The sequence below is a fragment of the Lemur catta genome, chromosome X, assembly GCF_020740605.2.
Source record: "Lemur catta isolate mLemCat1 chromosome X, mLemCat1.pri, whole genome shotgun sequence".
NCBI lineage: Eukaryota > Metazoa > Chordata > Mammalia > Primates > Lemuridae > Lemur > Lemur catta.
The window spans coordinates 3298576-3586933 of record NC_059155.1 but is presented as its reverse complement, the minus strand read 5'-3'; the positions used below and the strand labels follow the sequence as shown (position 1 = coordinate 3586933).

Below are 288358 nucleotides of genomic sequence, written 5' to 3'. Positions count from 1 at the left end.
TGCCTATTCTGGATATTTCATACAAATGGAACCATACAATATGTGGTCTTTTGTGACTGGCTTCTTTCATTTAGCAAGATGTTTCTGAGGTCCATCCATGCAGCAGCATGGATCAGTACTTCATTGTTTTTTATGGCTGAATGATATTCCATTATATGGACATAGTACATTTTGTTTGTCCATTCATCAGCCGATGGACATTTGTATTGGTATCACCTTTTGGCAATTATGAGTAGTGCTGCTATGGACATTTACTGTGTGGACAACTGTTTCCAATTCTCTTGGGTATGTACCCAGGAGTGGAATTGTTGAGTCATATGGTAATCTTATGTTTTTTTGAGGAACTGCCAAACTGTTTTCCACAGTGGCTGTACCATTTTGCATTCCCACTAGTAATATACAAGAATTCCAATTTCTCCACATCCCTGCCAACACATGCTATTTTTGTGTGTGTGTGTGTGCATGTGTGTGTGTGTGTTTATCATAGTGGGTGTGAAGTGGTATCTCCTTGTGGTTTGATTTGTATTTCCCTAATGACTAGTGATGCTGAGCATTTTTTTCATATAGTTGTTAGCCCTTCCTATGGTTCTGAAGAAAAACTAAAGCATACCTAGTGGGCCTCCAAGGCCCTGACCCACTCCCCACCCCATTGCATGCTACCCTGGTCCTCCACTTCTACTCTGGCACCAGCCACTGGGCCTTTCCTTCCTCAGGTGCGTACACGCAGGTAGCCTCTGCATCCTCCTCCATCTTTTGGCTGAGCCGCTGTGGGCACACTCAGGGCAACTGTGTGTGCTGTCCCTCAGTGCACCTCTCCCAAGTGATGGGCTTCTCGCTGCTCGTGGTTTCCCACGGGCAGGAGCTGCATCTGGCAGGTTCACTGCAGTGCTTCCAGCTCCTGGCCAAGTGCTGGCCAAACAGTATGTTTGGGTCCACAGCAACTTGCAGACTGCTGGACTGCAGATGTGCCAGCTTCTTGCTGCAAGACGGAGCACTCTTGCCCAAGGGGGACCAGCAGTTCCATCTTGGACTGTTCCTGCCCCAAGCACTGAGCACCCAGTACTGGGGCAGCAGGAAAGATGAGGCATCCCCGGTGTCTCTGATTGACATCTTTGGAGTCACCCATCTTCAGCTGTGGTCTGATATGACTCATGCCCTTGATGCAGGATGACTATTGTCAGCAAGTGACTCATAGATGTAGCTCCTCAGGCTTGGCAGGCTTGGCAGCCAGCTGGGCCTGATGACATCAGGGAGAGAGCCCTGCAGGGAGGCAGGAGCCAGAGTTCCGGGCCCCGTCTATGATGACTTCATGTGTGATCCAGGGCCCTGGCTTCCCCACCTGTAGAGTCTATCCAAACCACCTGTGGGGCCATTTTAAAAATGCAGCTGGCTATGCTCCTCCCCTGCCCTAGCCCTGCCTGGGAAGCTGCATTTTATTTAGCAGCCCCATGGCCCCTGATGCCCAAGCAGGCTTCAAGACCCTGCATGAGCTGCTTTGAGGGCCCTGTCCACTTTGTCTCTAACCCATACCCAGGGTCGCCAGTGGCTCAAGTCCCTTGCCTGCAGGCCCCCTGAATGGCTCTCAGTAAATCCTTCAAAACTAAGTGTGCACCAGTCACCTCCTGTCAGAACACTCCATGGCCTCCCTGGACTCCAGAAGAGTCTTGGCTCCTTGGGCAGCCCCACAGTTCAGCCTCCCCACTGAGAATTTCAGCAGGAGCCGCTTCTGATAGGCCCTGTTGCCTGGACACAGGACCACCTGCTTCCTCTTCCTCTTCCCATAGTGGCCCACCATCTTGTGGAGACTCACAAACTCCTGGGCCACACCCTACCAGGTGGCCTTCCACTCTTCATCCCTCACTGCATGGCCACCTACCCCTTCTGTTCTGGTTCAAAGCCAACAGTTGCCTCCCTGGGATGGTACAGAAGGAACAATGGACGCAACAATAAATATATGTCAACTTGGCTAGCCTATGGTGCCCAGTTGTTTGGCCAAACACTAGTCTAGATGTTGCAGGAAAGGGATTGTTTTGCTTTCATTAGCATTTAAATCAGTAGAGTCTGAGTAAGGCAGACTACCTCTTATAATGTGGCTGGGCCTCATCCAATCAGTTGAAGGCTTTAAGAATAAAGACTGAGGTCCCCAGGAGAAGAAAGAATTCTGCCCCCTGACTGCAACATGGACCCTCTGCCTGAGTTTCCAGCTTTTGGTCCCAAGACTGCAGCATCAACTCTAACCTGAGTGTCCAGCCTGCCTACCTGCAGATGCTTGGACTTGTCAGCCCCACAGTTGAATGAGACAATTCCTTAAAATCAGTCAATCTCTCTCTCTCTCTCTCTCTGTCTCTCTCTGTCTCTCCCGCTTCCCCTCCCTCCCTCCCCCACTCTTTTCTCTCTTCCTACTGGTTCTGTTTTTCTGGAGAACTCTGACTAATGCAGTGCACAGTGAGCCACATGTGTTGGCCAGGGCTGGGCTGGCACTTGGCAGCAACCACCATGCATGGGAAATGTGCACACTCTTGGAGAACCCATGTCTGTGGACTGCGATCCCAGTCTGCACCCAGCGCCTGCCCACCCAGCGTGGACTCAAGCCTATCCCCACACAGCTGGTGCAGTCCACACCCTATGATGAGAAGGGCTGGGTTCCAACCCCAGCTCTGCTACCAGCGTGAGGTCCCTCCCCTCCTTGGGCTTCTGTGTCCTGTCTCACGACAGCAGAGCCAGACGAGAGTTTATAAAAAGCTTTACAGCGGAAGACTGCTTATGCCAAAGGGACTCTTCTACTGTAGGTCAGTGTTCAAAGCTGTCCGAGCAGGGCTCCTCTGGCTTCCATGGAGCATAGGGAGCTGTGGAGGGCTCCCCTCACCTGCCCCCCATCCTGCCTCAATCCTGACTCTTGACGCCCAAAGTCTTGCTGCTCTGCCTGCTCCTGCTCTGACATCTGCAGACTGTGCCCACCACCCTTCCCGCCAGTGCCTTACTCAGCTCTGTGCACCTCTCCTTCTTGCCTCAGCTTTTGGGTTGGTGGAGGGAAGCTCATTACCACTTTAGATTCATAAAAGTCTCAAATTAGTAGACAAAGATTTATTTCAGAGCTCATTTTGAACCCCAGAGTCTCACTATATGACAAAGATATTTAGAGGGTTGAGACAAGAGCAATCGCATATAAGGCAGAAAACTGTGGCCTTGTCTTCAAGGGAAGTGGTAGCTGGAGCGCCCTCTTAGTCCTTATACTCAGGCCCTGCTCTTTAGTGCGGGGCCTGGGAAAGGCATCCCTGTGCTGGCAGCTCCACTCTACCAGCAGGCTCCATGGAAGGTGAGGAGCCCGGATTGCCAGCAGCTGCGGGAGAGGACTGCCTGCTCCCTGCCCCAGGAGATTGGTATGGCCTGGCAGCTCAACACCCCAGTTCATTTTCTAGGCAACCTGTTAGCTCTTCTCGGAACAGACACATGGAAGGCCTGAGCATCCCAAGAAAGCCAAGGGCAGTGGGTCTGAGAGTTCGGAAAGGCAGCTTTGGCCTCCTTTTCCCTCCATCCACGGGTAAATGAAGACACTTCCCAGAACGTGTCTAGACAATGCAAAAGGAACTGGTAAACTTAGTGAAAACATGATTTTTACCTGGGCCTCACTCAAGGTGATACTGTGCTGGACATTATTCCTCTAGCACAAATAGTAACCTCCCCACACTTATTCTTCTGCCATCTCTGCCTCTGCAGGAGCCTCTGAAGGCTTAAGAGTAAAGAGCAATTGAGGAGCTGTGACTAATATAGCCAGAACTTCAAAAGTGTATGAGAAGAGGTGGTAAGATCTCACCTGAAGTGCAAGGCGGCCAACTTCTGTGGTTTTGACTTCTTTGGCTGTCCAGGATACAGCACCAAATGCCAGTGGCTTTTGAATCCCAGTCACCGATGTGACTGGACCAGCAATGGATCAGGGCTGTTGTTTTCAGAACTGAGCTGGTATGAAGACAGCCCAGCGGCCCCTGGCTGTTTAGCATCTCTGGCTTGCTACCTTTTGCTGGTGGCCTCCCCTGACACAGTTTCTCTCCCACCCTCCTAAGGGACATCAGTGGCCTATGGAGGACACCATGGCCATGGGTGTGGCTCTCACAGCCAGGGTCTGATCCCAACTGCTGGGTACTTCCTGACACACAGTGTGCAGCTGCTTTCAGGCAAAGAGGACATCAGTAGGGCTAGGCAGGGGTCCCTGGATAGCATCCATCTGCTACCACTTTGCCTTGGGAAGGGACCATGGCCCAGCAAAGCAGGAGTCAGGAGGCAGAGGTGCCAGGCAAGAGGTGTGATCATGAGCCATCATCAATGAGCTAATGTGGCACCTGAGCTAGCCTTTGTCTAGCCTTTATCCTGCTGCCGCCACCAGCGGCTTCCTGGACGGTGGGCTGGTATCAAGGATTCTACACCCAAATCAAACCTCCCTGGGCTGCTAGAATGTCCTCTGTTAGGACAGAGTCACCTTGCTCCCAGATAAAGGCCCAGGAGGGCACTCACCCTTCTTCTGCACCCCTCTCAGTACTGTCCCTCCAGGCCAACTCACAGGTACTGGGGGTTAAGGCATGGACATATCTTTTTGGGGTCCACCATTCACCCCACTGCATCCATCCCCACTGATGGATGGTTGATTTCCCAAAAGTCTGGATATCGTGGCAGAAGAGCCTTTGACAAGACCAACTGCCACCTTCTCCCTTCAGAGCTAAAGTGGCTGAGGCCTGATGAGAGGAGGAGGCTGCCTGGCCTGGAGGTCCCCTGGCAAGTGACGCATGGATTGGAGGACAGCAGGAACTTGTCTCCAGCACCTAGGCTCCTATTGCTTGGATAAGCCTGCTGATCTCAAGGCCAGCCCTAAGTCATTTATATGACATGGGCATGTGTAAAGGGAATGAACCCATGGGGTCCCTGGGCACAGGGCAAGGCTGGGCTTTTGGGGTGGTGACTCTATTTCCACATGTTCGCATGGCACCAGGAGGCCTTGCCCCCCACAGGCCCTAAACCCCTCAGCTGGACATGCAGAGGGCTAGAGTAAGGATCTTAGGGGCTTCCTCCAGCTTGGATGCCCATGGCTGCCTGAGAGGCCACTGAAGTCATTGTTCTTGGTATGGCTGTGGATCAGCTGGGTGAGAGATCCTAACTGCCATGGCACTGAGCATGAACACCTGGCAGTATCCCCTCTACAAGTCCAACAAGGGTGCCCTCAGGTGGTCTGGGACTCATGGACCTCCAGGAATGGCCCATACCTCTCCAGTAAGCCAAGCCAGAGCAGAAGGCCTTTGGAGTTTGTAGCCTAGGGTAGGAGCAGAACAAAGTTACACTCAAGATACCCTAGAGGCCTGGGCCTGGCTCCCATGGGATGCTCCCTGCTCCTGTAACACTCCTGATCCATGGCCATCCAGTCTCTCCCGGTGTTCCACCACCTAAAGGAACCTCAATCTCAATCTCCTTCCCTCCTGAGGCAACAGATACTAGTGTGCCTCTGCCTTCTTGAGATGTCTTCTTCCCTCTAGCACACTAGAACCTGCACCTCAGTCACTTGGGCCACCCCCACCCCAGTCCTAACTGTGTCCCACCTCAGGGAACCTGCCAGCCACATTAGGAGGAACCCTCTATTCCACCAGACAAATGGTAGTTCTTTTGCTCCCCTATCCCCAGCCTTCCGTCCTTCAGAGATGCTCCAGTTTGTCAGGGCCCAGGACTGACCAGGGCAGAGCAGGGGGCACTGCACACACCAGATGCTATGCCAAACACTTGACATCTAATAGCTCATTGAATCCTCCTAAAGGCATTTTGAAATAGTTTCTATTATTGCACTCACTGAAAATAGGACAAAGACAAGCTGAGTCTCAGATGGGTTAAGTAACTTGTCTAAAGTCACACAGACAATAAGTGGTAGAGTCAAAAGTCTAATTCAGATAATCTGGCTGCAGAGCCATGGCTTCCACATTTAACTGCAGAAGAGAGCAGCACACTCTTGATATAACCCAAGACCCCAATTGCTTATCAGGCCACCCCATCCTTGCACCAACTCACACTGAGAGGTTAATTATTCTCACCTATCTCTGTGTCTTGCCCTATATTCTCTGGGCCGTGGCTCAGGGTCTCTCAATCTCTATGGTCCAGGTCCTCTCCTCCAACTAAACCATACTCCAGCCTGTCCAGGTCCCTTGGAGAAGCACCCCTCCCTCCCCTCTCCACACCCCTCCCAGCCAACATGATCATTGAGGAGTGAGAAGTTAGAGCACAGTAGGTGGCAAAGGGCTGGCAAGCAATGCTGTGATCTGGCAACTGCTAAACTGAGAGCAATTCCTAGAAATCAGAAAACAACTATTTGAGGCCAGAGGCATCAAAATTAAATCAGTCTTTGAAATAAACAAGTGTATCTCCACAAGCATCAACTGTCATTCTGTAAGGTTCCAAGACGAATCCTAAATGAATTAAAGTCTTCAAGTCCAGGTTGGGCTAGGCACATGGGGGCAGAGTGTGGGGGCATCTATGGGAGCTATTGGCATGAGCCTGTTTGAATTGCAGGCCAGTGAGGGAAACCAGGAGGAAAGTATCTGGGCCCCAGATGCAACCTGTGGCACCACTTTCTGGCTGTTGCCTCCCAGGTACTGCACCCAACCATCCTTCAGGGCCATGAACTGCACCATCTGCAAAATGGTGGGGGTGGGGGCAAGAAACATAACACTTTTAGTAAAGCCTGGTGGCAGTGGGTTTCTCCCTCTGAAGTGTCCTTCCAGCCCTGGGATGTGAGGTTCCTGGGGTTGGAGTAGTCCAGAAGTGTAGCTCCCTTTCCCTACCTCGGAAACAAGACGATTTTTAAGAAGCATGCACAAATATCAATACCAATGGTGATGTTCCTTGGGGACTCACAAAAGTCAGAATATGCTCCATGGCCTTTGAGCATTCACAGCTGCAACTGTACATATAGCATTTTCGAGTTTTACATTCTGGGCAATCCAGTGCAATTCAACACGTTCCCCACCCCAGCGATGAACAAGGCTGCACTGTGGAGAAATGGAGAGGATAGGCTTGGTGCATGTTCTTGAGGCTCTCATAGATGAGGAAACACCTCCTTCTAATATAACACTCAGCCTGCTAAGTGCTAGAGAAGATGTTCTAAGAGTGCGCTCAGGAAGCTCAGAGGAAATCATTTTCACTTAAAAACCTTGGAGGGCTTCCTAGAAGAGGCAGTGCTTGACCCAGCCTTTGAGGGTAAGTAGTACTTCAATGGCCAGGGTTGTTGATGAGGCATTTCTGGTGGAGGGGAAAACATGGGCAAGGGCATGGAAGGACACATTTGGAAAATGGCAAGGAGCCCGTTGGGCTGGAGCCTGTGTCCTGGGCTGATGGGCTGAAGCCAGGTCCAATTCTGTAGGTGACAGGAAGCCACCAGAAGCCCTGATTAAAAAGGTGGCTCCAGTAGATGCTATGCATAGCCTTGTGCAGCAGTTCTCATAGTGGGATCAAGGACGCTTGGAGGTGGCCAAGACCCTTTCAGGGGATCCTCAAAATCAAAACTATTTTCCCAATACTACTAAAATGTTCTTCGATTTTCCACTGGCACTGGTGGTGCAAAAGCAGCAGTGGGTCAAACAACAGGTGCCTGAGCAGAAATGGGGACAGTGCCACCAACTGCACTAGTCGTCATTGGGTTTTTCACTGCCACACACCTGCAGTTAAAAACAATGCCAGCTTCGCTTAAGAATGTTTTTAGTGAAGCAGTAAAAATGAACTTTATTAAATACTGGCCTTTGAGTCCCCATATTTTTTAAAATTCTGTGTGACATAAAAGCTTGAAGCACTTGTGCTGGAAACCAAAGGGCAACAGTTGACTCAAAGCAAAGCGCTCCTGTGATTGTTTTGAGTTGTGAACTAACTGGCTGATATTTCACAGAACATCATATTTACTTGAAAGAATGACTAACTAATGTTATTCAGGCTTGGGTTTTTGGCAGACATTTTCTCATAAATGAACGAAGTGAGCCTGTTACTTCAAGGAAAACAACTGACTGTAGTTTTTGCCAATGATAAAATTTGAGCTTTCGAGAAGAAAATAGAATTTTGAAATGCTTGCATGCATTACTGTGAGCTTAACAGCTTTGCAATAGTTAAAGGATTTTCCCAATGAGATGGGTGTAGTATTAACAAATGTGATTTTGTGATGTTGTAGAATAAAATGTGTCAACATGTGAAAGCTCTGCATAAGTAAGGGCACCAATATTTTCCAAGTGACCGATACATGAGGTTACCAAACTATGATGGGTAAAAGACTCATTCAAATGACAAGAGAGTCCAACGGGATGCAATGGAACCTAGTAGAGAGAGTTCACTGACACAATGTCACAGTCTTAACTACACTTAACCTGTAAGAAACAACCACTGATTGAGTTTTGGTGTTCTATCAGAGAAGAATGTCCACAATGATCTGAAAAGTCTATTAAGATATTTCTCCCTTTCCCAACTGTATATCGGTGTGAGGCCAGATTTTCTTCATATACTTCAATCAAAACAACATCTCACAAGTGAATAGAGAAGTGGACGTGAGAATCCAGTTTCCTTCTATCAAGTCAGACATGAGAGAAATTTGCAAAAATGTAAAATAATGCCATTCTTCTCCATATAGGTTTTTATTTTGGAAAATATAGTTGTTTTCATAAAAATATTATTTACATTTACATATAATATGGGTTTGTTATTTTAGTGTCTAAATAAATAAATATTTTAATATTTTTTCCTAATATGGTTAACATGGATAGATATAACCCACATAAACAAAAGCTCTTTGGAGTCCTCAATAAGTTTTTGTCATGGTGGTGGTTGTTGATTTTACCTCATTGTATTCTGTTTTTTTAATTGAGATAAAATTCACATGATATAAAATTAACCATTTTAAAGTGTATAATCAATGGCATTTAGTACATGCATAATGTGTGCAGCCATCACCTCTATCTAGTTCCAGAACATTTTCCCCACCCTAAAAGGAAACACTGTATCCATTAGCAGTTACTCCCCTCATTCTGCCCTCCCCCAAGCCCCTGGCAACCACTAACCTGGTTTCTGTCTGTGCGGATTTACCCTGAAGAAGTTTCAAAAGTATAAAGGATCTGAGACCAAAAGGTTTGTAAATCACTGGCTTAGTGGTTCAAATCTCAGCTTTGCTTTCATCAGCTGTGATTCCTTGGTCAAGTTGCTTAATTTCTAGGAGTCTCATTTTCCTCACTTCAAAAATGGAGATAATAATATAATAATACCATATTCACAAGTCAATTGTGAGGATTAAATAGATAAATGTTTATAAAGCTCTTGGCAGATAGTAGATACTCAATAAATGGGAGTTCTTGTCACTGAGAGTGAATTAGGTCTCCTGGGAAGAAGCACTGATTCCATTTCCATACACTCTCTCTCTAACGTGACTGGCAACACTCTAAGAACAAGAGCCGGGTCTTACTCACGTCATTGCCACTTGCTTGTCAGCCATGAAAGTTTAGTGAGTAACTTCACCTCTCTGCATCTTGCTTTCCTTACCTATACAGAGGAGCTAATTATAATACCAATCTCACAGGATATTTGTGGGAATCAACACAGAAGTGAATGCTTACATCATTCTCAGCACACAGAAGACATTGAACGTCAGGTAATTGTTTAAGGGGGCTGCAACAATGAGAGTGACATTGACAAAAATGTTGACATGGTGCCTCTTGGCTCTCATGTTCTATGTACAGCTTGGTTCTTCCTTTGGGTGGTTTGCATGATAGGCCCACAAGCCTTCTTCCTAGGAGATGGAGAGATCATCACATCACCGTCTGCCTGGTGGCCTAAGGAGTCTTCACCTTCACTCAGTGGCTTTCTGTGCACAGGCTGCTTGGGCTTTGGAAGAGCAAATAAGCTTGCAGCAGGCTATCCTGCTAGAGCCACATCTCAGTTCTAGCCCCAGAGAGTGCTCCAGTCCCCCAGTTCTGCACTCAGCTGGATTAAAGGGCACTTTGACAACTGGCTGGTGGAAGTTCCCAAGATACCCTGGAAAGGCACTAGGGGCTCAGACTTGAGAGGTGCTCTGATACCTGCCTGGTAGCCCCTACCCCCACACAACCCCTTTGCTTATCAAAGGAAAGAAAGAAGTTCTGCTACTGGCACCCACTCTGATGGTGCAGGGCTCCCTGTGGTAAATCTGTCCCCACTGCCATTGGCACATGGATCCAGGTCCTGTTAGTCCCGTAGCTGTTGGCTCTGAGCCTCTCAGTTATAGGCTGAACCCCATGAAACTAGAGATGTCACTATTTAGTCACTCTTCACTGCCACATTCAATGCCTTGCTAATACGGTTGTGAAATTGGAGTTCTTGTCATAGTTATTTTGAGAGTGGTAAGCTGAGGAAGGCTGGCTCTCTTAGCTGTGTGCCCAAAGGGCAGGTAGGGTGGTGGGGTGAAGAAAAGACAGGACTGGGAATCAAGAGACCTGGATTCAACCCTGTTGAGGACTGGAGGCATGACTGCCCTGGGCCTCAGTTTCCTCACTTGAAGAATGAGGTTGGACCAGCTCTGGGCTAATGTTAGTCAGCAGTAGTCAGGGAACAACTGGCATTGAATATTCACTTTCCTGGGCCCTTGAGGAGATTCTACCTGATTCACTTTGCCATGGAGAAGCTTGTTCTAGGTGCGAGACCTGGGTAAACAGGCACTTCTACTCTGGGTGGGTGACATATGTCATCACATATCACAGAGAAATCTGGCTGGCCTCAAGCTTCACCCAAATGGGAAGGGGGTATTTCCTGCTCTGTCTTAAACATCTTCCCCCATCCAACCAGCCCCACTCACCAAACTCACCTTGGCAACACTGGCTTAAAAGTCTTCTTGCCCTTGCCCTTATGCCACCTTATACAGCTGGACCAGAGTCCTCCAAGGGTCCCATCAGCAGCCCTTTGAAGGAGGGGGCCCAGCTCAACTAAAGAACTTTGTGTTTCCCAAGGGTGCCACTTCCCCACTAGCAGGTAATCAGCAGTGGAGAGAAATAGAGCAAGTATGAAGGGAATCTCTGAAGTACACAGAGGGGGCACCCCTGGGGACAGTGGGCCAAAGACAGACTGGTCTGTTGATGGGGGATGGCAGCAGGTGGATGTAGGGTGGGCAACTAGGAATAAACCTCAGTCAGGGCCTGGGGAAGTCTGTTGGGTGGTTTTAGGAATCTCTGGATTTCTAGGCTTAGACTTAGCCTGGCCTAATAAGGACAGGGATCCTGACATATCACATGCTTCAAGTGTAATAGGTCCTGAATGTTTTCAGTTTTCAGCCCCCTGGCACTCTAGCTGATCGTCTTTGCTGACCGACTCTGAGGATGCTGAATGCATGTGCTATCAAGGGCATGGCGGTGGCTGAGCAGAGAGTGCAGAGGCCAGCATGGGAGGGAGGAAGGATGGTACCAGGAGCCAGGGTAGAGAGAAGGAAATGAGAGGCATTGGGTTTTTACACAGTCGTTGGAGCCTCAGGGCATGATGCTGGAGAAAGACAGAATGGAGGGCCCAGCTGACCTGTCCAGAAAAGGAGAGGCTTTTAGATCTGCTTCTGATTGAGTACAGGAGAGGGCCACAGGGGTGCCTTAGAGCAGAGGCCCAGCAGACAAGAGCCTTTCTCTTCCCCAGGATGCAAGACAGTGCTGAGTATGCCATTTCTCTTCTACTCTCCCCTTGATGCCACATTGACAAAATATTCATTCATTTATTCTAAAAAAAGAAAAATCAAACTCACTAATCTTCCCAAGGAGTTTAGACTTTTCTTAATTTCTACCTGCCATACCTGACTCTCTGGGGTGGTAGAGGTGGGAAAGAATATAGAAATTGTCTGTAGCCCTAAAGTCAACTCTAAGGAAACCTTAGGCTACAAAGCAGACATGTGCAAAATTGCTCCTGTAGTTGTCACATCGATATTAAGTTACCTACTTTATTCATTTACAATGCTCAACATGAGCCACAAACCTCTTACCTGGCAGGCCCTAGGCCTGGGCTGCTGAAGGGAAGGGGTGGTACTGCACATGTACCTCACCAAGGCCTGCCTTGATGTCCCCCAGTGGCCTGATTCTTCCTGTAGGGCCTGCCCAGGCTTCGGGTGACTCTACCACCTGCTGCCTGAGGGTACATGCCTGAATGGCCATCACTGGTCACCCAGCATGAGCCATGCTCTTGCACATGGATAAAGGGCCTGCACACTTGACCTCTGCCCTGTGAGGTAGGCAACATAGATATCAATAGTCCCATTTCACGGACAAAGATACTGAGGCCCAGAGAGGTTAAGTGATTGGTCACACCCAGCTAGTAGGAATAGAGTTGGGTTAAAACTCAGCTTTCCTGACTCCAAGCTCAGCCACCCTGCCATTCTGCCTGCTGCCTGCAGAGCCGGCAGTGAACAGTTTTAAGAGGTCATCTTAGGGTTAGGATACAAACAAGTTGGGGTATGTGTCTCCCTATTCACTCTGAAAGCAAACATGAATTTATGTTTAGCATATATCAGTTAATCTATCACTTCCATAGATAATTGAAAATTGGCTCTCAAAACTATAGCAGAGGATGAGACCTCTGTGTTTATGAATTCAGGAGTCAACAGGTCATATCTTCATGGTGAATACTGATAGGGCACTAACTGTCCCTTGTGCCACAATACCCCTTCAGGACTCTCTCATTGCTCCCATTGCATAGCCCAAGCAGCCTCTCCATAATCTCCTTAATAAAAGAGAAACCAGCAGGTGTTTAAAGGCCCTACGTGAGACCTAGGTGATGATGAAAACTGTTGTTGTAGGCTGAATAAGGGCCCTCAAACCGGAACTTCTAAATGTTCCCTTATATGGAAAAAGCATCTTTGCAGGTGTGAGAAAGTTAAGGATTTTGAGGTGGGAAGATTATTTGGTTTATTCAGGTGGGCCCTGAATGATGTCCTTAACAGAGAGAGGCAGAAAGAGATGTGACATGGACGCACAAGCCTCTATGACAGATAGTAAGTAGGCCTTCGAAAGAAGTTGGCCATTATCATCATCATATTTATTCATGAAAACATAGGGACCCTTTTCATACATAGCAGGGTGAACAATGACCCCCCAATGGTGTCCATGTCATATCCCTAGAACCTGTGGATATGTTACCTGACATGACAAAAAGGACTTTGCAAATGTGATTGACTTAAGGATCCCAAGATGGGAAGATCATCCTGCACTTTATGGATTGGCCCCAAATGTAATCACAATGACCCTCATGAGAGAGATGGAGGAGGGTTAGAGTCAAAAAAGGAGATGTGAAGATAGAAGCAGAGGTTGGAGTGATGTGGGGCCATGAGCCAAAGAACGGGGGCAGGCCCTAGACGCTGGCAAAGGCAAAGAAATGGATTCTGTTCTAGAGCCTCCAGAAGGCACCAGCCCTGCCCACGCATTTCAGCCTTCTGATGTGAAGTGCTGTAAGAGAATCAATTTGTGCTGTTTTGAGCCATTAAGTCTGTGGTACTGTGTTACAGCCGGCCTAGGAAACTGACACAGCATGTAAGGTGAAAGAAGCCACATTCCCCTGCATTATGTACTCGCGTTAGGCTTCCTGCTACATGCAAAGCTCTTGAGGGAAGGGGCTGTGTGGGATTCATCTTTTTATCCCCCAGAGCCAGCGAAGTGCCCAGCCCTGACAGGAACTGTCCAATCCATTCTCTTCATTCAGTGCTGGGGCCATAACCCTGCTCAGGCCTATATTAGCTGTCTCCAGGACTCCTCAGACAGCCTCCTCATGGGCCCCCTGGCCACACTGTCTCCATCTCAGCTCCCTCGTCTACACAGTCCCCAGCATGGTCTCCCCAAAACACCAAGTCTGCCATGCCACTCCTCTGCTCAGGAACATTCGGTGGCTCCCCATCACCCACAGAATGAAACCCAGCACTACACTCCATTCCAACCCTACCTACTTCTGCCTCTTCTCTTGCTGTTCACTACCACCTGCTTTAACACACCAGCCATCTCGAGCCTCTTACCCTTTCATATCATCATCACATAGGCTGTTCCTTCTGCTTGGAAAACTCACATTCTCTCTTCGTGGCCATTCTTACCCATCCTTCAAACCTCATCTCCTCTGCAAAGGCCTTCCTCAACCCCTTCCAATAGAAACTACGGATGCCCTCCCTGCCAGTGTACTCCTGCAGCATGTGTCCACATTGTACCACAGATGGCTGGTTCTGTGTCTTTCCCCCTCATGTGATCATGAGATACTGGTGGAAAGGGACTGTGGCTTCATTTCTGCATCCCCAGAGCAGGCATTCACAAGTGCCCACTGCGTTGGCCAATTGCTAAATTAGTGTTTGTCCAGTGGAATTACTTAGCACGGATGGCACCCTGACACAATGCAACTTTGCTTGGCATTAGCAAACTATTACATTCTCTGTCTCTCCCATCACTGCTCCTGCACCAGGCTTCAGGGGCGGCTGGATTTATCTGAGAGAATGCCCAGCCTATGCGTCATGCTGCTTATTGATCTTAGTCAGGCTCTAATCACTACATCTGTTACTCAGCTCCAGACAACGTCCGTCTCTTTCCTCTTGTGTTCTTTGCTTCAGATCTGTCAGCCACAGAAATGTTGCTTTCCTTTTATTTGCTTAGTCCATATCACACTAATCATTTGTTCACACTCTGGGAGCTCCCGATTCTCCTACATGGCCCCAGGGAGGCTTTCAGAAAAACAGCTATAGCACCAAAGACAGCAGGCTCACCAAGAGACACCTATCACAGTGTCTGGCATGTTGCAAGCACTTATTATATCGATATCCATGGTAGCAGTTCTTAAATGTGAGCATGCATCAGAATCATGCAAGAGCTTGTTAAAACCAAATTGTTGGGTGCCACCCCAAGAGGCTCTAATTCAGTAGATCTAGGGTGGGGGACAAGAATTTGAATTTCTGACAAGTTTGCAGGTGATGGTGATGCTATTGGTCCAGGGACCATACTTTGAGAACTGCTGGTCTTCAGAGAGAGTGTGAATGGGCAAAGGAAAGGCAACTTGTAAAAGAAAAGCCACTATACTACAGGACCTGAGGAACTCCTATTAGTTGCAAGGAATGCACATGGCTGCTGGAGATAGGTGGTAGCTCAGTAGAGAATGGGATCTTGAAGAATGCACATGGGATGGGGGGGGTGGGGGAGCAGGATGCACAGAGAAGGGCAGACTCAGGGACAAAATAAACACTGGATGTCTGTGTGTGAATAAATTGGTATGTTATATCCAATGAATCCAGTGATGTGTGGCCACCCTTTATAGATTAGCTGAGTGGTTATCTACTCCTTAATACATCCCTAGCCACAGATCAAGGAGTCTGCAGAGCAGAAGAGGGTCTATGCCAGAAAAATATCAATACTAGTAGGAAAGTGACATACAAAGCTGCTGGATTAGGTGAGCTAGGTATAGCATTCTAGAGATCTGTTAATGCAGGGAGGAGCAAATATAAGAAGAAATTTCCACAATTTCTACATTAGTTCTTTTTTATGTCTACTTATTCTTGTTTCATTTATGCCTGTTATGGTATCTGATTTCTTACTTTTTAAAAGTAAGTATTATTTCTGCATCTCTTTGAGGATCCCAAACATATCTTTTACCAAATCATTTTCAGATCACAATAATATTTTCATTTGGTCAGAAATGAATTCATCTCCTGAGTGCTGGTTTTCTTAGCTATCACTCTATTAGTTTATCTCATGTGTTTTGGAATTTTGGCTCATCTCATATAGTAGTAAATTTTCTTCTTTTCTCTACCCTCATCCTTTCCTGTTTAGTGTTCTAGCCATTGCCTCTACCTAGCACCTAGGGCTCCTGGTTAAGAATCAGATCTTCTCTTGGTGGCTCAAGGCTTCCATCCTGCTGTGATGCTGGGAATATCACCAGAATTACAGGCAACTTGAGCCAAGTCCTGGCTGCCAGGTTGTGTTTGCTTCATCCTACATATCTATGTTTGCATCTCTCTGTAAACCACATCCTCAGTCAGGGGGTGACTGCAATGTTTATAAACCCTTTACATGGATGGGGAAGCCCCACACTAAGACCTGATTTTAAGCAGTAAAATCTAGTCCCTTCTCCTTACCCCATAGGAGCAGAACATTTGGTTGTCTCTGCCTGCTTCTAGATCTAGAGCTCAGTTGGCCTGTGGCTTCATCCCTGCTTAGCAGATATGTTTATGTTTCGTTTTGGAGCCACTGAGCTACTTATTTATTTGTTTTTAGTGCTGCTATGCATTTTAAATTTTCTCTTTATAGTATATACTTGCCATGCATATACCATGATGATTCTGATGCACGCTCATGTGGGGGTATCTCAAAGTGTAAACTTACAAAAAGCCATCTCAACCAGCAGTCCAGATTGGTTTAGCTCTCAGGAGACCTTCACTAGTGCTGTTTGGACCCTGAACTGATTTACAAAAATTCAGACTGTGTTCGTTTCCTAGGACTGCCACAACAAAGTTCCACAAACCAGGTGACTTAAAATAATAGAAATGTATTCTCATGGGTCTGGAGGCTACAAGTTAAAAATCAAGGTGTTGGCTGGGCCATATTTTCTCTGAAGGGTCTAGGGGAGGATTCTTCCCTTGCCTCTTCCTAGCTTCTGGCAGTTGCTGGCAATCCTTGGCATTACTGGGCTTGTAGACACATCACTCCAGTCTCTGCCTCGGTCTCCACGTGCATGGACTTCTCTCTGTGTCTGTTTTCTCTTCTTAGAAGGACACCAGCCATTGGATTAGGGCCCACTGTAATCTAGTATGACTTCATCTTAACTAATGGCTTTTGCAAAGACCCTATTTCCAAAGAAGGTCACATTCACAGGTTTAGGGCTGGCGTGGATTTTGAGGGGACATCGTTTATTTGAGTACACTAAGGTATGAGCCTAGTGGCAAACCCTGCTTCTGACCGAGACAACAAGATACTTGGCTCACTCCCTGATTTCCAGATCTAGCTGGGGCCATTTGGCTTCCCCATTAAACATAGCATTCAAAAATGGATTATGAAATGTGAAGCTATCACCCAACCTTGCTTCAGGCAAAACTTTGCAGTGCATTGTCCTTTTAACAGTGGATCACTAGTATAATTTCCATGTACATGGTATGGCAAATGGTTTCTGCTCCTTGTATCTTAATTAATACTACTGAGTCTTGGGCAAATGCTCAGGTCCAGAAGGACAAGCTTAGTTCTTTCAAGAGGCAATCTAGGAATTCGAAGTTGGCAAGGGAAGTCTAGTAACACCTCATTTATCTAACACTGTTGGATTCTTTGCTTCTACAATAAATGATCCCAAGTGGCTGAAGCTCTTGCATTTGAACCTGCTTTGTATAGTATTGCTGCCTGCTCCCTCACTGTCAGTGGCCATTAACGATATCTGTCAGCCTCATTTCTAGTAGGCCTAGTCCTCTCTTTTGAGTTTGCTGTTTTTATGTGCCATAGGCTGAGAGACCCGGCAGCAGAGCTGGTTAGACATGTAGGTATAAGAACCACACACTGTACGTGAACTTGTAGAGTTCCCTGATGAAGGAAGGTCAGGAGACTTCAGGCTATTTCAGCTCTTCAGAAGCTAAGGTTGATGACTCCGATTCTGTTAGATCATGAGTTAAGTGATCTTAGAATAACTAAGGTGTCATTTTACTCTGTAGAAACTACTCTTTGAAATCTGTAGGATTCACAGACTTTGTTTGGATTAGGCACCCATTTGTGCCACCAGAGATCTAGATGGCTTGGAGTGATGAGGCTGAGGCCAGCCTGCAAGTCAGGCTCTTCCTGCTGCTCCATCTTCCTCCTTCCTGCCTCACTCAGTGGTTTCCTCCAAGATTCCTAGGGCATAGCCAGCACGCCAGGCACTGGAATCCAGGCAGCAGGGAAGGAAAGTTCCAGGGGACACCAGAGACAGTATAGCATGACAGAAAGAAGAAGGGCCTTGGAGCCAGCCAGATCTAAGTTCTAATCCTCACTCCACCCACTTATTAGCTGTATGACTTGGGAGAAATTACTTAATTTTTCTGGTCTGGATTTAAATATCTGTAAAATGAGGATAATAATAACATCTAGCTTGTAGGGACGCTTTCTGAGTATCAAGTAAAGTGGTAAAAGCATCCAGCATGTTGTAGGCACCTAATGATGGCCCAGCATTCTCATTGTTGGATGTCAGTCTTCTGCTCAGCCATCTCTTCAGCATCAGAGGATGCTTCTAGTTTCTTTATTTTTCTTTCCTCTTTTCAGACACAGAGACAAATATGCTTTCTGTGTCCTACTGAGAGATTGCTAATAAGTGCTAGTCCTCAGCTCCTTGGGATGCTGAATGAGTCAGTAATACATCTGGAGGCTTTAGGACAGTAGGCATATGTGGCCTGCCCTTCCTTACACTGCCTGTGGCCCCCTTTCTCCAAACTCTAAGTCTCTCAAGGCTAAAGGCAGTGAGCCCAAATTGGCAGCTCACCCCACTTCAGGGGGCCCAGGAGGCAAGACATCCCCAAGCTCAGCATCTTGCAATTACTGGGAAAAGATGGGCGTAACTCTGTACCCTTTGAAAAAATTCTCTACCCTTTGAAGAACTTAAAAACAACCTCTAGAAGGAGGAGGGAGGTCTTATTCTCTTCCTTTCCTTTAAATGATAGGATAAGCAGCTACTGCTGTAGAAGGGCTAACATGATGGTTCTGAAATGGGGGCCATATTGCTGCTCAGAATGTAGAGACATTCGCACAGCACTTTTGATGCTTTCAAAGTCCTTTCTTGACTTTTTTTAAATTAGTGACAGAGCAAGACTGTAGTAGTGGTGCAATTATACCTCACTACAACCTCGAACTCCTGGGCTCAGGTGATCCTCCTGCCTCAGCCTCCCGAGTAGCTGGGACTACAGGCATGCACCACTATGCCTGGATAATTTTTAAATTTTTTTGTAGAGATGGGATCTTGCTATTTTGCCAAGGGTAGTCTCAAACTTTTAGCCTCAAGCAATCCTCCCACCTTGGACTCCCAAAGTGCTGGGATTACAGGCATGAGCTGCTGTACTCGGTCTCCTGACTTTTTTTTAATCTAATCCCCATTTTAGAGATGCAGAAAGTAAGGCAGTGACTGAGGAAGAGGGGAAGAGGATCCCTGAGTGAGTTAGCAGCTAAGGTAAGGCAAGAGCCCTGCTTTCTTGCTTCTTTGGCTTCTTTCTATACCATGTGGGCCCTATCAGATGGGAATCAAAGAACCTGAGGAAGGTGACAGCATATCTACTATCCCTTCAGTGGCCAGCCTGAGCTTCCTTGGGGTCCCCAGAAACACTGAGCTTTACTCCAAGTAAAGGACAGGCCAGAGTGCTTGGGGTGGAGGTGGGCAATGTCCTCATCCTGGTTTTGTTACTCAAGCTCTAGAGCATGGATGGTATTCTTTCTGGGTATAGCTTACTGGCTATGTGTGGAGAGTGGGCCTGTGGAGGAGGTCAGTGGGGTCAGGGGCAGAGCTGGGATAAGAACTCTTTCTCTCTGAGTCACTCACAAGGCACTTACTTCTGCCCTGCTGTGGTGGCCTTTCTGAGCTTCACTTTCCCCACCTGTACAGAGGACATAACATCATTGTCAACTGCCTTATGGAGGCTTTTAGAAGGCTCAGAGGTCATCAGGCATGTATGAATGATCTGTAATTTATGAAGTAGCATTAGTTTCTGATTCTGGGGGACAGGTGCTGAACTAGGCATTGTGCGTGAATCATCCCCAAATAGACCAGTGGCTAAACTGATATGAAAGCCTTTTCTGACCAATCGCACAGGCCTGACAATGAGCTGAAAGTCACACTGCTATGTGCATAGGATTGTCAGATTTTCCAAATAAAAACAAAGGACCCCAGTTACATTTGGATTTCACACAATTGATGAACAACAGTTTAGTATAAGTATGTACTGTGCAACATTTGGGATACACTTATACCAAAAGTGATTCAGTGTTTATCTAAAATTCAAATTTAACTGGGCATCCTTATTTTATCCAACAACCATATGTGTACATGGAGTTGGCATTGCAGGGGCAGCAGTGGGCAGGATATGTTATTTGTTTGTTTGTTTGTATATTTGAAGCAAGGGAGTCAGCAGTCCATATGCCAGGACAGAAATGATTTTCCCAAGAAAGCAAGTCACCACTGCTGTTCTCACCTTGAGGGCTACCAAGAACATATACAAACCTGGTACTTTGTCCTGAAGAAAAACCATCACTTAGGCTTAAATCCTACCCCTTCCCTTTCCTTCCTGAATGTTTCCCATTTATTTGGACTCCTTTAGGGAATTTCAAAGATATTTTATCAAGGATAAAAAGGATATTTTTAAAAATAAATAAAGATTATTTTTGCTTGTTTAACTTTCAAGTCCATATAAAGATGAATTCCATGATTTTTAAAGATATTTGTAGCCTTATGCTTCTAGCAAAGAGAGTAACAGAAACTGAATTTACTGTGCTGGCTGAAGTAATCAACAGAGAAAATACAAGAAACAATATTTTGCAAGATATTGGACATCAGGTAGTGAAAGACTATGATCCCTAAGAGATGGGAAACAAATGAGGTAAGTGCTACAATTGCCCCAGCTTATTGCCTAGGGAGAGATTCCAGGCTGGGGAATAAGGAAGAAAAACCAAGGCAGAGTTTGATGTTTTCTCTGAGTCAAGAAAACGACTGGGAATCTGGAAAGGCTAAGGAGGCTAAATTTCATAGGACAGAGTACTGTAGAGCTGCACAGAGACAGCCTTTCAGAGATCTCCTGAGAGTCTCCTTTGAGTATTCAGTGGAGTATTGGTCAGTGCATGCATGTGAGGGAACTGCCTAAGGCCTGGAAAAAAACCACCTGAAAGGATTAGAAGTAATAGTGCCTGTCACACAATTTTGAGAAAAACGCCTGTTTCTACAAGCCAGTCTGGAAAAATAGTTTCACAGGACATTGAGTAGAGCACACAAGTGGATCTTACCTCAGTATCAGGGAATAATGAGCCATACACAGATAACTGTTCCAGTCCTGCCTAACAAATCATAAAAGTAAAATATGAAAGGTTCAAACTATTTCCAAGTAACTTGCCTATGTTCCAGAACAAAGTTCAAGAATATTTATAGGAATATAAAAATACCCAACAACTTATTAGATTTTAATTCACAGTGTTTGCCATCCTATAGAAAATTACTGGGCATTCAAAAAGGCAGAAAAATATGATACACAATAAGTAGATAAACTGAAACCAATCCAGAACTGAAACAGATGTTAGAATTTGTAGACTAGGACAGTAAAATAGTTACAGTAACATCCCATATGCTCAAAAAGTTAATGTGAGCTATAAAACAGATCCAAATTGAACTTCTAGAGATGAAAACTACAATGTCTGAGATGAAAAATACACTGCATGGGAATAACAAGGAGATTAGATATTGTAGGATAAAAGATTAGTGAATTTGAAAAACTAGTAATAGAAACTATCCAAAGGAAACACAGAGAGAAAAGAGGATATAAAAAAATAACAGAGCATTATTGAACTGTGAGACAATTTCACTGGTTTAATATATATGTAATTGGAATTGCTGACAGAGGGGAAGGGGCAGAAAAAATATTAGAAGAAAGAATGGCCCCAAATTTTCAAGGTTTGATGAAAACTATAAACCTATAATTCTAAGAATTTCAACAAACTTCAAGCACAAGAAACATGAAGAAATTACACTAAGGAGTCAAATTTCTCAAAACTAGGGATAAAGATAAACATCATAAAAGCAATCAGAGTAAAAAGATATATTATGAACAGAGGAAGAAAGATAAAAGTAAAAACAAATCTTTTGTTAGAAACAATGCAAATAAGAAGATGGTGGATCAATATTTATAAAGTACTAAATGAAAAATATCCCAAAACTTGTCAACCTCACATTGTGTACCCAATGAAATTATTTTTCAAAAATGAAGATGAAATAGACTTTTTCAGACAAACAAAAACTAAAAGAATTTATCATCAGCAGACCTACACTACAAGAAATGTTAAAGAAAGTCCTTCCAATAGAAGAAAAATGATACCAGACAGAAATATGGATCCACACAAGGAAATAGACAGCACTCAAATGGTAACTATGTAGTTAAATATATAAGATTTTTCTTATTATTTAAATTTATTTAAAGATAATTGACTATTTAAACAAAAATAACAATTGAGAGTGAGGTTTGTAACACAAACGTAAGTAAAATATATGATAACAGCACAAAAGACAGAAGTATATTGTTGTGACATTCTTATTATATATATGATTAATATATATTTTATGTATATTAATACTGTATGTGAAGTGATAGTGATATAATAGTACTTAAAGAAGATTGTGATAAGTTAATGATATATACTATAAATCCTATATCAACCACTAAAATAGCAAAACAAAGAATAATAGCTAAAAAACCAACAAAGGAGATAAAATGGAATCCAAGAAATATTAAATTAATCCAAAAACAGGTTATAAAAGAGAAAATAGGGAATACATAATATATGGTGCAAATAAAAAGCAAACAGCAAAATGATAGAGTTAAATTTGATAATATCAGTAATCACATTAAATATAAAATGGTTTGAACACCACAATAAAAAAGCAGAAACTGTCAGATTGAATTAAAAAGAAAAACCTGACTGTATATTCTCTACATGAAATGTAGGGACACACATACAAATACACAAATAGATTCAAAATAAAATGATGAAAAATATGATGCTATCACTAATCAAATGAAATCTAGAGTGGTTATATGAATATCAAAGTATATTTCAGAATAAAGGATGTTGCCAGGGATAAAAAAGGTCCTTCCATAATGATCAAGGGGTCAATTCACCAAGAAGAGCATAAGAGTTTATGAATCTAATAAGAGAGCTTTGTATTACATGAAGCAAAACTAATGTAATGCAAGAATAAATAGACAAATAAAGTTGGATATTTCAATACTCGTCTCTCAATAATTAATAGGGCATGTAGACAGAAAATCATTAAGGTTATAGAAGATCTGAACAACACTATCAACAAACCCGATATATTCAACACTTGTAGAACAGTCCACCCAACCACAGTATAATAAACATTCTTTTTAAATGTGCATGGAAGATTTCCCCAGATGGTAATATGTTAGGCCATAAAATAAGTTTGAATAAAATTAAAAGGATTCAAGCCACACAAAGTATGTTCTCTGACTACCATGGAATTAAATTAGAAATCAATAACAGAAATATCTCTGGAAAATTCCCAATTATTTGGAAACTAAATAACACGCTTCTAAATAACCCATACATAAATGAGGAAACTAGGAAAATTAGAAAGTATTTTGAATTGAATGAAAATAAAAACATACCATATCAAAATTTGGTAGATGCTACTAAAGCAATACTTAGGGGAAACTTTATAGCACTAAATGCCTATACTAGAAAAAAAGTCTCAAATTAATGATCTCATCTTCCACCTGAAGAAATGAGAAAAAAAATAAACCCAAAATAAGTGGAAGAAAGGAAATAATAAGGATCAGAGCAGAAATCAGTGAAATAAAAAAAGAAAAAGAGAAAACAAAGAAAATATCAGTGCAATCAAAACTGGTTCTTTGAGATCAACAAAATTGTTAAACCTATATCCAAGCTGATCAGGGAAAAAAAGAGAGAAAACACAGATTAATAATACCAGGAATTGAGAGGTGACATTACTATAGCCTCTACAGATATAAAAAAGATAAGATACTATCATAAGCAACTTTATGACAATACATTTGGTGACTTAGACAAAATGGACCCATTCCTTGAAAGACACATACTACCAAAGCTGACTTCTGAAGAAATAGATAACTTGAATAGCTCTCTATCTATTAAAGAAATTGAATTTGTAGTTAAAAAATTTTCCCACACAGAAAACTCCAGGACCAAATGCCTTCACTGGTGAATTCTATCAAACATTTAAGGATAAAGTAAAACTAACTTTCCCAGAAAATGGAAGAGGAGGGAATACTTTCCAACTCATTCTGTGCGGCCAGCAACATGCTGATACTAAAGACAGACTTATAAGAAGAGAAAATTACAGACTAAGATCCCCCTCATGAATGTAAATGCAAAAGTTCTGAGCAAATTTTAGCAAATCAAATCCAACAATATATAAAATGGATAATACATCATAACCAAGTGGGGTTTATCTCAGGAAGGCAAGGTTGGTCTAACATTTGAAAATCAATCAATTTAATTTACCATATTAGCAAACTAAAAAAGAAAAATCATATTATCATCTTCATGGAAAAAAAGCCAATACCTATTGATAAAATTTCTCAAGAAACTTTGAGTAGAACAGAACTTCCTCAACCTAATAAAGGACAGCTACAAAAAGCATACAGCTAACATAAAACTTAATGGTGAAAAAAAATGAAAGCTTTCCCCTTAAGAGTGGGAACAATGCAAAGATGTCCACTCTCACCTTTTCTATTCAGCATTGTATTGGAAGTTTTAGCTACAGAAGTCAAGAGAGAAAGGGGAAAAGAAAGGTAATCAAGATTAAAAAGGAAGAAGTAAAAGCGGCTTTATGTACAACCAATATGATTGTCTATTCACAACCAATATGATTGTCTATGTAGAACATCTGATGTAATCTACAAAAAAATCCAATATGACTAATAAGTGAGGTTAGCAAGCTTACAGGATATTAGACTGATATAAAAATCAGCTGTATTCTTATATACTACCTATGAACAATCAGAAATTGAAATAAAAATTGCCATTTAAAATAGCATGAAAGATATGAAATTCTTAGAAGTGAACCTGAGAAAAGATGTGACAGACTTCTATAGTAAAAAGACAAAACATTGCTGAGAGAAAATAAAAATATCTAAATGACTAGATATACCATGTTCATGCATCAAAAGATTTAATGTTGTTAAATTTCAGTTCTCCCCAAATTGACCTGTAGTTTCAATATAAAACCAATCAAGATTCCAGGAGACGTTTGTGTAGAAATTAACAAACGGTTTTTAAAATTCATATGGAAATGCAGAGGGCTAAACCAACATTGAAAAAAGAAGAATAAGCTTGAAGGACTTACACTACCTACTTTCAAGACTTATTTTAGAGCACAGTAATCAGACACAGTGGTGTTGGCATCAAGATAGACAAATTGGGCAATGCAACAGAATAGGGAGTCTAAAAATAGACCCATACATATATGGAAAACTGATTTTTGGCAAAGATGCAAAGGCAATTCAATGGAAAATGATAGTCCTTTTAGTAAATTGTGCCGGAAATAAATGGATACTCGTATATAAAAAAATGAATTTTGATACACACCTCACAACATATACAAAAATTAACTCAAAATGTATCATAGACCTAAATGTAAAACCTAAAATTACAACTCTTCTAGAATAAAACATTGGAGGAAACTTTGCGGCCAGGTATTAGGTAAAGATGTTTTAGATGCTTTGGAGCACAATCTATGAAAGAAAAAGTTGATAAATTAGACTTCATCAAAATTTAAAACACCTGATTTTCAAAAGGTACTATTAAGAGCATGAAAAGACAAGCCACAGACCAGGAGAAAATATTTGCAAACTACATATCCTATAAGAGACTTGTAACCAGAATATATAAAGAATTTGTACAATCTGGCAATAAAAAGACAAAACAAATTTAAAATCATGGCCAAAAGATTTGAATAGACATTTTTCCAAAGGGGGTATACAAATAGCTAATAAGCACTTGAAAAGATGTTCAACAGCATTAGCCATCAGGGAAATGCAAATCAAAACCCCACTAAAATACCACTTTATACCCATTACAGTGGCTACAATAAAAATGATGGACAATAGCCAAGTATTGGTAAGTATGTGAAGAAATTGGAAACCTAATACATTGTTCGTTGGAGTGCAAAATAGTACAGCCACATTGGAAAACAATCTCGTAGTTCCTCAAAAGGTTAAACATTGTTATATGACCTAGTAATTCCACTCCTAGGTATATGCCCAAGAGAAATGAAAACATATGTCCACATAAAAATTTGTACATGAATTTCATAGCATCATTATTCATAATAGTAAAAAGGTAGAAACAACCCAAATGTCCTTGATTGATGAATGGATAAACAAAATGTGGCACATCCATACAATGGAATATTATCCAGCCATAAAAATTAAGTACTACTACATACTACAATATGGATGAACCCTGAAAACATTATGCTAAGTAAAAGAAACCAGTCACATATGACCACATATTGTATGGTTCCATTTATATGAACTGTCCAGAATAGGCAAACCCATAGAGACAGAAAGTAGATTAGTGGTTGCTGGGGGCTGGGGGAGGGAAGATGGGGAGTGACTACTTAACAGGCATAGGGTTTCTTTTTGAGGTGATGAAAATGTTGTGGAATTAGATAGTGGTGATGGTTACTCAACTCCGTGAATATCTTATTAATAAAATCACTGAATTGTACACTTTTAAAGGGTGAACTTTATGGTATATGGATTATATCTAACTAAAGCTGTTATTTGTAAAAGAAAATAAAACAAATCTGTTCTTTCCATTTTTGTTTAGCCCTTTGTATCTTTTGTGTGTCTGTGTGTATCACATAGAATCTTTGGACAATGGAAGTGGGAGGTAAGAGGGACAGAAATCCCAGTCTCACTGTTAGGAGTGACCTTGTGGAGGTGAACTGTGGTGTTTTATTTATTTTTCAAATCTTTTACAGAGACTTTTTCATAAAACAAGGAGACTGAGGGAGACCTCATCAGAATGGGTTCAGCTGTGGGAAGTGCAAATGCATTAGCAACACATAGCTTCAGCTCACAGTAAACTCATACTGGCTGGACAGTGTAAGCTGTGGGCCCTGGTGAAAGGAGCTTTGGCTTTTGGCTGGGGAAGCAGCATGGAAGCAGGACCTTAGAATCATCTCTGTGTTTGTACTCAGCTTGTCCACTACTCAATCAAAGCACCCAAGTCTCTTGGACAACCTGAGAAGCTTTTCAGGACAGGGATGTTCAACCTGTGTAGCAGAGAGTGAGTGCCAGACTTGGGTTAGAGTCTCATCTCCACTACTTAGCCAGCTGGGTGACCGTGGGGAAGTCACACAACCTCTGTACACCTTAGTTTTCTCATCTGCACAATAGGAGTAACAACATTTGCAAGGTGGTCTACAGATTGCCCCAGAAGATGTATGTGAACACACTTGACAATGCTCGTTGGTTGCATTTGTATCTGAAACTCCTGGTAGAGTCATTATTGTAATGTCCTCGAATAACAAGTTTGAATGGCTATAAGCCATTTATGTGCCTCCACATATCACACATACCAGAACAGGATCTAAGTACTGACGCACACTCCATTTTCCACATGAAGAATGTATTGAGCATGCTTCGTATAGGAGGCTTGTCTCACACATTCTCTCATTTAATTCTTACAACCACCCTATGATGTAGGCCCTGCTAGTTTCCCCTTATACAGATAAAGAAATTGAGACTCACAATGCTTAGATGATTTAACCTGCCATGCCACAAAGTAATGGAAAGAACAGAAATTGCCAAGTGTTTGAACAGGAGGAAGAAGAGAGCAGTGGTTAAGTGCATGGCCTGTCTGAATCCCAGCCCCAACACTCACTACCTGTGTGACCTGGGACAACATAACTTCTCTCTGTGTGTTTTAGTTGTCTCATCTGTGAAAGGGGATAATAATAGTATCCACCTTGGTGGGTGTCATAAAATGAGTCAAATTAGTCAATACACACAAGACACAGAGAACAATGCCTGGCACTGGAGTAGAGTGTTAACTGTGATTAATAATTCATGATAAAGTTTAATTGTTAGTAAGACATCAATCTAAAATGTGAGGTTGCCAATGATTAATATAACCTACTTGATGATACTTATGTATTTGCTCACTATTTAGCAGTTGCTCAATATTGGGATGCTTGGATGTTGACATGTTTTATGAAAACTTCCCAGGCCACCAAAAATGGCTTCATCCTCAGAGCACAGGCTGGTCACCCTTATCTAGGGAAGATCCCCTTCATGTTACCTCTATGGAACCTAGGGCCCAGGGATTGCAAAGAACCTGCATAATGTGACACACCAAGTGTTATGACAAAGCTCAGACTAGAATCTGGGTCTCCATTAACCTAAGCCCATTTGAAAGCCTGTGTGGCCAGGTCTAGGACTAGAAGGGATTTGAGGACTACGGGACTATACTGAGCAGCTTCTCCCAGGAGTTGGTAAAGGCCATCAGACATTTTCCTGAGAGAGATGCATGATGTTTGCCTTTGGTTCTTTGGCAATCTGACAACAGGAAATCCTCTCATGGCACTTCTGAGAATGTTTTCACACAAGGACAGAAATACTAAATACTGGTAGACCTAGGCGGGGCAATAAATGCCTTTTGGCACACGTTTGTTGATGAGCTAGATGCTTTATAACTATTGCAGTTGCACAGATGCATCATGGCCTGCTGAGGGCTTGGTAATGTGACCTGAGTGGTGCTTGTGTCTGGGCAGGCAGCGGGAGGGCTCTATCCTAAGACCCATTTCCAAAAGGACTATGTGGTAGGGGGTGGCAGCCCCACGTGGGCTGCCACTGCTTCTCAAAGGCCAGGGCAAAGAAGGTGGAAGATGGCTCTGATTCATTTCCCTCCCCAGGAATTCTGCCTCCACACACAAGTTTCCTGCCAGCCTGTATCCTTCACTTCCTGTCTCTCTCCGGGCTTCAGCTCCTCACCTTTGACCTGGGTCCAGTGACATGGGCCCTGACTCCTCCTAGAGCTGGCTGCATGGGTACCAGAGAGTCAGTGGAGGATGCTCTTGGATTCTGAACATGTGATGGGGCTGGCCACTGTGACAGGACTGCTCTGAGCTTGCAAGGAACACAAATCCATGAAGGTGTGGCCTCCCCAGTGCCAGCTCTCTGGGCCTCTCTCCTGAAGGCTGGGCTCCATCTTCTGGAAACACACCCTGCCTGCTCTAGGGAAGGACCAGGAGAATTGAAAGGGTGGAAATTTACTAGGTGCTCACGGCAGGTGGAGAAAGATTTCTCACACAGTGATTAGTATATACAGAAGTAAAAGCTTATTTATTTCTCTGAAAAAGAGAGAGAGAGAGGCCACAGCACATGAATGAAAGAGTGAAAATGCCCGGCAGTTGAGGAAAACCTGTTTGGAGTTTGAAAGGGTGTTTTTTTCCTCTGCTCTAGCAGATTGATACCAGAAGCAGTGGCAAAGCTGTCGTAGGTGTTCTTTATTTTCTCTTTTCTCTGTGAGGCCAGGTTATCTGAGGTCTTGAAATTTGATTCTGACAGGAACTGAGGCAGAGAGAGTTGGAGCGGGAAGCTCACCACCCTGCTGTCCACTTGGGGCTCTTCAAGGCTGAGAAAACGAAACTCTTAGAGATAACAAGTTAGGCCACAGGTGTTTTAATTAAACAAAACAAAGGGGGTAGTTGTGTTGTGAGTTTCCTCTTCAAAAGGGCAAATATGTGCTGTGAGTTTATTTCTCCTACTTTCTGTTTCATAGTTTATTTTCCTCTGTTAGATAGGTTATTAGTAAGGCCACTTTTCAAGAAGAAAAGAGACCAGTCTCAGAGCCAGGAAGTTTAGGTTCCAGGCCAGGTACCACTGAGTCACTGTGGACCCTGGCTGAGTCTGAACCTGCTCCCCTGTCTGCAAGGCAGAGGATGGAAAAGCCTCAACAATCCTAGAAAGTGAGGGTAGGAAGGAATCTTAGCAGGCATGGTGCTTGTCATTGACACATGAGGAAACTGAGGCTCAGAGAGGTTGAGAGACCAACCTAAGGTGACTCAGGGAATTGGTGGCTGAGTGGCACCTGGGCTCTGGGTTCTGTCTTGACCTCCAGGCTAGCCACAGCAGCCTGAACTTCCTCTAAAATCCCTTCCAGCTGGAAACCCTGGGCCCTCCATGTGTGCCATTACTGTCTGCTCTGCTCTGTGCAAGGCCTTTTTTTTTTTTTTTTTTTTTTTTTTTGAGTCAGTGGCCTCCAGCTGACCTGGACAAACCATTGTTTAGTGGGAGTTGACTCCTTGGGGGCAATTCTCCAGGGCTCCCTTCAACATGTCCTGGAAGTAAGCTGCCTGGGAATGGGAGTCACTCATACTTCCACTCACATGGAAATCTCAAGGCTTCACCCTGACCAGGGCAGGAGCCAACCAGGGAGTGGCAGAGGATTTCCCCACCCGCTTTCTCATAGTGTAAGCATGCCCACTCCAGCAAGGCCTGCACTCCCGGCGCCCATGGCTGGCTGGCTCCTTTTCTTGGCTGACTTGCTGTCCTCCAGCCTGTTTCCTCTTGGCCGTGCTACCCCTCCACACACACCCACTCCTTCTCCAGGCTCCTCCTGCTCTACCAGTGGCCATTCCCCCCCTGGCACTTCTTTGGCCCCAAGCATGGACTTGGGCCTCAGGACGGAGCTGAGCTCACTGCTGCCTGAGCAGATATCACAGCAGGGAGAGCAGCCTGGTGGGGTGGGAGCCCGAGTTGCAGGGACCAGGCCACCTAAGCAAGCTGGGGCAGCAGGCCAGGCAGACAGTCAGAGGCAGACTGGATGCTCAGGCAGCTCTATTCCACATGACCGTGTCCACACAGACCACGCCTCCATGCAGGGAAGAGGGCTGCATCTACAGGATATGAGGCTCTTCCAGGAGATGCGGGCAGCATCTACAGGGAGACTGGCTCTCTAAGGAGATGTAGATGGTGTCCCTGAGGGAGGATACTCACCAAGGAGATGAGGGCTGTGTCCTCACAGGACAAAACTGTGCAAAGAGATGCAGGCTGTGTCCACATAGAGCCCAGCCCAGCAACAGATGCAAACTGTGTGTACATGGAGCTTAGCAGCATACAGTAAAAATGGAGAAAGCACCCACCCTGGAGATGCAGGCAGTTCCAACACCAGGGACTGTGGCTCTTCCCAGTAACATGGACTGCCACTGTGTGGACCACAGCCCTGGAGAGAAATGATGGCTAGTCTATCAGGGAACAAGGCAGTGCCCAGAGGCAGAGGTTGTGGTGCACAGCTGGGTCAGCACCGAGAAGAGCTTCATAAGGAGATGCAGGCACATACATGCAAGGAGGCTCAGTGGAGGGTGCAGACAACTTCTACACGAGATGAGCCTTGGCAGGCTGATGGTGGCCATGGCCACACAGGAGGTGACTGTACACCCAGATGCATACTATGTCTATAAGGGCACAGTTCAGTGAGCAGACTCAAGCCACATCAGTACAGCACAGACTCCACAAGGCTGTCAACAGCTGCTCTGCAAGCGGGCATAAGCTGTGTCTACATAAGCCAAAGCTCTGTGTAGAGACAAAGGCTGTGTCTACATAGAACAAAACTATGGTTCCCTAGGACAAGACAATACATTCCCAAGATGAGGCTGCATCTACCTAGGATGAGGTCGTATCTGCCACTACTAAGGTTGTGTCTGCAGAGGATGACCCTATGTCTACTCATTGAGTTTGCATCTGCAGAGAACCAGGCAGCATCTAAACAGAATCACACAGCTTGTACACAAAATGAGGCTTCTCAAGGAACTTCCACTTGTACCAGCATAGGACAAGCTCCTGCCTGTGTAAACACACCAGGCTATCCTGTGAAGACACACCCCACATATACAGGTACAGCTCTGGCAGGCACTGCCACCTGGATCAGCACAGAAAAGCCCTCTGCATCTAATTACAGCGAGTATAGGGATGAGCCAGGGCTGCTGGTGGATGTGCAGCCTGTGTCTACATGGAATGTGGGTCCTCACTGGATCAGCATGGACTAATGCTTTGCAAGTGGACTCTAACTGTTTATTGAAGAATCAGGGCTCTACCTGCCAGTGTTGCTGCCTCTGCAGCCAGAACCTGGTAAAGCTCAGGACTAGCTACTGCAAGAGAACACTGGTTGCATCTAACTAGGGGTATTTGTGGAGACTCACCCTGCATCCACTCCAAGTGGAGCTCCTCGTGGAACTGCAGCCCAGGAGAGTGAAACAGAAAGGGCTGCTGCAAAGGGTCACTGGCTACTTCCACCTGACCCAAGGACCAGATGCAGGCTGAGCCCACATCTTCACTGAGTGCAGCAACTCAAGAAGTACAGCCTGGGTTGGCAGAGCAGAAGTAGATGATGCAAGGAGTCACTGGCTAATTTCACCTGAAACAGTGCACCAGCTGGAGGCTCAGCCCATGTCTACATTGAGCCCAGCTCAGCAAGGAGGTGAATCTGGGCTCACTAAGCCCCTACCAGCAGGCACAGGCTGTGTCTTTTTCTTTTTCTTTTCTTTTCTTTTCTTTTCTTTTCTTTTTCTTTTCTTTTTTTTTTTTTTGAGACAGAGTCTCACTCTGTTGCCTGGGCTAGAGTGCTGTGGCGTCAGCCTAGCTCACAGCAACCTCAGACTCCTGGGCTCAAGCGATCCTCCTGCCTCAGCCTCCCGAGTAGCTGGGACTACAGGCATGCGCCACTGTGCCCAGCTGATACTTTTTCTATATATTTTTAGCTGTCCAGATCATTTCTTTCTATTTTTAGTAGAGATGGGGTCTGGCTCTTGCTCAGGCTGGTCTCGAACTGCTGACCTCGAGCGATCCACCCGCCTCGGCCTCCCAGAGTGCTAGGATTACAGGCATGAGCCACCGCGCCCGGCCCACAGGCTGTGTCTTAATGGAGCAGAGATCTATGTGCAGGACCAAGCTGCTTCCACACCCACCACGGTGCTGCAAAGAAACAACTGGATAAGCCTCCCTGCCGTGTCTCTAGCTGGCCATGCCTCACTAGAGAAGAGCTCCACATTCAGAAACGGGATGCACCTACACACAATGCAGCAGGGCCACTCTTGAGTCCTGATCCCTGCACCCCCAGCCGAAGGCAGCTAGAAGGACACTGCCAGTGTGAGCAGCCTTGCCCAGTCAGTGCTAGTTTGCCATGCTCTCCTCTCCAGCACTGCCCACAGGACAGCCTCCTCCATACCTTACCCCCTTCCTTCCTCTCTCTGAGCCTCATGCCTGTCCCCAGGGCACTACTCAGGTCCTCTCTGCTGGGTTCCAGAAGCCTGGCATTCCCAGATTTGGACAGAGTCCCACACATACACCAGGGTATGGAGCCGATTCCCTTGTGCAAACCAATCTGCAGGTCCTAATTTGTAAAATGTCTTCCTAATAAATCTGAAGAACTGCCAGTGCCTGGTTCTGTCCCCCCCCACCCCCGGCTGGAAGATTCTGGATTCATAGCCATGCAGGGAGGAGCTGACTGCATGGGGCCTCAGACCCTGGGCAGGCAGCATTTGGATGGGGCTGGGGGGGATGGTGACGGCAGTGTTCCCAGCAGAAGGCACCCCATGAAGAAAGGCCTGAGGGTGGGAAAGCATGGACTATTTTGAGGAAATAGCAAGTCGTGCGTATTTTCTGGAATGTGGTTGGTTGCCATCTCCCCGGCTCCCTGAGCACATTGTATGGCGCTCCATCAGCATCTGTCTCCCTGGCCTCCGTTGCCAGCTCCCTCTCTGTCGCTCTGCCTCCAAAGGTTAGAGCTCCTCACAGGCTGCCCCAGCCTGCCACTACATACTCCCCAGCAATCCCAGCAACCCCCAGGGCTTCATGTAGGGGCTATCTACAATGAACTACCTGCAATGATGGAAATTCTCCATACCTCCACACCTAACATAGCAGCTGAGAGCCACATGTGACTTTTGAGCTACTAGATATATGACTAGTGTGACTGATGGACTGCATTTTTAATTGTAATTAATTTTCTTAAATTATCTTTAAAAAAACATATTTATTTATTTATTTTTGGAGATGGGGGTCTTGCTATGTTGTCCAGGCTGGCCTCAAGCCATCCTCCTGCCTCAGCCTCTCGAGTAGCTGGGACTACAGAAATATGCCACCATGTCTGGCTAATTATAATTAATTTAAATGTTTGTCTTTTCTATTTTTTAACTGTAATATATACATATAACATAAAATTTGCCATTTTAAGTATACACTTCAGTGGCATTAATTGCACTCAGTGTTCTGCAACCACACCACTATTTACTTCCAAAACTATTTCATCGCCCCAAACAGAAACTCTACTCTGTTTTCTTAAATAACAATTATTTTAATTTTAAGTAGTAACATATGGCCAGTAGCCACTATATTGGATAACATAAGTGGAGAAGCCAATGACCTCCACTCTGCCCACAGCCCCAGTCCTGGATACCCAACTGCCTAATGGGGACCTCCACCTGGGTGCCCTACAGGCACTTCAAACACTATCTCTCCCAAATCGAACTGATTGTCCCCTCCATCCCTTCCCTATACTGATCCTCTGATCCTCTGTAAGATCCCTCTCTTACAAAATGGTACCACCAGCCACCCAGTGGCCTAAGTTAGAAACCCAAGAGTCATCTCTGATGCTTCCCACATAATTTGCTTCCATAGTCAATCATTTCCAATCTCTGCAGATTCTGCTTCCTTAAAGTACCTAAACTGGGCCTCAGCTTCTCCCTCCCCATTGCCATTCCTCAGGGCCAGGTCATTCCCTTCACCACCATGTCCTCGCCCCACTAGGCCCCCCAGAGCCACCACTGCCTGATGGAGGCTGGATGGCTTCCCAGCCCCTCCCCCTTGATAGTGGAAGCTTGGCAGAGCAGCAAGGTCTTGCTATTCAGGTTCTGCCCAACCTCCACCTACCCCCAGTGTGGGCAGCCCAGAGGGGAGCTCTCTGCAAAGACCAAGACCTCATGAAACTTGGAAAAATCAGAACAAGGAAGAGGAGGAGGCTGTTCTGGCTTCTGGGAGAGCCCCCGGGCTAGCCAGGAAGCAGTGGGAGCAACCTCCCTATGTGAGCAGCCCCACCAATTGTGACTCCAACCTTAGCTCTGCTGCTGCATGGCTGCCTCAGTTTCCTCATCTTTAGGAGGGGGATAATTATCTTCCAGCCTTCAGTGTGCTGTGAGGATTAAATGAAACATTGAGGGGGTTGTCTGCTATGTTGTAGGTACTAGCTAGTGCCCTCATTTTACAGCAAGGGAAACTAAGGCTTTGAGAACAGAGGCACCTTGTCCAGCATCACTGCACACTACAGCACTCATTACATTTCTCACGTTGAAGAAGGGTGTGGCCCCTTCCTTGAGGGCTGGCAAGAGGGCTCTTCTCCAAGCCAGTGTCCAATTCCCACACAAAAACCTAAATCTCAACATAACTTCGTATACACACTGCACATCTTTAGCGTCTCCATCCTACAGGTGATCCTGGGCTCTGGGTGGGCATGGGGACACATGCATGCTTGTAAGCAGAATTCCTGCTGAATTCTGGATCTTTCTGACCATTGACGTTCCTTCTGTGGGGGTTATAAGGCCCACAGGGCTTCCCTGTGACTTTCCACAGAAATCTTTCCTGCAATAAAAATAGACTACTCAGACACTTGAATGTAGAATTCTCACTCTCCTTCTAAATCAGGGAAATCACTCTAACATAGTGTTAGATACGTGGTCATGAAAAAAGAATGCCAGGGAGGAGGTAGAGCAGGGGACAGGAGGGTGGCTCCTTCACTGACAGTTGACTCCAAGGCCTGGGCTTTGGGGTCAAAGGCTTAGCAACTGGACTGTTACTTATTTGACCAGTCAAAAGATACTCCTAGGTAGGAGCATGCCCTTTGGAAAGATGGCTCTAGTCAGTCCTAGAGCATGAAAGATTTAGAAACCATAAAACTCAACCACCCCCACTCCCATTTTATAAACTGACCAATTGAAGCTGAGATTCAGGTAAATTCAATACACATTTTCTGGCTATCTATAGGGACTGACAGCCCCAACTGAGTGCTCTTTCTCCTACAGAAACAAGAAGGCCATCACTGTACCGGCTCCTATATGCCTTCCTGATGAGCTGAGTCAAGCAATGACCCTACCTGGAGCTTTCTGCTCTCTCTAACTGTGCACCTGGGATAAGTACTCTGAACATATGGGACTCACTCCCCAGGTCAAGTTGCTCTCTTTGGTCTGCCCTTTCTGGTAATTGCATACATGAATGTGATAAGAGTCAGCTTGCTCATTTCAAAAACCATGTGTTCATTTTAAACACTGTCCAGGGCCCCGGCTCACACTTGAACAAAGCAGGCACTTGGCAAATTTAAGGCTGGTAATGCCACACCCAAAGGCCCCAACTAGCATCAGGTTGCTGGGCAAATCGGGCAGTGTGTCCCTGGCAGGGAGACACCTGGGTGTACCCATCCGGCCCAGCAGCCTGGCAGGGAAAGGAAAGTGCTGGTGACTCTGCCTGCCTTCACCCGAGCTGCACCTTGAGCCACGTGGGATCTGATGACCAGCTTGCCACCTAGTGTGGGAGAAAATGGCTCCCAAGCAATTTCTCCTCTCTTAATTGTCAGTTCTGCAATGAGTGGATTCTAATCATATGTGTACATCTGGAAAGGGAAGGGAAGCTGGGGGAGAGAGGAAGCAAGAGCAAGCAGCCCAGCCTCCTTCTAGGAGCCAGCAGGACAGAGCCAGCAAGGTCCAGCTGAAGAGGCTTCAGAAGATGGGCGTGTTTGGTGGGGGGTGGGGGCAGGAGGGGCACACAAACTGGCTTGGAACAGTCAAAGGCCTTTCATGTGTAGAAAGAGGGAAGAGATTTTATCTGGGTGATTTTTGGGGCCCCTCGTTGGCTGATGTAAGCTGGAGCCAGAGAGGCCTGTTTCTAATCACACATCTCAGAGAGGAGAGAATTGCTTTTTGTGGGGGGAGGGAGTTCAAGCAAAGGCTGGACTACCATCTATCAGGGAATGCCTGCCAGGGGTGGGAGGCCAAGGGCAGGCTGCTACAGGGCCTGTCCACCCTGGGATGCTGGGATTTCTCAGCTCCCCGGGCCAGAGCAATCCTGTGGCCCACTGCCATTTCTTGGCTGCAGACCCCAGTGTGAGGCTGGATTTCCCCGGATCTCTGCAAGCCATCTTGCCCCAGGGCTGTCCAGTGGCCTCCCAGGGCTCCCTGCAGGGTGGCAGGTCTACCTGTATCCAGTCCAGGAATGAGGATGGCAGTTTCCTTCCCAGGCCCCCAGGGGAGGTGGTCTATGTCTATCTTGGAACCTGTAATAGGAACCAGAACAGGCTCTACAGGGCTCAATAAGCTTGTGGCAGCCTTGGGGTTCCCAGTTACAGTAGAAGCTTTGGATACTATGGCCTTGCAGATGTCAGATTGATCTGGAGCCGATGCCTCACTGAGGACTTGCTGGTGACCATGTGAGCAAGCTGATGGTTTTGTGGGCAGATTTGCTGAACTATGGGGTGGCCAACCTTGGTGCTCTGCTCTTCTCTGTCCACTGACCTTTCTGGGCAATCTCCTCTACTGAGTCTCAGACATGTGCTTACCGCTCCAGGTTTGGCTCCCATTGCCACCCCCCACACCCTCAGGATATTGACTGTAATGGTGAAAACCCATTTTCTTGCTTGATTTCTTTCATTTCAGATAATACATTTTGGCTCCAGAGCTCTCTTCACAAATAACTTATGTCGTTAGCAGTCACAACATAAAATTCTTCTTTCCTCTTCTTTTGCCAGCCTTTGCTGCCAAAGGTTCCAACATGCCTTGGTGCCCAGCCTGTACCAGGTGTGAGATGCCGTGAGCTCATGTATGGCTCTGGTAGGCTGAAAAACTGGCCCCCAAAGATGTCTTCTTCCTAAGCCCCAGAGCCCATGAATACGTTACCTTCATGGCAAAGGTGAATTTGCAGATATGATTAAGTTAAGGATCTTAAAGTAGGAAGATTATCCTGGCTTATCTGGGTGGGCTCAATGTAATCACAAGGGTCCTTAAAAGATTTAAGAGGGAGACAGAAGCATCAGAGAAGGAGATCTGATGGCAGAAGCACAGCTCAGAGTGATGCCTTGATGGCTTGGAAGATGGAGGAAGCTGCCACAACCCAACAAATGCAGTGACCTCTAGAAGCTGCAAAGGACGAGGAAACAGCTTCTCACGTAGAGGCTCCAGACGGAAACAGTCCTGCTGACACCTTTAGTTTAGCTCAGTAAGACTCATTTTGGATGTCTGACCCCCAGAACTGTAAGATAATAACTGTGTGTTGTTTTAAGCCACTAGGTGTGTGGGAACCTGGTGACACAACCACCAGCTGTCACTGGTTGAAGCAATGTGCTATAGAGGACAGAGTGAGCAGGCAGCCCTGAGTTTGAACCCCAGATCCTCCACTTCCCAGGAGTGGAAACTTCAGTCAAGCCACTTCTCTGACCCTCAGTTTCCTCAAGTGTAAAAGGGCAATAATAGAATCATTATCCTCAGGTCTGAGGTTACCTTATAGCATTGTACCAATGTTGATTACCTGCTTTTGATGATTGTACAAAGGTTATATAAGTTGCTGTAACATTACGGGAGGTGGGCAAAGGGTGTACATGAACTCTTTGTCCTATGTTTGCAACTTCTAGAAGTCTAAATTTATGCCAGATTTGGATCTATTTATTTATTTGAATTAATTTAAAATGATTTAAAATTTTTTAGAATCACAACCCTTAAAAATACTGTCAGGATGATAACTGAGTTCTTGGCACTCTAGGTACTCAATGAACAAATAGTACCAGTTGCAGCTAATGCCTGCCATTGCCATTGGATGACATGTTCAGAAACATTCTAGAGAAAGCCCCAAAGATGCACTTTCTTCATGGATGATTACATCAAAAATCCCAAATGAACAGAGCATGGAGGAAAGGATACAGCACTGGATCCTTGCCAGGTTTGGGTTGCAATTGAAATAGTTGGTGTCAGACCAGGTGAAGGGAAGGATGCGTGTTCATGGGGTGCCTCCTGGAGTAATGCTGGGAGCTTTCTGGCTTGCTTCCCTATTCGGGCAGGTAGGTGCTGTGCCAGGTAGGTGCTGTGCCAGTTAGAGCAGTGTAGCCCTTGCTCCTGGCCATTTGTCCCTCTCTGGCTGCATCTTGGCAAGAGATGATCCTGCAGCTTTCTTTGAACATTCACAGTCAACAGATTCTTTTTTGCCTTTTCTTTCTTAACATAAGCAGTTTATCATGCAGCTCTCAGGACCTGAAGGGATATGTGCTCTTTAACCAAGATGCTTTGCTTTTAAAAATCCCATTGTGAATTCAGGGCTCTTAAAGTAGCAACAGACCAGCTCAGTCTAGACTTGAGCCTCCCAATCTAGAAAGAACTCCATGGGTCAGAAGGCATTCAGCAGCCTCCCAGGCAGCTCTAGACCTGTCAGCACAGCCCCTGGATACAGATAGGTTACCAGGTCTTGGGGTGTTTGGAAAGCATGAGCCTAAGGCTTTCCTCCCCCTTACTCACTGAGCTGCTGTTAGCTGAGTGAATGCACTCTGAGCAGAGGGGAAAGACAACTCCAGCCTTCCCTTCACCCACCAGCCCCGCCTCCACACAGGACAGTGGCCCTCAGATCAAGCCCCTGTCCAATACAGAGGCAGATGTCGAAATGTTGTTTCAGGCATCCTAGAGGTAAAACCAAGGGTAAGGGGAGCTCCAGAGGGCCTGGGGCCCAGTTCCTCAGTGCATCCTGCTGACAAGGCCCTGCCCGAGCTGGCCCCGGGCACACTTACTGTTCTCTACTTTCCTAGTCACATTCTGCCCTCACCAACCCCCGCCACATCCTTCGCAAACATAGGTAGAGATGGCCTCTTTGCCTGGCAAAATTCCCCTCCTCCTTGTAGGCGCCCTCCAAAGTCATCTTCCTCAGGCTGCGTGAGCCCTGCCCTGGGCCCCCCGCCCCACGCTGGCACTCAGCATGTTAGACTAAGATTATCACTTTAAGGGCTGCTTCTCCATAAATTTCGAGCTCCTCAAGGACAAGGCCCAAGTCTTGACCCCCCAGCTCCTGGCACAGATTGGGGGAGAGGACGTGTTGGTGAAATGGATAGGGGAATAAGTGAGTGAACCAGGGGCCAAGGGAGTGATGGACTCTGATGACTGGAGAAGCCAGATTCAGGACTTCTCTCTAGGACCACCTTTTATATGTCACATTAATAGGCAAGGATTCAGCAGTGAAATGAGACAGATTTCTGTGCATGACATGACTAATGCAGGGCTTTTTACTGTTGATTACAAAAATAGCTTGAATGTGTGGAGGCCCCCCAGGGATGAATGACATCATGCTGGCCCCTGTTGCGTTTTGGGGGGCAAATCACACTGTTATCCACTATTATGACCGTGCAGAGGAAAGGGTCCTTGGTGAAAGCAGCAATCTATTGTCTCCAAAGGTCTCAGCTCATCAGTTTGAGCTCGCCTGCCTCTTCCCACCTGCCCTGGTCCCAGAGGCTGCAGGCTCCACTAGCAAGGACAGAGCACCCAGCCCCTTGCCAGTCAGCCCCAGTTCTAGGGCCTCTGAGGTGGCACAGACAGGGCTCTCCACCCATCTACTATTAGGGCATATAGAGAAGAGGTGCTCCTTAGGGGTCCTCTAAGCAGCCTGGTGTTCAGATGCCTCCCCATAGTGCATCTCCTGGCCACTCTACACGTCCCTGCAAAGAAGAGGCAGGTGGAGAAGGAGGAAAACTGGCAGGTGAGGACTATCTCAGACAGCCTTGCAAATGGCAGCTCCAATGCAAAATCAATAGTCATGCGCACCGTCTGGGGAATGGTCACTCTTGAAGGTGCTGACTCGGGGAGGTGGGGGGTGGGGGGAGGGGATGGAGGTATGACTACATGGTGAGTGCCAGGCGCACTGTCTGGGGAATGGACACGCTTGAGGCTATGACTCAGGGGGATGGGCGGGACATGGACAATGTATATAACCTGAGCTTTTGTACCCCCATAATAAGCTGAAATAAAAAAAAAGAGAAAAAAAAATAAAATAGTAACATGGTGAGGTCTCTGCTTTACAAGACACTTGGTCATGATAGGGGCTATGGGGCTGCTCTATTTCCCCCCCCTCACCAAAGGGTTTAAAATGCACATGCTCTGCCACTTCCAATAGCCCTGGCCAGATAATTGATTTTCCCAGATAAATCAACCCCATCTCCCAAGGTGAAAGGGAGGTACTAGAGTAAACAATCTTTGTGGGAAAGACAGGAAGTGAGCTTGCCACACTGGGGCTGCTGGCAGCATGCACAGCATGACCAGGGAGCTTGTCCCTGAGGTGAAGCCCTGGCCCCCAGTGCGGCAGCTTTCTGGTGACAAAGGGACAGCCCTGGTATTGGATAACACCATTCCATATCTTCCAGCATGGCCACCCCACTGACTTCCTGCTTGCTTAACCCACAGCCCTGTGTCACCAAGGATGAAGCAGGGGACAGGCTTCAGGAGAAAATGCCTGTGGCGGAACTCCTCCCCATCTGTAGCCTGCAACCACTGCCATGGGCTGGGTGGGACTCATGGGGCAGGGGGTAAGGAGCACAGACTCAGAGCCATGGGGCCAGACTTCCAGACTCAGCCCCTGTGCTGACAGGGCAGCTGATATTGGGCAGTCATGTTGCTTCCACCTGTCAAACCCGCCCCATGGCTGCCCCCAGGGGCCTCCTCGGTTCTCACTGGCCAGTGTCTGGTATGGCACACCTGGAAGGGGCCTGCAAGATCACCTGCTCCAGTTGTCCCATTTCACAAAGGAGGAAGCTGAGGCCCAGAGAAGGAAGAGATTGGTCTGAGGTGTCCCCAGTCAGGAAACTACTTCTTTTCTTCTCTTTTTGGTTTTAATTAAACTTTTTACTTTTAGATAACAGTAGATTCGCATGCAGATGTAAGAAATAACACAGCGAGTTGCCTTGTACCCTTTACCCCCAATGGGACAGATCTCATTTTTGAAAATGAGGCCGAGATGGGGGTGGGGTGTGTATGTGTGCTAGGATAGGGGAGGACGGAATGAGGAAAATAGAAAAGGCTATTGTTCATTCAAAGCAAGGTCTGATATGCTTTCGCCCAAGTTGAAGATACAAAAAGAATTTCTCTCTTTGCCTTTTTGCTGTATTCAAGGCTATTGAGACAGTGGAGTCTGAGCAGCCCATTTTGCCCATTTATCCATTTGGTCCCTGCCAGGCCTTCTCCCACGCTTACCCTACTCCCCACTCCTGCCCCCACCTCCTTTCATTTGAAGAATGGGGGGCTCCCTACATGGAAGGTGCTGGAAGGCTCGGTATCCGCTCTGCATTGGAGATCTTCCAGCAGCCCCTGAGCAGGCAGCCTGGCTTTCTGTGGAACCATCACTTCTCTCCTATACTCCCTCCCTCTCTCAAGGCCCCAGAGCCCAGACACCAGCAATTTCCACAGCCCACCATTTATCAAAAAGACAAAAAGACCTGCTCTCAATGGTCAGGCCTCGATGGTCAAATCTGATCTTTATTTCTCCTCAGATCCCTAAATACCAGCAAGTGATCAGAATTCATCCTGACAGACAACAGCACTTAAGAGGCATTTTTTGGCTAAAAAAAAAATTAGCTTCAGTCCTCTCTTCCTTGGGGTGGGCAAGGGAAGTCCTTTTATGGCCTCTTGAGTATTGACCAGATTTCAGTCATGGGCAGTTCACTCCACCCAAGTTTTGTATAAGCACTGGCAGAAGCAGGCCCCCCAAAGAGGCTCCAATTAGTTCACTTAGTTTGTGTAAACACTCTTCTAAAGCTCTTTACTTTCCAGCTGCACTGTAAGTGAAAGCTGAGGATAAACTCCAGGACAAAACAAGATGGGCAAGAAAATTGGATCACTTGAGAAGACTGTGTGTGCATGAGCAGGGGTCAGGGTGCTGTCACACACAGGGGGATCTTGGGAGAGAAGAGTAACCTGTGCAAAACCAAGATGTGTGGGGGGATGCAGAAGGGCATGTATACTTAGAGCCCAGCCACATTCATTCCTCCTGGCCTGAACACTCTAGGACAGTGCTCTCCAATGGAAGTTTCTGTGATGATGAAAATGTTCTATTCTAGATCTGTGCTGTCCAATATAGTAGGTACTAGCCATGTACAGCTATGGAGCACTTGAAAACTGGATGTTAAATTGTATTTAATTTTAATTTAAGTCAAACTAGCCACATGTAGTTAGTGGCTACCACAGTGGGACTGTGCAATTCTATAGTCTATACAGGCCCAGAACAAACCCCTTGGAATCTTCCCACCCCTACCACCCATCCCATGCCCCCTAAGGGCCTGCAGTGGGTGCTTCCTTTCTAAAAAGGTTGCTGGGTTGCTTTTTCTTGCTAAGAATTTAGTGAAACCTTAAACACAATTCTCTTTTCATAGGCCAAGCAAGTCACAGCCTGGCCTTGCCAAGCACCTCTTTCTGGGTGCACGGGAGCCTATCTGAGCATGATACACACTCGTGACTGACTGGCAGGCGGTAGCAAACACTTGGGGCCCAGCCCCAGGACTTGAGGGCATGGCTTTACTCTCAGATTCAGTCTTTGGTGACGTCCAGCTACAATCCATATGGCCTCTTCCAGTGTGGCTGGGAAGCCTCATCATTGCCCAGGAGGGAGAAGTGTACATGGAGTCGAGGTTAGGGAATAGAAGAGGGGTGACAGTCAGGCTTTGGGCTCCCTTGTAACCCAGCCCTGAGTGCCAAGGAGGAGACTGAGAATGCCAATTCCCTGGGGCACAACTGAATGGTGACATCAAACAATAAGGGCACAGAGAAGGCCCCTGGATCTCGGAAATCCCAGCAGCTCATGTAGGATTTATTGAGTGCCTGCATGTGGCACACAGGAGGTGTAAAGTGGCTACTCATAGGAACCCAGTGTCTTCAGTGCAGCCCACTAGCATCAAAGCAGATACCTCTGCTCCCTCTCTGGAGGGCAGGCTGACCATGGCACGGCCTTGCCTATTTCCCGCCCATGCCTTTCCATAGCTCAGGCCAGCCGAGGTAGACCCCTAACTCCTACCTGCCAAACTTTGGCTTGGAACATGCAAAGCCTGGGCTGGGTGCTGAAGGAAAGAGTGTGAGAATGAGAGAGAGGCCAGGAACACTGGTGTCCATGGACTCTGAGCCCAGTGTGGTGGGGTGGGGGAAGGAGTAGGGACAGTTTCAGAGGGAGGGTTGGAGGTGGGCGCTAAGAAGGGCACAGCAGAGAGAAGTAGAAGCTGCCACCAGGGAGTCTCAAGTAGGCAAGGGGGAGGAAAGTACAGCATGAGAAGGGAAGCTGGGTACACAGGCTGAACACAGATCACAGAGGGCCTGGAAAGTTGCAACTGACTTTGGACCGTAGCCTCTAGGCTGTGGGGAGCCATGGAACAATCTGAGCAAGGGAGTAACATGGCCCAACTTGTGCTGGAACATTATGGACAATGGAAAGTCAGGAAGAAGTTTGAATGGCTCATTCTGCCAGGCTGTTTGGGAAGAAGCCCTGGGAATTCATGGCTCTGCAAAACTCTCAGGGAAGAGGAGCCAAGTGGAGCCTGCTTTTGTGGCAGTGTGGTCAGCTGAGGAGGGCGCTGGCACAGCTGAACTGTTGGTAGAAAAGAGGCACCAGTGAGTGCTTGTCCACCAGCTGCCTACACCTACCCAGCACTGAAGGAAACTGCCCTGCAGCTCCCGCCTCTATTGCAGCGTTTCTTGTTTGAAATTCATGACTGAGCAAAGGCTTTGCAAGCACCCAACTTCAAAGGGGACCACAAGCATCTGGCTCTCGCACAGGAGTTGAGCTGCTACCCTGGGGGCATACTGAATGCTCTCGGTAGCCCTATTTCGTGTGGCCACTCTTCAGAGACTCTGCCTTGGGAGGAGAGAACCATAGGGCCCCATTCCCCAGAAGCACAGGGATAGGAAAAGGCAGAGATGAGGGACTCAGCAGACTGAGGACTGGTACTAGAGAGAACCCAGAGGCAGGCAGTCAGGGGAGCAAGGAGAAAATTCAAGAATTGGTCCCAGCCTGGACTCTGCCTCCCTTCCTGCCCCATCTCCCATCTGAGGCTCCCAGCGATTGCTTAGCACCCACACCACTGCCTACTGTGTTTCATCTTTCTGATTGATGGGCTGCCCTAGTGCCTTATGACTGGAAACCCCATCCCACAACCAGCTAAGTCCTGTAAGCAAGTGACTCAGGATAGGTTTGACAGCCTGGACAAGTGTGCAAGGAGCAGCCTGTAAGTGGGGCTGCAAAGGCATCGGCTTATGTGGCAGAGAGGGCTGGGGGGTCAGGAAGCCTGGCAGTGCTTGGGGCTCTAGAAGATTCTAAGGATGAACTCAAAGGCCTTTGACCTCATTCCCTTCCCTAAGAAGGCCAAGTTTCTAGAAATGAGCACTCCTCCCAGGCATTCCCATTGGGCAGTAAAAGGCCCTTCTGGAGAATTGTCTCTCCCTGCACACCTCTGTCTTGGTGTAGGGACTCTGAAGGCTAGCACTGGCCTCCTAAAGCAAGCCTGCAGGAGCTGGTATCCTTAGGAAGCTTGGCATGAATGCCCAGATGGCATAAGTGTCTATTCTTTGGTAGCAATACATGCTTTTATGGGCTGGGAGAGTCAAGACTTTTGATAGGTTGCTGGGGAATGGGCCTCACACACATCTAGAATGTTCTAGCTGGTGCCAAGCTATTTTGTGATTTTGTCTCATGACCAAATCATGCATCCAAAAATACAGACAGCATGCCAACTTCTAACATGAGTATTACGTTATCCTGGTAACAGATACAATCATTTAAGAAGTATGATAAATAACATATTTTTATCTGGTTTTGCATATTCCATAAGACCATATACAGACTTAGAGTTTGTCAGAAAGGAAGGAGACCTAGGGGACCCTGAAACCAACTTCTACACTTTTTGGGATGGGGAAGTCAAGTCCCAGAATAAATGAAAATACAGGCAGCACCCTTATGAATTTGGATCATACCTTATATTTACAAGACATTTCACCATCACTTAAACATTCACATGTACTATGAGAGGCAGGATGTACCTTTCAGGATGAGAGAAGGTAATCAGAAATCAGACCTCTGGAGTTGGAGACTTAACTCATGCAAGTAAAGCTTTGGGGCAAGTCTCTTAATCTCTCTGAGCCTCAGTTTCTGATTCTGCAAAATGGGTTGTTGAGTGGGTTCAATGAAATAATACATATAATGTGTTTAGAACCGTGCCTGGCACATAACACTGTCTATAAAAATGTTGGATATATTGGTTTTTTTCTAAATCTTTTCAGGACCCATAAGAGCCTTCTGAAGTGGACAGAGCAAGATTATTAGCTCATTTGACAGAGCAGAAAACTGAGGCTTGGGGAGATTTGCTTGATTTTTTTATGGCTAGTCAGTGGTAGAGCCAGAAATCAATCTCAAATCTTTAGACTCTATGCTTGAAGCCCTTTCCACTAGATTGACCACATTTTGTGAAGATCCCTCCTGCTTGCTTACCACCTCACTTATAAATAAGGTCAAGGAAACACTTCTTTTTGTTAACCCAAGTTGCAGTAAGAAAAGCACCATTTTCATACATACTTCTCTAAAGATTTGAGGTGGCTTATGATAAAAACACAGATGAAAGTGGCAGTAGAACTAAACCTGTGTGAGAGAGTCAGAAATGTTCAGAGAAAGGAGAGAGATCATTTCACTAAGACCTGAGGGTGAGATCATTGGGACCAAAATACACTTGGCTCTGACCTTCTTGGCAGCAATAGCACAGGAACGATGGGGCCAGCAATGCCAATAGGGAAGTTTCTGGAACAAGAAGTGACCAGGGATGGTGTGGGTGGGTGTAATGCTGCATCATTGCTAAACTTGCCCCATGGCTGGGCTACATGGACAGAGGAAGGGAAAGCTCATCTTCACTCAAAGGCTCCACTCCAGAGATGCCACAGTCATGTACACCCAGGCCTGCCTTGGAGCACCTATGCTGGAGACTTCAGAGGCAGCTGGGTCACACCAGCTCCCCAGCAGGAGCACTTTTGGGGGCAAGCATGTGACAGGTCAGGTACAGCAGGGCTGCAGAGATCAAGGAGCTGGAAAGTGCTCCTTCAGGTGATGACTGGGCCACAGAAGCACAGAGAGAGTCTTTGGCAGCAGCAAGGAACAGAAGGGAGTCATTTCCAAAGAATGTTAGGAGCTCCATCCTGGTCCAGGCAGGTAGGTGTGCAGGGCTATAAGGCTCAGTGCTTCTCTGCCCCTCCACATGTCTCTGCCATCAGCCACCTAGACCCTGGAAGGAGCCCAAACTTCATTCTCTGTGCCAGGGCTAGGACACTGGGGATAACAAAACCTTGAAGAGTTGGGAGAGTGAAGAGCCTTCGATGGCTTGGAAAGCAGAAACTTGGGTATCCTTTAAAAACAGTGCCTCATCAAAACATGCACTTGCTGTTATGAATGAAATCACATTTCCTCCAACTTATATGGTGACATCCTAACCTCCAGTACGTCAGAATATGACTTTATTCAGAAATAGGCACATTGCTGATATAATTAGCTAAGATGAGGTCATACTGCAGTGAGATGGACTGTAATTCAATACGACTGGTATTCTTATAAGAAGAGAAAATTTGGACACAGAGACACACCAGGAAGAATCTCATGTGAAGATGAAGGCAGAGAGCAGGGTGATGCTTCTACAAGACAAGAAATTCTAAAAATTGCTAGGAAACCACCGAAAGTTAGAAGAGAGTCATGGAACAGCCCTCAGAAGGAACCAACCATATTAACACCTTGATCTTGAACTTCAGCCTCTAGAACAGTGAGACAATACATTTCTGTTAAGTCACTACCTAGTTTGTAGTACTTTGTTACGGCAGCCCCAGCATTCAACTGACCATACATTATATTATTACAAAGCTCTTTCGTGTTCTTTATCCCATTTGCAACTCATAGAGTTCTAAGGAGGGAGGCATGGCATGTAATGTTATCCTGTCTTATCACTGAGACAAAGTGAGGGGGGAGTGATTTGTCCATCATCGCTAAGGTAATTGGGGCTCAAATTCCAATCCTCAAGTTCAGTGTTATTTTTTATAACAATGGATATTGATTACTGAGTACCTACTATAAGCTAGGCATTGCCCTACGGGTACTTGGAGGACACTGTCTCATTGAACCCCTTCATTTTCTAGATGAGGAGATAAAGACTGATCAACACTTATGTTCACATATAGTAATAACATTCATTAGGTGTCGTGCAGGTGGGAGGGGGGAGGAGGGGATGGCTATATACACACCTAATGGGTGTGGTGTGCACCATCTGGGGGATGGACATGTTTGAAGCTCTGACTCGGGTGGGGCAAAGGAAATATATGTAACCTAAACATTTGTACCCCCATAATATGCTGAAATTAAAAAAAAACTGAGATAAGAGAGGCAACCTGCCCAAAGTCAGAAGGCATGTAAGTGGTGAAGCTGGGATGTAATGACAGGTCTGGCTCTATAGCCTAGTTTGACATAATCACACAATGCTGTTTCCTCTGGGTCACCTCCAGAGATAAAGATGTGAACAAGTGGCCAGCCTGACAGTTTGTTCCCAGCCCCTAGTGGATACTTGTGAGGAATGGCCCCAAATGCACATCACCCAGCTGGTAATCCATCTAGGAAATCCCCTGGCTCAGGGCCTAGCTCCTGAGGGCTATTTAGAGACAGTCTCATTCCTTCCCCCTAACTCCTGAAACCCGAGGGCCAGCTCTCTTGGAGGCTGGTGAACAACAGCCAAACAGGAATGCTCCAGTGACACCTTCCTTCTTGCCCAGAGCTGGCCTGGAGCCCAGCTGGCATAAACCAACATATTGCCCAGTGCAGGTGACAGGAACCCATGCAAGTGAGTCATCCTTGGAAGCTTTCAGGGCTTGATATAAGAGAGTCCATGGAAGCAGCAGTCACTCTGGCCTGGGACATCTCCTTCTCCTGAGAGGGTCCTATAGAGCTGATGACTGGGGATGTGCAGTGGCCCCACCTGCTAGAGTTGGTGATGCAACTTACTCACCTGTGACATAAGAGCTTAGCCCTTATGTATAGTTCAAGAGAAAGAGAAAAATCTTCCTAGAGAGAAAAAAATCATTTCCTCTAAGAATTGTAAGCTCTGGAGATTTGCAAGGGAACAGCACAGATGCTAAACTAACATGCTGGGAAAGAAGGCAGGTGCCAGGCTAAATAAAGAAATGTGAGCACATACACAGCACACTCTTTTATTTCCACAGGGAGGCACAAATGTATATTAATGAGGATTCTGAATGCCAAGAAATCAAATAACGACATAAACATCACAGTAAACACCAAAGCCCCAGAGTTGGCCACAGTCATTTGCTATGGAAGGGGCAGAGGATTTCTGACTGTCTCCCCTGCTCTGTAGCCCTCCAAAGCTTCAAAAAAGATAACTTCCCTGCTTATAGGGCTTGACACTCTATAAATAAGAGAAGCTCATGAGTTCAGCCATTGATACTGGAAAGATGCCCTAGGAAGTCATTGCATGTGCTCAAAGGCACTAGAGCAACTATGCGGGCTACGATTCATGTTCCAGGCAAGGAGCTCTATATGAAATCTGAAGCAAATTGGTTTCCTGGTCCCAAGGGGTGCAAATACCTTCATATGTAGGTATGGGGAGGGGAGAAGCAAGTGAAGAGAGAACCTAAAGAGGACAGCCTCTTCCCATGATCCCTATACCGCAAGAGGAGGGGTCCTTAATGCATGGCCTTGGAGGGAGGGCATGGGTATGAGTGTCTGCTCCTATACAGGCCTTTGCCAGCTCTTTCCTGTTGGCCAGATAAGCATATATAGGCCAGTTGCACCAATGCCACACAATCCTGCTTTGGGTCTGCGGTGAATATATATCCTTTATTTTGACTTCCCAGTACCTTTCCAGGTCTGAGAAACCTGAAAGCACTAGTTACTTATTTTCCTAGCTTCCTTTTGAAGCTAGAGCAAAGTACATGACTGAAGTTCAGGCAATTAGTTTTTGGTCAGTGCTACTGATGAAGAGAAGCAGAGTCAGTAGAGAATCTATCACAGCACTTCATTTCCTGGAGCAGCTAGATCACTGGTGCCAGGGGCCAGCAATAGTGATGTTGGTGGATAAGCTACAGGGTCTACTTCTCAGTGGTGCAACAAAGGTGTTCTCATCAGACTAATTCTGTGCCATGACTGTGTCTGTGGATTTGGTCACATGGCCACCAAGCCTGATTCTCTAATCCTCCCAGCAATTCTGTGAACTTCCCAATATCCTTGCTATAAATCCCTTTTCTGATTAAATCATTCAGGGTTAGTTTCTGTTGCTTATAACTAAGAACTCTGAGAGGACCCATAAATCTTTGTTGAGATCCTGGAATATATCCTTCCCTATTCTTCCAAAGCTAAGCCATCCTTTGAGTTGCAACACAAATCTTCTCTAAAAAGCACAGCCTAAGTATTTCATTTATTCTAACAGCATTTCCTGAGTATCTGTTGTAGGCCAGGCACCGTGCTATGTGCTGAGGATGTAGAGATAAATTGAAACCTGTTACTTTACTTAAAGAGTTCCCCCTATAATGATAAATCAACAATTAAAAAGAAATGTGATGAGGGCTATACTAAAGGTTAAATGTATCCCTGGCTCATGACTGCCTAATCATAATGAAAAAATCAGAGTTGAAAAATTGAGTTTTTCACCTTTGATAATGGAGGATTAGCCTTCCTACCAAAAAGACATAAAAATTCCAGTCAAAATATTAAAAAAGCAGTCTCTCTAAAACATCGAAGATCTAAAAGTATAATAAGGATTATAAGGGAAAGATCTGAAAGAACACAGAATCAGAAAGGTGATTTCAACATTTCGGGCCTCCTTGGACAAAGGAAATATTAATTGAAAATATCAAAACCATAATAAAATGGAAATTTTACAACAGAAAAAGAAAATAACCAAAGTAATGAACTCAATATATAGGTATAATAACAGACAATATACAGTTGAAGAAAGAATTGGTAAATTGGAAACAGCTAGAATATGTACAGATAAATAATTAAATAGAAAACATAGTGATAGAGTAAGGGACACAGAAGATAGAATGAGAATGTCTAACCTATGTGTAATTGGCATCTGAGGAGGAAAGAGAAAAGGAGAGAAAGTGGGAGCAGAAGAAATATATGAGTCTCTTGGTTGAATCCTTGGGATTTTCTAGATATAATAGCATATCATCAGCAAAGAGTGAGAGTTTGACCACTTCTGCTCCCATTTGGACACCCTTAATTCCCCTCTCTTGTCTGATTGCTCTGGCAAGGACTTCCAGCACTATGTTGAATAGAAGTGGAGATAGGGGGCAATCTTGTCTGGTTCCTGTTCTAAGCGGGAATGCTTTCAATTTTTCCCCATTCAGTATGATATTGTCTGTTGGTTTATCATATATGGCTTGAATAATTTTAAGGTATGTCCCATCTATGCCTATTTTGTTAAGAGTTTTTATTATAAATGTGTGCTGGATTTTGTCAAATGTTTTTTCTACGTCTATTGAGAGAATCATATGGTCTTTGTTCTTGCTTTTATTTATGTGGTGAATTGCATTTATAGATTTGCATATGTTGAACCATCCTTGCATCTCTGGAATAAAGCCCACCTGGTCATGATGAATTATTTTTTTGATGTGCTGTTGGATGTGGTTTGCTAAGACTTTGTTGAGGATTTTTACATCTATATTCTGGGGAATGGTCATGCTTGAAGGTGCTGACTCGGGGAGGGGGGGTGGGGGGAGGGGATGGAGGTATGACTACATGGTGAGTACCAGGCGCACTGTCTGGGGAATGGACACACTTGAAGCTCTGACTTGGGGGGATGGGCAGAACATGGGCAATATATATAACCTGAACTTTTGTACCCCCATAATAAGCTGAAATAAAAAAAAAGAATGAATAGATGGGCCAGGCACAGTGGCTCATGCCTGTAATCCTAGCACTCTGGGAGGCTAAGGTGGGAGGATCACTTGAGCTCAGGAGTTCGAGACTAGCCTGAGCAAGAATGAGACCCTGTCTCTACTAAAAATAGAAAAAAATTAGCCAGGTGTGGTGGTGTGCACCTGTAGTCCCAGCTACTTGGGAGGTTGAGCACAGGAGTTTGAGGTTGTGGTGAGCTAGGCTGAACCCACGACACTCTAGCCTAGGCAACAGAGTGAGACTGTCTCAAAAAAAAAAAAAAAAAAAAAGGAATGAGTAGTTGACTTTCTATAAAAAAAATAACTGAAATGAATAACTCACTAGATGGACCTAATAGCAGTTTTGAAAAGGCAGAAGATAAAGTCAGTAACTTTGAAGACAGATTAATAGAATTTATTCAATGTGAAGAACAGAGAGAAGAAAACTGAAGAAATGAATGCAGCCTCAAGGTCCGATGGGGCATCAAATAGTGTAATATATATGCAATTATAGTCTCAGAAAGAGAAAAGAGTGAGGATGAGGCAGAGAAATACAGTAAGAAATAATGGCCAAAATTTTCCCCAGTTTGATGAATATTTTGACTTGCAATACCAAGGAGCTCAGAGAACCTCTAGCAGAATAAACACAAAGAAAAAAATACCTAGCCACATCATAGTCAAATCACTGAAAACCCAAAATAACAGAAAATCTTGAAAGAAGCTGGAAGAAAAAATACACATTACATACGCAGGAACAATAACACAGATGGTGGCTGGTTGCTCATCAGAAGCAATGCAAGCAAGTAGACAGTGAAATTGTATCTTTAAAGTGCTGCCAAAACAAAAACAAACATCCTGTCAACCCGGAATTTTATATCCATAAAAAAGTGTGCAAAAACAAGGGTGTAATAAAGACATTTTCAGGTAAACAATGCTGAGAAAATTCATTGCCAGTAGACCTACACTACTAAAAGAAAAATGGTACCGCATGGAAACTAAGAACTATAGGAAGGTTAAAAAAAAGTGTTTGTAAATAGTAACTAAGTAGGTAATCATAAAAGACCCTGTTTTTTTAAATATCACATTTCATACTCTCCTTAAAATTTATTAAAGAAAAATAGTATAGGCTTTATAAGATAGGATTTGTAACATATGTAGAAGTAAAGGGATTGACAATGATAGCACAAAGCACACAGTGTGGCTGGTAAATGGAATTGTACTTTTTAAGATTACAACATTTGTGTCATAGTTAAGTGTGAAATACCATGTATAAAGTGAGAATTGGGAAGTGTGAAGTAGGAAGTGAAAAGTCATAAAATACTGACTCTAAATACATAGATATTGATAAGCTAAAGATTCATATTGTTAGCTCTAAAGCCAGACACTAAAAATAATAAAAAGAGGTATAACTAAGAAATGGAATACTAAAAAAAATTACTAACCAAAAGAAGCAGGTAAAGAGCAAACAAGGGAGAGGAGAACAAACAACAGATAAAAGAAATTGAAAACAAATATTAAATGTAAAACCATAAAATTTCTAAAAGAAAACAAAGGGGAAAATCTTCCTCATCTGAAGTTAAGCAAAGAGTTCTTAGACATGACACCAGAAGCATGATCGTAAAAGAAAAAAATGGTCAATTGAATTTCATCAAAGTTTTAAAAATTTGCTTGGGAAAAGACATTATCAAGAGATGATGAAAAGAAAGCTACAGATTATGAGAAAATATTTGCAAATCACATATCCAATATTCATATCTAGAATATATAAGAATTCTTATACAACAAAGAACCAAATCTTTTTAAAATTAAACTTTTAAGGTAATTGTAGACTCACATGCAGTTGTAAGAAATAATACAAAGAGATCCAGTGTACTCTTTCCCAGTTTCCCCCAGTGGTAGCATCTTATTAAACTATAGTACAATATGACAACCAGGATATTGACACTGATACAGTCAAAACACAGAACATTTCTATCACCACAGGGATACTACATTTTGCCACTCTGTAGCCATACCTATTTTCCTTCTCCTTCGCCCCTTCCTTAACTCTGGTAACTTCTAATATGTTCTCCACTTCTATAATTTTGTCATTTAAAGAATTTTGTATAAATGGAATCATACATATAAGAAAGCCAATCATAAATGGGATTGACATTTTTCACTTAGATTAATTCTCTGGAGATTCATCCAGGTTATTGCATGTATCAATAATTTTCCTTTTATTGCTGAATAGTATTTCATGGTATGAATGTATCACAGTTTACTTAACCATTCACATGTTGAAGAACATCTGGACCACTTCCAATTTTAGGCTATTACGAGTAAAGCTGCTATAAGATTCATGTACAGGTTTTGTGTGGATGTAAGTTGTATGGTAGTTGCATATTTAGTTTCTAAGAAACTACCAAACTATTTTTCAGGATGACTGTACCATTTTATTGATATGTTCCTACCAACAATGAATGAGTGATTCAGTTTCTCTGCATTCTCCCCAGCCTTGGTGTTGTCACTATTTTGTTTTAGGTTTGGTGGCAATATCTCATTGTGCTTTTTATTTGCATTCCCTTGATGGCTAACGATATTGAACATCCCTTTTGACTCATGAATAGTGTCTTTAAGTATATCTTCTTGTATGGATTTTTTAGTGGTTGTCCTACGTATTACTATATATATATATATATATATATATATATATATATATATATACAGAACTACATAGCTTACTGGTATGAACATTTACCAGTGTAAGTGAAGTATAGAAATTTTATCTCCCTTTATATCCCTTGACCTCCCCCATTAATAATGTAATTGCCTAAATATTTCTTCCACATACATTTTGAATCACATCAGTGTTATAATTGTTGCTTCAATCATCAATTTAGAAAATGCAAGAGAAATAAAATCTATTACATTTATCTATATTTTTGCTCTTTCCATTGTTCTTTCTTCCTTTGTGATGTCCAAGATTTGTTTTTTTATCATTTCTTTTCATTTTCTTTTCCTTTAGCCACTCTTTTAAGGTAGGTCTGATGGTGACAAAAATCTCTTAGGTTTATTTTGTTGTTGTTGTTGTTGTTGTTGTTTTCATCTGTGAATGTCTTGATTTACCCTTCATTCTGAAGGAGAATTTTGTTGGATATAATATTCTGGGTTAGCAGTTCTTTTCTTTCAGCACCTGAAAAATGTACAACTTCCTTCCGACCTTTATGATTTCCTAGAGAAATCTGCTGTCATTCCAATTGTTTTCCCCTGTAGGTAACATGTAATTTCTCTCTTGCAGCTTTCAAGATGCTTTCTTTGTCTGTAAGCTTTCTTTGTTAAACTTTGTCAGAAGTTTAATTATGTCATGACATGGATTCATTTGTTTTTAGACTGTTTGAAGTTTGTACAGCTTCTTGAATATATATGTCTTTTACTAAATTTGGAGAGTTTTCAGCCATTATTTCTTCAAGTAGTTTTTTAGCCCACCCCGTTTTTCCTTTCCTCCTCGCATTCCTATGAACCAAATATTAGATTTTGTACTATTGTCCCACAGGTCCCTTAGATTCTGCTCATTTTTTCAGTCTATTTCTGCTCTATTGCCCAGATTGGATAATACCTATTACATTTTAAGGTCACAGATTCTTTCCTATGTTCCTCCATTCTCCTGTTGAATTCATCCATTGAGTTCTTCATTTTGGTTACTATATTTTTCAGTTCTAAAATATCCATTTGGTTCTTCTTGAGATCATCTGTTTTTTTTTTTCTGAGACTTTCTATTTCTTTGGTAAGGTGTTATATTTTTTCATTTGCTTTAAACAAGTTTGCAGTTGCTCATTAAAGTATTTTTACAATAGGTGCATTAAATTTTTGTCAGCTTATTCTAATATTCCTGTCATCATGGTGTTGGCATCAAGTGATTATCTTTTTCATTCAGTTTGAAATCTTCTTGGTTTTTGGTATGATGAGTGATTTTGTATGGAAATCTGGATATTTAGGGTATTATATTATGAGACTCTGCATCTTGCTTATACCTCTGTTTAATCTGGCTTATTCTGACACCAATGTAGCAGGGGAAGGGGGATGAAGTGCCATCTTGTTATTGCCAGATGGGGACAAAAGCCTAGGTTCCCTCTGTTGACACTCAAGGCAGCAGGCTCCTTGTTATTGCTGGGAAGGGTTGTGAGTTCCAGCTTCCTACTAGGCTACCACTGATATTTTCCTGCCTAGAAGGGTGATAATGCCTTGTTAGTCCTTTCCATGTTGCCTCCATTGACACTCCAGATGGGGATGGCATCCTTGTTACCACTGGGTGGAGGTGAATGTCCTGGATCTCCAGTAGGCATCCTCTGACACCATTTCAGTAAGGAGCCTATGGAGTACCTCATTACTGCCTTGTTGGGAAAGAAATCCAGGCTCCCCAAGTGATCTCCACTGACACCACAGGGAGAAGAGGTGCCTTGCTACTGGCTGGAGGAAATGAAAGTCCTTGCTCCCTACACAGCCTTCTCTGACATGGGAGCCTTATTAGAGCCTGGCAAGGGCAGAATTCTAGGTTCCCCATTCAGTTTTTGCTGGTGTGGGTGTGAGTGAGGCTGCAGTTTTTCTTCTGTGGTGTTGGACTAGAACAGAACAGGTATTGTCTAAAATTTTTCTGTCTTGTATGCCTTCCCTAGATTGAATTGCTCTGTATCCTGATTTTGGTGGTAGTCACACCAATCTATCCTTGTGTTAAAATTCACAGAACTATACAAAAATATCAATTTACAAATAAAAGTTTTTTTTTAAAAAAAAAAAGAAGAGAAAAGTTGTAGGAGTTATACTGACTGGCTTAAAGAATCATTATAAAGACTGCATAACTGGGGAAGTATGGTATTGGTATAAGGATAGACAAATAGATCAATAGAAAAGAATAGAAAGTCCAGAAATAGCTTCACACATGTATGGCCAATTGATTGTAAACAAGGGTGCCAAGGCAATCCAATGGGTGATAACACAGACTTTTTAAAAATAGTGCAATTACAACTAAATATTCATATGGGGAAAATGAACCACAATCCTTATCACACACTATATATAAGTATTAATATTAACTTGAAATGGATCATAAATGTAAAAGGTAAAACTATAAAAAATTTCAGAAAAATATTTGCAAATTTGGGAGAGGTAAACATTTTTTTGATAGGACACAAAAAATTATAAACCATATAATAAAAAGATATATTGGATTTTACCAAATTTTTCTCTTTGAGAATCCACTAAGAAAATGAAATGGTAAATTAGCACACCATATATCTGAAAAGGGACTACTATTAAGCATATATAAATTACAATTACAATTTAATAACAAGACCAGGAAACAAATTTAACAATGGGCAAATGACTAAAACAGACACTTCACAAAAAATATATATGCATGGCCAAGAAGCACATAACAATAAACTCACTATCATATGTTATCAGGAAAATATAAAATTCTTCTCTTTTTTCCCTGTTGCATTGGTGTCTGAATAAGCCAGATTAAAAAGAAGGTATAAATGAGACTCAGAGTCTCATAATACTCAAAATATCCAGGTTTCCATCCAAAATCACTTATCATACCAAGAACCAAGAAGATTTCAAACTGAATGAAAAACATTAAGAGATACTACTTCATACCCACTAGAATAGTAAAAATTAAAATCTAGACAATGTCAAGTGTTGGCAATGATGTGGAGCAAGCAGATTTCTTACAAAAAACTTTGTATTGTGGAAATGAAGAATGGTATAATCACTTTGGAAAACACTTTGGCAATTTCTTATAAATTTTAACATATATGAATCATACAGCCCAGCAATTCCATTACTAAATATTAGCCAAGAGAAATGAAAAATTAGGTTCACAGAGAGACTTATACACAAATGTTCATAGCAGCTTCATTTGTAATAGTCAAAAACTTGAAACAGCCCAAATGCCCATCAATAGGTGAATGTATATACAAGTTGTAGTATATCCACAATGTAGAATACTGCATAGCATTGGGAAGGCACGACTACTGATACATACAACAACATGAATGGGCTCAAAAAATTGTGATGAGCTAAAGAAGCCAGGAACAAAAGAGCACATACTGTATTATGCCATTTATATGAAATTCTATAAAAGGCAAGACTTATCTATGGTGAGAGAAAGCAGATCAGTGCATGCCTGGGGCCAGGGTGGGAGGAGTTTGACTGCAAAAGGGCAGGAGGTAGCTTTGTGAGGTAATGGAAATGTTCTATATCAAATAACACAGATCAATCTCACAAACAAAGAAAGGAAGCCATGCACAAAAGAATATATAATGCCCGAATTCATTTATATTAAGTTCAAAAATATAGGCAACGCTAAAGTATTAATATAGTGTTTGGGATCCCTACTTAAGTGTTAAAACTATGAAGATAAGCAAGGAAGTGATTACTGGAAAAGCCAGGCTAGTGGTTTCCTGGAGTGGGGAGTGGAGGTGTGGTGATTGGGAAGGGATATGTGGGCGGTATCTGGGGTGGCAGCAGTGTTATCTTTCTTGATGTAGATGGTAGTTAATGAGTGTTTGTTTTATAGCAATTCATTAATCTGTAAAGTTTTGGCTATGTACCTTTTTGTTTGTATGTTATATTTTACAAGTAAAAATGTTTTTTACAAAGAGTAAAAATGGTAACTGAAAAGCAAGCTGAGGCTGGTATAGGAAAATGAGGTCAGGAGAGTTAAGAGCCACACAGAGCAAGGATCAAGGCTGGGTGAACTGGATCTGTGAATTATTTCCAGGGCAACCCTTGAAGCTGGTGGGAGTGAGGGCATGCCAAGCTTGACAGTGCATCTTAACTGCTGCCCCATTCCAAACCTAGCACAGAGACGGGCATACAGTATACCCAGCTGAGGTTCGTGGATACATTGGTGGTATTAGGGTATGCCATTAAGGCAAGCCCAAATCAGAGCATATTCTCTAGGGGCTACCTACCCAAAAATAATGGACGTGACAACAAGAGATCCAAGTTATGTACCAGCAATTTCACTTTAAACTATATGACTCTGAGCAGGCCATTTCACCTGTCAGCATTAATTTCCTTATTACTGGCCCTGGCTATGAGGGGCAATGAGAGACAGAACAGAGATACATAAATATAGACATATATGTATCCTTCTATATTCAAGCCCAGCCTTTAAGAAGGGCCAGGGCACTAAAGTCTTAAAATGGGAACACCAAAGACCTCAACTTAAGATAGCCAATTGGTCCCCCCACATCTGGCCATTCCCATTACCAGGTTTAATTGCCTCTGGGTGTGAATTAGCATGGTGATGTGAGGGGCTGCATGCCCACTAGTCCATGCTGAATATCCAAAAAGGTGCCATTATGAAGGGGGTAGCAGGAATGGGGAGATGGGGATATATGAAGGCCAAATGCTTTGAACCTCTGCTGACTTCACTGAACACAGTCCCAAGGTATAATTACCTATATGTCAGACTTGAGGGTGGGAGGGGCAAGGCTGGCATTTGCCAGGCCAAGCAGAGCATCAGCACCAAAGGAGGATGCTTTAGGTCAAGGTCACCACTGCTGCCTCCGCAAACTGCTCTGTCACATACCCTGCTACCTCTGTGACAAAGGGGACCCTGTGTGGTAGCAGGGGTTGGGGAGTTCTCTGCCTACAGTGCCCTGACAAGACAAATGGGCATTCAAGCTTGGAACTTGGGACAAGCTTCCTTCTCCTGTTTTGGGAAGATTGCACGTGTCCTTTTGTTTATCTGAGAGAAAGACTGTGCATACACCTCTGTTCACTGGTAGGCAGGACCCATTTGCAAATTAAAGACATAAGATGAGGGTTGACTGGCAATCTAGGAATGGCAACAATGGACCAGATGCTACAGGCTTATCCATTTCAAAAGCTTCATGAATAGCCAGCTGTACCAAGGAAGGATCCTGGCTTCTTTTTAATAACATGTCATGGTCCTGATCATGCATCAAATGGTGCCAGCACCTGTTTTCTTCCTGTCTCTGTTCCTCATATGTACACTTTTATTCTTTAGATGTAGAAATCCATGGAAAATAGATTTAGTTGGGGGAGAAATTATGTGCTAATTCTTCTAACACACACATGTGTACACACACACACTGTTCCTTGTAGAAATGTAAAAACAATATAGCAATGATCAAGATACTTTTATAAAAGAAATCACCCAAATCCCATCACCCGAACATAGCTTTTTTTATCTGGGCATTTACTGTGCAGAAAGAGTTTTTATAAGTGGCAATATCACAGTGTAAATACAATGGCACCTCTTCCTTTACAAAACCTGTTCCATGTATTCCTCAGGCTGCTGCAGGTTTCAGAATGTGCATATTAAATAGTTTCATAATATGCCGTGGAATAGATATGCCATAATTTAATTAACCATCCTTTATTATTGGGCAACTCATTTGTTCCCAGTGTTATATTACTACAGCCAATCTCATAATGAACATCTTCATGCATGTATCTTCTCAATTCTGTTGAACTGCGTTCTGAGGAATAAAATCTCAGGAGGAGAAATTATTGGGTTAAAGGTCAGGAACAGTCCCAGGGCTCTTGCTTCAGTTGAATGGGATGCCTTCCACAGGTGTGGGTCCTTTTCTGAAATGTGTATACCCTCAGCACTAGCCAGCCTTCCCTTCAGCCCCCCAAACCTGTCCCATTCACTCTTGGTGTCTTAGTTACTGCCTGTTGTGTGGGGATCAACTTCTATTTGCTCTCTGGGTGCTCTGCACCATGGTTTCAAAACAATGTAAACCTGTTTTTGGAAACAGATCCAGTCGATGTGGAATATCCTCTGAGCTCCAACAGCTGAGAGTCCACAGTAATTCTCTTTGGGGGATGCCAGGCTTGGGAAGTAAGGAGCAGATGTGCTTGTTTCTCCAAGCCCACATTGCAGAGAACTTTCCCCCACACCCTTGACAAGTGGACCACAACGTTCCAACACAAGCAGCCTTATGCTGCCTACCAGCTCCCTTCAACACCCACTATGTGGCAGGCCCTACCACAAATCAGACATGGCCCTTGTCCTCAAATAGCCTATAACCTCTGGTAGAGACAAATGAATAAACAACTAACAGAGATGCAATGTAGTGTCATGAGCAGTTGCATTGCAACCAGGCTGACCTGGGTTGGGATTCCAGCTTTGCTATCTCCTTGCTGTGTGGTCTTAAGTTAATTTATATCCTTTCTTTGCCTTGGTTTCACTGTCTACAAAATAGGGAATAATATTAGGACCATCTCCCTTTCAGTCATTATGAGTTAACGAGCCAGTGCATGGAAAGCATGTGGCATAGGGCCTGGCATGTAGTAAAGTAAGTGTTCAATAAATGTCAGCTACTAGTAGTGGCATCATATTTCTTGTGCAATTTTTACTAAAGCAAGTTAGAAAATGAAATATTTCCTAAGAAGGACTCTGATACAGTAAACAAAACCCCAGTCTTCATGCCTAGGAGATCAGGAAAGTCTTTTCTGCCCCCACCCCAACCCCAGGGAGAAGGTGCTAGAAGGTGCTAGATGGTATGAGAACTGGGTCTCCCTCGCCAGCCTCAGGACAGAAAAGCCTACTGGTGAACCCAGCGAGAAGCCTTGAAGTGGCTGGAGAGTAGAGGACCTCCATGACTTGGGGTTGCCTGCAAAACCAGTCGCAGAAGTTCCACTGGTCCCTGCCTACATTATTTCCACCAGGAGGGGAAAGTAACGTTGCCCAGCTGACTATTCCTTCCGAAGTACTAAATTGGCCTCCTTGATTAGAAAAACAGCATTGGGCTGAAAGCTTTGCCAGCAATCAGTGCTAATGCAAGGCCCAGCTGAGGAATACAGCAGGCCAGGCTCCACGCCCAGTGCCACGAAGGCTTCTGCCTTGTCCAGGACATGCTCCAGAGATAGAAAATGCTGATTTTATAGCAGAGCTACTTAGAGTCAACATTTACAAGCGCCAACAATGCCTTATGTGCAATGAAAGGCACATGAGTGGGGTAGCTCTCTTCCTGTCACCCCAGAGTCCCTGGGTAAACTTTCCCAGAGGAACTGTCAATTGAGAATAGCCTTGAGCTGACATGTTCAGCAGCACAGACAGACACTTGGGCTACAGAAGTACCCATCACTACTGTGGTTAGTATGCTGTCCTCATCAAGCCTTGTACTCATTTCTTTCTGGGAACAATCTGCTCTCTTCCCGTGGCTGGGAATATATTGTCTGCATTCAAAATATCTGCACTTTCAATCCAATGTATCCATTTCTCATTACACTCCCTGTTCAACACCCATTGTCTAAGCATCTACTGTAGCAAATGCAAACTTGAGTCAGACATCATCCTCTTCCCTCAAATAATAATTTAAGAGGAATCACCACCTATCACAGCAATGTAATCCTGGGTAATGATCCACTGCAGCATTTCCCAAAGTACACAGACATTGGTTTCCCAAGACTTCAATAGATGCGCAGCTCCAAAAGGGTTATGTGGTAACAAAATTTTGAGTAAAGTTGAATGAAGGAGAGTTATCAAGCTTTCTTGATTGCCACACTTGGCAGAGCCTGTGACATGCCAAGGTTAACTGTCACTCTCCAATAGGGGCTATGGAATGCAGGATCCCCCAGACATATTATACTTTAGACCCATGTGGAAAAAGCATTTCATGAGACCAGCAGTCCAGACAACACCTTTTCAGAAATACAGAACTATTCCAATCCCCTTATTTTTTTAGATTAGGAGACTAAGGCCCAGAGAAGGAAAGGGACTTACCTGAGCTTACCCAAGAGGTCTATGGCAGGATCACACTAATTCAGTTATAGCACCCTCAAAAGGGCTGTCTCTAATCTGTTTTCTTCAGAATGGGAAGCCATTAGAGAGTGTTAAGCAGTGTGGGTGGGGTGGTTAAATCAGGATTTGGGGTAAATTACTCCAGCTGATGCATGGAGGAGGCTCTAGATGGAGGCTAGTGAGGGGACAGCAAAGAATAGTCCAGGTGGGAGATGAAAAAGATCTAAATCAGTGAAGTGGTGGGAGGGCAGGTGGGGTGGAAATACATTCCAGAAATAATTAGGAGGTAAGTTAGCAGGATCTGGTGGCAGATTAGGTGGGAGAAAGGGAGGTGATGCTGAGAAATTTGGTCTGGGCGACTGGGTAGATGCTGGTGCTATGCACTGGAGAGGCTGCTTGGATGGAGTTAAGTGGATTGAAGACCTGCATTTCAGTGGTTGTGGAATTTTCAGTGCATATATCCAACTAGCATTGGATTTATGGGGAGAGGTTCAGGCTAGAGACCAAGATCAGAGATAACTGCATATAGAATTTAAAGCACAAGAATGGAAGAAAGGTCCAGGGAGAAACTGTGAAGAGAATAAAAGCAATGGACCAAAGCCCAGAAACATGGAGAACTCAGTTCTGGTCTCCAAAGAGCTCACATTCCTAACCTTACTCTTCCTTCAGAGTTTCCCTTAAACAGCACCTCCTCCAGGCAAGGAATGCTTCCAGAGGACAAATGCAAGGTGCTGGGTAGATTTGGAGGACGGAAAATTCATATCTCACTGGCAGGGTTAAGTGTCTTCTGATAGCACACTGGAATCTGAGGAGGGGCTTAGAAAGCTTATAGGAAGACGAGATTTCCCACAGATGAATGTGTGTGTTTGTCTCTTTCACCCTGGAGTGTCTAATTATGTAAATGTCTTATTCCCTCAGTAGACAGTGCATTTGCTTCTGAAGGGCAGGGAGTCCTAAATCGTCAGAAGTCCCCGTAGGACCTAAAGAGTATCTGGAATTTAATATTCAATACACATTTGCTGAACACATGAATGGGGGTAGAGGTGGAGGTGGGGGAGGAATCCTTGTCCAAAGAACAGTGGCTTACAAGTAGGAAACTGCAGGAAAGGCAGAAAGATTGAGTGTGGCCCATGCACACAGTACATGAGTGATGGAGGAAAGGGAAACATGGGAGACTGGCAAGATAGACTGGGGCCAGGCGCTATGGGCTTGAACATCAGATTGTGGAGCTAGCTTCAAGCACTATAGAAAGCTGGACAGATGCCAGAGCTGGGGTGGGTTTGCGCAAAGCTGAGTTTCCCTTCAGAAGCTCTTTCTGCTTCCCCACCTCCTGTCAGTAAAGCAGTGATGAGGGCTCTGTAAGCTCCTCCCAGCTTTTTCTTGCTGGATGCTGCCTGAAGTGCCCACCAAACTCACCATGAGCAAAGTCACTCTTATTTGCAGGAGTCTACTCCTCCTTCCATTTCATTATTCCTAAGAAGGAAAGAGGTAGGTCAAAGGTCTGAAGTACCATGGGCTCTCAGGAAGGTCTACAAGAAGGGAGTCCACAGCACAGTCTCATTATTCCATATATAAAGGTGTAAGTTTGCCAGTTGACCTCCTCCTTATGGATCCTGAACACTGGGGCTCAAGTCAGACTCACTCTCAGCATTGATTGCCCTAGAGGTGGTCTTTTTAGTTTCCTATGCATCTGTGACCTGCCACTTCTGCATGTCTAAATTCTCTCTAGAATTCAAGGCTTAGTGACAATGTTGCCTCTTGCAGGAAGCCTGTCTTGCAAAGCCCCTTAGCTCAAAGTGACTGTTTCTTTAGAATGCCTGTATCACTGAAGCTGCAATGCTCAACCTTACTGCCTAGATACACATTTATGTCCTTATTGCCAGTATACACATATTATGGATACACAAAACTATTTAAGGTCCTTCAAAGTGTGTGTGGGAGGCATGATTTAGTCATCAGGAGACCAGGTGTTAGAGTGGAGAGACCATGCACACTAGAATGAGGCAGACCTGGACATCAACTCCAGTTCTACCACTTCCTGGATTTGTTACCTTAGGCAAGTCCCTTAACTTCTCAGAAACTCAGTTTCCTCATCTGTATGTGACAGAATATAATAGGATTCTAATATGGTTGTTGAAATGATTAGATGAGAACAGAGTTAGTAAAGCATCCATAATAATACCTGGCAGGTTTTTTGGCACTCAAAAATCATTCTTTCCTCTCTTTCACCCCCAATATTCCTCACAGGGCCTAGCACAGAGTTTTCATTCTTTGATCCAGCCAGTCATTAATTAAAACATTAGTGGGAAAAAATAGTATGTGCATTGGCATAAAAATTAAGCACTTAGATATAAATCTAACAAAAGAGATCTATATAAATGGAAAGATATACCATGTTCATGAGCAGAAAGATTCACTATTGTAAAGATGTCAATAGTTTCCACACTAATTTATTAATTCAATGCTATATCACAGGAGTTGTGTGTGTGTATGTGCATGTGTACAATTTAACCAGCTGCTTCTAAAATGTATATGGAAAACGTCAAGAATAGCTAAGATATCCTTTAAGGGAAAAACAATAGAGAAACTTGCCCTACCATGTATCAAGATTTATTATAAAGATATAGTAATTAAGAAGGTATAGTATTATCTCAGGGACAAATAGACCAATAAAACAGAATCTAAAGTCCAGAAACAGATGCACACATACATTGACACCTGATATGACAAAGATAGCACTGCAAGTTGGACTTTTCAATAAACTGAAAAACATCCTTATCAATAGTGAAAAAAGTTAAAAAATTAGACCTCTACTTCACAACACACATAAAAATAATAAAAACCAATTCAATGATAAAATCTTCAGACAAGCCCAAAGTGATAGACATCACACAGAATACATGACCCATACTCCTCTAAGCTGTGAAGGTCATCAAAAACAAGGACAATCTGGGAGACCATCACAACTAATAGTAGCACAGGATATATGACAATTAAATATAATGTGGTATATTTCTGGATGAGATCCTGAAACAGAAAAGGGCAAGGTAAAACTAAGGAAATATGAATAAAATATGGATTTTAGTTAATAACAATGTCTCAGCATTATTTTATTGATTGTGACAAATATACTATACTAACATAAGATGCTAATAATAGGTAAAACTGGGTTCAGGGTATATGATAACTCTCTATACTATCTTTATAACTTTTCTATAAATCCAACCCATTTTGAAACAAGTAAAACATTGATTCCAAGAGGGTTAAGAAAACCTATATATATAAGTAAATTATAAGAAAGATTATATAAGAGGATATATAAATAATCGGGGGATAGGAAACATTTCCTTGCATAAGATTTTAAAAAAGAAATAACTGCAAATGAAAATATAGATTTGACTAAATTCAAATTAAGAATGCCTGTTAATCAAAAAATATGATTAAGAGGAAAAAAAATACAACAAGCCACAGAATCTACTTCCAGTAATGAACAAGAAAGCTTCTATTGAGCCAATCCTACTTAAGATTAAAATTATGAACTCTGAAGAAAAAAGCAAATAAAATAAACCACAAAAAAACTACATGAAGGCAATGGGAAGAGATCAAAAGCAGGAAGATACTAGAAGGGAGTCAAAATAGTACAACCTCTGTGGAAAGCAATATGGAGATACCTCAAAGAGCTACAATTAGAACTACCATTTGATCCAGCAATCCTATTACTGGGCATCTACCCAAAGGAAAAAAAGTCATTCTATAAAAAAGACATCTGCACTAGAATGTTTATAGCAGCACAATTCACAATGGCAAAGATGTGGAAACAACTCAAGTGCTCATCCATACATGAGTGGATTAATAAAATGTGGTATATGTATACCATGGAGTTATACTCAGCCACAAAAAACCATGGAGAACTAGCACCTCTTGTATTATCCTGGATGGAGCTGGAGCCCATTCTACTAAGTGAAGTATCATAAGAATGGAAAAACAAGCACCACATGTACTCATCATTAAATTGGTACTAATTGATCAACACTTGTGAGCACATATGGAAGTAACATTCATTGGGGATAGGGCAGGTGGGGGGGGAGGAGGGGATGGGTATATTCACATCTAATGGGTGGGGTGCACACTGTCTGGGGGATGGGCATGCTTGTAGCTCTGACTCGGGCAGGGCAAAGGCAATATATGTAACCTAAACCTTTGTACCCCTGTAATATTCTGAAATTTAAAAAAATTTTTTTTGAAAGAAGAAAATGGCACTGGGTCAGTTTCCCATTATTTTTATGGTGTTTAGCTTGAGGACAGGACCTATTCTGTACCATGCAGGGCAAGTACAACTCTGATAGAAAAGCTGTGGTCTTTCTTTATTGAAGAACTAGAGTACAGAGTTCATAGTAAACACAACTGATGAAAACTAAGGAGGAAATCTCCCAAAATGAGAAAGAAAGAGCCCCAAATTCTATGTATAAAATATACCCAACTCTCCGCTGACCCCAAATCATGCATGTGTGGGAGAAACTCTAAGAAGACCAACTAAGATTAAATAACTGAATTTTTATTTGAGCTGTTACCCATTGCAGGGTAGAAATAGCTTACATTTTGAGTCTAGCCAGCTTAATTGCAGGCTAACACAGACAAAGCAAAATTAAAAAAAAAACACTCTTCAAAGGAACAGAATAGAACAAAACCAGTGTCCCCACACATAATAAGAACCAGAAAAACATGAGAAGAATTCAGGAGAAAAGGCAATAAACTGACAGCAACCCTGAAATGGCTCAGATATTAGAATTAGCAAAGATTTCAAAAGCAGCTATTATAGCTATGCTAAAAGACATAAAGGAAAATATTCTCATAATGAATTAAAAGGCAGAAAATATGAGAAGAGAAATAAAAATGAACCAAATGGAAATTCTAGAACTGAAGTATACAATATATGAAATAAAAATTCACTGGATAGGCTAAACAACAAAATAGAAATGACAGAACAGTCAGAAAACATGACAACTAATCAATAGAAATGATTCATTCTGAAGAACAGAGAGAAAAAAAATTAAAGAAAAGAACCCCAGAATCTTAGGAAGCTATGAGACATTGTAAAAATATCTAAAATATATGTATTTAGAGTCAGAGAAAAGGAAAGAGAATAAACCAGAAAAATATTTGAAAGAAATAATGGAAGTAAACTCACCTAATTTGATGAAGGACATAAAATCACAGATTTAAGAAGCTTAGTGAATCCCAAGCAAGATGAATATTAAAAAAAATCATACCAAGGCACATCACAAACAAAGATAAAGTTTAAAGCAGCTAGAGGAAAATAACACACAGAGGAACCACAATTCAATGATTGCTTACTACACAACGGAAGCCCAAAGACTGTGGAACAATATCTTTAAATTACTGAAAGAAAATAACCAAGACTCTTATATCTAGCAAAAATCAAGGATAAAGGTTAAATAAAGGCACTTTTAGGTAAAAGATCACCAAGAGAATTAATAACCATCAGATATGCATTATAAGAAATGTTGAAGGAAGTTCTTCAGGCTGAAGAGAAATGATACCAGATGGAAATTTGGATCTATAGGAAGAAATGAAAAGCACTGGAAATGAGTAGATATAAAATACTATTTTTCTTTTTAATTTATTTAAATACATATTACATTTAAAGTAAAAAATATAAAATTGTATTGTAGAGTGTATAATGTCAGTAAGATATAACATGTATAACAGTTATAGCACAAAAATTGTGAGGAGGTAGACCTATATGTTGAAAGGTTTCCATATTTGACATGAAGTAGTATAATACTATCTATATACAGATTGTGAAAAGTTATCAATATACATTGTAATTCCCAAAACAACACTAAAAAAGATACAGAGGTATAGCTAAAATAAAATATATAAAATGGAAATCTACAATATATTCAAATAATACAAGAGAAGGCAGAAAAGGAGCAACATGGAAAAAACAGAGGTGGAAAGCAGAAAATGAATAGTGAAAAAAATCTAAATCTAAAATATCAATAATTATGTTAAATGTTAATGGACTAGACACTTGAATTAAAAGACAGAATGTCAGAATGGAGAAAAAGTGGAAGATAATACCATATACTTCATTTTAAATATAGAGATAGGCTAAAAGTAAATGGATGGAAAAGGACTATGCAAACAGTAAGTACAAGAAGGCTTCAGTGGCTATCTGATATTAAATCAGGTAAAGTAGACTTCAAGTAAATGAGTATTATCAAAAGTAAGGAGAGATTTCATAATGAATAAAGAACTACTTCATCAGGAAGACACATCCATAAATGTGCATGTGTATAATGACAGAACTTCAAAATAACCAAAGTGAAATAGGCAGAATTAAAGAGAGAAAGCATAGCTAGAGACTTTAACAACCTGTTCTCAGCAACAAATAAAGTAACCAGACAAAAATTAGTAAAGACATAGATGATCTGAATAACATTATCAGCTACCTTGACCTAATTAATATTCATAGAACACTATATCCCCAACAACAGAAGAATACACATTTTTTTCAAGTACATGTAGTAGTAATACATTCACCAAGACAGATTATATGCTGGGCCATAAACCATGTCTAAGTAAATTTGACAGAAATAAAATCATACAGAGTATGTTCTCAGACCACAATGGAATTAAACAAGAAGTCAATAACAAGATAGCCAGAAAAAACAGAAATATTAGAAATTAAACAATAAACTTCTAAATAACATATGGGTCAAAGAAGAAAGTATAAGGAAAATTAGAAACATTTTGAACTAAATGACAACAAAAACACAATGTATTAAAATTTGTGGGAAGCAGTGAAATAGCACTTACAGAAAAAAGTTATAACTTTAAATGTTTATATTAGAAAAGAAGAACAGTCTAAATATAATGACCTAAGGATTCCATACTGAGAAGGTAGAAAATGGTGGACAAAGTAAATCCAAAGTAAGTAGCAGTTAAGAAATAATAAAGAGAAGAGCAGAAGTCAATGAAAGGAAAAAAAAAACAATGTAGAAAATTAACCAAGCCAATAAAAATCTATAACTAGACTAATCAAGAAAACAGAGAGAACACAAATTAGCATTAAAACAGGAATAAAAGAGAGTAGATATCACTACAGATCCTACAACATTAAAGCAATACTAATAAAATGTTAAAAGCATCTTTTTGCCAACAAATTTGACAACTTGGATAAAATTAACACGTTTCTTGATAATAACTTACTAAAATGGACACAAGATGAAACAGAATATGCATTTCATACCTAAGTAAATAAGTTGAATTTATCATCAAAAACATTCTCATAAAAAACTTCAGAGCCAAATGATTTCACTGGTATATTCTATCAGATATTTAAGGAAGAAATGACATCAATCTTACACAAACACTTTCAGAAAATAGAGGAGACTCTTCCCAACTTGTTTGATAAGTCCAGCATAATCCTAATTACTTATGATTTTTTTTGTAAAAGCTTCATAGTTTCAGCTTTTATATTTAGTTCTGTGAAATATCTCAAAATAATTTTTGTGTATGCTGTAGGTATGGGCAGAGAATATCTTTATGACTTGGGTAAGCAAAGCTTTCTTACGACACAGAAAGGACACAATAACCATAAATGAAAACAAGTATAAATAAGACTTCAGCAAAAGTAAATATTTTTGCTCATCAAAAACATCATTAAGACCTCGAAGAGGAAGAGCATAACATCCTACTCCTTAAGTTGGGCTTCTCAAAGTGACTTCCTTCCTAAGGGTATAGTATGTAATGGGAGAAAGAAAGAGTAATGTTATTGTTGGGAAAGCTGACAGACACTACTTCAGCCAGGTGATCAAGGTCAGCATCAATAGTCATAAGTCATGTTGATATGATGTAATGAGAATGGCACTATACCTCTATGTTCTTCCTCCCATAAACCCACAAGCCCATTCTAAATATCAGGAAAACATCAGACAAATCCCAATAGAGGGGCATCCTACAAAATACCTGACTAGTACTCCTCAAAACTATCAATGTCATCAAAAACAAGAAAAGTCTGAGAAAATGTCACAACCAAGAAAATCCTAAGGAGAAATGGCAAATAAATGATATTAATATGATATCCTAGAATAGAAAAGGGACATTAGGTAAAAAATAAGGAAATATGAGTAAAGTATGGATTTTAGTTAATAATAATGTGTCAATCTAGGTGTATTAATTGTCACAAATTGTACCATACCAATGTAAGACGTTAATAATAGAGGAAACTGGGTGAGAGGTATATGGGAACTCTCTGCACTATCTTCAATTTTTCTATAAATGTAAAACTGTTCTAAACAAAGTCTTTTTTTGAAAAGACATAAAAAATGTAGAGATGAGTCATTGAATAGGAGGAAGTATTTGCAAAATATATATCTGATAATGACTGGTATCCAAGATATTAAAAAAAAATCCTAAAGCTCAACAATAAAAAGACAAATAACTCAATTGAAAGTGACAAAATATTTAGACAGACACTTCATGAAAGAAGATATACAAATGGCCAATAAGCATGTGAAAAGATGGTCATCATCATTAGTCATTAGGGAAATGCAAATCAAAATCCACCATAAGAGATATCATCACACCCACCTGAATGGCTAAAATTAAAAAGAATAGCTTCAAGCGTGTCCATTCCCCAGACAGTGCGCATTGCACTCATCATGTAGTTATAAGCTCTGACTCGGGGGGATGGGTGAGACATGGGCAATATATATAAATTGAACTTTTGTATCCCCATAATAAGCTGAAATAAAAAAAATAAAAAATAAAAGGAATAAAAACATCAAATGTTGGGAAGGCTATGGAGCAATTGGAACTCTTTTACATTACTAATGGGGATGTTAAATGGTACAGCCACTTCTGAAAACAGTCTAGCTCGTAATTTCTTATAAGCCTAAACAGACACTTACTCTATGACAAAGCGATTCCATTTCTAGGTAAACAACGTTTCTTTTCATTTCTATGTGGTAAATACCTAGAAATGGAATTGCTTTGTGTGCCTAAACTTTTGTACCCCCATAATATGCTGAAATTAAAAAAAAAGAATATTTGTAGCAGTTTTATTCACAAAAAACAAAACCTGCTAACAGCCCAGGTGTTCATCAATAGGAGAATGGATAAAGAAACTGTGGTAAAGTCATACAATGGAATACATCTCTGTAATAAAAAAGAAACAAATTACTTATACATGCAACAACATGGGTGAATTTAAAAAACATGTTGAATGAAAGACTTATCAGAAAGAACATATACTGAATGAATCCATTTATATGAAATTCTAGAACAGGTCAATCTAGTCTGTGATGGAAAACAATTAGAACATTGGTTGTCTGTGGATTGTGGAGTAGGGACTGACTGGGAAGAAGAAGCATGAGGCCACTTTCCGGGATGACGATAAGACTCCAATTCTCAGTAGAGTCTTGGTTACACAAGTATGTATTTTCCCAAACATGTCAAATCAAACACTTATGATTTGTGCATTTCATTATACACAAATTTCATCTTAGAATAAAAAAGAGTTATAAACAAATATTAATGATATTCATAGGTATTCATTCATTAATGGTATTCATCCCACAGTTTGGGAGAGGATATTTGTAACACATAAAGAGAACAAAGGACTACTATCCTAGAATATGCAAAGGGTCCTACAGGTCAATAAGAAAAAGAAAAACAACCTAATAGAAAAAGTAGCAAAACGGTTTACCAAGCACATTCCAAAAGAGGATATCCAAATAACCAGTGTTAAGATGCTGTGATGTGCTGGACAGACTTCTTCAAGAGTTATTCCCACAGCTGTTGGGGTGCTACTGGCAGATGGCCTTGGTTCTAAGTTCAGTATGAGATTCTCAGCACAATGAAAATGCTGCTGAGGGTTCCAGAGCAGTGCTTCAAACACCACTGAACTGTTGTGAAGGTAAAGACCACCTAGAAAGCTCTTTCTGACCCAGAGAGTGCTGTCTACAAGTAAGTCATGCTCAGTACTAGGAATGGCAAATAATATAACTGGGACTCAAACCGAGGACTTTGACGCCCTCCCTAGCACCACTGCCCTCAGAAAAGATCCTCAGATTTTTCTCCCAATGGCTGCTAAGATGGAATGTTTTCTATGTAGAGAAGCCTTTGTGATGATCAAACCAAAAGTCACTTGCTTTGCTTTTTTTAACAATGAAAATCATATCATCAATGAAAAACTGTTACCAGCTCCTCCTATCCCCAGGTAATGATGCACTGTCACATACACAGAATGAAAGGCTGTAGCTAATGAGGGATCAATAAGCTTAAAGTCCTCAGATGGCATTATCGATGAGTGATCCTAGAATGGCTAAATATACATGTATATATGTGACTTGGTATACACAAAACTCATGACCATATGAAGGAGGCTCTCTCATCCTACCAGTTTAGGGACAAGCACCCCAAATTGTGGAACTCTGTGCTCTGACCAGAGTTGAGAGTCCACTACAGGAAGAGCCCACTGTGCTTGTGCTCATTAACCCCAATAGTAATGATAGCTGGCATAGCTGTGTCGGCCCCAGCTCTGAGTATGGGATATATCACCATAATTATCATAATTAGACTGATCCAACACTCTACGTCTGGCCTCTTCCAGAACTGTGCTGGGTTACATGTATCTAATATATAAGAATCGATCCTCAAAAACAGCCTTGAAAAACAGGTCCTATTTTTCTCACTCATTACACGAGGAAACGGATGCTTGGGGAGGTGAAGAAAATTGCCCAAGATCACAGAGCTGTCCAGTGTTGGGGCCAGGACTTGAACTTGCATGCCTATCATGGTCTCTCTCTCTCTCGAGAGTAGAACCAGTGCTTCTTCTCCTATACTGTGTGGCCTACATGAATACATTCTGGGAAAGGCCAGAGAAGATGAGCTTGGCCTCACAGTTTATGATCAGAAGTGTGCAAATGCTACCCACTCACTCACTCAACTGAATCTTTAGGTGAACTCTGGAAGCCCAGTGTTCTCCTGTTCTTTCTATGGCCACCAACAGGATGCATGAAAAGAATGCTTGCCTTGAATTCCTTCCCGAGGCCCCTGTACATGTTTATCAGTTTGCTCAGTTATTTGTGGGGACTGCTCTAGTCTGAGTGGAGAGGAGTGGTGAGTCACAAGACTGCATTGCATCTGTGGCTAGGATCTCAGCTCAGGAGTGCTTGCTTCATGCCAGTCAGTCCAGTGAAAACTGTTCTGAAGCCAGGAAGGCCACTTGTCTGGGACAATGGCCTGAGAGCTGGTGCCCAAACATGCTGGGTGTGAGGCCAAGGAATCAACACAGCAGCAGCACATTAGAGGGTTCTTTCCTTTCTTATAAACCTCATCCCCACTCCACACAAGCTGAAGCCATAAGAAGGCTCCCATTGATCAAAGCTTTTGAGAATGGCTAATGTGGAGCACAGAAGAAAAGTCCAGTGGAGGACTCCCAGCCAAGTAAAGGCAGGAGAGTTCGTGGGCACAAGTTTAACCCCTTTACTTCCCTTCTCTAACTTCTGATTGCTACCCCTGTCTGAGGCTTCCCCTGAAGGACTAGGTAGCAATCAGGAATCAGGGATCAGACAAAGGCCAGATCTAGGTTTGCTAGGTTCAGAGTAGCATCCTGTCCATCCTTTTAACTGGTACACAAAACACAGAGAGGCATACCTGACCCATGCAGATATTGAATGAGTATTTACTCAACACCTACTATGAAACAATCACTGTGCTGTCCACTAGGGACACAGTCCCTGCTCTCTGAGAACAGACATTCTAGTTGGGGAAGAGAGAAAATAAAGAAGTCAACAAATACATAATGACTTCATAATAAATGTTATGAATAATTCCATAAAAAAGTTATGAAGACAAATACAGCATAACATGATGGCGACTGTGAGGACCAGGGGGTTAGCAATCCTAGTCAGGAGGTTCAGGGAAGGTGACACAGCATTAACATACTTGCACACCTCCAGCACACATGTAATGTATAAACATGCCGAAATAAATCAGTGTATCCCTATTATACACACACACACACACACACACACACACACACACATACACACACAATCACGAGATGTCAGAGATGGAAAGGCTCTTGGAGGTCATCTAGCCCAGTGGCTTTCAACCTTCTAAAGAATGATTTTTTTTCTTTGGAGAAGCCACATCCTTGGACTTTACCCTTGCTCCCCCAAGTTACTACCCTAGAATGCCAGAAACATGGTTTTGATGCTACTGCTCCAGTCCAAGCCTCTTGATGTACAGAGGCACACTTCAAGGCCCAGGATAGAGAACAGCCCTGCCCAAGGTCAGGCCATGAAGTGGGGCTCTAACCCCTTCCCACCATATCTTGCAGAGCCTTATCCCAACTCTCATCTGTGGCTGCCTGACAAGTGTTGTGGCTGGTCTTAGGGCAGTCAATGATCTCCCCAAGAAATGAGGAAGCCTGGTGGACCTCAGGTACCACTGAGGGAAGAAAGGAAGAAGCCAGATGGGAATTGGCACACCCATCCCAAACTAGCTACCTCTGCCATGGCAGAGCACTACAGCTGATGAGAATTTCACTCTCTGTCAAGGAAAGAATATAGGGAGCAAGGTGGTGTGTATGAGTGCATGTGTATGTGTGTACACTAACGCACTCATGTGCACAAAGGGGGAGCCCATTTTTACCCAGAAGCCTGGCACTAGCTTCAAGGTGGGCATAGACCAAGGGCTTTCAGAGGCAAGGGCTGGCAAAGACAAGCCTCTCTCTTGGCAAATTACATTCAGGACCCACACTTTTGAAAATTAATGATGTTGGCAAATATTTAACTTGAATGACAGATTTTTGTTTTAGAACTAGAAAAATGGTATGAGGAAAAGTGTGTGAGGTTGGAAGCCAGTCTAGTCTGGGTAAGAATCTGAGTTCTGCCATTTATCTCCTCTGTAATTTTAGACATGTAACTGGAAACCTTGCTGGGCCTTTGTTGTCTTGTCCATAAAATGGACCTAATAAGAGCTATCATTTGTGGAGTGTCTGCTTTGGCCAGGCTCTAGGGATATAAAGAAATTCTCTCCCTCCAGGCCAACAACAGTCTTGCAAGGTGCATTACTTCAATGCTGCTTCTTACTCTGGCCTCGGCCTGAGAGTCTCCAGTAGAAATGGCATCCACACGGTACCCTCCTCACTCTTTCTCCTCATAGTGCTTGTCTGTACCCACACCCTGTGGATGTGTGGGCCAGGTCCGGGCTCATATCAGGGATTTCTAGCTCCTGGGCACTCTATGGAGATGATTATGAGAGCCCAAGGTGTATATACAGCATCTCAACGCTTCTTTCACATGCCAGTTGTTCCCACCCAACTGGGAGCTCTCTATAGACAGAGGCAGGGTTGGCTTCCTTGCTGGAGCCTGAGCACCCAGCCCAGTGCCTGGCACACAGATGGCCTCAGTAAATGTATGAGGCCAAATTTTGATAATGATGCAAACTCTTGCTCTGTCACAGATAAATTCCTTGGTGGCTCAAGAAAGTTAGGACTGTCCTGGATTACTAACTGAGGCAGAGACAAAGATCCTAGAATTAAAGATGTCACAGCTAGGGAGAAGTCCTTGGAGATGGTCTAATTATTGGACAGATAGAGATCTGCAGCTTGTGAAAGGAAGGGACTACCCAATGTCACCCAACAAGCTAGAGGCAGAGCAAGACCCAGACCTCACACCTCTTGACCCTGGGTTCTCTCACACCTTATATAGTCCTCTGACTTTCCTCAATCCAGCCAGGCTGATCCAAGACCCCCAGAGCCAACAAGGGCCCTGGCAGACAGCACCAAAGCCATCCCCTGGCAGTTGTTTGCTGGATGTAATGCTGGAAGAGGAGCAGAGCTACTCCCCAGTAAGGCCCCAAGGTTCTGTCCTGGCTTCAGGCCCTCCTCCCTGACCTTGCAAGCACCTCAGGAAATCCCATTCTGGCCACTATCTGCTTCCTCCCAGCATCCGGGTCCTTCTGCTCTGACAGGCTTGCTGCCAGCCCATCTCCCAGCCACTCTACCCTTGGGCCACAGCTGGCTCAGGCTCAGGGGCCCCAGCATCCTGGCCAGCAGCCAGGGTTACTTCCCAGATTCCTTCCCAGGGCTCTGCGGAGATAGCCAGAAGGTCACTGTTGCCTTGTTGTAGTCACTCCCTCAACTGCAGGGCCCATACCTGCAGCTTCCCAGCTTCTGAGGTGAGGAGTGGGGCAAGCAAGGATGTAGAGACTGGAGAGCCAGGCTGCCAGTGCTCAACCCCACCCCTTTAGCCACCATGTGACCTAGGGCAGGCTGTGAAAGGTCTGCTTCTCATGGGGCTGAGAGGGTGCAATGAGATAATGCATTTGAAAGCCACCCCCCATGACTGGTGCCCAGAAAGGGTTCTGTAAATGCCAGCTTTCTTTCCCTGGGAGGGCTTCAGGGGTGCCAGGAACTCCAAGAGATTCTCTACAGTAGGTATGTATGTGTGCATAAGCATTTTTTCAGGGAGAAGATCTAATGGCTTTTATGGGAGTCTCAAAGAGGTTCCATGACCCACCAAAAGTTAAGAACCACTGATCTAAAGGGTTCCCTCTCAGGTAGAAAATGGATGAAGCCTGGTTGAGTATCAGCTACTTCCTCTCTTGTGGGGCTGCACTGAGCCAGCCCAGCAGGGCATCATGGGACTCTGAGATGTAAAGACCCAAACATTCATGGGGCCCCTGAGCTGGGTCCCAGAGCCCCAGATGAGAGAGGAGCCCACACTGCAATGCAGAATGTCCCAGTAGTGCCCTGCCCATGGAGTCTAGAAGAAAGAAAAGTGGGGGTGGTGGTCGGGTGTGGTGAGGGCAGGAGACAGTAAAGGCATAGTTGATGAGGTCAGGGCAGTAAGACAAAGGCACAAAGGACATAGGACAGAGTATCATAGGACTTTTCGGAGTTAGTCTATTACAACGGTTAAAACCATAGACTCTGACACCAGATTGCCCAAGGTGGAATCCTGGATCTGCCCACTGGTTACTAGCCATGGACCCAAGTGAGTTACTGCACTGCTCCAAGCCCATTTCCTTCTTTGTAAAACGGAGGTAGTTACACAGTCATGTATCGCTTAACAGCAGGGACACGTTCTGAGAAATGCATTGTTAGGTGATTTCACTGTTGTGCAAACATCATAGGGTATACCTTCACAAACCTAGATGCTGTAGTCTACCACACATGTAGGCTAGATGGTACAGCCTATTGCTCCTGGACTACAGACCTGTACAGCATGTTACTGTACTGAATACTGTAGGCAACTGGAACACAATGGTAATTATTTGTGTATATAAACATATCTAAACATAGAAAAGGTACAGTAAAAATATGATAGAATAATCTTAGGGAACTACCATCATATATGCAGTCTACTATTGACTGAAACACCATTATGTGGCACATGACTGTAGTACCTACCTATAAAGTTGTGGCCAGGGTTAAGTGAGTTAATATACATAAAGCCTTCAGAACAGGACCCGGCACTGGCAAGTGCTCTGTACATGCTCGCTGCTATTATTCCTACTCAGGCCAGTGAGGCTAGAGGGCAGAGCTTGTGAATGAGTGCAGTGAAAGGTGAAGCTAGAGCAGCAAGCTGGGGTCAGATGTGCTTGACTACGTTAGACTAAGGAGTCTAGGATTGAACCTGTATATGCAGGGGCACCATCGACCATTTCTAAAGAGAGAATCAAGATATGCTAACAGATGCCATAAAGATCATATGAATATGATGGCTGGGCTGGACACAGGAGTAGGTCACTCATTTATCTAGTCAGCCAGTCACTCATTCACTGAACTCTTACTCATGCCAGGCCCATGATGGACCTGAAAGAAGACTTTCTGGAAACAAGATGCTTTAAATATCACATGTGGGGCTGACTCTGTGCCCTGAAGCAGCTTGCACTTCACCTCTTTCCCCCAACTAATGCAGCACCCCTCTGTGATGGAGGCCAGGGCCTGGGTGGGCACAATTGGGTAGAACCCCATCTAAATCTGTCTGTGATCACCTAAGCTTGTTCTGCTATTGCCATGGCCTTTCAGGCAGGAGTCTGAGGTAGGCTCAGACTTCCAAAGAAGTTCACATCCTAATCCCTGGAACTTGTGAATATGTGACCTTACATGGTAAGAGGGACTTTGCAGATGTGACTAAATTAAAGATTTTAGGATGAGGAGACTATTCTGGATTATCTGGGTGGACCCAGTGTAACTACAAGGGTCCTTGTAACGACAAGGTCCCCCCAAGAGAAGGTCAGAGTAAGAGTAGGTAATGTCATGATGGAAGCAGAGTCAGAGAGAGGCAGTGGGGATGGGAGTAATTGAAATTTGAAGATGCCACACTGCTCGTCTTGAAGATGGAGGAAGAGGCCATGAGCCAAGGAATGGGGGAAGACTCTAGAAATTGGAAAAAGCAAAGAAACAGACTCTACCCTAGAGCCTCCAGAAGGAATGCAGCCCCAACAACACCTTGATTTTAGCCTGGTGAGACTCATTTTGGACTTCTGACCTCCAAAACTGTAAGAGAATAAGCATGTGTTTCATTAAGCCACTAAGTTTGTGGTACTTTGTTACAGCAACCACAGGAAAGAGATACAGAGTCTGGGGTTAGAAAGGAAAGTTAAGCCATGTATGAAATCTATTTTAGAAATAGAGCCAAACCAGGTGAAAGAAAAACTCAGGAAAATGAAAGCTTATTTAGCAACTGCTCTGGCAAGCGTGGATGGAACCTGAAGGGAGAGTCACTTACATCTTTACCTCTCCTTGAACAATTCAGTTTATTCCAGATGGGTTACAGAATGAGATATATGGGGAGAAACTGGAAGAAAACAGGGAGAAGAGGATGGTAAAGGGTCTTGGAATGATGACATTAGAGGAATGAATGATAAGCCTGGAGAAGAGAAGATGAGCGGTCCGTAATGTCTGTCATGAGAAAGGACATACTGAGGACAGAACCAGGGCTAGGTGGGTAGATATTTCAGGAAGGCAAATTTCAGCTCAGAAAAATGAAAACTATCCAAACAACTGGCACTGTCTGAAACTGGCATGGATGCCTTAGGAAGCAGTGGGCAGTATGTACTTAGAGATATTTAAACAAAAGCCTAATTCTGGAGAACAGATTCCTGCATGGGGCAGGGATTTTTGGAACTGGTAGGCCCCTCCCCGATTCTAGGTTGTGTCAAATACCTTCTGCAGCTTTGTGCAAAGTCAATCAATGCTCTTCTCTGTCTGGACTTGAAACAAAGAAAGAAATTAGTGCCAATTCAGAGACCAATTCCTCTCAGCTCCCTGACACATGCAATATCAGAGAGAACATACGAAGTCCATGAAGCCTGAAGCGTGTCTATGGATATCATCCCCAAATAATTCCTCAGTGCCCCTGGGAATTACAGGGAAAGGTTAACAGATTTACCTAAACAAGTTGTGGCACCATGGCAAGTGGATTAGTCTTTTCAGCACAGCATTCTGGGAGGGCAGGCAAGAACCAAGGGCAGAGGGGCCTTACCATGGCTAGGAAGGAGGACAAGGGAATTTCAAGGTTGGTGCCTTGGTGGGACAAGCCAGATGTCTGCCAAAGCCCAGCTTCACCCTCATTTCAAAGTGTTTGGGTTACCAACCAGTACCACCTCCTGCCCCCAAGTTAACTTCGTGGCTCATCAGGGCAACCCTGAGGTAAGGGTTCCTCCCTGTTTTCTTCCAACTCTAGGGAGTTGCCAAAAAGAGGCTCATTATGAAACACAGCCACTCGATTTAGACTACTTTGAAGACAAGGAAACTGAGGCGGGGACGTTAGAGAACATACCAGCAGAGAGGCAATGGGCACTGTGAGAGTCAGGAGGAGAATAGTAAGGCCTGCTCAGACTGACCTGCCCCAGCTCGCTAAATAGTCCACAAAAACACGTCGGAGACGAAGGGACCTGGGAGTAGCCTTCCCATGCCCTCTGCTTGCACGGGAGGAGGCTAAGTCTCTCACTGGGCTGACAACGTGGCCTCCCTCCTGCCAGGCCTTCTTCCCCTGCTTTCAACCTACCCTGATTTATGTCTTCAAAAAGGAACCCCACCTTAAATACCAGACAAATTCTGGCTTGGTTCTGGAAGGTGTATTCATAATCTAATTGATACTTGGAAGTCAAAAAAAACCCATTCCCCTCACCCAAGGGCTGCATGACTCCCCTCCTTTCTCTAGACCTCATCCAGGTTTCTTGTGGCCTAGAAAATGCTTCCAAACCCCCTTCCCCAGGAAGGCCAGTGGGAGGGGAAGAACGTGGTAAGCCAGCTGCTTGGCTGGTTTCAGTCAATATGACATTGAAGATTTGCAAAGTATATTTTTCCCTTCTTCAAACAAACACAATTTACAGTTCCAGCCATGACGGCTTTCTGGCTGATGGGCCACATAGTTCATCGACAGCCTGTGGAGTATCCCTTCTTAGGAAAATCTTGCCTTAAGCCCTGGTGAGATTCGAGATCAGCTGAGTAGCAGGCTGGAGGCACAGACTGTCTGAGGTTCTGCTCTTCTGAATGGCCTGGAAGAGGAAGGAACAGTGAAGGAAGTGTTGGAGGCCTAGAAATCATGGCCTTTGTTACTTCACTGGACCTTCGACACAGCTCTGGGATGTGGCTGTGTGACCCCGAGCAAGTCACCTCACTTCTCAGAGCCTCAGTTTCCTCAAAGGTTAGAGGAGGACAGTAATACTGCCTGCACAGGAAAAGCACCAAAGAAGAAGCCATTGCTACCCCCACCCATTATGGGGACCCCCTCACCATGCACCACTGCTCTCACCACAAGACATACATAACAGGTGCCCCTCAAGGGCCAGCATCTGTGCCAAGTGTGCACAGAAATTAAACTCCTATATGGCAGGACACTATGGTCTCCAGTTTACAGAAGAGAAGACAGAAGCTCAGAGACCTTGAGTAACTTGCCCAAGATCTCTTGGCTAGGAAATGTGGCAGTGGTGCCTGGGGGCCCTACCATCTGGCTCCAGAGCCCACCATTCTAACTGTTTCTTCTGCACTGCTCCCTAACTATTGCTTCTCAAAGGCCAGGCTTGGTTGCTAAACTGCTCTACCAGAAACTGCGGATGCAGGTAGGCTGGGTGTGAGTCCAGGGCATGGCCCCTACTGGCCCTGCCCCAGTGGGGCTTTCTGGATGGGGTCCTCCCCCTTGCTTGCCCTATCTGAGAGAGGCCCTTTCATGACATACTCCCTCCCACCCTAATCACGGTCACTGCTTCCTCCTGCCCCAAGGCTACCCTGGGGGCTCTTCCATCAAGCCTGCCACACCCCAGGCTGCCAGGCCCAGGAGCCTGCATTGACTCTGGGCCCTGCTCCAAGAGCACTTAGCAAAGCCGGCAAGGACATACACGCCCGAAGCTAGCTAGGTAGCCATGTGTGGGGCTCATGCCATTTCATGAACTTTGCTTTCCCAATATGTTAAAAAGATGCATTAACCACACAGTGCAAGAGCAAAGAAGAAGAAAAAAAGTTGGGGATTAATTTTATGGACTCGTGTAAGAGGCTTGATGTTTTAGAAAATGTATTTCAAAGCATGGATAGTCTCACAGCTCTATCAAGCAGCAAAAGAGAACAAGAGAAAATCAGAATGACAACATTAGGTTACTATTTTGCCCTTAAATCTTTGGAGGTTAGCCATCACGAGGAATGAGAATGCATGCATTTGTCTATAATGTTTTCTTTGCTAAAATCTGAAATTCTAATGTAATTCTAATTTAATATAATATAAAAATGAGTCTATTTTAATTCAATTTTAGTATGTAATTGTGCACAAACGACGTTTTATTGTTAACATATCCACAATCTTTCATTCATTCATTCATTCATTCAATAAACATGTGCTGAGCTCCTACTCCTTGACAGGCCCTGGCTGGGCCTGAGAAGGAGGAGGGAGACTACAAGGCTTAGGCCCTGACCTTGAGCCTTGTGGTCTAGCAGAGGAGACAAGGCAGAGACCTAAATAACCAAGGGGTCACAGTGCCCCAGGAACAGCTATACAGTGCTATACAGGAGGTTCTGAGGAGGGACAGAGGACTCATAGCTGGAAAAAGAACTTAACAGGCCTGCCTAGCCCCTGGTTTGTCACAATGACCAGGAAGGGGATTTAAGCCTGCCTGGCAACATGGGCTGGAAAGAGTCCTGCTTTCCAGTCCCAGCTTGGCAACGAGCAAAGTGTGCAACCTGGGGCAAGTCTCTGCCTTCCTCAGAGCCTGTTTCTTTTTTTTTTAATCCTTATTTCCAGCATATTGTGGGGGTACAAAAGTTTAGGTTACATATATTGCCCTTGCCCCCCACCCCGCCAAGTCAGAGCTTCAAGCGTGTCCATCCCCTAGACAGTGCGCATCACACTCATTATGTATGTATACACCCATCCCCTCCCTCCCCACGTCTGCCCAACACCCGGTTAATGTTATTCCTAAATGTGCCCTTAGGTGATGATCAGTGAAACCAATTTGCTGGTGAGTACATGTGGTACTTATTTTTCCATTCTTGGGATACTTCACTTAGTAGAATGGGTTTCAGATCCATCCAGGAAAATACAAGAGGTGCTATATCACCATTGTTTCTTATAGCTGAGTAGTACTCCATGGTATACATATACCACATTTTATTAATCCACTCATGTATTGATCGACACTTGGGTTGTTTCCACATCTTCGCAATTGTGAATTGTGCTGCTATAAACATTCGGGCGCAGGTGTCTTTTTTATAGAATGTCTTTTGTTCCTTTGGGTAGATGCCCAGTAATGGGATTGCTGGATCGAATGGTAGGTCTACTTGTATCTGTTTAAGGTATGTTTTTGCAAGTGTGAACTGAGAGCTTTAGACCTCACAACCTCTGCAGGCTCTTCCAGGGTGAAGAGCCTGAGTTGAGTCCCAGATGTCTAGGCTTCAAATCCCCGGCCCTTTGGTCATCCTACCACTTCCAACCACATGGCAGCTCCCATTAGCTCAGCCTTAGAGTCAGAATCATGGAGCCCAGGAAAGAAGGCTAAATTTACTAGGGGACCAAAGTACTTTTCATTGCTCTAAAGTCTTGAGAACATGAATCAAAGACCTTTGTTCCAAATATGTCTCCAGGCAAGTGCAATGCCAGTACCAACAATGTTGAAATGCTCAGCAAACAAACAAATTATACTTCTATCCCATCCTCACTCCCTCCCTATCCCATTTTATATCCATTTTATCAGGTATAAAACAAAATATGCCAGAAGGGATGAAATACAGCTCAAGCAAGCTGAGAGGTAAATTCACTGAAATGCAGGAGCTCTCTTAAGGGCCATTATGACTGGTCAGTCTTGGGGTTTCCTGGATACCATTGGGAACCAAGGCCCCTCTTGAGCAGCTCAGCAGACAGATGTTTCTGCCACTCATAATGGCCTCTGAGCACTGGGCTGGAAACCTCTGAGTGAAGATGGCTGTGGGCCTGGAAGGAGCCAATTTCACCCTCTACAATTCCCCCTGACACTTCCAAAGGGTTGGTGGTATTCACTCCCATACTGACCTTGACCTTCAATTGCTTCTGAGGAGCAATGGCACAAGACTCCTCCTGGGGCTCACTCTCTGTACTCCCTTCCCAAGGCTGCTATACAAATTACCACAAACTGGGTGGCTTAAAACAACAGAAACTTATTTGACATTGTGGAGGCCAAAGGTCCAAAATCAAGGTGTCAGCAGGGCTGTGCTCCTACTGAAGGCTCTGGAGTAGAATCTGCTCCATGGCTTTTTCCTAGCTTCTGGTGACTGTGAACAATCCTTGGTATTCCGTGGCTTGGAGTCACAGTGCTCCGATTTTTGCCTCCATATTTACACTGCTTTCTCCTCTGCGTGTCTTCTTCTCTTCTGTCTCTTATAAGGACACCTGGCCATTGAGTTTAGGGTGCTCCCTAAATCCAGGATGATCTCATCTAGCGATACCTAACTTAATTACAACTACAAAGAACCCTTTTCCAAATTAGGTCACACTCACAGGTTCTGGGTGGACTATCTTTTGGTGGGGGGGGGCCCACTCACTACATGCCTCTCCCAGAGCTATTGTGTTTTCCAGAGCCAATTGGCAGCACTCAGACAGCAAGAGATTCTGGTCTGGGCAATCAGTGCTCTCGTGCCTTCTATTGAACAAGAACATTTTGGAACACTTGGCTCACCAGACTCCTTCCAACAGATCAAAGCATGAACTCTGGAGCTAGTCTGCACCCAGGTTCAGCCACTTCCTAATTGCTGTGTGACACTGGGAAAATCACTTCACGTCTCAGCGCTTCAGTCTCCTCATCTGTAAAATAGGGATGATAACAGTACCTACTTCAGGGGAAGAGTAAGGCTCTCTGTGAGGATTTGGTTTATTCCTAGTATCCTGCTCTAATTGCTACTGGGCAAACTCATAGCCTCACACTCCTATACCCAGAAGCAGAATCATAACTGGAACTAAACATGACTGGAACAGAACTGGGGGTAACCCTAGAGACTATCACCTCCGCAACAGCTCCAGTTTACAGAAAAACAGAGGCCCATAGGGCACAGTTACTAGGCACCTCCATAGATGTTTTTTTAGAGGAGGTGTCATGATACCGAGACTGTTTTTAAGCAAAGGAAGCAGAATTTACATGATCAAAGAAAATTTTCCCTTGAAATTAGTCCCCTTGAGAGGCTTTCTACATTTTCCTACACCCTTGCTCAAACCCTGTGGGGTCGTGGAAGTGCCTTTGGAGACAGTTTATGGATGCCACCACCCTTTGTAGCCCAATCCAGACTTCCTTGCTTTAACCATCCACCTTCTCCACATTCTCTCAGATAGCTTTTGGTCACTTAGAATAAAAGCCACCCTCAAATGATAGAAAGCTGTTGCAGGGCCAGCTGGACCATAGCACTTTGCTTTGCAATCAACAACCACATGTGCAAATACTAAGAGATGTCGGTGTAGTCTAGTGCCACTGGCCTTTAGGGCACACCCTCATCTTCCTGCTCCTGGGCTTCACTTTCCCTATCTGACAAACTGGCACAGTGATAACGGAGGACAGAGGGCTGGCCTCAGAGGGAGTCTGTGAATCCTGACCTTTCCTAGGGTCAGCAATTGGAAGCACTCTCCAGCGGGGGTACCTCTGAGCTGTCCAACAAACAACAGCACTGGCCCAGGCAGGGGGGACCACTCAGAGTCCCACCAGCCAAAGAGCTGGTGGCCGCAGAGGTGCGCACAGGATTCGTGAGGCCGACCCAAAGCCACTCCTCATGACGGTGTTATGAAACTGGAACACGGTGAGACAGGGAGGAAAGCAAGGGGGAGGGGACCAAGTGCATTTTCTTATTCTATGTAGAAAAATAGGACATTTTAGGATAGAAAGAGGCCAGAAAGCCCACTGAGAGACGGCTCCTCCTTTCCCAGCCATGAATTCTGGTGCAGTATAATTTTCCTCCTAATACTTGTCAAACCATTTTTAAAAGTAAAAACCACCATTCCCACTAGTGGTTTCCATTATTGCCGTTGGTGATTTTTCCTGTGTTGTAGCTGTCCTCTCTGGGAGGAGATGGCAGTGTGTTGCTCTGGTGCTGAGCTTCCCTGGTGATGCTTACCTCCAGGGTTCTGAGCTGCGGGGCATTGCTGTCCTTTCCTAAGCTGAATTTCCCAGGCCCTGCGATCCTCACTCCCCAGCAGGCCACGCTTGCCGTGCTCCATCCCGTTGCGAAATAAAATCCTTCATCTCTTGATCTTATAAGATAAGAGATATAAGAGATAAGAAGAGAAATCTTATCTCCCAAGAGGGCCTAGGGCCTTCGTATACTCTTCATTAAAGGAAAAGTCCCCCTCACCTCAGAGGGAAAAGGTGCCTAGGCCTCCCTGGGGGGTTCATTTTCTGAGGAGGCTTTGCTGCCAACTTGGAGAAAATCCCTGGGCCTCAAGTGACGTCGACTATTTCTGCTTTTTTCCCCCAAGGCTCTTTCCCATCCTGCTATTTTCTGGCCTGTGTCAGAGCTAGTCTTTAAAGACAGACGGTTTTTTAATCATCAGTTACCTGTCTGAGTATTTGGGCTTACTTCCTAGTCCCAGCTGTGGGAATTAACTCAAACCAGCCCTGGTGAGGAGCCTAGAATTTCCTACACTTTGCCCTGACATGGGGTGCCACCCTCCCCAATAAGTTCTGTATTTGGGAAGACAGTCCCTGTTTAAGGAGGTAAAGAGGAGGAGAGGTAGAGACCAATGTCACTACTGCATTCTGGTCAGAAGTATGCCAGTGGTAAGCTTTCTCTCGCCTCTAGGAAGATGGCTCTGTGGGGTCGGGTGCCCTCCACTGGGCTCCAGGGTTGCCCTGTGCAGACTCTATCTTCGACCTTGCCATGCTGTGCTCTAAATGTCTGTCTGTTCATTTGCCAACCCCAGTAGAAGGAGGGAGGCTTGTGAGGAGAGAACCATGGTCTCAATGTCACTAGTCTGCTCAGAGTAGAGCAGAGGGCCTGTCTGGAGCAGGTGCCAGTAAATAAATATTGGCTGAAGGAATGAGGAATACAGTAGCCAACTAACCTTTAATATGGTATCCAAGTGAGAATAAACAAAGAACTAAGAGAGGAAATGGGTCAGCCAGTGTCTCAGTCCCTGCCAGCACCTACTCCTCACTGCCAGGCTCAGGGCCTCGCCCCACAGTCCCAGCATTGGGCTTACCCTAGCCTCAGCAGGGCCCACTCAGCTACTTCTATCCTGCTGCCCCAGCACCAGCAGTTGGTGGGGCTGGGGGGAGTCCTGTGCCCCTGTGCCTACAGAGCCACAGCCTTTCCCTATACCAGCCATGTTGGCCAAATCCATGTGAGTGGGCCTGCCTAAGTTTCTCTGCTAAGCAGTCCAGCTCCTTGCTGGACCTAGATCCCTTCCCCAAGCCCCAGTATGTTTGGATCAGGTCCTGCTTCCCTGCCTGTGTCTGGCTTCCACCACAGGTGACAGACAATCTCCTCTGCACCCAGCTGTGACAGTCTTTTGATTTGAACAGCTCAGCACCTGGCAGTGTATCATCAAATGTCCCCAAGCTCCCACTGCCATGCTGACCCACCAGGTGAGTCCCTGCACTAGCCACACCCACATTCTCACCACTTTTGACAATGCCTGGGCCTCCTTGGCAGCTTTTGAAGGGACCTGTCTCTGCAGCCCCAGCTGCCTCCTCATCCCCACCAGCCCAACTTGCTAAGGACGCAGCACAGCCCAACTGAGCGCATCCAGGTTACTGCCAAGGGACTAGAAACTGGTCTCCCACAGCCACAGAAGACAAAGCATACTGTTAAATGGAATCCCTGTAGAGATTGTCCCTGAGTCAGATTTGATGGTGTGTCTGTCACCAAACCCTCTTCAACACCTCCAATCACCACTCAATCATGTTGGTCAAAATTAGCTCTTCCTGGAAGAGACACACATTTTCTTACACACTGATGAGATCCCAGTGTGCAGCATTTACCAGAGTACTAAATGGTATAGTTGCAAACTGACCTCATGTCAACACATCCTCAGTAATAGCCACCATTTCCAGGAGCCTCTCTGAACTACTCTCATCAGGGCCCACACCTTGGGATAGGCTCATGGGCAAGGCTTCGTTATGAAGAAGTTCTATTGCAATTTAGGATATAAGTTCACTTGAATGGGGCCCAAGAAATGCCCATCTATGCTTCCCACTATGGTGATAGGACTAATAGCCCTGGCCTGATAATGAACCTTTATTGAGTGCCCACCATATGTCCCACCTAGTGCCTGGCTTTCCCATTTACTCCCCAGAAACACATTACAGAAGGGTAAAGTAACTTGCCCACAATCACACAGCCAATAAAGATATAGGATTAACTCCTAGGACTCCCTGACCCCAAAGTCCTAGTTCTCATTGCTACATAGCTTATCTCCCTGTTCTTGGGCTGTTTCAGTCTGAGTCTAAAGCTTCAAAGCAACACAGAAAGATGGAGCCCTTGCTTATTCAAGATGTTGGATTATGGGGAGGGGGCGCCTCTCCTAGCTATTGGCTTCCCCAAACAAAACCACCTGTTGGTTTGTCTCTGGGTAGGCAAGCGTGAGGCAGCTTCTTAGGATCCAAACTTAGATACTCTGCTAGAAGGGGCCCAGGACTCCCTCAGCCTTTATAATGGAGGTGTGCCCTGGCACTCAGGGACACAGGGCCATTATGATCTAGTCAAATGTTGGAAACCCATCCTCTACAGAGTGCCATGTGGAGGCATTCTGTGGATCCTGCAAAAGCCACTACTCTATGTCAAGCCCTGTACTCTGAGGTGAAGTAGACCCAGTGCCTACCTTCAAGGAGCAGTCTCTTGAGTGACCAGAGTAACCGGCCACTCTGAGACAAAGAAGAGGGTGATGAGAAGCATGAGGGAGGGCTAAATGATCACATCAGGCTGGGGGGCCAGAAGGGCTTCTTCTGAGCTGGGCCTTGAAGTACAGGTTTGATTTTAGATAGCTGAACATGATAAAGGAAAAGATGTCTCAGGTAAAGGGACAAGCATAAGCAAATGAGTAATGCCAAAGTAAAGGCTCAAGGAGTCTTGGGGTATTAGCAAAGACCAAATCTGGCTGGATCACAGGATATGTGAGTAGGATGGGACAAGATGCTGGAGGGGAGGTTGGGGCCAGACTGTGCATGATAGAACTGTACTGCAGCCACAGCCACTGACAACTGAGCAGCCACAATGGTTAAGCACTGGGCTAGATGCTCTGCATCTATTATCTCTGTAATCCTCACAACAGCTCCATGAGGCATTATTATCTCCCTTTGACAGATGAGTAAATGGAAGCTTAGAAAGAAAAGTGAAGTAATTGTCCAAGATCACATGTGAGTATGAGATAGAGCTGGCATTCAAACCAAGATCTGTTTGGATCTACAGCCAATGGTCTTTCTACTGCTCTACACTGAAGAGATGAGTGAGAGAAGGCCTTGAGTGTCAAGTGGAGGGGGTCCAGCTCCCAGGAGGCAATGGAAAGCAGAGCAATTGGGTGAAAGAACACAACCTGAGAATGAGAAGTTGCCCAGCTTCTAGCAATGGCAACTGTGATAACTGCACTACCAAAATAGTTTCAATTTGGGCAGCATCTTGGATGGTGGATTTTATCAGGACAATGGGGATATGAGAAACAGAGGCCTTCTAGGAAGCCAAACCCCACAGTAAGGGTAAGAGGAGTCCCAAGGTGAAGCTTCTGTAGAACGAATGGTTTCTACTATGGTCTGATAGCAGGCTGCATTGCCAGCAGCCTAATAGAGGAAAAAATATAAGCCCTTAAGACATGATTTCCAATGATTAACAATGAGTTTCCTATATATTTAAATTTGGCCCATTGAAAATATGTCAGCTTTCATCTAAACACTTTGATCCTTCTGATCGGGTGACTTTTTGGGAAACTGGCCTGAGTCTGTAGCCTTGTGTTTGTGTGATCACAGGGCTGGTTGGGCCAGGAGGATTGTCTCCTAAATAGTCTCAGGAAGAGGCCCCCTGTGATGACTTTTGTTCATGCCTCCTGGGGTTAGGATGACTAAGGCAAGAAAGACTGATAAAACCACACAGCTGTCCCTCCAGATCTCATGCCCGTCATCCACAACACTGACCTATTCTCTAGCAACTGCTGACTTCCAGTAGACTAGAGCTGCTATTGGATCTTCTGGTCAAAAGGCTGGGCCTAGAAACATGGAAGCTCTTACCTACAAAGGCCCAGTGAAATGTAAAGCCTCTGGAAAGTGTGATTGATCTGAACTATAGAGCAGGCTACTTAAGACCTAGAAAGGGCTGGAGAGAGCATCTAAGCCAAGCCCACATGGTACAGATAGGGAGAGCAGCAAGCTTCCCCTAAGGCACTGAGTGTGGTAAATTGCTCTCTTGCCTGAAGTCCAGGGCTCATGTCCCTATAAGTTCTTAAGAACTATTCTACATGTTCCAAATCATTTCCTTCAGATGAGTGTTCTGAGTCCAAAATACCTAAAAATAGAACTGTTGCCTGGTTTTGCTCTATAGGCATTCTTTGCCTCTTCATCTAATGACAACAATAAAAGATCATGTTCCTGAAACAGTCGACAAAAGCTTTCACATTCGTTTTTCCCTGGGCTCTTCAAAACAGCCCTATGAGGTCAGTAGAGCAGGGTTTTCAACCTCACTTTACCAAGGGAGAAGCTAAGCCTCCAAAGAGCTAAGATACTTGCCCAAGGTCAAATGGTAGAACTCAGACTTGACTGGAGTGACTCTATTCCAAGCCCAGTACTCTTCCCACTCTGTGAGAATTAGCAGTGAAACAGTTTTCTGCAAAACTGAATTGTGGTATTTTCCAAGCTGTTTTTGGTCAAAATAAAGTATTTGCATGTGGCCTTGTCCCCTCAGCAGCTTCCTGGAGATCACATCCCCAGCCACCTGGGTCCCAGGATAACTACTCTAAGTTTAAGTTACTGCCTCAGTCTACTCTAAGATCACTGTGGGACTCGTGCTGGCTCTTCCACCCCTCCCTCTGTGGAAGAAAAGACTCACATGCAAATAAAGTGGGACATTTCTACTTGCATTTGGGGTGATGCAGCTAAAGCAAATATAATGACCACATTAACTAAATATTACAGGCATTTCCTTTCTAGTTTTCCTGCCTGTCACCCATTCAATCTGGTGTAAAATGGCCATGCAAGAATGTGATAAATATTTTTTTTTCCTCCCTAAACTGGGATTTAGCATGTATAGGGATTGGAGTGAGAGAGTTAACTGTTGAAATATTTGCTTTCCTTGGGCCAAGTATCTGTGGAAAGAAGTTGGGGTTGTTCAGCATTGAGCTATTGCTGAGGGGAAATCTAGGTGTGATGCAGATTTTTAAGGCACGCTTAGTCTAAAATCCAGGACTGGGACACATATCATCTTTGTTGTGCTTCAGGTCACTCAGAGGAATATGGGCTAAGAGGTGGAAAATCTTTGTAAATAAATGGATTTGAGCCTAGCTGCTGTTTGGCTGCTTTAAAGCATGATACTTTCCCCACCTGGAATTTGTTTATCTCAAAGAACAATGAACGGGCATCTCTGATGTGGGGTCATGAAATGGTTGGAGCTCAGCAGCAGGCACAGGCAGGACCCACATGCAACCCTAGTCAGGCTGGCAGGAGAACAATTGCTACCTTAACCAGAAGGCCTTTCAGCTCCCTGAAACAGAGCTCCAATTACAGGCCTGGATGCACGGAGGGTTCAAGCAGGAAGGGAGCTCAGAGATGGGACAGGCCAACTTCCTTAATCTGAAGCTGGAGGAACCAAGGTCCAGAAAGGGGCCAGGGCTCATGAAAAAGCAAGGGCAAGGCAGGGCAGAGCTGGGGCCAGGACTCAGGCTTCCAGACCCTGTGGGCCATACTGCTTCTCCCTACTCCAGGCTGTCTCCCACCACTTGGGCTGCAGAGCTAGGGGTTGACTACCTTTCTTATCACTTATGGCTTGCCCTGAGGGGAGCCCTTCCCAGGACTTAGGAAGAAGATGGCAGTGAAGACAATGTCCCCAGCAAAGAGGAGCCATGAGCAGATCTAGGATCTGTTTATAATATAAACAAGGCCTTTCCTACTGAACTGGCCCTTCCTTCTCAGATATGCTTTGTCCAACATTCATCTGCTCTGCATTTCACTTAACCAGGCCTTTCTGTGGGTCCAACAGGTCCACATTTAACTCTAGGCAGCAACCTCCCAGAGGATGGGGAAAGCAGATGGCAATTAGAATGTGGCTTTTTAGTGACTGACTGACAGACTGGGCCTATCCTCCTGGTGTGTGTGTGTGTGTGTGTGTGTGTGTGTGTGTGAGAGAGAGAGAGAGAGAGAGAGAGAGAGAGAGAGAGAGAGAGAGAGAGAGGAAGAGAGAGGGAGAATGGGAGGGGAAGTAACTGCTGATAACCCAAAAGGGAGTTTTGAAGGCATAACCTAACTGAAGCTCTGAGAGGGCAGGGGTTCTCAGGATTTTCAGTGTGAAGTGACTTCAAACTAGGGTGAAACTTTCAGGAAGGAAGTAAGGTGGCACCTGAAGGTTAGCCTGTGTGCCAAGTAGGACATCAGGCCATGGGATAACTTGGGGTACATTTTACAAGGCACTTTCCTCATGCTCCCTTGTTTAACACTTCCAGTGGCCAGTGTATATATGTGTATGTGTGGGGGGCGGGGGAGGAGAGTATTATCCTTATTTAATTGATGATGAATCTGAGACTCAGAGCACTTAAATAACATCCTATGGTCACACAGCCAGCATGTGGCAGAAATTTAGGACCCAAACCCAGGTCTTCTGCCTCCTTATCCCACTGTTTTTTCATTATAGACACTACAGCCTAGTAGATAGGAGGCAGGCTCTATAATCAGAGAGACCTGGGTTCAAATCCCAGCTCCACTACTTCCTGGAGTACTTACTTTACTGGACATAGTATTTGTGACCATGAAATAAGAGAATATATGATGATAACATAGCCTAACACAGGCCTAAAAGACCCTTCTTGCCTTTCAAAAGGCAAGTCAGAAGGAAGTGTGGCTGCTGGCACAACCCTCAGCCTCCCAGCATGGGCCATCTATCTACTCTATGTGAGGCCAGAAGGTGGAGGAAGTCAGGATGTGGGAGACAGCTCTTGTCACCTTCCTTTCTTCCAACAAATCCATGCTTACTTCTTGCCTCCTCCACGCTAGCACTCTGGACTTTGGGCTCCCAGCCCCAGCCCTCTGCTCCTATACCCCCAGCCTAGGCCCCACACTCAGCTCCACAGCTTGACCCTGCTTGGGCCACTTTCCATGGGCACATGAGAAGCAGATCAGTGACATTTCCTGGGCCTCTACCTACCTTCCCCACCTCCTTTTCTCCCTATCCCCTCCATAAGGGGAGAAAATCTTTTTTTTCCTTCAGCCTTGAGTGTAAAAAGAACATACAAACCCTCCCCCTGAATTCATGGGCACAACTGGCAAAATGACTTGCAGTGAAAGAACACTGCTCCCCACTCCCATCCATTTATTTAGTTACTCACTCTTCATTCAGTTGACCCTCATTGACTTGTGCATGGTTCCAGGGCAGCCTCCATGTCGGACTCTACCTGGACACAAAGATCAAGACACTCCAGACTTGGCTGGATCCACAACCTTTCCCCAAATATCTTCATTTTATTTCTATAATCATGCCTGACAAGAATTAACATCCCATTTTATGGAAGAAGGAACTGAGGCTTATGTAGGGATGTGACTTGTTTGTGCATCATCAAAAAGCAGTAATTAGCCCAGCTGAGATTTGAATTCAGATCTCTCTGTGCTCTAAGTTTGTGTTCCTTCACCTTGCTAGGCTGGGCAAGAAAAGGGGGAAATAAGAAGAGGCTCATGAAGATCCCTTATCCTCCCAAGGGAGACCTGGGACAGATCAGAGAAAGCTTCTCAACTAGAAGACTCCACAGCCAAGTTGACAAAGAATCACATGGCTGTGGGTTTAAACTTATCTTTGCCTCTTACTAGTGGTCTACTCAATTAAAGGCAGGCATTTGTAGTTCTGGCTGGCAATGTGCAGTGTGGTCAAAAGAGTACCAGCCACAATGGGGCAGCCTGTTTGTTCTGTGTCCCAACAGCATTATGTGTAGACCCTCTCCAATTATGGAACCTATTATCCTAAACTGTCATTACCCATTATCATGGAATGAATTTTGGCCCCTTAATATTCATATGTTGAAGTCCTATATTTGGAGATAGGGTCTTTACAGAGGTAATCAAGGTAAAATGAGGGCACTTGGGCAAGCCCTAACTCAATATGACTGGTGTCCCCGTAAAAGGGAGAAGTCTGGATACAGAGACAGGCATAGAGGGAAGATGATGTGAAGAACCATCATCTTCCCTGTATGGGGGAACATGGCCATCTACAAGCAAGAAGAAAGACCTGGAACATATCCTTCTCTCATAGCCCTCAGAAGGAACGAACCCTGCCAACACTTTGATCTTGGACTTCTTAGCCTCCAGAACTGGGAGAAAATACATTTCTGTTGTTCACACCACCTAGTCTATGGTGCTATGTTATGGTAGCCTGAACAAATGAATATACCCATATGCAGAGATTTATTTTCCCCACTGGACCATGAACTCCTTGAGGGGAGTAGCCCAGCACCAGCCTAGATCTGGGGTCCAGTGGATGATCAGTCAAGAGCTGCTGCAGGTGGTCTCTCCTGGGACAGATGGGGAGAAGATATTAGGCTGGGAGGCTGGCCCTGCCCCATTCCTCTCTGGACAGGTCTCAGGGAGCCTTCTTGCTGTTCCCACCTCCATAGACTTCCTACTAGTCAAAGAGGACACCCTTCCTCAGAAAAGGGGGCTGTGTTTCTGCCAGGGTACATGAGCAGCTGTAGCTGTGTGTAGGAATGGCTGTGAACAAGCAGCCAGCAAAAAGCTCAGGTAGCACGTGTTCCTGGAGACTCCAGGTCACTCTGGGAAATGCTCACTTCCAGTTCTTGTCACAAAACAGCATGGGGCAAAGGCCTTGGAACAAGGTTCTGGTCTGACTCTGCCATTACCTGGAAGGATACTAATTCTCTAGGGATTAGGGAAGGCTTCACAAAAGTGGTGAGGTTAAAACTGTGGCTTGTAGACTGAATAGAGAAAGACAGTAGGGGAGGGGAGGAGAATTCCAGGTACAAACAAGGCACAGCAATGTGTAGGTAACTGAGATGCTCAGGGAACACAGGGAGGGCTGGTATAGTTACGGAAGGGAGTAGCCCAGATCACCTGGAGAGGTGAGTAGGAGGTAGAGTGCTGAGGTGTGAAGGGCCCTGAACAACAGGCCCGGGGATTGGGACATGATTCTGAAGCCAATGAAGAGCCAGGCCTTGCAGGTGGAGGCATGACTTCACAGTGGGAGGAACATCTTTCAGATCAGAGGCAGTGGAAGGGACAGCCAAGAGCAAGGGAGAGTGCTTCTGCCAGCACCCATGTGAGACATGAGTGGTCTGAACCCCAGAGGTCCAATGGTGAATGATGGTTGAGGGACAGTGAGGAATTTATAGCTGGGCAGCTGGGAATATGGTGGGCCTCCTGGCCAAAACCAAAACCTGTCCAGCTATGTCTTCTCTGTGTACATTTGTCATGATCCTTCCCAGATTGCGTGCTCCCAAAGGTCAGAGGAACTTCTACTACTCTTCACAGAGCCCACTGTCAACCTTAGCCCAGATTAAAGGCCCAGCATGGAGTGAAGAGTCTCTCAGGAAAAACAAATTAATTTTCAAAAGAAGTAATGAATGTTGAATTTCTATTTTAACACTAGGAAGACCCTCTGCCCCACAAAAGGCAACAGGAATGAAAAGTGAGAGACTTCATTGTGAAAAGCAGCAAATATTTAAATCCAAAACTTCAGAAGCATTCATGGAAATCAGTTCCTGATAGCAAATAGGAGTTTATACTAAGGAAGTGCAATAACTCATTGTGACTTACGTTGTCAGGGAGAAGGGGAGGAGAGTTCATCTAAAGAGAACCAGCTCCATCTAGCAGCATTAATCACTGATGGCTTTGCATCTATTTTGGCCTAATAACACTACAGGAAAAGAAGGCCTTATCAAGGATAAGGAAAATCCTGCTTTTAGAGTGTCACGCTTTGTCTGTCTCCAATAGGCCCCAGGATGAATGTGTATCATGAGCTTCTCTCCTGGAAGTTCTGCAAAGCTCTCAGGGACATGCAACATGAGACCCATCCCTTGGCAAGAAGCTAAATCCTAGCAAGATACCCACAGGACAAAAGGTGTGTCTATGGGTCCATGGTTCTACTGCCCTAGTATATATGCTCTGGAGTATAAACAGCATCCATGCCACAGATGAGAAGGCTAACTAGTAAGGGAGGACTTGTAGTTTTCCTGGAATTTGTGCTCAGCAGAGCAGGCAAGGCCTTCAAAGGACAAAGTACACAGAGGAGGGTAGCTCACACAGGTTAGTACAAAAGCTGTGAGTCTAACCCAGAGTTCTTGACTCCCAGGCCAGGGTTTCTTCCACTGGACCATGCTGCTATCTCTCAGGCTAGGCCCACAAATCCAACCAGTTTGCCATCCTAATGGAATTGACTGGTCAAATTAGTTACCCCCATTAATGTGGCTAATTTCTTTTCTTACCCAAATGATCGGTTGTTTGCATTGGCCAGTAAACGAATCTAAATGAACTGGTTGTTCAAATAACTACTTGATTGTGGTTGGGCATGGAGGGCTTTGAGATTTAGAATTGGGAGTTGTCTGCCACAGTTAAATGGTCCATCAAAGAGCAACAGGTTAAGAATAGGCCTAAGTGGTACATCCATATAATAGAATACAATTCGACCGTAAAAAAAAGTGAGCCATCAAGCTATGAAAAAACATGGAGGAAGCTTAAATGCATATTGCTAAGTGAAAGAGGCCAGTCTGGGAAAGCTATATATTCTACTGTTCCATTTATATGACATTCTGGAAAAGGCAAATGAAAGAGATAAAATAAAATAAAATTGGTGCTTTCTAGGAGGTGGAGGAAAGGAGAGAACGACGGAAGGGTGCAGCAGAAGGGATATTTAGGGCAGCAAAACTATTCTGTGTGATTCTGTAATGGTGGATATGAACCATTATGCATTTGATAAAACTCACAGAATTGTACAACACAAAGTTGTACAATTAATGTAAGCTATGGACTTGAGTTAATGATAATGTATCAATATTTGTTCACCAGTTGTAACAAATGTATCACACCAATGTAAGCTGTTAATAATGGGGAAACACATCTGAATGAACACAGAACAATTTGGTCATATATCTAAATACTTAGGAATATCCATATAGGCATTGTGTAGTCATGATCTTCTGTGATGTGCTATATGTATCTAAAAAGAGCCATAGAGCCATACAGCCATATGAAAATGGAAAAAGCAAAATAAACAAGAAACTCACAGCATAGCTGTCATTCTATGGTTATCAAGACACTTCAAAATGTTCTCTTTCAATCTAGATCAACTATGTAGATTCCTACGATTTTCCCACTAAAGGCAGAGGATGTGGTATATACCAAGAAGTGGAACTCTTTAGGCTCTTCTTCAGCCTAGGATTTTATGCTCAGTCCTTGAACACCTAAGACCTGGAGCAAACAAATGGATATGGCAATAAAAATACAAAAGAACACAGTAGACAAACACCACTGGGTCTATCTTACATGCATAATTGACAATTATGGAACATAACACTTAGACTAAATTCTATGCACTGTTATAAAGTTCAAGGTACTTCAGCATAAGTATCATTAGCTCTGACCTTTGTTGAGACAGATCCCTGGAGGTGAGACCACTTTCAGGTAGCTCAAGAGTTCCCTCAAAAACCTATTCTTTTCATGAGAGAAAAGATATTAAATCATAGACATGTCAATTCTTCCCAAACCAATCCATAAATTCATTCCAATTCCAATAAAAACACAGATTTTTAAATCAGATTTGACAATCTGATCATAAAGTTCACATGGAAGAGCAAAGGGCCAAGGACAGTCAGAACACTTGTGAATGGGGGCCAGGTGCCACGGCTCACGCCTGTACTCCTAGCCCTCTGAGAGGCGGAGGCGAGAGGATGGCTTGAGCTCAGGAGTTTGAGACCAGCCTGAGCAAGAGTGAGATCCCATCTCTACTAAAAATAGAAAAATTAGCTGGCCGTTGTGGCATGCACCTATAGTCCCAGCTATGCCTGCAGTCCCAGCTACTCAGGAGGCTGAGGCAAAAGGATCTCTTGAGTCTAGGAGTTTGAGGTCGCAGTGAACTAGGATGACACCACTGCACTCTACCCAGGGTAACAGAGTTAGACTCTGTTTAAAAAAAAAAAAAAAGAAAGAAAAAGAAAAAACCTTGTGAAGAAGAATGGCCTGCTCATACTACCAGATAGCAATATTTACCATAATCGTAGAGTAATAAAACCATATGGGATTAACATAGAGATAAAAAAAGTAGACCAGTAAAACAGGACAGAAAGCTCAGAAAGTTACCCACAGGTGTAGTGAAACTTGATATATGACAATGGTAGAACAGTAAAGAGGAAGGGAAAGGATGGACTAGTCAATAAATGACACTTAGAACATTAGATAGCCCTGTGAAAAAAAGTAAATCCCTACACAAAAATAAGTTCCAGGTGGAAATATAAAAGTAGAACTTTAAAAAAAATTAAAGAAAGTATAGGAAATTATATTTATAAAGTAGGATAAAACACAAGTCGCATTAAAAATATTAAGTTTGACTTCTTCTAACTAAACCATTTGTGAAATAAAGATAACATGAAGTTCAAAGATAGCTACAGACTAGGAGAAGATATTTCCACAGATATAACTGGTAAATATTTACATTGATAATATTTTAAAACTTTTTCTTTAAATCAATTAGAACAAGACAATCCAATTTAAATGGGCAAAAACATGAATAGACACTACCTAGAGGTAGGAAAAAACCTGAAAAGCCATTAAATACAGTGTATGAAAAGTTAGTCAACTCCCTAGTAATCAGGGAAATAAAAATTAAGCAAGAAGATACATTTCATACCTATCTATTTGGCAAAATATTAAAGTCTAACAGTATCAGAAGATGTATTGTTTATGATGTGAACATGCAGTGCTGCTGGAAGCGTAAACAGATGTAACTGTTTTGGAGACCAATCTGACAATGTCTAATAGAGTTGCTTAAATAGTTCCTTTTAGACATTTCTTCTTTTATAAATTAACCATTGAATGCTAAAAGTTTCTTTATAAGCCTTGTTTTAGCTGCAACCCACAAATTTTGTAATGTGTTTTCATTTTCATTTAGTTTAAAATATTTTCTAATTTATCTTGAGATTTGTTCTTTAGCCCATGGGTTATTTAGAAGCATGTTGTTTAATATAGATAACATTGACACCATAGAGAAAGTGAAAAGATAACCCACAGAATGGGAGAAAATATTTGCAAATCATATATCTGATAAGGAACTTGTATCTAGAATATATAAAGAATTCTTACAACTCAACAATAAAAATACAAGTCTATTAAAAATGGGCAAAGGACCTGAACAAATATTTATCCAAAGAAGATATCCAAATGACCAATAAGCACATGAAAAAAAAATGTTCAGCACAGTACTCATCCAGAAATCTAAATCAAAACCCCAGTGAGATATCACTTCACATCCACTAGGATGGCTAGAATCTAAATCAAGACCACAATGAGATATCACTTCACGTCCATTAGGATGGCTAGAAATGAAAAGTCACACAAGTGTTAGGGAAAATGCAGAGAAATCAGAACTCCCATGCACAGTTGGGAATGGAAAATGGTGCAACCACTTTTTAAAACAGTCTGGGAGTTCCTCAAAATATTAAACATAGAGTTATCATATGACATAAAGTTACAATATGGCCCAGCTAATTCCCAAGAAGAATGAGAATGTATGTCCACACAGAAACCTGTACACAAATTTTTATAGCAGCATTATTCATCATAGCCAAAAGGTGGAAACAACCCAAATAACCATCAATAGATGAATGGATAAACAAAATGTGATATATTCATATAATGAAGTATTATTAGGCCATAAAAATGAAGTACTGATACATACTGCAACATGGATGAACCTTGAAAACATTATGCTAAGTGAAAGTTAGTCACAAAAGACTACACGCTGTATGGTTCCATTCACGTGCAAGTCCAGAATAGGGAAATCCGTAGACACAGAAAATAGATTGCTTGGGTCTGGGTGGGGTGGGGAGATAAGAGAACAACAGCTAAAGGATACAAGGCTTCTCTATGAGATTATTAAAATGTTCTAAAATTGATTATGGTGATGGTTGCACATATCTGTGAATATCCTGCGCTAAAAAAACCATCAAACTGTGCGCTTTAAATGGATGAAGTGTATGGTATATGAATTACATCTTTAAAAAGCTGTTAAAAATATATATTGGGAATTTTCCAGATAACTTTGTTATTGATTTCTTGTTTGGTGGCTTGGTGGTCAGAGAACATCTTTTGAATGATTTAAATTCTCTTACATTTGTGGAGACTTTTTATGGCCCAGAATACGGTCTTTCTTAGTGAATGTTCTGTGTGCACTAGAAAATATTGTATATTCTGTTCTCATTGGGCAGAATGTCCTATAAAAGTCAATTAGATTCAATTTGGTTGACATTGTAATTCAAGTCTTTTTTATCCTTACTGATTTTCTATTTGTTCCATCAATAAATGAGAGAGGAATGTTGAGCCCCAACTGTAATTATGGATTTGACTATTCCTCCTTACAGTGTCATCAGTTTTTGCTTCACATATTTGAAGTTCTGCTACTAGACATATACACATTTTTTTTTATTATTTCAGCTCATCATGGGGGTACATAAGTTCAGGTCATATACATTGTCCATGTCCCGCCCATCCCCCCGAGTCAGAGTCCCAAGCGTGTCCGTTCTCATTCTCCAGACAGTGCGCCTGGCACTCATCATACATATACACATTTTGGACTGTTTTGCCCTCTTGATGAATTGACTTCTTTATTATTACGAACTATTCCCCTTTATCCCTGGTAATATTTGTTGTACCAAAATATACTTTGCCTAATGCTAATATAACTACTCCAACTTTCTTTTCATTAGTGTTTGCTTGTTATATCTTTTTACATCCTTTTTATTTTAAGCCATATGTGTATTTATAGCTAAAGTGGGTTTTTCTATACACATCATATAGTTGGCTCTTGCGTTTTTATCCAAACTGACAATATTTACCTTTTAATTGGTGTGTTCATATCTTTATACTTAATTAAAGATCTTTATATTTAATTTAAAAAATTATTTTGTTGGACCTAAATCTAAAACTTTGCTATCCAATTTCTATTTGTCCCATCTGGTCTTGTTCCTTGTTTTCTCTTTTCCTGCCTTCATTTTGATCAATTATGTTTATGATTCCCTTTTATTTCCAGTATTGGCTTTATTGGCTAACTCTCTTTGTTTTATTTTGTATTGCTTGTTCTACGGTTTACATTAAAATGTTTAATTTAGTACAATCTACCTTCAAGCAATATTATATACTTCACATATATACTATAAGAATTTACAACACTATACTTCCATTTTCCCCTACCTGTCCTTTGTGCTATTGTTGTCATATATTTTATTTCTATATTTATAGAATGTATTTGTGGCATAGAATGTATAGAATGAATGTGGTATAGAAACATGTTACACCACAATACATTGTTATTATTTTTCATTTAAATAGTTAATTTTCGGCCGGGAGCGGTGGCTCATGCCTGTAATCCTAGCACTCTGGGAGGCCAAGGCGGGTGGATTGTTTGAGCTCAGGAGTTCCAGACCAGCCTGAGCAAGAGCGAGACCCCATCGCTACTAAAAATAGAAAGAAATTATATGGACAGCTAAAAATATATATAGAAAAAATTAGCTGGGCATGGTGGCACATGCCTGTAGTCCCAGCTACTCGGGAGGCTGAGGCAGAAGGATTGCTTGAGTCCAGGAGTTTGAGGTTGCTGTGAGCTAGGCTGATGCCACGGCACTCTAGCCCGGGCAACAGAGTGAGATAGAAATTATAAATAGAAGCCTAATCTGATAAAATGATAAATGATTTATCAAAAAAAAAAACATTGCTTAAAAAAAAAACACAGTTAATTTTCATTTAAGCTAAATATAAAAATGATAAAAGTACCTTTATATATACTCACATATTTACAAGTTCCAGCCCTCAAATCTTCGTTTGATTCAAATTTTCATTTGGTATCATTTTCCTTTGGTCTGAATAATTTCCTTTAGCATTTCTTGTAGTGCATGTCTATTGGCTATAATTATCTCAGCTTTTGTCTGAAAAAAAAAAGTCTTTATTTCATCTTTGTTTTTGAAAACTATTTTCACTGCCTTTAGATTTCTAGGATGACAATTTTTTTCTTTAGTACATTTAAGATGCCACTCCATTGTCTTCCAGATAGCATGGTTTCTGGCACGAAGTCTGATGTAACTCTTATCTTTGTTCCTCATTATGTAATATGTCTCTTTTCCTCTGGTTGCTTTTAATATTTCTCTTTACCAATGTATTTCAATAATTTCATTGTGATGTGTCATGATATCATTTTATTTACATTTATTTTGTAGGGCTTTTTAAGATTCTTGGATAAGTGGATACTTAGTTTTCATAAAATTTAAAAATTTCCCAGCCTTACTTTTCATATACCTTTTTTGCCCTCTCCCCTTCCTGATGCTCCAATTATGCATATGATAGATACTTTTATGTTGTCCCACAGGTCACTGATGCTATGTTTTTTTTTTCAGTCCTTTCTCTCTGTTAATCATTTTGAGAAGTACTTTGTATTGCTGTGACTTCAAGCTAACTAATATGCCACAGTTTCTACTCTGTTAATCTTATTTCTCATTTCATATATTGTATTTTTCATTTCTACAAGTTTGATTTGTATTTTTTATATCTTTCGTTTTTCTCTTAGTCACATCCATGTTTTATTCCACCTTCATAATCATATATAGCATATTTATAATAGCTGTTTTTAACATTCTTGTCTGCTAATTCCATCATCTCTGTCATTTCTAAGTCTATTTTTATTGATTGGTATCCCTCCTGGTTATGAATCATATGCTGTTGCTTCTCTGCATGGCCAATAATATTTTATTGGATGCTATATAATTTTACATGGTTGGCCGTTGGATTTTGTGTATCCCTTTAAATATTGTCAGGTTTAGTTCTGGGATGTAGTCAAGTTATATGGAATCTTATTCTTTCAAGCCTTGCTTTTAAGCTTTGTTTGGGCAGGTCTATAGCAGCCTTCAGTCTAGGAATAATTTAGCCTTGCTACTAAGACAATATCCTTTTGAGGATTCTACCTGAAACTTCCTAGCCCTGTGTGAGCCCTGATAATTGTTTCGTCTACTGCTTTCTCATGGCTCTTTCACTGTCCAAGGATATATTTTTTCTCAAACAAGGAAAGATCAAAATTTAGCCAAAGACTAGAGGGGATCCTTTTCATATATCCAAAGCTTTCTCTGTATAAATCTTGCTTCTTAAATATTTTTCTTTGCAATTTTCAGACTTCTTGCCCTATCTGAACTCTAATCTTTGTTTCCCATACTAATCAAGACCTCTAGGACTATTTTTTGTTCTCTCTTTCTCTGCTGCAGCCTAGAAAATGACTCCAGACAATAAGCTATGGCAACCCTAGGGACTCACCTTACTTGTATTATCTCTGTCAGGAATCACCATTTTGCACTTGTACACTGTTTACACTGCCTGTTGTCCAATGTCTGAAAGCCATTATTTCATATATTCTGTCTGATTTCTAGTGGTTTAAGATGGAAGGTAATTAGTCCCTGATATTCTATTATGGATGGCTGTAAGAGGAAGTCTCCCATCATATTAAATTTAATATCTTTATGAGCACAAAATATTCAATATTTTAAAAAATATAATGAAGCCAATTTTTTTTGTTCCTGACAATATTTATTTGTGGTGCCATACATCTGGGCAACAAGAAAAGAATGCTCTAGACCAGAGTGACCCAACCTCACCACTATTGATATTTTGGACAGGAAAATGCTTTGCTGTGGGTGGTTGTACTGTGCACTATAGGAAGTTTGGAAGTTGTGACAATCAAAAATTTCTCCACTCATTGCTAAATGTCCCCTGGTGGGATGGGGCAAAATTGTCCTTGGTTAAAAACCAAATTTTCAATATTGTAGCAACCCAGAGATACATGTCCTTTTACATAGAAGTTGGGCAGCCTAAAAAAATAACAGGGGCATATCAAAAGGACATGGGAGCTAACCTGAGAAATTTTCCAATGGCTAAAGCTGCAGTAACTTGAGCGAAGAATAATAAATATTGAGATTATTAGATTATAACTCAAAGCATAAGATAAAATCCATGAATTAATACTGATATAAATAAATAATTGAATGAATAAATAAATGTGAGAGATGGTACACTCTCCTCAATAGAAAATTTACAATTAATAGACGTGGAAGGAATGAGGGAAATGGGAAATCACTATTAGAGCACCAGTGATCAATGCCACCAGGGAACCAACCAATGGATGCAGTAATGAGTAGGCAAAAGTTTAAGCATAATAGAATGTTTGCATATTCTCAAAGTATTTCTCCCAAAATATTTAGTAGTTGCCATGGTAGGGAGAGGAAACGATGACTTTATGGTGGAGAAACCTGGCAGAAATCACTTTAGCCAGGTGACCAAGGTTAACATTCCCAGTAATAAATATTGATATCATATATCGCCTGATATGATGGACTGAGAAGAGCACATCACCTCTGTGGTAGCCTTCCATACAATGCAAAACCTCAATCTAGTCATAAGAAAAATTCATACAAAACCAAATTGAGAAGCATTCTTCAAAATAACTGATAGGTGCTCTTGTGACAAGCTATCATAGATTGGAGGATACTAAAGAGATATGATGACTAAATGTAATGGAATATCCTGGATTGGATCTGGAACAGCAAAAAGGATATTAGTGGAAAAACTGGTAAAATCCAAATAAAGTCTATGTTTAATTAATAGTATTGTTTCAAAGTTAATTTCTCAATTTTGAGGACCCTACCATGGTTATGCAGATGCTGACAGGGGCCAAAGTGGCTGAAGGGTGTGGGGAAGTTCTCTATGGTGTTTTAGCAACTTTTCAGTAAATTTAAAATGATCTCAAAATAAAAATGTTTTAAAAATTGGAGCATCCTGTAGTTTCAACTGCAGATATGCATCTGTGTATTATAACAAATCTTATTAGACACTGAAATCACAGAATCTCAAAGTTGGAAGGGCCCCCCTGTAGATCACCTCATTTGATTCTTTCATCTGACCTTTTGGGAAAACTTGGCCCAGGGAAGGCACAGCATCTGTTCAAGTTGATGCAAATAGTGGCAGAGCAGGGACTAGAATCCCTTTTCCTGCTCTCAGGTGAGAGCTCTTATTACATTCTCTATATGGTCTTTCACCCTTACCTCCAAAACATCTGCAAACACACCCTGAGATGTTTCTGGTACATGTTATGGTAAACATCTGTTCTCTAGAGCAAGGGTGTGCAAACATTTTCTGTAAAGGGTCAGATAGTAAATATTTTAGTCTTTGCAAGATATATGTTCTCTGTGACAACTATTCAACGCTGCTGTTGTAGCACAAAAGTAGTCACAGACATATTGTAAACAAATGAGTATTCATCGTGTGCCAATGAAACTGTACAAAAACAGGCAGTGGGCCAGACTTGACTTGTGGTGCACAGTTTGTTGACCCCTGCTCTAGATCTTTGCTTTAAAAAAAAGGTGATCTGAGCTGGGTGTGGTGGCATGTGCCTGTAGTCCCAGCTGCTTGGGAAGCTGAGGCAAGAGGATTGCTTGAGCCCAGAAGTTCAAGACCAGCCTGGGCAACATAGGGAGACCTCATCTTTCTTTAGAAAAAAAAGGTGATCTTTGTGAGCTCAGGACAGACACCTAAGATACATCTCATGTAGTACAGTGAGTAGAAGATATGTGTATGTTCCCAGATGAGTAACAAATGGAGAGGAGGTCATAATGGTGAAATATCCTAAAATGAAAAAAGAATAGCAATAGCTATAAGGTCTCTTTGTCCTTTGTGTTAGGTTGGCCCAAGCAGAGGGTTGATGAAGTAGTATAAAGAATGCACAGCCAAAGAAACAGTCATGAAAATAAACAGACAGCCTACAGAATGGGAAAAAATTTTCGCATACTACACATCAGATAAAAGACTGATAACAAGAATCTATTTAGAACTCAGGAAAATCAGCAAGAAAAAAATCAAACAATCCTATCAAAAAATGGGCAAAGGACATGAATAAAAATTTTTCAAAAGAAGACATAAGAATGGCCAAAAAACGTATCAAAAAATGCTCAACATCCCTAATCATCAGGGAAATGCAAATCAAAACCACAATGAGATACCACTTAACTCCGGTGAGAATGGCCTTTATCAAAAAATCCCAAAACAACACATGTTGGCGTGGATGTGGAGAGACAGGAACACTCATACACTGCTGGTGGGAATGCAAACTAGTGCAACCCCTATGGAAAGCAATATGGAGATACCTTAAACAGATTCAAGTAGACCTACCATTTGATCCAGCAATTCCATTATTGGGCATATACCCAGAAGAACAAAAGTCATTCTTTAACAAAGGCACCTGTACCCGAATGTTTATAGCAGCACAATTCACAATCGCAAAGATGTGGAAACAACCCAAGTGCCCATCAATCCACGAATGGATTAGTAAACTGTGGTATATGTATACCATGGAGTACTACTCAGCTATAAGAAATAACGATGATACGACATCTCTTTGGTTCTCCTGGAGAGAGCTGGAACCCATTATACTAAGCGAAGTATCCAAAGAATGGAAAAACAAGCATCACATGTACTCACCAGAAAACTGGTTTCCCTGATCATCACCTAAATGTACATCGGGGAAGGATACCAATTGGATATCAGACTGGGATGGGGGGGGTGGGGGGAGGGGATGGGTGTATGCCTACATGACGAGTGCGTTGCGCACCCTCTGGGGAATGGTCATGCTTGAAGGTGCAGACCCGGGGAGGTGGGGGGGGGGAGGGGATGGAGGTATGAATACATGATGAGTGCCAGGCACACTGTCTGGAGAATGAGAATGGACGCGCTTGGGACTCTGACTCGGGGGGATGGGCAGGACAAGGACAATGTATATGACCTGAACTTATGTACCCCCATGATGAGCTGAAATAAAAAAAAAAAAAAAAAAAAAAAAACTGAACCTCTGATTTCCCCTGACTGGTAAACCTCACTAAAAAAAAAAAAAATAATAAAAAAAAATAAAGAATGTCAAAGACAATAAGCCCATAAATCAAAAGATGAACAGTCATCCCTCTGACATCTCATCTTGTCCTTCTGGGGGGCTTTCTACAGAAACATCTAGAGCTGTGGAGCTTTCAGGTTTAAAAAACAATGAATTAGATCTAATTTCACAATAGTTGATCATTATGCTAAAACATACACACACAGACACACATACACACACGGAGGAGCAAACTGTTATGATTTAAAGTGAATAGAAAAAAATGACAGAATAAAAAGAATAATGCTATTAAGAGAGAATGATTGGTCATAACCCTGTTTAGGATCAAAAGAAAGCAGTCAAGATCAAGTAGCCTAAAACCAGGAGAATGAGAATTTAAAAAATACAATATTTAAGGATATTTCCAAAGAAAATGTTTTCTAAGCAGACTTTTCTTCTTTGAAAACTTTTTTCTATTTAATAATAATTATTAACTATTTTAAGGTGCCCTGTGATGAAAATAATCTTTTGATACAAAATAAAACCTTGGCAGCATCTTTCCATCTTATTTTTCTCATTTACTTGAAATCTTTAACCACAAAATAAAACAAGCAAGAAAACCACTAAATTTACTCAGCATGTGTTTAAGTAATTTCTGCTCCTGACAGTTGCCTGAATTTACAAAATGCTTCCATGGATCTGATTAGCTTATTGCTTCTCAGGTTAAATTGTTCATACCCAAGTTTTGTCTCCATTTGACCACAACCTTAGATGGAGACATATTTTTTGGTTTCATCATCAATCCTGAGGTGCTGTGGCTTAGTTGGTTAGAGCAATGTAGACTGCAAGTGCACTTTGTCCAGAATTCAGCTAGTAGCCCCAACCATATTGTACCCATGAGTCTTAGGGGTCACCTCACTGTTCCTGGGAGGCCACCAGAGTAAATGACAAGAGGGCAGGAAAGGGGTCAGTGAAGACTTAAGTTATGTTACTAGATTTCGTGGGACAGGCCCACTTCTAATAGTCGGTCTTACTGACCAGGCCTTAAATACATTTGTTCTTGGCAGACCATGAATTTTAACTTCAGGGCTATGAGACATTCAGATCCAGCCAGAAGAGATGGGACAGGGAGCAAACGAGAAGAAAACTATGTGAGTCTTCCAGAACCTTTGTCACCTCCCTGTTTGGTTTCTGTGCTCTCCCCTGCCTTCCCATTAGGGACTGATTGGCAGTGAAGTCCCTAAAACGAATGTGTCAACCATGAAGTAGAACTTAGTGAGAGTAGCCAGGGCAAAGCAGGGAAAGACGAGCATCTGTGAGGCTTGTGAGGAGAGATGAGCTGGACTGAAGGAAGGGAGTACATCATCCTTGAAAGAGCACCCATTTTGGGGTCAGACAGTCATGTTTAAATTCTAACTCTTATTTGCTGGTTGTGTGATCCTGTCTGGGGTGGGAAGGGGGACATGTCATTGAGTCTCTCTGAACCTGCAATTCCTTGTCTATCAAATGTATATCTAATACATACTCTGCCATGATGGATATGAGGATTCAACGAGAGAATGCATGAAAAGAGCCCCTAAAACTTCTGGCACAGAGTAAGCTCTTGTGTTTCTTAGGAATCTACCCATCAGGCTTATGGGAAAATGGATCCTCGGTAACCAGCCCAAGAAAGGAAGTAGCCCCAAAGTTTAGCTTTAAGGAAACACAAGTGGGCTTTCTAGTCACCTCAGCCAGCTGCCTCCACCCTGCAATAAAACCAACAGCTAGGAAAACAGGCCCTATACTACGGGAGGAGGTCAAACAGCTTTCCCTAGTTGGAAGTCAGTGCCTTCTGGTTGCTTTGGGAAGGCAGCCACAAGGCAAAAATTTTCTTCAGTGAGCTCTCTCAAAGTCCCAATTCACCCTAGAATAGATACTGCGCTGAAGGCCATCAGAGGATACTGCTTAATTGAGGTGACTCTTTTTCTCACCACTCTATCCACCTTCATTCAGTATCTTTTAGTTAGTTGTAAAAAGGTTGTGCTCTTTGCAGCAGCTGTTGTTCCCCTGGCTTCCAGGGCTGGAACGTTGAGGCCACCTGGCAATTTTCTAATTCTGATCCTAAGCTGAGGACAGCATCACAGCAACCCTTGAGTGTCAGGGCAGAATATCCAGGGTAAACACTTCATCCCGAATTGGCTTCGGTGGCTTGTTCAGCACATTTTGGATTTATTACCCTCTCTAGCTGCTGTGACCTCGAGGAATGAAAAGCCATTTTAAATAGTAGTGTAAGTAAAGCTAATTTAAGAAGGGAAATCTGATATATATAAAATATATAATATATAAATATATTATATATATATATATATATATATATATAATGTCTTTCAAACTGAAATGAGTGACTTTGGAGTGACTCATTGCCTTCGATCATACTTTTGAATTATTCATGCTTCTCTTCCTTCTTTAACACAACTGAAATCTGGCATCACCATATAGCCCCAATTCTGGGGAGGGGGTAGAGATGGTGAGGAAAAAAATCTATTTATTAATATTTGTTAGTGGGTACTTTGAAAAGTAAAGGAGAAATTTAAAAAAACTGCATTGAGACAGTGCCTACTTTCACAGAGTTCAACACATGTTGGCATCATCTATTTGATGGCATTTACCCTCAAGGTCAGTTTGTAAGTATAAACTGGATGTCTACCATATGTGAAAGAGAACACTCCATGCTGCAAACACAGAAGCCTAAGTAATCATAGAATATGTGATGCTGTCACTTGAGTAAGGAGAGATCAGGAAATGGAGAGGGAACCTGAATTTTTGAGTATTTACTATGTGTAAAAATGAAACTTGCAGTGAGTAGCTATTAAGTGGTTTGTCCATAGTCATACAGACAGCATGAGGTAGGGCCAGGACTCAATCCCAGTCTCTCTGACTCCAAAGACTGTCTTCTTTTCACTATATACCATATTGGTGTCTAAAAATATGGGTCTTCAGATCTGGGGCAGGAAATTTACATGATGATCCTGAAATTTCTTATCATGTCTATCAAGAAAGCTCTCAAAGACTATCAAATTCATGTAAAAAGGACTCAGGAGCCAACTTAAAAAGACTTCCAATGGTCAAAGAAGGGCCAATATGAGCCTCAATATGAACAATAACAATGGACTAAAACACATAAAATACGTTTAAGTCCATGAATTCATCATTATACTTTTAAAAATAGTCACTCATTATATTAGTAGATGCTACTGAATTAGGTATTTATCCTGCCTTCTTATATAAACTGTACCTCTGGATAACCAAGTAGTAGATGTACAGAAATATTCTGGATAACAAATAAAGAAGGAATATTAAAATAAGAACATCACCATTTTGCAACTCAATGAATGAATGAATCTAGGCTTGATCATCAGTGGCTGCTAACATCATAAAAACAGAGACAATCAGACAGTATGGACAGCACAAAACCATGCATGATATAGTCTCACCAAAAACAAAATAAAAAGCAAAGAAACTCAAACCTGAAGCTGATTAAGCCTCTAAAACTAGCTACTAATTTAGAGAAAAGACAGAAGTATGTTAAACTTAGCAGTGGGAATGCAATCAGCAAAATCTAGAGTGAAAAAAATGCTACAAGGAAAACAACCCATTTTCTTCAAAAAGTAAATTGTAAGAAGAAAAAAGAAATAAAGGGGAATCTATAGATTAAAAGGGACTTAACGGCGATATCAATCAATTACAGCATGTAGCCTGTATTTAGAGCATTATTCAAACAAACAAAAATTCATTTATGACAATTGTAAGATAATTGGAACTCGAAAATTGACTGGATATTTGTAGACTGTATAAGAATTAAGTTTTGCTCATTTTTAGATGTGATAATTGTATTGTGGATATGTTTTTTAAAGTAGTCTTAACCCTTTGGAAATATATTCTGAATTATTTACAGATAAAATGTTATGGTGTCTGCAATTTGCTTCATGATATTACAGAAAGCAGGAAAGTAGATGTGGGCATAGATGAAATGAGAGTGGTCATGCACTTATCATTGTTGAGGCTAGGTGATGGCTATGGGGACTCATATAATTCCATCTGCTTTTGTACATGTTTGAAATTTTTCATATTAAAAAGATGTATATATATAAAAGACATACATATATGATTTTAAGAAATATGCATATATGTATATGCCAAAATTCCACGTTTTGGAATTTATCCTATGGATATACAGTGGAGTCACACCATATGCATATGTGAGTTATGTAAATTCAAATATATGCACTTGGCATATAGAAAAAGGAGAAAGAGGGAGACAGAGACAGAAAGATAGAGGAGAGAGAGAGAAAATACAACAATTGAAATGGTGTAGCAGGTGTGCCCACCATTCTGCTCAATGATCCTGCTGTGGCCTAGAGAGAATGTAAGGTGAAAGCTGTGGCGCTGACACTCCATCAGTAAGTTTCAGTCCCCATGTGTCTCTTGTAGAGTGAGCATCTCACTGTGACTGTGGTATTTAAAGATGCATATATTCCATTTGACATAGCTCATAATCACAAGTTAACCTCTTTATCTGGTGCTGAGCCAACAACTCATTGATCTATTCCAATACTGGAGGACAAACAGGAAAACAGGCTTTGCTGGAATAATGAAGATATGGTATGCCAGCCTTCCTAAGGAAATGTTAAGGTTTTTTTTTTTTTCACTCTATCGGATATTTACTTTATGTGCTAGTTAAATAATATACAAAATGATGCTAAAGTCCACTGTATCCATACATGTGTGCAAGGACATGTGTAAAAAGATGTTTAATGTGTCATTGTTATATTTTAAAAACTGGAAAAATCCTAAATGTCCACTAACAGAGGATTGGTTAAACCTGGTGCATGCCTACAGTAGAATACTTTATGGAGTCATGACAAAAAATAAGATATCTTCCATTTACTAAGGAAAAGATGTACAAAACATACATGAAAAAAGCATGTGGCAGAACAATGGATATAGTGAGTTTCCATTTTTATAAATTACAAAAGGAATAGAGATATATCTATAGATATATACATACTGGTGTTCTTTTATTACAGGACATTTCTAAAAGAATACACAAGAAACTGGTAGTAGTGATGGGCTCTGAAGAGAGGAATTGGGAATTTAGAGTGGGAGGATGGCTTCTTTTTTATTGCACGGTTTTCTATATAGTTTGAAATATTATCATGTGCATGTATTCATAATTAAACTTATGCTGTAGCATAACACACATATAGAAAGATGCACAGTTCATATCTGTACAGTTCAATGAATTAGTGTAAAGTGAACACACCCAAATAACCACCCCCCAAGCCCCAAACAGAACATTACCATTCTCCAGAAGCCCCGCATGCCCCATCATTTTCTCTTTCCTCTTGAAAATTAACTGCTATCTTGATTTCTAATACCACAGTTTAATTCTGTTTTTGATCTTTATAGAAATTGAATCAGACAGTATGTATTTTTTGGAGTCTGACTTATTTTTATCGGTATGATGTTTGTAAGAGTCTTTCATTTTCTTGTGTATAACTATAGTTTGCTCATTTTCATTATTTTAGAGTATCCCATTGTATAAATGTACTGCAATTTATTTATATATTTACTGTTGATGGGCATTTCAGTTGTTTCCATTATTTGACCGGTACTAAACAATACTCTAATGGACATTTCTTGCATATGTCTTTGGCTGAACACATGCAGTGGAACTGCTAGGTCATAAGGTAGGTATTTGTTTAGCATTAGTAGATACTTGCTAAACAGTTTTCCAAAGTGGTTGTATCAGTTTACCCTTCAGCTAGCAGTGTATGTGAGTTGAATTAATTGTTCCAACATACGATAACAAAAAACTAAAACAAAATTATTCTTTAGTCTACATAAGCAGTGTTGATTTAAATGGTGTTTCTATGTTATTTGTAAAAATTAAAGTTAAAGACCTGGGTCACTATGTTACCTAATGTGCTTATTTAAGGTTCCTGCGACAAATCCCTACTTGAGTTTCATGTCAGGGAGAAGTTGACATTTAAAGAGGAATATATACCCTGTCTGATTCTTAGATAATATATACCACTGTAACCCTTACTCTTGACTGCCAAAGAATTCAGAGTTAAAGTCAATGCTCAACAGCCATGGTGTTCCAAATTACCTGAGATATCTGATAGTATCTACTGCTTATTTTTAAAATATGCAATTCTATTCTATGTCTTACTTTACATTATGTTTAAACTTGTAAACTTCTCCAAATCCTTTTGGATGTAAAGTGGGGAGGATAAATTGTAAATAAATGACCCAAATATAGTTCTACCCCAGATGGTGAAGTTCAAAAGGGAACTTTAAAAAACCAAGGCTAATGCAACCCAAACAACCAAAGCGCAGAAAGGAAGCAGCATAAAACATACTATTCTGTAATGTGTGATTGGCCAATCATCCTGCCATATCACGGGTAGCCAGAACAATGTCAGGTTTATATGAGTTCCACGTTATCACCAAACAAAATGCCAGGTTTTATCCTGATTGGGAAAAGGTGGAAAAAGTAGCGCTCTCCCAGGATTTGGGACATTGTGACTCACACCCAGTGGACAAGCTCCTCCCCCCAGACAAAGGTCCAATTTATTATTCTTGAACTAGAATGAAATCTTCTTTTGGAAGAGACACATAGTCAACCACTATGTCTCTCAGTCAAGTATTGCCACCCCAGAACATCTTCCTATCTGTGACTCCAGGCAGATTGACCATATCCTTCCTGCTTACTATCAGAAAGAACTCTAACCAATCCAAAGGTCCTCTTCCCTCATCTTCGGATTCTGTTCTGATGTTAAGTTAGTGCTTGATGTATCAATGCATTTCTTAGATCTTACAGTAGTGACTAGATAGATTCAATAAGATCTTTACATTTGGCCAGGGGCTAAGTCTATGCTCAGTTTCAAATGGATATCACAAAGAGTAAAAGTTCAGGGTCGAGAGTCTGGGCTGAGGATTCTGGGAGGGTTTCTTAGGGTCTGGAATTTGGTTGGAGCTTTGAAGAATAGATAAGGTATAAAGGCAATAATTAACGTGAAGTTTGGGAAATCACATATGCTGAGTATCTATAGACCAAAGCAGAAAAAAATGAGTATTGGGAAAGGAGATTTGGGTCAATTCATGGAGGCCTTTGAATTCCAAACAAAGGAATTTGGATTTTACACTATTATTGATGATTTTTGAGTAGGGTGAAAAAAGATCATGATGAAAATAATGTTTTGGGAGATGAATGTGACTGTGATATTCAGCACAGACTGGATTGGGGAGAAAGATAAGTAGGGATTCCACTGCTACTGCTATAATACAGGCAAAGACAACTCATATCTGAAATTGGGTGACAGCAGCCTGGATAGAAAGACAAAAACAAAGAAGAGGACAAAGGAAGAATCACCAGGTTCTGAGGTGACTGAATGTACAAAAGGAGGAAGAAGAAGGAGTTGGCTTGGATCCAGGAAAGCCAAGAGACAGACACCTCCACTACTGATGGTGGCATTCTTTGTCATAGCAAACAACTAGAACCAACCAAAATATTTGTCAATAGGGACTGCCTGGTCGAACAAACTATGGTTCCTCTTCAAGATGGCATACTATGCAGTTATAAAAAATGAATGTGGAACATCTTCATATATTGACATGAGATGATCTTTATGGAATGCTTTAAGTGGAAAAAAAAGGAGCAGAGCAGTGTTTATGGTACATGCTACATTTAATGTAAGAAATGGGGGTAGAATGCAACTATTTACTCTCATTTGTTTAATATTCAAACACACTATGGGCAGATAAACCAAAACCTAATAAATATGATGACTAAAGGGGGGGGGAAGATTAAAGAAAAAGGGGCAGGATAGAAGCAATATTTTTTTTATTTGAGGATATTATGGGGGTACAAACATTTTGGTAACATGTTATGATTTTGCTTCATCCAAGCCAGGGCTAGAGGTGTGCCCTTCCCCCATACAATGCTCACCGCACCCATTAGTTGTGAGTTTACCCACCCCCACCCCCCAACACCCAGTGAATATTACTACCATGTGAGCACTTTAGTGTTGATCAGTTAGTACCAATTTGATGGTGAATACATGTGGTGCTTATTTTTCCATTCTTGTGATACCTCACTTCGAAGGATGGGTTCAAGCTCTATCCAGGATAATATAAGATGTGCTGGATCACCATTGTTTTTTGTAATTGAGTAGTATTACATTGTATACATACACCATATTTTATTGATCCACTCATGGATTGAGGGGAACTTGGGTTGTTTCCACTAGAAGCAAGATTTTGAGAATATCTCCTCCTATATGGTTTTGACTTAGGAACTATGTAAATGTTTTATATAAGTTAAATGTAAAGACAAATCCAAAAGGCAAAAGAAAATAATCCCTAAAACAGAAGGGAAAAATGTAGCAAGTGAACTGAACTGTGTATCAAGTTGGTAACATAACTCCACAGGGAAAGAAATTAATTCAAGTGACTTTAAAACACAATACTTTGACTACCTCCCCAGTAGGACTTATTCTAAGGACAAAAAAAGAGAGCAAAGCAATCTTAAGCTGCATTCAGTAGTCTTAGCAGTAACACTGGAATTGTTATTTTGAAATTGTCACAAATATCATGTAGGATAATGCAAGTAATTATGTTAATGTAATTAGGGACTGCGACTTTTAGAGTGGGAAAAAAGAGATACAGTTACAAAATCAAAGATGATAAGTAAAAACCCTATAGTCTTAAATTTGACTTTGAAATATTGGTATAAACTCATTACTTTTATCTATTTTAAAATACATATTTCCTAGCTTTCACTAAACAGAAAAGACGTGACAACCTAGTAGCAATAAGGAAACCCAGCCCTCAGACTGTGCTCTCTAAATACCATCTCCCATTAAAGGGAACTAGAGCTCTTTGGAGAAATGGTCGACTCCAGGTCTGGGTTTGGAATTATACAAGATGAGCCTGAAATATCCTGTCAAACCAAAAAATCAAGAAGCTATCATGACAAAAGGAAACAGAAGCCAACTTGAAAGGACACCCACTGGCCTAGGATGACACAATTTTAGCAAAAAAAAAAAAAATGAATAATGACTGTAGTGATCAAACAAATTAACTATATAAAAATCCATGAGTTCACAGCAATACTTAAAAGACTTGATTGGTCATGATTGGAGGTTGCTAGGATACTGACTCATTCTGAAAATTGATATTTTTAAAGAAAAGGTATCAAACATTTATCCTACCTTTTTGGTATACACTATAATTTAAGGTAACTAGATGGTTGATAAATAAAATTCTTCTTTGTAGAAAAAGTCCAACTAATAAATGCAGGAGCAATAACAGAATTAGAAAAGTGCCATTTTGCAACCCTTAATGAAATAATGGACCTCAGTAGTGATCATCAATGGCTGTTAAAAATAGAAATACCATTTGATCCAGCAATCCTACTACTAGGCATCTACCCAAAGGAACAAAAGACATTCTATAATAAAGACATCTGCACTCGAATGTTTATGGCAGCACAATTCACTATTGAAAGGATGGGGAAACAACCCAAGTGCCTATCAATCCGTGAGTGGATTAATAAAATATGGTATATGTATACTATGGAATACTACTCAATTACAAAAAACAATGGTGATCTAGCACCTCTTACATTATCCTGGATAGAGCTTGAGCCCATCCTTTGAAGTGAGGAATCACAATAATGGAAAAATAAGCACCACATGTATTCGCCATCAAATTGGTACTAACTGATCACCACTGAAGTGCTCACATGGTAGTAATATTCACTGGGTATTAGGTGGTGGGGGTGGGCAAACTCACAACTAATGGATGCGGTGAGCATTGTATGGGGGAAGGGCATACCTCTAGCCCTGGCTTGGGTGAGACAAAATCATAACATGTAACCAAAATGTTTGTACCCCCATGATATCCTGAAATAAAAAAAGTCACACTCTTTCCATATGGATTTGAAGTTCAAAAAAAAATAAGTCCAAACTATGGCCTACCTAACTTATTTTTTTTTTGCAGGGTTCTCCTTATTTTTTTTTTATTTCAGCATATCATGGGGGTACAAAAGTTTAGGTTACGTATATTGTCCTTGCCCCCTGCCCCGAGTCAGAGCTTCCAGTGTGTCCATCCCCCAGATGGTGTGCATCGTACTCATTATGTATGTATACACCCATCCCCTCCCCCCCCAATCTGCCTGACACCTGATTAATGTTATTCCTGTATGTGCTCTTAGGCGATGATCAGAGAAATGCCTCTAAAGAGTGAAGTCTTGGGATTAAATTGATTTTCACCAGGAAAGGGGAGGACAGGGTCAGGTCCATGTCCTAGAGAATATCTATATAACAGTGAGGTGCTAGTGGTGGTGGTGGTAGGGGTGAGGGAGCAAGAGGAAAAAGAAGAATCAAGATGCTTAGGTGCCAGCCAAGGTTGTGTGACCCACTCAGGCACTGGCCAAGGCCCCGCAACCTGCCCTGGTGCCCCCCAAGGTCCCACAACCCGTCCCAATGCATGTCACAGCCTAATGCCCTGCCACACCACTGGCCACAGTCCAACAGCTCACCAAGGTTCCTGCCAGGGCCCTGCAACCTGTTCAGGCACTGGCCAGGGCCATATGACCTGTCCAGCTGCCATCTGTGGTCTCCACAACCCACCCAGGGGACCACTGCAGTTCTGCAACCTGCCCAGCTGTTGGCCAGGGTCCCGCAAACAGCCCAGTTGCCACAGCCCCCACACCCAGTGGCCCCACATGCTGCAAGATGGTGGCACTGTGCACCATGCACATCAGTGCCCCCAGCCATGTGCTGCTGCATGGTCTCTGTGGCACACTGCCACAGACCTGACCACTGGGAGCCACCCCCCGCCACATACTGTGACTGGCCCTGGAACTGAGCCAAGCAAATGCCCATGGTCCTCACACCTGGGGCTACTACCTAAAAGGCCTCATCCAGCCACCACTGCCATTGCCATGGGGAAGCCTGAGCAGAGCAAATTCCCATGCCACCCATCACCATGGAGAGGGACTCACCCAATCCCCTGCTCAAGCTTCCAATAGTGGCCTGGGGACCAACATACCACTCCACATGAATATATCCAGCACTGGCTTGGACTATGATAACCACAGGAGAACAGAATGATGCAGGACACTGCTGCATTACAGGTTCTCAGTGCATCCACCCCTCTCCTACCAGGTCAACCTTCCAGAGTAGGACACAAGTGCCCCATCCAGGGACCTCTCCCTTTTTTAATAAGTTAGAAAGTTCCCAGCAGAGGAGATCAGGTGCATTGCAAACTTATCTGCTGTAAGCTGAGAGAAGAGTTTTCAGATCAGAAGGAACCGATATAAGAACTCTGGTAACTTGAAAAATCAAGCTGTTTTGACACCACCAAAGGATTACAATAGGTCTTCAGTAATGGACTCCAACCTAAAGGGAATCATCAGAATGTCAGAGATGGAATCCAGAATATGGATGCCAAGTAAGATGAATGGGATTGCTGATAAAGTTGAAAACTAACACAAAGAAGCAAAAAAAATTAAGGACAGGAATGAAAATTTTCTAAAGAGATAACATAAGAAAACATATAACAGAATTTAAGGAAATGAAAGGGTTATTTAGGGCATTTCAAAATACAGCAGAAAGTTTTAACAACAGACTAGACCAAGCAGAAGAAAGAATTTTGGAGCTTGAAGACAAAGCTTGTAAACTAACTCAGTCAGTCAAAGATGAAGAGAATAGAATAAAGAAGAAGGAATAATCACTCAGAGAAATATGGGACTATGTAAAATGAGCTAATATAAGAATGATGGATATCTCTGAGGGAGAAGAAGAAAAAGCAAAAAGGATGGAAAACCTATTCAAGGGAATTATTGAGGAAAACTTACTTAGTATTGCCAGAGGTTTAGATATCCAGATACAAGATGGTTATTGAACACCTGGAAGATTCATAGCAAATAGGACATCACCAAGACACATAGTCATCAACCTGGCCAAAGTCAAAATGAAGGAGAAAATCCTACAAGCTGCAAGATGAAAGCAACAACTAACTAAGGAAAACCCATCATACCAACAGCAGACATTTCAGGAGAGACTTTATGAGCCAAAGGGATTGAGGTCCCAACTTTATTCTTCTTAAACAGAATAACTGCCAACCAAGAATTTTGTATCCTACAAAATTATGTTTCATAAATCAAGGAGAAATAAAGTCTTTCTCAGGCAAGCAAACACTACGGGAATTTGTCACCACTAGTTCTGCTCTACAGGAAATGCTCAAAAGTGCTCTATACATGGAACTGAACAATAGATATCACCAGTGGAAAAATATTTGAAAGCTAAATGTCACAGCTCTTATAAATAGTACCAAAATAGGGAAAACAAAACAAAAAGGTATCTTTCAACATGATGAACAGAGCAGTATCCCATAAAGCAATACTAACACTGAACATGAATAGTCTTAATGCTCCACTTAAAAGACACAGACTGGCTGAATAGATAAAAAATCACAACCCAAATACATGTTGTCTCCAAGAAACTCATCTAACTAGCAAGGACTTGCACACACTCAAGGTACAGGGATGGAATAAAACATTCCATACAAATGGAAACCAAAAGTAAGCAGATAAAATTGACTTTAAATAATCAATGGTTAAAAAAGAAAAAGATGGTCATTATATAATGATAAACAGAGCAATTCAGCAAGAAGACATAACAATCCTAAATATATATGCATCTAACACAGGAGCTCTCAGAGCCATTAAAAATTTTTATTATATCTAAGCAAAGAAATAAACAGTAACATTATAATCACTGGGGACTTCATACCCCACTGAAAAACTGGATAGATCATCAAAGCAGAAAATAAACAAAGACACAGTGGACTTAAATGGGACTCTAGAACAAATGGACCTAACACACATCCTACAGAACACTGTACCCCAAAACTACATAATATACATTTTCCTCATTAGTACATAGAATATTTTCCAAGATTGATCATATCTCAGACCACAAAACAAGTCTCAGCAAATTCAGGAGAATCGAAGTCATACCATGTATCTTCTCACACTGCAGTGGAATAAAACTATAAATCAATTCCAACAGAAACTCTCAAATCCACACAAAGTCATGGAAATTAAACAACCTGCTGCTGAATGATCCTTGGGTCAATGATGAAACTAAGATGGAAAGCAAAAGATTCTTCAAACTGAATGACAAAGGGGACACAAGCTTTCAAAATCTACGGGACACATAAAAAGTAGTGCTAAGGGGAAAGTTCATAGCCTTAAATGCTTACATCAAAAAGACAGAAATATCACAAATTAACAACTTAATGTCACATCTCAAGGAACTAGAAAAAGAAGAAAAAAATCAAACCCAAAGCAAGCAGAAGAAAAATAACAAAGCTCAGAGGAGAACTAAATGGAATGAAAACAAAACAAACAATACAAAGGACCAATGAAATGAAAATCTGGTGCTTTGAAAAGATAGATAAAATCGATAGACCCTTAGCCAGATTAACCAAAAAACAGAAGAGAAAGGACTCAAATGACCTTAATCAGAAATGAGAAAAGAGACATTACAACTGATACCACAGAAATACAAAATATCATCCATGATGAGCGGCAAGCTTGAGGCAGTAATAACAACCCTCTCAACAACAACAAAAAAGCCCTATACCAAATTCACAGCCAAATTCTACCAGACCTACAAAGATGAACTGGAATCCATCCTACTGAAATTAATCCTTAACATCAAGAAGGAGGGAATCCTCCCTAACTGATTCTATGAAGCCAGTATCACCTTGATACCAAAGCCAGGAAAGCACCCAACGAAAAAAGAAAACTACAGACCAATATCCCTCATAAATATAGATGCAAAAATTCTCAACAAAATACTAGCAAATCGAATTCAACAGCACATCAAAAAGAAAATTAAAAAAAGACATTCTATAAAAAAGACATCTGCACTTGAATGTTTATAGCAGCACAATTCACAATTGCAAAGATGTGGAAACAACCCAAGTGCCCGTCAATTCATGAGTGGATTACTAAAATTTGGTATATGTATACAATGGAATATTACTCAATTATAAGAAACGACAGTGATCTAGCACCTCTTCTATTTTCCTGGATTGAGCTTGTGCCCATTATCTGCAGTGAGGTATCACAAGATCGGAGGAATAGTCTACTCATATACTCACCGTCAAATTGGTACTAACTGATCAACACTATGGTGCTCACATGGTAATAATATACTCCAGGGATTAGGGGGTTGGGGGGGACAAACTCACAACTAAGGATCACAGACATCGTGAGCATTGTAGAGGGGAAGGGCATGCCTCTAAACCTCGCTTGGGTGAGGCAAAGACAAAATGTAACCAGAAGATATTTGCACTTCAGTGTTTATTGCAGCATTATTCACAATGGCTAAAATATGGAATCAGCTTAAGGGTTTATCAAGGGACGAATGGATAAAAATAATGTGGTGTATGTACACAATGGAATATTTAGCCATGAAAAAGAAGGAAATTTTGTCATTTGCAGAAACATGGACAGATCTGGAGGACATTATTTTAAGTGAAATAAACCAGGCACAGAAAGACAAATATTTTATTTTCACACTCATGTATGGGACCTAAAAAAAATTGATCTCAAGGAAGTAGTGAATAGCATGGTGGCTACTAGAGATTGGTAAGGGTGTTGGGAAGGGGTAATGAAGAGATGTTGGTGAAGGGGTAATTCTGTTTAATAAAAGGAAGAAGTTCTGATGTTCAGTGTTACAATGGGACAACTATAGTTGACAATAGTTTATTGTATTTCAGAATAGCTAGAAGTTTTCAAATGCTCCCAACATAAAGCAATGATGAATATTTCTGGTGAATCTTGTCCCAGTTACCCTGATTTGATCATTGTATGTTGTGTGCTTGTATCAAGATGTAACATGTACTCCATGAATATGTACAATTATTATGTATCAATAAAAAAAATTTAAAAAAACACAATGAGATACCACCTTACCCCTGTCAGAATGACCATTATTCAAAAGTTGAAAAACAATACATGCTGGCATGGATGCAGAGAAAAAGGAACACTTACATACTGCTGGTGCAAATTAATACAACCTCTATGGAAAACAGTATGGAGACTCCTCAAAGAACTAAAAGTAGACCTACCATTTGATCGAGCCATCCCACTACTCATTATCTACACAAAGGAAAAGAAGTCATTTTATCAAAAAGACACCTGCACTCGAATGTTTACCACAGCACAATTCACAATTGCAAAGATATGGAATCAACCTAAGTGCCCATCAATTCATGAGTGAATAAAGAAAATGTGGTATATACCATGGCGTACTATTCAGCCATCAAAAGGAATGAAATAATATCTTTTGCAGCAACTTGGATGGGACTGGAGAACATTATCCCAACTTAAGTATCTCAGGAATGGAAAAACAAATACCACATGTTCTCACTAATACCTGGGAGCTAAATGATAAGTATACACGGGCTCAAAGAAATGTAAAACACATTGGAAACTAAGAAAAGGGGAGGATGGGAGGGAGTGAGGGTTGAAAACTTATCTATTGGGTACAATGAACACTGTCCAGGTGACAGGCACACTGAACGCCCTGACTTTAACATTGTACAGTATATCCATGTACCAAAAACATTAGTACCCTCTTAATATTTTGAAATAAAAAAGAACAACAACAATAAAAATAAGGAACAAGGAAGGAGTCAGAAAGCATGAGGAAATGTAAAATAGTTTCATCTTACAGAAGCTAAAGAAGGAAAGGATTTCAAGTAAAGGTGTTCAACAGTGTTAAATACTACAATGAGGTTGAGGAGGATAAGGCCTCAGAAAATGCAACTCTCCATTACCCCACATTCCTACCATATATCTAAATTAATTTCAAGCTGACAATGACCTCACTAATAGTAAGCCTGTAAGAGACTATCTTAATCATTAGCCTCCATCTGTTCCTTCATTCATTCCTTCCCTCACTCCTGAACTCCCCCAGTCATTCGTTTAACCAACATTCACTGTCTACTCCAAGCCAAACCCCTGCTACGTTCTTCAGATACTGAGATAAATAAAATATCTAGCCTCCAGAAGCTCACAGCTTAATGAGGAAGACAGCCCTAGAAAAATAATTACAACATAGTGTTAACAGTTCAGCAACGACTTATTGAATGTATATTCTGGGCCAGACACTATGGGAGGCACTAGAGATACAAACATAAAAAAGTAGTTGCTCTCTGCTGGGAGCTCAGAATATAGCTTGGAAGGCAGAAGGAATTACAATATATTGTGATATGAAGTAGAAATAAAAGGACTATACAAATTATATGGGAGCACAGTATAGGAAATGAGGCTTGTAAGGAAGCCCTTTGAAGTAGGAGATATTCCTATGCCCACTTTACATATAAGGAAATTGAGGTATGGGGAGAGAAGGTGATTTGCCCAAGGCCACACAGCTGTCAGTGGCAGAGCCAGAGTTCAAGTGTGGGTCTTGAGACTTGAGAGTTCAGGTTTTACCCACTCTGCCAAACTGCCCAAATGTCTCTTCCAAGACTCCCCGTGCTCTTTCCACTGTATCACCCTGGTTGCACCTCAAGGGGCACACAGAAGGTGCTCAATGAATGTTTGTTGAATGAATAAACATATAAACAAATGAACTGTGCAACCACACATGGGTGCTGGAAAGGCTCACTAAGTACTTGACTCATTAGAGGTCACTGTGAAGAGTCACTATGTAAGATGGCAGGTGAGCACATAAAGACCCCACACCTAGATGGTGATCTCTGCTGTGTGGGCCACTATTACCAAAGGAGAAGGTATATCCAACAAATGTGTTGGGATAGCTGGAGACTGGTACCAGCGAGCTCTGAGAGTAGAGGGCAGGGCGTCAGTGACAGGGACTGGTAGCGGAAGTGGCAGGGGCCAAGCAAATTCTTAACCCTAGAGGCTCATGATGTGAATGCAGGGATACAGGGTCACTAGGTCAGAGCACTGACAGTCAGCCAAGCAACTTGGTCCTGAGTCGACCAAGCCATTAGCTTGATGTTCTAGAAAGCCCTTTGAAGATAGAGGGGGAGGAAAAAGAGGAGGAGAAGGAGGGGGGGTGAGAATGAGAAGGATGATGGGGAGAATGAGGTGGAAAGGAGGAGAACAGTGGTAGCTAACATCTGCCAAATGCTGATTGTCAGCCAGGTGCTATGCTAAGTGCTTAACAGGCAGTCAGGCAGGTAACCCTTGCAACATCCTATGAGGCAGATACTAACTTCCCAATCTTCTTGGCTAAACTTCCCAGCCAAGGACAAAGGGCTAGTCTTTCCTCTTCCCACACCTATGCAAGCCCTGCCTGCAGGTGGCAGTGCCCCCTGCTGATGGCTCTACAGGGAACTAGTGTGAACAGCAGAGAATTATGAATTGGCTCCAAATGATACTTTCCCATTCCAGAGAGACAGAGCTGGGGCGGGAAGCAGCAATGTTCGGATCTCCTCCTGTGAACTCCTGAGGCTGCCAATCCCCTATCTGTAACAATGAAGATGCTAACAAGGTCTTGCACAGGGCTTTTGCTGTACAGCCTACAAAGCCTTTTACATGCATTACTTGGTTAACATGTCCCTTTGAAGAAAACAACTAAAAAACAAAAACAAAAACAAGACCTTTTTTAGTCATGGAGATTTTCCCCAGACGATTAAATATTTCTCTCCATTTCAATCCACATATATTTCCTAGACATCCTCTGGTCTTCCTGGAATTTCTACTAAGAATTTCAGCTATTCAAACAAGAATGTTCAAACATCATAGTTTCTACCAACATATGGAGCCCATACCTCCTGGCTCCAAATTCATTTCCCTTTCTACCACAGCTGGCGCCAATGATGGCAAAGGAATAGGAGAGGGAAAATCAGGCTCTACAGGAGCTGGGGTATCATTACAGGGTTTTGTCCCATCAGCCCCTAATTCAATGCCCCAACCCTACTTAGATCCCTACAGCCAGAGCTTCCACCTAGAGGCTCAGGTCCACTTCATTTCCCAGACTAGGCCATCCACAGGCATGGAATCAATGCCTGGCTGCAGCCCCAGGGCTGGGGGATTAGAATTAGGTTGTTCTCCCAACCTGGTACTCCCAGGATGGTTGCCTGAAAGGCCTGTGATGGTCCCAGATTAGAACTCTCTTCAAGCCTACCTCTTACATGGACCAGTCTTAATAGCTGGCTTTCTGCCTTAATTCCTATCCTTAAGTCCTACCAGTTGTCCTGCCTACTGTCACATCCCCATTTAGAACAGAAGCCCTGGCCTAAGTGAGACAGTGTCTTACTTATCTCTCCCTCCAACATCTGGCACAGAGGATAGGCTTCAATGCCTGCTGCTGGATAGGTCAGCCATTCCACCTACCTTGTTCTTGCTCATCCTTTTCTGTGGAACTAGAGCCTTGGCCCAGTGGCTGGGATTTGGCCACAAGTAAGAGGTCTTGAAGATGATGATTGCCCAATTGGCTGAAGTTCCAAACAATAACCACATACCTAATCCTTACCTATGTGATCTTGAGCAGGTTACTTAACCTGTCTGTGCTTCAGTTCTCTCATACATAAAGTTGGGAAATAATATTGCTACCTCACAGTATTATTGTGAAAATTAAAAGAGTTAATATACATTAAGTCCTTAGCAGTGTCTGCTCATGCCATTGTCGTCATTGTTGTTGTTGTTGTTATGTTGGTTATCCTCTATTCCTCAGTACTGACCATTTTTGAGAATATCACAGAGGCACCTAATCCTGCTTGGAGACCATTCTCCTCACCCCCTTGGCTGCCTCTGCCTGTAACAAGGCCACTTCCCCAAGCATGTGTCCTTTCCAGTGGTTATATCCAGGACCAGGGCTCAGCTCCTTCTCCTCAATGCCTGGCCTGCTTCTGCCATTGAGGTCATCATTTGAAGCCCATTATTTGAGATGTGTGAGTCCCATGTTACGATGAATACCACTTCTACTAACCAAAGTTTGAGTAAGCAGACCATCTTCTCTTGGGTGAGGAAGTCCCTAGAGGGAATGGAGGCAGGGGGGTTGAGAAGCAGCAGGCTTGGAGGAGCAAAGCAGAGGCACAAAAAGCTGGGCTGTGTCCCTAGGAACCAGGTGTGGCTGGACAATCTTCCAAAGGCCAGAAACCCCACTTCCACTGGCAGTAGAGCTACCTTGGGAAGTGTTTGCCAAGAGAGCAGGAAGACAGCTGGGCTGTTGCTTTGTGGGGGCAGGGACCTGCCAATGCAGCTCCTGACACAATCAAAACTGAATCCTAGCATCTCAGAGATGCAGAGGCACCTTTAGAAGAGAGAACAATAGCCTAGCAAGAGCACTTGTTTGCTGCTCAGAGTCCGGGAGGAGCTTAGCTCTGCAGACCTGCTGACTCCAGGAATGTCTGAATAATGGGGCACCCTCAGAGCTCATTTAGCCAAATGCATTTCTTCACAGGTGAGGAAACTTGGGGGCCTCATTTGACCTCTACCTGGTTCTTTCCAGGCATTAGCCTATCCACATGCCAGGCCATGAGCACCACTTCAAAACTAACCTCAAAGAATGCCTAGCCTTGGCAACTGGCCCAAAGCACTTCCTGCTTCCTGTGACAGGGCTTACTCTGTTCCACACTCCCTCTACCCACCACCTTAATGCCTGCTGTGTTTGGTCTCCAGTGTGGGCAATCCACTTGGACTTCCTCTGGTTTATGGACTTTGGCTGCCCCTCAGGACTTTGCACTACCATGACTGTGCTGCCTTAGGCAGTGTCTGTAAAGAAAATCTTTCCTTCAGCCCCAGACAGGCCAGTTCCACTGCAACCCAACACAAGCATACACCTTCTAGGTCATGACATTCAGGCACTGTAGCCCAGAAAAACAATAATAATAGTAACAAAAGTTCCTTGTCAGAGGTGAGATATTTTTTTAATTTTTAAAATAAAGATCAGAATACTGGTACAAATATCAGCTCCAACTCTGTGGAGCTACACGTGAACTTCAGTTTCCTCCTCAATAAAATAGAGACCAAATGGGATATTGTGCGTAAGTGCCTGGCAATAGGGAGTGCTCACTAAGATGTAGCTAGTATTAGTAGTAGTGACAGATAATCTAATAACCTCTACTTCTTCGCCATCTATCAAGCTGGTACCACAGAGCAAGTATTTAGTAAGCGCTGAGTGAAAAAGATGTTTTTCCATTCAACAGGCAAAACTACCAGGTGGGACAGGTAGAGAAGATGCTGTCCTCCCCAGAGATGGAGACCTGAGGCTGGGTTTCACATCACAATTAGTAAGCAGCATAGCCTGGACTGGAAACTTTTGTTTCCTGACTCCCTGTTTGGTCTTTACTGTTTTAAGTCACCTGATCAAACTTAGGGCCAGAAAGGAATTTAGAGATTATCTAGTATAATTCTGCCATTTCAAGATTTGCAAACTAAGGCCAGAGAAACCAAGGAAATTTAATAAGGCCAAAGAGCTAGTTGACCAAGGAGTACATCCCAGGTCTCCTGACTCACAGTTTAGTGCTCTATCAACAATACAACAGCTTACTTTGCAAAAATCGCCTCTCTGTTCCTAGTTCAGCAAACATTGTCATCCTGGGCTTAGAGCTCCAAAGCTTTCTAGGAAAACTTTACCCAAGTGGTAAGTATAAAGGCCTCCTGCAATAACAGGTGTGCCCTCAGAGTAGCAAATTCATTCTTTATGAACATGCACCTTTGGTGTGATTTGAAAAAATGTATCAGTGTGAAGCTTGATGACAACCAAGAGTGTGTCAACAGCCACAACTTGGTGATGTGGAGTACCATCTTTGAAGTGGACCCTACAATATTGCTGGAATGTCAAGCATGAACTCTGAGAAACAGCACCACTTAGCAGTTCCTTCTAAAGCAATAAAGACTGTTAAATGAGTCCAAAGTAGCACAGGATATTATTGTTTACATGCAACCCTTATCCCAAGGCCATAGGAAAGGGAGCCAAATTCCACAAGCTCTTTCCTTATGAGAAGCACTTTGCAAAACAGAGGAGGCCAGTATTGCTGCTTGGTCTGCTGTTCTTTCTTGAAGTCAGCTTCATTTGAAAATGAAAACTGCTGTCCTCAGAATTCAAGCTCCAAAGGGGAAATGTATTAGGTTGTTTCACTTGCAGTTAATCTGAGGATGTAAAAGTTAAATGAGCATCGTGTTTACCTCACATGAAGAACATAATGGGGAGGGGGCAGAGGTGAATAACTCATTAGTCAATGTAACTAAGAAGGAATCTCTGATGCTTCTAATTTAAAAGGATTCGAAATTTGAAGGGTTCCTAATGGAACAGGAGTGGATGTTTTCTATAGAAGAAAATCAACACCTTAGATTCTAATGGCACTCTTTTTTCCCCTTTGAAAATATCACCAAAACACATTTATTATCCATTCCTGTGCTGTTGCACAATAGTGGCTATAGAAACACATGACTGACAGAAGAAGCCTCTCTCTATGTCCCTGGCTTGCCCTAGCCAAGCACACAAATCAGGATTACCTTGCTGTATTCCCCCAGGCACAAGCAAGTTAATGCCAGTGTCCATGGGCTCAGTAAGTGCCATGTTTCTTGCTTTTCTCTGTTCCCATTATAAACAGCAAGTCTTGGACGAGTGGTCTGTCTTAGCATGCTTGCTTGGGTCTTGGCAGTGAAGGAGAAAAGCCTTTTTAAAAGCACCATCTTTGTGGCCAGTCTCCAAAAATGATAAAATTTTACAGTTGGTTTTACTCTTACTGCATTCACCTAACATATTTATTACAGGCCACGTTCTGGGCTCAGCATTAGAGAAGGGAGAAGAAAAAGGGAGGAAGCAATCAATTTTGTCTTGTGGAAAAGGGATTGGGCTTGATACTATTTGAGTTGGTCCTGGAAGACATGAATAGTGCTTCAGCCAGCACGGGGGTGGGGATGGAGTACTAATGAGAGAGAAGATGTAAGAAGGAAAGAAGCTGGCTAATGGCTCATACACTCATTTGCTTAAACAGTTTGAATCACTGGATTGTAAAGGGTTGGGGCTGTTTTCTCAATGTGAATGAGTATATTCATGGAAGACATGCTTGTTATTAAAATGACGCAATGCCTTTTTGTAAAAGACTGCATGGAGTTGAAAGCAATGGCTCCCGTAACCATGCTAGCACTCATTTATAAGATTTCTGAAGCTTCTAATAAACAGGAATTTGGTCTGTGTCTAATTGGGTTTTAATGGCTCTAGCAAAATTAAGAACTAGAGTAATTTGATATGGCTTTTTTTCATTCAAACTTTCTATCATCCTAATCTTCTTAGAAGCTACACATTATGACTTATCCTCATCAGACTACAAGCAAAGTCTGTATGCAAAGGAAAAATAATTACCCAGATATTTTTAGTTTTATTAGATAAAAATATTACAACCCTGGCCCAATGTCTGGTCAATAATGCCACAGGAAAAATTATTCATTATTTTCCAGCCTATTGATGAGAGATTTTATGAAAATCAAAATTATCTCCTGTACCATTAGATCTTGTGTCTGTAAAGATATGTTTTACATCTGTACCCCTGATAGTGATATTATGTCTATGTCATTAACTGGGGGGGCACCCAAAGCTAATGATCAGTTATTCTCAAGGGTCTTCCAGGATTCAGGAGTGTGTCTTTGTTCAGTTCTAATGTCCTGAAATATGTACCTACAGAATTTAGGTATTTTTTAATAGAAAGAGGCAGTTATCCCAGGCCTTATCAAAAATTTCAAAATTACAACTAGCCCTCTCTCCAGAACCCAACCCTGGGCATGTCACAGAATCGAGAGATGGGTGGTTCAATCAAAATAGCACAAAAACAGTGAGAAAATTTCTTAGGAAACAAAAGGTGGACGGGTCAGGAATCTGAGTAAGGTAAAATTGGGGGAAAGGTACCCTAGTAAAGAAAAGGGTCAAGAGCAATGGACAGGTGTTAAGGTGTGAAAAGTCTTTTTTTTAAAGTGCCCTTTTTTCTCAATTCATTAACCTAAGAAGACCATTCTCTGACCTCCATTGACACTGGGAGACATATAAGCAGTATGCCCAGTACCCGCCACAGGTGGTAGGGTAACTGTGGGGTAAAACTGATGGGCTGCCTAGGATGATGGGTGCTAGATATCAAGTACATATGGACTGACTGGCCCTTAAGAGTTTTCCCCCACCTCCATTCATGCTCCAACACCCTGAAAGTTAGAGAACTACAACTAGAGAGGCTTCTCTTAAAATAAAGCCATGCCAAGGGTGAGTTACCATTTGTTACCCTAGAGGTTCTCTCTCCAGAGCAATATCTCCCCACTATCAAATTCATTAGAGGGGAGGGGTACCAGCCAAGGCTTAAGTTTTAGTTGTTCCCCATGTTTGCACATCACAATCCAAGATAGACAATAACCCTAGTAAAACAGGAGCTCACAGGAAAAATAGCCAATAGGTATTCACTGGAAAGCATGGTGGAACAATTAAGAATAGCAGCTAAAACTGAGAGAGATTGTGCTCTCTCCAATACCAAGTGAATACAAAGGACTTGTGGCAAGAAGGACTGAAGATGGCTAGAGGAATATAGCCCCTATGAGCTCTCAAAACTGACCTGAGAAGGTTCCTTTCTAGGACAGAATCCTACATTAAGGACAAACCACTGGGAGTCAAGTCAAAATGAACAGGATAGTTTCTTCTGTTTCTGATATGGCTAAATAAACTCCTATTGATCCCAACCTTTCTGAAGATAGCAATTATAAACTCTAGACAAAATGTAAAGAAACAACAATATGAAGGGAGTAGAAAGTGAACAGAAGTAGGCAGATTTTGAAGGCAAGCTGACACTTGAAGAAAGGTATAGCACAAAGTGAGTTATCTATTTTTATGGCTTTTAGACTGAGCGCAAGCCAAAGCTGCCAAGTGGCTAAGATACCAAGAGTTAAGACACGCATAATAAACTGACAATCATTCTGATATGAAGAGATATAGGACATAGCTCAGTACAAGCAGAGCCACTGGAAAGTAAGGGGGGAATCCCGTAAAGGAGAGAGCCATACAGAAGGAGGCTGAATTTCTGTATATAAACTCTATCCAAATCTCAGCTGACCCCGGAACCACACATACATAGGACAAACTTCAGTTCAAGGTAAATGCACTGAACTAACATTTCAGCTACCACCATAATTTAGAATCTGAGTCTAACCAAGTTAACTATCCGCCAAAACCAAAATCAATATTTCTCAGATACAGAATTCAGAATTTCCATAATATAATATGCAAAATATCCATGATACAATCCAAAGTTATTCAACATATGAAGAACTAAGAAATTATGATCCATTCCAAGAGATAAAACAATCAACAGGGAGCAAACCTGAGATGATCTAGATGTTGAAATTAGCAGCCAAGAATGTTAAAGCAAGTTTTATAACTATGCTCAAAGGAGTAAAAGAAAATATGCTCACAACAAATGAAAAGATAGAAAATCACAGCAGAGAAATATAAACCCTAAAAAAATAATCGAATGAAAATTACAGAAATAGAAAATACAACATAATGAATTTTTTAAAAAATCACTGGATAGGCTAAACAGCAGAATAGAAACGACAGAGGAAAGTTTCAGCAAACCTAAGATAAAACCATAGAAATTGTCCACTTCTATAGATACATAGACAACAGAGAGAAAAATACATTAGGGAAAAAAAAATGAACAGAGCCTCAGGAATGTGTGGGACAATGCCCAAATGTCTAACATATATGAAGTTAGAGTTCTAGAAAAAGAGGAGGGAGAGGATGGGATAGAAAAAAATTGAATGTATAATGTTTTAAATTTCCATAAATATAAGATTCTAGAACCTTAGCAAATTCTAAGAGGATAGAAAACAAAAATCTTGGGATATAATAGCAAAACTACTGAAAACCAAATATAATATAAAATCATAAAAATAGCCAGAGAAAAACAACAATTTACATATGGAGGAGAAAAAAGATTCAAATATGGCTGACATCAGAAATTATGGAGACCAGAAGAGGACCAACATCTTTAAAGTGCTGAAAAAAATGTCAGTCCAGAATTCTATACCCAGCAAATATTAATAGATTCTTAAAGAAAGAAGGCAAAACAAAGATATTTGGAGATACAACAACATTAAGAAAATTCTTTGCCAATAGACCTGAACTACAAGAAATGCTAAAGGTGTAGAATAGCTCTACTGCATGGTTCCCCAATGGCCAGTTTTGTTTCCATATGGGCTACTTAATCAAGGCTTGACCACAGTCTGACCTGGGACTTGGGAGAGCACCCTGCAATCTTCTTGGAGCAAGGAAATGTAAACAGCCTGGTAAGGAACAATCCCAAGGCTGTTTCTCATCCACTTCCCTACTGTCAGTTGAACACGGAACTTTCTACCCTGTTTCCACCTTAGACTATGGCTGCATAAAAATGCTTGGTTATAGTTTAGAGTTGATTCCTCAGTGGCAGAACAACCACCTGTCCATGCCACCTTTCACTTGGCCCCTCTGGTTAAGTGTAATACTATGAGACTAGACATGTGGGTAGCTAATGCCATGTTGATCTTTCTGTTTTTGTCTCACTAATAAACAGAATCCATTTGGGCTTGCTGTCACCTTGCTGGCTGAATCTATGGAAGTGTGACAAGCTGACCTATCAGATGCACAAGTGAACCTATTGGCTTTATTAGCCACACCCCTGCTGCCTAGATACTGACCTCTTGACAAAAGGAACTTCTTCATCAGGCTGAAGGGAAAAGAATCAAGATGAAAATGTATATACTCATTTAAAAAATAAAGCAGAAATGATAAATATCTGGGTAAATATTTAAAAAGGAGGCTGGACGCGGTGGCTCATGCCTGTAATCCTAGCCCTCTGGGAGGCCGAGGCGGGTGGATTGCTGGAGGTCAGGAGTTCGAGACCAGCCTGAGCGAGACCCCGTCTCTACTAAAAATAGAAATAAAAATTATCTGGACAACTAAAAATATATACAGAAAAAATTAGCCGGGCATGGTGGCGCATGCCTGTAGTCCCAGCTACTCGGGAGGCTGAGGCAGTAGGATCGCTTAAGCCCAGGAGTTTGAGGTTGCTGTGAGCTAGGATGATGCCACGGCACTCACTTTAGCCCGGGCAACAAAATAAGACTCTGTCTCAAAAAAAAAAAAAAGTAATTTTATTCTTCTTAATTTCTTAAAATACATAGGACTCTTTTAGAGCAAAAATTATCACATTTATTTATAGGCTTTATATGTATATGGAATACATATTAAAACTATAGAAAAAAGAACAGGGAGGGGTTAAACTGGCTCCTAATGTTGCAAGGTTTCTATATTTTATATAAAGTTTTATAATATTAACTTTACTTAGACTGTAAGAAATTAAAGATATATATAGTAATCCGGAGAACACATATTAAAACTACTGTAAAAAGAAATATCTAAAAAGCCAATAACTTGTATCATGCAGAGAATTTGGAGTAAAATGCTCAAAAATAATTCAGTTTGTCTTAAACCTGAAACAGGCTAACATTAAATTCCCTTGTCCTATGTTGGCTGATAAAAGTGCTATCTGGGTAAATGACTTAAAAATTTTTTAAAGGTGGTCAAAAGATGGCAGAGTGGTGGTGACCTCCTGGACTCGTGCTTCCGGAGAGGAAGGCATGGATCTCAGTCTGCCACAAAGCTAGAGGATCACACCCCCACCAGAACAGCGGTGTGAATCCACGGAGAATCAGCGTGGGGCACAGAGAGCAAGAAAAGACTGAGGTGAACGGGAAATCAGATCGTGAAAATCTGGAGAGTGTGGGACGGACAATAGAGAGGGGAGCATGGGATGGCTGTACCTGCCTCACCAGCGAGTGAGGGAGGTTCAGCGCCACTGGGAAGCGGCCTGTTTATCGACGGACCTCCACACCCACTCAGTTAGGGATCTGCCTGAAGCCAGTGCAGAATCACCGCAGGAGACGCAGAGCTCTGTGGAGAGGAGACAATAGCGGGAGGCATTTTGGGCCCCAGAGCTCTGTGGATGCACTGCAACTGGCGGGAGAGGGCTAGGCTACGCGCTAGGCTGCAGTGAAAGACACCTGGGGGATGCCAGGTGTCTTTATGCGGGAGGCTGGGCTCCCTCAATCCCCGGCTCCTCCGGCCCCTGCTGGCCCCTGAACATTCGCCCCCAGCGCCAGCCACCGGTGGGCAGGCAGCTGCCATTGTTGGGGTCCACAGCCTAGCCGCTGCAGAGCGATTGGGAACCGGGCAGCTCCCTGGGTGGCTCCCTCCTCTAGTCCATGGACACCCACTAGGAGCTCCACCTTTGCGTGAACACTGAGTGCTTCCCCAGTCATGAGGGAGTGGAGTGTGGACCTTGCAGACATTGGGGCGGGGCGGACCATCGCCCTCGGGAGCTGCCACAGCCAGGGCGCTGGGTGAACGAGGGCACCTCCCCCTCCCCCTAGCTACTGTCTTTCACGCAGGGAGAGGCAGAAACCACCTCAGGAAAGGAAGAGGCAAGGAAAAAGTCGCTTTCCATCTGCAATTAGATCAGCCCAGTGACCGGAACCTTAAACTGGTTTCCGGTCAAATTAATTATCTGGGGCTGGACCCAACAGGAGAAGCCCCCCAGCTGAGGCAGGAAAAAACCTGAACAACACGTGAAGGGCTCCCCCTAGTGACAGAGGAGGCAGCTTACCTGGGCTGCTGCACAGCCCAAGATCAGCATGCACAGCGTGCCTCTATCCAGGCTAAAGCTGAAAGAAGATGGGAAGGGCTCAGCGAAAGAACTGTGGGAGTATAAAGAATCAAGCTGAAACCTCGCCCACAAAGAGAATTACTAGTTCTCTACCAATTGACACAAACCAGTTTCGAAATAGCAACATGTCACAGGAAGAATTTCAAACATGGATCATAAATAATGGACTTAAATAGAATGCTAGAACAAATGGGCCTGACTAACATCTACAGGACATTCTACCCAAAATCCACTGAATATACTTTCTTCTCATTAGCCCATGGGACATTCTCCAAGACTGACCATATCCTAGGACATAAAGCATGTCTTAAAAAATTTAAAAAAATAGAAATTATACCATGCATCTTCTCAGATCACAGGACAATAAAAGTAATAATGAACCCTAACAGAAATTCTCATTCCTACTCAAAGTCATGGAAGCTAAACAACCTTCTCCTGAACGATTATTTTATAAATGAAGAAATCAAGATGGAAATCAAAAGATTCTTTGAATTAAACGACAAAGGAGACACACTTATCAAAATCTGTGGGACACAGCTAAAGCAGTCCTGAGAGGAAAATTTATTTCCACAAATGCCTATATCAAAAAGACAGAAAACTTACAAATAGACAATCTAATGAATAGACTCAAAGAGCTGGAGAAGGAAGAACAGACCGACCCCAAACCCAGCAGAAGGAGAGAAATTATTAAGATCAAATCAGAACTGAATGAAAAGGACAACAAACAAACCATAAGGGAGCTTAATAAGACAAAAAGTTGGTTCTTTGACAAAATAAACAAGATTGACACACCTCTGGCTAGGCTAACCAAGAGCAGAAAAGAAAAAACTCTAATAACCTCCATCAGGAACATGAAAGGAGAAATCATGACCGATGCCGCAGAGATACATGACATCATCTATGAATTCTACAAAAATCTTTATGCATACAAATTGGAAAATGAGGAGGAAATGGATAAATTTTTAGAAACACACAGCCTTCCCAGGCTCAACCAGGAAGAAATAGAATTCCTGAATAGACCAATATCTAGATCTGAAATTGAAACAGCAATAAAAAACCTTCCCAAAAAGAAAAGCCCTGGACCAGATGGGTTCACACTTGAATTTTACCATACCTACAAAGAAGAACTGGTGCCCATCCTACATAAACTATTCTCTAATATCGAGAAGGATGGAATTCTCCCCAACACATTTTACCAAGCCCACATAATTTTAATACCAAAACCAGGAAAGGATGCAACAAAAAAAGAAAACTACAGACCAATATCCCTTATGAATATAGATGCAAAAATTCTCAATAAAATCCTAGCAAATCGAATCCAAGTGCTTATCAAAAAAATAATCCATCACGACCAAGTGGGCTTCATCCCAGAGATGCAGGGATGGTTTAACATACGCAAATCTATAAATGTAATTCACCACACAAATAGAAGCAAAAATAAAGATCATATGATCCTCCCAATAGATGCAGAAAAAGCATTTGACAAAATTCAACACTCTTTTATGATAAGAAAATTTAACAAAATAGGCATAGACGGGGCCTATCTAAAAATGATACAAGCCATGTATGACAAACCCACAGCCAACATCATACTGAATGGGGAAAAATTGAAAGCATTCCCACTTCGAACTGGAACCAGACAAGGCTGCCCACTGTCCCCATTACTTTTCAACATAGTATTGGAAGTCCTTGCGAGAGCTATCAGGCAACAGAGCAGAAGCAAGGGAGTCCAAATAGGGAAAGAAGAGATCAAACTCTCACTCTTTGCTGATGATATGATGTTATATCTAGAAAACCCCAAGGATTCAACCAAGAGACTCCTGGAATTGATCAATGAATTCAGTAAAGTCTCGGGATACAAAATCAATACACACAAATCAGAGGCATTCATATATGCCAATAACAGTCAAATGGAGAACCAAATTAAGGACTCAATACCCTTCAAAACAGCAACAAAGAAAATAAAATACCTAGGAATATATTTAACTAAGGAGGTAAAGGACCTCTATAGGGAGAACTACGAAACACTGAGGAAGGAAATCGCAGAACATGTAAATAGGTGGAAAACCATACCATGCTCGTGGATCGGAAGAATCAACATTGTTAAAATGTCTATACTGCCCAAAGTTATCTACAGATTCAATGCAATCCCTATTAAATTACCAACATCATTTTTCACAGATATAGAAAGAATAATTTTATGCTTTGTATGGAACCAGAGAAGGCCCCGTTTAGCAAAAGCAATTTTAAGCAACAAAAACAAAAAGGGAGGTATTAATTTGCCAGACTTCAAGCTATACTACAAAGCTGTGATTATTAAAACCGCTTGGTATTGGCACAAGTGCAGGGACACAGACCAGTGGAACAGAACAGAAAATCCAAATATAAAACCATCCTCATATAGCCATCTAATCTTTGACAAAGCAGACAAAAAAAAATACTCTGGGGAAAAGATTCCTTATTTAACAAATGGTGCTGGGAAAACTGGATAGCCACATGTAGAAGACTAAAACAGGACCCACAGCTTTCACCTCTCACAAAAATCAAATCACGGTGGATAACAGACTGAAACCTTAGGTGGGAAACTATTAGAATCCTAGAAGAAAATGTAGGAAAGACTCTTACAGACATTGGCCTAGGCAAAGAATTTATGAAGAAGACCCCTAAGACAATCACAGCAACAACAAAAATAAATAAATGGGACCTGATCAAATTAAAAAGCTTCTACTCAGCCAAAGAAACAGTCATGAGAGTAAACAGACAACCTACAGAATGGGAAAAATTTTTTGCATACTACACATCAGATAAAGGACTGATAACAGGAATGTATTTAGAACTCAGGAAAATCAGCAAGAAAAAATCAAACAACCCTATCAAAAAGTGGGCAAAGGACATGAATAGAAATTTTTCAAAAGAAGATATAAAAATGGCTAACAAACATATGAAAAAATGTTCAACATCTCTAATCATCAGGGAAATGCAAATCAAAACCACAATGAGATACCACTTAACTCCAGTGAGAATGGCCTTTATCAAAAAGTCCCAAAACAATACATGTTGGCGTGGATGCGGAGAGACAGGAACACTCATACACTGCTGGTGGGACTGTAAACTAGTGCAACCCCTGTGGAAAACAATATGGAGATACCTTAAACAGATTCAAGTAGACCTACCATTCGATCCAGCAATCCCATTATTGGGCATCTACCCAGAAGAACAAAAGTCATTCTATGACAAAGACACCTGTACCCTAATGTTTATAGCAGCACAACTCACAATTGCAAAGATGTGGAAACAACCCAAATGCCCATCAATTCATGAATGGATTAGTAAACTGTGGCATATGTATACCATGGAGTATTACTCAGCTATAAGAAATAACGGTGATACGACATCTCTTTGGTTCTCCTGGAGAGAGTTGGAACCCATTCTATTAAGTGAAGTATCCCAAGAATGGAAAAACAAGCATCACGTGTACTCACCAGAAAATTGGTTTCCCTGATCATCACCTAAATGCACATCGGGGAAGGATACCAACTGGATATCAGACTGAGGTGGGGGTGGGGGGGTGGGGGGAGGGGATGGGTGTATGTCTACATGATGAGTGCGTAGCGCACCGTCTGGGGAATGGTCATACTTGAAAGTGCTGACTCGGGGAGGTGAGGGGTGGGGGGAGGGAATGGAGGTATGACTACATGGTGAGTGCCAGGCGCACTGTCCGGGGAATGGACACGCTTGAGGCTCTGACTCAGGGGGATGGGCGGGACATGGGCAATATATAGAACCTGAGCTCTTGTACCCCCATAATAAGCTGAAATAAAAAAAAAATTTAAAGGCAATACATAAAGGAACATGTGAAGACTTAACATTGTAAAGGTGTCAGTGATCCCCAAAATAATGTGTAATTAAATGCTATTCCAATTAAAGCTCTAGCATTGCTTTTGAAAACTTTTTGTTTTGAAATAATTATAGACTTACAGGAAGTTGCAAAACTAGTTCATAGAGTCCACCCTTCCCCTGGCTTCCCCCAATGGTGACATGTTATATGTATTATCATAAAATACACTTAACTAAACTACAGACCTTATTCAGTTTACACCAGTATTTATATGCACTCGTGTGTGTGAGAGTGGGGTATAGTTCTATGCAATTTTATCACATGTGTAGATTCATGGAATCATCATCACAATCAAGATAAAAGACTGTTGCATCACCACAAGGCATTCCCTCATGCTGCTTTTTTATAATCACACTCACTCCTCACTCTTGTTCCTGTCCCCTGGCAACCACTAACCTATTCTCCACCTCTGTATTTTGTCATTTCAAGAGGGTTATATAATGACAATCACATAGTATTGACCTTCTGAGACTGGCTTTTTTCACTAAGCATCAAATCATTCAAATCCATCTAGGATTTGTCAAGTAGTATACCATGGTATGGATGCACCAGAGTTTGTTTATCCATTCATCCACTGGAGAACATCTGGGTTGGTTCCAGTTTAGGGTTATTGAATAAAGCTATAAACATTTGTGTATATATTTTTATGTGAGCATGAGTTTTCATTTATCTGGAATAAATGCCTAGGAGTGTAATTGCTAGGTTTTGTAGTAATTGCATGTTTAGTTTTTAAAGAAACTGCCATCTTTTCTTTCAGAGTGAGTATACCATTTTACATTCTTACAAGCAATAGATGAGAGATCAATTTTCTCCACATCTTCATCAGCATTTGGTATTATCACTATTTTTTATTTCAGATATTCTAATACCATAATAATATCTCATTATGGTATTAATTTACATTCCCAGAGGCCTAATGCTATTGAATACCTTTCATGTTATTTGCCATCTGTGAATCATATTTGGCAAAATGTCTCTTCATGTATTTTGTTAATTTCCTAATTGGATTGTTTATTTTTTTGATGAGTTTTGAGTGTTCTTTATACATTCTAGACATGAGTCCTTTGTTGGACATGTGGCTTGCAAATGTTTTCTCCCAGTCTGTAGCTTGTCTTTTAGTCTCTTAACAAGGTCTTCAGAGAGTAATAGTTTTAAACTTTTTATTTTTATTTTTTTTTGATTTTTTAGAAGTTTTATTCGATGAGTTACAATTTACAAATATTTTCTTTTATGGATCATGCTTTGGGTATCAAGTCTAAGAATTCTTCATTAAACCTCAGATCTGAAAATTTTTTCCTATGTTTTCCTCTAAAAGTTTTATAGTTTATATCTTACATTTAAGTACATGAACCATTTTGATCCAGTTTGCTTTAAAATACATCTTGAATAAATGGGCAAAGGACAAGCATACACAATTCACTTCTTCACAGGAAGAAATACAACTACTAAACAAATATGGAAAACTCAGTCTATTAATCAAAGAATGCAAAAGTGCAATAACAATAAAATTTATATTTTTAAGCAATTAAATTAGTACAAAACCAGGCAATTTGTCCTGCAGAGATCCTCACACTCTGGATTTGGTTTATTGCTTTGTCATCCTGTTTGAAAATGTAGGTTATTCAGGTATAGTGCAGCCAATAGACCAGGAGACAACTGTCATTGGAAAACAGTTTGTTACAATTACAAGAGGAAGGGGCACACCATGGCACACCATGCAGGGCTACCTGGGGAAGTGCCAAGGTCAGTCAGGAGGCAAAGGGAGCAATGAGCAAAAGCCTGTATTGTGTTTTTCACAGGAAGGAATGGGTGAGGCAGGGAAGCCAGCTGAGCCAACTTAGAATAGGATAGTTTAAATAATTTCAGTGGGCTCTGGGCTATAGGAGTGGTCCATAGTTGTCCAATACCTGATCTGGGGAATAGTGTCCTTGACTACAGGATACTGATAAAAGTGAGTAGGTGGTAGTATGAACTCAGGACTGGTTGGTCTTCATATCAAAGATGTGATTACAGGCAAGTTGTTTGTTATCTCTAGGAATTAGCTAACTGAGAGGGGCAGTTCCTTCCTGAGTCTAGAAGGCCCCGAGATGTCAAAGCACCATAAAATATAGAAAACAAGAAATCATGATTAATACACATGGTTGAACAGATAATTCACAAATACATATAGCATATATTTATAAATGGTCCTTAAACATATGAAAAGATGTTTCAACTTACTCATAGTTAGAGAAATGCAAATTAAGACACTACCAAGATATCATTTCTCACCTATCAGGTTGATAAAAACTAAAAAGTAGGAGAACACAGTTTACTGGTGAGACTATGGAGAAACAAGCACTCTCAAACATTGCTGTTGGGAATGCATGTTGGTACAACTCTCATGGAGGAAAATTTGTCACGAGCTACCAAAACTATTATTAAATATAACATGCACTTACCTTTTGACCCAGCGACCCTACTTTTAAGAATTAACCATGAAGACATACCTCCAACAATATAAAAATACATATGCACCAAGGTTTTTTATTGTAGTGCTGTCACTTCAATATATTAGAAGCAGCTGAAATGCCCCAATTAGAGAATGTTTGAATAAACTATAATATATCCAATCAATGGAGTTCTTAAGGAACACCTGTAACAAAAGAATAAGGATTATCACTATGAACTGACATGGAGTGTTACTTTTAAGTGAAAAAAGCAAATGTTGGCCGGGCGCGGTGGCTCACGCCTGTAATCCTAGCACTCTGGGAGGCCAAGGCGGGTGGATCGCTCGAGGTCAGAAGTTCGAGACCAGCCTGAGTGAGACCCCGTCTCTACTAAAAATAGAAAGAAATTATCTGGCCAACTAAAAATATATACAGCAAAAAATTAGCGGGGCATGGTGGCGTATGCCTGTAGTCCCAGCTACTCGGGAGGCTGAGGCAGTAGGATCGCTTAAGCCCAGGAGTTTGAGGTTGCTGTGAGCTAGGCTGATGCCACGGCACTCACTCTAGCCTGGGCAACAAAGTGAGACTCTGTCTCAAAAAAAAAAAAAAAAAAAAGCAAATGGTAAGAGAGTTTTTATAGTATGTTATCCGTCATGTAGGAAAAATAAAATATAAGAAAATTTACATGCATCTGCTCATTTGTACAAAAAGAAATACAGAAAAGATAAACCAGAAATTATCGGTAAACCAGAGCTTGCTTACCTATGGAAGTGGGCAGGAACAGGATGAAAAGAAGTGGAGCTGAGACTACTATATATTAAGGTTGATCAAATATGTGAATATGTTTTAGATAATGAGTTTCAGTTTTCTCACTTTTGGAGAAAGGAGTTAAAAATAAAGAAAGGAGGAAGGCTAGAAAGAGCCCTGTGCTGTTAGATTGGAATTATAGGTATCAATATGAACTCATGTTTTCTAAGAGAGATAGATGGAGAGGTGCAAAAAATTTGCATAGCCTCAGAGTATCTCTCCACAAGATTCTTATTAATTATAAAGGGAAAACTAGTAACTTTACAGTGGAGAAACCTGGAAAACATTCCCTTAATCAAGTTATTTAAAATTAACATCACTAGTAATGAGACACATAGATATCGTGAACTCCCAGATATGGTGAACTGACAAGGGAACACGTACTTCTGAAGCATTGTCAGAAAAATACAAACTCAGTATAATTATAAGAAAACATCAGGCAAACCCAAATTGAAGAACATTCAACAAAATAATCGACAAGTACCCTTCAAAAGTGTTAAGGCCTTGAAAGACAAGGAAAAACTGAAAAACTATCCCAGATTAGAGAGGGATCCTGGATTAAATACCAAAACAGAAAAAGGACATCAGTGGGGCAACTGGTTAAATTTTAATGGCACATAAATTAGTTTGTAGTATTGCATCAATGTAAATTTACTGGTTTTGAAATTTTACTATGATTATGTAAAGTGTTAACATTCAGTAAAGCGGTATGAAACAAACTCTGTACTATTTTTACAACTTTTTGGTAAGCCTAAACTTATTTTAAAATAGAAAAAAATTTAAAAAGTTTCTGCCTGTATTAATGTCAAATTCATTAAGGGCTCCATAGGTTATCTTTCATGTGGAGGCTAAAAAACTGGATTGTGGCTTGGAGGGTCCCCAAGAAAGAGTGACTAGAAAGAAAGGGCTGGGTGCAGTGGCTCATGCCTGTAATCCTAGCACTCTGGGAGGCTGAGGTGGGAGGATTGTTTGAGCTCAGGAGTTCGAGACTAGCCTGAGCAAGAGAAAGACCCTGTCTCTACTAAAAATATAAAAAATTAGCCACGTGTTGTGGCGTGCATCTGTAGTCCCAGCTACTCGGGAGGCTGAGGCAGGAGGATTGCTTGAGCCCAGGAGTTTGAGGTTGCTATGAGCTAGGCTGATGCCATGGCACTCTACTCAGAGCAACGGAGTGAGACTCTGTCTCAAAAAAAAAAAAAAAGGAAAAAGAAAAAAAGAAAGAAAAGTTAGTGCCATGCTCCCTGAGCAAGACCCCAAGAACTTGCTCCTTCAGGATCCCAAACCAAGTTTGGTAAAGGAGGTAGCTAATTATTAAGTGAGAGCAAGAGGGCCTTCCAATTTCTAGATAATATTGAAAAAGAAGATTATGTCCATGGGTAATTAATGAATCCTCTTTTATGACTAAGAATATGCTATACAAAAGACCAAAACTAATCAAGAATTAATAAAAAAGATAACAAGGGCTTCAGTTATCCAAGATAATGCAATAGGAGCTGAAATTTAAGCTAATCCAATTTTCTAGTTGGACAAGGAAGTTCAGATTATGATCTTCCCTCCCCAGAGATGAGACCACGTGCAGTGGCAAGAAACTGAACAAAACCAAAAGGATTCCCAAGAAGTGGAAATACTACACAAGAGCACTAAGAAGAACAGGGAGTTTTTTTTCCTACTCAACCCATTCTCCTCCCAGGAAAGGACAAAACAAATGAAGAAAGAAGAGAAGTTTTGGATCTGCCCATTGGTCTCTAACCTTCTGATCCCTTACTGATCATTTCCTGCTGCAGGAAAATCCCTTTCCCTTTTATTTCACAATCTGTCACCTTAAGTTCAGGATCCTTCACTTAGCATCTAAAGCTCTTCACAGCATGGTCCTAACCTTTCTGTCTAGTCACATGTTTATTTCTGAAGCATAGATCTTAGTGGTTAAAAATATAGGTTTTGGAGTCTCACAGACCTTGTTTGAATTCCATGTTCTGCCATCTCTTGGCAGGTGATCAAGTTATTTAATTGCTCTGAGCCTTAGTCTTCTAATTTGTAAAGTAGGGATGATACTGTCTATAACTAATGAGACTGTTGTGGCAAACAAGAGAATGCATGTAAAGCACTCAACACTATGCATGGCACAGAATAATGACTCAATACATAGGGACTATTACTACCCAAAATGGATCCTATAATTTCTCACCTTGTTACTTTTACTCATGCTGCTCCTTCCTCCTGAAATACCTCTGCATGTAGAAATTATATCTGTTGTTTAAGTCTGTTCCCCAAGGCTACCTTTTCAAGAAGTCTTTCCATTTGTTCCACCAGGATATTCTATCCCTGCTTTGAACCTCCAATTCATTTGCACTCCTCCCTCAGCACCTCCTTCGCACTGATTTGTGTACCTAGGCACTGTGCAGGGCTGAGCCTGCACTGAGCAGGTGCTCCATGGCTATTTACTGAATTAAATCCTCATGGTGTCCAAATGTTACACGATTTCCTGGAATTTTTAGTAAGAATTCCAAATACCTTTGCCCACTTTTTGATAGGGTTGTTTGATTTTTTCTTGCTGATTTTCCTGAGTTCTAAACTCGAGGAGGTGGGGGGGCATGGGCAATATACATAACCTAAACTTTTGTATCCTCATAATAAGCTGAAATAAAAAGAAAAAAATACAAAAAAATAAAAAATAAAATAAAAAACAAAAATATGATGCATGTAAAGTTGATTAGAAAAAAAAGAATTCCAAGTACCTGACCAATAACTCAAATAATTCCATATGCCAGAGTTTCTGCTCACACCCTTAAGTCATGTGTTAAAAACACATGACCAAGAATTGAATTGAGGTAAGAAAGCACAGACCAGAGGATGGCAGGGAGGAACTCTGTGGGCATTTGCTGATGTGACAATGTTGGCTTTTGGGATGTGCATTGTGTCATATGTATTTTGAGGGCCTGCCACTGCCATTTTCTGTTCTGCCCAGCCTCTTTTCTTTGGGTTTTGCAACAAAGGATAACTATGGAAAGTTTGAAAAATGGTTCACAGGTGAATACCTTAAACATATACAAATGCTTTTTAGATGAATGAAAAGGAAAAGATGGCATTTGCCTACTACAGGAAGGGTAAAGAAATAGTTCCAATGCCCCTCTCAACCTTGGTGTCTCTTGCTCTGCCTGCCTTCAAACACCAACAAAAAATGCCAAGGGAGAGTAAGTGGAAAACAAAGGTGTCCGATTCAAGACTGTGTTCTTAGGGTTTGGATGCTGACAGGTATGCATTACCCATACTGCCTCAGCAGGAACTTGTTATACCAGCCACAGATGAGCAAAGAGAACTGCTTTGCTAAGGAAGGAAGAAGAGAGATTTTTCACCAGCTCTGTGGAGATGCATTGACAAATTCCAGGAAAAAAAAACAGAACCCTTGTGGATTACTTTCCCTTCTTATTCCTAGCTTGGGAATATTTACTCGCATGTGATCATATCATTTTCCATCATGAGTGACTCAGAGGGAGTTTAAGTGTTGTGGAGAACCAAGTAAATGATTAATTCAAGTGGATTCAAAATAAGCAGGTTGCCTCTAATATTTTGAGGGTAAAATGAATAATGCTCAATTATCTTCAAGTCACCCATAGTCAGACTTAATGAGGGAGATGTGATCTGCCACAGTGCAAAATATTGACACATGTTGGGATGTCGCTTAATCCTCCGCTCCCAAAAATAAAACAGAACAACTATTCTTTGCAGCGGAAGCAACCCTAGCTTCCTGTTTCAGCCTGTAACTCGCTCCTTCCCTTCCTTTCTCCCTTCTTTTCTGGCAAACGAATACAAGGTTATTAAATTCATTAAATAAAAGATATTTAATGAATACCTACCAGATACAGAGCCCTGAGACAGGTACTACTGGGGATACAGAAATGAATAATATTGTGTCCTCAGGTAGTTTATAAGCTTAGCAGGAAAGACAGGACTGTTAACAAAATCAAAAATGAGCCACTTGAGGTTCCCCTACAAAATAGCATACAGACTGCAGACAGACTCTGGCTCCCTCCAAAGAATTATATACTGGAGATGCCATCAAAGTAAGGGAAAGGTTGATGGGTCTGAGAAATTAAAGGGACACTTGTGAGAAGCTTGTGGGCAAGTCAACCCACTCATGTATTGTAAATTCCGTTTTGTTGGACTCATTTCAAAGAGTGTTTGTGTGGCAAGTTTTTTGAGGTCTTGTACACCTTATACTATTTCATTCTTACATTTAAATTATATTTAGCTGGGTATAAAATTCTAGTTTCCAAGTTTTTTCTCCTCAACACCTTGAAAATTAGCCCTCCACTGTTTTCTTGTATCTGGGTTGCTTTTGAGTACTGAGATGTCAATATAATTTTGTTACTTTGTAGGTAACCTGTTTTTTCATTCTGAGAAGTCTTTGATATTTTTAAATTTTACTATTATGTCTCTAGATATAGGCATTATCTTATGAATCCTTCTTGGAAAACTATGAATCCTTTTATACTGAGGTCATCCATACTCCTAAGATTGGAGAATTCTTGGTCTTTATTTCTTTCAATACGTACATCCCCTCCTCTTAACTTTTTTCCCCCTCTCCTTCTGGAAGTCTTACTATACTGACTTGACACTTCTTACATCCTCTATGTCTCTAAAGATTTTTTTCCCATATTTTCTGACTATTTCTCCCTTTCTGATGTCTTCTGGGAAAGTTATTCAACCTGGTATTTCAGTTCATTAATCCATTCTTCATCTGTATCCATTCTGTTATTAACACCTCCATCAAGTTATTTATTTCATCTCATATTTTTCATAGCTATTTCTGAATGATCTTCTTTGTAACTGTTTATTCCTGCTTCATGTTACCAACATCCTCCCTTAGCTCTTCAATAATATTCTAGTTTTTTTCAATTATTGTTTTGACTAGTTAATAAATTCTGCTTTGTCTGGTAAAGTCTGTTAAGACTGTTGTCTTTCTTTTGGAGTAGCTGCACTCTTCATAAGATATGTTATTTAAGAGGATTGATGCTCAGTAACTTCCAAGGTTACCATTGCAGTTTTTTGTTTGAGCAGACCACTTTGGTTATAACTTACAATTAGATTTCTGTTAGGTTTAAGTTGTACATTCACCCTTCCTTGTAATTAATAAAAGGCATCACCAAGTGGCAGTAACTGCTGTGGTTGCACAGCTTGAAGTATAAGTATCAGTTCTGTGTGTGGGTGCTTGAAATAGACAACAAAACTATGCATTGCAAGATATTACTGTTTAAACTTAAAAATACAATGTTTTAAAAACTTCTAAACAGAGCAACATCACCATATTTCAGGATGGCACATAGAATAAAAAATTTAATGAAATAAATATCAAACAAAGTACATCTTGGTATTTTGTTTTTCATTGTGACATTTCTGAATCATGATTAATATGTTAAGAATTCTGAGAAAATTCTGTAGAGGCAGTTTGATTCATCCCAAATACTCTGCTTTTTACCTGTGATAGCCACTAACAGTCACCAGTGGTAACAAAGGGATAGCAGTTTGAATTCTTTTGGGGCATGGCTAAACTAAATAAAACAGGTGTGTGGTGAAAACAGCACTAGTTTGGAAATTGGTAGACCTAAGTTCCAACCACAACTCTGTCATACAATAGCTATGTGATATTGGACACATCAGCTAAACTCTTTAGGCTTGAATTTCTTCATTTGTAAAGATAGGGTTAAACTATATTTGCTCTAATATCCTTTCAAGCTCTACAAGTTTATCATTAAGTTTCATAAGAATATACCACTCCAAACAAACATTAGTATTTTATGTCTAGGAATTTATTCCTTTAGAACAAACAAACCAAGAAATAGATACATTTACTTTTACATGTAAATCTTGCAATCTCACACAGAACAACAGGAAAAAGAAGAAAGTCTATATGCAAAGTGTTTAATTTGTAACTTACTATTCAATAAAGCCCGGTCTCTAACCATTTGCTTTGTTAATCTTACTCCTAACTATAGGCTGCCTCAGGGCATTTTCACAGCTTTCACCAGTCTGTCCCAGTTTAGTTTTAGCTGTTAAGTCTACAGACTCCAGGTGCTAAATACTAGATTAACCGGTCCTAACTAAGAGTTCCAGTATTTCAGTGAGCACTTGTGCCCCCAGCCTAATCTTCTCCAGTAATCAGCCTTTGCATAGTTCCCAAGTCTCAGCCCCTTTCTCCAATTCCCATTATTTTCTCTCCTTGAATCAAAGTTTCTGAGCTGCCTTTTATGCTAGAGGCATATGATGTCATTGTGTCTACCCCCAGCTGTTCTTAATTTTCTCTCAGATCAGCTTTCTTGAAGGACTCTCAGCAGGCCCGAAGACACAGCCCTCCCTTCTAGGGTGCAGATGAAAAGCTGGGGTGGAAGGGGAAAAAGGGCAGTTCACCAACCCATAATGACTAATCCTAGCAAAATAAAGGGCAGGGCCCTTTTAATAAACAGAGCTCTCCAGGAAGAGGGTGGAGCCAACTGAATAAGCCCCAGGCTCTGATGACACAAGTGTGCTCTTGGAAGCTGTCATAGCAACAGTACTTTGCTATCCAATATGTGGACTATATCTGCTTAAGGCAGTTCTCTAAGACCAGAGCATCACCCTCTGAGGCCATCTTTGCTTTTCACTATCTTAAAGCTCCTGGCTCTAACTACCCGCAACACCAGCCTCTTGTCTGCAACCAAGTGCTGTCCTTCTGTGTCTGGAAAGAGAGTTAAAATGGATTCTACTAGACAAATTTAGCTCTCTCCTCCACAGAGGCCCAGTGTTTTGTGGCGTTGCAGAAAAAGCCCTGATACACAAGTTCACATGACTCATAATTCTTAATGAATTCATGTGCTGACATCCAGAAGTGCTGTTTGAAAAATGATGATGTAATGATGCTTTACAAAAAGGAATGAATCTCAGAGGTGAAAATTCTTACTGTATGATGGCACCTGGCTAGAGCAGATAGGATAGTGCCCATGTGCTATTAACTTTGGAATTAGTTTCCCACTGGGATAGTGGTAGAAATATTCTTTTGCCTTATCCTATTTAGGCCAGCAGCCAGTGGAGGACAAATCCCTTCAGAGCAGGGCAATTTTGATGGAGGAAGGGTAGGCTAGGGAGTAGGAGAATATAGTGGAAACCCATGAGGCAGGACCAAATGGATGAGTTAGCAGTGGTTCGCAGCTCTGGCTACACATTAGAATTTCCCAGGAGGCTTTTTTTTAAAGTTTATTTTGAAATAATTTTAAAATAACAGAAAAGCTGCAAAAACACCAGACAGCTGCTGCACACACTTCATCCAGCATTCCCCATGTCAACATGTTACATAATCATGGTATAATTATCAAAACTAAGAAATGAACCTTGGTACAATACTATTAACTAAACTATAGATTTTATCTGCATTTCACCAGTTTTTCCACTAAATTCCATTTTCTGTTCAGGATCAAATTCTGTATTTCATATTGGGTTTAGTCTCCCCCTCTCTATGACAGTTCATCAGTCCTTTTATGTCTTTCATGATCTTGACACTTTGAAGAACACTGATCAATTATTTTGTATAATGTACCTCACCAGTCTTTCTACTCATTTTTTTCTGTTCCAGATTGAATCCAGAATACTGTGTTGTATTTAGTCATCACATCTTAGTTGCCTCCAATCTATAACAGTTTTTTTCCTTCTTTTTCACGACCTTGACAATTTTAAAGATTAATGGTCAAATACTTTGCAGTCTGTCCCCCAATTCAGGTTCTCCTGATGTTTTCTCATGATTAGACTGGGATTATATATTTTAGGTAAGGATAGCACAGAGGTGAAGTGTCTTTCTCATCACACAGTATAAAGAGTTCAAGATATGAACTTGACCTACTGGCGATGTTAGCCTTGATCACTTGGTTAAGATTTCTGCACTGTGTAAAGATTCTGTTTTTAAAACCTATTATATTCATATAATTGTAGATTCACATAAAGTTGCAAATGTAATACAAGGAGGTCCTGTGTATCCTTCTCTCAGTTTGCCCTAATGTATACATCTTATGTAACTATGGTACAATATCAAAAGAGGGAATTGACATTGGTACAAAGTGTGAGTATAGTTCTATGCCATTTAATCACATGTGTGCATTCTTGTAACCACCACTGCAATCCAGAAACAGAACTATTCCATATCCATAAAGATCTTCCTCATGCTACCTCCCTAACTAACCCCTGAACACCACCAAGCTGTTCTCCATCTCTTTAATTTTATTATTTTCAAGAATATTATATAAATGGTATCAATCAGTATGTGATCTTTTGAGATTGTGTTTTTTCACTCAGAATAATGCCTAGGAGATTCGTCCAAGTTGTATGTATCAGTAGTTCATTTTTTATTGCTGAGTAGTATTCCACAGTATGGATGTACCATAGTTTATCCATTCACCTACTGAGAGACATCTGGGTTGTTTCTGGATTTTGGTTATTGCAAACAGCTTTGCTATGAATCTTCATGTACAATTTTTTTGTCCAGATGTAGGTTTTCATTTCTCTGGGACACATGCCCAGGAATATGATTGCTAAATAGTATAGTAGTATATGCTTAGTTTTGTTAAAAAAAACAACAACAACAACAAAACACTAAGCCATTTTCCAGAGTGGCCATACCATTACCCACCAGCAACAGATGAGAGATCTAGTTTCTCCATATCCTCACCAGCATTTGGTGTTATCATTATTTTTATTTTAGCTACTTGAATAGATGTATAGTGAGATCATATTATGGTATTAATTTACTTTTCTGCAATGGCTAGTGATGTTGAACAACTTTTCATGTGCTTATTTGCCATCTGTATATCCTCTTCAGTGAAATGTCTGTTGCCATTTTTTGCCTATTTTCTAATTGGATTATCTTTTATTCTGTTGAATTTTGAGAGTTTTTTATATATTATTTTTTAGATATGATTTGAAAATATTTTCTTCCAGTTTATGGCTTGTCTTTTAATTTTTAACAGAATCTTACATAAAGCAAAAGTTTGAACTTTGAAAGTTTGATGAGTTCCAATTTATCAATTTATTTTTCCTTTGATGGATTGTGCTTTGGTGTCATCTAAGAAATCTTTGTCTAGCTCCATATCTGGAACATTTCCCGTTTTTTACCTAAAAGAATTATAGCTTTATGTTTTACAAACTTATATGATCCATTTTGAGTTAATATCTGCACAAGGTGTGAAGTTTAAGTTGAGGTTTGTTTGTTTGCTTGTTTTTGCCTATGAATGTCCAATTGCTCCGATACAACACCATTTGTTGGAAAGTCTATCCTTCCTTCATTGAATTGCCCTTGCACCTTTGTTATAATAAAATCAGTTGGGTACATTTGTGTGGGTCTATTTCTGGGTTCCCTATTCTGTTCCACTGGTCTGTCTGTCCCTTTGTCAATACCACATGGTCTTGATTACTATAGCTATATAGTTAGCCTTAAAGTTAGGTAGAGTGATTCCTCCAACTTTATTACTTTTTCAAAATTGTTTTTAGCTATTCTAGGACCTATGCCTTTTCATATAAATTTTGGAATAGTCTTCTGATTTCAGTTCTAACAAAAGCTTGGAAATCATGACTCCCATCCTCACAAGAAAAAGCTGGAGAAACTGAAAATTAATGACTTTTATTGTACCCATCAGAGAACTAAGATGATAGGGCAAACTACCACCTTGAAATCTGGAGAATCAGGAACGTCCAGAGAGACACAGCTGCAATTTGCTAGCTTGGAGCAGAAGTCACTGGATTTATAAACTGGCAGAAACACCAACACTGGCAATTTTAACAAATTTCTGGAGGCTGAGTATGGACTACTATGAGAGTGACAAGCTTCTGGGAACTGTGGGTGTAGGGGGACCCTCCAAATTTTGTGGGCTTTACTTTCAGGAAACCCACCAAGTTCTTAGCGTAAAGATCTGAGTAAGATACTTTTGTGGATCTAGCAGAGAGAGTAAAGAATAATCATTATGAAATTTGCCTAGAGCCTTCTCCATAACAAAGGACTACTTTACAGGGGAAAAGACTTTGCTGCAGTCCTGTCCAGCAAAACTACAGAAAACCAAAGACAAAGAAAAAATCTTGAAAGAAGAGTGGAGGAACACCTTATGAAGGACCATGGATAAGAATTACATCAGACTTCTTGTTAGAAACCGTGCAAAAAAGAAGAGAGTGGAGTGAAATATTTAGTCTTGAAATAAAAACAAAACTAATCCAGAATTCTATATCCAACAAAATTATCATTCAGAAGTGAAAGTGAAACAAAGTCTTTTTCAGGAAAAACAAAAATTGAGGGAAATGAAAACAGACTTGCCCTACAAGAAATGTTAAAAGTTAAGTTCTTTGGGGGGAGGGGAATGATAAATGACAGAAACTCAGTTCTACAGAAAGGAAGGAAGAGCACTGGAGAAGGGATAAATGAAAGTAAAATAAAATCTTTTATTTTCCTAATTTTTAATTGATCTAAAAAATGCTGTTTAATAATAGCCCAATATATTGGTTGATTGTAGCATATGGATAAGTGAAAAAAATGACAGCAATGTCACAAGAGATAGTAGAGAGGATTTGGTAATACTCTGTTATAAGGCACCTGCACTATATGTAAAGTGGTACAGTGTTATTTGAAGGTAGACTTTTAGTTAAAAATGTATATGGTAAATTCTAAGTCAACCATTAAAAAATTTAAAAGAAGCATAACATATTCTGAGAGAGGAGATAAAATAGAATCATATAAAATCTCAAACATAGATAAGGCAGAAAAAAGAGTAGGGGGTATGCAAACAAAGAACAAATGCAATGAATAGAAAACAGTTACAAATATGATATAATTAACCCAAGTATATCAACAATTACTTTAAATTTGAGTGGCCTAAATGTATCAGTTAAAACAGGGATTGTCAGAGTAGATAAAAAAAATCAAACAAGATCCAATTATATTTTTTTCTCTAAGAAATCTAGTTTAAACATATATATATATATATATATAGTTTAAAAGTAAAAGATGAAGAAAGATGTATCAAGCTAACATAAATTAAAAGAAAACTAGAGTATCTGTATTAATTTCAGACAAAGAAGAATTCAGAATAAGAAGATTTTCAGGATTAAAGAGGAACATCACATCAATCTTGGAATAAGATTATCTATGTCTACAAAATTCTAGCCAATTCTGATAAAAATTGCTTTAAATCTATAGATCAATTTGGGACATAATTGACCACTTAAGTAGGTTGAGTCTTCCAGTCCACAAACACAGTATATCTCTCCATTAATTTAGGTCTTCTTTGATTTCTTTCATTTTGTAATGTTCAGCATACACATCCTGTGTCTGTTTTGTTACATGTTAAGTTTATACCCAAGTATTTTTGAAGCAATCATAAGTGATATTCTGCTTTTAATTTTGGTTTTGACATGTTCATAAGCATTTGAAGATGCAGTTGATTTTTGTGTGTTGATCTTGTATCCTGCAACCTTATTGAACTCGATTATTAATTCTAGAAGCCTTATTGTTGATTCTTTGGGATTTTCTAAATAGAAAATCATGTCACCTGCAAGTTGGGAGAGTTTTATTACTTCCTTTCCATTTTATATGCCTACTATTTCTTTTTCTTGCTTTATTACAGTGGTTAGAACTTCCAGTACTATGTTGTATAAGAGTAATGAGAGCAGGCATCCTTGCCTTGTTCCTAATCTTAGGGGATCATCCCCTTTTTCTAATGTAAGCATTTACTGCTATAAATTTCCTTCTCAATACTGCTTTAGCTGTGCCCCACAAATTTTGATATATTGTATTTTCACTCTCTTCAAAGAAATTTTTGTCCCCTGGATTGCTGAGAAGTATGCTGCTTAGTTTCCAGATGTTTGAGTATTTTTCTGGTGAATTTTGATTTCAATTTGTTTAAATTTGTTGCAGTTGTTTTATGGCCCAGTATATAGTTTATCTTGGTATATGTTCCATGGGTGCTTAAAAGGAATGTGTATAATGCTATTGTTGGGTAGAAGTTTTTTATAAATATTAATTAGATTCTATTGGTTGATTGTGTTAAGTTCTTCCATGTCTTTGCTGATTTTTAAATTGTTCTATATGTTGTTGAGAGAGGAGTTTGAAGACTCCAACTATAATTGTGGATATGTCTATTTCTCTTTTCAATTCTATCTATTCTTGCTTCACATATTTTGCAGCTCTCTTGTTTGGCACATATAAATTTAAGATTGCTGTCTTCTTGGTTGACTGACCATTTAATAATTATTTAATGTTTCCTTCTAACCTTAAGAATTTTATTTGTTCTTGAGTCAAATTTATCTGATATTAATACAGCCACTCCTGCTTTCCTTTGGATAAAGTTTGCATAGTATATTTTCCCATCCTTTTACTTTTAACCTGCCTACATATTAAATAGAAAATATAAATAATAAAACTACTAAAATATTTCTTTTTCTTTATTAGAACTAAGTCCAGCCCACACTCAATGAAAAGGAATTAATCTCTACCACCCAGAGGGGAGTAGTATCAAATACTTTGTAGTCACATATTAAAACCAACATAGTGATTAATAAAAATGTGAGGGGTTATCCTTTGAAACTATGCAACTATCTTGTCTTCTGAAATTATTACTGTGGTATATCTTCTCTCTCTCTCTCTCTCTCTCTCTCTCTCTCTCTCGTCAGCTATTTCTCTAAGGCAGCCTAATTCTTTCTATTTGAAAATGGTATTTAAGAATACAAAATGTGGCTCTAGGTGAACTCAATTCTACTTGAATGGTGCTGATTCTAGGCCCTCTCAGTTGACAGAACTATGAAATATAGTCATCCCTCGGTATCCACAGAGAATTGGTTCCAGGATCCCCTGAAGATACCAAAATCTACAAATGTTCAAGCCTCTTATATTAAAAGACATTGTATTTGCATATAAACTATGAACATACTCCTGTATACTTTGAATCATTTCGAGATTACTTATTATACCTAATACAATGTAAATGCTATGTAAATATTTGTTAGACTTATTAGTTTTATTTGAATTATTTTTATTGTTGAATTATTACTTTTTATTGTATAAAATATTTCAGTGTAAAGTTGGTTGATTCCATGAATGTAGAACCTGTGGATAGGGAGGGGTGACTGTATATATACGTAAAATAATCCATGAATACATCTGCTATAGTCTGAATGTATGCTTGCCTCCAAAATTCGTATGTTGGAATTTAGTCCTGAAAGCAGTAAGATGGCTGACGGGAGACACCAGCTGCCAGAGCATCTCAGTAAGAAGGCGAAGTTTTAGATTAAAGAGAAAAAATGAACAGATGTACAGACATAGATCAGATGTGGGTCTGAAGGAAGGTGCCAGAGCCCTTGGGAGACTCCATTGGAAGAACATGTGGTGTAGAACAAGAAGGAGCAAGGTATCATCAAAGATCAATGACCAAGAAGGTTGGAGTCCAGTGAGAAGGGTAGGTGGAGCAGTTAGTTTCTCCTTCCTTCACATCTCTAACAGTTGTTGGGTTCCCATGCTACTTGAGAGACTTTCTGCCCACATGAGCCCAGAGGCTGCTGCTGCTAGTGAGCTGGGAACTCCTTGTGGATAGGGCACCAGGCTCCCAGCCCCCTGGGGCACTTCCCACCCCCACAGACCTCAGCCAGGACAGCAGGAGCCATATTGCTTCTCCACCCACCATGTGCCTTTGTCCTTTCCAGGGGGCTTCAACTCCTCAGGTTTCACCCTGCTTGTCCCCACTCAGACATTTCCCAACTCCAGCCCAGACTGCAGGAACTACAGGGGTCCAGTGGGTCCCAGGTGATCTGTGTGACTCCAGAGCCTGGACATTCTTGGTGGACTGCCTCACAGAGGGAGGGTCAGAGAAGACCAGAGTGCTAGCATTCCTCCATACAGAATGCTCATTTCCTCCCCTTCCCCTCCCTAACCTACAGCTGCTGTGAGAGACAACTGAGCAACCAAACTGAGGCTTCCACAGAGAGTAAGGCTCAGGCCTTTCCTCCTGGGGTCCTGCAGCAGACTGAGGAGTGTTCAGACTGTGAGCTCCTTGCTCACTGGCCCTCCTTGGTGCTGCTTGCCTGGTGGCTCCATTAGAGCAGAACATGCCCTGAGGCAGAGGGACGTCAATCCTACTCGGGCACCCCGTGGGTGACTGGGACCAGTGTGCTTCTCCCAGCACAGTCAGGATTGATTTTCTAGGTCTCAGGAGGTGAGGAACCCCACGTGGGCAGATCAGGTGAGAGAGAGCTGTGTGCACCCTACCTGTGGCATACTTGCCAGGAACCCCTCCCCCCACAGGAGGGCCACACTCAAATCAGGCTGGGATCCCGGGCAGGGAACCTCCTGACCCACAGCACAGTCATGGGAGAGCTTGGCTGGGCTGGGCTCCCATCTGCCGGCAGATGCCAGAGAAACACTATGAACCTAGGGACAGGGAAGAGGAGCAAGGGCCACTGCAGATTGCCAGTTTGTGTATCTCAGATGGACCTGCCTCCACAAGCAGACTTTCTGGTTGGGTGGGACTGCTTCAGCTCCTTCCTGGTGGCTCTGCCCAGAAGCTGGGAACAGACCTTTGACCCCTGCCAAAACAGCTACCTTGCCAGCTTTTGTAGAGCCTGAAGGCAAGCTCACCCAACCCAGCCCTGGCCAGTGGCACTCCCCTACCCACCTGTGCTGTGGCATTCCCCCACCTGCCTCTGCTGTGGGGGAGTTCCAGGAAGGGGGAGTTCCTGGAACTTCCAGGCCTGGAACTTCCGCCTGGAAGTCCCAGGACCCCACCTACCACCTGGGGCATTCAAGTGCTTCTCCTGAGGGACTAGAGCTGGTCACAGGACCCAAAAGCAGCACTGCAGCTTGTTCCTTCTGACAAGCACCACCTACTGACAGGGAGGTCAATTTACATGCCCTTTACAGCATTTACTGACTCAATTTTCCAGGGTGTGTGGGGGTCTAAGAAGTGGCCACTTGGGGGAGTACCTACCCTCCCCACAGAAAAACTGCACTACTAGATAAGGGTGGAAAGAACTCATGCTGGGACCTTAGCAGACAAATGTTTAGCCCTCTCCTAGTTGGAGAGCTTGTCCTGACCTTCCTGCCAGTGGCTCCCTCTAGTTGCCTGAAAAGCAACTTCTGAGCCCCGCTGAGAGGCTTTGCAAGGGCTTTTAGGCTCCCACAACCTAGCCATGAACTGCCTTAGTCCTCTCCCAGCCTCAGTGGTGGTGGAGATCAAGAAACCCCCTGGGAGCCACAGGGTCCCTCCTAAAGCTTGGGGCACTTAAGTTCCATCCAGGGGACCAGAGTCTACCATGGACATAAAACAACATCTTAGCAGCTGGCTCTATCACACACACATCAACCAAGGACAGAGAAAACAACAACATAGCTCATGATAGCATCTTCCAAAACTCAAGCAAACAGGGTGTGGCTGATTCATACTAACAAATACCATCCACCATTACCAAAGGTAAGATGGGGGACCAAACTGACTACACTCTGTTGGGAAGAGGTAAAGACAGCAGGTCAGAGGTAACCCAAGAAGTACACCAAACCAGCTAGAACATCCCATAGGCAACTCAGGACCAGCACTCCTCTCCCTGGAACACTCAGCTATTGATCTTTGGGGACTCAGACACAGGCCCATAAGCCAGGCCTAGCACCCCCAGGTCTCAACCAAGAGGCTAGATGAGAAGGAATCAGTGGAAGAACTCTAGAAACATGAAAAATCAGAGCAAAAGGAAACCCTCAAAAGAAAACAATAACTCCTTACCAATGGATACCAACCAAAATGAAAAGATTGAAATGACAGATGAAGAATTTCAAATATGGATTGTAAGGAAGCTCAGTGAAATACAAGAGAAAGTAGAAGCCTAACACAAAGAAACCACAAAAACAATGCAGGATATGAATGAAAAATTTACTAAGGAAATTGAGTTATTAAAAAAAATCAACCAGAACTTCTCAAAATGAAAAATTCATCCAGGGAAATACAAAACATAGTGGAAAGCCTTAGGAATAGGCTAGATCAGGCAGAAGAAAGAATCTCAGAGCTTGAAGACATCACTTATGAGTTAAATAATTCGTTCAAAGAGAAAGAACTGAGAAATAAGAGGAAGAAACAAAGCCTACAAGAAATATGGGATTATGTAAAGAGGCCTAACATAAGAATCACAGGCATCCCTGAAGGCAAAGAAGAAAATACACATGGGTTGGAAAAACCTATTTAAGCAATAATTGAGGAAAATTTATCTGACCTTGCTAGAAATCTAGATATCCAGGTACAAGAAGCTCAAAGGATATCTGGGAGATTCATCATGAAGAAGCAATCACCACAACATACAGTCATCAGACTGGCCAAAGTAAACATGAAAGAGGCACTCCTATGAGCTGTAAGGTAAAAGCAGGAGATAACTTACAAAGGAAAACCTATCAGACTAACTGCAGGCTTCTCAACTGAGACCTTACAAGCCAGAAGGGATTGGGGCCCCATTCTCAGTCTTCTCAAACAGAATAATGGCAAGCCCAGAATTTTGTATCCTACAAAACTAAGTTTCTTACATGAGGGAGAAATAAAAAGTTTCTCAGACATGCAAACACTGAGGAAATTTGTCAAGACCAGACCTGCCTTGCAGGAAGTACTCAGAACTTTATTATAAACTGATCAGCACAATAGACAGCTACCAGTGTAAAATCACCTAAAAGCTAAAGTTCAGAGACATGATACCACAATGGCTCAAGAAGTAAAACACAGCAATAAAGTTCTATTTAACAGGATAAACAAAAATCTACTCTACTTATCAATTCTTTCAATAAAATGTGAATGGCTTGAACTCCCCACTCAAGAGACATAGGCTGGATGAATGGATAAAAAATACAAGCCAAGTACCTACTGTCTCCAGGAAACACATCTAACCACAAGGACTCATTCAGGCTCAAGGTGAAGAGATGGAAAACAATATTCCTTGCAAATGGAAACCAAAAGAAAGCTGGTGTAGTCATTCTCATATCATATAACATAGTTTTCAAATCAGGAAAGGAAAGAAAAGCAATGATGATCATTATATGATAGTGAAGGGAACAACTCAACAAGAAGACATAACAATCCTAAACATTTATGCACCTAACACAGGTACATCTAGATTCATAAAGCAAACCCTACTTGATCTAAATAAAATGATAAACAGCAGCATTGTAAAGCCAGGGACTTCAACACCCTACTGACAGAACAGGACAGATCCTCCAAGCAGAAAATAAGCAAAGAAATGATGGACTTAAATGGAACTCTAGAACAAATGGGCCTCACAGATATTTACAGAACATTCTACCCCCAAATCACTGAATATACATTCTTCTTATCAGCTCGTGGAACATTCTCTAAGATTGATCACATCCTAGGCCACAAAACATGTCTTAACTAATTTTAAAAAATAGAAATTATAGCATGGATCTTCTCAGATCACAATGGAATAAAATTAGAAATCAACTCCAACAGAAACACTCAACTCTACACAAAGTCATGGAAATTAAACAACCTACTGCTGAATAGTTGTTGGGTCAAGGAGGAAATTAAGACAGAAATCAAATGATCCTTTGAACTAAACGACAAAGTGGGCACAAGTTATCAAAATCTGTGGGATTCATTAAAAGCAGTCATAAAAAGGAAAATTCATAGCCATAAATGTCTATGTCTAAAAGACAGAAAGATCACAAATCAACAATCTAATGAATTGTCTCAAGGAAGTGAAAAAGGAAGAGCAAACCATTCCCAAACTCAGCAGAGGAAAAGAAATAAACAAGGGTCAGAGCAAAACTAAATGAAATTGATAATAAAAAATTATACAGAAAATTAATTAAAGTTATTTCTTTAAAAAGATGAACAAAAATGATAGGCCTCTCGCTAGATTAACTAGAAACAGAAAAAAGGACACTAATAAACTCAATTAGAAATGAAAATAGAGATATTGCAACTGATACCACAGAACTACAAAATATCATCACTGAATACTATAAAAATCTCTATGCACATAAACTTAAGAACATTGAGGAAATGGACAAATTCTTGGAAACACACAACCTCTCTAGGCTCAATAAGAAAGAAATAGAACTCCTGAAAACACCAATTTCCAGTAATGAAATTGAAAAAAATCTTCCAAGAAAAAAAATCCTGGACAAGATGGTTTCACAGCGAATTTTACCAGACCTATAAATAAGAACTGGTACCTATACTGCAGAAATTATTTCATAACATAGAGAAGAAAGGAATCCTCCCCAAGTCATTCTACAAAGCCAATATCACCTTAATACCAAAGCCAGGAAAGGACACAACAAAAAAAGAAAGCTACAGACCAATATCCCTTTTGAATATAGATGCAAAAATTCTCAATAAAATCCTAGAAAACCGAATTCAGCTGCATATAAAAACAATAATCTACCATGATCAAGTGGGCTTCATCCCAGTGATGCAAGGAAGGTTCAACATAAGCAAATCTATAAATGTGATTTACCACATAAATTCAAGCAAAAACAAAGACCATATGATCCTCCTGATAGACACAGAAAAAGCATTTGACAAAATTCAGCACCGTTTTATGAGAAGAACTCTTAACAAAATAGGCATAGACAGAACATACCTCAATATTATAAAAGCCATGTACAAGAAACCCACAGCCAATATCATACTGAATGGGGAAAAACTGGAAGCATTCCCACTTAGAAATGGAACTAGACAAGGTTGCCCACTGTCACCAATTCTGTTCAACATAGAAAAAGGGCATTTTATAAAAAAGACACTTGCACTTGAATGTTTATAGCAGCACAATTCACAATCACAAAGATGTGGAAACAACCCAAGTGCCCATCAATACATGAGTGGATTAATAAATTGTGGCATACGTATACCATGGAGTATTACTCAGCCATAAAAAATGGTGAACTACCTTTTGTAACAACCTGGATGGAACTGGAGACCATCCTCCTAAGTGAAGTATCACAAGGATGGAAAAAAAAACACCATATGTACTCACTATTAAATTGGGACTAAATGATACACCCTCATTTGTACACATGGTAGTAAAATTCAATGGAAATCAAGCAGGCGGGAGGAGGATGGAGGGGATGGGTTAATTCACACCTAACGGTACAATGCACACTATACGGGTGACGGACACACTTATAACTTTGTCTCAAACTGTACAAAAGTAATTAATGTAACCAAAATGTTTGTACCCCTGTAATATTCTGAATTAAAAATAAAGAAATCTAATCCCCATGTGTTGTTAATAAGAAGTGATTTTGGAGACATGATTAAGTGATAAGGGCAGATCCCTCATGAATGGACTTAGCGTCCTTATAAATGAGGCCTTAGGGAGCTTATTAGCCTCTTGCCCCTTTCACAATGTGAGGACACAGCAAGAAGGTACCATCTATGAAGCAGAGATTGGCCTGCTCAGCCTACAGAACCGTGAGTGAGCAATAAATTTCTGTTGTTTATAAATTACTTTTTCTAAGGTATTTTGTTATAACAGCCCTAATGGACTAAGACAACACCATATCAACATTCATTTACATATTTATCTTTACATATAGATAGATGTTTATATATTTTTTCATATGGATATCTCTGACTCTAATCTAGTATCACATGTTTTATTCTAGCTTTCCTCTTTGCTTATTTGTAATTTCTTTCTTAACAGATTCTCTGGGGTGCCTTTAAAAATACAGATGCCTTGAATCCTATCCAATGCCAATTAATTTTGATACATCCATATGTTTTAAATACACTCCCATGCAAGACAGGATACATAATTCGTGAGGCCCAGTGCAAAATGAAAATGTGAGGTGCCTTGTTCAAAAAGCAGGGGAAGAGTGTTTTTAAAGGTACTAAAATATAAAAATTTTTCCTTTCTTCTGCAGTATTTCATTCAACTTGTCATGGTGTTTTATCTTTGTTATTCAATGTCATTCTAAGTAAATAAAAAGTAATATTTTTAATTACTAAAAAGTATTTTACTTTTTATCTTTATATTGTACAATGCCAGTTTTAAATTAAAATATGAGAGCATTGAATTAATATACAAATCACCAAAATTGCACAATTTATATTTCATACTTTATCCCTGGAAGGTACCTTGAGCTGTCCAGAAGAGACTAACACAAGCCAGACTAAGGAAGATTAGAAAGAGAAAGAGAGGGTCTTCGCAGACATGAAGCAGGCCCAGAGGCACTCTCTTGGGTATAGGGATACTTATGAGCTAAGGGCAAACCCTTATAGGCACCCAGGAGTTCCACATCATGACTTGAATCTTATGTGTATGGTTGGGCCTGACAACTGTTGGGTCCCCTCTTCCACCAACTCCCAGACTGACATAATTTGCCTTGTCAGAGGGCAGGGAAATTAAGCCAGGCATCTTTCTTCCCATGGGTCCACCACTCTAACCCACAGCAGACAGGAAACCCTCAAGGGTATTATTACAACCTCTCCACCAGGGTACACTAGCTACCTGGATCAGGAATGGGTAAGAGGCTTGCCCCTACTGAGTTGCCTATTGAATGTGCCTGGTACTGTGAGCCAGGGGCAGAGACAGTCAAAGCCATGTCCTACCTGGAGGGGCTATGGGGTGAATACGTCAGATCTTTTTTTTTTTTTTTTTTTTTTTTTTGAGACAGAGTCTTGCTTTGTTGCCCAGGCTAGAGTCAGTGCCGTGGCGTCAGCCTAGCTCACAGCAACCTCAAACTCCTGGGCTTAAGCGATCCTACTGCCTCAGCCTCCCGAGTAGCTGGGACTACAGGCATGCACCACCATGCCCGGCTAATTTTTTCTATATATATTTTTAGTTGGCCAGATAATTTCTTTCTATTTTTAGTAGAGATGGGGTCTCGCTCTTGCTCAGGCTGGTCTCGAACTCCTGATCTTGAGCAATCCACCCGCCTTGGCCTCCCAGAGTGCTGGGATTACAGGTGTGAGCCAACGTGCCCGGTCAATACGTCAGATCTTGACCCTCCCCACATCCAGGCTCCCATTGAGTATGGATGGACCAGGAAGGGGATGGGACCAGGTGGGGCCCAGGGTACCAAAAATCAAGGGAGTGATGGTCAAAACCCCATGTTGTAGATGTGGGGAAGTTGTGGAAGGTAGAACCATATGTGAACCACAGCTTCAAGCCCCCAGTGCATGTTCCATTGTCCTGTTGGACTTCACTTACAAAACACTGGTTCAAAAATAAAATTATTAAGAATTTCAAATGGCAACCACAGTGCATTTAATCCCTAGCATGGGGCTTCCTTCTGAGCATGGGATTTTGTGTAAATGCACTGGTCACATGTCTATGAAGCTGGTTTGGGCCTCCAGTGATCCTAGTGTGCAGCCACGGTTGAGAACTATTGACCTAGATACCGCAAACATTGGTGGTCAGGCTGGCTTTGCTCAAAACAACTCTCAGGATGCCAGAGCTTTCACAGAAAACCACTGACCCAACAGTAGTCCAGAGGAGTTCGTATTAGGTATCATTGCCTAAGGCTGTGGCATTATAGGGATGGCATTAAGGAAGCAGGGAATTTAAGCTCTCAGTTTCAAAGTGTGTCATTCTTCCCTCTTTCTCTCTCTCTCTCCCTCCCTCTCTCCCTCTTTCCCCCTCTCCCCTCTCAGAGGCCACAGTCATATCTCAGTTCTTACTGGTTACATGTTTGCCTACCTTGCCCAATGTGAGGGATTTTAAAACACAGGTTACATAAATGTAGGCAAATTGTAGGTGCCAGCTAAGCCACAGAGGCCACCTCTCCCACCTTCTACTCTCATCTATCTTACCCGCCAGCAGGCAAGGATATTAGTAAGGACCTCAGGGTGTTCCAGGCAGCCACCTGGGTCCTGGGTCCATTGATTATCAGCCAAATTCCAGAGCCAGAATGCACGAACCCTCTCATCTCTAGCCCCCAGCATGACACATGCTCATCAAGGGGCTTCTTTTCTTGTTATCCAGCCTTGACTCTTTTTAGAACCTTTAAGCCACTGTCAATTGCTGTACTTGGAATATAGCAAGCACTCACTCAACAGCTGTAGCCTGATGGATTGGATCACTTTTGGCCTGCTCATGGCTCAGTTCTTACATTCTCTCCCCTAACTTTCATTGTGTTCCTTGGCTCCTTACTCAGACAGAACACCTTCCACCTCTCAGCATTCTCTTTCTAACCTTTCCTCAGTACCCAAATTCACTATTATGGTACCAAATTAGCTATCTACATTGCAGGGCAAAGAGAAATAAAATGAGAACATATACATATTTGGGGATTTATCACAGGCCCTTTCTGACACTTTAGCCCTGAAAGTCAGTCCCCTGGGTAAGATGGACAAGTGCACTGTCAAGAACTGGAGCTCTGGAATTTGAATCCTAAATCTGCCTCTTACCAGGTTGCTGTGAAACCCTGAACAAGCTACTTAACATCTTTATCTTCCAGATCTACTCTCCACTCTGTTTTATGCCCCAGAAGACTGGTTGGTATGGCTTGTATCAACAGGCTTTACTGGCCTCCGACTTCTTGTTGGGTTTGGCCAGAAGACTCTTTCTTTTTACACTTTACCTTTCATCTTTTGGGGCGTGGTTGGAGGGGGTGGGTAACAGCTCCACTATATTAGCCACAGGGTATTTCACTATCCCTTGTGGTTTCCCTAAACCCTACCCACACCTGCCTTGTAAATATTAATAATCCTTTTACCAAACTATTTGAAAACTATCCTATTTGAATATGACATTTGTTTCCTGTTAGGACACTGACTAATACAGATCCTTACTTTCTTCAATTTTAAAATGTATATAGCAATATCTATACCATATGATTGTTACCAGAATATAAATGAGACAAGTTATGTGAAAGCATTTAGCACAGTGTTTGGCACAAAACAGACTCTGAATTAGCTCCCTTCTTACTTTCCCTTCTTTTTCAAGAGCTACGTTGGCTTTTGAGTTTTAGCACTGGCATTGCCCCTTATGAACTAAATAATTTTCAACAAGTTGTTTTACCTCTCTGAACCTTAGTTTCCACATCTGTGAAATAGAGTTCATTTAACAAATTCATCCTACCGGTATTAACTGTCCGCTATGTACTAGGAGCTGTTCTAAGTACTGAGTTAGGACTACTTGTCCTGCCTATTTTATAGAGCTACTTAAAGATAAAAAATTAAATATGAGTCTTCAAATACCAAAAATCACCTAATATGAAATAGATAGGTGGAACAGTTCTATAATCATTAAGGAAATTGAATTTTTAGTTGAAACCTTATGAAAATGAAATCTTTAGGCCTAGATGATTTCACTAGCAAATTATACTCAAGATTTAATGTAGAAATAATGCCATTTATACACAATCTCTTCCAAAACTTAGAAAAGGAAGGAATTTTTCCAAACTTATTTAATGAGGCAAGCCTGATATTGATCCAAAATCAGAAAAAAAATAGTCCCCAAAGAGCAAACTACAGACCAATATTCATCAAGAATATAGACACAGAAATTCTCAACAGATATTAGTATACTAGATCAAGCAGTATATAAAAAAAGAACTATACCACAATAGAGTGGAGTTTATCACAAGATTGCAAGGTTTATTCAATAATAGAAAAACTCAATCAATGTAATTCACCATGTTAACAGTCTAAGCTACATGATTATATCAATTGATTTAGAAAAATCATTTGATGAAAGTCAACAACCATTAACAATCTAAAAACTTCAGCAAACTAGGTATAGAAGTAAACTTTCTCAGCCTATTAAAGAGCATCTCAATAAAACCACTACACATAACATCGTACTCAATAGTGAAAATATAAATGTTTTCTCCCTAAGACTGGTAATAATGTAAGACATCCACTCTCACCATCTATTCACATCATACTGGAAGTCTTAGCCAATACAGTAAGGCAAATATAAATAAATAAAAGACAAAGATATCAGAAAGAAAGAAAGAAAACTCTATTTGTAGACAACATGACTGTCTACACAGAAAATCCCAAGGAATCTACCAAAAAAAAAAAAAACCTCCTAAATATAATGAGTACCACCAAGGTGGTAGAATGTAAAGTAAACGCACAAAAATCAAGCATATTTCTATACACTAGCAATGTACTATTGGAAACCAAAATTTAAAAAAATAGCTAAAAACAATTTTTTTTAGGTCCCACATATGAGTGTGAAAATGAAATATTTGTCTTTCTGTGCCTAGTTTATTTCACTGAAAATGATGTCCTCCAGATCTATCCATGTTGCTGCAAATGACAAAATTTCCATATTTTTCATGGCTAAATAATATTCTTTTGTATACATACACCACATCACTTTTATCCATTCATCCCTTGATAAACCCTTAAGCTGATTCCATAATTTAGCCATTGTGAATAATGCTGCAATAAACACTGAAATGCAAATATCTTCTGGTTACATTTTATGACTTTGCCTCATCCAAGCAAGGTTTAGAGGCTTGTCCTTCCCCTCTACAATGCTCACCGTGTCTGTGATCCTTAGTTGTAGTGAATAGAATTGTGGCTACTAGAGATTGGAAAGGGTGGTGGGATGGGGTAATGAAGAGATGTTGGTGAAGGGGTAATTCTGTTTAACAGAAGGAAGAAGTTCTGATGTTCACTGGTACAATGGGGCAACTATAGTTGATGATAGTTTATTATATTTTAGAATAGCCAGAAGTTTTCAAATGCTCCCAACATAAAGCAATGATGAATGTTTTAGGTGAATCTTGTCCCAGTTACCCTTATTTGATCATTGTATGTTGTGTGCTTGTATCAAGATGTAACATCTAATCCATGAATATGTCCAATTATTATGTATAAATAAAAAAATTAAAAATTAATTAAAAAATAAAAACCCAGTATTTCTGCTTAAAGGGGGAACGATGTTTCTTTAAGACAAGAGTCTGCCATCCTCCTCATTTGCTGGGAAAGTAATAAACTTATCTTTCCTTTTCCTCAAAAAAATAGTTTAAAACAAAATTAAATGCTTAAGTACAAATCTAACAAAATATGTAAGACTCTGCATCCTGAAACCATAAAACACTGATAAAAGAAATCAAAGAAGATTTAAATAAACAGAGAGATATATCATGTTCATGGATTGAAAGACACAACATAGTAAAGATGTCAATTCTTAAACTGATCTACAGATTTAATGCAATTCTAATCAATATCCCAACAGAAACTTTTTGTGTTTACACATAAATGAAATGCAAAATTTATATGAAAAGCAAAGAAACTAAAGGAGCTAAAACAATTTTGAAGAAGAATAAAATTGTAGAAATAACATTATCTGATCTGAAGACCTACCGTAAATCTACAGTAAACAAAACAGTGTGGTACTGGCAAAGGAAAGGGCACATAGATCAATAAAACGGAACAGAGTGTAGAAATGGACTCACAAAAATATGGCCAATAGATTTTTAACAAAAATGCAAAAACAAGTCAATGAAGAAATGATAGTCTTTTCAACAAATGGTGCCAAAACCATTGTACACCCATATGAAAAAAAATCTCAACCTAAACATCATACATTATATAAAGATTAACTCAAGGTTGGATCACAGATCTAAACATAGAACATAAATCTATAAAACTTTTAGAAAAAAATAGGAGGGAATCTTCATGACTTTGAGTTAGTCAAAGAGTTCTTAGATATAACACCAAAAGGATGATCCATAAAAAGAATCTCATAAATTTGACTTTATCAAAATTAAAAAGTTTTGCTCTGTGAAAAATACTATTAAGAGAATGAAAAAGCAAGCTATAGACTGGGAGAAAATATCCTCAAACCACATATCTGACAAAGGACTCATCTCTAGAATATAATACAGAATTCTCAAAACTCAACAGTAAGAACAAAATTCAAATAGAAAATGGGAAAAATTCATGAACAGATATTTCAACACAGAAGATTTATGGATGGCAAATAAGCATATTCAAATATTTTCAACAGGATTAGCTATTAATATTAGGGAAATGCAAATTAAAACTATAATGAAATAGCACTACATAGTTAAATAGTTATAACAGAGACCTTATGGCCCTCAAAGCTTAAAATATTTACTTTCTATCCCTTTACAGAATCACTAAAATATGTACTTATCCGAAATGTTCTGAACACATCTGGTAGGCTACAAAGAAAAGCTCAGTCTATGTTCATGTATGCCTATAAAATCTGATCAGAACTATTGCCAGTATGGGACAGTACAGAAATTGCAGAGCATCAGAGCCTAGGTTTTACTATCAACCTAGACACCCTCTTTTCCCCACTATGTCACCATGTAAACACCTCTTTACCCTTAAGACTTAGCCCAAGCACCACCTCTTTCTAAAGTCTTCTATAACTACTCACTCCCACTCCAGGCTGGAAAAGAAACTTTCTCCTTATTCCCATAATACCCTCTGCATACTTCTGTCACTTTTTAAAATAGTGTTTACCATGGTCTAAATGTTTGTGTACTATGCCAAATTCATATGTTAAAACCTAACCACCAAAGCAATAGTATTAAGAAGGGGAGTCTTTAGGAGGTGATTGGGTCATGAGGGTGGAGTCCTCATGAATGGGATTAGTGCTCTTATGAAAGAGGCCTGAGGGAGCTTGTTAGACTCTTGCCCTTATCATCATGTGAGGACACAGCAAGAAGGAACCATCTGTGAAGCAGAGATCCCTTACCAGACACTGAATCTGCCAGAACCTTGACCTTGGACTTTCCAGCCTCCAGAACAGTGAGTAATAAATTTGTGTTATTTATAAATTACACAATCTAAGGTATTGTTATACCAGCCCAAATGGATTAAGTGAGTGTTTTATAATTACCTATTTGCTTGTCCTTCTCCCCAACCAGAGTATAAGCTCTTTAAGAAGAGAAAAAGTATCATATTCATCTTTATATCACCAGTACTCAATATGGTGAAAGGTATGTTCCCTAAGTGATTACTGAATGAATGACTAGATGGATGGTTGAATGAATGGATAGACAGATAGATTAGATGAGATAGATAGATAGATAGATAGATAGATAGATAGATAGATAGATTGAGATGGAGAGGGTAAGTCCATTTCCTAAAGTCACACAACGGGTTTTAGCCAAATTAGGACAACTCCTAACAGCAATCTCATCATTTCTCCACTATGCAATTCTTTGATATACTCTCTAACCCCAAGCCACGTGTGTGTGCATGTGTATACACATGTGAGCCTGCTTCTGTATGATGTTGTGACAAAGGAGGAATTATTTTATCAGCTGCAACCACAAAGGGAAACACCTAAGCCAGAGCCCTCATTTGATCCAGATCCTCATTATCCTCATTTGATTCAGACCCTCACCGGGATTGTGCATGGTAGCCCCATTGTTAGGGCTGCATACTTACCCTGGATTATAACCATTTAGCCCTCACAAGATCATTCAGATTCAATCTGACCTCACTAAGATCTGTGCCAAACCTAGTGCTGGATACTTTCACATCCAATGTCTCATTGAATCCTATACCAATTCCTAGAGGTAGGTAGTGATTATTATCTCCATTTTAGGATGAGAAAACTGAGTCAAGTGGTAAACCAAGAACAGATAGTGACCTTGATGGGCAACTGAATAGTAAAATACTTCAATCTTAATCTCATACCATCTTGATTTCCTATTATGAAGCTGTTATGAGTCATGGAGCTATTAAGGTTTTTGGAAAGAAGAAAAGTTTTCACTCCAATAAGTAGCACTCTAGGTAGGGGAAACCTGATCCTCTCAGTTGATCCTAAATTAGGGGAATTTGCCTGAGTCACGGGCTTCAATGCCTGCAAGATACAAAAAAGAGAGAAATCAATTGATTAAAGGAAAGACTTCCTGGTTGAACAGGGGCCTACACATTCCAACATAAGGATCAGGGAGCTCATGGAGTCTTTGTCTGCAGGAGAAAAGATATTCTCAAGAGTTTCTTCAAATTAAGCAATGAGAAAAAGTGGGGTAAGTAAAACACAGAAGTAGAGGAAAGACAATACACCAAAAAGTACCATTTCTTCTGCCTTAGCAAGGTCAGCTCAACACAGTATCATGTCTCCCCTCTTCCCTCCTTTCTAATTTCATTCTTTAGATCACATAAAGTATTTAGCTTCATAACCTTTATTAAGACATAATCATTAGCATGAATCACAGGGTTGAAAATCCCATGTGCCTTTAGGGAAAGCCAATTGACCAGTTTTTTTCTTCCTCACCCTCATAATATGAACAGTTATGTGGTAATGAATAATTTGTCCATATAGGTTTATCAACCCCATCGTACTTTTTAAACACCTATCAAAACTGGTGTTGATAAATGGAAATACTGTATTCAATTTTAAGTAAACCTTATGGCATAAATAATCCAACCTCAGAGAGAATTCTTGTGACCAGGGTCCAAGCCAAAATGGGATACACAAGTGTAAAGGCCCCTGTGTTAAGGAGAGTTTGAACCATATCTTACTCAGTGTAAAGGTTTTCACTTGACAGTTTTTTTTGTTTTTTTTTTTTCATTTTGACTTTTTTTATTTTGCATTTCATATATTAACACAGTCCATTCCAAATACGCTCTTTGCAATTCACTGAGGGCTTTAAAAAAGGTGGAAAATTTTAAACAGGCATATTTTATTCTCAAACCCTTTGTTGGACACCTGTATGCATACAAGAATGACAATCAACAGCAAGAAAAAAGGTTTTATCTCATTTCCACAGTACATTTTCCTTAATATGCCTCCAATCTGCAGTGTTCTACCTCTGGAATTCCAAGTTCAACTTGTATCTAAGCACTGACAAATGAAAAGGAGATAATAAAATTACTAGTGTGTTGCAAGGTGATTAAATTTACATAATGACTCTGGATTTGATTAAATGCCAGATCCCCCTCCAAAAAAATTACCTGTAGAGGCATTAAATCTTACAGCCACATACACTTCACTAGGTTTACGCTTTATCCACAGAAGCTCCCGTTTATCTTAGCAGAGATTACTGCCATCCCTCCACAGGAACACAGCATACAGGTAATGCCTGGAAGCTTATTCAGAAGAGTGGCAGGGGCTCATGTAGCTGATTTGCAGAATAAATATCAGAAAAATGTGAGAGAGACAGTCATTGTGTTCATCCAGAGAACAGACTGTACCACAGACTCAGATGCAGACTTTTTCTACTCTATTAAGAATCAAATGGCTTCTTAAAATGCCATCCAAATACTTTCTCCTGAAACCCAAGGCTTCCCCCCACTAACAAACTCTAAGGAGCTAACCATGGACTCATCTTTCTATGAGCACACTGGTGAGAAGTGAGGCTATGGCATGTCAAATTTGGAATCCATTCCTGTCAAGTTGGTAGGTAACTAACGCATGTTCTCTCATCCTAAATATGATCCCAGACTGGGATCATATAGTGGGATATTTTCTCGTTGCTTGGCTGCTGCGTGGCTCTGAATGGCAGTCTTTGCAATAAAAACATTCACACAAACAAGTAAAAAAACCTATGCATTATCATTATGACATGCAGCAAAGCAAAAAGGCACCATGAATATCCATAATACTTATTGAGAAAGACTACACAACAAAAGAGCTCTTAAACAGTATTTGCCTCTAGACAAAGCTGTTGCATATGGGCTGTTACCATCTCAGAAAGAAAAAGAAATGTACCACTGTCCAAAAAACATCAAGAATAGGGACTGTGGCATCACCATGTTGTTCACTGGGTTCAAACTGCCCCAGTCAGAGAAAATCAATTACTTCTCCACCATGACTGATGCAAACTGGTCACTCCACATATTCCTAGCCTCAGTAACAGGCAGAGTCATGAGTGGGCAACTTCAGGAACCTAAATCCCACTAAAGCTCTTGGTGTTGTTCAATGTTCTGTGCATTCATTCCTTTCAAAGCATCCTACTGTTTGCTATCAAATGTTCATCATCAATGACTATTGGCAGTCATCTGCAAAGATTTACAGGTAGCTATGGTCCACTCTCAGCATATCTACCATTCCACAGCTACCTACCTACTACCTACAGTGAAAGTAAGACTCAAGTAAGTCTCAGGTCAGTGCATTATTTGTAAATTGTAGAGTTAGCCAAACTGTGGCAGGTTGCCTTAGCAACCTGAAACAGAACTTTAGCATATGTCCGATCGACTGTCAGTACTTAAAAAATAACCTTTTTAAAAAGTGCTATTATTGGCTTTTATTAAAAAGTCCCAAAACAGATATGCCAAAACTATTCCCACGCCAGCTGAATGAGCATTTGGAATAAAAATCAAGTTCTATTAGAAAAATCAAGTTTGGGGGGGCTGAAAGATGGCGGAGTGGTGGCGACCTCCTGGATTCGTGCTCCTGGAGAGGAAGGGATGGATCTCAGTCTGCCACAACGCTAGAGGATCGCTCCCCCACAAGAACAGCGGTGTGAATCCACGGAGAATCAGCGTGGGACACAGAGAGCAAGAAAAGACTGAGGTGAACGGGAAATCAGATCGTGAAAATCTGGAGAGTGCGGGATGAACAATAAAGAGGGGAGCGTGGGACGGCTGTACCTGCCTCACCAGCGAGTGAGGGGGGTTCAGCCCCACAGGAAAGCGACCTGGTTCCCTACTGACCTCCACACCCACTCAATTAGGGATCTGCCTGAAGCCAGTGCAGAATCACCATGGGAGATGTGCGGCTCTGTGGAGAGGAGAAAATAGCAGGGGGCATTTTGGACCCTGGAGCTCTGTGGGCGGACTGTAACTGGCGGGAGAGGGTTTGCCCTAGGCTGCAGTGAAAGACACCTGGCGGATGCCAAACTGTCTCCTTTATGTGGGCAGCTGGGCTCCCTCAATCCCCGGCTCCTCCGGCCTCTGCTGGACCGTGAACATTCGCGCCCAGCGCCAGTGACTGGCGGGAGGGCAGCCGCCATTGTCAGGGTTCACAGCCTAGCCACTGCGGAGCGATTGGGAACTGGGCGGCTCCCTGGGCGGCTCCATCCCCTAGTCCATGGACCCCCACTAGGAGCTCCGCCTTTGCATGAACACTGAGTGCTTCCCCAGTGGCCAGGGAGTGGAGTGTGGACCTTGCAGACATTGGGGAGTGGTGGAACATCGCCCACAGGAGCTGCAGCAGCCGGGGCACTAGGCAAACGAGGGCACTCCCCCTCCCCCTAGCCACTGTCTTTCACGCAGAGAGAGGCAGAAACCACCTCGGGAAAGGAAGAGGCAAGGAAAAAGTCGCTTACTGTCTGCAATTAGAACACCCCAGTGACGGGACTCTCAAACCGGTTTCGGGCCAAATTAATTCTCTGGGGCTGGACCCAACAGGAGCAGCCCCCCAGCTGAGGTAGCAAAATCCTGAACAATACGTGAAGGGCTCCCCCTAGTGACAGAGGAGGCAGCTTACATGGGCTGCTGCAAAGCCCAAGATCAACGCGTATGGCATGCCTCTATCCAGCCTAAAGTTGAAAGAATGCATGTAAGGATTGATCGAGATGGGAAGTGCTCAGTGAAAGAACTCTAGGAGTATAAAGAATCAAGCTGAAACCTCGCCTTCAAAGAGGATTACTAGTTCTCTACCAATTGACACAAACCAGACTCGAAATAGCAACATGTCAAGGAAGAATTTCAAACATGGATCATAAATAAGCTGAATATTATGCAAGAAAAAATGGATAACCCACACAAAGAAACCACAAAAAAGATCCAGGGCTTGGAAGAAAAATTCACTGAAGAAATCGAAATATTGAAGAAAAATCAAACTGAACTCCTGGAAATGAAGGATTTGTTCAGGGAGCTACAAAACACAGTGGAAAGTCTCAAGAGCAGGGTAGATCAAACAGAAGAAAGGATCTCAGAGATCGAAGATAACACTTTCCAATTAAATAAGTCAGTCACAGAGATGGAGCAAAGAAATAAGAGAAAAGACCAGAGTCTACAAGAAATGTGGGATTATGTGAAAAAGCCGAACGTGAGAGTCATCGGAATTAGTGAGGGTGAAGAAGACAATAAGCAAGGGTTGGATAAGCTATTTGAAGATATAATTGAGGAAAATTTCCCAGGCCTTGCCAAAGCTCGAGATATACAGGTTCAAGAAGCTCAAAGAACGCCTGGGAGATTCATACCAAATAGGAAGACACCACATCATGCAGTTATCAGACTGACCAAAATTTCCAATAAAGAGGCCCTTCTTCGAGGTGTAAGGAGAAAGAAACAAGTAACATACAAAGGAAAATCCGTCCGAATTACGCCAGATTTCTCAAATGAAACCTTACAAGCAAGAAGAGACTGGGGCCCCATTCTCACTCTTCTGAAACAGAATAATGCCCAGCCTAGAATCTTATACCCAGCTAAGCTCAGCTTTATATATTAAAGTGAAATTAAGACATTCTCAGATAAACAAAAACTCAGAGAATTCACCAAGGCAAGACCAGCTCTCCAAGAAGTACTCAAAACAGAGCTACACACGGACCAGCACAAGAAAGACCCACGAATATAAAACTACTCAAGAGAAGATAAAAACCAAACTATCACAATGGCTCAAGTGAGAAAACAGAATAATGAAATTCAACCCAACATGAGTAACAAAAATCAGTCTCACTTATCAATTCTCTCATTAAATGTGAATGGATTGAATTCCCCACCCAAGAGACATAGACTGGCCCTATGGTTAAAAAAATACAAGCCAAGTACAAGGGTACAATTCAACAAGAAGATATAATTATACTTAATATATATGCACCCAACTTAGGTGCACCCAGATTCATAAAGCAAACCCTACTTGATTTCAACAAAATGATATATAACAGCACCTTAATAGTTGGAGATTTTAACATGCCACTGACAGTACAGGACAGATCCTCCAAGAAAAAATAAACAAAGAAATAATGGACTTAAATAGAATGCTAGAACAAATGGGCCTGACTGACATCTACAGGGCATTCTATCCAAAATCCACTGAATATACTTTCTTCTCATCAGCTCATGGGACATTCTCCAAGATTGACCATATCCTAGGACATAAAGCATGTCTTAAAAAATTTTAAAAAATAGAAATTATACCATGCATCTTCTCAGATCACAGCAGAATAAAAGTAATAATGAACCCTAACAAAAATTCTCATTCCTACTCAAAGTCATGGAAGCTAAACAACCTTCTCCTGAACGATTATTTTATAAATGAAGAAATCAAGATAGAAATCAAAAGATTCTTTGAATTAAACAACAAAGGGGACACAACTTATCAAAATCTGTGGGACACAGCTAAAGCAGTCCTGAGAGGAAAATTTATTTCCACAAATGCCTATATCAAAAAGACAGAAAACTTACAAATAGACAATCTAATGAATAGACTCAAAGAGCTGGAGAAGGAAGAACAGACCGACACCAAACCCAGCAGAAGGAGAGAAATTATTAAGATCAAATCAGAACTGAATGAAAAGGACAACAAACAAACCATAATGGAGTTTAATAAGACAAAAGTTGGTTCTTTGACAAAATAAACAAGATTGACACACCTCTGGCTAGGCTAACCAAGAGCAGAAAAGAAAAAACTCTAATAACCTCCATCAGGAACATGAAAGGAGAAATCATGACCGATGCCACAGAGATACATGACATCATCTATGAATTCTACAAAAATCTTTATGCACATAAATTGGAAAATGAGGAGGAAATGGATAAATTTTTAGAAACACACAGCCTTCCCAGGCTCAACCAGGAAGAAATAGAATTCCTGAATAGACCAATATCTAGATCTGAAATTGAAACAGCAATAAAAAACCTTCCCAAAAAGAAAAGCCCTGGACCAGATGGGTTCACATTTGAATTTTACCATACCTACAAAGAAGAACTGGTGACCATCCTACATAAATTATTCTCCAATATCGAGAAGGATGGAATTCTCCCCAACACATTTTACCAAGCCCACATAATTTTAATACCAAAACCAGGAAAGGATGCAACAAAAAAAGAAAACTACAGACCAATATCCCTTATGAATATAGATGCAAAAATTCTCAATAAAATCCTAGCAAATCAAATCCAAGTGCTTATCAAAAAAATAATCCATCACGACCAAGTGGGCTTCATCCCAGAGATGCAGGGATGGTTTAACATATGCAAATCTATAAATGTAATTCACCACACAAATAGAAGCAAAAATAAAGATCATATGATCCTCCCAATAGATGCAGAAAAAGCATTTGACAAAATTCAACACTCTTTTATGATAAGAAAATTTAACAAAATAGGCATAGACGGGGCCTATCTAAAAATGATACAAGCCATGTATGACAAACCCACAGCCAACATCATACTGAATGGGGAAAAATTGAAAGCATTCCCACTTCGAACTGGAACCAGACAAGGCTGCCCACTGTCCCCATTACTTTTCAACATAGTATTGGAAGTCCTTGCGAGAGCTATCAGGCAACAGAGCAGAAGCAAGGGAGTCCAAATAGGGAAAGAAGAGATCAAACTCTCACTCTTTGCTGATGATATGATGTTATATCTAGAAAACCCCAAGGATTCAACCAAGAGACTCCTGGAATTGATCAATGAATTCAGTAAAGTCTCGGGATACAAAATCAATACACACAAATCAGAGGCATTCATATATGCCAATAACAGTCAAATGGAGAACCAAATTAAGGACTCAATACCCTTCAAAACAGCAACAAAGAAAATAAAATACCTAGGAATATATTTAACTAAGGAGGTAAAGGACCTCTATAGGGAGAACTACGAAACACTGAGGAAGGAAATCGCAGAACATGTAAATAGGTGGAAAACCATACCATGCTCGTGGATCGGAAGAATCAACATTGTTAAAATGTCTATACTGCCCAAAGTTATCTACAGATTCAATGCAATCCCTATTAAATTACCAACATCATTTTTCACAGATATAGAAAGAATAATTTTATGCTTTGTATGGAACCAGAGAAGGCCCCGTTTAGCAAAAGCAATTTTAAGCAACAAAAACAAAAAGGGAGGTATTAATTTGCCAGACTTCAAGCTATACTACAAAGCTGTGATTATTAAAACCGCTTGGTATTGGCACAAGTGCAGGGACACAGACCAGTGGAACAGAACAGAAAATCCAAATATAAAACCATCCTCATATAGCCATCTAATCTTTGACAAAGCAGACAAAAACATACTCTGGGGAAAAGATTTTTTATTTAATAAATGGTGCTGGGAAAACTGGATAGCCACATGTAGAAGACTAAAACAGGACCCATAGCTTTCACCTCTCACAAAAATCAAATCACGGTGGATAACAGACTGAAACCTTAGGTGGGAAACTATTAGAATTCTACAAGAAAATGTAGGAAAGACTCTTACAGACATTGGCCTAGGCAAAGAATTTATGAAGAAGACCCCTAAGGCAATGACAGCAACAACAAAAATAAATAGATGGGACCTGATCAAATTAAAAAGCTTCTGCACAGCCAAACAAACAGTCATGAGAGTAAACAGACAACCTACAGAATGGGAGAAAATTTTCGCATACTACACATCAGATAAAGGACTGATAACAAGAATCTATTTAGAACTCAGGAAAATCAGTAAGAAAAAATCGAACAACCCTATCAAAAAGTGGGCAAAGGACATGAATGGAAAATTTTCAAAAGAATATATAAAAATGGCTAACAAACATATGAAAAAATGTTCAACATCTCTAATCATCAGGGAAATGCAAATCAAAACCACAATGAGATACCACTTAACCCCAGTGAGAATGGCCTTTATCAAAAAGTCCCAAAACAACACATGTTGGCGTGGATGCGGAGAGACAGGAACACTCATACACTGCTGGTGGGACTGTGAACTAGTGCAACCCCTATGAAAAACAATATGGAGATACCTTAAACAGATTCAAGTAGACGTACTATTCGATCCAGCAATCCCATTATTGGGCATCTACCCAGAAGAACAAAAGTCATTCTATAAAAATGACACCTGTACCCAAATGTTTGTAGCAGCACAATTCACAATTGCAAAGATGTGGAAACAATCCAAATGCCCATCAATTCACGAATGGATTAGTAAACTGTGGTATATGTATACCATGGAGTATTACTCAGCTATAAGAAATAATGGTGATACGACATCTCTTTGGTTCTCCTGGAGAGAGTTGGAACACATTCTATTAAGTGAAGTATCCCAAGAATGGAAAAACAAGCATCACGTGTACTCACCAGAAAATTGGTTTCCCTGATCATCACCTAAATGCACATTGGGGAAGGATACCAACTGGATATCAGACTGAGGCAGGGGTTGGGGGGAGTGGATGGGTGTATGCCTACACTACTCGCATTGTGCACCGTCTGGGGAATGGCCATGTTTGAAGGTGCTGACTAGGGGTGGTGGGGGTTGGAGGAGGGGATAGAGGTATGACTACATGGTGAGTGCCAGGCACACTGTCTGGGGAATGGATACGCTTGAGGCTCTGACTCAGGGGGATGGACGGGACATGGGCAATATATAGAACCTGAGCTCTTGTACCCCCATAAGCTGAAATGAAAAAAAAATTTAAAAAAAAGTCCCCAAACAGAATAACACTAATTGGGTGTAGGGCAGATGTGAGGGGGGATGGGATGGGTGTATACCTATATAATGAGGGCGATATGCACTGTCTGGGGAATGCACATGCTTCAAGCTCTGACTCGGGGGGTGGGGGGCATGGGCAATATACATAACCTAAAGTTTTGTACCCCCATAATATGCTGAAATTAAAAATAAAATAAAATAAAAAAGAGAACGTAAACAAACAAACAAAAAAGTCCCAAAACAATAGATGCTGGTGTGGATGCAGAGAGAAAAGAACACTTAATACATTGTTGGTGGGACTGCAAATTAGTACAACCGCTATGGAAAGCAGTATAGAGATTTCTTAAAGAACTAAAAGTAGACCTACCATTCGATCCAGCAATCCCACTACTGGGTATCTACCCAAAGGAAAAGAAGTCATTTTATCAAAAAGACACCTGCACCCAAATGTTTATTGCAGCACAATTCACAACTGCAAAGATGTGGAATCAACCCAAGTGCCCATCAATTCATAAGCTGATTAACAAAATTTGGTATATATATACCATGGAGTACTACTCAGCCATAAAAGGATGAATTGATGCCTTTTGCAGCAATTTGGAAGGAACTGGAGACCATTATCCTAAGTGAAGTATCTCAAGAATGGAAAAACAAACACCATATGTACTCTCTAATAAATTGGAACTAACTGATCGGCACACAAGTACACAGAGGAAAGTAAAAGTCATTGGAAATCTAATTTTATTCAGCGAGGGGAGAGGGGAGGGGAAGGGCAAAAACTTACCTAATAGGTACGATGAACAGTATTCAGGTGATAAGCACATTTATAGCCCTAATCCAAGCCATATATCAAAAAAATCTGTACCCCTTTAATATTTTTAAATAAGAATTACAATTATTGGACTGTTTTCCAGGTATGCAACAATTTGAATATAAAAAGACCAAATTTTCACTTTCCAGCACAAAGTATGGATTATAAACTAGTGGATTAATAATTTCTAGGCATCTGTCATGGCACTGAACAATATGTGTGAGTGCACTAAATAAATGGTCTTAAAGGACATAGAATGTGTTTTAGTACTTAAAAAATTTTTATTTGTTAATTTTTGTAATAATCATTTGGAAGGCTAGAACTGAAATTTGTTTCCCTGCAAAATGTTTTTCTTTATCACGTTGGTTATTATGGAAGAGTTGCTATGAGTCATGAAACTGCCTTGTTCCATTTTTCTTTTTAAAAAAGTCCCCAGGGAACTCAGGGAATTAAACTCATAAATTTAATTTCAATATCTGGTAAGCTGTGAGGACAGTTATTAAGGCAGTCATTTATGAGTATGTAGGGAAAACCCAAGTGATAAACAGTAGTCAATACAAATTCTTCAAACACAAATCATGCCAAACAAAGCTAATTCCTGTTCATGATAGGATGACAAGCTGAACGGTGAAAGAGGATGGGAGCAAAGTTAACACATCTTAGAGAAAGAAGCATCTTATATAATTTAATCTGACATTCTTATAGGAAAAACAGAGAAAGACCATAAATAGAGCTAGTAAAGAGAAATCTGACAGAACAGCTAGAACTGGTATGGTATAAACTCAAAGTGAAACAGATGACAGAGTAGGATAAATTCCAGATGCAATATCACCCAGATCATGAATAATCACTCTTGGGTTAGTTTATATCAACATGGGCTGTAATCTTATTTAATGATTATACAAAGTATAAGTAGCTACATACACTATGGGGAAGAGAAATAAATTAAATGCATTATTAATACATCAAAGATGTTTAAATCAGCCTCATGTGGTGTGTTTTTTAAACTCAAGTATTTCTACCTCATGTGGTGTGTTTTTTAAACTCAAGTAATTTCTCACAGAGAATCTTCACGAAATAAATATGAATGTAACTGGAAGGAATCTGGGACCACTGATAAAGAACCAAGGGCTATGATGATAGGAAATAGGTTCCTCTATAATTTGGGAGGTGGGTAACCAAGAGTCCCCTTAATCTACACAGCTAGCCCAAACCCTTAGCCTAGTATTCAAGTCTCTTCAAAAAGTGGATCAAACTCATCTCTCCAGTTGTATTTCATACTGCTCTCCACCTTATAAGACCAATTGCCATTCATTCTCTGGGCTTGCACACCTATAGAGTGTGTGATTCCTCAGCCTAAACTACCCTTCACCTTAATGTTTTTCTGTAATAGTCTCATCAATCCTTTAAGACCAAGCTTAAAAGCTCCTTCTTTCAAACAGCATCTTTCCAGATTCCCTAATTAGAAATAAATTTTACTCCTCCAACACTCCCACAGCACCTTGCTTAAAATTCTGTATAGACCTTTATTACTGTCTTCTTTGAGAATTAACAGTGTACAAGTCAATTTCCCATTAGAATGTGAACTCCTGGAGGGTGAGAGCCAGGTCTTATTCATTCTTTATCTTCTCAGCAGGCATTCAACAAATATTCATTGAATTGAATTGGATTGGAATTGGAATAAATACACTATCTAGACATTTTTTATTGGGAATGCCCCCAATCCCAGGGCAATTGCTATTGGTTTGGCCTTTCCTCTTCCAGATTCTCAGGTTTATTTTTCAATGCTGGAAATAAAATAAAACAGAATAAAACTAAAAACAAACAAATCCTCTTGCAACCATTTAATTTCTACCAGATAGTGAAGAAATAAAGGGCAGTTACCTGATACCTGGAGTGAGCTTTCCTTTAAGACACTGAGAAAGGTAGAAATGCCCAAATATGTGACTGAGCCATGATCAGATCATGATTCTGAATCCCCAAAGCATGAAGGCAAGGCAGCTGGAGAACTAGGATTGGAAGCCACCAGATGGAGAAAGAGATAGTAATTGTCTCTTAGTTACCATGTACCTTCTCTTAGACGCCTCATTCAGACAAATCTCAATTCAAAGAGGCAACAGCCAGGGTGGGCAGCATTGAAACTGGGGAACTCTGATGAGGAAAATAAAATAAAAGACATTTTCCCTCTGTGTATTGGTGTTCTGGGTTAAAGTAGGAGTTGTAAGCCTACATCTTTAACTGATTTGGAGCATGAAGCTATTAAACAAAAATGTTCAGTAGCTAGTGATTCTGTGAGGTCTTCATAATGGCATTACACAGGAAAGACTGTGGGATTCATAATGTGGGACTCCTTTTCCAGCTTGAATCATAAGCAGGGAGTGCTTCTTCCTACCCAACAATGCTTCCAAGGTTTAACTTATAAGAAAACGCTATTCCAGCAGGAGAGAACTCAGCCCCACCCTCCAGCATTGAGCCTGGCATGCAGCACATGCTCAGGGAGTGGCTGTCGCTGTGGCTTGCCATCAGAGAATCACAGGCTCACGGAAAAGCTAGAGCTGCTCTGCATGACTGGCTAGCTGAGAAACACTTGCTGATTTAAGGGAGGCAGTTCACGTACTGGTTAAAAGCACAGCTTTTAGGGTCAGAGAAATTCGGGTTCAAATTCTAGTTCTTCCACCTATGTATGAGCTGTGTGACCTAAGATAATATCCTTAACCTTCCTGTGCCTCATCTATCATTTAGAGATACTTATTGCACCTCCCTTGAGGGTTCATTGTAAGGATTAAAGAAAATAATGCACAAAATATAGTAAATGACTAAATAAGGGTGAGCTAGAATTAGTAGTTCTTTGAGGGAGGAGTCATATTGCACACGGTCAAATTGAAAACTAGTGAGGTCAGAGCATGTCCAAATAAGCAATAACTTCACAGCTGGTGAAGCCAGACCAGAAAATACAGGCTGAAACTATAGTAGAAAACTTAGCAAAATGAGAAAAATTATTATCAAGTGTTGGGATAAGCTCAAGAGACTGGTTTGGGAGCTACCTTGAGAATGGTTCAGGGCCAGAATTGACACATGGTGTTCAGGAAGGGAACCCAATCAAGTTAATTTTGATCCCCCTTGAGCATTTGTAAGCCACTGGAATCCTTTAAGTGTCAGAATGCATAACTAGGTAGTCCCCTCAATGTAGAGAAAAAGTAAACGAAATGTAGCGAATGAACACTGAATTTATACATTCAAAACTGGTCATCTTTAGTGCCCTCTATGGAAACTCATCAAAACCTCAGGTGTTTCCTAAAGTAACATTTCAACTATGTATAGCCTTTAAGGGAATCAGCAGGATTGTATATGCTAATATGGAAAGCACAACAAGATATATACGGAAGTTGATGTATAAAACTGTGTTTAGCATGCTCCAATCTGTGTTTCTTTTAAAAAGCATATATGAGTAAATGTGTGTGTGTACCTATGTATATATGTGTGTGTGTGTGAATGTATACATACATACACACTCAAATATACATAGATGGTGGATAACAGACTTAAACCTTAGGTGTGAAACTATTAGAATTCTAGAAGAAAATGTGGGAAAGACTCTTATAGACATTGGTCTAGGCAAAGAATTTATGAAGAAGACCCCAAAAGCAATAACAGCAACAACAAAAATAAATAAATGGGACCTGATTGAATTAAAAGGCTTCTGCACAGGCAAATAAACTGTCACGAGAGCAAACAGACAACCTACAGAATGGGAAAAAATTTTCACATGCTACGCATCCGATAAAGGACTGATAACCAGAATCTATTTAGAACTCAGGAAAATCAGCAAGAAAAAATCAAACAACCCTATCAACAAGTGGGCAAAGGACATGAACAGAAATTTTGCAAAAGAAGACAGAAGAATGGCCAACAAACATATGAAAAAATGCTCAACATTTCTAATCATCAGGGAAATGCAAATCAAAACCACAATGAGATATCTCTTAACTCCAGTGAGAATGGCCTTTATCAAAAAGTCCCATAACAATAAATGTTGGTGTGGATGCGGAGAGACAGGAACACTCATACACTGCTGGTGGGAGTGCAAACAGGTGCAACCTCTGTGGAAAGCAATATGGAGATAATTTAAACAGATACAAGTAGACCTACCATTCAATGCAGCAATCCTATTATTGGGCATTCACCCAAAAGAACAAAAGTCATTCTATAAAAAAGACACCTGCACCCGAATGTTTATAGCAGCACTATTCACAATTGCAAAGATGTGGAAACAACCCAAGTGCCCATCAATACATAAGTGGATTAATAAAATGTGGTATATGTATACCATGGAGTATTACTCAGCTATAAGAAATAATGGTGATATAGCACCTCTTGTATTTTCCTGGATGGATCTGGAACCCATTCTACTAAGTGAAGTATCCCAAGAATGGAAAAATAAGCTCCACATGTACTCACCATCAAATTGGTTTCACTGATCATCATCTAAGAGCACATTTGGGAATAACACTAATCGGGTGTCGGGCAGATGTGGGGGGGAGGGGATGGGTGTATACCTACATAATGAGTGTGATGCGCACTGTCTGGGGTATGGACATGCTTGAAGCTATGACTCGGGGGGGGTGAGGGCAATATACGTAACCTAAACTTTTATACCCCTATAATATGCTGAAATAAAAAAAATAAAAAGAGAGAGAGAAAAATAAATAAATACACATAGAAAATTTCTAGGGTATGTAAGAAATTGTTACTCATGTTATGCAAAAGTAGTGAGACTAGGGGCTTGAAGTGGGAGGGAATCTTCTTTTCATTTTATATCCTTTTGTACTGTTTGCATTTTTACCATGAATATGTATTACTTTCATAATTTAAAAAGAAACAACACCGGAAAGGAGTAACTCTAAAAATGCAGTACATTGCACAAAATAGAACTCAGTAAATACTTGAATGAATGGATGAAAGTCACTCAATCGCCCCATCAGTTGGTATACAGGATGGGAGAAAAGGATATAAAAAGAAAAGAAAAGAAATAAAAGGGGAGAATAGTGAGGTCACAGAAGCAACCTGGAGCAGTTTTCATTCCCTCAAAAGAGAAAAAAATAGAAGGAAAAAGCTGATGAGCACCTTCCCCACCCAAGTGGCGCCTGCTGTCAAAGATTCCAACGTGCTTTGCAAATACTGTCTACAGATCTATGAGAGGGTGTAAACAGAAGGCTCTTTAAAGAGCTGATCAAAGCTGTGCTGTGCTCCAAACAGGGAAGGAGCAGAGCAGAGGTTAATGTCCTCCTCTTGGCCATGAAAGATGCTTTGCCATGAGGATGCATCTCAGTGAGAGCCCAGGGACTTCATGAAAAGTGCAGTAAATATCCCATATTGGTAATAATATATGCCATCTGAAGAACACTGCTTTCCCAAATATGAAAGTTTATTATGAAATGCTTTTCTGCAAAGAGCAATAGAAATTAAAGGTATAAAATCCTACTAGGTCATCCATTCTTTTTTAGATTGGATTTAATTCCATATAAATCCTAATGCTTTCAGTGATGTATAAGGGGGATTTACACTAATAAATCCTAAATGGAAAACACAGGCATAAAGCGACAATACTGAATGCAAAGGAAAAAAGTTACCTTTACTGATTCATCTTGACACATACCAAGATAATTATGAATTGCCAGCATGTTTTTAAATTTATGTTTTAATTTTTTTAACCTGATATGATTATATGTTTATTTACTCTCTTGAAATGTAGTCCAAAATCAATAGTCTATTTAAAACATAACAGTGAACATTGTATATAGATGTCATAAACACTACATATAAAATTTGACTAGAGCTTTATCTGCAACCTATAGATGGCTTGTGTATAAAAGATACCAGTACATACAACTAGTTGAAAAATAAGAAAGATCATTAAGTCATATTTTGGCATCTACAAGATGTTAAATATTAACACCGTTGGTATCTCTTTTTTTCCCCTGGGAGATTTGGTTAACTTATTTTACCCTATACAGTGGATATGTGTTTCTCCTTTGATTTACCCCATTCAATCATCCACTGGCAGGGTTTGGTCCCAGGGTGGTTAGCCTAAAGAGTTCTCCAACCAAAGGCACACTTTATCCCTAAGAATTACAACTTTATTGAAAGTTTAATGGATGAAGCTAAAAGAGTCAAGTTAAAACAAACAAACACAGATGCCATTTTCATTGATCAATTCAATTTAGTAGGCTCATGGGAGATTACCAAATCCTAAACAAATCTGGGGGAGAAATAGGGAAATCTGGCCCTACAGCAAGCACAGTATACCTTTATTTTAACGAGGGCAAACAATCTTTGTCCAAGGTGGTTAAACTAAGTGCAGTGGCTTTCTTGCCACTAGAGAAGTCCACAGGAGAGCTAATTTACTTGTCAATGAAAACCATTTTTACAAATCATTTACAATTTTGTGATTTAGCAGTGAGGGGCCTTTATAAATGTTTTCTATTTTATTTCACTTTATTTTTCAGACTCTTATTTTTCCCTCCTTTCTATCCAGCTGTGAAAAATAGGACACTTCCTGACTATGAGACAATTACTCACCAAGTGGCTCACAGAAAAAGCACAATGGGGATCCAGACTTCGCTTTACCAAATAACCTTTATCTTTTTTTTTCTCCTTTCTTTTCTTCCTCAGTTACTGTTAGGAGATCTGGGTGTGAGGCACTACCAACTTGCTGTGTGGCCTGGGAAAGTGGCTCCTTCTCTCTCAGGTTCACTCTCTCCATCTGTACAATGAAGAGCTGGACCAAATGAGTGCTAATTTTCAATGGAATTGACTCCATAAAGTCTCAAGAATCCTTCTTCATTCCATTAACCTGACAGAGCTGGAGGCCCTCTCTAGTCAGATGCCCACCCCTGACAGAGGATGCCCAGCCATTAGTGCTCTCCTCAGGGGAGTCAAGCTTCTCTGACAGGAAGGGGAGGGCCTTACACTCAGGCTCTGGATTGACAACCCAGTAATCTGAGTCAATAGAGGTCTGCCAACCAACGTCTCTGGCTTAATATATACCCACTTAGTAGACATACTAATTAATAATTATTTGTTATTACTCAATTAATACTTGGTGACTGACAAATTTGGTGAAATAATCCTGCAATTATCTCTGCTCAAAGCCACATTGCCATCTTCACGATGTCTTTTTCTGTCAGGGTTTCCTGGACAAACAGAACCAACAGGAGACACACACACACACTTACACACATGCATGTACAGAGACACAGAAATATATTGTCTTAGTCTGTTTTGTGCTGCTCTAACAGAATACTACAGACTCGGTAATTTATAAACAACAGAAATTTATTTTCCATAGTTCTGGAGGCTTAAAGTTCAAGATCAAGGCATCAGCAGATTTGGTGTATAGGAAGGGCCCAGTCTCCACTTCCAAAATGGTGCCTTAAATCCTTCACCCTCCAGAGAGGAAAAATGCTGTTCCTCACATGGTGGATGAGCAAGGGGGGGGGGCACACAAAAGGGGGCCAAAATTGCCCTTTTATAACAAACCCACTCTTGTGATAACAACAGCATTAATCCATTCACGAGGACAGAGCCCTCTTAGCCTAATCACATTTCAAAGGTCCCACTTCCTAATATTGTCAAAATGGCAATAAAATTTCAACAGGAGTTTTGGATGTTATAAGCACTCAAAGCATATCTCGTGTGTATATGTGCGTGTGTGCGTGTACATATATATAAAAAAAGAGAGACATGGATATTTTAAGGAATCAGTTCATATGATTGTGGGGGCTTCAAAGTTTGAAATTTGTAGCACAGGCCAACAGGCTAGAAACTCAGGTAAGAACTGGTATTGCAGTCTTGAGTCCAAAATTCACAGGGCAGGGCAGGACAGGCAGCCTGGAATCTCAGACAGGGTTTCTATATTACAGTCTTGAGGGTGAATTCCTTCTTCTTTGGAAAATCTCAGTCTTTTGCTCTTTTTTTTTTTTTTTTTGAGACAGAGTCTCACTGTCTCACTCTGTTGCCCAGGCTAGAGTGCCATGGCATCAGCCTAGCTCACAGCAACCTCAAACTCCTGGGCTCAAGTGATCCTCCTGCCTCAGCCTCCCTAGTAGCTGGGACTACAGGCATACACCACCATGCCTGGCTAATTTTTCTATATATATTTTTAGCCGTCCATATAATTTCTTTCTATTTTAGTAGAGACGGGGTTTCACTCTTGCTCAGGCTGGTCTCGAACTCCTGAGCTCAAACGATCCACCCACCTCGGCCTCCCAGAGTGCTAGGATTACAGGCGTGAGCCACCGCGCCCGGCCTAGTCTTTTGCTCTTAAACCTTCAACTGATTGGATAATGCCTACCACACAATGGAGGATGATCTGCTTTACTCAACTTCTACTAATTTAAATGCTAATCTCATCTAAAAATATCCCTTCACAGCAGTATCTAGACTAGTGAGTGTTTTACCAAACAACTGGGCACCATAGCCTAGCCAAGTTGACACATAAAATTCACCATTGCATATCCAAATATGGCCTGCCTTTGCTGCTCATCTAGGCCACTTACTATTCTCCTTTGAACTACTTTACCTTGAAGAAGCTGACACTGGCTTTGTACCCTCTGCCTGGTCCCTAAGATCTTATAATAACAGTCCCTCACATTTGGTCTGCCCCTCTACCTTTTAACTGCTTCCAGAATAACTTGACTTTAAGCTGTGAGACCAGCAACAGCAGACACTAAACAAAAAGAAGACAACAGCCCCTATATTCCAGCTCAGGAAATTCCTCTCCTTTCAACTTCCTCATGTATCAGCTCTGCTGGCTCCCCAAAGAACTTGGCTTGGTGTACTGTCTCCCTGGTCTCACCTAGCTCCATGTGAGGCCATTCCGACCTGCTATTTTCTCGGGACACTGATCTCAATCTTCACTGTCCACCAACATTGGGCAGGAGGTCCCATGTCTGTGAAGCCCACCCATCTGTGAAGGAAGACTGGTAAACCTGTATGTGTATTATTGTGTTTTTTCTTATATATTTCAGGCGCTATGCTAGGTACATATTCTATCTATCTATCCATCTATCTATTTATTTTTTTTATTTCAGGAAATTATGGGAGTACAAACATTTTGGTTACATGTTATGACTTTGACACATCCCAAGCATGAATTGAGATGTGCCCTTTCCCCCCCTACAATGCTCACTGTGTCCATTAGTTGTGAGTTTATCCACCCCCAACCCCCCTACTCCCAAAGAATATTACTACTATCCAGTAACTGGTATTCCTTAACACCACATGAGAGCTTATAGATGAACAAAGATATCATTTCCACAAAGCCTCATTTGACAGATAATAAAATTGAGGTTCAGAAAGAGTAAATCCTCAGCACAAGGACACATAGCTAACTAGTATACATGCCCCTGCTATGGGGCTAGAACTCTGGGTTATTTCATGAAGCCGAAAGCACCTTTGAAAGGAGCTGAATACTACTGGGCTGAATACCACTAATAAAAACAATGCCACCTTGGATTCATATGCAATTTTGCTTCCAAAAAGATCACAGAGGTATTTCTCACCTTTCACCTAATTTTCTCTTGCTGGCTCAAGAATTCTCAACAACATCCCTCTCTCTACCTTAGGCTACAGAGATACAAAAATTCTCTCTCATAACCCATCTCAGAATCTTAAGTTGAATTTAGCATACAAAGTCATTGACTACAAAGTTTCACAAGGCTATTTGTTAATTGGTGCAGAGTGGGTGAAAATATGGATAGAGTAGCTTTCATCCCAAGGCATGCGCCCATAAAGCTGGGCTCAGGAAGGGCAACCTGGCCCAAGGACTGCCCATATAGTCTATGTAGGCTATTACTGAAACTTGACTGGGGTTGGAATAGACCAGCCTGGGGCTATTTAAAACCCAGAGACCAGGCAAGACCATAATGGCTTTGAGGTGAGCATCTACAATAATAGATGAGAAATAGAGACCAATAATCTGTGTCAGGAAGGCTCAGGTGTGAGTGACACAGCAATGTCCCCACAGAGCAGATGGAGCATACCTTAAGAGGGTCCAGTAATAATTAGTAGGCAGAGGTTCAGGGAAGACAGGCATCAACTTCAGTGAGGATCAACAGTAAATGACAAAGGGCTGTGCTGGCTAGTATGCTGTGAGGCATCTTGGAGTCTCAGCCACAAGCCATAGAAAGATATCTCTGCAGACAGGCAGATGGGAAATTCTAGAGAGTTCTGGAAGTGGCCAAGCCCAGCCTCCAATACTGAAAAGGGCAACAGAATTCCAGTCCTCAATGGGCAAAGACACCAAGTATAAAGCTAAGGCAAGTACCCAGGATCTCTGTTAAAAAGAGTGGGTAGAAGACAGGCGATGAGCTCATAAATACAGAAGAAAAGACAAGGGATTGGTCACAGAAAGGTGGCAAGAATCTATTAGGACTGTGAGAAAAAGTTGGAGAATAACTAGCAGTTACACTGTGTCAATGACCTGCCTCTATGACCTTGGACCCTTTGAATCTCTTTTGACTACAAGATGGGACTCAGAGCCTTGCTAGGTGGGGAGAGATGGGGTGCTGGGCCTAATTCTAGGAGCCACATAGGCTCAGTTGTGGGGAAAGGAAGACTGAGGGAGCATGAAGCTAACAGGCCCATTACAGGGCTTGTGGAGTAGAGAGAACAATTCTATAACCAGGGGAAAGCCTACAAAAAATCTCCTTTTTATATGTCACTCACAACTCTGATCCGGGGATCTTGGGATGTAGATCTCTCTTATCCCACAGGGCATCAGTAAGTACCCTCTAGAGCTGCAGCAGAGGGAACTATCAGAATATCAGAATCCTAGAATGGGAGAGCTGAAGAGTTCAACCCCTAGCATTAAAAAAAAATGGGGAACCTGAGACCTGCCCAAGATCACATAATGATTTAATCATAGAGGCTGGGACTTAGATTTCCTGACTTCCGGCCCAAGGTTCTTCCACTAAACCCCAAAGATGAATATTCCAACATCCACACAAATCTGAAGATGGCTTTATGACAGCCCAATTTCCATCCATGCCTTGCACAATCAAGCTGATTTATCTCATTGGGTTTCAAAACACACATTTCTAGAGATAGATCAAGGCAGTAGGGAGACTTTAGCAGCCACCATATATAATAAATTAACTTTCCTTCCAAAGCTGGACTTACTTTTTGATTTAAAAAATAAATACCTACAATATGCACCCCAACACAAAGCGTGCTATATATAGCAAATTTTAGTAGCATGTTAATCTTAACATTCCAATATTTCCCCGTTGCTATAGTTATGGCATCTGGTTAAATCAGAGTTCAGCAGCTGTGGGCAATGCTAACACTGATACCAGCCAACTTTGTGCTTTGTTTCTGATGCAAGATAAGGAAAATGCAGGGAACAAAACAATCATATTCTTTCCCAGTCCCTCCTAGGAACAAAGCCCCTTATAACTAGTCTGGGTTAGACAACATATTGACTCCTCATTTAGCACCAATACACCTGGAGCCCTAAATCCCAAAGTACTGACTTGATGCTATGAGCAAGTCCAGATCTGTAACTGGGAGTTACATGTTCAGGATGTGCTAATATGCCAAAGATTTTATCTGCTCATCAAGAGAATCCTGATGCCCAGTATAGCTGGATGCTTGTGTGTCAATTCCTTTTACAAACATACCATTTGAGGATTCCCAGACAGGAAAAATTGAGGGCCTTCAAATAAAGTTATTAATTTGGGCCACATAGCTTTCCATTTTTAAATTTCCATTTTGAGTTACTATTATTTAAGGGCTTCTTTTACTTGATTTTCAAGAGAAGCTGTCTTAGGCAGATTTCTTAGGTCTACACACTGGGCTCTAACCTCTCTACACAGTTCTTTATTTCCTTGACTATGAATAGTGACTTTGTCTCTAATGTTATTCTGAACATTTATGGGCCATCATAAATATACATGACAGAGTATTTCCAAAGTTGTGACAATAAAATCAATACAGTATAAATTATGGGATGGATATGTAATGGCATGCTATCTTATAGGATTGGAAAGTAGAGCTAGGTCCGTTTTTAAAAGGGCATTTATTGGGTTTTATATAATCCTTTCTCTCAAATGTTAATTTTCTCTTCAAATTTGCAATGTTTTATGGGTACAGGTTTTCAAGAAAATAAGATCTATGCCTGTGTTTAAATGGACTTTTCGAAAAATCATTCATACACACCTACTGAAGTTGTTCCATTCATGTATACATAAATTGGTAAAGGATACTTCCTTGTAAAGAAACATTGGTTTCTGGTAAAATGACTTCAGAGCTTATGCACTGTGCTATATTCAGTCTGGGCTGGCAGACACAGCCATAGTAATTGACTGCCTTTAAGCTTGAAGACTTTCACTTGGTCACACTGCTGAGTCCTCACATGGCTCTGAAAGTCCTTCACAGAGACAGAACCAGGCTTGGGTCATCCACACATAAGGCCAGTGGTTCACCTCAGTCAGTATAATTTCCACCTGGAAGCTCTCAGCTTAAGAGGGACCTAGACTCATGGGAAGTCTGCTACTATGACTTTTTTGTGGGGGGCAGGGTGGGGGCAACATAAATGTGAACTCTAGAGATTGGCATTGTCTTTATTTGTTTTTCTGATAGAAAATGTCCACTGAGTGCCTGCAGCTCCCCATTTCCAACAGTGAAAAACCTGTACACATTGCGCACATGTCAGGAAGAACTCAGCCGTTTTGAGTTTCTGTTTAGACTGATGTAATAATATGATTACATGACATCAGTGTTTTATCATGCAATCATATGCATTATTGCCCAATGCTATGGTTTGGATATTTGACTCCTCCAAGTCTCATGTTGAAATTTGGTCCCCAGTGTTGGAGGTGGGGCCTGGAGGGAGGTATTTGAGTCATGGGGGCAGATTCCTCATAAATGATTTACTGCCATTCTCATGGGAATGTCAATGAGTTCTCATTTTTGGTTCCTGAAAGAACTGGTTGTTGAAAAGAGCCATGCCTCCTCTTTCACCATGGGATCTGCACACACTGACTCCCCTTGGCCTTCTACCATGAGTGGAAGCAGCTTGAGTTTCCCGGCCTGAAGTAGAAGCTAGCACAATGGTTCTTGTATATCCTTCTGAACTGTGAGCCAAATACATCTCTTTTCTTTATAAATTACCCAGCTTCAGGTATTCTTTTATAGCAATACAAATGGATGAAGACAGCCAACATTTCCATGTTGTATCCATGTTATTAAGGCATTCAGTGTACAAATTCCTTGCAATAATGGTAATTTGTCCTGACACTCACATGAATTAAAAACTCAAAAAGACATAAACTTCTAAGTTTCTGGTGATTGTGGCAGGGATGCTTTGGAGATTAATCCAATTAAGAGCTTTCTCATATAATTCCATAACTTCTAAAATACATTTCAGAGTGAAATTTGTTGACAGTGACTAGAAAGAAGATGGTAAAAGGGCATTCTTTATTAGCTGGCTCTTGCTTGTGTCCCAAGTTAAGAAAACATATATACAAAAGCACTGAATTGGTAATTAAAAGACCTGAATTAGTCTTCGCTCTGCTACTTGCTAGCTGTGGGACAATGGTCATGTTCCTTGCCTCTTCAAACCTCAATAACCCCATCTGTAAAATGAAGGACTTATGCTAGCTGATCTCTAAAGGCCTTTCCTACCCTAGAGTCTAGAGTCTAGCATTTCCTTAAATTTTTATTCTGCAAGTCACGGTAAGGGTCACCCCCAGTTTTCTGATGTTGGGGCATCACTATCAGCCTAACTGATTGAAAGCTTAAGCTTTTGAAATTGTGTGGCCAGATGGCCTTTTAATATCTCATTCTCAAATACTTTCATATTTGATTCCTTTCCAAGTTTCTTTTAATTTGCAGTTCCTTTCACATACCTCATTGAACTTATTGGACCAAAAAGACACAAGAGAAGAAACTAACACATTTTCCTCCATAGGAAGGCTTTTGTGCCCTCACAAAAAAATGTTTGGGTGTCAAACAACGTCATTTGAGGACTACTGAAGGAACTTTAAATGCTTACTCTAGAAATAGTAGTTTATGAGAACTGCTTTTAAGTTCATAAAGAGCTTTCAAACTGGCAAAGAATTTGACATGGATTGTGTGGCCCCAGGAAGTTTAATCTAGGACCAAGTAGTAGAAGATACTAGTTTATAGATTTTGGTGCAGCCTAAAGAAGAGCTTTCTAATAGCAGCCTGAAGATGGAATAAGCTCCCTTGAGACATAATGAATACCCTATCAGTGGAAATATTCAAAACAGACGCTAGACAACCACTCAGTAGAGATGCAGCCAAAGAGATGCTAGCCTAGGCTAGTTGATCTTTGAGGCTCCTTCTAACTCTACAATTCTATGGGCTCATTTCCTCCTTTACTCCCTTTTCTCACCTTCTAAGATAGAATTAATTCCTTCCTTATCTGTGTGATGCTTCCATATTCTAAATACTTCCACACATTGTATTCTGTGGTGATACATTAGGTAAACTGTGTATGTGGTCATGTCTGGAAACAGAATGAAAATGTGCCCTAAATGAATTCCCACCTACAGGGTTTAATCTTCAGCGTGGCAATGCTGAGTTTGTAAACTGTTTAGCTTCTTTAATAATATCTCTCTATGTTTTGGTATCAATTCAATTTTTAGATACTTAGGATGGAAAGGTTTTATTATTATGATTTTTTCCAAGAATCTTAAAACATTAGTTGCCACAGCATTCTGAGGAGAAAGATGTTGTTGTGAAGAAAAATGCAAATGGCTTTCTCATGGAATACAGTCAGTAGCAGATGAACAGGCATAATTTAATTTAACAGAGCTAGAAAATATGGAATGGAAATAGAAACTAGAATGCCTTCCTCTTTCTAAATTATGATTTCTACTTCTTCCTGTCCCAGATTAAGGTCTTACGGGTCACGGTGGCAGATTGAGAGCAGGTAAGCAGTAGAAAATAGTGAAGCCAGGACGAGTTAGCCGAAGAGTGTTGGCCCCAGAGAAAGGAACTATTGTAGGAGCTGAGGATAAGCAAAAGGACACACAAAGTGGTGGGCAGAGCCAGATGGGAGGCCCCAAGATCATGAAAATATCTATGTTTGTGCTTATGTGTACACAGACTCATTCTGGAAGGACTGGCAAGAAGGTGGTCATAGCAGTTGCCTCCGAAAGAATGAACTAGGGGACACAGGATTAGCTAGGAGCAGGAGGCTTACATTTCACTGAACATATTTCTGTTTCATTTGCATTTTTATCATGTGGGTCTTACCTTACCAAAAAAAGAACATATCAGAAGAAGACAAGTTAGTAACCATGAATAGTGAAAATGTTGAAGAAACAGCACAAGATGATCAAGGGTCAAAACACCAGCAAGGCTATCCTGACCTAAGCAAACAAGGCAGACCACAGAACAAAGTAAGGCCTCTGACCTTGACCCTGACCCTGAGAGAAGTGCTGCCCAAATCACAGGTACCTTTATTTGTTCCCTTCTTACCTTGCTTCAAATTAATCCTGAGCAAACCTGATCTGGATATCTACAAGTGTAAATGAGAATGCCTGGCTGGGCAGAAGGTGAGCCAGGGAGCACAGGGGGGTTTCTGGCAGAGGGACTGTTTTGATAATTGGGTTCCCTAGTGCAAATTAAGCATATTTTTGTAAAAGCTCTAATAAAATTTTCTAAAAATCTATACAATAATGGGCTTTTAAACAGTGTTGGATACTTAGGCCCTAAATGATGCCTCAACCCCATCTTAGTGACAGATACAATATACTACATATGTATATATAGTATATCTATATATATGTAGTGATATGTATGTATATATAGTATATACATAATGTAATTTGCTTATCACCTTAAAAATCCAAAACCCACAAGCTTGTGTTCAGGCTTGAGCGGGACTTTAAAAGTCAATCTCATCAGATGTTTAAATCCCCTCTATGGTTTCCCTGTCAAGAGGTCAGCCAGCCACTGCTTGAACTCTTTCAGTGACAAGGAACTCACTATCTAACAAACCAGCCCACCCCAGTCCTGGATAGCATAAAGTCATTAGAAAGTTTTCCCTTGTGTGGACCCAGTAATCTGACTTGCAGGCATTTAAATCCACTGGTCCTCATTCTGCTCTCAGGGGATGTACAGAACCAGGCTGCTCTTTGCCATACAAGTCAACCCTTCAAATATTTTCAAGTTGCCATAATAGTTCCCAGACTCCTTTCTTACTCAAGTGAATTATCTCTAGTTATTTCCACTGTTCCCTATGCAACTGGGTTACATAGTTTTTCATATCCTGGTAACTTTCCAAATGGACTTCTGTTTGTCTAGGTGCCTTGTAAGGTAATGACATGGACACAAGTGAGAAGTAAACAAAACAGGTGTGTGCAGGTATGGACCACTGCCTCCTGTACTCTAGATACTAGACTTCAATAAAGTGGTTTGAGGTCACATAAGTCTCCTGGAGCAATATCAACCTGTTGGATACTATTGGTCTTTCCACCAACTAAAACCCTGAAGGCAATTTCCCTCCTGCTGCTATTAAACCAGGTTACCCTAGTACGGTTCATTGCGGTGTGGAACCTACAGTTTTTTTTTCCTGTTACATTTCATCCTCTTGGGTTTGGTTTACCTTTATTGTCTGAAAGCCAATGACTCTGTGACTTGATGCCTTTGCTAGCTGCCTAGTCCCTGCCATCTGTGAATCTCATCACAGGCCATTAGTGGTCTCTCCATGTCACTCTCGACAGTACTGAACAGGACAGAAGAAGGGATAGTGCACTGAGCAACAGCACCAGCAGCCTCTCTCCGAGGACATTAGTTTATCCATCAGTATCTGTTACTGTAGGTTCAAAAGGGGCACATTTCTCTACCTTTTCCTTAATAGATGACAAAAGCCTCTGAGTTTTAGGAAGAAATCTTCTTTGCAAATACAAGGTATTCATACTCTTTGAACTCATATTTACTTGTTACTTTTCTCCAAGGGGATAAAAATCTTTGCAAACATTTGCTACTTTCACACTTGTCTGAAGAAAGTAAACAATCTTTTATTTATAAAGTGGAGTCATTCCTTCATACATAAATATTTACTGAGTGTCTACCTCAGGTACCAGGTACCAGTCTAGGAGCTAAAGATAAACAATGAACAAAGGCAAAATTCCTTTCCCTCCTGGCACGTGCACTCTAGTGGGGCTCAGAGTTCAGATGAATGCTCTTGATGTACCAAGAATATGCTAATAAGCTAATGTTTCTCTTCAGAGGGGAGTCTAAATAAACAATCTAGTCTTTCCTGAAAGAAGGATTACTGCTTAGGAGGGATTCTGATCCTGTTCATCTTCAGGGAGCCTCATGGAGAGAGTTTTATTGGTCAATGAGCATATGGGAGGTGCCTGTAGTATAGCCAGCACTGTACTCAGTGTTCTCAGAGACAACAGGGAGCTAGTAAGGTGGTCTCTGTCCTTTCTAATAAAGCTGACTGACCATCCAACTGGACAGGCAAGCCTGAATTTAGGTTCCTAAACTCAGTTACAGAAATATGGGATGAAGGATATCTGACTTGAGAGTACATTCCTTCAAAAAGAGTTCACTAAGAGACTTTGAAGAACCCCTTTCCCTGCTCTGGGAACCAGTTCTCTCCCATACAAAATGAAGGGGTTACAATGGCAGTGGTTCTCAGTGGGAATGGTACTACCCCCTTAGGAGGCATGAGGAAATACACGGGGTGGGGGTTTTGTTGGTCATTAGAATGACTAAGGGGTGCTACTGGAAGCTAGTTGGTGGGAACAAAGTATGCTACATGTCTTGCATCACACAGGAATATCAGTCCCACTGCTTTGGGGAATGGGAATATCGGCACGGGAATATCAGTCCCATTGCACAAAGAACGGTTCCACCCATAATTATAATAGTGCCCCCATCGAGTAGCACTGGTAGATCATCCCTCTAAAGGCCCTTCCAGCTCTCTGTCTTTGTGACTTGGGACTTTAGCAGACCACAAAATTGTGATAGCACTGCCAAACTACTAACACAACCTTGGACTATTTTATTAGGAGACTTCAATGCTTTCTTGGGGACCACCAGCATCATAGTCACCTGTGATGTTTATTAAAACGCAGAGTTCCAGGTCCTACATATTGAAACAGAGTCTATGTGGGTGAGTCCCAGGATTGCGGATTCTAATGCCCATTAAAGTTTGAGGATGTGGATGAAATGAGAGCTGGTCTTCCTCTCCTTGGCACTGATGAGAACACAGCTGCATTTCAACTTCACTACTCTTCTGACTCTGCATGGAATGCACCCAAAGCCCTCCAAATTACTCTGCATCTTACGTTCTGTCAGCCACTTCTCCTAAACTCTCTTTACCAGAGTTCTCTAACACTCCATTTTGCTGTTTTTTATCCTGCTTCTCTAACTTCTCTTTGGTTTTCTTCATTGACTTCTCTTTTCATCCTACTCCCTAAATCAGCAATTCTCAGGTTGTGACCAGGCACTAAGCTATTCATTCATAGACCCTGCCATCAAAGAGCTTAGTCTTATTTTGAGTGATTTATAACTAGCATACTTCAATCATACATGAAATGCAGACATAAGAACATAATTATACAAAATACAGCAATGTACAGACAATGAATGCCTAAATGCTATGGGAGGTCAAAGAGAGATACTGTCATGCCATATGACACCAAAATATACTGCCCTAATCTCTTAGATCAAAGAACCAGGAGTGAGAGTGGCATATGGAGGTAGGATCGGAGAAGTGTGCACAAAAGTGCCTTCATAGCACTGCCCAGGATAGTGAAGCTATGGCTTATGCTATGTCTCCCCTCTGAAATATTGCCTCAGTCCTTTGTATTTTCCTTCTATCCTGGTACTGATCCAGGGTTTCAAGGGGAAGGCAGGACTGCAGCTACAGTGAAGACATGGTGTCAGAGGTCACGGGGCCTGGATTTTCCAGGTGAGGGAACCAGGGATCCATGTGACCAGAGGCCAAAAGCTCTGATAATGGTGTGGTCAAGGCCAGCCACAGAAGCAAACCACCCCGACCTAGGAAAACACCCTGAAGTAAATGATGTACTGGAGAGAAAGGAATCAATAGTGTCTTCTTTGAATACAAAAGTCAATACACTGTGACGGAACATGGGAGGGAACTACTATTTTCTTAGTAATTACATGGTAAGCATTACACTTAAAACAACTCTACAAGGTCATGATTATTATTCCCACTTTTACAGATCAGAAAATTTGGCTCAGAGGGATAAAGCTAGCAAGTAGTAGAGTCTCTTCAATGTCAATTACATCTGATTCCAAAGACTATGCTTTTTTGTTGTTCCAATAACTTGTGATCTAGAAATCATATTCAAGGAAAGCCAATAATAGAAGGAGACCCTACTAGGAAGGAGCAATGTAGCTGCCAGCTAGGTCCATCAGAACATGGTAGAGGTCAAGGTGTGTCTGGTTAGGACAGGTCTAGTTCACAAGGGTCCTGGTCAAGTGTTGACACAAATTATTCCAAAGGATAGGACATGGTAGGCAGCAGGAAACTGAGGTTCATCCATCAACAGGGCCATGATAGCTGAAGTCAAAGGTTAACAGGGGAGAAGACTGAACCTTGATGTGAGAGGCACCACCTTTCAGCCCCTAAACATCAGACTGACCCAGGGATGAAAAGAGGCTAGCATAATATGGCTGGCAGCAAAAATGATCAGCTAGGCCCACATGCTGACTCTGCCCCCATTGTTTCTTAATGGAAAGCATCGTGGCCCGGCCTGGTAAAATTTTAGAGAAGGCTGTAACAATAAGAGAGAAACGATATTCTTCTGACATAATTTTATTTACATGTTCAATGAATGTGCATCATCATTCACTCATGCATAATAAACATTTACTGAGGTGCTATTATTTGCCAGACACCATGGCAACAACAGGGAAGATGGAATAGTCCCTATCATTAACCATGTGACTCAGAGTTAGGCATTTTTTGGAACACTCAATGTATTTGTAATGATTCTTCACCACCACACTGGAGATCCATGTCTGTCAAGAGCAATTGTATCAGCATGAATCACCCCAGTATCTATAGCCCTCTCGGAGAGACCCTGGTATACATCTGACGTTCCCATTCCAGACATGTCTGTTGGATTAACAATACATCTCTTAGGAGAAGCTGTTGGAAAGTCAAGTAAATCAAGGAGTACAATAAAATATGAAAAGTGTAGAAATGATGGAGATAATCTGTGAGGAGGGGGACTAAGGGAGTCCAGAGGAATGCAACTAAATCCAACTGGGATGAGGGTGGTTAAAAAAACTTTTCCAGGAGGAAGGGGCTCCTCACATTCAATTCAAAAGAATGAGTAGTAGTTAGTAAAGTGAAGAAGAGGGGAAATAGTCTCAGCAGATGGAACAGCAACACCAATTATTAGTTATAATTGAACTAGCTTAAATAATTATAATAGTAATCACTTAGCAACCCTTCAGTCAGTCAAACAATTAGATTTTACCAACCAGAATAATGGAGGAAGCTGTGTGTGGACATAAGGATGAACACTGTGCCCTGTGCACATATATATGCCAGCAGAGTTGGTTGTGTGACATGATTCTCTGAGCATGAGATAGGCAGTTACCACAGGAACTCTCCAGGAGAGCACAAGGGAACCACCCTAGATTCTTCGTGACTTAGTCATGAAAAGGTATTCACTATACTACTCAATAGGCTTTCTAGTCACTTCTTCAAGGTGATCTGAGCCCCTGGATTATTTGTTGACCAGTCTGCTTCTTGCTCCACTAGCATATAATCTCCTCAAGCACAGAAGCTCTGGCTGGCTGTGATATATTAATGATGTCTGCCAAGTCTCTGTTATTTCCTTGAGTGAGAGGTGGGATCTCCCTCCTCCTTGAATCTGGGTAGGTCTTCAGAGTCTTTCTTGACCAGGAGAATGCACTGGAAGTGACATTCTGAGACTTCAGAGGTTGGGTCATAAAAGGCCAGGAATTTTCCTAGCCAGGGTCCCTGGAACACTATCTCTTAGTGCCCTGAGCTGCCACATAAGAAGTTCAACCACCCTGAGGCCACCATGCTGGTGAGGCCACATGTAGGTGCTCTGGTTGACAGGGCTGGCTGAGCCTAGCCTTCCAGGCACCATACATGTGAGTAAAACTGTAGGGGGTCCTCCAGACCAGCCTCTCAGCCGGGTGAAAAAGAATCACTCAACTGAACCCTGCCTGAATTCCTGAATTACGGGATATAGTAAAACGGTTGTTGCATTGTGCCACTAAGTTTTGAGGGTGATTTACTACACAGAAAGAAACAAGTAGAACATTGTCTTAGTCACCATTATATTAGTGGTGCTGGTACTATGTCTGGCACACAGTCAAGTTTCAGCACAAATTCATTGACTAAAGGAATGAGTGCTAGAGAGAAGGATAAGAAAAAGAGCTATCAGAGAAAGATAAAAATGACTTGCAAGTGACAGTTGTTATGTGTTGAGGCAAATTCAGATAAATGAGTAGAATTTTCTAAATCACATGGTACCTACTCTGGGAAACTAATCAGAGTAGACACTTAACTTAATTCCCCTGGAGGGAGTCAGAAAGGAACAACTGAGTCTTTACATTATATTCCCTACCATGAAGTCCAGCTGCCCAACAGCTGTCCCTTTCTCTCAAGATCTCAGGGTTTTCTAGCTCTCATGACATAGACCAAGTCTAGCTACAATTATATGTTTTTCTTTCTCTTAACTGTAAGATCTCTGTACTTTCCTGGAAATGATTAACACCAAAGTGGCCAGCTAGAAAATTGAACAAGAGAATAATTACCAAAATGAATGGGTTTCCAAGTTTGGCTCCAGGACCAGACTCACTTTCTAAAGTATGACACAGACTATGCCTCCTAATGGAACTATATGGACTTTGATTTTAAATGTAACTACATTTTACTTCCCTCACCTTTAATTGCCTGAAGGTTAGACCTAAATTCAATCAGTAGCCTATTGTTTTCTGCTTCCTGGGAAGCAAGTAGTAGCTGAAAGGAGAGCTGGTGAAGAATTGGGTGGGGTTGGAAATCTGAATCTCAGCATGACTTTATGAATTTTCTTTTCCATTTTATTCACCTTCTTCTGGCTCCTGATGTTATCAGTAATTTCCCGAGACAGAGAAAACCCAGACTTCCTCAAAGAGTTCAACTACCTGCCTCAGCAAAATTCAAAATGGGGAGACCAGCTGCTCCATAGAAACTCTGCTCCTGTGTTTGTGTCCAAGGAAACTTACAGAAAGGAAACACACTGGCAGGCCACTTTCATTTCTGCCTTCCTTTGGTTGGCTAAAAAGCAAAGTCCATGGTGATTCTGGGTAGCCCATCCAAACTCTGGAATGGACAGGACACTCTTAGAGCCAATGAATAGACAGCAAAGGAAAGAAAAAGTCAAGCCACTTTTGATGTATTCAAAGGCATGAGCAAACCAGCATCCACAAAATGGATGATAGAGCTGGGTAAAAGACAGGGCATAAAAGCAGACTTACTTTAATTTTTTTTACCAAGTCCAGGGGTTTATGGTTGCTTGGTGTTAGTTTCCAAATGGCAGAAATGGTAAAAGACCAAACCTAGCTTTTTATACCTTAACACTGCTCACCTGGATTCCTCTGGTTCTTCCCAAAGCACATCTCTGAGTTCATGGTAAGCTTTTGAGAGTTTTAAAATAAGAAACCAATAGCTTTCTTACTCAAATACTGGGAGGTAACGTAGTATAGTTCTACAGATTCAAAATGCAAACACAATTCAAGAAGCAGTGAACTTGGAGTCAAGAAACCTAAACTCTAGTTCTGCTTATGCTATTAACTGACTGAGTTAGCTTGACCATCCCCTTTCCTTCTCTGGGCTTAAGTTTCCTCATCTTCAAAATGAAGAACATAGGCAGACAGTGTCTAAGGTCTCTAAATTCCAAATACAATCAAATATTCATTATCCAAGGCTAATTCTTATGAGTGTACCTTCTCTGTGGCTCACTTTGCCTTCAAACTTACGGCTAGCACTACTTCTGATTAGTGCCTTCCCTGTTTAATTAAGGCTTTGCTGCCATTTAAAGGTCTTCTTTATTTTGTATTCAGAAACATCCTTGGAAACCCACACACTTAACCACCTCCCATGTTGTGCAGGAAGTCTTAGGGGGCAATGCTTATATAATTCTAAGATAACTAACAGATGAGGGGAATATATACAGGATTAAGTACAAAATCACAATCAGCAAATAATAGTGACCTTGTATTAAGTGCCCACTCTGTGCAATGACTTTACATGGATTATTCTAATCCTTATAACAGCAATAAAGGTAATAAAGCAATAAGTTGTTGATGAGAACCAGACACTGTACTTGATACTCTGAAATATGTGATCTCTGACAGCAAACACTGCATAGCACTTGTCACCTGCCAGGCTGTGTTCTAAGTGCATCCTGTAGAATATTTTCTTCAATACACACACTGATCCCATGAGGAAGGAGTTTATTATTAAACCCATGCTACAGGTGAGGAAACTGAGGCACAGAAAAATTAAGTAACTTGACAAAGGTCATACAAGTTAATAAATAACAGAGCCAAGAATTGAATCTATAAAGACTGATTCATACAACTCTATAAAAAAGATATCCTATACCTGTAGAGATGCTTTCAGTTGTGGATTAGCTGACACATTTACCTCAATACTCCATTGGCTTAACACAACAATAGTTTATTTCTCACTCTGCTACATGTTCATTGCAAGCTGATGAGGGTCTATGCTCCAAATAGTCACTTAGGGACTCCTGACTGGTGGAGGTTCCACCATAGAGATTGCTGCTAGTTGCCCCAGCAGGGGTAAGAGAGCACGTGGAGATCACACACTTGGTCTTCTCTGCTTCATCCCAGAAGTGACACAGGTCATTTTCTTTCATAGCTCTTTGGTTACACCTAATCACATGTCCCCACCTAACTACAGGGGGCTTGAAAGTTAGCCTTTCATGTCCCTGGAAGGAAAGAACAAGATGCTAGTAAATACTAGTAATGTCTACCACAAGCTGCAAGTATCAGAACGCCCAAGTAAATGTTCAGCTCCATACCTAATGGAAATCAGGATTCTTTTAGCAAAGAAGAAGTAAATGGCCACTGGATAGGTAACTAACAGTGTCTATCATATTCCCTTATCTTAAGATGAAGAACCTCAGTTTAGAGAGGTTTAGTATTATATTCAAGGTCACACAGTAAGAAAGTAGCAGAGTCTGAATCTGAACCATAGTCTGACTCCAAACTACCCTTTCCACTCCAGCAAACTTCCTTCCAAAGGCAGAAAGAAATTGTTTCATGATCATCCACCACTAGGATTATCCACAATGATCCACAGAGTCAAAACAAGAGAATTGGAGCTAGAGCTGGCTACTGACCACTGCTGCATTATATGGAACTGTAGATTCAGAACTGGAAGGGGTTCTTAAGATAAGTGATCAAACCACCCATTATTGCCTCAAAATTTTCAGATACAGACATTGAGGACCATGAAATAAAGCACTTTGTTTGAAAATGAATGGATGATAATGAGATAGCTCTACTGTAACATTTTTATCAATCAGGGTCTTGGCAAGAAACAGCACATTAAAAAGCTATAATTGAAGGTGTGGGCCACGTTAAGGGAACCAACAAGGTATGGTGCAGCAGTCCTGGGACAGTAGCAGCAATAAACCATTCCAATCCCCAGGCCTGAAGTGGGAAGGAGAGCAGTGGTTACCAGAACCTGGTAAAAGCTGAGGTTGTCAGAGAGGGGCAACCAAACAGAAGGTGTGGCACAAGGTAGAGAAACACAGCCATTGCCAAATGTGACCTGGCAGAGAGGGAGCTAGAGAAATAAATACCCAGACCTCCCTTTCCTCATCAACTCTCCCATCCTTTCCTCCTCCCCCACTGACACCTCCCATTGTTAAAACCAACTGGAAGTCAGAGGACAAGGGATCCTGGGTGACGCAGTCCATAGAAGTCAGTCTGTATGGGTACAGAGTAGGGTAGAGAAGAGTAGAGAGTGGAGCTGGAGTGGTAAACTTAGAATACCCATTATAGTTGCTTTCCTTTTTTTTCATTGATTCACTCATTTATTCATCTACCATGCTCAGTGCCAGGAAGTGCTAAATATATTTTAATTTACAGCAACATTCAACTTTTATCTTTAAAATTTGGTGACAAAACCTTATCACCTATCCAAATATAATGCTATTTTTATTTAGAAGATCAGAGGTTGATTTTAAGGCCATGTTCAGTTCAGCATGAGGTAAAGAAAACTACATTTAAAAAATTCTTCCACAGTTTGACTTTTGGTTAGACATGGCAGATTGACCACATGTGATTCTCTCTCTCCCTCCTGAAGCCTGATTAAAAGAATTAAAATAACACAAATAAAAATAATGTGTGGGGGGAGGGAGAGGGAGGGGGAGAGAAAGAGAGAGAGACAGACAGAGTCCACACAGACTAAGAGAATAGGAAAGGAGACATCAGTGCATGAGAACTGTTGACAAATATTTTGAAGAAAGGAAATGGTTAGAGGAATGCATATTGATTTAGGAGAGCAGAGGAAGTTAGAACATAAGTGTCTGCAGAAGGAGACGCCAATGAAAAGTGAACCAATTAGCTCCCCCACCCAAGGAATCTTGGGAAGGCTTAGGACTTACAAATACCAGGTACCACAGAAGTTAGGGGTAAGACACAGGAAAATGGGAATTGGAGGTCTATATGGAATAGGTTCTCACAACTACTTTACCTCATGCAGCTAGCCAGGTAACTATTTTATCCACTCCCTTTGCCTCCAGGAAACGAGATGTATCCTCTGAAGACACTGGATCTGACAAACTCAGGGCACTAGGAACATCATGTGTAGTAGAACAGCAGTCCCCAAACTTTTTGACACCAGGGACAGGGTAGGGGACCTCACTGCCTTGGCTCTACCTCAGATCATCAGGCGTTGGATTCTCATGAATCCCTTGCCTGTGTGGTTTGCAGTGGGGCTCATGCTCCTACGAGGATCTGATGCCCCCCGTTTGATCTGACGGGGGATAGCCTTCGGGGTTGATGGAGTGATGGGAACCCATGCATCTTACAGCAAAGTAACTGATGTGAAGCAACACAAATGATGGCCCATGGTGAAGCCAAAACAACAGTAGGAGAGAACTCTAGTGAAACCTGTGTTTTCATGGGGTCCACCACATCAATTCAAGCATGCTCCCTTTTGTAAACATGGCATCCATTTGGAAGATGGTGGGTTGGGGATAAGTATAGTGCTTGTGGCTATGGACCAGAGGGTAATGACATATATGCCTGGATGAGGGTGTACTGTAACCAATAGCTCCTATCATGCCCAATGTGTTTCTAAATGGTTTGACCTTTGGCTGCTCTTACAAGCCTAGTCAGCATTTGATCATGGCTGCTCGTGAGATGGAATCATGTAAGAAAACCAAATTGGTCCTTTATATCTGAACTGGATGTAATGTGTCCATGTATACTTTTCTAAAAAAAAAATTATAGGGGATATGTGATGGTTTGATACAGGCAGACAATGTGTACTAATCAAATCAGGGTATCATTTCTTTGTGTTAGGAACATTCCAATTTCACTCTTTTAGTTATTTTAAAGTATACTCCAATTTATTATTGACTACAGTCACTTTGTTGTACTATCAAATATTGTTCATTCAATCTATCTATATTTTTGTACCCATTAACCATCCTCACTTTATCCCCCCTCCCCACTCCCTTTCCCAACCTCTGGTAACCATCATTCTAATCTCTGTCTCCATGAGATCAAATGTTTTAATATTTAGCTTCCAAAAGAGTGAGAACATGTGAGATTTGTCTTTCTGTACTTGGCTTATTTCACTTAACATAATGTTCTGCAGTTCTATCCATGTTACTGCAAATGACAATATTTCATTCTTTTTTATGGCTGAATAATATTCCATTGTATATATGCACCACATTTTCTTTATCCATTCATCTGATGATAGACACTTAGGTTGATATCAAATCTTGGCTATTGTGAATAGTGCTGCAGTAAACATGAGAGTGTAGGTATCTTTTTGATATGCTGTTTCCTTTTTTTTGGATATATACCTAGCAGTGGGATGCTGAGCATGCTTACTTTCAAATATGGGTTTCTATATGTTCTGGGACATCACAATATTTCAAAACCATATTTAACTATAAATTTCTGACTGGGGAGCAGCTGTAAAACTATCCAGCCCTGCTATCCTTCCTTTCCAACCCTTCCTCAAAAAACCAAGTCTGGTGTCCCTTCCCTAAGCTAAAGATACATCACATACACCTCAGACTGATGCAGAGCTCCAGCCCCGCACCAGGCTGGATGCTCTAACCTATGGCTCACACTGACCCTAGAGCTGAGGGTCACTGATTCAAGTTCAATAGCTTTTTCTTTTACCTTCTGCTAGACTAAACAAAAGATCTAAGAAATTCAACAGAATGTTACCTTGGACTCAACATTTTGAGTTCAAGGGATACCAACATAATCTTCTGAAATCTAAAAGTCTCGACTCCTGAAAGTTTGACCTGAATTCATCTTCCAATCTTGTCTCTAGTTGCTTCCTGCCAACATCCACATTACTACATTACTTGTGATTCCCTGAACAAACCATATATTTACCTGTTTTCAACCTCTGCTAGTCCCAGTGCCCTGACATAGAATTTTCTCTCCAGCTCCTTAGGGTATTAGAGTTAGCTGTTTATGTGTGTCTCTCTCCCACTAAACTGTGATACAACTGGAGAGCAGATACTGTGTCTTTTTCATCTATGCTTTTGTAGCATCCAGCATAGCACCTAGCCCATAAGAGGTACTTAATAAATCTACTATGTAAATGTACTAAATAAATATTTAAAAGGCACCACAAGCCACTTGCTGATTTCTTAAGGTAACAATGTACCAACTGAAACCATACCAACTCCACATTAGGCTTCAAATGGCTAATGTCAAGGCCTACAGACCCTGTATATGAGCTAGAGAACAAAAAAATTTAAAAAAAAGGCAAAGAACTAAATTAAGATGAGCTTAGATCCCATCTTTAAAAAATAAAAACATAACCTCACTTCTCACAACACTACTTTAGTGTGGGCAAAAGGCTTGAGGAGCCCACAGAAGTCTTCCAACTCTGAAACAAAAGTGCAATATATGGTTCTGGGCCCTCCATGTGTTCTGAGCCTGGAGCAAATGGCTCTGCTCTAGATAGTATTGTATTCCTCAACTGGGAATTGAGGAATCAGAAATTTGTCAGGAGAACAACTCTTCTTAATCAATGGGTCTGTGATGCTTATTGTGTTGAAACAAATACAGAATAAGAGGAAACAAAACATACCTTCATCCATCAACACAAAAAGAGAGAAGCCCCCCCACCTGCTGAAGGACGGTCCAGGAGCCAAATAACATTCACTATACCCACAAGGCAGTAATGCCATATTATCCCTCATGTCCCCATGAATTGGTTTGAGGGCTTAAGTATAACAGATGTCATTAAGAATTTTAAAACTGGGTATGCTATGGACAATCTACGTATGGTAAAGAGCTGGTTACTGTACAGAGAAAATGCCTCTCTACTTTTTTATTTTTATTTTTTATTTTTTTAATTTTTATTTCAGCATATTGTAGGGGTACAAAAGTTTAGGTTACATATATTGCCCTTGCTCCCCCACCACGAGTCAGAGCTTCAAATGTGTCCAACCCCTAGACGGTGTGCATCGCACTCATTATGTATGTATACACCCATCCCCTCCTCCCCACCCACATCTGCCCGACACACGATCAGTGTGATTCCTAAATGTGCTCTTAGGTGATGATCAGTGAGACCTCTCTACTTTAAATGCTACCAGAAAGTCTGCTGACATGTACCTTTAGGCACTGTTTTTATCCAAAAGTCTGGAAGTCTGAAAGAAAAAAATGACACCTTCAACCCTATATGGAAAGCAGTGGGAGGTAGGGGTAGAAAAAAAGTATGAGAGGGAGGGACAGGGGGGTGACAGCAATCAATAATGATTTATGTAACTGGACTCGTCTAGCCTACCCAAAGACCTTGAAGTAAACTCAGGTAGCAAGTCAAGTCCATTTGCTAGAAGGGCAAGGACAAAACCTATAGGTAAAGAAAGAAACATCACTTTGGGGCTCTAAAAAGGAACCTGGGCACAGTGAATATTAAGAAAACAAAAATGAGAAAACTATTTTTAAAAAGATACATGACAGTGCCTTTTTATGATCAAAATATCCTATGATGAAGGTGGAAGGTATTTGGAAGACAATCAATAACCTTCCCTAATAGCTGTTTGGGAAACTAGAGGTAATCCTTTTGTTGGCTTCTCCTCAGCCATGTGCCGATGACATATGGCAGCTCTGAATTCCTCCCAGTGACAACTTGCCCTGGAGAGTCTATTTCATACTGGACTACAGAGGAGAGAGAAAAAAATGTCAAAAGCTAAAGCAGCCAGATTTTGCTAATAAATCTGAATAGTTAGCTGTTTGGTATCTCATAGCATTTTATTTCATAGGAGAATGGTGTATCCCCTGTGGCTTTTTTAGTTATAACTTTCTGGAGAGGGGAGGCAGGGACTTTGAGTTCAACCACAAGTGAACACTGAGATATCCACAGCTTCCTATGATTGTGTAACTGGACTGTGGGATAAAGCAGGCTATTGCTCACACTTTGCAGCAAAACTTTTATAACAATAGTGGGGACTTCCAAGATTTCAATGCATGAAGAGCAGAAAAAGATAAAAAGAATGAGTACAGATCAAGCAGAGTCAGAACTCGGAGGGCCTCAGAGTTGTCCCTAAGAGGGCTGACTGGCTATCCAAGTTACAAAGATAAAAAAATCATGACAAATGCAAGCTGGCTATTTCAGGTGGCAATCTGTTTAGGAAAGACCTTGTGCAGTGGCAATACTAATCATCAGGCAGGTGGCAGCACCATATTTCCAAGAAGTTTTTTTTGGATTGGACCCTAGCTGGCAGCTAGGTAGAGAGACAGAGTCCAGCACCCTAGAGAGAGGCCTAGCAAAGGCTAGGCTGGATGCCAGAGCTCCAACGAAGCAGGATAGCTTTCTGTGGAGTCCTGGAGCATATCCCAGCTTCACCCACATCATAACGTAAAAAGGAAGGCTGCCGATTAGTGAGCCTCCATGGGCCCCAGGGGCTCTTCCTAGGGACACTTGATACTTGAGGTAACAGACTAATCTAGAATTTGTCACCTACTGTTGTTTGTGGGTGTCTTCTACTGTCCTGCCAAGCTTAGTTACTGATGCTTCAGGTAGTAGGAGATGCTGAGTCTTCCAGCTACTGGCCTTTAGTATCTACCCCTGATTGGAGCTGGGACAGCCAGAGTCTGACAATCAGGTGTCAGAACTGGAATGCAAGTTCTATTGTAACATTGCACTCTGCCAAGAAGGTCATCAATCCACTGTGCAGGGCATCCAGCACCATGTAAGGAAATGGAATTCAGCCTTTGGTTTAGCAACCCAGGACATTAGCTCATATTATATCAATATCTAAATGGTACCACTAGATAAAAATCTAGCATTAACATTTTAGTGTCAGTGGCCTCAGAAAAAGCTTCAACATATGTACCAGATGGATTCACTCTCTTAGATTTAGTTTCCTTCTCTCAGCAAACTCCTGCAACACCAAAGGAATAATTACTGCTCAGTGGAATACTGCAGGGTTCTAGCCAAAAAATAAAGTCACATCAATTTAAACCAGAAAATATGAATTTTTGGAAGAGAAAGCAAGTCTCTTTCCAGAGGCAATTATTTGTCTCTTTAGAAATGTTTGCCAGTATAAAATTCCCCTCCCCCACCATGGAACTCAAAAACAATAATCACAGCAGTATATCAGTATGGAGGGGGCTGGAAGGTATCAGACAGGAGGGCAGAAATGGCTTTGCACAGAGCCTTGTGTGTTTCTGCTAACTGAAAGCAGCAATGCTAAGGAAAGGAAAACCTAAATCTAAAACTCAAGTGGAGGTGAAGGCACACTCACAAAGGAAAGACAATAAGTGGCAGAATAATCATCATTTCTTCATGTCTGTCACACTTAACAAGTTACAAAGCACTTTTGTATCCATTATCTCAGTAGAGTTACCCAACATGTCTGCAAAGTAGTAGGGCAAGGACTCTTACATCCATTTTATAGATGAAGAAGCTGAAGTGTGTGGTAGCTGGGACAGCAATTCATGGAACTTAACTTCAGACCTGCTTCTGTCCCACGACCATGGCATCACCTAGGTGGTAGCAGACACAAAATGGCTTACTCTGCCCCTCCAATAGCCACCCCACCCCAAACACACCAGACACAGTTCTCAATTCATTGAGGAAAGTGGCTGGTATCTTAGGTTTGGAGGAAATTGTTCAAGGCCCTCCACAGTCATATCTACCTGTCTCCTTATGGAGGCTGACAGCTGGTCTAATCGAATCGTTATCAGGCACTACAGAAGGCACCTTCCTTGTATGCCTTCTACAGATAAGTCAACAAATGTGTCTCTGTAGCTACTGAAGAGTTTTCTTACAACAGTTCACGTTGATTCCCTCTTAAAGCAGTAATGGTCCCACTACCACAATTTCCCCATACTCCAAAGAGCCACAAAGGCCCTGACAGCCACCCAGCACCTCAATGAACTATGAACAACTTCCACCCAACCCCCCCACCCCCCGCCATGGACATTTAGGATACCTTTCAACAGTATCACTCTTAGACTGTGACAACCAGGTCACTGCCCCATGCGCCATAGTTGACAGAGCCTTGCTCTGGCCCTGCTCCAGCCACACTGCTCACCATAGGGCAAGGAGTTTACAGGGCCAAGGGGATTTGCCAACCCAAAGTCCATACTTCCCTCTTCTAGGCTACCCTCGGAATACCCAGGTTCTTGAAATTCCCTGCCTTTGGGCCTCAAACCTGTGTTTGGGGCCTGTGCAATCCTCTTCCCTAGTTCCATCTTCCTAAGGATGGACTAAACTCTATGTCTGAGGGGTGACTGAAGAGTGGCCACAGGGTAGCTATTGTCCCTCAACCTGGTGGTGACAGAGCTTGAACAAGTGGGCTATGGTGTTGCTTCTCAATTACCTAGCATCTTATTAAAATCCAGATCTTGGTTCAGCAGGCCTACAGTGGGGCCTGAGAGTCTGAACTACTAACGAGCTCTCAGGGAATGCTGATACTCTGGACTTGAGTTCCTCAAAGATGATGGTCTCTACAGGCATGTATGGAAGGGCCCTTAGGGTAAGGGAAAGAGCCAGAAGGTTGAAGAGAAGAATGAGTTCACAGTGAACCTGTATTTTGTAACCTAGCTCCAGGCCACCAAAGTTAGAAGTAGCCTTGCCTTTCATCATACCAAAGAGAAGCATAAGATGCATGCTAACCATCTCTCTACAACAAAGCAAAACAGGCAAGTAGGAGATACCATTTGTCTCTGATTCATGCCCCTACATCCCTCCCACCATCACCTCCCATGCCAGAAACTGGAAGACTGCCCCTGACACCCTCCACAATGACACACGTCATTAATTTTCAATATCAACTGCCCCCTTCAATGGACATTCACACAATGTTTTACTACCCTGCTACAATAGATATTGTACACTGGCCTTCAGAAATCATATGTTCCACCTTGCTCACCAAAAGCCAGCATCAAATACTGAAGATATGGAATTCAAGTAAGCTGGAGAGAAGACACTAGATATCCAGTGGTAACATACCTTCCACCAAGCAATCTCTTATAATCCCTGGCCTAATAGAAAGGGAAAGACCATTTATGTGGACCTGACCCATGTATACTAACACATAGCTAAGAATTCATAAAACCCTAGCCTTAGGCACTGGTCCACTAACTACTTGCAGACGATCTATGTTCAAATTACCAAAACCACATGAGCAAGCCTGGATTTTTCCTGTTTTTTTATCATTGTAAAGATAAGGGTACAAATAAAAATAAACAAAAAACCCACAGAAATACTGTTTAACTGGAATATTCAACTTGGGAAGCAAACCAGCTAATACATTCCTGAGACACAGTAGTTTTCAAAACTTTTACAACATAGAATTGCTTATTTAAATCCAACAGTAGTATGAGTTCATATAAAACAGATAAAAACACAGCCATCTGGTTGAAATGGGGGTTGGCAGCTCCGTGCTATATTCACTTGGAACCCCAATGAGTGACACATATAAGAGGCCCCCAAGGCAGTTCCAAGAAACCCCTGGTGCTTCAAGGTGCTCCATTTGAAAATCATCATTAAAGCATATGCCACTTTATTAAAGTCAGACTTTCTTTCTAATCTCACTGATTAGTACTGAGTCACAAAAGCAGCAAAAAAATGATCAGATAAAGGAAGAAAGTCATGCCACAGTGGTCTGAGGGGTGGGTCATTAGAACAGCCAAATGTTTTAATAATACATCCAAATGGTGTCTCACGATCACTTGAGGAATGCGGAGAACTGGGTCTGAGGCCTAATTCTGCAGCTAACTCACTCTGTGATGTTAAATAAAGCCCTTCCCCTCTCTTAGCCTCAGACATAGCATCCAGACAGCCTTTGTTCAGCTCTAACACTCTGGGATTTTATGATATTTTGTGATTCCATATTTAAGTGAAGATTCATGGTCATATCATGCATCACAGAAAGATGCTAGAGGAAAATAAAGAAAAGAAACCTTTATGTTGTTCCTGCTGGCATGGTTCTGTGCTTTCGTTCAAAAGCTCAAAGCATTTTAATAACTTATTCTGTTGGATTCATAGCATAAAACAAAAAGGAAATTAATCCTGAGGAAATAATTTGTCTGCAATCTTTGAATATCTCTTACTTAGTAAGGTTCCAGCTACTTCTGCACATTGGCAGTCCTTACTGACTTCTGGATGGAGAGAGAGAGAGATATTTATATATATAGAGAGAGAGAATATGAATAGCATTTGCCTGTTTGGGAGGAGGGAGGTGGTCTTTAGGGAATAAAATCAGGGAGGCAGGAAGGAGGAGGAAGCATTTGCAGTAAAGTAGTCTAGATAGAGATGATGAGGACCTGAACCAAGGCCATGTCAATGGAAGTAGAAAGGAAAAGAAAGATCCAAGAGATTCTGACAGACACACTGACAGGAATGAACATGCTGAAGTTCAGAGGGAAGTAGAGAGAGAGTGAATGCTAAGTAACTCACTTAGGTGATAGCATACATGATGGTGCCATTATCCAAGTTATTACTGAGGAGGAAAAAGAGATCTGAGAGGCAAGATGATAAATTATAGGTTGGAATTGAAATGTCTGAGAGTTATTGGGTGAAAATGTCCAGCAAGTATTTGGGTATACTGATGTAAAGTCACACAGGCCTAGGCAGGGTCAAATGCAACTACAAGATTAACTTGGAAATCCTCAGCATATAGGGTCCCTGCCTTCTTATAATTCTATCACACTGCCTCATTTATTCATTAAAGTACTTACAATCTCCCAGAAAATATTTGGAGTCCCCACTTACTTTGCTAGGCAAGAGGATACATGGGTAAATATTTGAGGTGATGAGTATAGTAATTAGCTTGATTTAATTATTCCACATTGTCTTCATAAATCACAACATCACTTTCACTCCATAAATATATACAACTACAATTTATCAATTTACAATTAAAAATAAACTGAACAAAATGGACATAGACAGGACTTACCTGAAAATAATAAAAGCCATATATGACAAACCCACAGCCAACATCATACTGAATGGGGAAAATTGAAAGCATTCCTGCTTAGAACTGGAACCAGACAAGGTTGCCCTCTATCACCGCTTCTATTCAACATAGTGCTAGAAGTCCTAGCCAGAGCAATCAGACATGAGAAGGAAATCAAGGGCATCCAAATGGGGGCAGAAGTGTTCAAACTATCGCTCTTTGGTGACAATATGATCTTATATCTACAAAACCTCAAAGATTCTGCCATGAGACTACTGGAATTGATAAATTCAGCACAGTCTCAGGTTACCAAATCAACATACAGAAATCAGTAGCATTCCTACATGCCAACAACAGTCAAACTGAGAACAAAATCAAAGACTCAATATCCTTCACAATAGCAACAAAGAAAATAAAATATGTAGGAATATATTTAACTAGGAGGTAAAAGACCTCTACAGGGAGAACTACGAAACACTGAGGAAGGAAACAGCAGAGTACGTAAACAGGTGGAAAACCATACCATGCTCATGGGTAGGCAGAATCAACGTTATTAAAATGTCTATACTACCTAAAGTGATCCGCAGGTTCAATGCAATCCCCATTAAAACACCAATATCATTTTTTGCAAATCTAGGAAAAAAAAATTCTATTCTTTGTATGAACCAGAGAAGACCCCATATAGCAAAAGCAATCTTAAGCAAAAAGAACAAATTGGTAGGCATCAATTTACAAGACTTCAAGCTATACTACAAGGCAATCGCAACTAAAACAGCAAGGTACTGGCACAAGAACAGAGACATAGACCAATGGAACAGAACTGAGAACCCAGATATAAAACCATCTTCCTATAGCCATCTAATCTTTGACAAAGCAGACAAAACCATACACTGGGGAAAAGAATTCTTATTCAATAAATGGTGCTGGGAAAATTGGATAGCCACATGTAGAAGACTGAAACAGGATCCACACCTTGCACCTCTCACAAAAATTAATTCACAATGGATAACAAACTTAAACCCAAGGCATGAAACTATAAGAATTCTAGAAGAAAATGTTGGTAAAACTCTTATAGACATTGGCCTAGGCAAAGAATTTATGAAGAAGACCCCAAAGGCAATCACAGCAACAACAAAAATAAACAAATGGGACCTGATAAAATTAAAAAGCTTTTGCACAGCCAAGAAAACTATCATGAGAGCAAACAGACAACCTGAAGAATGGGAGAAAATATTCACATGCTACACATTGATAAAGGGCTAATAACTAGAATCTATATAGAAATCAGGAAAAATCACCAAGAAAAATCAAACAACCCTATCAAAAAGTGGGCAAAGGACATGAATAGAAACTTTTCAAAAGGAGATAGACTAATGGTCAACAATCATATGAAAAAATGCTCAACATCTCTAATCATCAGAGAAATGCAAATCAAAACCACAATGAGATATCATGTAACTCCAATGAGAATGGCCTTTATCAAAAAGTCCCAAAACAATAAATGTTGGTATGGATGTGGAGAGATAGGAACACTCATATACTGCTGGTGTGACTGCGAACTAGTACAACCTCTGTGGAAAGTAATATGGAGATACCTCAAAGAGATACACGTAGAACTACCATTTGATCCAGCAATCTCATTACTGGGCATCTATCCAAAGGAAAAAAAGACATTCTATAAAAAAGAAATCTGCTCTAGAATGTTTATAGCAGCACAATTTACAATTGCAAAGATGTGGAAACAACCCAAGTGCCCATGCATACATGAGTGGATTAATGAAATGTGGTATATGTATACCATGGAGTTCTACTCAGCCACAAAAAACAGTGGTGATCTTGCACCTCTTGTATTATCCCGGATAGAGCTGGAGCCCATTCTACTAAGTGAAGTATCACAAGAATGTAAAAACAAGCACCATATTTACTCTCCATCAAATTGGCATTAAGAAATCAACACTTATGTGCACATATAGTAATAACATTCATTGGGTATCAGGTAGGTGGGAGGGGGAGGATGGAATGGGTATAGTCACACCTAGTGGGTGCGGTGTGCACCATCTGGGGGATGGACATGCTTGAAGCTCTGACTCTGGTGAGGCAAAGGCAATATATGTAATCTAAACATTTGTACCCCAGTAATATGCTGAAATAAAAAAGAAAAAAAACTTAAAATGTAATGAATAAAAAAATAGACATGGTCTCTGCTCTTGTATAGCTTATAGTCTACCAGTGGAGACAATTTAAAGAAAAACAGATACAGGTATAATTTTGAATTGTGAGAAATACTATGAAGAAAACAAATGGGAATGGTGATCATGAATCCTGAGAGGAGAAAGGGGGACTTCTCTGAAAAGGCCTTTCAACCAAGATTTGAGAGGCATTCCTGGACAAGGGAACAGACTACGTGAAGACCTAGATGCAGGAAGAATTTAGCTGGATACCCACTACCTTGGTTTCTGTATCACATATCATGCCTAGAATATTTGCTGCTGCTATTATTGATATTTAAATGATAGTAATAAAGTACTATAATATGGCATGATCATAAAATTGTACCAAAGCCAAGGCACTTTATGCCTATGAAATGGTATTTAACAATTGTATATTGTCACTGATGAGGCTGGATACAAATGGTTACATTAGTCAGATGTAATATTAAACTTAAGCAAAACTTTAAATACAATTGCTACAGAGCTCTCCATTTCATTTCTAATAGCTCTGATTGCCTTAAATCATGCCAGCATATTGAAGCTGCACTCTGGGCAAAGTCACCATTCTGTAGAATTTCAGTCAAATGCTGTTATTGAGGAAGCAATACCTAAAATAACATTCCTTTTAATGATTAAATAGAGAGTTGGCACAAACTACAGGACAGAAAAAAATTCTATATAGCCATTGGGGAAAGAATAAGTAGGTTGTGTTTTGCAATTCCTTCCTGGTGGGTTTACAATTATTCCACAGCATGACAGCTAGAATGCCTAAGAAATCACTTACCTGAATCTCAGTAATAATTAGTCCCCTATCCTTTGTATGTTCACCATGAGTTCTGTTGACCTCGCTACATGGAAAGATTGAGTTTACCCATTTACAGTTCTAAGTATTTATTCCTTACAGGCAAACAAAAGTGTGCTGGGGGTTGAACAATTCCTGGCCAGCAGTGTATATTTTAACTAGGATGTTTAAGATGCATTGGTTGAATAATTAATTATAAATCTTAGCCAGATGGGTAAGGAAAATGAAAACAAGCTTTATTTGTTATAGTTATAGATTTAGCTATATTAAAGTCTTTCTGCTTTTAAGATGAAGTCTCTATGTCAAAAAAGCCAAAAGACAGAAGTATTCCTCTTGGTAGTACAATTGAAAAGGAAATTAACAAATTGTGTTAATTTGTTGTGCTTGTAATTTGGCTGGAAATTGTGGTGTTGCAGTATTACAGTTCGGGTGTGGGACAGCATGCAGATGAACCCACCAGCACGTATCAACTCTTCACTTATTCCCTTGTTTGTTAAACTATTCAGAAATGCGTAGCCTGCCTGTTGTAAGCTATAATTAAGGCTATTTTTTATAATTAATGCTTATTTTTAAAATTAACATTTTAAAGTCCACTGATAGCCCTTATGTCTTTTGTCCCATCCTGGCAGGACCAACAGGGTGGGCCGTTCAGAAGAGACACTCAATCTTATTGCAGCCCTCAGCAAATGAGCCATGTGTGATTTGGCAAAGGACAAAAGTTTTCCAGCTTGCCGGTGCAGCGTACATCACTAGGGGTCTATCAGTCCCATCAGAGTGCCTGGAACACAGTGGACCTCTGGTTTATTACTGGTATGTAAGCTAATGCATCTGCAGAGGCCTCGGAACACAACTATTCCACCCTATTCAGTTTGCTTCCTGCCATTTCCACAAATGCTAAAAAGGTGACTGTCTCTAATAGCCCTGGCTCTGACAAACAAGCTGGGGAAAGGATCTGACTATTTATAGTTTGATTTTGACTCTCAGGGTTTTCATAGCTTCAGCTCAACTGTAGTGCCTAAGGTATATTTATTTTTCTCAAGTCAAACAAGCCAAATGCCAAAGGCCACAGAATTCTTTTCTATGCTTTAGAACTTACTACTGATGGATGTGTTATATATCTGTGCCTCCTCAATACTCATTTTATATATGGGGAAACTGAGGCCCTGAAAGTTTAGATGAATTGGTAAGGTTTCATGGCAAATTAGTGGCAGAGCACTGACTAAAACTCAAGCATTCCCCCCGCACTCCCTGACAGGGCTCTTTCCAGCACACCAAATGAAGAACTGCTAGAAAATGTCCAGTGAGTTGTATGGAGTAGCCTGCCGGAATAAAGAGACCTCCATGGGTTGTAAGTGAACAGACACTGCAAAGCCCTGATGGAGCAGCCTGCTTACTGAGCTGCTCAGCCTCCCTCTGGCGTCAGACCCCAATGATTTACAATGTGCAACATTAAGAAAGACACTGAGGGGCCCCAAAAGAGGTCATACACCATGGCCCAAGCAGGGTTTGGCTGGCTAAGACTTGGACTATTGCCCCCATTATTCCTTGTATCTGTTACCCCTAACCCTGACCCAACTACCTGTGATTTGGCTTAAGACCTCGTACTCCTTGGATTCTTCTTTTGGTTTCTTGATGGATTCTCAATCTTTCTTTCCCCCTCCCAACTTCCATCCATTCATAGTTCCTGTCCTTGAATCTTCTGCCTCACTGCCCGCCATCCCAGGATTCAAGGTTCAGGATACCACAGCCAGGGTACTCCTCTTTTGGTCCATCAGTTCCTATAGATGAGGACCAGGGGTAGGGAGTAAGGTGGGGGGAAGCAAGAGTATTTAAACACTTTTACTTTTTCAAAATATTAACTAGAAGTTTCTATCAACCAACCCTTGTCACAGCTACAGCACAATGGAAAAAAGATAATCAAAAGCTGACTGAGGGCCTTGCAACAATCTGGAAGGGCTTACTGAACCATCAGGAAGGTGAAATTAGCTCTCACCCACAATTAGGACTTAATATATTTTCTTATATTCTTGGCTTTCCAAAAATGTTCATCTCTATATGGTTTACAGCAATTTTTCCCTAGCAGAATATTTTCTAGTTATGTAATTAGTATTATTTGGAATAATTATTTTAGTGATGTTTTTAAAAGAGCCAGGGAAGTCACCTCAACAATCATAAAGATAATTCCTCATCACATGACATGGGTGGAGATCTTTCATTTTCAGAAATAATCTCTATGTAGAGAAAGTTAGCAAGTAAATTGGGCTTTGTTTAGCAAATGTGTGTTACATCAGTGATTGGCAATACAATAAATACAGAAAAGTATAATTCAATTCATAGCATTTCAAAATTTGTGATGATTCAATCATGGACTGGCATATTTTACCTTTCCTCTAACTATTAAAAAAACAGCAACAACAGGTTTCTGAGTAAATTAAGACTATAAACATGAGCTCTTAGGGGATGTCTAACCCAGTTTAAAGAAAAACTCTTTCCAAGCTCTCTAATATCCGTTTGCATATAAATAATTAGTGTGCTGATTTTAAATAATCTTTTCCTACTCAATGGCACATAATCAAGACCTCTGCTTGGCAATATTTTATTAGCTTTTTATAATATCATTTCTGCTTGAAAAATAAGAAAAATTGATTATTTTAAAGTAATCTCTAATTAGGCATTGTCACAACAGCCAAATGTCCATCCCTCCCCACCATCTGTGTTAGAGAGGCCTAACTGAACTATACAGCCTGCCCAAATTTCAACCCTACTAAATCCTCATTAAAGAGCATTTAGAAAATGTCCACAAATACCTGATGCAGTAAGACCTGAAGCAGTTTGCCCTGTTATTAGGTGTATATAAACAAAGTCTCTACCTAGGATCTGAACTGCCCAGTGCTTTAAGAGATTTAAAGGAAAAGAAACAACCATGTACCTGTAATTGCTTTTAGAATTAATAAAAATCTAATTAGTGTAAGAAATTTCAGAAAACAGGTAAAGAAGTGTTCAACCCAACCCCTGGCACCAAAATCCTCAGCATATATCCAGCAACCTACCTTCTACTTAAAGGCCTCCACAGCCTCAGAGCTTCCCATCTCCCAAAGCTCTTCCCATCATCCAAGAGTAAAAGCATTAGACAATCTTTTATTATGTTGGGCCAAATCTGCCTCCTTGTAATTCTTACCTATTGATCCAATTTTTAGGGGGAAAACCCACTATGTTTCTATGGTTCTTTACATGGCAATTTTTCACATATGTGTTCTGATTGGACTGTCTCAATAATCCTAGGAAGAAGATATTCCTATTACCATTGTCTTATAGATGAAGACCTGGAAGCTGAGAGAGGCTCAGGAACTGCTCAGGGTTGCAGAGTTATGAAGTGCAGAGGCAAGGCTTGAACTCAGGTCTTCTATTCCATCTTTTATGCCATTTTCACTACCCCATTTCACCCCACTCACACATTTAAAAAAAAAAGAAAAACAAACTGCTTCTGCTTCCCTAAGAGAACAACACTTGAAGGGAAGGGGAACAATAATTGAAGGTGCACTCTTTACACAATCTCCCTGAGAGAGCTCTGCTACTCACGTGGGTTTAAACCACCCAGATCTGTATTTCCAGCCCAGACATTTATCCTGAGTTCTGGAATAGAATAGCCACTCTCCCAGATGGAAGTCTCACAGTACCTAAAATTCAGCAGGTTCCAAGATGAAATTATCTATTGTTCTCCATTCTATCTCTACCCTTCGTTCTTGATCTTAGTCAGAAATACCAGCCTCTACTCAGGCAGAAACCTGAAGAATTATCCTAGACACTTCCCTCCCCTTACCAAACCTCCTGACAGTATCATAAGAATTTCACCACTTTAAAATCTCTTTGCATCTCTCTCTTCCTCCCCATCCTCACTGCAATTGCCTTATTAAGTCCACCATATCTCACTTGGACAAATTCAGTGTCCAGTCTATGTCCCTCCTCCACTACCAATCTTTCAATCATTCCTGTTGCCTCCAGATGTGATTCTCAAACCTAGCTAATCAAGAAAATGTCTAAGTTCCCCAGATGATTTGAATAATTCAGCAATGTGTGGTAACCAATGGTGTACAAGGCGAAGTTTACATCCTCAAGGATCTGAATCCTGCCTACCTCTCTAGTCATAATTTCTACCATAATTTCCCCTTGGCAAGGAATACTCTAGCAATCCTATAAACATATTATGCTGGCTTGCACCTGTGTGCCCACACTGGAGCTGACCTCTCAGCCTTGAATGTTCTCTCTGCCCCTGGGAAATCTCTACTGAAGTTTCAAAAATTAACTGATTATCACATCTTCAACAATCCTTTTGTGACTTTATCAGGCTGGATTAGGTGCTCTTCCTCTGTGACCCTATAGCATCACACAAAGTTCTCTATCATGCCAGTTAGCATATCGTGTTGAAATTATTTGTTTGACAAGCCTGTAAGTTCTCAAAACCAAGGAATATGTTTATTCATCACTGGCAAGTACCTGTCACTTAAAAGGTGCTCAGTATACGTTGACCTGAAATGAGACTGATTTCAAATATAGACTCTACACTTGGACTAACTGTAGATTTGAATTTTAGGAAACTCAATTCACCTACTTGGGCCTCAGTTTTCCAATCTGTAAAATATGTACAATAAATCCTCATGTTCATCCATACACCAAACATGTGAATGTCTCCTAAGGGACAGGCACTAGCTTGTGTGAAGACTGAATGAATTGATTAATGTATGTGAGGGTTTTTGTAAACTATTACACAGTACTGCAAAGGCATTTTTTCAATTTTAGCTTCCACTTAGTCTCTCAACCAGAAATAACAATTTCATTCCATAAAACAAAAGTATACTAAGCTTTAGTCTCTATTAGGCTCACCAAGGTGTAAGAGTAAGAAAGCCACTTAACAGGGAATTACTGGCCTGAGATTGGAAGTTCACTCTAGGAAAGCATAACATAGTGAAAACCCATCCTGACAGGGGCAGTGCTAATTTCCCAAGCACATAGGCTTCACAGCTAAGCACCACTTATGAAAGGTCACTGAGCCCCAATCCTTCCCCCCACTGACTTCTGCCCTAACCTGTGTTTAGACTTCCATGGTAAAGTGTGTGGAGCGTGGTGGAACAGGCTAAACTGGGCTCAACAACCTGACTTCCTAAGGCGCATCCAGGTCTTCCTGGAGCCTGTCTACTCAAGTGAGTATTGAGTCCCCTGAGATTTTCCTTGAGAGGTCACTCTCAGGGGCAGCAAGCAGTCTTAAAGGTCAGTCCCACAGAGCCGAGGGAAACCAAATTGATTTTCTGGTCCTGGGGAATTTGAGCCTAGAGTAGCTCTGGGCTATTGTCTCCCAAACTACACTGCTATCCTTGAGTGCTTATATCTTTAGGCCCAGATGGGATCATAAACTCCTCAAAGTCTCTGGAGTAGAGGCTCTTGGGTCTATTCTAGGCTTGCACTCTCAGTCACAGAGTTGTCCATTCTCTTGGGGTAAGTTCTAGCCCAAAGATTGCTTCTCAGAATCCCAAGCTCTGCAGGCCTCTAGCAATGGCACCAAGTGACATTATGCTCAACCCCCTAAAGGAATCTGATCTCTCATTGGCCCAGAAGTGATTCCTAAATCAAGAAAGCTATCAGCAGTTAAGCTAAGAGCCAGGCAAGGAGGGGCTGGAAGCATTTTCTTTATGTACAGAGCTATCAGAAAGTATGTAAATCTGCATTCACTGAAGCAGGTTCTTATCAACTATCCCCTCTGGATTCCAGCCATGTGATCATGCCTACCTCCAAGAAATCTCAAGGCTTGGAGCTCTTTGACTAGGAGAGAAAATTAAAGAGATGAAACTTGTGTTATAATGTTATTTCCAAACTCAATGCCCCATAAACTTCAAAAGTCACAATTCAACCCATGGGACATCAGAATCTTTAATTCAATAAATATTTACTGAGCACTTAGTAAAACTCAGCCACAGTCTGTCCTTGGAGAGTTCACAGGCTCATAGGGAAGACAGACATATAAACAAAAGAGCTGTAACATGACATTGTCAAAATTCAAAAGAATCTCAGAGCTGGACATAATTCATTGTGTTTAGAAGCTTCAGAAAAGGCTTTCCAGAGAAGAGGACACCAAGACGGGGTTTTGAAGGACAAATGGTGGTTTACGAGGCATACAAGGCAGGAAGAGGAGTCCAAGAAGAGGGGACATGTTAAAAGACATAGAAGAATATTACTGGAGCCTGAGATAAAGTAGGGGTCAGGGAGTGATGAGAGATGAAGCTTAAGAAATAGGCAGGAAGCGGTTCAATATGCCAGCCTAAGGAGCTTAAACTTTATCCTTTAGAAAAGTAAGTAGCCACCAGGAAGACTAAATATTTTTCTATTTTTATTTTGTTGTTGTTATTTCTATTCTTGTTTTTGTTTGTTCTTTACAGTGTAATGGCATGACTAAATTTTTGGTTTGGAAAATTACTTTATGTCAGTGGGCTACATGAAGGGGGCTGTGTGGACATGGTAAGAGACTAGAGACAGGAAAACAAGATTAAAGATCACTGAAATAGTCTAAATGAGAGATTGATTATAAAAGCTTAGACAAAGAAGTAGCATGGGGATATAGATGGCAGATTAAAGAGAGTTTTAGGATAGAATCAACTTGGTGAATATTTGGCTTTGTGGGAGAGGAAGACAAGAGGAATGATGGCCAGATTTCTGTTCTGAGAATCCCAGATGGATGGTGTTGCCATTGACTAGAAAAAATGAGAAGAGTAGCAAGTTGGGGGAAACTGAGGTGGGAAGAGCTCAGTTTGGGCATCTAGCCTATAAATGCCCATCTATCCAGTTGGACATCTGTCCTACAGATAGTTGGATAGATGTGTCTGGAGTACTCAGAATATTACAGGGCTAGAAATATATATTTGGGAGTTATAAGTATATAAGTGATAGTTCAAATCTTGGGATTACATAAAAGTAATGAAGGAAGAAGGTATACATTGGTCACAAAAGAAGATGGTCAAGAAAAAGGTAGGTCATTTAACAGTCACATAAAAATAATCTCAGATAAAATGATCAGACATAGGAGAACCAGAAGAGTAAAGAATTAAGAAAGTCAGAAGAAGATAAAGATCAAGAAGGGGAGACTAAAGATTAAAGAGAAAACATACACAAAATATTATGAAAGTAACACAGAACTTGGCAACAAATGGACTCTTCCTTATCCTGTTCCTCTTACATCCAGATATGATGCCAAGTTTAAAGTTTGGATGATTAGAAGAATAGTGGTATAATTAACAGAAATAGAGAACACAGAGGAATAAATAGCGTGGGAAGAAAGATGATGAGGTTCAGTTGAGATACACTGATTGTGAGATATAATCAGGACATTAATACCTAGGAAGCAGATGGGAAACTGAGACAATCTCAGGAGAAAGGTCAGAGTTTGAAGTTAATATTTAAAATCATCTGCATGAAGGTTTACTAAATCCATGAAATTTCCAAAGAAGAGACTATCAAAAGTGAAGACGGAAAGAAGATATACAAATGGCCAATAAGCACATGAAAATATGCTCATGAGTCATTAGGGAAATACAGATAAGAACACAATGAAATATCCCTTCACATCCACTACACTGGCTATACTAAAATACTGACAATAACAAGCCTTGGTGAGGATATAGAGAAAATGGAACCCTCCTACACTGCTAGTGGGAATGTAAAATGGTGGCAACTACTTTGGAAAAGTTGGGCAGTTTTTCAGAGTTAAACATTGAGTTACTGTATGACTCGGCAATTCCACTGCTTAGGTATCTACTCAAGAGAAATGAAAACATATGTTCAAACAAAAACTTACACGTAAACATTCATAACAGCAATATTTATAATAGCCAAAAGAAAGCAACCCAAGTATCTATGAAGTGATGAATGGATAAACAAAATGTGGTATATCCATATGATGGGATATGAGTTAGCCATAAAAAGGAACTGGACTTTATTAAAATTAAAAAAAAAAACATGTTCTGTGAAAGGCACTGTTAAGAGAATAAAAAGAGAATACAAAGAATGGGAAAAATATTTTCAAAACACATTATCTGATAAAAGCCTTGTATATAACATATACAAAGAACTCTTAAACTTTAACAAAAATAAAACAAACAATCCAATTTGAAAATGGGATAAATATCTAAACAGATACCACATCAAAGAAGATATACAGATGGTAAATAAGCCTATAATAATATGCCCAACATCATATGTCATTAGGGAATTGAAAATTAAAACAACAATGAAATACCACCATAAACCTATTAGAAAGGTGAAAATACAAACAAATGACAACACCAAATGTGGTCGAGGATGTAGAGCAACAGGAATTATCATTCACTCTTGGTGGGAATGCAAAATGGCACAGCCACTTTGGAAGACAGTTTGATAGTTTCTTACAAAGCTAAACATAGTCTTACCATGCAACCTAGCACCATGGTCATTAGTATTTACTTAAATCAGTTGAAAACTTTTGTATCCACAAAAATGTTTACAGCAGATTTATCCTTAAATGTCCCAAACTGGAAGCAACCAAGATGTTCTTCAAAAGGTGAATGAATAAACTGTGGTACATCCATAAACTGGAATATTATTCAGCTTCAAAAATAATTAAGGCATTAAACCACAGAAAGGCATGGAGGAAGCTTACATGCACACTGCTTAGTGAAAGAAGTCTATCTAAAAAGACTACATATACTGTATGATTACAATTACATAACATTCCAGGAAAGGCAAAACTACAGAGACAATTAAAAAAGGTCAATGGTTGCTAGGGTTTGGGGGAAAGAGGGAAAGAGTGCCCTAAAAATGCCCTGTGTTTTACCTATTCATCAAAACTATTCTCTATGACACTGTAATGGTGGATACATGGCATTAGGCACTTGTCAAAACCCACAGAACTGAACAACACAAAGAGTGAACCCTAATGTGAACCATGGACTTTAGTTAACAATGATGTATCAATATCAGTCCATCAATTGTAACAAATGTACCACACCAATGCAAGATGTTAGTGGAAAAAACTATGGTCAGGAGTGGGGGGGATTTTGTGTAAACTTAAAACTCCTATAGGGCCGGGCGCTGTGGCTCATGCCTGTAATCCTAGCACTCTGGGAGGCCGAGGTGGGCGGATTGTTTGAGCTCAGGAGTTCGAGACCAGCCTGAGCAAGAGCAAGACCCCATCTCTACTAAAACAATAGAAAGAAATTATATGGACAGCTAAAAATATATACAGAAAAAAATTAGCCGGGCATGGTGGTGCATGCCTGTAGTCCCAGCTACTCCGGAGGCTGAGGCAGGAGGATTGCTTGAGTCCAGAAGTTTGAGGTTGCTGTGAGCTAGGATGATGCCACGGCACTCACTCTAGCCCGGATAACAGAGTGAAACTCTGTCTCAAAAAAAAAAAAAAAAAAAAAAAAAAAACCTCCTATAAAAATAGTCTATTAATTAAAAGATAAAGTATTGATACATGCTATGAATGACATGGATGAACCCTAAAAACATTATGTTAAGTGAAAGAGGGCAGTCATAAAAGACTATATACTGTATAAATCCATTTATATGAACTGTCCAGAATAGGCAAACCTATGGAGATGGAAAGTAGATTAGTGGTTGTCTAGGACTAGGGGAAGTAGAAGGTGATTGCTAATGGGTATTGTGTTTCTTTCTAGGGCTTCAAAAATGTCAAAAAATTTATCGTGTTGGTTGTGATGATGGTCGTAGAGCTCTGTGAATACACTAAAAATCACTTTAAATGGGTGACTTGTTTGGTATGTGTATTATATCACAATAAATCTGTAAAAATACTAATGAATTTTAAAATCTCAATGAAATAGACAATTTTCTAGGAAAATTAGCAAACTGAAATCACAAAGTAGAAAACGTGGGAAAAACAGGCTGTTAAAAATCATTTCCTCCAGTGATTATTACAGTGCCTAGACAGTTTTATGAGCAAGTTCTTTTTAATTTACAAGGAACAAATAACTTCCATGCTCTAAAAGTGTTTCCCATTTTTAGAAGGAAACAAGCCTATTCATTTTATAAAGCTAAAGTTATCCTGACCACAAAACCTAATCAACATACATAAACACACACAGAAAGGAAACTGAAGACTAATATCACTTACAAATATAAATGAAAAAATCCTAAATGAAATGCTAGCAAACCCAATCCAGCAAGATACCATAAGCAAGGAGAAGTTATTCCAGGAATGCAATTTAATATTAAGAAATCTAGGCCGGGCGCGGTGGTTCACGCCTGTAATCCTAGCACTTGGGAGGCCGAGGCGAGTGGATCATTTGAGCTCAGGAGTTCAAGACAAGCCTGAGCAAGAGTGAGACCCCGTCTCTACTAAAAATAGAAAGAAATTATATGGACAACTAAATATATATAGAAAAAATTAGCTGGGCATGGTGGCACATGCCTGTAGTCCCAGCTACTTGGGAGGCTGAGGCAGTAGGATCGCTTGAGCCCAGGAGTTTGAGGTTGCTGTGAGCTAGGCTGACGCCACGGCACTCATTCTAGCCTGGGCAACAGAGCGAGACTCTGTCTCAGATAAAAAAAAAAAAAATCTAGACATATAGTTCATCACAACAATCAGTTGAAGGAGAAAACCTGCACAAATGACAAGTACTTAATATTTTAAATTAATTTAAAAATCTCTTAAGAAAATAAGGAAAAACTTACATCAGAACAGAATATTTGGCAAAAGAGAAAAAAAAAAGAAAAAAATGTTCAGCTTTACTAACAATTAAATAAATGCATATTTTAAAATAAGATACCAATTCTTTGTAGTCAAATTGGCAAAATACTCAGTGATATCAAGAATTCAGAACAAAGGGGCATGTTCATACTTTGCCTCTAAGATGAGAATTGTTACAGAACCATTTGGCAATACCCATCAAAAGCCTTAAAAATGTACATACAGGTGGAACCAACAATTGCACATCTAGGAATTTCTTCGAGGCAAACAATCAAGGACTTTTGCAAAGACAGCCACAGAATACTCATCTCTGTATTATTTACAGTAGAGAAAAACAGAAAATAAATGTTCAACAGTAGCAGACTGGCCAAATAAATTGTGGTATTTTCATACAATGAAATATTATGCAACCAGTGAAGGTGTAAAGAATAATTAAAAGGATATTCAGAATATATTAAATAAAAAATATGCAGAGTACAGAGAAAAGAAGACTGGATGGTTATAATAAAATAATAATGGCTACTTCAGAGTGGGAAGAACTATGGGTGACTTTTATGCTCTCCTTTTTGTATAGCTGTGTTTTCTACATGTTCTATAATAAATATGTATTACATTGCTAAAGAAAAATACAATAAAAGTATCTTTTAATGTATGCTCCTTTAAGAAATTGCACTGCTAGAAATTTATTCTTACAGTTAGACGTTCACATAAAGATTTATGTACAAGAACACATGCTACTGTAACAGCAAAAAAAAGGAAACCAAGTAAATGTCTAGCAATAGCAATTACAATGTATGACATTGCTATGGCTAAAAAATGGCATACTAGGCAACTGTTAAAAATCATAAGGTAGAAGAACATATAAAGACATATGAAATTAAGTGAAAAGGCAGATTATAAAATAGTAAATCCAATATTAAGCTAATCTTGTAAAAAACTATGTAGAAAAATGACTGAAGGGAACACAATACCAAAATGAAAATCAACTATGGTTCTCTCCAAGCAGTGGGACTATAGGTGATTTGTTTATTTTCATCTTTCTAAATTTCACACATTTTCTACAATATACTTTTAAACTCTAGAAAAAATTTTAAGTTTGCATTTGAGGTTCAAGGAGAGAAAAAAGGTAGAAAAACAATTCTCTGTTGCCATTATACTGTGAAGCATTTATGTCGGAGCATGTGGGTACCCCATAACTGAATCCAAGAATTAGTCCTGTATGAATAGGAAGAACATAGATTAAAACAAATGAGAAAAGGGGCAATGTATTACTATGTTGTCTGTGTAATTTTTTAAAAGTATAAACATAAAAAATCAGGAAACCAATATATTAGGAGGTTAAGAACGATTAATTCTTGTTAGTAGGAACATGAGTACGATTACTTTTGTGGGTGTAACTTTATATATTTTTTTAATTTTCAAAAAATAAAAAAAATAAGGTAAAAAAACCAAATGAGAGAGCTATAAATATTTCCACTTACTGGTATTGGAGCAGTGTGGGCACATTTCTTCCTCTGTCTCTGAGACTGTGGGAGACCCCAGGCAGCTCCTGGGATGGGAGGAAACACTCATAGCCACTGCTTTCCTCCCCTGGTCTCAGGGGCTGAACTCTAGGGCACTGCCAGGGAAATAACGCAGCAACGGTAGTCCCCCCATTTGCTACATGCCAGGGAGCCCCTGACCCTATGCCAAGAGCCCCACATATCAAGGTCATAGACCCCTATACCTTCAGAGCCCCCAGTAAGCAGCATTCTCTACCCTGATGTGGCCCTCTGCTCTAGCTCTTATGCCCCCTGCCTCCTGCCTCTAGACTGTGAGCTCGTGGAGGGCCCAGATAGTGGTATAACACAAAGCTTGCCTCTGTGTCTACCCTAGTGCCTTGCATAAAGTAGATATTCAATGATGACTTTGAAAGGCAGGAATGTATGAAATAGCTTCTTGGTGCCAGACTTGGGAGTAGAGGGGCATGGATACCAGCAACTCAGAAGTGTTTCCCCCTCTCAGGAAAAGCACAACCCAGCCCACAGCTTGGCTGGCCACTTCTTAAAGTGTGCACAGCTGCAGTAATATAGGTGAGAATGCCACCTAGTGGAACAGGGGAGGCATGGGCAGTGATGAAAGCAGGTCAAAGAGGAAATAAAAACTGGATCAAACAGATCTTTGAAACAAAACTATACAAAGCTATCACAATAAGTGGAACGGTGGGAACCCAATGAAGTGTCTGTGTAACGACACAGCAGCAACTGAGTAAATATGGCATCAACACACAAACTTACCCATGATGTGATAGGTTTACTTTGTTTCAAGCTGAAGGAAGACATCTCATCTCACTGCCAAGGGCTTACAAATTCACCCTGAGGGTCAGGGTTCATCGTGCTTACTCAAGGTTCCTGTGGATGCTATGGTAGTCCTATAACTTTAAAATTATTCTGCCATTTGTCAGAATTTTCTCTTTGTAGAGATGATGGAATTTGTCTATCATAAGAAGTATATAATGAGAGAAATCTCCTTTGCTAAAAGTACATATAATGAAAGTTATGGAAGACAACTTTTTTCATCAAAGCAAATTAATTCTTTAAATATTTACCGAGTGTCTCAAGGCACTGGCTAGTATTCTTAGACAAAAAGTTTTTAAGAACAGAAAAACTCGGATCAAAATTGAACAGCTCTTACTTTTCCCCCTTCAAATATGTCAAATCATGGCTATTGAACTGAGTACAGGGAAATCCCTCTATTTCCTCTGACATCAGAATGGAATAAGGATCCACTGCTCAAGCTCACAAACGCCAGTTCTGACAGCACCTCAGACTTGATCTGTTTGAAGTGATGTTCTTACTTTCAATTAGATCAACTAAAGACAGTCACTCAGAACTTAGTGCTTCATGGAACCACATAGACTTGATGCCAACAGTATTATAAACAGCTTGAGAAGCCCGTTCTTAACAAGTGTCTTTGAAAGGCAAACAAAAGGATTTTTTTTTAAATTGAGTCAGGTGAGATCCCTGCCAGCATAACTAGACAGTCTGTGGGATTCAAGAGGTAACACCTCATCTGCTTTTAAACACTAGTGGCAATAAGAGAGTTCACAATAAAGTTTAATCACACCTTTCATCCAAAGTGTTGCAAGTTTCTGACTGATTTCTCTGTCTTCACTAGTCCCAGTTTAGCCAAACCTACATATTCTAACCATATTGATATTCTTAGATTCTAACTCTGGCCATTTCATATTTCTCCTCTAATCCCTGCTCATAAACCTTCAATGTCTCCACATTGCCTACTTGAAAATGTTGAAACATCTCAGTATAAGTCAAGGCCCTCAAAAATGTGCCCCCCCAAACTACTTTTCCAAATATATTTGATATAATCCTACCATTATGAGCCTGTGCTCCAGCCAAACTAAATTTCTCGATATTCCCAATGTATCAATATATTTTTTTACCTCTCTATTAGTGAAAAATATCAGGTCACCACAAAAGGTTGTAAGGATCATTCTCAAGTGCTGTAAAAACCCTGTTGAGAAGAGGCATATCCTCAGTCATGTTATCACACAAGACACTGCCTTTGAAAATCCAGCTCCATGGAGGATGACTCAACTGTTTATACCTCTCAGCACCAGACCTGGGTCATTTTGATGCTTATTGTGGTATCGACTAGTCCACTGCTGCCCAAACATTTCTGGAGTTTTGACATTTCACTGGTTCTACTCAAAACAATTTTTTGTACTATGTAAAATTCACCTACCCCACCACCAAAATGCTGTAACTTTAGTTTAAAATTAAAGTTAATTAAAATGAATTTGGCTTTGACAATTTTAGAACAATTTTGTGAGGCATCTTGAAATACTATGAGAAACCCGGGAATGTCCCCAAAATGAAATTGAGAACCACTATCTTGGCAAATATGTTTGTCTCTCCATGCTTTGTTTCCACCTGCGAAATGGGAACTAATGATGCTTCTACTCTCTCTCAAGTCTCCCAGCCAGGATATTATGAGGACACATGTTGTATACAAAGAACTTTGCTTTCCCCAGAATAAAGGAGTGCTATATAACCCAGATAAAGCAATTTAACCCTTTATGAGATTAACATTCTAAATTTTACTAGCAAAATATGAGACACTGTCATATTACTTAATAACACAGAGACAAAAAATTCTTTCAGGCTGCAGAAAGGCATTTATACAGCTGAACTTACATTTGTAGATCACCATGCTTGGGAAGGAGTAGATTCAACATCCAAATAGAATTGCTCTTGGGGAGGAACTGGCCTTTGGGACTGGCTTTAGCTTCTGTGAAAAGAGGAGTCTCTTCTATGGTAGGGATGGGGGTTCAAGACTTTGAGAAGATAATATGTCATAATTTTTACTTGGTTCTCTGTTGAAATGTTTCATTATGTAAAGGGATTAGAAGTGAAGCACTAGGAGAAGAGGCTGGAAAACAAACATAGGGCTCTCTTGTTGGAATACATTTTATCCCCACAAAGCTCTTTCGTTTATAATCACAATTCAGCAAATTCTTTTCGATAGAATTCTTTAATGCAACTGTATTTAAGAGGTTGAACTTCTCAAAGCAGCAGTCTGTAGAAAGCATTAGACTGTAACTATAACTATAAATATGAGTTCTACAAGTCACCAGAGTCCCAGGTCAAAGGGAAGGCCATACAGGCTACTGCTCTGCTTCCAGGCTGGACAAGAAACCTGACCCAAGTGGACTGGGAAAGAGTCCAAGTCATTCTAAAAGAATTATAGGAAGGCATCAGTTATGGACTGAATGTCTGTATCCCCCCCAAATTCATAACCTACAATGTGATGGTATTAGGAAGAGGGGCCTTTGGGAGGTGATTAAGTCATAAGGGTGAAGCCCTCGTGAATGGGATTAGTGCTCTTATAAAAAAAAGGCCAGAGAGCTAGCTTGCTCTGTGTCCATGTGAGGACACAGTAAGAATATGTCCATCTCCTTTAACAGACCCAAAGAAGGTCCTCACCAGAACTCAACCATTCTGGCACCCTGATCTCAGACTTCCAGCCTCCAAAATTGTGAGAACTAAATTTCCATTGATTATAAGCCACCCAGTGTATGGCACTTCATTACAGCAACCCAAAATGACTAAGGCAGAATCCAAGAATAGAAGACCTGTCTGTGAGTCAGAAAAAAGACATCTAGAGATCTCTTGTTGCAGCCTTTTGCAGAGAACAAAAGTATTATGTTAATTTTCTGTAGGCCTAATGTTAAGAAGGTATCATTTGGTAACCACAGGTGAAAATAACTAATGTGAAGTAAACTACACACATTGTACAATCTCAAATAATATGATTAAATAACTTATTAAGATCCTATGACTATTTTGCATACAAAACAGGTTAGTATAAATTAGTTTTTAGCTAATGCAAAAGTGTTCAATAGTCCTTCCTGCTTAAATATTTCTTCTTTTTCATCCTGTTAAGCAACTGCTTAGCATACTAGGTAACCTACTCCAGCCCTTACCCAGAATCTCAGGTGACTTCAACCTTTCAGAAGAGAAACCCATCCTTTAAAAGACCCCCAAAAAACCCTAGAGTGATGGACTGGCATTTGGTTTCCCCTAGGAATATCCAAGTGTTTAGAGAAAGGGGTCCATATTAAACAAGCCCATTCTCAGAGCTGATTAGACATCCTAACCAGGAGACTGCAAGTTTCTCAGATCAGAAGCTAGACAAAACCAAACCCAAACACATAGCTTATCTCTGGGCTTCAGAAGTCTTCATTGCTCTTTCATTCCTCAACCACAGAAACTCAGAAGTCGTAGGTCTCCCAGAACTTGGTGTGTGGGCTGGCAGATAAGCACAAGGGAATGCTCTCCCATCTCTGAAGAAGCCCTGCATGCAGAAGCTAACAAGTCACCTATATAAGGACATTGAAAAGAAGATTACTGAATTTGATGAAATGTGAGATTACACCTCTTCCACCCCGGGACCCCAGTAGCATTATAGGGAACGAAACAGCAAGCATATTGATCCCTGACCAGTATGCTGCACTTTGAAATTTACCAGTGACTTTCTCCTCTATTATTACAGTTGACCCTTATGAAGTGTCTGCCTTATGAAGCCAATATTGTTAGGATGATTTTAAGATGAGGAATTTTATGCACAAAGAGGTGAGTGAGTGGCCCAGGGTCATGTAGCTGGTGAGTAGAAGAGCTACAATCCAAACACCCCCTTGCATGGCAATTCAAAAAATAGTTCTCAGTGTTTCCGTGGCCCTATCACCCCTTCTGGAGAGCTTCCAAGATGCAGACCTTGCAGAAAACAATGTAATCATGTCTTGAAAACTTTCTGCACAGCTGTGGAATATACAGTCAAGGGTGTCTTTGGTACTGTGGCAGAAAGGATGATAGTAGAGTCAATTCTACTCTCAAGAGACTTCCTCTTTCATGGTAGATTCCTCAGCACAGAGCTCTCTATCTCAAAAGAGGGACATTGCTCCTGTGATTTATTGACAGTGGCTATATCTGAGTCCTTGAAAACTAGACAGATGATTATTTGTATTTTACTGGAATAATTAATCTACCAAAAGAAAATAACTTTGAATAGCAGTACTATTGCAGACTTCATAACGATCAGAGAATAGTAGTACCTCATTCAATTATACTCTAAAAGTGCAGAAATTACAAACAATGACTATCTTTGCATGGTCTATGAGAAACTAGTTTTCAAACCTGATTAATCTGGCATTAACTTATATAATTCCTTATCTTTTTCACACTCAAACAGAGGTCAGGGAAATGATGCAATAATGTAACAGTTTCCATCAGTCTTGGCCATATTCGTTCACCTTTAAGAGTCTTTCTTCTTGAAGAGCAGTGAGATAAATATCTGAAAAAGAATCTCCTAAAATGTCACTCTTCTTCAGCAATTTCTGAAATTCATGAAGAAAATATTTAATTTTTAAATACTTCGTGTATAGGCAGACTTCTGATTATGTCTATGATGGAGTAGCTTGTAGCAGACTAATACTCCCACTGAGAATAACTATGAAGCCAGATAAAATTTTAAAACACCTGTTTTAAGGTACTGGAGCAATGTTGAGGCAACCAGGACTTCAGGAGAGAGATGCAATGACACTGTACAGCCAATTTTTCCCTCAGGACATTTGCTGATTCTGGCCATCAGGCAAGTAGGTAGGCATATGAGTAAGGGCCTGGACTGAGGGATAGAAATCTGCAGAACTTTGAGGATAGAGAAAAAGTATTAGACACTTGAGGAGCTAGGATTCTGGTGAGAAGTGATGGGGGAGGGAACTACCAATTTTTCCCTCAAGATAGTTACTGAATTCTGAAACCACATTAATGAGAAAACTAAGAAAGTAACTACCAAACTATAATAGAATTTTATACCTAGCAAAAATATCTTTCAAAAATGAAGGCAGGATCTTGGAGGGACAGTGAAGTTTTAGATTTTAGAATCTAAAATTTTAGATTTAGATTTTTAGATGACAGCAATGTCATCATAGTTTTTGAATTTCCCTGACTCACCTATTTTTTAAAATAGAATACTAGACTATAAAACAAAAATATTCTCATAAACAGTATCAACAAAACTATTTCCCTGACTCACCTATTTTTTAAAATAGAATACTAGACTATAAAACAAAAATATTCTCATAAACAGTATCAACAAAACTAGGTGACAAGGTATCCCAGTAAACCTAAATTATGAACAGGTGGAAGCAATCCACTAGTAGCCATGAGACAATACAGTACCAGTATCTGCTGAGAAGAAGCACAAAGATAAATGAGGGTATGTGAAATACTTGAAAATAAGAATACCCACAAATAGTCAGCATGTACTTGCTACAAAGCACAGCCGAACATCTGGACAATAACAGTCACAGGAAGGAGTTTTACACATTCCAATGTGTAACTACAAGAGGTCTGAAGGGCTAGAACAGTCTGGACTTAAGGAAATCTAAAAATTCATCAGCCAGGAGATAGCTTCCACTCTGGGTAAGCTGGAAGAAGCATCACTGCCATAGTTAAGACAAAAAAAAAATGAGCCAGATCACCTTCAAATTCACAAATTTTTTCTAATGTATTGGACAGTTGAGTTTGAAGGGCAGTAAGATATGAGGATATACAGTCCCTGTAGGAAGAGAGGAGATGTGAGTACCCTCTTATTTGGGGTAAGCTTACTGAAAACCAGTAAGAAGAGTTCAGCTAGATATCTCCATAAATTGGTGAAGGTAAAATGTGGGCTGGCAGGACAATGTGAAGCCTCCAAGAGCCTCAGAAATTGGGTGAGTTTGCATTCTCTAGCAGGTTCTTTCTCCAAGAATCTCCCTAGGTGTTTGAAGAACAGATCGCAAAGAGCCCTTAGAACTGACCCACTGAGGCAAAGACCTTGGAAAGAGGAACAATAGCCATGCAGGAGGAATAAGAACCTCCATCTCATTCATTTTCCCCATCTCCCCTAGGGGGAAAAAAAAAGCCTTACTCCGTGGGGAAAAGGACAACAAACTTTCTTACCCCTTAGAACACTGGTGGAAACTCACTGCAACTGGGAGAAGGAAACAGAAAAAAAAATAAAAGCCCTACTCCTGTAGGACGGGCAGAAATATGTACCAGACCAGAAATATGTAAGGGGAGAGGCAAAAGATCTGAGGCAGCCATACCCGAGAACGTAGTACCAAAGATAGAGGCTAAAGCAGAACAGCAGAAGATATCCCCCATGCAATTCCCACATCACTAAACAAATAAGTTCAAGTAACTAGTAACAGCAGAATACTGCTGGGAAAGGGACAGAGGAAGAAGGGCATGGAAAGAGACCATCTGAGGCACACATAAATATATAAGGACTTCTCAAAACTCAACATCAAGAAAACCAAGCAATCCAATTTAAAAAGGGGCAAAGGACATGAAGAAAAAATTTAACCAAAGAGGATACACAGATGCCAAAAAAGCACATGAAAATATGTTCAATATCATTAGCCATCAGGGAAATGCAAATTAAAACCACAATGAGATATTACTAAAAATCTATCAAGTGGCTAAAATTAAAAACTACCAACACCAAATGCTAATTGAAGATGTGGAGAAAATGGATCACCTACCTTGCTCATCAGAATATAAAATGGTATTAAATAAAACTACTCTGGAAATTAGTTTGGCAGTTTCTGTTTATTTAAAAACTCAAAGTGTGGCCAGGTGCAATGTCTCATGTCTGTAATCCGAGCACTTTGGGAGGCTGAGGCAGGGGGATTGCTTGAGCTCAGGAGTTGGAGGTTGCTGTGAGCTATGATGACACCACTGCACTCTAGCATGGGTAACAGAGTGAGACCCTGTCTCAAAACAAATAAACAAATAAAACAAAACAAACTAAAGGTGAACTTACCAGATGCAACAATTGCACTCTTGGGCATTTATCCCAGAGAAATAAAAACTTATCTTAGTTCAGAAACCTGTAGATGAATGTTCATAGCAACTTTATTTGGAATAGCTCCAAACTGGAAACTACTGAAATGCGTGAATGGTTAAACTGTGGTATATTCATACTATGAAATACTAACCAGCAATAAAAAGGAATGAACTATTGATACATGCAACAACTTTAATGAACCTCCAGGGAATTATGCTGAGTGGGGGAAAAAAGCCAATATGAAAAGGTAACATAATATATACAGTACAATTTCATGTACATAACATCCTTGGAATAACGAAATTATAGTAGACATGGAGAACAAAATAGTGGTTGACGATAAAAAGGAATGTAGACCTCCTTTGTTGATGTTTCTCTTGTTAATTCACAAGATCATCAGTTTTCCAAAGGTTATAGTCTAGAGTTTTATATGGGTATCTGAGACTGGGCTGCTCAATATGTTTCAACTTATTTCTTACCATGTTTCATTTGACTATAAAAGTTGTTTTACAGCAAGGTGGGAGGGGACTAAGAAAACAGTGGAGGTGAATCACAGCATAGATAGAGATGTTAAATTAGAGCTTGTCCAGAGCTCCATTTATTTACTGAAATAAATTTATATCATTAAAATTCTGGAAAAAAATGATAAGGGATATAGGGTAGGAAGTGGGAGAGGCTATGGAGAGGTAGTATGAGGTGAGCTTTGTGGTGATGGTCAAGTTCTGTACCTTTATTTTGGCAGAAACTATATCATATATGTGATAAAATTGCACAGAAACACACACACAAGTGTATGTATAACTGATGAAATCTGAATAAGCTCTGTGGATTGTGCCAATGTCAATTTCCTGGTCTTAATAGTATACCATATTTATACAAGATGTTAACATTGGGGAAGGCTGAGTGAAGTGTGCATGGAACCTTCCTATACATTTCTTTGTAACTTCCTCTAGATCTGTAATTATTTCAAAATGAAAAGGTTTTCTTTTTCTTTCATTAACAATAAGAAAATAAGCGACCCAATATTTTTTTTTTAACTTTTTTTTTGAGACAGAGTCTCACTCTGTTGCCTGGGCTAGAATGCCATGGCCGTCAGCCTAGCTCACAGCAACCTCAAACTCCTGGGCTCAAGCAATCCTCTTGTCTCAACCTCCCAAGTAGCTGGGACTACAGGCATGCACCACCATGCCCGGCTAATTTTTTCCATGTATTTTTAGTTGTCCAGCTAATTTCTTTCTATTTTTAGTAGAGACGAGGTCTCGCTCTTGCTCAGGCTGTTCTTGAACTCCTGAGCTCAAACGATCTGCCTGCCTCGGCCTCCCAGAGTGCTAGGATTACAGGCGTGAGCCACTATGCCCAGCCAACCCAATACTTTGGGAAAAATATGAACAAAAAATTCATCAAATAAGCTATATGGATGGCAAAATAACATGGCAAAATACTCAACATTATTAATCACTGGAGAAATGGAAAGTACAGCCACAATGAGATAACACTATATACCTTAGAATGGCTAAAATTGGAAAAAAAAAAAAAAAAAAAACCTTAGCAATACCAAGTGCTGGCAAGGATGTAGAGCAACTGAAACTCTCATACACTGCTAGTGAGAATGCAAAATGGTACAGCCACTTTGAAAAAGTTTGCCAGGTTATTATAAAGAACCTATAACCCAGCAGTTTACCATGTAACTTAGCAATCCCACTCCTGGATATTTCCTCGAGAGAAATGAAAACTTATGTTCATATAAACCTCATATATCCTTTGTATACAAATGTTTATAATAATTTTTATTCATAATAGAGAAAAATGGAATAAGCTAAATGTCCCTCAACTGGGGAATTGATAAACAAAATGTGGCACATCTATACAATGGAGTACTACCCAAGCAATACAAAGGAACAAACTAATGATACACACAACAGCATGGTCGAATCTCAAAAGCATTTTGCTAAGTGAAAGGAGCCAGATCCAAAAGGTGACAAATCATATAATTCCATTTATTTGATAATCTTGAAAGAGCAAAATTATCAGATCAGTGGCTGCCAGGGTTTAGGGATGGAGAAAGAGATGACTACAAAGAGGCAACACAGGCAAATCTGGGGGGGAGCTGTGATGGAACTGTTCTGTATCTTCATTGTGGTGATGGATACTTGGCTTTATGCATTAATCAAAAGCCATAGCATTGTATACCACAGAAGTTTGCTCTATGCAAATAAATAAACAAGCATAAATAAAATGTTCCTGCACACCCACCTAACAGACAGAATGTGCTATCAAGGATAGAGTTCAAATGGAATTCACATACTGTTGTTGGTAGTATAAATTGCTACAATCACTTTAGAAATGTATTTGGCAATATCTGCTAAAATTAAACATATGCACATCCTATAAATCATCAATTATACCTCTAGACATATACACAACAGAAACATATATTCACCAAAGAAAGTAAATACAAGGATGGTCATAGCAGCTTCATTTGTATCAGCAGAAACCTGGGAACAATTCCAATGTCCACAAACAGTGGAATAGATAAACACATCATAGCATAATCATAAAATAAAATACTGTATGGCAATGAGAATAAAGGACATACTGCTCACATGACAACATGGATGAATCTCACTAACAATATTAAGTATAAGAATCCAGACAATAATAAGAGTATATAATGTAGGATTCCATTTATGTAAATAAATAAAAAATGTTACAAATTAAAATAGTGGTTACTTTGGGGCAGAAATAGTGACTTGGAAGGGATTAAAAGGAGGTCCTAGCAGTGTTCTATTTCTTGATTTAAGTGCTAGTTACACAGTTGTGTTAGCTTTGTGAATATTAATCAATCTGTGCACTTAATATTTGTGCATTTTTCTGCTTACAAATTATATTTCTATTAAAAATGGTACATATATACTTCAATTTATTTTCTTTACAAAGTCTTTGCTGATAATATTGTCTGATTCCAAGGGAGAGGAGTGAGAATTATACATGAAAATTTTTGATCCTGATTGGACAGGATAGTGGTAACTTTTGATCACCTGCTCTCACTGATCACGAACAGTGCCAAGGGATTTACAACAACCAGGAAAAACGGGTATTTTATTTCCATTTTAGGGAGGAAGAAGACTCAAGGACAAGAAGAAGATGACTGCTTTTGACTATGATTATATGACTCTACCATTTCTAAAATGAAAAACTCAGGGAATATCTGAGAAAGAAAGGTCTCTAAAAAGCATCTAGCCCAGACCCTTTATTTTACAAAAGGGGAAAACCTGTCCCAGGAGAAAAAGGGATTAGTTCAAGATTACCCATCTACTGAAAGAGAAGGGATGAGAATTTTAGTATCCTGAGTGCCATCCAGTGGACAATGCACCCTGACCATCATTTACAGACAAATCATCAAAACACTTTATGGAATGGAGGGAAAGAACATTGAATTGGAAGTTGGACAAACTGGATCCTCTCATGGTTTTGCCAAGTAAGCCTGACTTCTCCTCTCTAGGTTTTAATTTCCCCACATGTGAAATATGAGATGACCATAACAAAACCAACAAGAGGTAGCAAGTCTTGGAGGGGCAGATCCAGGTTTTGTGGGGCCTGCAGCTTATAACATTTGGAGCCCTCTTTAAGCATAAGAATACAAAATTACCAATAATATAAAATTGGGAACAAAAATAAATATTTAAAATGAGGAAAGAAATACAAAACAATACATATTTTTAAGAAGTTGACAAATGTTAGAAAGAAAGATGGTGGAGTGGTGGTGACCTCCTGGATTCGTGCTCCTGGAGAGTAAGGCATGGATCTCAGTCTTCCATAATGCTAGAGGATCACTCCCCCACCAGAACAGCGGTGTGAATCCACAGAGAATCAGCGTGGGGCACAGAGAGCAAGAAAAGACTGAGGTGAACGGGAAATCAGATCGTGAAAATCTGGAGAGTGTGGGACGGACAATAGAGAGGGGAGCATGGGATGGCTGTACTCACCTCACCAGCGAGTGAGGGGGGTTCAGCCCCACAGGAAAGCGGCCTGTTTCCCCACTGACCCCCACTCCCACTCAGTTAGGGATCTGCCTGAAGCCAGTGCAGAATCACCACGGGAGACGCGGGGCTTTGTGGAGAGGAGACAATAGCGGGAGGCATTTTGGGCCCCAGAGTTCTGTGGGCAGACTGCAACTGGCGGGAGAGGGTTTGCACTGGGCTGCAGCAAAAGACACCTGAGGGACACCGAACTGTCTCCTTTACGAGAGCGGCTGGGCTCCCTCAATCCCCAGCTCCTCCGGCCCCTGCTGGCCCCTGAACATTCACCCCCAGTGTCAGCGACCAGGGGGCGGGCAGCCGCCATTGTCGGGGTCCACAGCCCAGCCGATGCGCAGCAATTGGGAACTGAGTGGCTCCATCCCCTAGTCCGTGGACCCCTACTAGGAGCTCCACCTTTGTGTGAGCACTGAGTGCTTCCCTAGTCACCAGAGAGCGGAGCATGGACCTTGCAGACATTGGGGCGGGGCGGACCATTGCCCCCAGGAGCTGCAGCAGCCGGGGCGCTGGGCAAGCCAGGGCACTCCCCCTCCCCCTAGCCACTGTCTTTCGCACAGAGAGAGGCAGAAACCACCTTGGGAGAGGAAGAGGTAAGGAAAAAGTCGCTTTCTGTCTGCAATTAGAACAGCCCAGGGACGGGACTCTCAAACCAGTTTCGGGTAAAATTAATTCTCTGGGACTGGACCCAATAGGAGCAGCCCCCCAGCTGAGGTAGCAAAAACCTGAACAACATGTGAAGGGCTCCCCCTAGTGACAGAGGAGGCAGCTTACCTGGGCTGCTGCACAGCCCAAGATCAGTGCGCACGGTGTGCCTATATTGAGGTTAAAGTGGAAAGAAGAGATCTAAGGATTGATCCAGATGGGAATGGCTCAGTGAAAGAATTCTGGGAGTATAAAGAATCAAGCTGAAACCTCGTCTTCAAAGAGGATTACTAGTTCTCTACCAATTGAAACAAACCAGACTCGAAATAGCAATACGTCACAGGAAGAATTTCAAACATGGATCATAAATAAGCTGAATATTATGCAAGAAAAAATGGATAACCCACACAAAGAAACCACAAAAAAGATCCAGGACTTGGAAGAAAAATTCACTGAAGAAATAGAAATATTGAAGAAAAATCAAACTGAACTCCTGGAAATGAAGAATTTATTCAGGGAGCTACAAAACACAGTGGAAAGTCTTAAGAGCAGGGTAGATCAAACAGAAGAAAGAATCTCAGAGATCGAAGATAACACTTTCCAATTAAATAAGTCAGTCACAGAGATGGAGCAAAGAAATAAGAGAAAAGACCAGAGTCTACAAGAAATGTGGGATTATGTGAAGAAGCCTAACATGAGAGTTATCGGCATTCCTGAGGGTGAAGAAGACAATAAGCAAGGGTTGGATAAGCTATTTGAAGACAATTGAGGAAAATTTCCCAGGCCTTGCCAAAGCTCAAGATATACAGGTTCAAGAAGCTCAAAGAACGCCTGGGAGATTCATACCAAATAGGAAGACACCACGTCATGCAATTATCAGACTGACCAAAATTTCCACTAAAGAGGCCCACCTTCAAGCTATAAGGATAAAGAAACAAGTAACATACAAAGGAAAATCCGTCCGAATTACGCCAGATTTCTCAACCGAAACCTTACAAGCAAGAAGAGACTGGGGCCCCATTCTCACTCTTCTGAAACAGAATAATGCCCAGCCTAGAATCTTATACCCAGCTAAGCTCAGCTTTATATATGAAGGTGAAACTAAGACATTCTCAGATAAACAAAAACTCAGAGAATTCACCAAGATAAGACCAGCTCTCCAAGAGGTACTCAAAACAGAGCTACACACGGACCAGCACAAGAAAGACACATAAATATAAAACTACTCAAGAGAAGATAAAAACTCAGTTATCACAATGGCTCAAGTGAGAAAACAGAATAATGAAATTCAACCCAACATGAGGAACAGAAATCAGTCTCACTTATCAATTCTCCCATTAAATGTGAATGGATTGAATTCCCCACCCAAGAGACATAGACTGGCCCAATGGTTAAAAAAATACAAGCCAAGTATCTGCTGTCTTCAGGAAACACATCTAACCTGCAAGGATGCATTTAGACTGAAAATAAAAGGGTGGAAATCGATATTTCAAGCAAATGAAAGCCAAAAGAAAGCTGGCGTGGTGGTTTTAATCTCCGATGACTTAGTTTTTAAATCAATAAAACTAATGAAAGACAAAGATGGTTACCATATACTGGTGAAGGGTACAATTCAACAAGAAGACATAACTATACTTAATATATATGCACCCAACTTAGGTGCACCCAGATTCATAAAGCAAGCCCTACTTGATTTGAAAAAAATGATAGATAACAGCACTTTAATAGTCGGAGACTAACACGCCGCTGACAGTACAGGACACATCCTCCAAACAAAAAATAAACAAAGAAATAATGGACTTAAAGACAATGCTAGAATAAATGGACCTGACTGACATCTACAGGACATTCTACCCAAAATCCACTGAATATACTTTCTTCTCATCAGCTCATGGGACATTCTCCAAGATTGACCATATCCTAGGACATAAAGCATGTCTTAAAAAATTTAAAAAAATAAAAATTATACCATGCATCCTCTCAGATCACAGCACAATAAAAGTAATAATGAACCCTAACAGAAATTCTCATTCCTACTCAAAGTCATGGAAGCTAAACAACCTTCTCCTGAACGATTATTATATGAATGAAGAAATCAAGATGGAAATCAAAAGATTCTTTGAATTAAACGACAAAGGAGATATAGCTTATCAAAATCTGTGGGACACAGCTAAAGCAGTCCTGAGAGGAAAATTTATTTCCACAAATGCCTATATCAAAAAGACAGAAAACTTACAAATAGACAATCTAATGAATAGACTCAAAGAGCTGGAGAAGGAAGAACAGACTGACTCCAAACCCAGCAGAAGGAGAGAAATTATCAAGATCAAATCAGAACTGAATGAAAAGGACAACAAACAAACCATAAGGGAAAATAATAAAACAAAAAGTTGGTTCTTTGAAAGAATAAACAAGATTGACACACCTCTGGCTAGGCTAACCAAGAGCAGAAAAGAAAAAACTCTAATAACCTCCATCAGGAACATGAAAGGAGAAATCACGACGGATGCTACAGAGATACATGACATCACCTATGAATTCTACAAAAATCTTTATGCACACAAATTGGAAAATGAGGAGGAAATGGACAAATTTTTAGAAACACACAGCCTTCCCAGGCTCAACCAGGAAGAAATAGAATTCCTGAATAGACCAATATCAAGATCTGAAATCGAAACAGCAATAAAAAACCTTCCCAAAAAGAAAAGCCCTGGACCAGATGGGTTCACACCTGAATTTTACCATACCTACAAAGAAAAACTGGTGCCCATCCTACATAAACTATTCTCCAATATCGAGAAGGATGGAATTCTCCCCAATACATTTTACCAAGCCAACAAAATTTTAATACCAAAACCAGGAAAGAATGCAACAAAAAAATAAAACTACAGACCAATATCCCTTATGAATATAGATACAAAAATTCTCAATAAAATTTTAGCAAGTAGAAAACAAGTGCTTATCAAAAAAATAATCCATCACGACCAAGTGGGCTTCATCCCAGAGATGCAGGGATGGTTTAACATATGCAAATCTATAAATGTAATTCACCACACAAATAGAAGCAAAAATAAAGATCATATGATCCTCTCAATAGATGCAGAAAAAGCATTTGACAAAATTCAACACCCTTTTATGATAAAAACATTTAACAAAATAGGCATAGACGGGGCCTATCTAAAAATGATACAAGCCATATATGACAAACCCACAGCCAACATCATACTGAATGGGGAAAAACTCAAAACATTCCCACTTCGAACTGGGACCAGACAAGGCTGCCCACTGTCCCCATTAATTTTCAACATAGCATTGGAAGTCCTTGCGAAAGCTATCAGGCAACAGAGCAGAAGCAAGGGAGTCCAAATAGGGAAAGAAGAGATGAAACTCTCACTATTTGCTGATGATATGATGTTATATCTAGAAAACCCCAAGGATTCAACCAAGAGACTGCTGGAATTGATCAATGAATTCAGTAAAGTCTCGGGATACAAAATCAATACCCACAAATCAGAGGCATTCATATATGCCAATAACAGTCAAATGGAGAACCAAATTAAGGACTCAATACCCTTCAAAACAGCAACAAAGAAAATAAAATACCTAGGAATATATTTAACTAAGGAGGTAAAGGACCTCTATAGGGAGAACTACGAAACACTGAGGAAGGAAATCGCAGAACATGTACATAGGTGGAAAACCATACCATGCTCATGGATTGGAAGAATCAACATTGTTAAAATGTCTGTACTGCCCAAAGTATCTACAGATTCAATGCAATCCCTATTAAATTACCAACATCATTTTTCACAAATATAGAAAGGATATTTTTATGCTTTGTATGGAACCAGAGAAGACCCCGTTTAGCAAAAGTAATTTTAAGCAAGAAAAACAAAATGGGAGGTATTAATTTGCCAGACTTCAAACTATACTACAAAGCTGTGATTATTAAAACTGCTTGGTATTGGCACAAGTGCAAGGACACAGACCAGTGGAATGGAACAGAAAATCCAAATATAAAACCATCCTCATATAGCCATCTAATCTTTGACAAAGCAGACAAAAACATACTCTGGGGAAAAGATTTTTTATTTAATAAATGGTGCTGGGAAAACTGGATAGCCACATGTAGAAGACTAAAACAGGACCCATAGCTTTCACCTCTCACAAAAATCAAATCACGGTGGATAACAGGCTGAAACCTTAGGTGGGCAACTATTAGAATCCTAGAAGAAAATGTAGGAAATACTCTTATAGACACTGGCCTAGGGAAAGAATTTATGAAGAAGACCCCTAAGGCAATCACAGCAAAAACAAAAATGAATAAATGGGACCTGATCAAATTAAAAAGCTTCTGCACAGCCAAAGAAACGGTCATGAGAGTAAACAGACAACCTACAGAATGGGAAAAAATTTTCGCATACTACACATCAGATAAAGGACTGATAAAAAGAATCTATTTAGAACTCAGGAAAATCAGTAAGAAAAAATCGAGCAACCCTATCAAAAAGTGGGCAAAGGACATGAATAGAAATTTTTCAAAAGATGATATAAAAATGGCTAACAAACATATGAAAAAATGTTCAACATCTCTAATCATCAGGGAAATGCAAATCAAAACCACAATGAGATACGACTTAACCCCAGTGAGAATGGCCTTTATCAAAAAGTCCCTAAACAATACATATTGGCGTGGATGCGGAGAGACAGGAACACTCATACACTGCTGCTGGGACTATAAACTAGTGCAACCCCTATGGAAAACAATATGGAGATATCTTAAACAGATTCAAGTAGACCTACCATTCGATCCAGCAATCCCATTATTGGGCATCTATCCAGATGAACAAAAGTCATTCTATAAACAAGACACCTGTACCCAAATGTTTATAGCAGCACAATTCACAATTGCAAAGATGTGGAAACAACCCAAATGCCCATCAATTCACGAATGGATTAGTAAACTGTGGTATATGTATACCATGGAGTATTACTCAGCTATAAGAAATAATGGTGATACGACATCTCTTTGGTTCTCCTGGAGAGACCTGGAACCCAGTATACTAAGTGAAGTATCCCAAGAATGGAAAAACAAGCATCACATGTACTCACCAGAAAATTGGTTTCCCTGATCATCACCTAAATGCACATTGGGGAATGATACCAACTGGATATCAGACTGAGGCAGGGGGTGGGGGGAGTGGATGAGTGTATTCCTACATGATGAGTACATTGCGCACTGTCTGGGGAATGGTCATGCTTGAAGGTGCTGACTCGGGGAGGTGGGGGGTGGGTGGAGGGGATGGAGGTATGACTACATGGTGAGTACCAGGCGCACTGTCTGGGGAATGGACACGCTTGAGGCTCTGACTCAGGGGGATGGGCGGGACATGGGCAATATATATAACCTGAGCTTTTGTACCCCCATAATAAGCTGAAATAAAAAAAAAAAGAAGTTGACAAATGTTAGAAACATCTCAAAATTCAGAAAAAAATAACAACTTACAGTCTATTAGTTATTTGCCTGATACACCTCTATAATATGTTATTACTACTTTTCTAGTTTGTTATAGTTGGAAATTCACAGGACTCAGCATAAAGTTGTAATCACAACTAAGATTTGCCACAGCAACATAGTAGTCAAGGCATATAGCCCAGATCACAAGGGGAAAAGACACAGGCAACGTCTGGAGCAAGCCATGCACAGACTACCTTATGCTCTCTCCCTCCCATGATGGGCCACACAGAGCACACTCTTCCCTCAGCAACAAAAGTGCAGTCACACATGTATGATTTTTCTGCCCGGGGAAGCCCAGACTCAGTACCTACAGTTTATATCAGGGGCTGGTCACATAGGCACCCTCTGCCTAGTGTGCACCAAAATTCCAGACTGCCAGAAAAAAGCAGGTGTTCAGTATAAACCACATTGGTTTGCATAAAAAGTGTTCCACTCTTATCAGTTAACTGTTGATTGGAGACATACTGAGAACGAAGTTCCCAGATGTCAGTACAGGGCCAAACTTACAAGCCAGCCTTTCTAAGGGCAGAAGTGTACTCTTTTCTATACACTACTATTAAATAAATCTTTCTAGTCCCACTACAGTTGTGGGCCCTGCAATCATAGTAACTCTGAAAAATGCCATTTCATACAACCTGCATCCAAATTTTATATGAAGATAAATTCATGCTGTATTTATAATTGCATCCTCTGCACAATGAGTATATTCCTTTTTGTTTGTTTGTTTTTTTGAGACAGAGTCTTCAGAGTCTTGCTCTGTTGCCCAGGCTAGAGTGCCATGGCATCAGCCTAGCTCACAGACACCTCAAATTCATGGGCTCAAGCAATCCTGCCTCAGCCTCCCGAGTAGCTGGAACTACAGGTGCACACACCAAAACTGGTTTTTTTGTTTCTATTTTTAGTAAAGACGGGGTCTCGCTCTTGTTCAGGCTGGTCTCGAACTCCTGAGCTCAAGTGAGCCTCCTGCCTCGGCCTCCCAGAGTGCTAGGATTAGACGCATGAGCCACCACGCCTGGCCAATGAATATATTCCTAACAGGAGAGAACTTCTGTTTGACAATGAGAAAAGTATCCTTTGCTTTAAGTTTTACACATTTGATTGATGACTAGAAGATTTTCCAACAGACTAGCTTCTGGCTCCGTACATTGCGAATCTTGATTCTTCTCCACTGCCAACATACCTCTGGCACCAAGTGCTGTAAGGCACAGTGACATTACAATGAATCCTCCAGCTCCACCCCTCTTGTCCTGGCACTGGATGAATCTGCACAGTAAGCAGAAGTATTCCTGGAAGCTAGCAATAACTGGAAAATGTATAGAACTAGATGTGAGCCCCTGAGATATAGCTCAAAAGTATATCCCAAAATAAATGTATCCCAACTTAATGTCCCCCTAGTTGGATTCCCAATATGCCTGTGGCATTGCTATATGACACAAGGGCAAGAGTGATGCAGACAACATAGTGAAAAAAAAAGGTACCCTGAACCAACTGTGCTTAAATATCTTTTGTAGACATTTAACTGTGGTTAAAATATCTTTTGTAGATTTTCCAAACCATATAACTATAGGACCATAAGGCTATGGTTACTTCCAGGCTGGTACAAGTGAAAGACTCTGAAGCTTAAACTATATTCACTTCACTGTGCAACTGTGTCTGGTCCAGAGACTTACAGAAAGGAATCTAAACACTGAGAAAAGGCTTGGGACCCAGATAATGAGGCAGAAGGGAAGAGAAGGATAAAGAAATCAAGATGAATTTCAGACAACCAGAATGCAAAATTTACCTGGGAATGAGTGACCAGCAAGTGACCTAAGATGGGACAGACAGCTGAAGAGTCATTCTTCCTAAGCTGGGACACAAGGACAGAAATTACCGCGCTGGCTTTATTCTATGGCTGAGGTGGGAAGTGCAGCACAAGGTTCTGTGGACATTGGGTGGACAGGAAGAGGAAGTACTTCAGGGGAGCTGGGCTTCTTGGACTATAGACAGAGAGAAGCTTTGCCGGGCAGGCACAGAATCGAATTGGGCAAACCAGGAAACAAAGATACAGCTAAGAAAAACAACCTCTTAAATTGGTCAGGACTGAATTTACAAACGCTACAGTCACAGCATCAAATGTTTCCCAAGCTAGAAAGGGCCTTCTGGGTACCATATGCCAGGACCCCACCACCGTATGTGGGTATAGAGAGCAAATCACTATAGTCAGAGTCAAAAAGACTGGCTGAGTCTTGCCTTGATCACTTACTGTTCAAGCTGAGGCAAATCACTTTCCCCTCTCTGAATCTCAGCTTCCTCACCTCTAAAGTGAAGAGAATGATAATGTGATCCCAGGAGCCCAGGGAGAATTCAGTGCAACACTAGGATGAGAAAAAGGACATTATTGCTGACCCAAAACACAAAACAAAAACCCATGGGCAAGCATGCTGTAAGCTGAAAAGCCCTGCAGGAATGTTAACTTGGCTTTACTACAGAGGAGACAAGAGCTCTGTTGAACTATCTCTCTGTGCACAGCTGTAGTTCTCAGAAAACGTCGACTCTTATGGACTCTTCTCTCTCCCTAGTGTACAAGCAATTTTGAGCAGTGCTCTTACTAATATTTTAGGGGGAAATGGACCATACTACTTTGGGATAAATTTAATAGGATTAACAGTCATTTTACAAACAGGAAGTCCTCCAATAAGTAGTTTGGCTAGGAAGGGAGAAGGAAGGAAGGAGAAGGGGACATGAGGAAGCATTGAAATATCTAAATGAGGGAGGAAAGCAAGGCTAGATTTGCTATGATTGCAGATGACACTTGCACCCCCATCATCTCTCCACCACGCCCTGGCCCAGATGACTGACTGGCCAAATGAGTGAATCAATGAATTCTCAGAAAGAGAAACAACAGATTGCCTTTTAAAATGCTCAGGGTGAAACCCAAGTGAAGGCACTGAGCCACTGCAGCCAGTGTGCAGCCGACTCCATCAGGAGGCCTTTATGAGTCCCACCCAGTCTAGTTTCCCAGCCTCATCCCTCATGGCCTTGCTCCACAAATGGGTCTGTTCCAGTGACAAACCTTCCCTCTCAGTTCCCTGAATGTATTTAACCCTTTTAGGCTGCCCTTCCCCCATTTCCCACCTAACAAAATCCTTTTGACTTTCAAGACCCAGCTCCAACACCCGATTCTCTGTGAAGCCTTTCCCAGCCCCGTGCCCAGAGTGAGCAGTTCCTTCCTCTTCACATTTACCTAACTCACTCTGCCTCGTTTCAGGCTCTGTAGTTCGAAGGTCTGCCTGTAAGCTGCCCCCTACCAGGCCTGGAAGTAACATAGAGGTGAGTGTGCACCTTCAAGAAGCCTTTTACAGGACGGATGTCTGCTGACTTCAGTCCTCTTTGCAATGTGATGCTTCTGTACTCAGATCTGCCTTCTCCTGCCAGGCTGCGTCCACACCGATGCTAACAGATCATGAGACACCCTGTCAGCAAATGCCCTGGAAACACACCACCTTCAGAACCCAGGTAGTTTGGTACAAGAGGCCAAAGCACCTCCCAGGAACCTGGCTGTGGGCCAGAGTGCAGTTCTGCCTATACAAAGGCAGACGCTGGGCCCTTCCCTGTTACTCAGCACATACCTGTTCCCCAGGCACCCGTGCCGGGCATTAACACATCCAGCCAGTGAATATGGATTGCATGGCCTCCTGTGTGCCAGGCACTGCATGGGCCCAACCATCTGTGCCCAGTGCAGGCCCCTCTAATGGGAAATCCTTGCTTTACCCCTCCCTGTTGGACTGGTCAAGACTGTCAGGTTGGACCCAACCTGCTTCCCAACTCTGCTTCCTTCGTGTCCCTTTCATGGGTGTTAGCCCCAGTAAACCTTTGGCTCTGATCACTCCCTCTCACGGCCTGCTTCCTGGAGGCCTCAAACTGAGAAAGTTGGTTCCAGAGTGGGCCAAGAAAGCAGGTGGTAAGATGGGGTCTTGATACAGGATTGCCCTGCATCTGCCCAACTGGTAAGGAGGATCCCATCTCAAGGGTAGGTGGCATGCAGACAGCTCTAGGCACAAGGTGGAAGCCTAGCTGTTAGACTTTTGGTATCAGAACTTTTTGCTGGGATGTCTGACTTTTGGAGAGGAAGTTCCTGGCAGGTGGAATGTATGAGAATGACAACTCGAATGACAACGGGAATGGATGGTGTGACTACTTTGCATGGATGACCCAAAGGGATTAATGAGAAGCCAAGGGCAATTAACAGACAAATGAAAACTAAGTGGAAACACCAAAGTCCCCAGGGGCAAGGAGGACACTGCAGCACTATGGCAAGTATATGTTGGAATGATCTCCCAGCCCTTCTCAAAGGGACCTATGGCTATGTACTGGGTGATTGAGCAATGGGTAAATGGGAATAACTAGACAGTCTGAGGGCTGTTGGACATAATGTCCAATTTCACATTGATATCTGGATTTTCAATAAACTAAATCTGAAAGGTGGCTTCAGCCAGACCTTCTGTGCTCAAGTGTCTGGACAAAGGATGTCACTAGATTCAAAGTATGATGGTCCATTCCCTGAGGATTTGTCTGTTGGTCTTGAGTGGGGAGAGGCTGGACTCTGATATATTCCACAACGAGCTGCAGACCTAGTGAGATGCCAGATTAATTTTCTGAGAAACCTTTCAGATTATAGGCTAATAATATAAATGAAAAATTACAAGACAAGATTGTAATACAGCATGAACTTAATGGAATAAACAACAAAAAGCATAGAAAATGAACTGGGGAAAATAGGCAAAAATTACAAATGTTCTTACCTCTGGGAAATGGCCTTATGACAATTATTTGTTCCTGATTCTCCTATACTTTTCTGTACTTTCCAAAGTTGCCACAGTGAGTGTGCAGGTATACAAGAGTCAACTGAATGGGTCTTCTGCATGGAGCACATTAATCTGACAATTCGGGCCCTGTAACCATGGTTATGGGCGGGCAACATGTCCCCTATTCCCTTGTCTGAATCATGTAAACAGATAACCTGGACCACACATTCACGTGGCCACTACATGCTGTTTTGAAGCCCTCCTCCAGCTTTGGAGGGCCTGGCACTTGGGTTGCTCATTATTTTCACAAAAAACTGATCTATTAGAAGAGGAAAGGAAAGAAGAAAATGAAGACTGACTGAAGAGCTTGGAGTCATAGAAACATGGAAATGAATGTCTTCTAACAGTCTGTAACATAAAGGCAAGTGGGGGAACTAGGGAGAAGACAGGTGCCCCACGTTCACAGAAACTCAGAAGGTTTAAACTCTGTTCTTCCACAATCCGTGCCAGGCACCACACCTAACTGATGGAGTCAAAGTAGCCCACTCCTGTCTGCAGTTTTTGTTGGGATGCAGCTTATTCCTGTTCACTTGGAGTGTCACTAAGACAAAACTAGAAATGAATGCAGTTTTTAGGGTGGCACCACGTGATCTGGGCCATGTTGATAAGCACACAGCCAAATGGGAGCTGCCCAAAGGACAGAGAGAAAAAAAAGGGGGGAGTCTGGCAAACAGGCTAGATTCAGGATGAGAGGGCAAAATAGAGTGGTCAGGCAGAAGAAAACAAGGCTCACTGTTTTAACACAGCTGCATGGGTTCCTGGGCTTCTCCTGCATGTGTGGGCTGTGTGTTCACATGACCCTGTGTGAGTCCAGGGCACAAAAGGAAAGCTAAATGGTGAATGAATGAATGCAAGAGAGTAAAGAAGGGAGCCCTCTCTAATCTAATGGGCAGAGTGCCGAAGCATGAGCACCTCTCCCTCAGGGGAATACTCATCTGAGGTGGCAGGGGGACTGTCACAGCCTCCAAAAGGACGGGCAGTGGGATACTCCATGACCTTTGAGGTTACTTACAACTCAGAGAGCCTAAGTGAATACCAAGTCCAAAATAGCCCTGCAAAGAGAGGATGAAATACGCCCCTTAGGAGGGGAGGTATCTGAAATACAAATAACCAATGCAGGATTAGATCCAGACTTCACAAAGAGCTCCAACAACTCCATACTAACAAGATAAGTAACTCAATTAGAAAAATGGGAAAAAGGCATTTCCTAGAAGAGGAAAGTGGACTGACCAAGAAGTATTTGAAGGAAAACCATGAATTTGGGTCACAGCAGTCCCAGACTGGTGGTGCCTCAGAACACTGGGCAGTAGCCCTCTCTGGAGGAGGACACCTTCCTCCTAGGCCTCAGAGTCAAAGAAGCACAGGGAGGGGAAGAGGTGGCATTCTGGAAGGTAAAGTAGAGAGGCAAGGGAAGAGAAAGGGGGTGACAGACTCAGACAAAGGGAGGAGTTATACAGAAATCACATGGAGCATAAAGAATGGCTCTGTAGGGGAGCATCTGAGCTAAAGAGTGGGACTGCTGAGCCAGTGATGCTGAGCACAAAGAGGGAAGACGGCTGCAAGTTCCCAGAGGCCCACTCCAGCCAGGGAGGCTGGCCTGCCACAGCAGTAGAAAGGAGAGGAGAGGGATAAGAAATACAAAGGCAAGGCTCAGAAGGCCATTGGGGTGGACAGGGAATTCTGCAGGGTGCTCCCTGGGTATCAGAGAGGGAGGAGAACTCTGGGTGGGTACTGTGGTTTCGGGAAAGGAGCAATGTCCTGGTGGGCAGTCTGCTGCAAAGAGATCTTTGGAAAAGGCAAGGATTTCCTAAAAGGAAGACAGGTAGCATGACGGAGATGCAATCAAGGTCTGGAGAAGTAAGCAGAGCTTGAAGAGGAGATTCACTCCTGGCCCCAGTTGAGTGTGTGTTACTGGGGTACAGCCAAGCCTTGGCAGCAGCGAGAGAGCAAAGCAAGGAACCTGAGAAGGCCCTGCCTGTCCACAGTTGGCCATGTAGTGGAAGACGGAAGTGGGATGAGTCTGGGGAGGTGAAGGCTGATCTCCCAGAGATGAACAGAGTTGGAGGGAGAGAAGGCCTCTCCCTGCCAGGACTTTTGTTAATGAGAGGAGATGTGAAAGCAGCCTGTGAAGAGAATGTGATATGGAGGTCAGAAATCAGAGTATTTTCAGGTTTGGTGCTGACTTGTAACTGGTAATGAAAATTAAGACTGGGATGCATTCTGGTGCCTTTCACAAGGGTAGCCAAACACCACCCGTATCCCCACCTGCAATTTGGTAAAGCCATTCTTCCTAGGCCCACCCACCACCACAGCTGTGAACTGGTCTTGCAGCTGCTAACATGGGACTTCCTCTCCTTGTCAGACCACAGAGCAGACCTCTGTTGCTCGCTCCCACCCAGGGAGATTGTGCACTAGCAAGCAAATTGCACTCACTTTTCAGAGCAGCTAGGAGAGTTAGAAAAGGGAGCATTCGTGGATGCGGAGAGACAGGAACACTCATACACTGCTGGTGGGACTGCAAACTAGTGCAACCTCTGTGAAAAGCAATATGGAGATACCTTAAACAGATACAAATAGACCTACCATTTGATCCAGTAATCCCATTATTGGCCATCTACCCAAAACAACAGAAGACATTCTATAAAAAAGAACATCTGCGTTCCAATGTTTATAGCAGCACAATTCACAATTACAAAGATGTGGAAACAACCCAAGTGCCCACCAATACATGAGTGGATTAATCAAATGTGGTATATGTATACCATGGAGTTCTACTCAGCTATAAGAAACAATAGTGATATAGCACCTCTTGTATTTTCCTGGATAGAGCTGTAACCCATTCTACTAAGTGAAGTATCCCAAGAATGGAAAAATAAGCACCACATGTACTCACCATCAAAATTGGTTTCACTGATCATCACCTAAGGGCACATTTAGGAATAACATTAATCAGGTTTCAGGCAGATGTGGTGGGGGAGGGGATGGGTGTATACATACATAATGAGTGCCATGCGCACTGTCTAGGGATGAACACGCTTGAAGCTCTGATTTGGGGGTGGGGGCATGGGCAATATACGTAACCCAAACTTTTGTACCCCCATAATATGCTGAAATAAAAAAAAAGAAAGAAAAGGGAGCCCTCATAGCACGACCATGAGTTTCCTTGCTAGCAGCCATGTATGAGTATCTGGCTCATGAGGCAAGTTGTGACTCTTCAAACAACAGGACATGGGAGGAACAACAGCAGCCCACCATTCAGGAAACCCTCACTTGTGATTTGAAACTGCTCCTAGGAGGTTCTGAGGTGTTTAGCAGAAGCTGGCCACCATTCACGGGTGAAGGAGCCCAACAGGGGACACTGGCATGGATGGAGATTGGAGTTGGTGATCTTAAGGTCCTTTGTAGCCCTGAGGCATACACCCCACGAAGAGGGAAACTCTCCCCCTCACCTCATCTCCAGCATTCCTGTTTCCTTGAGCTCCTCCAAGGAGAGAGTTAGGTACACCTCACTAGAAAAGAAGAGAAAGCAGTCCTTTGCTGATTCAGCATTTACTAAGCAGGTACTGTGTCCCAGCGGGCTTATGGAAATGAGTAAATCACAGGCCTTGCCTTCAAGGAACTCAGAGACCCTGAAGAGGCCACAGATCATCAGAGAGCAATTACAACCCTGAGTTACAAGAGCCTAATGGACGGAGGGTGGGGGCAAGGCATGAAATGCTACCAGATCTTGGAGACAAAAGTCCTTAACACTTGGGGGTGGAAAAGCTTATGGAACTTACTTGTGCCTTGAGGGAAGACAAGAGTTTGCCAGAACAAGAGGAGGCATGCATTTCATGCTATGGGAATCACCTGTGCAAAGCAAGGAGTCCTGAGAGAACAGGCTGGGTCAGGGACCAGTGACCACGCAGCACAGTGTGACTCTGAAGACTGTTAGGCTGTTAGGCAGTGAGGGTGGAGAGAGCTGGGCAGCTCCCTAAGGTGTATTTGTGCACTTGAGAAGGCCCCCCAGGGTTTTCTGTTTCTTTTCTATTTTTTTTTCACACTTCACATTTCAAGGAACCAGCAGGGTTTTCAACAGGGGATTGCTGGGGACAAATTTGCAATTTCCACACTAAACCAGTGGAGTGTAGAGGACAGGCCAGACTGAGAAAAGACAGGAGGCCTCCAGACTGGTTAGGAAGCTTGTGGAATAGCACAGGCACGAGACTGTGAGACCAGAACTCAGGAAGAGCAATCGGGACACAGAAGAGGAGCATTTTTTTCTTATCAGGTACTTCAGAGGCAGGGACATGGAAGTGAGTTATCTAGTCAATGTCGAGGAGTAGGGAAGGGAAGGGACAGAGGAGCAAAGCCTGGCAGCACTGAGGGAAGACTGAGCCCCAGAGCTGAAGAAGAGGAAAAGCAGGTTTCACCAGGAAGTTGCGTTGTGTTTTAGGCAATTTAGATCTGAGGGGCAGCAGGGCATACAGAGTGGGCATTTTTCTCCTTACTTGTAAAAAAAGGTCTTAAAATGACAGTCCCTCCGTATCCCACTGGCACAGCAGCTGGGACAAAGGAGAGCCCACTGGGTGGGAGTGGGGATCAGTCCTGTGGTGCAAGACTGAGACTAGAGTTCTCGCCCCTCTCACAGCTTACATGCCCTTTGGGGTGCTCTCTGGGGTACACACAGAGGGTCGGGTTAGGTCGCTGAGGACCCCTGGGGTTTCCATTTTCACTCTTGCCTAATGGTACAGCACCCAAGCACCCTCCTCCAGTTCTGCCCTGCTCCTCCCTCAGCTCGATCCCAGCTGGATTCCTCCCAAAGCTCTGTCCCTACACTTCCCCCAACAGCTCAGTCCTGCTCCTCCCACAGTTCCACTTTCCTTCTCCTGCAGCTCTGCTCCTATCTTCTCTTCCAAATCTGCCCGCAGCTTGTTTCCCCCACCCAGCTCCGGCCTTCTCCCATATTTCAGTCCTGCTCCTCCCACTTCTCCAGCCCCAGCTCCTCCAGCCGCCAGATCTTCACTAGGTGCCGTTCCAGCTCTTTCCCACAGCCCATCCCTGCTCCTCCCTCATCTCCACCCCCAGCTCCACCTCCTCCAGCTGTGACCTGCTCCTCCTACCCCTCTGGCCTAGATCCACCCCAGTTCCTCCTTTTCCAGGTCTTTCCCACAACTCTGCACTAGATCCTCCTCCACCCTTCCCACCAGCCAGCCCGGCTCCGGCTCCGGCGCGACTCCCGCTCCTGCGCCTCCCGCACCTCGCCCCCCAACTCCTCCCCAACGCTTTGTGGGCCCCGCCCCAGGCTGTGCATTGGCCCCTCCCCCAGTCCATTCTCGGGCCTCGGTCCCACCTCAACTCGCTGTCCCCCGCGGCCCCGCCCTGCTCCTACCATAGTCCCGCCCCCGGCTCCTCCCCCAGTACTTTCAGCTCCGCCCCCTCCGTCCCATTCCTTCCTGCCGCCCACAGGGCTACAGCCTGGCCTCGTCCGGCCGCCTCCGCTTCCTCTTCCTCCCTCCAGTCCCCCTTCCTCCCTCTGGTCTGCCCTCCAGTCCGCGGGTCTCCATAGCCCCGGCCACAACCTTGCCTGCCGGCCCATGTGAGGGCCCTGTGAGTCAAACGGCGTCTCCCAGGGGCCCGTGCGTGCGTACGTGCGTGTTTACGTAAGTGCGTGTCTTTGTAGCTGCGTGGATGTGTAAGTACGCGGCTGTCTGCCTGCTTGCCTGCGTGCGTACGTGCGTGCGTGGGGGTGTGCGTACGTGCGTGAGTGCGTGCCTGTCTCGGCTGCGCGTAACGGGTGTCCGGAACTGGACCGACGCGGCAGGGTTAACTCCAGCGAGTCCCTGTCACCCGCCACCCGTCTCCCTGAGGTGGCCCCGGCGGCTTCGCACCCGATACGGGGGGCTTTCTGCTGACGTTGGCTCCTCGTCTTGCCGTGGGAGCTCGTCATCCTTGCGCTGCTGGCCTCGCCGGGCTGTGGGGAGGCGGAAGACTGTGCTGCCCGGTAGCCAGAGGCTGCAGCTGGCCCCAGGCGCCTGCGAGACCGCTGAGGCAAAAAGGGAGCCACCAACCACCATTCGGGGGCCTGTGTGCTCCGCCCTCTGTGCACAGCAGCTCCGGGCTGGGGTTGCCCGGCTGTGGGTCTCCCTAGGGACCCCCTTCCTGTGCCCTCCTCCCACCAACGTCTCACACCCCTGCTCCTTCTAGGTGTGTGTGCCCGCTTGTGTCTGCATGTAGAAAGCAAATGTGCTGCTCCCTGTGTACGGGCCCCAGCTCAGCCCTGTCCTCCGGCCTCCTGCTCGGCTCATACCTTAAGCTATGAACTCACTAAGACCTGAGGCTGGGTGGTACCCAGCTCTGTGGCCCATGGCACAGGGCCCAGCGTGGCCTACCCAGAAGTAAATCGAGGGAAATGGGATTTAGGCCCCCCCAAAACCTTTGCCCTGTGACAATGTGAAGGCAGGTGTCATTTTTCTCCTCTTGGATTGGGGGGCGGAGCTAGGCTGTAAGAATGTGAGGCACTTAATGAAATGATTTTCTGCCCTGCTGGCTGCTGCATTGTGTGGTCCTTGACCCAGACAGGGAGGTGTGTCCCACTGCTACCATTAGCAGAACCAAACCAGGCGTGAGGTGCATATGTGTGTTACCTGTAAGATTGGCCCTCCCAGCTCTTCTTGGTCTCTAAACCCCGCTGAGTAGAAGACCTTCCTAGTACCCTGACCCAACATCGCTGACTTGTGCTTGATGACCTTTTCTCCTTGTGACCCTTGTCGTTGTGCAGGTGAAGACACTGAGACAAGTGGAAGATTTTCTCCTAGGGCCACAGAGCAGGTACTCTGCAGCACCAGGAAGGAGGGCACTCGACCCCCTTCTTGCTGTTACATCAGTTCTCACCGGGGATTCCACCCTCGCAGTTCATGTTTCATTGCTTTGATTTGATGGCGTTGATGAGAAAAGGGTTGGCTAAGAAAACAAGTGGTGAAAAGTAGGCAAACCTTTGTTCTAGTGACACATCCCCATAGAAGAATTAGGTGTGGCCAGACCCCGTGGGGGACATTCAGCCTCCCTCATAAGTAATCCAAATCCAAGGAATAGGGTGATCCTTTGTCACCCATCAGCAGAATGGGTGGTTGGTGGAGTGTGCACAGGTGGGTCTTTGTGGAAGGCCAATTGCTGGCAGTACCAGCATCTAAGATGTGCTTGCCATGTGACCCAGGCATCCTCTTCAGCACGTGTTCAGACAGCCAGTGTTAGGGGTGATATCGTTTCTAGTAGCAGAAAATGGGAAGCAGCTCGTCACTCTCCACCAGTAGAGGGATGGTTAGGTAAATGATGGGACAGCAAGCAGCAGGATACCATGCAGGCATTAAAAAGTAAGGTGTATGCAGATGCACAGAGAGTACGTGCTTGATGTGCCATCAAATGGAAAGGCCGTGCCTGACCCTATGGAGACGTGTGGGGAACGTCTTACACTCATGTGTTAGTTTGCCAAGATGGCCATAACAAAGGGCCACAGACTGGGTGGCTTACACAACAGACACTGGTTGTCTCCCAGTTCTGGAGGCCGGAAGTCTGAAATCAAGGTATCGGCGGGGTCGGCTGGTTTGTTCTGTGGGCCGAGAGAGAGAATCTGTTCCTTCCCTCTCTCCTAGCTGTGGTGGTTGGCTGGCAATCTTTGGCGTTGCTTGGCTTGTAGAACTGTCACCCTGACCTCTGCCTTCATCCTCTCGTGGTGCTCTCCACGTGTGCATCACTGTCTCTAATTGCCCCCTGTGTATAAGGACACCAGGCATTTTGGATGTGGGCCCACCCTAATGACGTCATTTTTCCTTGATTACCTCTGTAAAGACCCTGTTTATGAAAGGCCACATTCTGAGGTGCTGGGGGTTAGGACTTCAACACAGGGGTTTCAAAGGGACACAGTGTAGCCCACGATAACCTGCAGGGCTAGGGAGCTGAGCATACTGGCGGCAGGGGCGGGGCCGGGGGAAGGAAAGAGGCAGAGCCCAGGACTATCCCTCCGTGCAGGAAGCCAGCTAAAGCCAGGCAGACTCTCGATAGGCCAAGGGGGCCCTCCCTCCTTGTGTTGCCCCAGGGCTCAGTGACCTCTGTCACAGCACCGACCACACTCTGTCCTTTGTGTGTCTTTCTCTAGCCGCCCCCGCCCTACTCGGTGAGCTCCCCAAAGACTTCCTGGGTTGGTCCTGAGTCCTGTGAATCCCAGCCCCTTCCATTGGGCCTACCGTGGCGCAGGACGTCAGTGACTGCGTGGTGACAGAAGCAGCGGGCTATGGAGGTCAGTGAGGTTTAGGGCACCTGGGAGACATCGGGGGAAGGGCAGGCCCACTGCCTGGGAGCTCAGAGCCCTGGTGTGGGACTTGCCTCTGTCTCCGCAGGCCACATGGCACACGGGGAGCTCTCGGAAGATGAAATTTGGCTGCCTTTCCTTCCGGCAGCCTTATGCAGGCTTTGTCCTAAACGGGGTCAAGACCGTGGAGACACGCTGGCGTCCCTTGCTGAGCAGCCACCGGAACTGTACCCTTGCCATCCACATTGCTCACAGAGACTGGGAAGATGACGCCTGGCGGGAGCTGCTGCGGGAGAGGCTGGGGATGACTCCTGTTCAGATTCGGGCCTTGCTTCGGGAAGGGGAAAAATTCGGTCGGGGAGTGGTAGCTGGTAAGTGATGACGTTGCAAACGTTGTGCAGACAACTCCAAGAGCAACCGCCCAGGATGTTGCTGGGGAGTTTCGCGGCTTCTGTTTTCGCTTGAACTGGTTGGTATGTTTGCTGTGGTTTCCTTGAGCAACACAGCTCCTAAGGGGCAGCAAGGGGCCCCGGGCTGGGGTCGGCAGGCCTAAGTTCCAGGAGCTCCAGGAAGTCATTTCTCCACTCTAGGCCCCAGATCCTGTTTGTGATCTGAAAGGCTGGGTCAGCTCCATGTCCGCATGTGGTGTTTGGCTGTGTGCGCACCGGTGTGTGTGGCAGAGGCCACGAGAGGCAGCACAGCACAGCGAGCGGGTCAGGTAGCCTCTGAAGTAGGTGGCCCACCGCTCGTGGCATCCTGGGCAAGTTCCCCGGCCCCTGGGTGGTTGAGGTCAGACATCAGCACCTGTCACCTGGTGAACTGCCTTGACATCACCTGTAGGTTTCCTGGCGGTGGCTGGTGCCCTTCTAATCTGTAACTGCTGCCCTCAGCTGTCTTGCTTGGAGCCGCCCATTACTTGTGTGGCTTCCTTGAGGGCAAGGCCGCTCCTCTTCCTTTCTGGAGCCCTCCCTCTGCCTCGCCCAGGATTCCCTGAAGAGTTTGGCTCGTCATCAGTGTGCAGGAAGGAGGGCTCGACTGGCTTCATGTCTTTTGGGGGATATCATCTTAGTCTGTAGCGATTGTGACTTTGAATAAGCATGTTGTCACACAGACAGGCCTTCGGCTATGGAAGGGAAAAACATCTGTGTGTTTCTCTCTGTGCACAGGGCTCATTGACATTGGGGAAACTTTGCAGTGCCCCGAACACTTAGCTCCTGATGCGGTTGTGGAACTGGAAAATCAAGCTGTGCTGACCAACCTGAAGCAGAAGTACCTGACTGTGATTTCAAACGCCAGGTGGTTACTGGAGCCCATACCTAGGAAAGGAGGAAAGGATGTATTCGAGGTAGACATCCCAGAGCACCTGATCCCTTTAGGGCATGAGGTGTGAAGAGTGTGGGCTCCCGAGCAACGTTGCTGAGAAACCAGCTAATCCATGACACCACCATGGAGCAGGCCTGTGTACATCAGGTTAAGTTCGAATTGTCCCTGCATTGGAGAGTGCCACCCACTACATACTGTTCATGTAAATGTAAACAGATTTCTCCTTCACTGGGACAGAGGGAATGGGGATGGGGCTCTCCTTGTGTGAGGCCCCTTGGGGGTCATTGACACGGTCTCAAGTACTTTGACCTGTGGGTAAAAGGAAAAGCTGCCGGGGAACGTCTCAGCGTTGCTGCTAACTTTGGTCCTGCTCGTTCCTGGATTGTACCAATAAATGTGTTGTGGACAACCACTTGGTGTTTGGGGCTCCCTTGTAAGTTTTTCCCTCTTTATGTTCCACCCAAAACTCATGAGATGTTTGAGCAGCACCCACGGGACATGGCAGAAAGTCTGGCACCCGACCCTGAATGTTTGCCCAAGACCGGCCATTAATGGGCTGGCTCTTCCAGGATGAAGAGGACGTCAGCCTTAGAGAAGCTGTCTAAGCTCTCGGTTCCTCTCGCTGTGCTGTAAATGTGGCTGCTGCTTCATGAAGCATGTGTGTCCCACGTGTCACACAGCTACTTCATATCCAGAAGATCCTGAATACAGCTCCAGTAGAGTGAGTTTGACTTTCAAGAGTGATAAGTAGTGTTGTTTTCTTGCAAATCTTTTTTTTTTTTTTTTATTTCCTAGCAACTTTTCTAGTGGTTGTTATCTTTGAGGATGATGGGCTCCCCTCCCCCAGGTATTGACTTCTGAGCCCTTCTCTTCTGCGCAAGGAGGTAGGTGGTCATACATCCCCTGGCAGATGGGGGGGCCTGGCTTTCAGGTGGGCCACTGGATGCTGGGTTAGGGACGCTGAGCTGCTGATCAGAAACTTCCTGGCCACCTTGGGGCTGCAGGGGACCCCTGAGGAAAGAATCTCTTCTTTTAGGACCGATGAATAATGTAAGGTGATACTGCCAAGATCAGGAGCAAGGCTGTTCTGTCTCCTGAGCAAGGGGCAGGTCCCAGGGAACCAGATCTTCCTGGGCTTGCCCTCAACACTCCCTAGCAGCGCCTTTTGCTAAGTGTGTGAAAATGCTGCTTCTCCAAGTGAAAGAGGACAGCGGAGAACAAAGCCTGTCTTGGACAGGATTTTCAGCCTCCTGGCTTGGGCCGAGGAGAGGTGTATTATAGTATAGAAGGTCAGAAAGAATACAGACTCGCGATTCTCATTTAAATTGTTTATTTACTCCCGTGGGGTTTTATTTCTCTTTACTAAGACCGAAAATGGGTTACTCATTAGGAATCACCAATTTTTATCGGTCACCAGTGGCCTCTCAGTTTAGGGAGTTGGATTGTCCTTGAAGCGTTCACAGAGTGCACACTTGTAATCTGAGGAGCCCTCCGGCTCCTCTTCAGGGGCCTCATTAGGAGACATGACCGAGAGGGTGGCCAGCACGATGGAGTAGCAGATGTTGTACAAAGACATTACAGAACCGTAATCTGGGACAACCTGGGGGCTGGCAGCCACTTCCCATGTGCCTTCCATTGGGGCAGTAGCCAGAGGCCCAAACGTGGCATTCCTGGAGGTGCCCTCCCCACTTGGGCCATATGGCTCGTGAGCGGGATAATTTTCCTGGGGATGCCCAGAGATGATGTTCATGGAACAGACAGCAGAGAATGTGCAGGAGCAGGTGCCACTGGGTCCCTGAACATTGGGAGCTGCCATCTGGGACTTTTGGTTGGCTTCTTTCTTCGCATTCCTCTGGTGGATTCGTGGGGAGTGTCTTGTAGCTACCAGCTTCTTTCTCTTTAGAGCCGGTGCCCCGGACGCTCTCAGAGCAGTGTTTCTCAGGTAGCATTTCTTCCGAATATTCTCCAGGAGCTCGGGCTTGTCTCTCTGAAAATTGGAGTTGCAGTAGATCTGAAACAAAAGAGACACTTCAGTCTCCATCTCTTCAGAGTTTCCATCTTTCTGCTTGCATTACTCATCTGTTCTTGGATATTATCTGTAAGGTTTTTTGGATTGGCCGGCACCAGAGAAAGAAAGACGAGCAGAGTTGAAAGGGATAAGTAAACAGGCTTTATTGAAGTGCTCCTGGGTGAGGGTAACGAGTCCCAAGAGAGGGCCCCGGGCGAGATTTTCGGGTCCCAGGAGAGAGAGAGAGAGAGAGAGACCCAAAAAGTCGCCCCACCCAGAAGTCTGAGTGGGTTTATATATGTTTTTTAGGGCTGGGGGTGGGGGTTTCTTTGGTGGAAAGATTTACGGCGGGGAGAGCAAGGAATTTTCCGTTGCAGTTTTAGGGCAGGTGTGGAGAAATAGGAGGGCTGGTGGTATGGGTGGACTCCAGGAACCGTGAAGGACTTGGTTATTCTTTTAACTCAGCGGGGCCTAGCAGGCATTGTTCTCAGCAGGTCTCCTGGGCTTTTTCTTTTTTTCATTAGGGAGGGGAGGGGTGCCCGCCACCAGCCTTACATTATCCACTTTTTCCATTACAGCCCTTAGCATATGAATCATAGCTGTTTTAAATTCCTAGTCTGATAATTCCAATGTCTCTGCCACATAGGAATCTGATTCTGAGGCCCACTCTGTCTCTTTTATTATGCTCTGACGTTGTTTGTTGCAAACTTGACACAATGTACTGGTTTTAAAGAACTGGGTTAAATAGGTCATTAGTGTGAGGTTTTCTGTTTATCTGGCTGTGTTTACTCTTTGCTGTAGACATAGGTATCAAGGCTAACCTTGCCTGTGATGTCCTTTATTTTGCCTACTTTGGTGACTTTGGTTGTCCTTAGGGACCTGTTCAACACCATTTGCCATGCACAGTCAGTTTGTTCCATTTCTTTCCCTGTGGATGTCATGGTGAGCTGTGGAGGGAGGGGAAGCTTTCTATAGTCCTATGATTAGGAGTCAGCCTTGGAGTCCAGTGTGCCCCGGGCTGTAGCCTTCCCGGTGCTTCTCAGGTTTTTTTGTTTTGTTTTGTTTTGTTTTGTTTTCCCCTGAGGAGAGTCAGGAAGGCTAGAGGGTGTTGTAATTGGATATTTCCCTTCTGCTAGGTGGATTAGAGTCTGGTAAAAACCCAATAGGTTAGAATCTGGAAAAATAGTTTCTCCTGAGGGCAGGCCCTGATAAGAAGAACATTATATTCTGGCCTTATTTTTAACTGGCTGCCTTCCCCCTCCCCCTGCAGGAAGCCCAAAGGGATTCTTCTCTGATCTTCACTGTGAAAATCAGCGAGGGCTCTTGCAGGTAGAACTCAGGGCACTGTGGTGTCCCTACAAGACTCCCCTGGAGTTTTTAACTCTCATACTTGCCCATGTCGAGGCTCCAGTGATTCATCCTTTACAGATTAGGTTTTCCTCCCCTGGTACTGGTTTCTGAGTATTCTGCTCCTGGGCTTCTGGTCTCCAAGTTGTGATTGTCTGTACCTGTCATCTCTTCAGTTTGGGGCAGCATCTTGCCCTATGGCCTCAGCTCTGTGATGGGACTAAGAAGAGTTGTTGGTTTTCAATTTGTTCAGCTTTTTTCTTGTTTGTGTTAGTGGCAGAGAGACTTCCAAGCTCCTTACATGTCCAACTGGAAATAAGAAGTGACGATAAATATTGTATTTAAAAATGAAATGCTTGGCATATATCTAACAAAACAGGTACACGTCTATATAGGGAAAACTACAAAATGCTGACAAAAAAATCAAAAAAGGCCTAAACAAATAGGCCTGAAAGACTCAATCAAGATGTTAATTCTTACCAAAGTGATGTATAGATTGAAAGTGACTCCAATCAAAGTAGCAGCAGGATTTTATTGTAGATGTAAATGAGCCGATTGAAAAAGTTCATGGAAAGGTAAAGAGGCTTGAATAGTTAAAACAACTTTGTAAAACAGAGTAGTCATGGGAGAATCATACTCCCCAATTTTAGGATTTACTATAAGCCTATAATAATCAAGATAGTATGGAATTGGCTAAGGGATACAGCTATAAATTAGTGGAATAGAATAGATAGTTTGTAAATGGACCCACACAATGAAGGCCAATGGAGCTTTCAGAAAGGATTAAAGATAATTCATTTCAAAAATGTTAGCCTTTTCAATAACTGATATTGGAGCAATTGAACATCCATATGTTAAAAACAAAAAGAAACCATTACCCAAACCTCATACTTTATACAAAAATTAGCTCAAAGTGGATTATAGATCCAAATGTTCCATGAAAAACTATAAAACTTTTAAAGAAAACATAAAAGAAAATATTAATGGCCTGAAGTTAAGCAGAGAGGTTTTAAACATGACACCAAAAACATAATTCATGAAAAAAAATGATATATTGGACTTTCTCAAAATTAAAACTTTTGCTCTGAGAAGGACACTGACCAGAGAATAAAAAGTCAAACTACAGATTGGAAAACATATTTCCACATCATATATCCAACAAACGTCTTTTATGAAGAATATAGAGTCCTAAAAATCTCAAAAACTAGAAAACACATGTCAAAAGACAAAATTATACCAAATTTAGTTTAAAGATCTAACTGGACTGATTATATATATATATATATATATATATACATATAGACAGAGTCTCACTTTGTTGCCTGAGCTGGAGTACAGTGGCACAATCACAGCTCAGTGAATCCTCACACTTCTGGGCTCAAGCAATCCTCCCACCTCAGCCTCTGGAGTATCTAACTCGTTTTTATTTGCAATTCTGGAATGCGGCAATGTCTCATTTTATAAAATAGAATGGGTGTTCCCATAAGCTAAGCAGAGGAGGTTGGCTTTATAGACAGAAAAGGACTAAGGAAAGCAGACTCAGAGAACAAAAGGTAGATTGGTCATTTCAATGTCACTTTCCTTATAGAGTTCAAAGAAAAGAAACTTTCTTATCATGCCTGCTAAGGAAAATTGGGTCCCTTCTAAATTGGTTACTGTAAATTTCAATCTGTTCTTTTTTTTTCCTTTCCTTTTTCTTTTCTTTTCTTTTTTTTTTTTTTTAACCAAACAGGCTCATTTTAAACTGGTAGCTTTGATTACCTAGCAGTTGGCAAGAATCACTCCATTCTAATTTGGTCTGGTCTGCTGAGGCCTAGGAGAGGAGCTTAGTCTAAAACAATGACCTCCCTCCCATGAATTCATTTAATACATACAGCCAAATTCTTTAAATGGGAAAAAGATATCAATAGGCACTTTACCAAAGTGGACATACTCATTAACAAATGAGCACATGAAAAATTGTTTTACATCTATTAGAGAAATGCATATAAACCATGTTGAGATATCATGACACATATTTGAAAATGACCAGAATTTTTTAAAAGCAACTGATACTACTAGGTGCTAGCAAGGATGAAGAACAACTTGCAACCCCATACCTTGAGAGTGAGAATTCTGAAATGATTTGACCACTATGGAAAATGATTTGGCAATTTATTGTAAACACACACTTACCGCGTGACTCAGCAGTCCCCCTGCTGGGACAAATGAAAACTATATTCACACAAAAGCCTATACGTGAATGTTTATAGCAGCTCTGTTCATATTTGCCAAAACCTGGAAATTATCTAAATGTCTTTCCATGGGTGAATGGAGAATGAAATTTCGGTGCATCCATAGCATGGAATACTACTCAGCATTAAAAATATATGAACTATTGATATGTACAACAACTTACATCAAACTCAGAGGTGTTTTGCTGTGTGGAAGGAGCCAGTCTCAACAAGTTACATATTCTATTATTCTATTTATGTGACATTCTTGAAAAGAGAAAACTGAAATGATGAAGAACAGATGAGTGGTTGCCTGGGTTAGATGTGGGGAGTGGGCATGACTCTAAAGGACTAGAATATGTAGGGTTTATTTCCTGGGGCTGGTGATGGTACTGTTTGTATCATGATTATGTGGTGCTTCCATGAATCTATACATGGGCTAAAATCCATAAAACTGTACACTATTGACCCAAATAAGCAACTGAGGCAAAAATCTCAATCAATGGAGATTTATTAAGCCAAAGTTGAGGATACACCTGGGAAAAACAAGAATCACAGACAGACCTCTGGCTGTTTTTCTGAAGGGGAATTTGGAAGTTTCAGCATTTTAAAGGCATACAGAGAGAAGGAAAAGAAAAAAGCAGGTGGGGGCGGGGCACAAAATGGTTACATTCTTGTGAGGCCCAGGAAATCTATGTTTTACCTAAGGTAAGGGGAATGTTAGAAGAGAAAAAGGGGAGTGAAGGAAGCACTGAGACAGGAGTTAGATACCTTAAGGCTGTTAGGGCAGGGGTCAGAAGGAGAAGGGCAGCAGGATAAGAAAGTCACAAGAATGTGAACATGCTTAGCTAAGATAAATGTAACCAACAGGGACCCTTTAGTTATTTTACTTTAGCCACAACATCTTTATCTAAGGTATAAGGGGGAATTCCTTTAACTGGGGCATGCTCACAGTTGAGATGACAATGCCCCTAAATGAACTGTCCTACTTAACATAGTAAAAATCACACCCCCCAGAACCATGACAGTTTACAAATGCCATGGCAACTCCAGGAAGTTACACTACAAGGTCAAGAAGGGGGAGAATTCCCAGTTCTAGGAACTCTCCACCCCTTTCCCACAAAAGCCGTGAATATTCTGCCCCTAGTTTAGCATAAGATTAAGATTTAATATAAAAGAACAGACCCTAACCCTTGGGTGACACTGTTCCTTATTGCAGTCCATTCTCTACCATCATTGAGAATATACAAAGTGTACCATACTTTCTATACTCTGCCTTGAATAAATGTCTTTGCTTCATGGTGTGACCCTGCCTTTGAATTTTTTCTGGCACAGATGTCAAGAACCCTCTCAGCCATCTACAGGTGGTGGTCTGGCTGTATATTAGCACTACTTATATAGATGTCCCTGGGTAGGTGGAAGAACCTCTGGTCCTGTCTTATCTCCTGTTCTGTACCTATAGAGATAACCTTGTAATTTGTTAATAGTGTGGAATCAAACAGACTTTAGTTTAAGGAGCTACATATACCCTACTGACCTAAAGTTACATTTTTCACATCCTTGCTTATGGGAGGCCAGCAAGGAATTTCCTTAATGAATGATCTGTGGATCCAGTTCTTTACAGGCAACTAAAGCCTTTATCGTCCCTTTTCATACGGAGTTAGAGGGGAGTTGAACTGATATTTTGTTTATGTTATACAACACCAAAGAAAAAAAAATTGCTGTTTGATAATTAAAAACAAACAATAAAGCTGGAGTGACTATAATATATAAACTTTTTTTGACTTTATAAGAAGGAAAATTACCATGCATAAATAAGAATATTATGCAATAATAAAAGAGCCAAATAGCCAAGATGGCATAACCACCTTACCTGTTTATTCACCTGAAAGCAGACATTCAGAATGCATGAAATCCCATCTAATTAGAACTGAAAAGAAATATAGTTGAATCTCATATTTGGAGATGGCAACAGTCCTCTCTGAGTCAATGATAGAGGACTTAGACAGAAGTTCTGCATGGTTATAGAAGGCCCTGAAGAGCACAATGATCCAAGATGAGGTGACTGGCCTTTACTGAACACTCCACAAAACAGCAGCAGAATATACAAGATGTTCTCAAGGGTACATGGAATGTTTACCAAAATAGACTATAAAGTGACCCATAACAAATTTAAAATAATTAAAATTATACAAAGTATCTTCTTAGATCTATAATGGAATAAAACTAACATATAACAAAGGAGATATCTGTAAAAGCCCCAAATATTTTTAAAACAAAAAACACAGCTTTAGTACTCCATCTTTTAAAAAGTTTTGAGGAAAATTAGAAAAGACTTTCCAATGAATACAAATAGAACTATGGTGTATTAAAATTCACGGGATTCGGTTAGGTAGTACTTAGAGCAAATTTTACATCATTAAATGCTTATATCAGAGAGCAAAAAAAGGACTCAAATCAAAAATCTAAACCTGGATCCTAAATAATAAAAAAAAAAAATAATTAAACCTAAGGCAAGTGATGAAATTGAAATTTCAGAAATTTCACAAAAAAAGTGATACTGATAGAACCAAAAGCTAGTTCTTCCGGTCCGAAGCCAATCTGAGACACTAGAGAAAATACTGTCCTTGAGTAGCAATGGCGTTGAAGCCAGCTAGAAGGAGGAGAAAATATGTGCAAGCTGTAATTTGGGATGGCAGCCACACTCTTCATTTCTTAGAGCACTTTCTGACAAGATCAGACTTGCCTTGAAATTCTCTGAAGTTTTAAGTGCCTACTGTGTGGCAGATGCTGGCAAATCCATCTGATGTGAAGGCGATCATGCAAATGTCAGCAGGGAGGGTTCACCTTCTTCACTCGCTCGCACTGTTCTGCACTTCCCTTTGCAATATCGTCTATAATGTCAAGAGACTGAGGATTTTCTCCTTCCATTGGATGCAGGGGCAAGATCCTACCTGGGAGTCTCCAAACATGCCTGAACACCTGTACAGGTGCCATCAGGAGTGCTGAAAACCAGTCTTTTCCGGCGGGGCAGGTGCCAGACAGGAGGCAGTGGAGAGCTGGCTAATTATTTTCACTTCTCAAATTCCAGCCAGCATGTCCACCAAGGATCCATTTTTCACCTCCTGGGAGGATTCCAGGGCTCTTGAGAATTCAGCTTCAGTAGATGGTTGCTCCTCATCTACCACTTACGAGGGGGTTTAAGTGCTGACCACCTAAAGCGGCTGCTCATTCATGTGTTCCTGTGTTCAGTTCCCGGTTTCAGATGAGAAACTTGTTATGATGCTACTGCAATTATCCCGGTGGCTTCAGAAGCCCTCTGCCTACCCTCAGGTTACAGCCCCAGGACCAGTAGATTAGGGGCCAAATCAGTCTGTCCTCGCAGCCCAGTGGGAAAACAAAGGATGTGCTGAGGACTCCCAGGGAGCAATGAGCAGGTGTCCAAAAATCACAGTCCTGAGGGAACTCCTGTGTCAAAGGGGCTGTGGCTATCAGAGGGGATGGGAAGGAGTAGAGCTATGGGAGAGCCAGGGGGCTTCTGCAGGGGCTAGGGAAGCTCTGTGTCACGGGGAGGGCAGTGATTCTGCACAGCCTCCAGAGGAGGCAGTGGGGAGGAGCTGGCAGCAGCCCCGGTTCCAGAGTCAGGAGAAAGGGCACATGGGAGCGACCAGGGGAAGGGCACTGTGATGAGGGAAAGTGCTGGGGTGGGGCAGCAATGCTGGGACTGTCCTGGGCCCATGTGTACAGGAAGGAGAGGAAGGATAGGAATGCAGGAGGATCAACTGTGACAGAGCAGGGGCTTGACACAAAGCACGTTGCAGAGTCGCTCTCCAGGAAGCAACCAGAGGCAAGGCACGAGGGTGTGTGGTCCTCATTGCCACCTTCTGTAGGCCTGCCTTGGCACGTTGGCCTCAAGGGCCTTCTTCCTGAGCCCCTCCTGAGAGCTGGGATGCAGTGTTGTGAGGAGAAATGGAGTGGAGCCAGGAGGTCGGCCTCCGGCTGGGAGGAGTGGGAACACTGTGGGCTCCGGAGGACTCAGGCCAGGCATCTAGTCCCAGCCCTGTCCCTTACTAGCCCTGGGATCCTGAAACATGACCAAGCCCTGTGAACATGGGATCCTTCACGTGTGACACGGTTTCATAAGCCCTGTCCGGCAGGACTGTTGCCATGTGCACAGTGTATGTAAAGTGCCTGGCCCAGTGCCTGGCGTGTGCTGGATCTGTAATCATTGGCAGATCCCTGTTACTTCTGGCATTCTTTGATCCCAGACCCTACCATGCTGGGATGTTGTTGTTGTTTTTGTTCTCCAAGATATGACTCAGAATACGCAGCTCCACGGGACATGGAATTGTTAATTGGCCCAAAAGGAAGTTTCATAAATAAAACTCAGTGAGTATTCCCTCCTAGAGGATATACATTAAAATTTGGGTGTGCCGGGACTCCTCCCCAATTGGATGCAGCCCAAAGCTCCTGGAATTTGAGTCAAGGACCAACTAACCCCTCCCTCCCATCTGCTTTTCCAGCCAAACTGCTATTTTCATCCATTTCATCACAACTCAAAATCTAGGCCTTTGCTTACAATTGGCCAAATTACACTGGAGATATAACCTAATTAAAATGTCATTATAATACGGTCAGCTCTGGTTCACCTAGCCAGGCAGATGAGTACCTGGCCAGTGCCCTTCCCAGCCCCACTTCATGGGAGACTCACCCTTCTCTCTCAGGAAATCCCTGCAGAGGATGATTATCGATCCCCTGGCTCTGGCACTGTGCTCAGCCGCAGAGGGACAAGAGCACAGGACACCTTCCACACCTGCCCCAGCTGGAGATTGCTCTCTGCTTTGCTCAGCATCCAGAAGGAACTGCTCAGGGCAGTTCTCCCTTCCAGGCTTTGCTCTCAGCCCTAAGTCACGCGTCACATGGTCTGACAGTCTGGCCCTGCCACCACCCAGCTTCATTCCAACCCACTCCCACAGAAGGAACTGCAGTTTCCCCAAGCCCCAAAGCGCCCTGGCTCAGGGCACTCACACCCCACTGCTCTCAGCAGGAGCACCACCCTTCACCCCTTCCGTCACTTGTTCTTTAGGGCTTAGAGGACATCTCACCATCTTAATTATATGACTGCAGCTCCCAGACTCTCTAATTCTATGGGCAGGGGTGGGTCTGGCTTACCCTAGTGTCTCCGTTATCCCAGGCCCTCTCAAAGAGCAGATGCTCAACGAATATCTGGGGAACAAATGTGCCAGTGAGCAGCGGCTCTTATTTATTTATCTATTTTTTAAAAAAAAAACTTCAGAATATTATATATTGAAATTAAAACTTCCCCTACATTCTCAAATAATCCCAGGTAATTCACATACAAAAATATATTTTAATTTTATAGAAAAACACATGAAAAGGAATAAGATGCCAAGAAATAACTCTTTAAATTTTATTTCTCTATTTCACAACTCCATATATTTAAATGCAATGTTCTTTCACATTTCCAAGAAAGTTCCCATGAGAATTAAAATCCAATTACACCCTGTTACAAGCAACAAAATTAAATGGAAGGTCTCCTTAGTTGTTCTACAAAATAGCAAACTCTTACTTTTGATTAGCAAAATTACATGTGTGGTCAGTACCATTCACCAACCTAGATGCTGAAGCTAATTAAATCTTCTATGAAACAGAACAAAATTTGTAAAATTCCAAAAGGAAAACAAAGATCAATTTCTAAGTCACCCAAATATAACAGCAGCACAAAAAAGTTACGCACTGGTGGTTTCCCCAAGCTACTTGGGCCCTCCATTACCTTAAAGCACTAACTGATCTCTTCAAACACGGAGTAAAGAACAACTCATTTCTCATGGGGCAGGAGGAGCTGCTGGAAGGGGACCTAGATGTGCACTGCCCCTGTCCCCCCATCGGCCCTGCCTGCAACTCCTGCTCACGCCCCCTCTTCCTCATCTCTCAAAGCTTCTTCATACAGGAGTGGGAAGGATCTGGGATCACACCCATTGATCTTGGTCACATACTCCAGGACTTTAATCTTACTGGTTTCAGCACGGGCCCTTGGGCCCCAGAAGAACTCATAACATGCAGGATCACTGTTGGGCACCTGCCGGTACTCCAGATACCCTTCCTGCACCCAATCCTGGGTGATGAGCTTCCGGGGTTCCCCATACATTACATGCTCCATCCCAGCATGCACCCCCATGATACCCAGCCCTTCCCAGATGGCCTCCTCCGGGGCACAATCTCCCTCCAAGAAGATCAAGCCCAGGATGATTATCAGGAGGCCAACCCTGGGAAAGCACTGGTCATCATTCAGCTCCTCATAGTAGGTGAGGCCCACGGAGGTGACGAGGATATAGGACTGGCCGACGGGTTCAACTTCCTTCACGTCGACTCCAAAGACCAGCTCCATGCAGCTGGAGGCTTCTCTGAAGATCTCAGCGAAGTGATCTTGGTAATCTTTGATGACTACATCCAGCATTTCTTCCTTGGTGATCAGCTCCTTCATTCGATACTTGAGGAGCAGGAAATGAATCATATCAGATATCTTCTCTTCTAGTGCCTCTCCTGGAATGGACACCGGGTCTGCCGGGTCCTGGGAGGTGCTTGGCCCCTCCTCTTCTTGGTTGCTGGTGCCTTCATTGGAGTGGTGCCCTGGATTGGAAGCCAGGCCAGTGGGGGAGGAGGAGGCTCCCTGAGGATTCTGGGGAGGACTCGGTGTTGCATCAGCTGGCACCTCCTCCAGGGTGCCTGGGATGACAGCAGAGGAAGAGGCAGCCGCCCCCTCCTCCTGAGCCCTGGAAGCCTGCGCACCCACCAGGCCTTGCGCCTCTATTTGGGCCTGAAGAGCTTCCCGAACCCTGCGGCGCAGACTCCTGTGATGGTGGCCGTGGCGGCGAGGCATGATGGCTCTGGTTGGGAAGAAAGCAGGAATATGGGCAGGAGATGGGCAGTGAGGCCCCACAGGGCTGGGGAGAGAGGGGCCCTGTAAGTGGCATCAGTGAGAACCAGACCCTGGGGGCTCTGACCAAGACCAACCTATAGGCTTTCTCCTTGGGGGATGATCTGGGGCCTCCCAGGACTCCTCTCCTCCTGGTGGGCCTGTCGTCCCCCTAACACCTGAAGGAGGACGCAGCAGGCCGGCAGAGTGCAAGGCTCTAGGGCTGACAGAGGGTGGGTGGGGCCGGGCACTGTGGAGTTCCCTCTGTCATCAGGTGGATGGTCTCTACTGTGCTCACTCAGGGCCCTCACCTTTTGCCTGGAGGGCCCTAGTCCAGACCCCTCTGCTGCCCTGAGACTCTCTCAGAATAAGAGCTCACATTCCTGATACAGAGCAGAAGGCAGTGTGTGGGGCCCACATCTGGCCACATCTGCCTGGGGCTTCCCAGAGAGGACAGTAAGATTCCGTGGGGTCCAGGTGTCCTGCGGGGAGGAGCTTGCTCGGTCCTCACCTTGATGCCTGGCAAGGCCTGGCAGGGAGCGTCGACCTGAGGCCACCTCCTTACACCAAGGCCCTGTCCCCACCACACACCGGAAGAGGGAGTGAGGGGAGGCCACCCACCCACTGTCCCCTGTGTCTTTCCCAGGCTGACAGGTGGGGCAGGGCAGGGCTGGGTCTTGTGTGTTGGGTGAGTAGGGTCCCCTCCGTCCTGACCCTGACTCCTGGCAGGGCCTTGGATCCTGCCTCTGCTGAACTGAGGGCAGCCCCCTCAGACGATGGCCTTCACCTCCCTGAGACCAGTGATAAAGATATGAGAGAGGGGACCTCAGCCTGAGAACCCCACACAGGTTTTCGGGGCTCTCAACAGAGTAGGCACAGATTTCTGTGGGGTCCCGTCTCTGTTCTGGGGGGGTACCTTCAGTCTTCACCAGGGTGCACACCTCGGGCCTGGCAGGTCCTGGGACTCCTCCGTCTGCTGGCTGGCCTCACGCCTCGGACTAAGGTGCTCACCTCCCTGAGACCAGTGATAAAGATATGAGAGAGGGGACCTCAGCCTGACAACCCCACACAGGTTTTCGGGGCTCTCAACAGAGTAGGCACAGATTTCTGTGGGGTCCCGTCTCTGTGCTGGGGGGGTACCTTCAGTCTTCACCAGGGTGCACACCTCGGGCCTGGCAGGTCCTGGGACTCCTCCGTCTGCTGGCTGGCCTCACGCCTCGGACTAAGGTGCTCACCTCCCTGAGACCGCCCACCCCCAACCTCGTGGTAGAGAAGAACAACGCCCCATTCCGCCCCTGTACGGGGCCTCCCTGCACAGAAAACAGGGAAGCCAGGCTCTGTGGGGGAAGGGGGGCCTTCTCGGGGGTGTGGGGGTAACTCGTGCCTTTAATCCTCACCAATGTTCTTCCCGTGATTCCTGGCAGACCCTAGAATCCTCCCTCTGTTGACGTCACTGCTCCCCTCGGACCAAGGCCCTCCCCTCCGTGCGACCCCGAAGAAAGAAGCAAACACCCACCGCAGCTGGCCGCCCTGCCCGGGGCCGAGGTCCCCCTCTCTGCTGGAGTGTAAGGTACACTCCGTCCTCCCTCTGTGTCTTCCCCGTGACCCCGGCAGAGCCTGGGCCCCCACCGCCTGTTGACCTGCGTTCTCACCCCTCAGATTCCCGAGGCTGAATTCGGGAGGCATCTCGTGGTGAAATGTGTTCTGGGGCCTCCCAGGGTCACAGCAGGGGCAGGGGTGATTCTATGGGGCCCTCAATCCTCCGTCAGCGTCTCACCTCACTCCTCACAGAGCCTGGGCCCTCTCCCCTCCGCCGAGGTGAAGTCCGGACCTCACGCCAACGGCCTCGCCTGTGTCAGCCCCCCAGGCGGAAGTCGGGGGACGTCACATCCGGCCCCCCACCCGCGCTCCCCCCCCCCCCCCCCGCTGACAGCAGCGCTGGAAGGCGATTGGTGGTGGGAGGCCTCAGTCTCCCTCAGGGTCCCGCCCCTGATGCCTGGCAGAGCCGGGGGTCCGCCCTCTCTGGGCCTGAGGGGGCCTCGGGTCCCAGCAAGCTCTGACGTATTTCTTTATAATTCCAGTTCATCTGCTCATGACTGTTATAAACCTGCGACTGCTGGTAGTGTCTGCTTGCAAAAATACGTATGTTATGATTGTGTACTTTTTTATTCCTTTTCAAAAAATGAAATTTTATTTTGTTATTTCAATAGATTTAGAGGGTAATTTTTTTTTTTTTTTTTTTGCTGTATGGGTGAATCGTATTGTGGTGAAGTCAGGGATTTTAGTGGACCCGTCACCTGAAGTGTATAAATTGTACCCAATTGGTAACTGGTACCCAATTGGTAATTCACCCTTCTCCCCTTTTGAGTCTCCAAAGTCTATTATACCACTCTGCATGACCACGTATACCCATTGCTTAGCTCCCACTTCTAAATGAGTACGTGTGTTATTTGTTTTTGCACTGCTGAGATACATCACTTAGGACAATGGGTTCCAGTTCCATTCTAGTTGCTGTGCCGCAAAAGACATTATTTCATTCTTTTTTATGGCTAAGTGGTATTCTTTGGTGTGTGTGTATCTCACATTGTCTTTATCCATGCCTCAGTTGATGGGCACTTAGGTTGATTCCATTGATCCCATACCTTTACATTTCTGAATTCTGCTCTGATAAACACATGCATGGATGTGTATTTTTGATAAAATGACTTATTTGCCTTTGGGTACATACACAATAGTGAGATTGTTGGAGCGAATAATGGTAGGTCAACTATTCGTTCATTGAGGAATCTCCCTATTGTTTACCATAGAGTTTGTACTAATTTACATTTCCACCAAGAGTGTATAAGCATTCCCTTTTCACCACATCCATGCCAACATCTGCTGTGTTTTTTTTTTTTTTTTTACTTTTTAATAATGGCCATTCTGACAGGGTAAAGTGGTATCTCATTGTGGTTTTAATTTGCATTTCCCTGATGATTAGTGATATTGAGTATTTTTTCACCTTTCTTGGCCACTCGTTTCTCTTCTTTTGAAGAATGTTTTTCATGTCTTTTGCCCACTTTTTAACAGGGATATTTGTTTTTTTCTTGCTGATTTATTTGAGTTCCTTGTCAATTCTGGATATTAGTCTTCTGTCATATACAAACTTTGCAACTATTTTTTCACTTTCTGTAGGTTGTCTATTTACTATATTGTTATTTCTTTGCTGTGCAGAAGCTTTTTAGCTTAAGTCCCATTTATTTATTCTTGGTTTTGTGGTATTTGCTTTTGGGATCTTAGTCACAAATTCTTTGCCTAGGCCCTTGTCCAGAAGAGTTATTTCTAAGTTTTCTTCTAGAATTTTTATGGTGTCAGGTCTTACATTTAAGTTTTTAATCCATCTTGATTTAATCTGTGTGTATGGTGAGAGATAGGAATCCAGTTTCATTCTTCTGGATGTGGCGGATTGCCTGTGGCAATTTTCCCAGCACCATTTATTGAATGGAGTGCCCTTTCCCCAGTTTGTTTGTGTCTGCTTTGTCAAAGGTCAGCTGGTTTCATTTCTGGGTTCTGTATTGTGTTCTGTAGATCTATGTGTCTGTTTTATACCAGTACCATGCTGTTTTTTAATTTCATTTTTAATTTTTTTTTGGAACATCCAACCTGGCTGGTAGCATAACATGCTGTTTTGATTACTATGGTGTTGTAGTATAATTTGAAGGTGAGTGTTGCTATGCCTCAAGATTTTTTTTTTTTTTTTTTGCATAAGAGTTCTTTGGCTGTTTGGGCTCTTTCTGGATTCCATATGAAATTTATGATTGTTTTCCTAATTTGGTGTAAAATGGTATTGGTATTTTGATGGGAATTATATTGAATCTATAAATCACTTTGAGCAGAACTGACATTTTAAAAATATTGATTCTTCCAATGCACGAGCCTGGCATGTTTCTCTGTATTTTTGTGTCATCCGTGATTTTTTTCAGCAGTGCTTTGTAGGGCTCTCCTTCCTTAAGTATGTTCCTGGGTATTTATTTTCTTTGGAGCTATTCTAAGTGATAACAAGGTCTTGATTTGATCCTGAGCTTAGCTGTTATTACTGTATAGGAATACTACTCATTTTTGTACATTAATTTTGTAACCTTAGACTTTACTGAATCTATCAATTCTAGGAGTATTTTAGAGGACCCTTTAGGGTTTTCCAGATAAAAGATCATATAGCAGCAAACAGGAAGAATTTGGCCTCCCGTTTTCCGACTTGGATGCCTTTTATTTCTTTCCCTTTCCTGATTTCTCTGGGTAGGACTTGCAGAACTATGTTGAATAGAAGTAGTGACAATGGGCATCCATGTCTTCTCCCTTTTCTTAGGGGCAATGTTTTCAACTTTACCCCATTCACAATGATGTTGGTTGTGGGGTTGTCATATATGGCTTTTTATCATTTTTAGGTATAGTCCTTCTAGTCCTTGTTTCTTAAGGTCTTTTATCATGAAGTGGTGCTGGATTTTATCAAATGCTTTTTCTGCATCTATTGAGATGATCATGAGGATTTTGTTTTTAATTCTGTTTATGTGGTAAGTCACATTTTTTGATTTCAGTATATTGAACCATCCTTGGGATGACCTGATCATGGTGAATTATTGTTATTATTTTTGATGTGCTGTTGGTCTCTGTTTGCCAGTATTTTCTTGATGATTTTTGCATCTATGTTCATGAAGGACATTGGTCTGTAGTTTTCTTTTTTGTTGTGTCCTTTCCTGGTTTTGGTATCAGTGTGATACTAACTTTGTAGAATGAGTTAGGGAGCATTCCCTCCTTATCTACATTATGGAACACTTCCTGTAGGATTGGTACCAGCTCATCTTTTTAGGTCTGGTGGAATTGAGCTATGAATACATCTGACCCTGGGCTTTTTGTTGTTGTTTTGGGGAGATTTTTTTATTATTGATCCAATCTTTCCACTCATTATTGGTCTGTTCAGGATTTTTATTTCTTCCTCATTAAAGCTTATGACATTGTATGTTTCTAAAATCTTACTCATTTTTGTGAGGTTTTCTAGTTTTTGTGTATATAGTTGTTTGGAGTAGTCGCAGATGATCTCTTGTATTTCTGTGCTATCAGTTGTGATGTCTCTTTTGTCATTTCTGATTGATCATATTTCAGTCCTCTCTATTCTCTTCTTAGTTATTCTAGCCAGTGGTCTGTCAATTTGCTTTATCTTTTTAAAGAACCAACTTTTCGTTACATTGATCTTTGGTATTGGTTTTTTTGTTTCAATTTTATTTAGTTCTGCTCTAATCTTTCTTATTCCTTACCTTGTCCTACCTTTGAGTTTATTTTTTGAGTTCCGTGTGGTGTGACATGAAGTTCTTAATTTGTGATCTTTCTGGTTTTTATTTTATTTTATTTTTTTGATGTAGCCAGTTAGTGTTATGAACTTACCTCTTAGCACTGCTTTTTCTGTATCCCAGAGATTTTGGCAGCTCATGTTGCCATTGTCATTCAATTCTGTTTTTAAATTTACACCTTGATTTCATCATCAACCCAAAGCTCATTCAGTAGGTTCTTTAATTTCCACATATTTGTGTAGTTTGGGGAGTTCTTCTTGAAATTGATTTCTGGTTTTTATTCCACTGTGGTCTGACAAGATACGTTGTATAATTTTAGTATCTTAAAAATTTGCTGAGACATTTTTTGTGGCCTAACATACATGGTCTATCTTTGAAAATGTTTCATGTACAGATGAGAGGAATATATATTCTGGAGTTTGGAGGTATAATATTCTATAAATGTCTTTTAGGTCCATTTATTCTAGAGTCCCATTTAAGTCCAGTGTTTCTTTGTTGATTATCTGCCTCGATGATTTGTCTAGGTTTGTTAGTGACATGTTGAAGTCCCCGACTATTATTAACTTGCTGTTTATTTCCTTTCTGAGGTCGAGTAGTATTGGTTTTATGAATCTAATAGCTCCAGTGTTAGGTATGTATATATTTAGGATTGTTACATATTCTTGTTGAGTTGATTCCTTTATCATTGTGTAATGACTGTCTTTGCTTTTTTTTACTGCAGTTTATTTCAAGTCTACATTGTCTAATGTTAAAATAACTGCTCCTGCTCACTTTTGGTTTCCATTTGTGTGGAATACGTTTTTCTACTCTGTTACCTTGAATCTGTGGCTAATTTATGAGTTAACTGGGTTTCTTGGAGACAGCAGATATTTGTTGTTTTTTTTTTTTTAAATCCTTCCATCAATCGGAGTCTTTTATGTGGAACATTTGGATGGTTTACATTCAATGCTAATACTGATATGTTAGATACTGTTCCAGTCATCATGTTGATTGTTACCTCGTTGGTTTGCATTCTCCCTTGTGTTACTGTTTTATAAGAGCTGTGAGTTTTTCCTTTAGAGTGTTTTTGCACAGGTGAGTATCGACTGTTCTTTTTGTTCTATAAAGCACTTTTGAACAATTCTTGTAGGAGGTTTTTTTTTTTTATTTTTTTTTTTTTGAGGCAGACTCTCACTCTGTTGCCCAGGCTAGAGTGAGTGCCGTGGCGTCAGCCTAGCTCACAGCAACCTCAAACTCCTGGGCTTAAGCGATCCTACTGCCTCAGCCTCCCCAGTAGCTGGGACTACAGACATGCACCACCATGCCCGGCTAATTTTCTCTCTATATATATTTTAGTTGGCCAGATAATTTCTTTCTATTTTTAGTAGAGACGGAGTCTCACTCTTGCTGAGGCTGGTCTCAAACTCATGACCTCGAGCGATCCACCCGCCTCGGCCTCCCAGAGTGCTAGGATTAAAGGCATGAGCAACCGCGCCCAGCCTCTTGTAGGAGGTTTTAATGGTGACAAATTTCCTAAGTGTTTGCTAGACTGGGAGAGAGTTTATTTCTCCTTCATTTATGAAACTTAGTTTTGCCAGATACAAAATTCTTAGCTGACAGTCTGCTTAAGAAGACTAAAGATGGGACCCCAATCTCTTCTGGCTTGTAAGACTTCTGCTGAGAAGTCTCAGGTTAGTCTGATGGGATTTCCTTTGTAAATTAGCTGATGCTTTCATCTTGCAGCTTTTAGGATTTTCTCTTTCATTTTGACTTTGGCCAGACTGATGTTGATGTGCCTTGGTTATGTCCTATTTGCAGGGAATCTTCCAGGAATCCACTGACCTTCTGATATCTAGATGGCTAAATCTCTAGCAAGTCCAGGGAAGTTTTCCTCCATTATTCCCTCAAATAGGTTTTACATGCTTTTTGCTTTTTCTTCTTCTCTCTCGGGGATACCTATGATTTTCATGACTGTGAGTTTTACATAATCCCATATTTCTCAGTGACTTTTTTTCATTTCTCTTGATTCTTTTTTTATTTTGGACTAACTGCGTTAAGTCAAAAGCCTTGTGTTCAAAATTTGAAAATGCTTTCTTCTGCTTTCTCTACTCTATTGTTAAGAATTTCCACTATGATGTTGGCTGTGGGTTTGTCATATATGGCTTGTATCATTTTCAGGAAGGTCCCGTTTATGCCTATTTTGTTAAGCATTCTTATCATAAAAGGGTGTTGAATTTTGTCAAATGCTTTTTCTGCATCTATTGAGAGGATCTTATGGTCTTTATTTTTGCTTCTATTTATGTGGTGAATTACATTTATAGATTTTCGTATGTTGAACCACCCCTGCATCTCTGGGATGAAGCCTACTTGATCGTGATGAATTATTTTTTTTAATAAGCACTTGGATACGATTTGCTAGGATTTTATTGAGAATTTTTGCATCTATGTTCATGAGAGAAATTGGTCTGTAGTTTTCTTTTTTTGTTGCGTCCTTTCCTGGTTTTGGTATCAATGTTGTATTGGCTTGGTAAAATGTGTTGGGGAGAATTCCATCCTTCTCGATATTGGAGAATAGTTTATGTAGGATGGGCACCGGCTCATCTTTGTATGTGTGGTAAAATTCGGGTGTGAACCCATCTGGCCCAGGGCTTTTCTTTTTGGGAAGGTTTTTTTTATTGCTGTTTCAATTTCAGTTCTTGATATTGGTCTATTCAGGAATTCTATTTCTTCCTGATTGAGCTTGGGAAGGCTGTGTGTTTCTAAAAATTTGTCCATTTCCTCCTCATTTTCCAATTTGTGTGCATAGAGATTTTTGTAAAATTCATAGATGATGTCATGTATCTCTGTGGCATCGGTCGTGATTTCTCCTTCCAAGTTCCTGATGGAAGTTATTAGAGATTTTTCTTTTCTGCTCTTGGTTAGTCTAGCCAGTGGTGTGTCTATTTTATTTATCTTTTCAAAGAACCAACTTTTTATTTTATTAATAGAGACTCCAGGAATTAATTAATGAATTCAGTAAAGTATCAGGTTACAAAATCAATACACACAAATCAGAGGCATTCATATATGCCAATAACATGCAATCGGAGAATCAAATTAAGGACTCAATACCCTTCAAAATAGCAACAAAGAAAATAAAATATCTAGGAATATATTTAACTAAAGAGGTAAAGGACCTCTATAGAGAGAACTATGAAGCTCTAAGGAAGGAAATTGCAGAACATGTAAATAGGTAGAAAACCATACCATGCTCATGGATTGGAAGAATCAACATTGTTAAAATGTCTATACTACCCAAAGTAATCTATAGATTCAATGCAATTCCTATTAAATTACCAACATCATTTTTCACAGATTTAGAAAAAATAATTATACACTTTGTATGGAATCAGAGAAGACCCCATATAACAAAAGCAATTTTAAGCAATAGAAATAAAATGGGAGGTATTAATTTGCCAGACTTCAAACTATGCTACAAGGCTGTGGTTCTTAAAACTGCCTGGTATTGGCACAAGGGCAGGGACGCAGACCAGTGGAACAGAACAGAAAATCCAAGTATAAAACCATCCTCACATAGCCATCTAATCTTTGACAAAATAGACAAAAACATACTCTGGGGACAAGAATCCCTAATCAATAAATGGTGCTGGGAGAACTGGATAGCCATGTAGAAGACTGAAACAGGACCCACAGATTTCACCTCTCACAAAAATCAAATCACGGTGGATAACAGATTTAAACCTTAAATGGGAAACGATTAGAATTCTAGAAGAAAATGTAGGAAAGACTCTTACAGACATTGGCCTAGGGAGAGAATTTATGAAGAAAACCCCTAAGGCAATCACAGCAACAAAAATAAACGAATGGGACCTGATCAAATTAAAAAGCTTCTGCACAGCCAAAGAAACAGGCAGGAAAATAAACAGACAGCCTACAGAATGGGAAAAAATTTTCGCATACTACACATCAGATAAAAGACTGATAACAAGAATCTATTTAGGAAAATCAGCAAGAAAAAATCAAACAATCCTATCAAAAAGTGGGCAAATGACATGAATAGAAATTTTGCAAAAGAAGATATAAGAATGGCTAACAAACATATGAAAAAATGCTCAGAATCCCTAGTCATCAGGGAAATGCAAATCAAAACCACAATGAGATACTACTTAACTCCGGTGAGAATGGCCTGTATCAAAAAATCCCAAAACAACACATGTTGGCGTGGATGTGGAGAGACAGGAACACTCATACACTGCTGGTGGGAATGCAAACTAGTGCAACCCCTGTGGAAAGCATTATGGAGATACCTTAAACAGATTCAAGTAGACCTACCATTCGATCCAGCAATCCCATTATTGGGCATCTACCCAGAAGAACAAAAGTCATACTATAACAAAGACACCTGTACCCGAATGTTTATAGCAGCACAATTCACAATTGCAAAGATGTGGAAACAACCCTAGTGCCCATCAATCCATGAATGGATTAGTAAACTGTGGTATATGTATACCATGGAGTATTACTCAGCTATAAGAAATAACGATGATACGACATCTCTTTGGTTCTCCGGGAGAGAGCTGGAACCCATTCTATTAAGTGAAGTATCCAAAGAATGGAAAAACAAGCATCACATGTACTCACCAGAAAATTGGTTTCCCTGATCATCACCTAAATGCACATCGGGGAAGGATACCAATTTGATATCAGACTGAGAGGGGGGGTGGGGGGAGGGGATGGATGTATGCCTACATGATGAGTGCATTGCACACCGTCTGGGGAATGGTCATGCTTGAAGGTGCTGACTCGGGGAGGTGGGGGGGGAGGGGACGGAGGTATGACTACAAGGTGAATGCCAGGCGCACTGTCTGGAGAATGGACACGCTTGAGGCTCTGACTCAGGGGGATGGGCAGGACACAAACAATGCATATAACCTGAGCTTTTGTACCCCCATGAAGAGCTGAAATAAAAAAAAAAAAATTTCCACTATATTTTCAAATTCCCTAAATGAGTCTTTGATTTCCAGATATTTTGTTATTTTTTTATATCAGCATATTACAGGGTTACAAATGTTTAGGTTACATATATTGCCTTTGCCCCACCCGAGTCAGATCTTCAAGCATGTCCATCCCCCAGAAGGTGTGCACCGCACCTGTTAGGTGTCAGTATACCCCAACCCCACCCCCTCCCACCTGCCCAATACCTGATGAAAGTTACTAACATATGTGCACTTAAGTATTGATCAGTTAATACCAGTTTGATGGTGAGTTTATGTGGTGCTTGTTTTTCCATTCTTGTGATACTTCACTTAGTAGAAAGGGTTCCAGCTCTATTCAGGATAATACAAGAGGTACTAGACCACCATAAATTTTTGTGGCTGAGTAGAACTCTATGGTCTACATGCACCACATTTTATTAATCCACTCATGTGTTGATGGGCACTTGGGTTTTTTCCACATGTTTGTAATTGTGAATTGAGTGCAGATGTATAAAATAATATGGAGATACCTCAAGCAGCTAAAAGTAGAACTAGCATACGACCCAGCATTCCTATTACCGGGCATCTATGCAAAGGAAAAAAAGATATTCTGTTATTTTTAAAAAATATATCTATCTCATTATTGAATTTTTCATTTGCATCCTGGATTTTTTTTTATGTTGTTGTTGTTGTTAGTGGTGCTGTCTTTGTGTTGGTCTTCAACTTTCTCGTCAATCCCAATGACCTTGCTTGCAAGCCATATTTTGAATTCCATATGTGACATTCCCAAAATTTCCTTTTGGTTAGAGTCCATTCCTGCAAAGCTAGTGTGATCCTTTGGGGGTGTCAAAAGAGCCTGCATTTTCATATTGCCAGAGTTCTTATGCTGGTTCCTTCTCATCTGGAATCACTTTCCTCAGCTGAAAACAAATAGCTTTGGGATTTCACCTGTTCTCCTCTGCTGGGAACGCTGTTTGCTGCTCAGTATAGGAGGGGACAGGTACACTACCTTTCAGCTCCTCCAGATAGGTAGCCACTGTGGTGCTGGTGGCAATTTGGGTCAGTTGGACTTTAGACCTCTAGGAGAATGGACTGGTACCAGCGGTGGTGGACTAGGTTAGGTAATATCCAGTTCCCAGGCACCTGGATAACATTCTTGAGTCCTGGGAGACCAGATTGACCCCAGGCTAACAAACTTGCCCTCAAGCATCCCTGAGTTCAGGTGCTGGTTGTGATAGTGATGGGTGAGGTGATCTCCTGCTGCAGAAACATGCTCAGGCAGAAGAAGGGTGGGAAGGATGGATGCACTGTGAGCCTGTGGTAGAAGGGGTGGGCCCCTCTTTATGAGCTTGGTAGTAGCAGGTAGCTGTGGGAGGCACAAGCTGCTGATACCTTCTTATCTCAGCAGTGGAAGGAGTCATTGTCCTCCAGTGCACAAAAGTGCCCAGAGTCCCAGCTACCACCCTGACCCAGCTGAAGCAGAGATGGTAGAGCCAGCTCAACCCGCTGTGTCTTTGTGTCAAGGGCCCCCAGAGGGGCTGTGGGCTGTGGTTAAAATGCTCCAGCAGAGGTGAACATGTGCTTGTGCCAGAGTCTTGCCTCCAGAGATGGTAGGCTCCTCCCAAAAGAGACAGGCAGTTCAGGGGGAGGGCTGCTAGCCCCACCCTCCCTCAGTGGAGGGGGTAGCTTTTGTCTTGGGACATACTAGAGCATGTGCTGCTGCTTCTTAGAAGGAAAGGAGTGATCTCCAAGCTCTGTAGAATCCTGGGTGTGATGGGCTCTCTGTCAGAGGTGAGGCAGCTGCTCACAAGCGCCCTGGCTTAGTCGTCCCCTGTGGACCCCTTGCCCATAGCAGATGGAAACAGCCATAGCTGTGGGGGAGGTGAGGATGATAAGGCCCAAAATGGTGGGGAGCTGGTGCCTTGGTCCCCATTGTCCTGTGTGGCCCTCTGGTGTGCTACACTCTCCTCTCGGTAGAAAGCAGCCTGCCCTAATGCCCATCCTCTGGGAGACCCTCAGTTTCTCCGACTGGCCCCCAAGGCTACTGCAGTCTGTGTGGGTGCTGGGGGCCTTGGCTGTGGATCCAGCAGGGTAGAGGCCCAGGGGCTGAGATTTCTGTCAAGCCAGCTACAAAAATACTACCTGTCTGTGAAGAGAGGGAAATGAGCCCCAGCCTCTGTGCATAACCTTTACCCGGGGAAGAGAGTCCTGTTGTGGTGGGAAGGCGGATGGACTCCAGAGGCACTGGCCAGGGCTAGAGGCTGGATTTGGAGGCTGAGTGGGGCAGGACAGAGTTGAGGACAGTTCAGGAATTTTGGCTTCACATTGCCCTAGTGCTTTGCGCTTGTGTTTGGTTTCCATTTTTGTCCTTTTTAAAGATATTCATGACCCTTCAACGTTTTCTTGCAACCCTTCAATTTTTACAAGTTTCCGCAGACTTTATTTTGAGCAGTTTTAGGTTTATAGGAAAACTGCCAAGCTGGCACAGAGAGTGCCCATATACCCCACACCCAGTTCCCCGTTACTAATATGGAACGTCAGTATGGTACGTGTGTTACAATTAATGAGCTAATATTGAAAATTATTAACTAAAGTTCACACTTTATTCAGATTGCCTGTTTTTAATGTCTAATGCCCTTTTGTACTGTTCCAGGATCCCAGGCAGGATACTACACTCCATTCAGTTGCCATGTCTTCTTAGGCTCCTCTCGGCTCTGACAGTTTTTCAGAAGTTCCTTGTTTGATGACCTTGATGGTTTTGAGGAGTACTGGTCAGGTATATTGTAGGATGCCCCTCAGCTGGGCTCTGTCTGATGCTTTTCTCATGATTAGCCTCAGGTTATCATGGGCTTGGGGGAGGAAGACCACAGAAGTGTTGTGCCCTTCTCATCAGGTCATATCAAGGGAACCTATTATGTACTTGACTTATCACTCTTGAGGTTGACCTTGATCATCTGGCCGAGGTAGTGTCCGTCAGGTTTCTATACTGTAAATCCACTCTTTGAGTTCCCCTTTCCACACTGTACTTGAGGAAGGATGTCACTGTGCTCAGACCACACCGAAGGAGTGGTGAGTTGAGCCTCACCTTCTTGCGGGAGGAGTATCCACTTAAATTAGTTTGAATTCTTGTGCAAGTTAAGATTGTCCGTTCTCATTCACTTATTTAACCACTTCTCCCAGTTTGGAATAAAAGATATTTGTTTAATACTTTTGATTATAAGCCAATACTGTTTTATTGAACTTGTTGCTCTAATTGTTTCAACATTGGCCATTGGGACATCCTCTCTGTTAGCTCCTCTGTCTCTTTGACATACCCTTAAAGAGTGTGTGTGTGTGTGTGTGTGTGTGTGTGTGTGTGTGCACACGCGCGTGCGTCTTACTCCCTCCTTACTTTCCAGTACTCCAAGGTGTTCCAGGCTCATATTGTATATTTTCTGCCCCAGTCCTAGTATCATCCATTTGGTTTTGGATTCCTGGTTCCTTTTGTTGCAGAATGTTTTTAGAAACCAACATCTGGGTGCCATTGCTCCTCATTGCTACTGGGGTGTCATTGCTCCTAGACCCTCTCAGCTGATAGAGAAAGAAATATATGTACTTGTACTACCCGCT

At 41.8% G+C, this 288358-nt stretch overlaps 3 protein-coding genes and 1 long non-coding RNA gene across 11 annotated transcripts; 1 reads left to right on the top strand and 3 right to left on the bottom strand.

Annotated features, from left to right (window-relative positions):
• Window positions 1–102113: 102113 nt before the first annotated feature.
• On the bottom strand, window positions 102114–232741 carry LOC123628409. 2 transcript variants are annotated; one of them, XR_006731629.1, is made up of 4 exons: window positions 232118–232741; window positions 230201–230399; window positions 229406–229473; window positions 102114–102267 (listed from the first exon to the last, which is right to left on the bottom strand). It is a non-coding gene; the product is annotated as an uncharacterized LOC123628409 (long non-coding RNA). The 2 variants fall into 2 exon arrangements; XR_006731628.1 differs by lacking the exon at window positions 102114–102267 and adding an exon at window positions 229085–229139.
• Window positions 232742–257783: 25042 nt separating this feature from the next.
• Window positions 257784–262377, top strand: EOLA2 (endothelium and lymphocyte associated ASCH domain 2). Of its 5 annotated transcripts, none has more exons than XM_045538304.1 (5): window positions 257784–257997; window positions 259116–259165; window positions 260490–260630; window positions 260791–261013; window positions 261809–262377. In XM_045538304.1, exons 3-5 carry the CDS (start codon window positions 260625–260627, stop codon window positions 262030–262032), a joined length of 453 nt encoding a protein of 150 aa, XP_045394260.1. In that variant the 5' UTR covers window positions 257784–257997; window positions 259116–259165; window positions 260490–260624; the 3' UTR covers window positions 262033–262377. The 5 variants fall into 5 exon arrangements, with proteins under 5 accessions (XP_045394260.1, XP_045394256.1, XP_045394257.1 ...); XM_045538300.1 differs by having other exon boundaries at window positions 257787–257997; window positions 260731–261013; XM_045538301.1 differs by having other exon boundaries at window positions 257787–258001; window positions 260731–261013.
• Window positions 262378–263315: 938 nt separating this feature from the next.
• HSFX4 (heat shock transcription factor family, X-linked member 4) lies at window positions 263316–264006 on the bottom strand. Its single transcript, XM_045538775.1, has one exon. The coding sequence runs from the start codon at window positions 264004–264006 to the stop codon at window positions 263395–263397; it is 612 nt and encodes a 203-aa protein (XP_045394731.1). The 3' UTR covers window positions 263316–263394.
• Window positions 264007–272956: 8950 nt separating this feature from the next.
• LOC123628141 (melanoma-associated antigen 11-like) lies at window positions 272957–276287 on the bottom strand. 3 transcript variants are annotated; one of them, XM_045537793.1, is made up of 3 exons: window positions 275611–276287; window positions 275387–275485; window positions 272957–274441 (listed from the first exon to the last, which is right to left on the bottom strand). In XM_045537793.1, exon 3 carries the CDS (start codon window positions 274432–274434, stop codon window positions 273463–273465), a length of 972 nt encoding a protein of 323 aa, XP_045393749.1. In that variant the 5' UTR covers window positions 274435–274441; window positions 275387–275485; window positions 275611–276287; the 3' UTR covers window positions 272957–273462. The 3 variants fall into 3 exon arrangements, with proteins under 3 accessions (XP_045393749.1, XP_045393750.1, XP_045393748.1); XM_045537794.1 differs by having other exon boundaries at window positions 275387–275481; window positions 275706–276287; XM_045537792.1 differs by lacking the exon at window positions 275611–276287 and having other exon boundaries at window positions 275387–275590.
• Window positions 276288–288358: the final 12071 nt, after the last annotated feature.

Coding starts and splice junctions, on each gene's coding strand:
- LOC123628141 (XM_045537793.1), bottom strand. CDS start 274,434: ATGCCTCGCCGCCACGGCCACCATCACAGGAGTCTGCGCCGCAGGGTT.
- HSFX4 (XM_045538775.1), bottom strand. CDS start 264,006: ATGGAGACTGAAGTGTCTCTTTTGTTTCAGATCTACTGCAACTCCAAT.
- EOLA2 (XM_045538300.1), top strand. Junction 261,014..261,808: donor CGGTCGGGGAGTGGTAGCTG/GTAAGTGATGAC, acceptor CTCTGTGCACAG/GGCTCATTGACATTGGGGAA.